Genomic DNA, 263,601 nt, shown 5'->3' on the forward strand with positions numbered 1-263,601 from the left:
GCAAACGAACTAGATTGATATGAAAGAATCGGGTGATCCCTAACGTTTTTGTATATCATGTTGCTGCGTTTTGAATAGACCAATGATAATAAAGTTAAGACTAAAGATAATGAACTTCGTGATAAGTGCCATTAAAGTATTCATCTCTCCCGACAGGTAAAGAACAAAAAGTATCATGGACGAAATTTGCAGATACATTCGTGTTGGAACCGCAAACACTCTGGTACCATATCTTTATTACATATTTAATTATGAAGAAACACGGCTATATTTCTGCAAAATGCTTTTGCGATTTTGAGGCATTAATTGACTCTTTGAAGATTTACGTCACACGTTTTATTGTAGTTTATTGCCAGACCCTGCATGTATATATGTGTATGCCTTATCCGGCTTAGTATCGATATGTAAGTATATACGCGCGCGGTCAAAGTCTGACTCCTGTGTGACGTGGGATCTGGCTGACCAGTGTTGCGTGTCAGAGCCTGACCTTTAGGTGGTTGTGCGATTATATACAGTCGATTACCTTTCTGAGGTGACCACTGCGGGCCGTTCTTTCCGACTAATACACCAAGTACAGTATCTCCAGAACATTGACTGATTAATCTACATACCAGAACTGTATTTCATATATGCAATCGATTTTGAAGAGTCATCTATGTACGAAATATTCTGTTTCTTCTTACATTCGACCTCTTCGATGGTAACGAGAACACTGAATACTGTATACCTCCAATCTATATTGTTATGCTAAGGTGAATAGACGAGTTTCTATGGTAACAAGTAACACCGACACCGTGGGTAACCATGACAATATAATAACGAGTAAATACCACGGCCATCAGATGTGGGCAGAAAGTGCATGCTATTTGATGGGGTCATTCCTGCCTATCAGCCTTTGTCTAATTTATTTGGTCATCCATCCAACAAATTATCTGTCCGCAAGCACATATCTTGAAACCTCTTCAATCTGGTCAACAGGGATACGAGAAGGACGCTTTTGATATTTTAGCATGGCGGCAAGTTCATGTGTATATTTTCTGTCCCGGGATTTGGGGATTCGGGGTCGGTAAATAGGTAAAATACCACTCTGTTATTTCCCTTCTCGGTTGCGACTGTTGTTTCCGTGAATAAGTGAGGAATGTACAACAATAGCTGACATCTCCTTAATGACGTGACCCCAATTAGAGCTCGTTATCGTCGTGGAGGCAGTCGCCATGGAGATGATGGAGACGACCCTATATTATCGTTGTCTGAAGCCTCCACGGGACAACAGTCTGCACTAGAGTGACCGAAGCATTAAGATGCCTGTACTATAATTGTTTAGTGTTCTGAAACTATTGTGTAGACTGGTGAAAACGGGTCCATTACCTATCTCAATAATTGAAACATTAATTCTTACGTTTGACTATGAAAGATGGATGAAGTCCATTCGGTCTGAACGACACTTGTTAAATCCATTACCAAACTTCATAAACCCTCTTTTTTTTAAAATATGAATCGAGAATATTTTAGCAAATATATCTGTTTTTGACATACATATATGTTAACGTCTCTACAACGGTACTTAATCAAAGTAGTACTTATATATGTATGCGTGTTGGAAAACAGCCTAGAGTGATGCAGGAAGGCATATCCCTGCTTTGGTGTAACCAATGATCACGGGTATGACACTAAAGATCACCATCGCGGCGAATCTGGTATTCAAACCCATGATCAGCGGTTCCTTGCATGACTGAGGGGACGCAACTCTGTACAGTGAAGTGCAGCTTAATTAGACCATATGGCCAGACGACCGGAGAAATTTCTATGTTAAAGTATGGTAGTTACAATAGTCGTAGATTACATCGATTAATAACGTATAATGTTGATGATTATTTTACAGATTACAGAGACATTGAGTCTTTGAACAAACAAGACCATGCATCTCTCTTTCTTGTTTCCGCGTTAACACTCTACTGGTAGGGAAAAGTCAGTCCAAACTGCCACAAAGTTGACACAAACCTATTCATGATATAGTCACGTTATGTGTCGCTGACATAACGACTATAATTACCAGTGAATGGAATCACCCACGCCTTGCAAAGATGACAATTCCGTTTTGGGAACACATCTGGCTCCAGCGCAGCATGTTTGACCTTTGACCCCGTCTCCAGGCGATCTCCTGGCGCGCTCAACAGCAGGTGCGCGCTTGACACCGTGATGACATGTCTGTCTCACTGCATGCTATGTGCTGTATCACTCATGTACGCTGTACACATCGAAAGTTTATGTATTTTTGCATCGTTTGATAACGTATAGTTTTGTTCTCGTGGATATTAACATTACATCACGTTTAATGTGAACATTATCACACGTATAAAAAAAGAAAAGAAATGGCTGACATTTTGTATTGAAGTGGGATGTCGACAGCCACCACTTTCCCGAATGAATACATTGATTTAAAAAAAACCATACACCTTCCTTATGATGTGGCTGTCACTTCTATTCTTTATCGAAGCCGGTATATATTTTTAGTTCACCACTTACGCAACATATATCTCTAACGACGGTTAGACCCGTGAAGTCTTCAAGCAACCCATGCTTGCCGTAAAAGGCGAATATTCTTGTCGTAAGAGGCGACTAACGGGATCGGGTGGCCAGGCTCGCTGACTTGGTTTGAAGCTTGTCATCGATCCCAATTGCGTGGATCGATGCTTATGATATCAATCACTGGATTGTCTGGTCCAGACTCGATTATTTACTGACCGCCGGATCTTTCAAATGTTCTAAAGTGTTAATGAACATAGGGTGATTCGAGGAGACACATTTAAGTGCCTGAAGGCATGACTATGAATCTGAAAAGATTGTGAAATTTTAACATTGATTTTGTTGTTTAATATAGGTCAGAGCCGTTAGAAATGTAGTTAAAAGATGGTACTTGTTGTTACCCTGTCTGACACCCGGCATTAATGGCTAAAGCAAGGACTGGTCGGCTCGGAGTCAGTATATACACTCTTCAAAAAAAGAACTTGCGGGTGAGGCACAGGTAGTATGAAGTACTACAGAAACAAACAAATCTGGTACATAAATTGGATATATGTTATTGGAAAATGTTTATGGCCTGATATTCGACAAACGGTGCTTCAAAACGCAGCCATTGTCGATTCTTAAACGGCATTGTTTTCAAACTTGTTCAAAATGTCATGGAGGTAAAGAGTAAAGCAAAATGCACGTGCAAGTTATGGCAGTCGTAAATCGTGGTAGTGGCTATAAAAAGGCAAGCATAAGCCAATAATTTGTCATTCAATTGTCAACATTTTACAAGTTCGAAAATGCCGAGACTCAGCGCTGCCGATCGGAACATAGCCATAGGACGTATCCAACGAGGGGAATCGCAGTCTTTTGTTGCACGCCACTTCAACGTCCACCACAGCACCATATGCCGCCTTTGTGACCGATACACACAGTTCATTTCCACTGCAGACCGTCCGAGAACCAGCCGACCAAGAGTTACCACCCATACACAGGATCCTACATTCGACTATTCCACCTACGTCATCGCAATGCCACAGCTATGCGAAGACTGCAGGACGCATCCCTGGTTTGAGGGGGATATCGGACCAGACTGTCAGGAACCATCTACGCGAGGCTGGTATCCGACCCAAAGACCAGATATTGTCCCTGTTTTGCAACAGATCCATCGACAGCGACGCTTGCGTTGGTGCCATACCTTACAGCCTTGGAATTTGAGAAACTGAAGACGAGCGTGGTTTAGCGATGATTCACGATTTCTTCTTCACCGGAGAGACGGAAGACAACGTGTTTATCGTCGTCGAAATGAGCGTTTTGCCCCACATTGTATACGTGAATTCGACAATTTCGGTGGCGGTAGTGTCATGGTGTGTGGGGCCATATCCTACACCAGGATATCTGACTTAGTTGTGGTTCAGGGAAATTTGAAAGCAAATCGCTACATGAATCAAATTCTTCAACCTCACCTTCTTCCAAGTATTGGCCACCAGAGGGAGCTGTTTCAACAGGACAACGCTCCACCGCACACGGCTCGTGTCACGGTAGACTACCTCCATAATGCCAACATCAACGTTTTGCCCTGGCCGTCGAGATATCCAGATCTCAACCCAATCGAACAACTCTGGGATGAACTCGCTCAGAACACGCCTCAGACAATCCAACAACTGGCCAACGCGTTACAAGCAGAATGGCGAAGAATTCCGTAGGACAGAATTCGTACACTTATCCAGTCAGTGCTGAGCAGAGCCGGGGCGGTCACACGATATACTGAGTTCAGCGCAACCTTATGTGACATGACCATGAACAATTTTCAATACCTTTGTACAACGACAACATGTGACTATCGAGCTCCAAAATTTCATATTTGTATCGATGATATAAAATTTAATATAACGACTTTATAAGGTACAATAGATTTACTAAAAGTCTACCTGTGCGTTTCTTTTTTTGAATAGTGTACTTGAGTGGGGTATTCATGTTAAACTGCGGCATTGTATCTCAGTGAACTAGCACTATAAAATCGGCATTAAGAACTAGTACTAGCAACCCCCCCCCCCCCCCCCCCCCCCCCCCCCCACCACCACCACACACACACACACACACACACACACACGGCGGAAAACTATACTCACTCACTCACTCTTTTACTCCGATTGTAATCAGGTTAAGCCATGTCATATGGAGTATAGGTCTCCCGAAATAGTTCATCACTCAGGTACAACTATCCATACTCCGTCGTCATTGTGACCACCCGATCCACGGCTCGTAAATGTACCATCGGGATCTGCGCGGATTACAGCACAAGTAATAAGCACTACATGTGTCTTCGCTAAAACATGCCCATGCACACATGGTTTTAACAATACACCATGCTTCATACACTGATGCAAAGTTATCGTACGACTATTCTATTCATAATAATACATGTAGGACATCCATTGTTCAAGTATTGGACTGATCTGAAAATGCATACATGACGCACGCACTTTGTCAATAATAAAACTAGCCGCACATTGATTTACCTGTCGTCGACATGAATGTGTTTCCACTGGTAATGTCTGCACGGTCACATCACACACGTTATCTATTGCTACCATTTTGAGACGATGAATGAAAGGGAAATAACAACTATTTATGGGGATTATAACAGGAAATAATCCCTATCACAACATGTCGGGCATATATACCTCTCATCACTTGGTTGTTGTCACTCCAGCATGATAACGGTGTAAAAGAATCTACCTCGAAACGTCGCTATATGCAATAAACCAGAAGTTGACAAAGTAGACACAACGTATTTCAACGTAAGTTGTTATCCATAAATTGTGTCTACTTTGTCATCCGTCAACTTCTAAGTAAAGCCTATCAAACAAACCAGAAGTTGTACGTTTTCTTACTTACTCACCGACTTAAATTATAATTACGACGATCAGACCTGATTGAATGAGAGAGTGAATAGCGTTTTACGGCACTTCAGCATTTCTGGATAAAGGCATATTGGACTTGCTTGCTTGTTCGTTGTTTAACGCAACATTCTGAAATATTCCAGCTATATGACGGCGGTCTGTAAATAATCGGGTCTGGACCAAACAATCCACTGATTGACATCATGAGTTTCGATCTACGCAATTAAATTGGGATACAATGACATGCACCAACCAAGTCAGTGAGCCTGACCACCCGATCGCGTTTAGCAAGCCTGGGTTGCTGATGACTTATTCTCTACCCGGATCTTCACGGGTTGGCATGTAAGACCATCTACCTTAGTCCCTGTTTGATTTCTAAACTCTGGTGATTTTTTTCCAAAATCGGTTGAATTCGTACTAGAGACGTGAGGAATAAAAGAAATATGTATTTGTGGGCAGTAAATATAGGGAGATTTTAATCCTATAAAACCGCTTTGAATAAGTCTCAATATATTGGGTTGACATAATCAGCGAATCTATGTTTCTCAACGGTACAATATTCATACGTATGTCAACAGCGGACGTGGTATAAAGGAAGTTCTCTTTTCAACGCAAGTCTGTCTTGGTGTGCCAGCACATTTGTAAGGCGTACATATTATCCACTGCAAATATTTTCCTTTCCGTGACGCACAATCAAGTGTAATGTAAATCCGCTCGGAAGGGAATCCGGCTCTGGTAGATATCAATGCGAGGTTAAATACTGAAATAAATTAACAAAAGACATTTTATTATTTCCTTTCAAAACATTTTCCTTTCTGGGGTTTTCCTTTAACACCACTGTAGCCGTGTTATTTGTGTAAAACAATGGCGTCCACCCCCTCCCGCTGCCGGGCTAATACAAGGGGATAATGACCCATAAGCCCGCTGGACTTTCAGGTGGAATAGAATCATTCATAATGTATGACAATAGCCTCCACTGACCCCAACAAAGGCGTTGGTCAGCGGAAAAATCAATAAATAGGGAATGGATGTGTGACGTTCTTAATCAGGCTAGGTATGCGTCTTTCTAAAAATGATCATTTTGTAGAATTTTCTTGGACGGAAAAGATGATGAAACACGTATATGTAGATACTACAGTATGTCTCCATGACACGAGAGAAAAATAAAAATGGAGTCAAACTCATGTTCGAATGATTACCAAGTCTAGATTGCATCAGCTCTAGGACTGTACTGGGCTCCATTTGGTTATTTAAAAAAAGTTATTTTGTTGAGATTATTTCTGGGACTACATGTCAGTCTACTGTAGATACGTGATTAATTGGTGCGTATATATATATATATAGATATCGGCATATGGTCTCTGGGGGAAGAGGCTAAAGTGTGGTTATACGGTTGTTTCTTTGTTAATTCATAACATGAACATCGTCCCTTAAGGCGGAAATATTTTTTGTACATGACTAAAATGTATAGAATGACTTTGACGACAGATCGGAACTACGAATGTGAATCTGAATGTATACAATGGGTTCAGACCGGTGCACCTCGAAACCAGGAAGGTGCACGGATTTCCCTACAGTGGGGTTATATCTATACACTACTTGTAACAAACACACTTTCTTTCGTGATGTAATATGTAACAAATATTCTGATTCCATTCTCAACAAAGAAATGCCCAACATAACGGCAGCTTCCATGCGGAAAGGTGACACATGAAGTTACCTTAAATGACAATCCTTCTCACTGGATGAAGTTAAAGTTGTATAATTCAAGTCTCGTAAAAAGAAAAGAAAATATTGTTCAGCAGCTTACCGTCTTTAACTTAAAAAACTAAAGATATAGTATGGCATTCCATAAGACATGAAATACATTTGTTGTGACCTATATTTTTTGTATATTTACATCCTGATAGTGCCAATCCGTGAAGATCCGGGTCTACAGCAGTCCAATGCTTGTCGTGAAGATCCGGGGTATAGAATAGATCTTCAGCAACCCATACTTGCCGTAAAAGGCGACTATATGCTTGTCGTAAAAGGCGACTAACGGGATCGGGTGGTCAGGCTCGCTGACTTGGTTGATGCATGTCATCGATCCCAATTGCGTGGATTGATGTTCATGATGTAAATCACTGGATTGTCTGGTCCAGACTCGATTATTTACAGACCGCTGTCATATAGCTTGAATATTGCTGAGTGCGGCGTTAAACAACAAATAAACAAACAAACAAACAGCTTGTCGTGAGAGGCGACTAACGGGATCAGACTCGCTGACTTGATGCATGTCATCGTATCCCAATCACTGGATTGTCTGGTCCAGACTGGATTAGTTACAGACCGCCGTCATACACCTGGAACTGATTGCTAGGTGTTGCGTCAAACAACAAACAAACAAACAAACGTGATGGAGCATCACGTCTTTTATACGCGATTCCCATCATGCACGAGAGGCAGGGTAACATTCTGCCCGGGTCACCTGGCATTCTACCAACATCCGTTACATAACCTATTCCAGTGTGCATTTAACCTATTTCGTCGGTGGATACATAGGAGAATGGCTTTCGGGTCATTCGTACGACGTCAATAGAATATTTACAGTTGGTGAGAGACCAATGAATTACTGAAGGTTGTTTAAGACAATTTCCTGATCTCGAACAGTGATTTGGAGAGTTGACAATGAAAGAAAAGCTTTTAATATATCACACACCTCTATATACAAACTGAATGTATTTATTAGTGAAACAGATATATCATATTATTATAGGCATGTTGACATAAGAGAGAATGAATAAAATACATACGAATGCATGCGTAACAACGGTTAATTTATGCAGGGAGTCTAGATGGGATTGTCTGTTTCTACATCCGCACTTCGTGAGAGCGGAAGGTCAGGGGTTCGATGCCCGCCGCGTCATACAAAAAGATTTTAAACGATGGTACTTGTTGTTACCCTGCCTAGCGCTCGGCATTAAGGGGCTAAAACAAGGCTCGGAGTCAGAATACTGTATGTGAGTGGAGTCTCCGTGTTAAACTGCGGCATGGTATCTCAGTGGATTAGTCCGGTCTAGTACAAGCACCCCCCCCCCCCCCCCCCCCCCCACACACACACACACACACACGTACGCACGCACGCACGCACGCACGCGCGCGCACGTGCATGCACATCGCTAGGCAAGTGCAATAATCTTTGACGCGTCGTTAAACCCCATTTCATCTCACCTTCACTTCGTGGGGAGCCTGGATTAGAGTATATAGGTCCCCACGCAGCAACATTACAGGACGAAATGGATTGGGTGGTCAGACTCGGTGACTTAGTGGATTGCGTGTCATCATCGTATCCCGACAGCATATGACGTTGTTCATAATATCAATCACTGGCGTGTCCAATCTTATTAAACTCAGGACCAGTGACGATCCGGGATAAAATAGGTCCTAAGCAGCCCATGCTTGCCCTAAAAGGCGACTATGCTTGTCGTAAGAGACGACTAACGGGATCGGCTATTTACAGACCGCCGTCACTTAGCCGGAATATTGCTGAGTGCGGCGTTGAACAACAAACAAACATCAAACTCAGATCTTACTGCTAGCTACCCCTACAAAACGTTAATAGGCTGAAAACAGTAACAATGCAAATTTAAGTTTCTAAACACAACTATGATACCCGTATCAAACACATCTCCATCGAATAACTACTTCTTGTTTGTGTTATTTGTTGCCACCGTCATGGGTGTATACATTGTTTGTCTTTTCCATAAATAAAGAAAAGCTGTAAACCTGAATTACTCCGTGGCATGAACTGCTTTACTTCATATTCGGATAGCCACTCGTCCTATCGAACCCCAGAGTCGTTGAGATAATGTTTCTTCGTACGTCAGCATCCAGGCTCGTATATCCAGTAAACGTATATAAGAGCTTCATCACCACGGGGCGAAAATTTCCTCACACATCAAGGTGACGCGTAGCCTTGCACCAAGGCTATACTTTAAGATATGTCCTTGGATGTATAGTAATTGTATCCTTATAATAGCCAAGTCTATATATACATGAGCGGACAGTACATCTAAGGACGCAGGTCTTCTTTTTTTTAGGAGGGGGAGGGACAACTTGTTCTTATTTAAACCAATAATTATTACAAGTCTCGCTGTCTAGCTGTCTACCTATGCAAGTCTAGCTGACACGTGTTGACATGGGTAGACACCAACCAGCCTGCATGCAGCTATTCTCGAGTGAGTGAGTCAGTGAGTCAGTGAGTCAGTGAGTATGGTTTTACGCCGCTTTTAGCAATATTCCAGCAATAACACGGCGGGGGACACCAGAAATGGGCTTCACACATTGTACCCATGTCGGGAATCGAACCCGGGTCTTCGGCGTGACGAGCGAACGTTTAAACCACTAGGCTACCCGACCGCCCCCGCAGCTATTCTCGAACTAATGGTTACGTAAATAAATAGATTTGGGGAGAACACAACTAGTTCCTCCTGGATTTTCACTAGTCTCGGATATGGTTTCCTGCTACACACCCTACCTTCATGCGTGGCTCTACCTGAAACAAAACATAACGCCGCCATGATCAGCAGTTCCTTGCATGGCTGAGGGGACGCAACTCTGTACAGTGAAGTGCAGCTTAATTAGACCATATGGCCACCGTGCTCGTCGCAGCCATTCGAAATCAACAACGACTGCCCTGTATTCTAGGGCCGCGGTCCACAAAGCGATGGTTTGCATGTTATAATAAAATATACGCTCGCTATAGGACGACCAGAGAAATGTCTATTTTAAAGTATGGTAGTTACAATAGTCGTAGGTAACATCAATTAATAACGTATAATGTTGATGATTTTTTTACAGATTACAGAGACACTGCGTCTATTAAAAATCCCAGAGACCATGCACATTCCATACGTTTGGAACAAGCCAGCCAAATGTACATAGTTGTTCAAACTCTCTCTCTCAAAAGTGAAGCCTGTCACCAAAGCACCAGGTCCACATACATCATAGCAAACCAAACAATGCCAAGAACTATGTCGACATCCCAGGCAAGGCGGTATACACTATATCTCGACATTATATACACGCATGCTATCAGGACAATACCGTCTATCTTCTGAAACACACGCATCTACAGCCTACTCACAACAGTAGCCACAGACAACACTGACTTCAGCTACGTTATATTGTTGTGTATGTAACACAAATGTTAGTTGTTTCTCCAATCACACAGTTCTTTATTTGAAAATATATCTTGATAGAATGTGTGTGTGCACACGGTCTGGTTTATGATGTCTTTATATTGTTACATAAACACTCTCATTCGTGTCTATAGACAATGTTGTGCTGACAATTATACCCCGTACAGCTAGAGCTGTCGTCAGATCGTTACATCAAGGTAACGATAAAAACATATACGTCAGCAAAGCCGTCGGTGAGAGTCGACACTGACTATATACTATAAATACTGCTGCGGGTCAGGTCCATTCGTGGCGGACTGTACTGGTTGCAACTCTCCAGGTATTTCGGAACATTACAGCACCAAGCACCAGCACGGTAAGGAGTAGCGTCAGCTGTATTGCCATTATTATGTTCACTAGATCTAAGGAACTTGTGAACTAATGTAAAACAACCATAATCATATTAAAAAACTAACTGATAGACAAAGGTAAATTAAAGACAATAAAATGTTTAAACATGTTAAATAGTTATTGATTATATAGATTAATCCAATAGATATCGAAGATCATCCGATTGTTTCATGTGACTATATATAGTTATTCTGTCATGACATGACATTTGATATGAAAAATAGGATGTTCTGTAAGTTCGTTTGCGTGGTATATCTAAGACTCAATCTTGACAAACAGCGGAGATGCAGTCATAGCAGACGTATCCGTGTCCACCCACTTCATGTCCTAGTGTATGTTAACAAACTGTACCAGATATCTGTGAGGTGGTGTGGAATAAATGTGCATGCATGCTTTGGTGACGTGGAAAGATATGCATGGGTTGTTTGATGATGTGAAATTTGAAAATGATCTCGCTATTAGCTAATTAGCTATATGCACATCTCTTTGTTCAGCGTGTATAGCGTTTAATTGACACCAGATGAAGTGCAATTGAATTGACAGCCATTATTTTTGGACAATTTGTTCTTAACAACTGTTTTGGGAAATGAAACTGACACGGGGTGTTACAAACAGTTCAGTAACCTTCAGAGTTGTTTGAAACGTTACCGTCATGTAGTTGTTGAAACACGTGTGCCAAATGTGTCATTCTTGCATGTCAGACTGCTTGTGTGTCCTTGGACATTCGCTCGACATACTGGATTTTGTGCGAAAATAGTTGAATCAGCGAGCGAAATATACACCCTCCCTGACATAAATGGTGGTCTCTTCAGACATGTAAGAGTTGGTTGGAAATCTCACTTTTATATCGACATTATTAAATGCAAACAATTATATCAGATTGTTGCTCTTTGAACCCAAATGACCTGCCATTTATCAAGGGAGGTCGAGATGCGGGTCAAGTCTTCAATCAGGCTCAAGACGGATATACAAACACAGTGTAGTTTTAATTAATTTAAATAACAACATATGACATCGTGACATGTGACAACATGATCTTCGACTGGAGTTTAAAAAAGGGATATGTTTAGTAATGACATGATATATAGTATATGAATGATCAACTTATGTTTTACAACTGTATAGCGACATTTTAAGTAGCTTCTAATACTGTAATTAAAACAACTTATCTTCTCGAGGTCTACATCGAAACGTCTTATACAATTGCAATATAAAACTATTTTATTCCATTCATCAGTAATAACAGACAATCATAATATTTTTTTATACTAAATACTCTTTTTTATGAAGTAAGAGTGAGAGTGGGGCATACGAATGTGTTACTGTTAATATTGATTGGATAATGTGGACTGCGAGCCCTGAGAACGTTGTGAAATAAAATAAGCCTCTACCAAGAAGCCCGTATAACCCGTATTTTACACAAAATGTCAGCACTGAATACAGTTCAAATCAACACGGACACCACCAACGTACATTGCAAAATGACATGACATATTTTATAAATGTCATTTTTTATGTAAGGTGCCCCTTTCCCCCACGTAGGTGTACGTGACGCTTGGACTGGACTTCAGCCGTCACGGACACCCAAGCTCGCAATCATATAATGGTCACAAAACTATATATATATTTTGTATTGAATGACCTATATGTTGAAATACCTAACTGGCTGCGCTACGTGCTACCGTTGACGGTGAAATCATCCTGTAGAATTTATTATTGATCTGTCAGCTTCCTGACCCACATAAAGGGATTTGACCCATATGCTGAATGTATAGCCCCCGCACTCGCGTGTCTTTAAAATATAATACAGATTGGCTGAAATAGGTCGACACAGCAGTTTCGCTGAGCCAGCTAAATGCTTAAAATAGCCAGTGCGTTGGCTTGTGTTGATATTAATAGATGTAATTTTCGGCAAACGGGTAACATTTCTGTGTCCCAAAGCAGAAAAACGTATTTTTTCACCTAGACTATAGTAACACTGAACAATAAGTCGGTTCTTACCAAAATGCAAAAGAAAATTCCAACAACAGCGAAACATTGGGCCCCGCCCAGGTGCATATTTATCAGCACATCGAGGTCAGGATGGTTGAACCATATACATTAATGTTAATCTGAAAAAAAAACACGGTCAAAATAACACTAGTTGCGTCGGTCACCCTGCTTGTATAATACGCAAAAAGCCAGCTTAGATATTGCTGACATGCAAGCTATAAAAATAGCTTGTGTTAGTAAACAAGACTGCCGAATCACATCGTCAAGCATTAGTGACCGCTGGGTCAGCCATCCGGGTATTAGCCTCAACTGTCAAAATATCAGCCAATTCGCACGTGATATAAACATTACCACGCGCTGATATTGCCTTATAGGGAACGTTGTCCTCATTAATATTCATAAGATGTCCATATTTGACAGGTGATCCCTACGCAACAGCCAATCAGAATCTGCCAAGCTCAACGTAAACAGAAGATGACGACACAGATTCGCGACTGCTCTGCTTAGACGCGATCAGCTGTTTTTGACAGAGAGCGACATTAACACCAAAATACATTACACAAACTTCTCCTGAGGCCTAGATTGAAACTTATATTGAAGCATCGATAAAAAAAGAGCTTACACACAAGGTAAGTGTACATTTACTTGACGCACAGTCATCATTTCCCAAAATTTCTTTGTTCACAGCTACCAAGCGGACGGCCTTCCTCCATTATTCGTCTCTCAGCGTCAGTTTGTCCGAAGGGTATATCCGTTTGAGAAAGATATTTGCGCGAAATTGTTAATGCATATCGTTGAGCTTTGTTTCTAATCTGTTAAGAAGTGTATTGATGTTGTGAAAACTGAAGGTTCAAGTGAATAATTCGGAGAGCCAAGGTGAGTTCTCGGGACTCAAGGTCAGCAATCTGAAATAGTCAAATGTGGACAGCAATATTCCTCAGGTTGCGCTTATTGGCAGCCGTTCCAGATTGATATTAGTATGAATAAATTGTTATCAGGTCCAAATGTGGTTTTATGTTCAGGAAAATCCATCTTACTTTCAACCATTCTGGGATATTTTTGAAAATATCGCAGGTGCCACTCCCACAGTTCGTTTGACAGTATGACAGCCGTCATAGATGATTGATCTCGCCCTACATACAAATATATTTCAGTGATGTAGCCAAATTAAGTCGTATTCAGCCGGACGAAATACCTATTTCTGATTTGCAAACAGAAATCCTGTGGTAGATATATCATATTAGGCTATCCGATATCGACAGTCCAAATATTCCAAGTATTAAGGCCTATTCGTTCTCCTTTTCGACAAATTAACATCGAACAGTTTCACCATTTATTGTGTGCAGTATTCACCAAGAGAACCAGTAGGTTATTTGCTTTGTCGCTCTGTAAGTTATTCTGTTAATTTCTCGTCGCATAACATTTAGAAAGATGGCAGGTATATATTTTCAGGAATTTAAACACAAATTTACGATCAAATCTTGATATGAATCAACATTCATGTTAATTTTAAGATATCTGGGTAGTTTCCCAAAAATCTTTTCATCAGAATATTTAAGGTCTAGCGAGAAGTTGTTTGGGATTTCAAATACATGGACAATAATGAACGGCGCGCGCGATAAGCACTAGCAGGTCAAAGGTTATTATGTGGAAGTGGTCCCTCTTCGTGCTGAACTATCAACATTCATAATCATGCCTCGAGTTCGTAAGTCCGCAATTCGTTATATTTTAAATAATACGTACACGCCATGCAACCACGACCTGGTTTATGGACAAACCGAAGTAAGGGGGGAAATGCGGGAGGAAATGTATGCATGCCAACGAGACAAAAGGCACTGCACAGTGCCTAAACCGCCTCTTGTGGTTGACAGTTGGGCTTGGCTTCAAATTGCCTCCCAGTACGTGTAATCATTTGTTATAACCAATTCTGTCAATATTCTCGTCATTGAAATACACGACTCAATTGTGTGTTAGTATTCCAACTCATTTGGATACACACACCGATAGCACATCACCAAGACAATGGGATTTATTTTGGCAGTTTTGTTTTTCCTTCATTGTTTACACGGGCACCAAGTTGGCGATGCAAGGGAAATAACTCTTTCCCGTTACCGTATTACACAACCACCTGTCAATGTTGCAGAATGTCTAGTGTATATTGTGGGGGAAAAGTTCTATTGTGTAAATGAGCTGATAGAAGCAAGAGAGGAAATATTTCACTGGTAGTATATTACTAAATTATTAATACTAAGTGCTCTAACTTTTGATTAACTCTTTATTTGGTTCTGTTGTAATATTTAGAGGAGTAGATCTATGTGTGTTATATGGATTTGCTTATTCAAAAAGATTATTCCTGGCCTATCACTGAATTCAGTATAATTTCTGAAAAATAACCTTCAAAAAGATAATTCTGGGTTCATTGAGGAAAGCAGGGAAATAATATGATTTCATTGATTGTCCTCATTTTGAACCTCTTCAATTCCATGGTTCAAACTGTGTAAGAAATGTATGCTGTTACATGGCATAATGAAATTTGGCATCATAATATTCAAGTGGATGTTCAAATGAGATTTCAACCTGTACATCGTCTTAGAGGGATGTTAAAAAATGCACAAGCTCTAAAAATATTGACCCGTGTTTAAACAACAGTGACTCCCTGAATACGATACAACCTCGGCAATGTCAGACAAGTTCATTTTATGAACAGGGGGTTAAGTTTGGTATTTCTCGCATAGTCTCATAATTTTCACCTCTTTTGTATTATCTGTACCCTTTTCCTTATCCACTTTGGATGCCATCATTGGAGCATTGCGTTTATTTATATTGCCCTTTCACTTCCCTGTCAAAATAATGTCTTCCAATTTTTGACATCATCAAGCTGCTAGGGCATGTTCAAATCTTCAGTAATGACGTCATGATAGAACAATGTTTTATTGTGAAATAAACAGCGCTTTGTTCTTCATTGTTCTTTGGGATTTATCGCACAGCTACATTAGGTGGTATTTAACTTATTTTTTATATTTTGCACATTAATCATGATGATAGAACAATGTTTTATCGTGAAATAAATCACACTTTTAGCTTCATTGTTTTTGACGAAAATGTCATGACTAATAAAGGGATCAATGTAAACATATCTTCAACTGAACACATCATATTGACTACTTTGTGACTTTTACCAAGGTCAAACTAAAATTTCATACAAAGATGGGGCGGGGGGGGGATTTACATGTATTGTATTCATTGAGCAATGCTGAAACAGTAGACTAACATCTAGTCACTGAAATGAACATATCGTACAGAAAAAAACCAATTGTTAAATTATCTTAATAAAAATTTAATAAAAAGTAGCCAAGAGACTCTCTTCATTTTCAGATACTGCAGTAATCTAGACTTGCCAAACATTATAGACTTGCATGGGCTGTATTTGATGTATTTGTATCAGGGTCTGTATAACAGACTATTGAGACAGGTTCTAATGGCAATAAGATTATTATTTCAGTCCACTAGTCCTTATTTTAAACATGGCAAATTTCTACTAGTCCTTATTCCTTAACTATTGGACAGTTTTGCAAGGGCGCTAGGACCAGTGCCAATTTCTATTGCTGAGTGTTATAATTACATCAGTCCGAGGTTAAAACAAGACTGTAACCGTCACTGCTGAAACAGTTTTGATGTTTATTTTGTGATCGTCACTTGCAGGAAAAATGTTCAGCGGTGTCGCCAGCCTACTTTTTGGGAGCTCCTCCACTGAGCCCGAAACTGAAGTGAAGGAAGTTGATGTCCCCACACGTGATGCTGAACTAGGCTGGGTAGTCGTGGATCTCCCATCCTCGGAAAAGTCCTCCAGTAAGTAGAGACTACATGGTTGAAGGTGGCTGGGAAATTGTCCTCTGTTCCTGCTTTCTGCTTCTAAAATTGCCATGGTAGCCACACCTCACATTTCTCTAGATGGGCTTCAGGTCAAATAGAATCATAAGTCCTACTCTTGTTTTACAAACTTCTTAATAGCATAATGTTAAAGATGTATTTAACAACAATTAACATGTCTTTTCTTGGTATTAATCTCCCTACATCATATTTTGGAAGGAATATTTCAAATTTGTAACAGTATTTTCATGAAAGAATGGAACTTTTAATCATATTCAGGAAAAAAAGGTCTTTATTTTAGAAGAAATTACTGTAGCTTCCTTCTTGGTATTCATGTGTAAATATGAGTTTCACTATGATCATGACATTCACTAAATCAAAATATCAAACATCAAATTTTTAAACATCAAATGATTCTGTATGACCTGGACACTCCCAGATTGTAATTTCATACCAAGAACATGAGTCCTGCAGTGCAGCATAATATTATCTGTAAGTTGATCCTTCTATGTAGAGTATGACTGATTGTCAAAAGTATTAACACTCAGTCTCTGTGGACACACTTGTCCTGCTTATTTCATTGATGCATTATGTCACTTTGTGAGACAAAAATATCAGAAATAAATAAATAATGATCTACAGATATTGCACTGTAGGATATGTTTTTTGTGTGATTGTAGTGTGCACATCTGATCTACACATATAAATATTTCATAAACAGGAGAAAATATATATACTTTTAGTTTTATAAATTGCAAAGAAGTAACAGAAATTGTAAAGAAATTCATTCAAACACACAAAAGAAAATGTGATTTTTCAAAATCATTTCAAGCATATTTTTCTCTCAAAATTTTGGCCAGTATTTGGTCGTTCATAGAGATTCAGGAAAGTGTGTTTAGTCACTGTTATAGTCAGTTTGTGCCGAAAACATTTCAGTCTACTAACCCAAACTTGTATTTTGGCAGTATTTTCACTAATTTCAGTAGTTTTTAATATAAGCTAATCTTACTAGACCAGAAGATATTTTACTCTTGCTTCAGACTAGTTGGCTATTTGTACAATACTTATAAAAAGTGTGGATCCGATGTACGCAATGTATTGACCTGTATGATCAACTTAATTTATCCTTAGTATTTCCCCCATTTAGCTTGCTGTTGCTGCTGTTGCTGCTGCTGCTGCTGCTGCTTGTCTCCCATGTCACATCCCTATTCAAATTGTGCACTTGTTCACATCTGGTCATTTCTACATATCTCTTTGTACTAGTGTTTAGCTTGATTTCTCACAGTTTTAGATAACTACAAACATTTTTTCACTCTTTTTGTTTTTCACCCTGTGTACTGAAAAGTGTAGTTGTTTTCTGACTGTCATAGAACATTCATTGTTGTCACATTTTTTGTGGGGCGGTCGGGTAGCCAAGTGGTTAAAGCGTACGCCCGTCACGCCGAATACCCGGGTTAGATTCCCGACATGGGTACAATGTGTCAAGCCCATTTCTGGTGTCCCCTGCCGTGATATTGCTGGAATATTGCTAAAAGCGGCGTAAAACTATACTCACTCACTCACATTTTTTGTATATTTTAGTGGGACAAATGTATGTTTATCAGTGGTTTAACTAGAACTAACTTATAATGTTTGGTGTTTGGTGATGTGATAGTTAACATTCCGAAATTTATGTAAGATTCTAACAAATAAACATTAGCTACATAATTCCTAATTGCAAAATTGATTATACAAAATGAACAGACTTTTTGTGAAAATAAACTTCAGTAACGAAGATGAAATGGAGAGTAATGTCAATATCTGTAACTTAAATTCATACTGTGAGACAAAGAAAACAGTAGTATTAAAAAGATATGAACTAAGTGTTTGGAAGATAAGTGCACATGGAAGATGTGGAGCTTGTATCTGTTACTGTTAGACTTTATCTGACCTTTTCCAGATGAAGGTGAAAACAGGCAGCAGCAGCAGCAACAGGGGGGTGAGTGCCCGCCTCCCCCTCACCACTGTGAACTAAGGGTACCTGTGGAGATCCCTGAGGGGGACAGCAGCTGTCCGTCCGACCCCGAGAGTACCAGCTCGCAAAATCCCTGTAGCCCTGGCTGCTGTAGTCCCTCATCTCACTCCAGTGATGTTGTTTTATGTAATAGAAACAGTATACGTGTAGAAAGTTGGGTTCTAACACCACCACCTTGTTTTACAGGGAGGAGAAAAAGAAACACAGGAGTAGCTGATAGCCCCATGGAAAACTTACTAATTGAACACCCAAGTATGTCTGTATATAATTCTTACGGTGGTGACAGTACCGGTGAACTTAGCAACCAATCAGAGTCTTCCAGTGATGTAGACATGGAAGACGAAAGTGTTGCTCATAGGACTCGCAATCAGATGGTACACCAAGCTCCACGCAGGCCACATGCCATAGCTGCACGTGCAGGGATGCTTGCACATGTTCAAAACGTTAAGTTCGCTCAACGAAAACAGCGGTTGCAGAACTGTAAGCATATGAGCAAGAAGAACATAGAGAGATCTAACAAGGTGAAGGAGTATCAGTCTCTGGGTAAACGACAGAGCCAGCGCAACCGTACCCTTCGTCCATCTGGTTGTATGAATGGCCGCATCGGCCAGAGGAAATTCTAAAGTCCATGCCCTACCGGTGAAACATCTCCCCGCCTTTGTTTAGAGATTAAATATCCCCAGGAGTTTATGTATATTAGAATTTGTAATTATCAATATTGTTATTTATACACCTTTATCATGTTTGTATTTTATGTATATTGAGATGAATAATATGGAAAATAATAGTCATTGTTCAGGTTGAAAGTTAATGTCCTTTGCTGCAGTTTAAGTTGAGAGTGATGGTATCTAACACTTGTGTATATGTTTAAAATGAGGGAACTGCCATGGGGAAAAAAAACAGCAAAACAAAAACTCACAAAAAATAACTTTTATGAGGCTCCAGTTTCTGTTGTATTGTTTGTTTTTCTTGTGTATGTTACTGTCAAGTTAAAATGGTTCTGCGTGTCAAAACAATGGCATATATGCAGTGTATTATGTATATAGTTGGCAAATTCCCAATTCACAGTCATGGTGTTCAGAAGTTGAAACATCTGTCACTTCTAACCCCCTTGTTAATTTGTTGATGTGGTTCATAGGGTCATTTTTAAGATTCATTATCTACTAGAATTGTTATTATTGCAGTCTCAATGTTGATCAAGGAAATAGCATGTAATTTTTAGAGTTTTTCTACTTGAAATTTCTTAAGGGTTATATTGTATTATTATCATGTTAATGCAAGATTTAAAGATTTAGATGAACAACATACATTTTACAGGATATTTCTATGTTTCTTATTTATTATGGGAGTATTTAATGTTTACATATATTCAAATTTGTAGTTATATTTTTGTCTAAGTTTGACAATTAAGCCTAGCTGTCTATCCTTACTAATGAATTATTTTAGCTGCATGGGTAGACCAGAGATTTAATGGCTTTGAATAAAATAATGAAAACCCGAAGAATGATTGCCCCCCTGACAGATTGACAGAGACGCAAATGTCATTATGATCGAATTACTGCTTGTTGCTGGAGAAAGGGAGCAACCACAAGCATAATGTGATTACCCAGACATCAAACAGAATCGGCATTGCTATTAGTCTTGGACACAGCAGTCAAGTCATTAGAATTTTGATGTGTCATTTCATCAAGCATTTAACAGTTTATGCCAAACTGAAATACATGAATTTATGAACAATCAAACAGAATATCATGTCTGATACAGCCTAACCAATCATGTTTTAGTGATCAGCTTATAACTGCTCTTCTGATTACCAAGGTGCTTATGATTGACCACTGCTTGTCAAGTTGTACATAGAACATTGAGTATTACTGCCATCATCAGCCAATGTGTGTACATACTTGTAATATACTACAAGGTACATCATCACTGCAGACAAAACTGGTGCTATGTCATCTAGGCACACGGCCCACTCACTTGCGCACAGCCCTCTCTTGTCCACCCATACAACCTTATGTGATTGCAATACTCTGTCTTTACTTTTGCAGTCTCCGTCCTGTGTTACTTACTTGAAGACATATTGTTAAACTGACTAGGTATAATGACTTCCTTGTTACCATGTTCCAGTGTGGAAGTAAATGTCCTGCTGATATGTTCAGCTCTTGTGACATGTTTGTATTTGACATTTGTTGCCTTTGACTGATAAGCATTTGACTTGACACTGCATGTAAAAATTGTGGATTAAACTTGAGATACTACCTCTTGTTAATTTGTACATCTGTTAGAATTTAGAATTTTAGAATGAAAATATAACATTTTATTAAATATTAAATTGCCTGCCAATAAATGATGTATACGTATGTTCTTACCAAATATGAAAATGTCTATATCCAGTTTTAATTTAGAAAATATATCAAAAGCATACTGATATTATTCAGCAATTTCCACCTAAATAGAAGTGAAATGTTTGTGTAATATCTAACTTATAAAAAAAATATTCTTTATTTTTTGACTTGTGGAATTGGTTATGGTTTAGACCCATTGCAGGCGTCAATGCTTTAAAGTATCCATGGACCTATTTGGTTTAATGTGGTCACATGCATGCAGCTGTCTTCAGATAGCTTTGCTCCAAGTGCTGTTGTATGTCCTGTTGTTTTCTAGCCTTAGTCTGTATCATGTAGTAAAATACATAGATGATAAAAACAAAAAAATTAACACTGCATCACTCCCAGAAAATATGCAGGTGTACTTACAACACAAACAAGCGGAGTTTTCAATACATACATAAGAAATGACATTTCAGACTGTTAGGGTCATTTTTAATAGTTTGGATTACAGCATCATTAATATATTTCATCAAACTTGTAGAAGAGATTCTTTTTCCTGCTTGAAAATAACACTTTAGCCTCCTCATGTTGAGGACATGGTGATGAGAAGATTTTGCAAATATCTTCATTGCAAACTACCTCCCAACAGATCTGAAGTGGCCAACAGTCCCCCTTTGTTTTAGCTTTTCATGATTTATCTACTTTGCTGTAAAGAAGTGAGTTTGTAACTGATGTTCAATGAAGGGGAAAAAACTTCATTAGCCAAAATAAACCCCCCCCTATTACTTGGTCAGTAGGTCTGGATATCTTCTGTTTCCACTAGCAATGAATGGTAGATTTTCAGAGATAATGTCTATAAAAGATTCATCTATTAATTTAACGTAAATGGTTTCCCACATAACCAATGAAACCATGTCTCATGTAAAGATACACCATGGCTTATGATCACCCTAGATATATGAAATAGGAATTTACATGCCAGTGATGTTAAGCCTGGCCCATGCTGTTGTCACTTGTCTGGCAAGCCCTCCCAGTCTACTTTGCTGTTGTCACCTGTGCAGCAGGCATGATCTGTTTACTGTGCTGTTGTTGACATAGAGCCAGCGTGTCACTGTTGAAGTCTTATCCTGCTCGCGTCACCCAGTGACAGCTGTACATAGCCTCCATGTATCATACTGATGTTATGGCTCAATATGAATTATATGAAACTGAAAGGCAGCTTTATCCAGTCTGTTAAGAGCATGTGGTTTTTTTATTAGAGGATTCTGTATTATATCACAGGCTATTAATTTTGCTGTAAGCTGAACATGTTGATGAGGACATTAATGCAATTTGTATTTATTCAAAACTATCATACTGTGTATGTTGTTATTCCTTTCGTGAATGATCTGCAGAGGCAAGAATGTATGTGTCTGAATAGTTGTGTGATGCAGGTTTACAAAAACAGTAATAAACTTCTTCTTTCCAAGTTAAACTCAGTCTCTGTTGCATTTATAGCAGTGAATGTAAGAATGAGAGAATAACACCTATGAGGAATTTTGTTTGTGCCTTTGCACACAGTATCCAGTTTGTCCTTTCTATTACAGTATTTTCCCTGGCCACGTTAGCAGTGACATCGCCTGCTACCTGTGGAAACTGGACTTTTATAGTCAGTTAACTCCCTTGTCTTGGGAAGATGCACCCATGAAGCTCAAAACACATAATGTTTTTCTCCTTATTATGATATACAACCTGGGCCCGTTCACCACTGTACTTTTGTTTTGAGTCTGATTTCAATGAAACAATGCCAGAAATAGATGTCCAATCAAGTTGATTGAAAAAAAATCCAATAGTTGTCAAAATACTGGAACATCATATAGCATTAGCACTCTCCTGTCCTGCCTTAGGACTCAGGAAAACATCTTAACACACAAATTGAAAACTATGCTTATCGACATTGAAGATACTAAAAGATATTGGTACTTTTCCGTTGCAATCTACCATGCTTACAAGATATATTGGTTGACTGTATGCTTCCACGAAAATGGAGTCTGCCTTGTTTGCAGAATACAAGGACAAATTTACTAAATCAAATATTTCTTTATGATTAGTATTAATCAAACGCAATAAAGATTGGATCCAATATTTTGTTATCATTCCTAATGCCACATGGATATATATGTAACTTATGGAAAGTATTCAATGGCAGTGAAGTCAGGAAATTTCAGGGTTTCAAATCCCATTAACATGTTTTAGCCAAACCGACTGCAGTATGTTCTCCCATTCATCTTACAATGTAGATGTAATCTACTGGTTAACTGAGGATGCCCTTCACAATGATGTTGTTTTTGAATACTTCAGATTACCATGGCATTCCTTAAATGATGGATTGTTAAATGATCGACACGAGTAATCAATCTGAGAAACTCATCCAGATGAACAATGTAACCACAGACGAACAAGGTGAAGGTTTCTTGATGCTCTTGGTGCATGGTCACAGCCACCATCAAATTCAATATTCACGCATTGTTGATGTTGACTCCATTCGATCATGACCAATTCATGGTGTGTTTTCTTAAACTCAACCATTTCCCTCTTTGAGCAGGCAGGCGAGCTTTGATCATGTGTAAATGGGTTGCCTCATCAATAGGGCTGCAACGATGAACTTACATTGTTGTGCCTATAAAGAGGTAATTTTTTATGGATGAAACTTGTCAGGTGGAAATTGTGCAATACTAGTTTCCTGTCGGCATATACATGAGTTTGGATGTCTTTATGTCCGGGTTAGCCAGCTGTAATAGTAATGATATATTGTTCAAAGAAAACTCACTGTATGGGTTATATTTTATACTATCTTCTTAGGCTTATGAAGCTGAAAAAGTGCACGAATTTTATACTCAAAATGGTCACAGAATTCCAATCTGACTGTGGCCATCAATTTGTCAGCTAATGATATTCAATATGTAAGAAATAACAACATTTGACACAGCTTCTCTTGCCTGAAACCTTCACTACATGTATGCCATTAACTACATTTTCAACACCTCTGGGTTAACAATGTTGACAGTTTCTGTATAAAATCTATGAACCAAACAATAGGGTCTTAAAAATAATTCCTGTCTAATTATACATAGCCACCATGACATCGTTAATAATGTGTTTGCTGAAATCTGACCTCTGTCACAGCAATTGTTTTTTTCAACCACACACTTAAGACATGTTTAAGACTTCATACCTGTCTAACTCCTATATATATCATGATAAACTCTTTAGCATTTGAAGGTCAGACTTGTATACACAATAAAGTGGGGAGGGGGGGGAAGAGGGTACTTAAGATTTAATCATTATTCCTATCAGTAAATAACTTGAAATGACTTGTAGATACTGTGTTTGAGTTGGGTATCTATGTTAAACTGCAGCATGCTATGTAAGTTGGCTAGAACCATAAAACCAGAAAATGTCCGGCCTGGTACAAGCAGCCACACACGTACACATACATGCACATAGCTATTGTGACATTCAACACCATTTCACCTCCCCATGGGTCTATCAGGAACAAGGTGAGATACACACACAAAATAAAGACAAAAGAGTTCAGCAAAAAGTATTTGTATTACAAATTTCATGGCATGAACATGCATAACAGTCCATTGCAGGGAGTCCAACATCAACTGACCACAGCCATATACAACAGGTTCCAGACCAGTTACATAAATCTCTAACCACAACAGGATCAACTGTAATAAATAGCAATATTAAATATGGCAACACATTCAATCCCTAGCATATGTACATTGATGAAAATAATCCTGAATATACATTCAACAAGTACCAAGCATACAGACAGCCGTAATACTGCTGATTATGAGTGAGTGAGTGAGTTGGGGTATTAACATCACTTTTAACATTATTCCAGTTATATCAAAGCGTGTCAGCTTAATGTGGGAGGAAAGCCCGAAGTGATGCAGGTCTTAGATGTTTACCACTTCGGTGAAACCCACGAGCACGGGTATGGTGCTGACAAACCTAGAAACATAATGGGGGCGAACCGGGATTCGAACCAACAATCATAGGTTTCTGGCGTGCCCAAGGGACGCAACTCTGCACAGCAAATCGCGGCGCCTTAGACGACTGAGCCACCCGTGCCCCCACTGCCGATTATTGCCAACTAGTTCCTGTGCAGCTACTGGAGAGTAGGTACATAATCTCTGTCGGCTCTCTCCTAAGGTTGGAGAAAGCAGGTCTTAAGAGGTGCTTTGTGAAACATCCCACTCTTCTTGCTTTCAGATCTTCATGATTCGCATTTGATTGTTATACATCTATCAAGAATCTTGCAATTCCATTGGTTAATCCATACCTTGTGATGAAACAATACATTTCATTGTAGAATCTGGAATCATGTGACTGACACTGACCTCGAATATTGACTCATCACATGATAAGTATTGACCTGTCACATGATGAATACTGACTTGTCTGCTAGAAAACAAGATGGCTTCTGGTACGAACCTTTTACGGTTCACAGCTAAGTTACTGTAGTGATACAGAGGTTTAAAGACTTCATAAAGTTATAAGCGAATTTCAGTGTAACAAAACAAATGACTACTCTTGATGAGGTAAATATGCGAAATCAAGGAACCTCGAACTCGACCCCCTCAGCGGTCCTCGGGTCCCTTGTTCGCATACTGACCTCCTAAAGAGTAATTATCTGTATAATGTATCATACATAAGCTGATGGGCTTACTCTGCAAGCCGAGACAAGCCGAGCTTATATCATATCCCAACTTATCGTTCATGTTACCTGGTCAGTTCATTAAACTGTCACTGAAACAGGAACAATTATCAGGATATTTGAGAAATTATCTACATCTACGATTCATAAAACTGTAATAAAACTGACACAATTAGCTCAGTTCTCAGTTAAACTATCAGAGTAACATCAGAGAGTTCATATCTACTTAACAACAAAATCATATGTCAGTTATCAGAAAACCTTTGGTTATAAACACAGTTTGCTGATCAAACGGATACAAACATTGGGAAGTATCACAGTTATCTTTATCGCTCAAGGAAACTTTAACACTGAAAACAGCCACATACATTGTCAACACGGTCAACACAAAACGTTTAAGATACATTTTGAATTTTTCTCTTATTTCATCAGCTCATTACAGTTCAATCTACCATCTTCCAATATGATACCTAGAGCTCTACGTCCAGATCTGACGACACCTCCAGGTGAACCATGTGAAAACTTTGAACGCACAATCTAAATGAATGTTGCTCGAGTTCTTTAGTCAATGAGATGTCAAACAATTTGGCTTCATCTCCTTACCACCTTGATTTGAAAATTTCAGTCTCACCAACATGAACGCAAACCAGCCCTCGAGAGTTCATCCTTTTGGGTTTAGATGTGCTCAAAAACAACATGATGTATGAACATGATAAAATACCCACAACAACACTATAGCACATCTTTATTGTTCTGCATTTGGAACTCCCCGATCCTATTCAGATACGATTTTGTGAATGCTTCTCTCACTCATACTGAGAATCATTGATTGGCAGATAAGTTGACCTGATGTGACCTGCTGTGGAGGTGCCCTCCGATCTTCATGCGGAGTGGTATTGTATCAGATTAACAGATCTGGTTTGAATAAGATTGCCTATTTCATTAATGTGAGTATACAAAGCATGTTGTGATTTTTTGTTCTGAAATTTAATAATGTGAGATTACATGAGATTTAATTATATGAGATTACCCAACCACCATCACCTGTCATTTTGGAGAACCCCACTAGAATGAGTATGGTGCTGACAAAACTAGAAACACAATCAGGGCGAAACCGTGGATTTGAACCAATGATCATAGGTTTCTGGCATGCCTAAGGGATGCAACCCTGCACAATTGTGGTGCCTTAGACACCTGGGCCACCTGGGCCCCTTTCTGGGAGAGGTGATCATATACTTCAAGTAGGGATATGAAAATATTCTCAAATAATCCACGTTAAAACACTCATTCACACACAGAGATTTGTCATTTTGTTATTCCATGGATCAATAACATATTTAATCCCATTGTTTCCGGGAGACTGCATATTCTACTTACAGGTCCATCTGCTGGTAACAGTAACCACTGACATATCAACAGCGCTGTTGACCGCTCAGCTTTTGGTAACAAACTGAAGACTCGCTGCACAAGTATCACATACATATTTCACAGGCATGACTTCCCCCAGCAAGGAAGACACACACAGAGAACATCCATACTGGTCACATGCTCCACTGGAATGCCCAATGGATCCCTATCTGTGACCAACACTTGGCAATGAGAGAGCAAGAACAGCCTTAGCATCAGGCCGGAGTTGCAGCCAGCTTCCGTGGGATTCAGAACACGTATGATCATGTATCATGGTTCTTGTCCACCTATACAGCTGTATGTCTGGAAGATGTGGTGCTTCCTGCAACCTGAGTCACCTCAGGGTGTGGAAGAATCTTTGTGGTGTTGAGGTGAACAACTTGCTTGTCTGGGTGTGGGTCTGCTAAAATAGTGTTATTCACCTCAGCAATCCCTCACCATGCCAGACAGAGGATTTCATAAAAATGTGAAACACACCAGTTCATGAACAGGATTATGTGAACATATGACCCTCTGCTGTCAATGAACATGTGAAACTGCAGATTCTGTAAACATGTGAAACACAACAGTTCATGATGGGGATTCTGGGAACATATGAACCTCTGCAGTCCTTGAACATGTGCATCACATTGGGCAAGTTGGAGGAGGGAGTGGAAGGGGCACCACCCTACATGTCTGTCTCCCCGCTGCTGTTCTCTGGGGCTGGGGCAGGTTTGTGCAGGACAGGAAGGTCCACGTACAGGCCTGACTAGGACACACAGCACATGTCGTCCATGGTGACTCGCAGATCTCCGTCCAGCAAGGTCCTCATCACGGTCTTGCCGATGTACCCCGTTGTGCCGTGCTTCACGTTGGGTGCTGTGTTGAAAAAACAGCGCATGTCATCCTGCTTCTCACGGCCTTCAGACTTGTTCAAGTCCCGCTGAAACTCATCGTAAGCCTCCTGGATGATCTGCAACATGGTGAAATATTACAGTGAATAGTTGATACTGGCAATGCTCAACTTGAAGCAAGTCACTAGTATATACAGAAGGGGGATATTGTTTATTTACTTTGATACTGTTGTGTTCTGTGTCCTTCTTTTTAATACCGGTAATTTAAAAAAATAATAATATGAAAATAATCAAAGAAATTGAGGGCAAAATCTATGATTTGTTTGTTTAACACAGGACTCAGCAATATTCCAGCTATAAATCAGTAAATAATCGAGTCTGGACCAGACAATCTAGTGACTGACATCACGAGCATCGATCTACACAATTGGGCTACAATGACATGTAACAACCATGGCAGCGAGTCTGACCATCCAATCCCATTAGTCACCTCTTATGACAAGCATGGGTTACTGAAGATTCTAACTCAGATCTTCACAGGGTTGTAAAATCTATGAACAAAGAGATATTGTTGTGACCTTGTCCATGTTGACGGCCTGCTGAAACATGAGCTCCGGGTTCCTCTCCAGGATGATGGACACCACCATGAATGCCTGCAGCACAGAGCACAGTAACACAACATTACAAATCATGAAACTGCTCTACAACTCTAAAACTGTTCTGACACAGCAATATAACGTGAAACTTGTCTTGAAGCAACATAATATGAAACTTGTCCACTACAACAGATCACAACACAAAACTGCTGTATGATAACACAACAGTAAAACATGAAACTGCTCCATGATAACAATATACTGTATTCGACGTAATAAGCACCCAGGGCGCTCTCAAAATTAGAAATAGGGGGCTGTTATTAGAACATAATTTTGGTGAGAAAGATTGTAAATTTCGTGGTTTATGCTGACAGCCTGAAATGATACAAAAGAAAATTCTGTGCGTATTATACACCACATATATTTTCCAGAATTTAACTGCCCATAATTAAGAGTGCAAATAACACACAAGTGCATATTATAGACGAATAAATAAGTCTTGTGTACATTGATCAATCAGAAGGGGTGCTAAATGGGATTGTTCACTAGCCGATATATTAGTTAATATCGCTGTGGGAGCTTATAAGAGCAGGGTGCTTATTATGTTGAATACCCGTGAAATTATAACAACACAACCAAACATTACTGTATATCAAGTTTACTAATGAGTCCAATCCCAAAGACGACTAGTTCCTTCAGCAGTAAACAGATACGAACCTCCACCATGATCTGCCTGTAGGAAGGGTCCACTATCTTGGACAGCATCTGCTCCACCAGCAGAGAGAAGTTGAGTTCATACATCGTCATGTCTGACAGCGTGGGTTGCTGGAAAGCAAAATACTACCATTGAGAAAGAGAAGCACTCAATGTCGTCACACCAGGGTGCCGTTGTACAAAGCGATCTTAGCGCTAAGGTGATTGTAACTCCCAGAACCTTAACATAGACTTACGCCAGTCACAGTGGTAAGGTTGGTTTGTACAATGCCACCCTGGAAGCTGGAATCTTATGAAACTACCTCTGTATACAGAAAGTAAAACCTTAACACTACAGGAACATACTATTGGCTATTGTGCCGGACACATTCCGTTTCCAAAGATCATGTTGCATCATCTCATCCACATGTATCAGTTTAACAGCCAGTTCCTCCACAACTCTTTGTGTAGCTTCATCAGTTTCCACCATAATATAAGCCTCCAGTGACATCCTCCCACTGTTCAATACAGTTCATACCAGTAATTGAAGTTTCACTTCTTTCTGGTATGACCTGCCATGAGATTTTTCTTCTTTCAAGAAAGACCTGCATTGAAGTTGATTCAGTAGTGGTATTAACAATGCTTTACACGATCAGGCTTCCAACACGACAGAAAAAAACAATATATCTTATTGAAATTAGGGGCGATCATGTTGCGTCAGGATATATGCACTTGATATTTCTTTGGCGTATTTTGTAACCAAAATCGTGCCAATACTGAGAAAACCTGCATCATAACGAGGTCTGACAACTGGTCGGATTGAACACGTCGTCAACTGGTCAAGCTACCGATCGTTAAATTTCAATACCTGTTTGCGTTTATCTGAGATGATCTTTGAACGAAAGTGATATGGGTAGATTGTTTCTGGTATGACCTGCCATGCGTTTATTCTTGGAGGAGGAAAATGCAAACAGAAATTAAGCAAGCTGTACATATAAGAAGTTATTTTAAAATATCTGGTTTTCTTAATAACATTAAAAAAAATAAAAGTTGGAAATTATCTTATCTTCACTATTTTAAAAATCTCCCCCTTTAGAGGCAAATCTCCCCTATTTTGAAGTCAAATCTCCCACTTTGTCATGATGAGGGGTTGACAGGTCTGTGTATGTAAGCTGTGAGCTTTAAAGATGTTATGTAACATTGCTTGGGTCAGGAGTGAAAGTCTTTAGTTGTATGGGCTGTATGATTGAATTGGTATTAGAAGACTGTCAACTAAAATTCAATGCAGTGTATGAGAATTCTGACCTTTTTGGTTTTGGTGTGTTTTTCCAATCTCGTGGCGTAAGTTGCATTCTATTTTACTATTGTTTATGCTTATATAGACATTGTTTTATTTCTTGGGTAGGTAGGCCAATTTAAAAAAAAAGCCTCAGAGATTTTTTTCGCTTGAATTTTGTCCTTAAAAGTTAGGTAGGTAGAAAAAAAAAATATTTGGGAGTAACAAAATTAAAACAACTCAATTTTTCAGGAACATTTCATCATATCCCTGGCACTCAGCTTGTGCACAAATTGCAATATAACAATATTCATGTCATGGGTAGAAATGCATGAAAGACACTGCTATTTTGGCAGCATGGGCGACGTTTAACTCTTTCAACACCAGCCAACCAGAAGATTACTGCTGTGACACCAAGTTCCCAGAGACTCTTGTGTGACAGATGAAGCCAACATTTATCAAGGAAATTATCTGCTTGTAAAACATCTTTGCTACTACATGTTTGGCCATACACTATTTGAAAGGTCTAATCAATCCTATTGTTTATAAATATGAAAGTTATGTGTCTTACATTATATAAATAATTCATTAACAAACTTAATAAAGTTCATTTTAAATAAAAATAATGTAAGCTAAAACCTTCATAACGTCCAGATTTAGGACCAATGAAGCGAAAATTTTTAATGATTTTCGGCAAATATAAGCTATAAACTATTCAAAAGGTCTCACTAATTTAGGTACATTTACTTTTGATACTGAAATATGTTATTCTGTGTAGTACTTGTTCAATGCATGTTGAATAACTCTATGCTTTTTTTCAGTTATTCTGAGTATTGTACAGGCTTGATGTATGTTGAATAACCGTCTGTAGTTATTCTGAGCATGCTCCCATGCTCATCTGTATGTTGAATAACTATGTGTGTACCATTCTGAGTATATAATACTTGATGTAAGGTGAATGGTCACTTGTATATAAACTTACGTGTATACGTTTGTTGTATAGTGTCCAGGGACCCCGAGGGGCACCTGTATGGAATATGAGGAGGCAGGGACATTCGTTGTATGAAGCCTGACCCCAGGGCGACAGATGGCCAAGCATATGATGTTATCTGTACTGGATGAGGCCTGTGTGAGGCTCGTGTACAGTGCACAGTGCGATGATGTGGGAGGAGAGTGAGTATGGTTTTACGTCGCTTTAAGCAATATTCCAGCAATATCACGACGGGGGAACACCAGAAATGGGCTTCACACATTGTACCCATGTCTGGAATCGAACCCGGGTCTTCGGCGTGATGAGTGGCGGCTTTAACCACTTGGTTACCCGACAGCCCCTGGAGAAAATGACTTTGTACATATTGTGTACATAATAATGTGTAATGTGACAGAATTGATTGTTGACATGCATGTATTGAAGTGTTGAAGTATTGATACATTAAGGTATGACTACAGTTGAAACTAACTCAAAGGGACCACTAATTTTAGTTTATAATAACCATAGTTCGTTATAAGCATATATACAACAAATGGCCTGGAGTAAAAATAAGTTTGTTATATCAGTCAGTTTGTTATAAGCGTGGTCGTTACTGTATTAATGTTCTGATGTTGATGTAATGATTTATTGATATACATGTATTGATGAATTAGTAGGGATTCAGGAGATTAGTATTAGTGCAATATTAGTGTATTTGTTAGTAGGGTGGAGTAAGCTTAAGTATTTGGAAAGTGTATGTTAGAGTGACAGAGTGAGTGTGAAGGGGGATAGTTAGTGAAAGCGAGTTGAATGGGTGTGAGTACATAGGTTGTTAAGTCATTATCTGTATAATTCTTTACTTTATTTAAATTGATTCTTAGTCCTACTTGGGTTGTGTTATTACTCCATGTTGTGACACACCCACTGAGCTATGGGGCAGGGGGGGGATGTAAACATGGTTTGTGACAGCGTGCGTCGCCCACCGGTTTGGTGCATGTGCCATGCCGTTTGTGCACTATGCTCGGATATCAATGAGCATTAGACGAGTCCATTTTAAACAGGGGTATAGGTATGAAATAAATAAACATATTTGACTGATGCATGTATCAAACTAAGAAGATGTCGGTTTATAAGTAAGAGCAAATACTTCTCCTCGTTTGTGGTTTAAAATGGAAACACTCGGGAGAGGGAAATCCCTCATGTTTACACTCGGAAGAGGGAAATCCTGACTGTAAACACTCGGAAGAGGGAAATCCTGACTGTAAACACTCAGAAGAGGGAAATCCTGACTGTAAACACCCAGAAGAGGGAAATCCTGACTGTAAACACCCAGAAGAGGGAAATCCTGACTGTAAACACTCGGAAGAGGGAAATCCTGACTGTAAACACTCAGAAGAGGGAAATCCTGACTGTAAACACCCAGAAGAGGGAAATCCTGACTGTAAACACTCGGAAGAGGGAAATCCTGACTGTAAACACTCAGAAGAGGGAAATCCTGACTGTAAACACAAGTAGGAGGGAAATTCCTTGTGTTTAAACTCTGGAGAGGGAAATCCCTCGCATTTACATTTAGTCATGTTTTCTCCTATACATAAACAAGTGAGTGATTCAAATTTAAACGTCACATTGACACTATTTCAGCTATATTGTGATATACATAAGCAATCAAAGACTGACCTGTGGCAGCAGATACCCGGCCACTTTGATCCCTCCAGGTGTTCGCTCCAGAATCTCCCACACTCGGTCGTAGAAGTCTTTGGGCACACGGTTCAACGCTCCATCTAACTGTCGTTTCTGGAATGGCGTTCTGGAAGGAACAGTTAAATATCAGGCATTGCCTTCTGAACTGCATGAAGATGCACTGTAAATAAGTAAGTATAATGTACGCCTCATGTAATTTAGTGTTTCTTCACAGGCCATTTTCTATTTTGGATCATGTTCCAGAAGCGAGTTGTCTCCCGTACCTGATGTCGGCCTCGTAGGTGTTGCGGGTGAGGACAGTGAGCATCATCTCCTTCACATGATGCGGGGAGATGGCATGGATGTCGAACGCGCTGCCTTGTTCTTGCTCCATCTCTACCTCGATGGCTCGCACAAACCACCTTCAAATAGTCACAACATTCACATGCAAACAAAGATATTGCTTGTTGAAACATTTAGTTCCATCTGCGCAGAATGTGTAGAATGTAAGGCTGGCTTTGCATATAAAATTTAATTACCCATATGTAACTGACATTAACATCTTTTCGATCATATAGAGTGACTATGCTTGTTTACTAGCACATCATTGTCTTCAAGGCTCATTTTCAACTTTCACACTCTCCTGATAATCAATAAACAAGACCTTAACACCAGTCTCACTTTCTCCTGACGATGAATAAGCCAAAACTAAAGGCCTGTCTCTCCCTCTCCTGCAAAAAATCCCTAAATAGCAAAAAGCACTACATTCATGTTCCAGGTTTGTATGAAAAGTCTTTCACAGATTTCAATTTGTGTTCCGGAAACGACTTACAAAAATAATAATGCCAAAATCCGTTAATAAGAAAAGGCACCACTTCAGGATCTATTTGATATATCTGCCAATTTTGGTTGAAAAATATTGAACGGTTTTCGAGTTGCGCTCTGGGAACGAAATGATTACTAATTACGCATTATATGCAGGGTGGATTAAAATGAATAACACATAAATTACAAATCATCAAAAGGCACCAGTTCACCACTTGACTGATTTGTATAGCAAGTTTCATCTAGAAAATTTAATATCAAATGGGTTTGGAGTTCTGCTCCAGAAACGAGCATTACCCTCATTTTCAGTATTGGTCAAATTAAAAAAATAATAATTAAAAATAATCAAAAGGCACCAGTTCACCACTTGACTATCTGTATAGTAAGATTCAACAAGAAATATACAACAGTTTAGGTGTTCTGCTCCAGACACAGAAAACGGACAGAGAACAGACGGACAGACATGCTCATCACTAAATCCCCTTTTTTCAAACCAGGGGGATAACAAGGCAAGTCTCACCCAATCCGGATCTTGAGGATACCGTCAAACAACTCGGAGGATGTGGCGATGATCTTCCCCAGACACAGGATGAGCTCCTGCTGCAGCACTGCCTGGCGGATGTCGTAGGGCAGGCACTTGCCGTAGATGATTGTCTTGATCTCATTCGGGCCAACCGGTTTGTCCAACACCTCCTCCTCATGGCCAAACACGCCCACTGTGATCTACACACAGAGAGAAGGACAGGTTTCCCCTTTAATACAGCATTAGCTAGAGGACAGTAATGGACACTAACATAGGCTTCGAATGTTCCATGAAACGTGTCAGTTTTGATGAACAAACTCACTGACAGGCCTTGTTAACTTGTTGAAGGTGATGGAAGTGTTAGAACTTGTTTCCTATTGTCACCTTCTCATTTACTGTACATTACCAATTCACTCTTGTTTTTAAAATCATGAAGAACAGGGACATTGAATTCTTACAGACGCTGTCCACTCAACCCAAATCCTAAAATAGGTCCACATATTCTGAGAACCCTTAACTTCTCTGTAAAATATGAAACTTTGAAACTCTACTGTTATCAAAACAAAATATACATGTGACATCTGACAGAAAGTCAGAAACTTTAAAAGGCAATAACCTACTCCATTTCGATAATATTCCTTCACTGACCAATAGGCCTGTCTCACCTGTTTCCCTCTGACCAGCACGGAGGTGACCGACGGCGCCAGACTGTCCACCAGTTTGCCCAGGAGGGCGGAGCAGAGGCGGACCACTGACCAGTGTTTATGAGCCCCCGCCTTCTGCACCAGTCTCTCCAGCCTCTCTTCCACGGTCTGACCCTCCGTGCGGTACAGCGGACCCTCGCGCTCATACAGTATCTCCAGGATCTGGCTCTGGATCGTCAACCCACTCACTGACCTCAGCATCTGGCTCAGGTCATAGGTCGAACGGGGCAGCAGGTCCTGTCAAAGGATCAACATTTGTCAGGTCATGCCATCGTATCAGTACATCTCATTCTGCAGTTCTTGGACCTACTAGCACAAATATGACTCAACATTTTCTAAAATATATTACTACTGGGATTTAATACTATCCATAACACTTTGCCACTGTCTATAAATAAGATATTTTCAGCAATTCATTGAATTTGCACAGAGCAATTAATAAAATTTCAGTTTCACATAAATAATCCTGCATTTACAAGTATATACCTATCACACTTCTAGTTTACTTCAAAGTTGATTCTCCAAAGACAGTGTAGGAACTGACCTTCTTATTGACATGGCCGTCTTCCACAATGTCTATGAGGCTTGGAATGTCGGTCAGACTCTTGAAGTTAGAGCCCACAGCCTTCTCCTCAAACTTGGTGAATATCCCTGGGTCGATGAGCGTATGGAGGAAGTCGAGGTGCTCAATACAAGCCGACGAGATGAACGACTGAACAACCAGGCAGGCATATCACCATGGTGTCAATATACATAGTATCACTACAACAATTTCTATCATCCTACCTCCATGTCTGAATGATTAGATCTGATTGGACCACGTGATCAACTATGTATTACATTTCGAGGGAAATAAGTTTCTCTGAGAAGCAGAATAAATCCCTTACATCTTACTTTGAAGCAAAAAGCTTTTTCCGAATGAAAGTCACATGGCATAGCACAAGCTAACCTCCACTCAATCAAACAGCTGTTTTCTATCAATTTTTGGATTTGTTTTTCATTCTTTTGCAATGTCATATTAAAACATGTGGGGAAGATATATTCGTTGTAGCAGGATTACTTGGGGTACATGGGGTTTTATGCGTCCCTGGTTAGGTTATAACCACTTGCCTCCAGCTCATGGTATAAAACCCAACACAGTATGCATGAAAAACCCCATGTACCCCTCGTGATCCTGCTACAAGTTCTAGTGTATTCTGCTATAACAATACACCTACTTGACAAGAAGCAACAGTAATGCTCATTCATACTGAGCTCAATTGACACACCATATCTGACATCTAAGCACCCTGCTCAATTAAACATCAGCAACATATTTTAACATTAAGTTTCAAGTTTTCTTATCAAGATTATACATAGACGTTACCTTCTCGACTAAGTCCTTTATCTTTTTCTATTGTACTGGTGTGTTCACAAGTCTAACTTCATTAAAGCAAAGTCATATATGATCATTGAAACTTGAAAACCTTTAGTGTGACCCGAGAACTTCATGTGAAATACGTCTGGCCTGGTGTACGCACCTGCAGTCGGCCAAGACTGACACGGATGCCGTCCACACTTCCCTTCTTGAACTGAGACAGCAGGTCTAGAAACTCTCCAAAGTTATGGCCTCTGAAATACACAAACCACAATTTAAGGCCAAGCGTCCTACCAATCTGCCATGTGCTGTTCCACAAGTGGTTCTTTCCTCAGATAGTTTAACTACATGAATCTCTTTGGTATTACAAGCTCAAGGCACATAGTATTTATTACACTAGTGTCTGACAAGAATAAGCTCATCTCTAAAAATCACACATTATGAGGTTGTAAATAGATTATTACATTCATTAATATAAAAAATGTATGTGGCTGCACCATTTCTAAAATATAACGAAGCATTTTATAAGGAGTGGACTAAAGAAAAAAAGCAAATAAATGAATCCTAGAGATCATGACATTTTCGGCTAACAAATGACAAGATAACTTTTGAGACTAAGTCCATTTTTGTTGAAACTATTGAATGGTTTTTTAATTGTCCTCCGGGAACAAAAAGGTTACGGACCTACAGACAGATGAGAGGTCGACTAATATCCCTCCGTATTATATGCCAGGGGATTAAATAATAATAACAATAAAAAAACAACTCATCAAAAGGCACCAGTTCTCGAGTAGACTGATATGCATAGCAAGTTTCATCTGGAAATATTCAATGGTATTGGAATCTGCTCCAGAAACGAGCACTACCCTTGTTGTCATAAAAAAATAAAAATAAACTGAAGATCCCAAATCATCAAAAGGCACAAGTTCACCACTAGACTGACTTATATAGCAATGGTTTAAGAGTTCAGCTCCGGAATCGGAAAATGGATGGCTGACATACGGACAGATAGAAGGATGGCTGACTTATGGACGGACAGAAGGATGGATGGACATATATATGTCAACTAGTCCTAATCCTTCTGGGCTGTATATATAAACGGGTGCTATCCCTTATGGGTTATATATAAACCAGTGCCAATGTTTAGATCCTTGTATGGTGGTCTGTACATGGACCAGACAAACCAGTGATTGTAATCATAAGCATCGATCTATGCATTTGGGATACGATGACATGCATCAACCAAGTCAGCGAGCTGACAACCCAATCCCATTAGTCACCTCTTATGTATCTGTTTTTTCCCTAGTAATTGGTGTCATTGTGGCAAAGGACTTGCCACAGGAATATGCACAAATAAATAAACATAATACTACCAGACAAACATTGGCTGGTTAGTTAACATCATGAATCATATTTACAGAAAAAATAGATACAGGTTATCATTATGGGGGTTACATGGTGCTAATTTGTTCTAAAAAGATCAACCATCTCATTAAAATCAGATCTTTTACTCCATCATCTTTCTGTACAAAGATCTGATGCTACCCCTATAGAAGGTTGTGTCAGGTGATCTTTCTAATCAGCCAATCAGTGTCGAAGCTTCCATATTCTCGACACAAGTGAGCGAAGCATTCAGACAAACATGTCTGAATTCTGTATCTCGAAAACAAAGATGATCGATGTTTCCAGTGTGCAAAACAATACTTTATTTGACAAACGCTGTTGTTTTGAGTGTCATGGCATTTTCACCCAGAAAGGTGTACTTTGGAGGGGTTATTTTAGCTCAAATAAAAAATTCCAAACCATGGCAGTGAAGACATACAGTCGAATCATTTAGGAAGCTGTCATCTGATTGGCTCATGAACTCACATGTCCCTCATTTTGACTGGGAGGTCAAAGGTCACTCCTGGTTCACCTGACGCAACCTGGCATCCTTAGATCTTCACGTAGAGAGGTATCACATCAGAGTAAAAGATCTGATTTTAATGAGATTGAAAATATCATATGCTTACAATAGGATAGAATACATCCTAACATCTGGTGACCAGTCATGTATATCTACCAGAAACTTTAAATCAGTGCTTGCGAGAATGTTGTCCTACAGGTTCTTTCACTAGTGGATAATTGTCACTGTTTTGTGCTAGCTGTTTAGTTTCTTTTACTTTTCTTCAAATCTGATTCCCCTCAAAATAGAAACGTAAACAAATTCACAGCCCTGTCGCCATTTTTTAGATACAAAATTTCATTCCAAATTTCGGACATCAGCGCATAGCTAGGGGAAATTAAAATGTAAGAAATCATATTGCAGTACTTATATTTCTTGAACACTCATAACGTTGATCAAACACAAACACAAGCAGGCCTGTGCAACATATCTAACACACAGATATCACAAAATATCCTTACCACGTTATGTACATTACACATTTTAAGTATAAAACAGTTTGATTATTGTGATCAAACCCAGATATCCTCATAAAAGATAAATTGTAAATGCAAGAGAATAACCACTCTAGATTATCCATCAAAACAGATTTCAATTGGTGTAAAGGGCAAAATAGCTGTGAAAGTTATTTGAATGGACCACTGAAATGAGTGACGACACCAGGTGTTTGTGGACAGGGTAAAGGAAACGTAACAAGCAAACAACAACATTGAACAGCTCATCAACAACAATTGTGACACTGGTGGGCGGGTCAACCTGTAAATTAACAAAAGACCATGTAACTATAACAAACGACTGAAAGAAGAACACACTAAAGTTGTTGTTTTTTAATTCTTACATTTTATTTATTTTTGTAACAATTTCAAAATGTAAGCATATGCTTTTTGAGCTACGTGGTACGTGGGTTGGTTAGTATTCAATAGATGACCCACCATATCCTATCTAATGGCTTTCAGCTGAATGGTGTCTGGCAAAGAGGTCGTATGGGACAGTAGTATAGGTATTACAAAGTATTTATCTTGGATATTTCCATTGCAGGACTATCAAAATTTTGAAGAAAGCAAGGAGAAACTATAGGCCCTAACATAAAGAGCTGGTACATGTGTAAGCCACTGAAGCGAAATAAGTCTATTTTAAGCACTACCCACTCATCTACTAACAGCCACACTGCCAACAATGAAAGTTAGACAATATCCTAAAAGAAATTGTGTCAGAAACAAATCCACAGAGTAATTACTTCCAGCCCCAACATGGAAAGGTCAAATTAGTTTTGTAAAGTGACTTTACATGTGACCTTGACCTTGAACTTTGGCAAAAGGTATTCACACATTGACAGGGATACAAGTCTTTACTACTAAGTTGGTGAAAAGTGCATTACATCTGATATATCATTACCAAGACTGGACATTCTATACCCATGCTATGGGCCTTTACTGCAGATCAACTCATGATACAGATTTCGAAAAAAATTCCTGGACAAGGAAAAGGTGAGTCATAACACTTCTCACTACCCAATGACTAAACACAAACTAAAACAGCAAAATAAGTCTACTAAGGACTACATTTCAGGTTTAAATACTTCTCTTATCGACACAATTCTACTGAATATCTCGTTTCCTGCACTATGCATGCAGACAATGTAAACAATGTAACGTGTCCGTCACTGAACATTAGCTTTACATTGTGCACAGATACATTGCTAATCCTTTCACAAGATGAGTTAGTATGGATACATACTGGCAGAACAAACCTGTGCTGTTACCATGATCAGATACAGTGTGTTTGTGGTGAGATAGTGCCATATTTACACATCAATATTGATTGGCACAAGCATACCACTATCAAATGGTCCAATTCCTGATTTCCAAGGTATATTTATGATAATAATATTCCCGGAATTATCCCAGGGACCACGGGTTAAACAGGGTCCATGTAGTCTTTGGCAAACAAACTTATATGACCTCTGTCAAGGCTTTTTAGGACAGTATTATGAAGTCCACATTCTGGCAAACAAATCTTTGCGAATCTGTGCTTAACTGGTATATATGAGCTGAAGGAACTAAGATGAATCTCTAAGTTCCAAGGACAGTCAAAATGAACCTCTCTCTAACCTGTCTACTTCAAAGAATTGATGTATAGGTTCAAGGAATTGTCAAGATCAAACTCTATGTACAAGACATTTTTCAAAATGAACTTCTATGTTAAAATATTGTCAAGATGAACCTCCCAACTCAAGTAATTGTCAAGATCAACCGCTATGTTCAATGAATTGTCAAGATACATTTTCAACTTAAAGGCATTGTCAAGGTGAACCTCAATGTTCAAGGTATTGCCAAGATGAACAATTTAGTTTGAGGCATTGTCGAGATGATCCTTTATGTTCAAGGCATTGTCAAGAGAATCCTTTATGTTCAAGGCATTGTCAAGATGATCCTCAAAGTTCAAGGCATTGTCAAGATGATCCTCAAAGTTCAAGGCATTGTCAAGAGGATCCTCTGTGTTCAAGGCATTGTCAAGAGGATCTTCTATGTTCAAGGCATTGTCAAGAGGATCCTCTATGTTCCCTTGGAGGAAGATGATATATATACACATGTAGAAAGAAAGAGCAAAACACTAAGATTGGTTATGTTGATAAAAGGTCTGTCTCACTTGATGCTCAGTGATCCCAAGTCTATTAAGGAATCAGCATATAACATGCTTAATGATTGGGAAGAAAAAAAAGCTTAGAAAGTAAGCAAGAGATATAGATATACTCAGGTAACCAAATATGACAGATGCTTGAGATATGTCTTCTCAAAGAAAAGATGTCAGCTCTAGGGCATTTGTATAACATAGAAGGCATCAATGGAACGAGAACATGAACCAAACAGACACAGCTGGACCTCAGGGGATATAAGGTATCAGGTACATTCAACATTGTGACATAACCACTGTATTCCACCCTATAGCTGGACCTAAGGGGATATAAGGTATCAGGTACATTCAACACTGTGACATAACCACTGTATTCCACCCTATAGCTGGACCTAAGGGGATATAAGGTATCAGGTACATTCAACACTGTGACATAACCACTGTATTCCACCCTATAGCTGGACCTAAGGGGATATAAGGTATCAGGTACATTCAACACTGTGACATAGCCACTGTATTCCACCCTATAGCTGGACCTAAGGGGATATAAAGTATCAGGTACATTCAACACTGTGACATAGCCACTGTATTCCACCCTATAGCTGGACCTAAGGGGATATAAGGTATCAGGTACATTCAACACTGTGACATAACCACTGTATTCCACCCTATAGCTGGACCTAAGGGGATATAAGGTATCAGGTACATTCAACACTGTGACATAACCACTGTATTCCACCCTATAGCTGGACCTAAGGGGATATAAGGTATCAGGTACATTCAACACTGTGACATAACCACTGTATTCCACCCTATAGCTGGACCTAAGGGGATATAAGGTATCAGGTACATTCAACACTGTGACATAACCACTGTATTCCACCCTATAGCTGGACCTAAGGGGATATAAGGTCAAACTATTCCCAATCGGACATTTCGTACCTCTTGACACCAACGGCGGGGACCCGGGTGGGGTCGGGTAATAAATGGGTACCGGGTAGTACATTTGGACTCATCCCAGCCCTAATAGACATAGTCCAGCAATATGACAGTGGAGGTCAGAATGGGTTCCACACATAGCACCCATGTTTGGAAATGAACCAAGGTCTATAGGATGTCAGTGCCTGAACAACAGCTTCCTCACCTGAAAAATGATTTGACAACTGTAACTGTACAAATCAAGAGGGTTGAATACAGCACCAGCAAGTGAAGAGATTATCACATTAGTCACAGAGAGCCATGAGTTTACTTCTGAACCTTACACAAGCTGATATCCTGACAGCGTTACATGAGTAAATGGCGATACACTGGGACAGCCGATGCAGTCAGGTGAGACTATCCATGCAAGCATGTCATAGGACCCTATACAAGTTAGGGGAAGAAGACACAGAGCAACTGGAAGCAAGTCAAGCTGTGAAGGATATTACCAACCTTTGCAGCTTACTAACAAAGAGAACATCATAGTTAGAATATAGGTACACTATCGGCAGGATATACATATTACAGCTTTGATGGACAAGTTTGTATTCTGTGAAGGAAAAACTATGATTCTACATAATTCACTTTGTGACTTTAAGATGTCTTAATGATACATACAATATACTTTTGTACACTGGAAGTACTGAAACGATCTTATCAAAATCAGATCTTAATTCTCGCTCCCGCAAAACAAAGACATTTTTAGAACTTTGATCGACCAATGAAATAACTAACACGAAGTCCACATTAGCTAACCAGAAAGCAGTTTTCTCAAAGTACACGGCACTAGTTTCAAATTCGTTACTTCCATCCCAGACTACACTTTGAAAACTTTTCTGACAAGGTCTCTTGATTCAAAATTTGAAAACTGCACAAAAGACAATTCTAGAAAGTTTAATTGATGGCTGAGATTGTATGGCAGTACGTCCCAAAGTCCATGCCAAGTCTCTTCCATTCAAATATTTATCCCATAGACACAAGAGATAGACGATGATTTTGATGGATTCAGTCGTACAGCCTGTAACTGTCTTTCGGAATATCTCTATGTTAACCTTTCAAGGTTGCATAAATAGGAAACACATTCTAATGGTCACTCTCCTGATCTGTTAGGTGACACTCTGATTGGTCGATTGAAAGGTCATTCTTACATGACCATAATAGGACGTCCTCAGATCTTTATTTAGCAGCAGCAAGGACTAAGATCTGACTTTAATGGTTGGTTTGTTGTTTAACGCCGCACTCAGCAATATTCCAGCTATATGACAGCGGTCTGTAAATAATCTAGTCTGGACCAGACAATCCAGTGATTTATAACATGAGCATTGATCCACGCAATTGGGCTCGATGACATGCATCAACCAAGTCAGCGAGCCTGACAACCCGATCCCATTAGTCGCCTTTTACGACAAGCACAGTCGCCTTTGCGGCAAGCATGGGTTGCTGAAGACCTATTCAACCCTGGATCTTCACGGGTCCTGACTTTAATGAGATTGGTACTGAAAGGCTCTGTAAGAATGTTTTACACATACAGTGAAACCTTGTTAACTCCAACCCCTGTGAGGACAGCACTAATATTGGATGTCTCACATCTCCCTGCTCAGGCTAGAGTAAATATATATTATGGAAAACAACTTCTTTATTCTGTGGAACAACTTTCAGGGTTACTTGTTTACATGCTGAAGAGTCAAGTTGTTATCCATATCCAGAGTCATGTATTCATGTTATTAAAGTTGGGAATAAAAAAAGGTCACAATTTGTTATTGTGCTACCAAAACAAATCAATAGTCAGAGTTACTTCCCTTCTTCGATTATCCATCATGTTTCTTTTACATGACACAGAACATTTGTTACAATTATTTGTCCATGGCGAGATTATATGTATTCAAGCAGGCAAATGCCTAGACATAGAAAACATTTTTTCTTATTTTTGAGTGGGAGAATAATTCAGAAAAGAATGGAGAATAAAATCACATAAAAATGCTGTACATACATGTAACTTGACATATCAAGACATTGTAACATAAATTTAACTTGACATTTCGAGACATTGTAGCTCCTCGATCTCAGCAGAGCTGTTATCAGCACTAAGCTATTCAAATGGCACTTAACACACTACATGGTCCTCAGGATGTGGAGTTAATAGGCTTCACTATATTTAAAGTGCACTTTCTGGCTCTGGCACCATCACAGATACAGAAAATACATGATACTACTTGAGAACAACATGCTTGTACCAGCTAGGATATGTTTGAACCATTTTCTAAAAAGACACTGAGGCTGAAAGATACATAACCTGTGATTAAATTAAGATTTCTGAGAACTTTTCATGGACAATATCCATAACTTGTCCTTGAATGAAGCATCTCTTGCAATGGAAGTGACGTTACCACAGGGAGAGATATTCAGAACAAGGAGGGCAGAAAATATTGAAATTTGTAGAATTTTCCTATTCGGAATATTCTATAAGTAATACGTTACCACTGTTATACCGAGGCTGTTGTCTCCCACAACTGCTGCTATAGCGAAATCTACCACAGAGATCTCAATTACCTCATGCAGCACGTGCGTAGCCACCTAGCTGCCATGTGACACCCTTCACTCTTGTCTCCTGCGAGAGCAAGTGCTCGGGGGACGGACGGGCGGGCAGCAGCCCAGTGGTAACGTATTACTTATAGAATATTCCGAATAGGAAAATTCTACAAATTACATTAAGTAATACGTTACCACTGTTATACCGAGGCTGACTACCACAGTAGGCGGTGGGGAGCACCTACAACCCGAATCCTGACTGCTAGCGTTCCTTCCGACCAGCGGAAGTAAACACCAAGGCGGAAGCACTCGATGCGCATGCACCTAGCTAGGCGTTACCCTATAGGAATACCAAAGCACTGTCATGCGCATACCGTAAGGCTCAATCGTCATTGCCAAAACGATTGGTGACTCCAAACGGCCCCACTGGATAGGTATTTCATCGCCGCAGCGGATGAGAACACTGTATCCGCGTGAGCTAAATCTTAGATCAGGTTAAACAGTCGAAAAGAGGGAAATTAATTTCCTTCAGACCGTATATCCCAGAGCAAGCCTACTGAAAGTATGCATTAGGCGCGTGACCTAATTCCAGTATTCGTAAGCATGTATCGCAAGGTTGGAATACACGACAGACAATTAAATGCATAACTGTCAAAATACAAATGAGGACAAAACACACAAAAAGCCGCCTCACCTGTGGTGTGAGTGCGCTGGTTTGCAGGACCCCCACTCCTGTACCCACGGCGTGGGAACATTGGAGACGACACAGATTGACCACCGTGCAAGGACTGACGACTGCGGAGTTTGAAATTGCGCTGGACACACCCCCTAGATGACCGCTTGTGCCGCGATCAGCGGCCCAAGACGATGCACCCCCTCCACGTCTTCATCAGAAACCTTTCTGAGGTAATGATTGGCAAAAACCGAGTCAGAACGCCAGTAACAACCTCGTAATATTCTGTGAACAGAGATATTCGAGTGTAGGGCAAATGTTGCCGCTAGCGCCCTGATCTCGTGCGGGTTTGACCCCGCTACCGGTAACCCCCGAGACGGGTACGCCAGATTGATGACAGAACGAAGCCACAACGCAATCGAGTTGTGAGTTATGTCAACCGTGCGATTAGGGTTACACGATATGAACAGACGGTCACGCCCTTGTCTACGTTCATTCGAAGCCTTCAGATAATACTTAAGGGCCCTAACCGGACACAGCGCTCTGTCCTCAGTATCAGCAGGATGTAAGATTTCTTTGAGTGATCTTACAGTGAATTTTCTCTCCGCTTGCCCGACTCTCTGATTCTTGGCGACGAAGCCCATGAGCAGGCCCAGGCGGACCGCTCCTTCGTCACCCCTATCGAATCGTACCTTGGCGACATCGAGTGCATGAATTTCGGATACACGTGCCGCCGTGGCAAAGGAGAGGAGAAATGCTGTTTTCCAAGTCACATGCCGGAACGAAGCACTATGCAAGGGTTCATACGGAGCTTCCGTAAGTGATTGCAACACTAGGGAAAGATCCCAGGCCGGTGCCCGAAGGCTGCCCTTCTTAAGATCGTGCTGTTTGAAACCCTTGATAATACCCCGTATCTCCGGCTCTTTGGAGAGACTGGTACCCATAGCAACGTCCCGTAACGTAGCAACGGACGAGACATAGTTGGCAATGGAACCCCCGGAGAGTTTCCGGGTCTCTCGCAAGTGAGACATGAAACGAGCAATATCCTGCACAGATACCTTATCTGGCGAATGAATGTGATGTTTACAACACCACTTCGTGAAAATAACCCAACGTGCATTATACACCTTCTGGGTAGAATCACGATGCATACTAACGTATGCCCGAGACGCCCGGCGAGAAAAACCTTTACTCCTCAGACGCTCGGTGACAACATCCACGTGTGCAGATTGAACTGCCCTGCGTTTGGATGAAGCTGACGGGTGTGAGGGTGGATCAAGAGATCCAGTCTCACAGGCAGTGGGAGTGGCGACTGCGTGACCTGGGTCAGCAAGTCGGGGTACCACGATCTGTTCGGCCACATGGGCGCGATCAGTAACATTCGACAGCCAACTTCTCGAAGCCGGCTTAGAATGTGTGGTATCAACGCTGTCTGCGGGTAAGCATAAGCGTCCAAGCCCGTCCAGTCTAACACGAGAGCATCGTGATCGATGGCCCTCGGGTCCGGGACTGGTGATACAAACAACGGGAGTTGATTGTTGAACCGCGTTGCGAACAGGTCGACCATCGGACGACCCAAACGTCCGCACAGCCACTGAAACACTACTGGGTTCAGCATCCACTCTGTGGGGCTCGGATCCCGAGGCCTCGATAGAGCATCGGCCAGTACGTTCCGCACACCTGGGATGTGACGGGCGCGTATCTGGCACGGGACACTGTCCACCAGAGCGTAAAACTCGAACGTGAGATCGAGCAGCGAGTGACTGTGGGTTCCCCCCAGTTTGTTCACATAGGACACTACCGTCGTGTTGTCGGTCGCCAGCATGAGCCGGGCGTCGACGAGACGATGCTTCCAGTGATTGACTGCGTTGATCACTGCCTTGAACTCGAGACAATTGATGTGAAGACCTAGTTCGTCTACGCACCACAGCCCCGAGCTCACCTCCCCCTATAGATGGGCGCCCCAGCCCACTAGAGAGGCGTCTGTATACAGGTTCAACGTGGCCCGGTAGGGCCGCATAGAGGCTCCTGATAAGACATTGTAAGGGACCGTCCACCACTCCAGATGCGGTCGGAGCCGATCCGGGAGGGCGACGGTCGCACTGTTCACCTCCGTTGCTAACAACTGGATTAAAAAACGTTGCAGCGGGCGGAGTTGGAGACGACCCCGTACGGTGCAGTCCTGGGCTGATACAAGTAGCCCTAACAGCTGTTCCCAAAAGTGAACAGTCTGTTGCACCGCTAAGACTTTGGCAATCATCGCCTGAATTTTGTGCCACCGGTCTGGGGGGACAAATAGGCGATGGGACACCGTGTTGAACCGACCTCCGATGAACTGTGTTCTGAGAAGGGGTTAACTCGCTCTTGGGGAGATTGACAATCCACCCCAATTGCTCCAAGAGCCGACGTGCGAAAACGAGATGGCGTGACAGGGTGTCCGACATTCGATTTGCTACTAGCGAGTCGTCCAGGTACGCGAAGTACCGGACACCCCTCCGGTGGAGGAACCCCACTATGGGGGTGGTTAACCGGGTGAACAGCCAGGGAGCGGACGAAAGACCGAATGGGAGTACAACCCACTCGTAGTGCCTGCCTTGAAAGACAAACCTGAGATACCTGTGATGATCCGAGTGAATCGGAACATGCAGATAAGCATCCTTCAGGTCGATCGAAGCTAGCCAGTCGGCCGGCATGATCAGTGCTTTCAGGTCCGTCAAGCTCAACATTCTGAACTTGGGCGGCTTGCGCAGGTAGAACTCGTTGAACGATTTCAAGTTGTGAATCATTCTGAGTTCGGCACTGTCCTTCTTGGGAACGAGAAATATCCTGGAGTAAAAACCCCGGTGTTATTTCTGGTAGAGCTAACTCCCGAACTGCCCTCTTCTCCACCAACCTGCCGATGGCATTGGCGAGGAAGGGAAGATCGGTTTCCGAATAGAAACCTGCCGACGGGGCAACGGTGAGCGGCGGATTCGCTTTGAATCGTGTTGACCACCCACGGGTCGTCGAACACTTGTTCCCAATTCTCCCAGTAAGTCTGGAGTCTGGCTCCCACTGGGGAAAGAGAGGGGGGCCGGACGGGCTGCGGCAGGCGCAACTGTCCAGGGCCGTGTGACTCGGGTTCGCCTAGGGGCCAACCGAAGTTGGCGCTGTCGGCATACGAACCCCTCCAATGAGAGTCACCTGGAGGGGCCCTTGCCGTCCTTAGACGACTTGGGCTTCCCCCAGTTCCCCTTCTTCCCGCGAAAGGGCTGCTGAGAACCCTTACCGGAGCCCTCAGAGCGGGGCTTCTTCCCGGAGGAAGAAGGACCCGACCCCTTAGGCCTGCCGGACGCAGCAACCTGGGGCGCGCTCCGCTTCGGAGCGGCACCCAGGCGCCTATGCAAGGACCCCACAAGATCCAGTGTGTGCCGAAAGGCCTCGGCAGACACAGCGGCCTGTTGTTCCTTCAGAACCCCAGGGATCTTGTTATTAAACAGGGTCCGAGCAGACCAAGGCTGCGAAAGGAGCACCTCCTGATTGGCAGCGTCCAACCCTGAAGCAACCAGATACGACTGGCGCCGAAGAAAATGGCACGTGCCGGAAACAAAGGCCGAAGCCCCGGCAACGTACTCCAGGGAAGCATTCAAACCGAGCAAGCAGTTGTAAATGCGCTGGTCACGGTCCGTGGGAGAACCTTCGACCAGACTGGCCGCCGCAGCCAGGTATGTGTCTCCGTGAGACATAGCCAGCATGGAGTGTCGAGCGAGGGTGTCCAGCTGTTGCAGGGTACCTTGCGGTACCGTGGCAACCGGTGGGGCACGGACCCCCAAACGCTCCACATGGGCTTCCGCAGAAGGACCAGCCTCGGGAAAGGCAAGGTCATGAACTGGGAAAGACCCTTTTCTCCACGACGGGGGAGGTAACGGGAGACCCCGACCGGAGGCAGCCGTGAAGGCTTTCTCCAAAGACGGCTTAATCCCGCGCAGCAAGGTTGATGCCGGGAAAGCCTTGTCGGACGACTCGTCGTATACCTCGGAGGAACCCACGGAACCGTGGATACCCCGCGGTATCGGCAGGGGCTTTGGCATGTCCTCGAAGAGGTCATACACCATGGCCACGCGGTCCTTAACCGATAGCGGAAGCAACGGTTCGGGGGAAGGACCGGTAACCACGGCAGCCGGCGCCGTACCGGTGGACCCCGCGTCCGAACCCGCGGCCACCGAAGAGGCCGGGGACGGAACAGCCAGCGGCCTATCTTGCGATAAGGCCACCAGCTTGGAGTCCACAATTTGCGACAACAATGCGGCGACGGAAGCCCCAGACAGCCCGAGGGCCGCAAGGGGATCCGCCGCAGCCGACAAGGAGGTGCCCGCACGGGGGCCCCGACCGGACGAACCGGCCACCACAGGGGTGGAAACGGACTGCGCGCACAGCCGGTACCGCTCAAACTCCGCAGGTCCCAGACCTTCGCACAGGGTGCACCGGGTTTCCTCGCAAGGAACCCTGCACCGCGGGCAATGATCGTGGGGATCCCGGGACGACAAAAACTTTCTGCACACCCCACAACTCCGAGGAGCAGGGGTAGAGGGGGTGGAGACAGGGGACATATCCATGTCAGACATTGATTGTTTTCTAGAAACAAAGAACAAAACATGGTTACAACGCACGCACCACAATGATTCACAAACGAACATTTTCACAAGAAAATAAACGAGCAATGTGAACATATAACATACACATATAACTTTTACTAAAGAAATAAGTTATGTGAACCCCCAAAACATACAAGAACAGGGGAAACGTAAAACACAACGTGCATACGCGAACCCCGCAAGTATATAGAAAAAAGGGCGGGAAAAATTTTCCGTTTGGCGGGAAAATTATAACCAAGCGTAGCTACCGCAACGCCCCATAAAAGCACAGTTTATTAGAGAATAAACGATAATAAATATCACCAAATCTTCAAGGAACGCTTCAGCAGGAGAAAACACGTCTTGCTAAGCAGACGAAGGAGACAAGAGTGAAGGGTGTCACATGGCAGCTAGGTGGCTACGCACGTGCTGCATGAGGTAATTGAGATCTCTGTGGTAGATTTCGCTATAGCAGCAGTTGTGGGAGACAACAGCCTCGGTATAACAGTGGTAACGTATTACTTAATGTAATAATGAAGTTTTCTTTGTACTCAAAGAGCCTGTTCCTGAAGTACTTGAGAAGCATCATGTTGTGGAGGAGGAGTTACCTAAATGCTATTTCACTGTGACAACTGATAAAGTGACCTCCTGTTCCTGGCTGAAGAAACATCCACTATAGTGCTGAGTATGAAGTCTTACCTGATTGAGTTCTCCCTGATGACCATACACCATGTGGGTCGGCCGGACAACTTCCACCGCTTCGACAAGAAGGCAAGATCATTCTGTGGACAGAAAGAAAGCCATGACATTTCTTCCATTTCATTAATTGGCTCTTAAAGTCTAGTTAAAACAATACAAGATACAAATACAAAAGTCAACTCAGTATTGACGCCCTCATGGCCACAGTACAATATATCAATAAACAACATAATAAACTGGAGTATATTATGTAGGTATATATAAGGACATAATTATACAAGGTTGTTATTACATTATAACATGAAGGACTATTGATAGGTTTATGAGTTATGCTCATCTTGTTAGCCAGGAAACTTTAAAGATTTAGTAAAATCTAAATATTTTTTACATTTTTATACTTATCCTGCATTACTCCTTAATGCATTCACTGCTTACCTTGCGACAAAAAAAACTGGGACAGCTAACCGGCGATGGTCCTTGGGTGAATGGCTCTGTTCACAATCCCACTTTTATATCCCGCCGTCGCTGTCCCTGTGACCTCACGTGACCAAAGGTCAACTCTTCACATCACTGCCTGTCGCCCGAGCTTAAAAAACATACTTTTGAGGTTTCTGAAGCCAAAGTGGGGAGGCAAGTCTGCGACGGGTGGGCCTTAAACGTAGTAATGCAGGATAAGTATACAAATGTAAAAAATATTTAGATTTTACTAAATTTTTTACTTATCCTGCATTACTCCTTAATGCATCTGTATCGGACGGTATGGAGGTGGGAAATCCTCACAATACAGAAACCTCAATAATTCACACCCTGACAACCTGACACAGATTGGTCAGTAAACCGTTAAGCGGAAAAGTTGAGAGAAAATGCTAATACGGTAGGGTATTACAATGTGGCAAACAATTGCACATGGGAATTAAAGAATAGTTCCCTAAACATTTTAGTAATAAAGACAACGAGCTGCTCAGCCAAATCTTTACTTACTATATGATTATAGCCCTGATGACAATAACTTGTCTTCCCTTGGCGAAATCTGATCAATTACACCGAACAGGAAAAGGCTCTGTATAGGGTGCGTATATTATTTGCGTCGAGGGTTGGTAACTTGCTGAGCTACAACCAACGGCCCAAAACTCCGTACACCTTCAATGTCCTCGAGAGTCACATCGCGAAGATAATGACTAGCGAAAAATGTGTCAGACCTCCAAAAACATCCTTCCATGATTGTCTTGATAGTACAATTGCTGTGTAAGGCCATGGTAGAGGCTAATGCCCTGATCTCATGAGGATTATTCGTTCTTGGTGGATCCAAATTGGCGATCGAATAGGCCTGAAGGATGACTGCGCGTAACCATAAGGATATGGTGTTGCGACTGACCTCGGTCGTGGATGTAGTAGATACGGGTATAAATAACCGCTTCCTCGAACCACGCCTAGTCTTGAAACGGCAGATGAAAATTCGCAGTGCCCGTACCGGACATAATAGAAGTTCACCCTCATCCTCACTGCCCACAATCGTCGAGATTGGTGGAATGGTGAAGGAACGATCAGGTTGGCCTGGTAATTGATTCTTGGCAATAAAATCCCAGCACAACCCTAGATGTACCGCTCCGTGCGTCCCATGCTCAAAACGAACCCGGGTGATATCGATTGCATGTAATTCGCTCACCCGTGCCGCTGTGGCTAATGCCAAGAGAAACATTGTTTTCTTGGTGAGGTCATAAAAGTAGGATGCATTGAGGGGCTCAAATGGGGGTCCTCGCAAACCTCGAAGTACCACGTTCAGATCCCACGGAACAAGCCTGAATGAGCGTAATAAGGCCTGTAGTTCCGGGATCTTAGTAATCTTACGATTATCCGGAACGGCCAACACTGAGTTAAGTGCAACCAAGTACGTGGTAATGGTGCTACCTTTCAAGTGTCTCTGGGTACGCAGATGTAGGAGGTATTCAGCTAAAAACTGAGGTGACGCCGTAGCAGGATCTTGACCTTTTGCCTTGCAAAAAGTTTCAAACGATCCCCACTTATCATCGTAAAGGCTTCTAGTAGAGGGACGATGAGCTAAGGTTATAGCTTTTGCTGCCCGAGCCGAATAGCCTTTTGCACTTAATGCCTTTTTAAGACGAACCAACCTTGCAGACGAAATTTGTCTGGTGTTGGATGAGGCAATTTGCTGTGAGGGTGGATCAGTAGGTTGGACAACTGTGGAAGGGGTAGTGGATCGTTTCCTGCTAGCTTCCTGAGCTCGACGAACCACCCTCTCGCTGGCCACCAGGGCGCGACCAAAGTCAGAGCAAGTGTTCTTGTCTCTTGGATCTTTTGTATTACCCTGGAAAGTAGAACTGGTGGCGGAAATGCATACGCCTTTATTCCTTCCCAAGGAATGCTGAATGCGTCCACCGCCCAAGCCCTCGGATCTGGTAACGGGGAGACATATGTCAAAAGTTGGTGGTTTTGGCAAGTTGCAAACAGGTCGATGTTTGGTTGCCCGAACTTTCGAACCAATAATTGGAATGCTTCTGTGTGAAGTTTCCACTCGGTGGGTGCTACCCTGTCTGGGCGTTATAGAGCATCGGCCAGAATGTTTCGACATCCGGGGATGTGCTGAACTATGAACTGTAGTTGCAGCCGATCCACTAGATGGAAAAACCTAAATGTCTGTTGAAGTAGCGAGTTGGAGTGTGTTGTTCCCTGATTGCGCAGGCACCACACCACAGGGCTGTTGTCTGTGGATATGGAGAGTTGGGTTGATTGTAGTTGATTCTGCCAATGGGATATGGCTAGAATTACAGCTTCCAACTCCAGATTGTTTATGTGCCATTTCCGATGAGCGCTTGACCATAGCCCTGAGACTGTCTGGTCTTGTAGGTGAGCACCCCACCCCTGAAGGGAGGCGTCTGCAAATAGGTGTAGATTCGAGGACAACCCTGATAAAGAGATTCCTCCTAAGACATTCGAGATAAGGTCTCAAATGCGTTGGTAGCATGATGGCCTTGAGTGGATCCTGACTCCTGATGTAGGGATTGAGGAATTGTTGTATTGGGCGTAACTGTAATCGGCCTCTGTTGGTTAGGTCCTGGGCTGAGATGAGTAACCCTAGCAACACTTGCCATTGGTGAAGTGTGCGTGGTTGACAAAGAGCAGGTGACAGGGGGCGTAAAATCTTGTGCCATCTGTCCCTGGGGACCGACAGGAGGTTCTGATCTGTTTGAAATAGTCCTCCTATGAACTGGAGCCGAAATGATGGAGTTAACTCCGATTTCGCCTCGTTGACTATCCAACCCAGTTGATATAGTAGTCTTCTGGTGAATTCCCGGTGACATACTAACGTCGGTGTGTGTTGATGACACAGGAGACAGTCGTCTATGTACGACTGGAACCAAATGTTCCTCAGCTGTAGAAACACAGTTATGGGCTTCATTATTCGTGTAAATAGCCACGGGGCCACTGAAATGCCAAATGGGGGTACTGCCCACTGGTAGTGGACCCCATTGAACTGGAACCTGAGGAATCTGCGATCTTTGGGATGAATCGGTATGTGCAGATATGCATCCTGTAGATCGATACTGATCAAGGAATCGAACGCTTTTATGCTGGTTCTGAGTAGTCTCAATGTAATGAGGCGGAAATAGGGTGGACGCTTCAGATAGAGCTCGTTGAAAACAGAGAGATTGTGTATCATTCTCATCTTGTCTGAGCCCTTCTTGGGTACCAGGAAGATGTGAGAATAAAATCCCGGAGTTAGCGCTGGGGTGTGTATAATCTCTACGGCTCTTTTCTCCAATAGTAAGTCTATGTTGGCCTTTAAAAGGACATGTTGCTTCCTTGGATAATTCCCCGGAATGGGTGCCGTGGTCAACGGAGGAAAAACCTCTATGTCTAGTTGGTAACCGTGGCGTAGAATGTTGAGAACATAATCGTCCCTGAGGATGCTCCAGTTCTTCCAAAACCGATTCAGTCTCCCGCCTACAGGGGTATCGACAATTGGGACGACTGGGGGTAGGAGATCCCAGTCGTGACTGTCTAACATTTCAATGTTTGCCCCTCCTATCACCTCCCTTACTGTGGTATTTACCACGTCGGGATTGATAAGAACCCTGGGGTTTTCCTCTGCCACGAAAAGAATCTTGCACCTGTCCTTCCTTAAGCGACTCACGTCTAGGCCTGTAGTTGCCTGACTTGCCTGATCGCTGGGAAAAATTTTGAGAAACATGCTCCAAAGCCTTGAGTGCTGTTTCATCCCTAGCGTAACTGGAAACCTTCGCGTGTGTGTCTGAAATCTGTTCGTTGAACAGAGATGAGGAAGACCAAGGTTGACGTAGCAATCTGCGTTTAAACTCTGAGTCCCAAGTAGATAAGGCTAAATAACCCAATCTCCGAGTGACAGTTATTTCTGCCAACGCAGCTTTAAGATGATTCCTCATATGGTCAATCTGACGCTGTTGAAAATCAACTATAGTTTGGAGGTGATCTAGTCGGTTAGGATTATCCTCTGACAGATCCTGCTCTACCGCCCGAGTAGACGATGCTAATGCTGCTAAAGGTTTTAATACCCTTCGGATTTCTGTTTCAATAAACGTAACTCTGGTATCCTGAACCTTAAGAGTGGTAGGCCTTGACGAGCCTGTCATTCTCTGTATATCCTCATCCAAACTATGTGCCTGGTTTGCTGCCTCAAAGCCATGAATAGGAAATTCATCTTTCCTAAACCTGGGAGGTCTGAATGACGGCGTAAGTGTGAGCCTGGAGAAGTCCTCATCCAAAGATCTAATCATATCTGACATCATAGGGTCAATCGGAATCGACGTAGGATGTGTCCAAATAGTATCTTTTTTATCTACCCCACTACCCGGGGAAGGTACTGAAATGAGGCGGTCAGCTACCCAATCAGGTACTTGAGCCAGGCTAAGGTGAGTATTCCATTCGTTCGCGGAATCTCCCTCCTCACCATTAGAACCATCTGATGAATCAGAACGACGTTGATGTGTACGTCTTGATGGTGAACGACTTCTACTCCGATGTGCAATATTACCTCTGACCGAGGGCTTAGATGAACTGCCTGGTGACAAGGAATCATGAGTTGATGTCCAAGTACGGGCAGGTGTACTGGTACTACTCAACGAAGAATGTACTGTATTATGACTCATAATAGGAGTGTTATACACATTAGTCACTGGAGTAGGCGGTAAAATAAGTGCCGTAGATGTAGTTGATGCAGGTGTCTGATACATAGGTATAGGCGTAGGCAAAGGCATAGGCATAGGCGCAGGCGTAGGCGCAGGATACAGTTGTGTCATAGACTGCTGCCACATTGATTGTAGAAAATTTTGCATCCAATTAGTGTTTGGAATTGGCATAGGCGCCTGCGCTGGATACGTTGGTACAGCGCTAAGCTAATCGTGCGCTGGTTGCGTAATATCATACGCTGATAACCCTTGGGCTGATGTCATTGTAGAAGCGCTTGGGTAGTAGGGCTTGGCTGCGCTCGGCGCAGGCATATGAGGCGCAATGCTCAATGGAGTAGACTTGAGTCTAGCTTGGCTTGGCGCTTTCCCCGACAACGCATCTTGAGACGCTGGCGCACTGTCTGCAGACGTAACAGATGTAGAATTCTCCAAATTAGGTGCAATTATAATACGCCCAACATTCTCCGGGAGAGAAGATTCCGGTGGCATGTGCACCTCCGCGGTGACAGTTACGGCCGACCTATTATCCCTCATAGATAAAGGTTGCGTCGTAATGATCGAAGCCTGTCCCTCGCTCATTTGCGAAAATTTGCAAAATACGTTTGTGAGTAACTTGCCTATACCTCGCGAAACTCGTTGGAGAGAGGTTTCTACAAAAAACACATTTAGAATTTGGTGCATAAATTTGTGTACACGACAAACAACGTGGGTGAGGATCTTGAATAGATTTTTTTCCACGACAATTAGTACGACGCACAAGCATAAGTTACGCAATAATACACTAGAAGAAAACGGGACTGGAATTTACTGCCGTAGATAATTTCTCGGCAAAATTTTTGAACGAGTTGAAAGTGTATAAATGCTTGAATATACGCAACTCAATGAACCGCCAAAGCTAGTAGTATTGAAAACAACATATGAAATATGTTATACATACCTAGCCGATAATTGTAAACAATTGACTACTTTTACCAAGCAAACAATTGTAACACAATTCAAAATGGCGGGGAACAGATAGCACGTGGCGGGGAAAAAAAGACACGTCTTTTTTTCCCCGCCACGTGCTATCTGTTCCCCGTCTTTTTTTCCGCCTCAAAACATCAAATACAACTTCACAACATGTTGAAAGTAATATGAAAGGTATACATCACCCATCGCAGAAGAATTTTAGAATGGTAGACGAATGGAAGGCCTAAATAAATAAAAAAAAACGAGAGCTCCGCTGGAAACGTCCTAGCTATGTCGCGACAGGCAGTGATGTGAAGAGTTGACCTTTGGTCACATGAGGTCACAGGGACAGCGACGGCGGGATATAAAAGTGGGATTGTGAACAGAGCCATTCACTCAAGGACCATCGCCGGTTAGCTGTCCCAGTTTTTTTTGTTGCAAGGTAAGCAGTGAATGCATTAAGGAGTAATGCAGGATAAGTAAAAAATATACAAATTTCAAATATTTCAGCACATGACTGATGTGTCAATCTCATTAAAATCAGATCCTAGTTCCCCCTACAACTAAACAAAGATCTGAGGACATCCCATTAAGGGTCACGTCAGACCAACCTTGCACGAACTTTGACCGCCCAATGGAATGACCAATCAGAAGGCAGCTTTCTCGTGCTTTACGGCACTAATTTCAAATTGTGACTACGCTTTGAAACATATTTTGACAAATTCTCAATTACAAATTTGAAAACTGAACAAAAGTACATTCTGGAATGGCTAATAGATCGTCTAGATTGTATGGATTCAGTCGTTAAACCCGTAACTATCGTTCAGAGTTAATATTTTCGAGGTTGCATGATTAGAAATCACATTCAGACTGTCACTTTCATAATCTGGTAAGCGATGCTCTGATTGGTTGGATGAAAGATCGTTCTGACGTGATCCCGTATGGGATGTCCTCAGATCTTTGTTTAGCGGTAGCGAGAACTGAGGTCTGATGTTAATGAGATTGCTGATGTGTATGCAAACTTTCACGAAGAAATATTGAACATTTTATTAGTATTGCTCTGGACAAATACCCTCCCTCATTCAAACCTATGTTCAACTTGTCACTCTGGGAACACAGTAAAAATTAAAACATTCCTGAAAAGCATACAGCCCCAGATCAGCACATGCTTGATGTGCTTACAACATTGCATGAAGAAATATCAAACAGTTTTAGCTCCGGAAACAAAAAAAACAACAGACATTTCCTGTTTCTATATACCCCTCAAAACTTTGTTGGGTGGAGGATTTCATAATATGCCATAGGGACATTGTAAAGGCTTGTGTTCAGGTAGACAAGGTCCCAGTTCTTCTATAATATAAGAATCACCATAAGACAGACAGACAGACAGACAGACAGACATTTCAGAGTGAAGTGAGTGTTTCATAAAGTGTTTTATACCACAGACAGCAATATTCCAACTATACTACTTGGGCCTGTAAATAACACATTGTCACCACACACTTTAGTTGGCTCATGCATCAAGCATAAGGTACTGGGGACACATGAATCTTGGTATCAGGTGAGAGTTACTCCCCTTGTTGCCAGCCTTGGTGAACCTACCTTGCAGTCATCCATGACCAGAGAGATGTCTTGAGCCAGGTAGAAGTCGGACAGCTCGAACAAGAGTGGGTAGCAGAGGATGGTCTTGCTACAAGCTCGGTAAATCTGGAATACATTCATGATAACAAACAACACTTGCATAAGTTGCATAACAGTGACAAACTGTTCATTTTTTTATGACAAGTTACTAACAAAATTTGGTTGAATAATACCAATCATTTTATGCTACAGAAACAATTCAAGAACCATTCTTTTACAAATTGAATTGTTTTTTCTTTGTCCCTTGTTAATTATTACACTATACTATATCTGGCTTAATACACATATTGAGGTTGGAGGAATTGAGACAAACTTGATGGACGAAGCCGAATAGTTGTTTCAGGCCTCAGGAAAATCTTTGTGGAGACAAAATGACCAAGTTGTCATCCACAAACATCACACCTTCCTGATGAACCCTTATGATGAGGATTCAAGTGAGTGACTGAGTAGGGTTTAACAGTATATCAGCAGGATCAGTGCATGTCTGTATGATGTGGGAGGAAAGCTTGACATGATGCAGGTCTCAGACATGATACCCAATGCTGCACCGAGACTTGTGTGGAGCTGTGACCAGTTAAAAAAACAAATTCAAGACAGAAGTTAGTGAGTGCACCATGCCACGGGGCTTCGTACCTTGGATGTGCTGAGAACACCGAACGGCCGCGATGGCCTGCCTGTCAGGCCCAGCTTCTTATTGACGCCCAGGTACTCGTAGGCTTTGGTCAGTTCTTTTGGGGACCAGATTTGGATGGGCTCTATCTGATGCGGCGTCTGCGTCTGGATGCCGTACGTGGCTAGCAACTGCTGCAGCCGGGTGCTCTCCGCGATCAGAACAATCTGGATAATCAGGTCTGGTGGCGTCCCCTAGAAGGCAACCACATCAAAAAACTAACAGTAAGTTATTTGTTTAACAGGGCCCAGTTTGATGGGATAATTATAGATAACATCTTTCCATGTCATTTCCACAACTTTACAAGTGACATAAATTTCAACTATCTCACCTGAAATTTGGAGTACCTTGCACTAAACTTCGGCCTTTCTAGAGCTGGCAGGTATCTCCTGACTGGATCCAACTCATTGACATTCAACAGGCCATCACCTGAAATGAACATATGAGGCCAAGTTATATAACAGAAAAGTGGTCAATAAAACTTATAAATAATAAGTTACAACTCTATTTTCTGTCAATAAAATCCATTTTAAAATTAAAAATAGCAGAACTTAAAAATCAAACAATCGTTATTGTGTATAATTGTAAGAATACCTCTATTACATCATAATCTAAATTCCTGTTTAGGTTGTCAATCACACACTATTTTTAATAGATGTCCTCTTCACTGCCAACATATCTAATAGTTGTGAGGAAAACTCTATCCTCCTAAGGAATTGCAACTGCATATGCGGGGGTGGGAAACAACCACTTCTTTCCTGTGTGTCAAAATTTGTTGATCACATCTAGACACGTTTGGTTGGCTGTTTCACACTGTAAACTTCACTGATATCATCTGATAGACAAGACAGACAAGTAAGCAGGTAGTTAGTAAAATGTATTGTGGATGACTGGTGTTTTCTGGGAGCAGCAACAATCAAGTCGCCAGTGATGCACACCCTAGATGCAGGTCATGTAAGAAGAGCACCTGCACATCTCATTCCAGATGTGTGCCTCATTCCAGTCAGCGCAGGTGTCGCCACAACTCTTGCTCGTTCAACAGAACCAGCTTCTACAGCAGGTTGTATTCTCATGGAGCCAAAGAAAAGCATGTTGTTGCAGCCTATTACAGCCCCACAGGTCTTCAACGGCAGACTAAATAAGATCAAGGTGGAGGTCACCACAGAAACCAACTAGAGGTTCCATCTACCATCGACATGGTGTCAAAAATTCAGAATTCAGAAGTGTCTGGCAGACTTCCAGTGTCAGCGAGATCCTCCCAAGAGAAGACATTTGACGTCAGGGCGTGATTATCTTCCTGCCCAATCCTGGAAGGATAGATCTTCACGTCCCAAGGCCTTTCTCTGAGAATGAGCAGCCTTTATCACAACATCACGGAGGTAGGGGTAGAGGCGGCCCCAGAGGCGTCACCCGTTGCATGCTCAGCATATCTCTCCAAATCCTATCTATCGACCTTTAATAGTGTGATCGACAGCCTAAACAGGAATTTATGGCTAACAGACGTAGGGTATTTGAAAGGAATTATATAGTTTCATCACATTTGACACTACTTGCTTACAAGACCTTAGCCTAGATTTTACACATGGACCAGTGACAGTTTTTCATTGGTTTACATCTTACTGCCAGGTAGGTACATCTGCAGAACCTACTGAGTAGCTGTGAGATGAGGTAGACAGCCTGTCCCCACATAAAGATGCCGTCAGTTGACCCCACCGGGCTGGCCAACCTCTTCTGACTTCCGGGTTTGCTCTTCTCAAGCTCAATCTTGTCTGCTGGGACGTAGTAGTACTGTGGGATCAGCAGCCCTGGGAGGGTTACAACAGTAGCTTATTACCCTGGGAGGGTCACAACAGTAGTTTATTACCCTGGTAGGGTTACTACAGTAGCTTATTACCCTGGGAGGGTCACTACAGTAGCTTATTACCCAGGGAGGGTTACTACAGTAGCTTATTACCCTGAGAGGGTCACAAGAGTAGCGTATTACCCTGGGAGGGTTACAACAGTAGCTTATTACCCTGGGAGGGTCACAACAGTAGCTTATTACCCTGGGAGGGTTACAACAGTAGCTTATTACCCAGGGAGGGTTACCACAATAGCATATTACCCTAGGAGGGTTACAGAAGTAGCTTATTACCCTGGGGGGGGTTACAACAGTAGCTTTTTACCCTGGGAGGGTTACTACAGTAGCTTATTACCCTGGGAGGGTTACAACAGTAGCTTATTACCCTGGGAAGGGTTACAACAGTAGCTGATTACCCTGGGAGGGTTACAACAGTAGCTTATTACCCTGGGAGTGTTACAACAGTAGCTTATTACCCTGGGAGGGTTACAACAGTAGCTTATTACCCTGGGAGGGTTGCTACAGTAGCTTATTACCCTGGGAGGGTTACCACAATAGCGTATTACCCTGGGAGGGTTACAACAGTAGCTTATTACCCAGGGAAGGTTACTACAGTAGCTTATTACCCTGGGAGGGTTACAACAGTAGATTATTACCCTGGGAGGGTTACAACAGTAGCTTATTACCCTGGGAGGGGTACAACAGTAGCTAATTACCCGGGGAGGGTTACTACAGTAGCTAATTACCCTGGGGGGGTTACAACAGTAGCTTATTACCCTGGGAGGGTTACTACAGTAGCTTATTACCCTGGGAGGGTTACAACAGTAGCTTATTACCCTGGGAGGGTCACAACAGTAGCTTATTACCCTGGGAGGGTTACCATAGTAGCTTATTACCCTGGGAGGGTTACAACAGTAGCTTATTACCCTGGGAGGGTCACAACAGTAGCTTATTACCCTGGGAGGGTTACAACAGTAGCTTATTACCCTCGGAGGGTTAAAACAGTAGCTTATTACCCTGGGAGGGTTACTACAGTAGCTTATTACCCTGGGAGGGTTGCTACAGTAGCTTATTACCCTGGGAGGGTTGCTACAGTAGCTTATTACCCTGGGAGGGTTACTACAGTAGCTTATTACCCTGGGAGGGTTACTACAGTAGCTTATTACCCTGGGAGGGTTACTACAGTAGCTTATTACCCTGGGAGGGTTACTACAGTAGCTTATTACCCTGGGAGGGTTGCTACAGTAGCTTATTACCCTGGGAGGGTTACTACAGTAGCTTATTACCCTGGGAGGGTTACTACAGTAGCTTATTACCCTGGGAGGGTTGCTACAGTAGCTTATTACCCTGGAAGGGTTACTACAGTAGCTTATTACCCTGGGAGGGTTACTACAGTGGCTTATTACCCTGAGAGGGTCACAACAGTAGCTTATTACCCTGGGTGTGTGTGTGTGTGGTGTACTACAGACGCATGTCATGTGGGTGGGTGGGGCATAATTTCATGCGGACAAGAGTAATGTTATGGGGGATTTCACCTTGACATTTTCGTAAGTGAGACACATGGTCAAAGCTCCACACCTTCATAAAACTCATCATGCAACAAAAAATGAACATCTTCCCCGTACATTCACGCAAAATGCATGTTGGAGTGGTAGTCACTTGTCTATGGACATGATGGAGTAGTATTCGTAACTAATTACAGATTATCCTCAGATTCACCTCAGGAAACTAAAGAGGTCCCCCCATGAACGTATCACATAGCAACAACAGCAGTGGCTGCTCTCACCATCAGGACTCTCCACTAGCAGCGGCTTCAGCAGCTTCTGGTACTTCTCCGCCCCCTCCTTGTCTCCGTGGAAGATACCTGGGAAGCATCACACACGTCATCAAAACACCTCCAGTAGGATTTGCAAACACTACAATAATTCCCAAATTCAGGCAGAAGTGTAACAAATTCCTCCAACACACAATGCAGTTCCTTCTGGTCTCCCATAACAACAATAATAATGTCATGATTATCATCCACTCTGTGGCAGTCCTTGAAGCAATAAAGGCATCATTAAATAGCTGATGACATGAACAACCCTTGAAGCATTGAAGCCATCATTAAATAGCTGATGACATGAACAACCCTTGAAGCATTGAAGGCATCATTAAATAGCTGATGACATGAACAACCCTTGAAGCATTGAAGGCATCATTAAATAGCTGATGACATGAACAAACCTTGAAGCAATGAAGGCATCTTTAAATAGCTGATGACATGAACAACCCTTGAAGTAATGAAGGCATCATTAAATAGCTGATGACATGAACAACCCTTGAAGCATTGAAGCCATCATTAAATAGCTGATGACATGAACAACCCTTGAAGCATTGAAGGCATCATTAAATAGCTGATGACATGAACAAACCTTGAAGCATTGAAGGCATCTTTAAATAGCTGATGACATGAACAACCCTTGAAGCATTGAAGGCATCATTAAATAGCTGATGACATGAACAAACCTTGAAGCAATGAAGGCATCTTTAAATAGCTGATGACATGAACAACCCTTGAAGTAATGAAGGCATCATTAAATAGCTGATGACATGAACAACCCTTGAAGCATTGAAGCCATCATTAAATAGCTGATGACATGAACAACCCTTGAAGCATTGAAGGCATCATTAAATAGCTGATGACATGAACAACCCTTGAAGCAATGAAGGCATCTTTAAATAGCTGATGACATGAACAACCCTTGAAGCAATGAAGGCATCTTTAAATAGCTGATGACATGAACAACCCTTGAAGCAATGAAGGCATCTTTAAATAGCTGATGACATGAACAACCCTTGAAGCAATGAAGGCATCTTTAAATAGCTGATGACATGAACAACCCTTGAAGCAATGAAGGCATCTTTAAATAGCTGATGACATGAACAGCCCTTGAAGCAATGAAGGCATTATTAAATAGCTGATGACATGAACATGTCCCTAGACAGTTCTCCACATAATTTATCATCCACAGGAGTACAGTACTGGTCATTATCAGAACGGACGAGTTCCAGACATATATCTTAAACCAATGAGTAATGGAATGCTCGTTTCCAGAATGTAAAAAGGACTGTTATGGTATTGTGCCAGCATCATTCAGAGACCTTGTGTTGTACATTCGGATTTTGGTGCCAAAACTGAGACAAGGGAATTTGAGTACTATACTATTAGCCAATGACAAAGCAGGATTAGGAAGAGATACATTTGCTGCTGACATGAAATGACGTATTCAGTTGAAAGCAGAAGGTGATGACAGATATGGTAAACAGAAGTTCAACACTGTTCTGAGGAAAGTTTTTCAGAATAAACAGACAAGGTACAGTAACAATTAATCATGAGAGCGTAAAGTATTGTTTGCCTGCATATTTAATACAGTTGTAATTTGCAATCCGTCCGTATTTCATAACTTTGTATCCGTACAGTACGCCAATACAGCATCTATCTGAATCACTGCCGAGACAAAGGTTTGCTATAGTTGCACATACTTGTACTGCCTCATGAACACACTATATACTTACAGTCAATCATGATGAACAGGTAAAAGATTGGCCATTCACTCTCAATGCCATCAAAATTCTGTGAAAGAAATATAATAGTTTAGATATTTCAGTCTTGTTTTAGTCATGTGTCAATAAACAGTTAGTGAATACATTTAACAATGAAGCAAAGAAAGACACAAGGCTCACCTGATTTATTCTGAACGTTAGTTTCAAAGGTCATAAAAAAGGGTAAACAAGAAAATATAACATACATACACTGTTTCTCATGCCTATAAATATTGACTGTGCTTAGACAGCTCTCATATAACTTTCTGCTATCAGGTGCACAAATGAATGAAGTAACTACACAACAGCATGAACAGCAAGGTCACGGGGAAAAAGGGAAAAAACAACAACATACATGTGATATAACAGTTGAGAAATGGACATTCACTGAACTTTCAATGTGGCTGCAATAAATAAAATTGTATCAGAATTCTTTTAGCAGTTTTGAAAGACAATTGTCTGGATCATGTACACACAATTTCAGCTTCATAAACCCAAAAGTTTCAGAGGAGAAAAATGGAGGCATGTGAACATGGTGAAGGTTGAAGAACACAGAGTAAAACAGTGTGAACTGGAATGTGTTTTTACAAATAAAAAACATATGTCTCCCCCTTCCTTTGCTTGGATACAGTAGTTCAAGATGTTCTATAGCCAAACAATGTAATGCATGGTATTCCTAACATACTTGAGATTTACCTCCACAACAAAGAGCAGATAGGTATTTTAACTGATATTCAAAACTGGTGACTCACTTTTATTTCAGCCGGCCTGTAGTACTTCCTGTTCTTGTCCTCCAACTCTGTCTTGTATCCGTCCCGGAAGAAGCGCTTGATGCCGTAGTTGCCCTTCAGTTTGCGGATCACCTTGTTGACGGCCTGGCGCTTCACGGGTTCCTCATGTATGGCGAACGCCGGCCAACAAATGGTAGGCAGGAGGGAGGCGTCAGTGTTCTGAATAAACAGTGAAATAACTTATCACAGGGTCTCAAAATGAAAACAAGGTTGACTTAAGGATTAAACTTCTTTATTTTTTCAGAGCAGGTTTTGGTTCCGATGTTTGATAAAGTGCCAACAGTATTTCAGTTATCTCACAAAGTGTCCTTTCAATGTGGGAGGAAAGCCCAACGTGATGTATTCACTGTTTACCACGGATGAAAAACCAAGACGGGAATGGATCGTAGTCAAGACAGATCTGGGATGAGAGACAATCATAGGATCCTGTCAAACAAAAGGGATGTAACTCCACAGCGAATTACAGCAGCTTAGACAATGGGCCACCCATGCCTGCAAAATATTTAAAGTTCGTCCAGATTAACTCAGATTGCAACAAGTATGGAGTAGTTCTGCAACAAAATTAAGGCCTAGAATGAAGATATCCTCTTTCCTTATAATCTCGTAATTGAACTGCTCTGCGTCACACAGAATGAATCTTATGATGAATCAGTAGACAGTCCTGTGTTCAATGACCAGCTGACAGTTGATTATACCTATCTCAACCCTGTGAATCTGGGTTAGAACTGGGATCCAGTTGTCTGGCTCGCTGACTTGGTTGATGCATGTCATCGTATCCTGATTGCATAGATCGATGCTCATGATGTCCATCACTGGATTGTCTGGTCCATACTTGATTATTTACATACTGTCATCATATAGTTGGAATATTACTTAGAATGGCAAGAAATAAATATACCTATCTCAAAAGCCTCTTTTCATAGCAATTATCATTACTGGTGGCCAATTTTGCTTCAAAAAGTGTCAACAAGTAACCTTTGTGTTGGTCATTTGTGGTATTCTCACCATAATCATTGAGAAACATCCTGTTTCTTACCTTCGAGTTAGATTCTCGTGGAAGAATAGTCTCAAAGATTGTCCTGTTTCTGTTGTGGGCGTCGATGTCCACATAGATGACGGACCACGCTGCACCCTGTTCCCCATACACATTGTTTCCATTCACAGCTTCAAGTGCTGCCTTCGCCATGCCAATTGAGCTGGAAGGGGAGCAATGAGACATGGGATGGCTGGAGAGTCATGGTATCAACATTAAGCCTTCAAGTTACCTTGTACTTCCCTGGAGCCATTGCGTTGATCTTGCACGTACTTCCACAGAGTCATTGTTGTATTTACCTTGCATGTATTTGCTGGATCCATTGTTGTATTTACCTTGCATGTATTTGCTGGATCCATTGTTGTATTAACCTTGCATGTATTTCCTGGAGCCATTGTTGTATTTACCTTGCATGTATTTCCCGGAGCCATTGTTGTATTTACCTTGCATGTATTTCCTGGAGTCATTGTTGTATTTACCTTGCATGTATTTCCGTGGAACCATTGTTGTATTTACCTTGCATGTATTTCCCGGAGCCATTGTTGTATTTACCTTGCATGTATTTCCGTGGAACCATTGTTGTATTTACCTTGCATGTATTTCCGTGGAGCCATTGTTGTATTTACCTTGCATGTATTTCCGTGGAACCATTGTTGTATTTACCTTGCATGTATTTCCGTGGAGCCATTGTTGTATTTACCTTGCATGTATTTCCGTGGAGCCGTTGTTGTATTTGCTGCCTCTCTCCCACATGCCGTAGTCCGGGGTCCTGTACGCTCTCTCTACGTAGAACACCAGGTTCTGTACAAAGTTCACCTCATCCGTTGTGAATATTAGCTAAAACAAGATAACAGTTTGTGGAGTTATGAAACAGAAAGTCTATTATTTCCTACAGTATCAGTATCACACAGTGCCCTACAGTATCACACAGAACCCTTCAGAATTACACAGAACCCTGTAGTATCACACAGTACCCTGCAGTATCACACAGTATCACACAGTATCACACAGACCCTGTAGTATCACACAGATCCCTGTAGTATCACACAGTACCCTGCAGTATCACACAGAACCCTGTAGTATCACACAGAACCCTGTAGTATCACACAGTACCCTGCAGTATCACACAGAACCCTGTAGTATCACACAGAACCCTGTAGTATCAAACAGTACCCTGCAGTATCACAAAGTATCACACAGAACCCTGTAGTATCACACAGTACCCTTCAGAATTACACAGAACCCTGCAGTATCACACAGTACCCTGCAGTATCACACAGTATCACACAGAACCCTGTAGTATCACACAGATCCCTATAGTATCACACAGTACCCTGCAGTATCACAAAGTATCACACAGAACCCTGTAGTATCACACAGAACCCTGTAGTATCACACAGTGCCCTGCAGTATCACACAGAACCCTGTAGTATCACACAGTACCCTTCAGTATCACATAGAACCCTGTAGTATCACACAGAACCCTGCAGTATCACACAGTATCACACAGAACCCTGTAGTATCACACAGTACCCTACAGTACCACACAGAACCCTGTAGTATCAGACAGTACCCTTAAGTATCACACAGAACCCAGTAGTATCACACAGTACCCTGCAGTATCACAAAGTATCACACAGAACCCTGTAGTATCACACAGAACCCTGTATCACACAGTACCCTTCAGTATCACACAGAACCCTGTAGTATCACACAGTACCCTGCAGTATCACACAGTATCACACAGAACCCTGTAGTATCACACAGAACCCTGTAGTATCACACAGAACCCTGTAGTATCACACAGAACCCTGTAGTATCACACAGTACCCTACAGTACCACACAGAACCCTGTAGTATCAGACAGTACCCTTAAGTATCACACAGAACCCAGTAGTATCACACAGTACCCTGCAGTATCACAAAGTATCACACAGAACCCTGTAGTATCACACAGAACCCTGTAGTATCACACAGTACCCTACAGTATCACACAGTACCCTGTAGTATCACACAGTACCCTTCAGTATCACACAGAACCCTGTAGTATCACACAGTACCCTGCAGTATCACACAGAACCCTGTAGTATCACACAGTACCCTGTAGTATCACACAGAACCCTTTAGTATCACACAGTACCCTGCAATATCACACCAGAACCCTGTAGTATCACACAGTACCCTGCAGTATCACACAGAACCCTGAAGTATCACACAGTACCCTGCAGTATCACACAGAACCCTTTAGTATCACACAGTACCCTGAAGTATCACACAGTACCCTGCAGTATCATACAGTATCCTTTAGTATCCCACAGTACCCTGCAGTATCCCACAGTACCCTGTAGTATCACACAGTACCCTGTAGTATCACACAGAACCCTGTAGTATCACACAGTACCCTGTAGTATCACACAGAACCCTGTAGTATCACACAGAACCCTGTAGTATCAGTATCACAGTACCCTGCAGTATCACACAGAACCCTGTAGTATCACACAGTACCCTGCAGTATCACACAGAACCCTTAAGTATCACACAGTACCCTGCAGTATCACACAGAACCCTTAAGTATCACACAGTACCCTGTAGTATCACACAGAACCCTGAAGTATCACACAGTACCCTGCAGTATCATACAGTATCCTGTAGTATCACACAGAACCCTGTAGTATCAGTATCACAGTACCCTGTAGTATCACACAGAACCCTGTAGTATCACACAGAACCCTGTAGTATCAGTATCACAGTACCCTGCAGTATCACACAGAACCCTGTAGTATCACATAGTACCCTGTAGTATCAGTATCACAGTACCCTACAGTATCATACAGAACCCTGTAGTATCACACAGTACCCTGTAGTATCACAGTACCCTGCAGTATCACACAGAACCCTGTAGTATCACACAGAGCCCTGTAGTATCACACAGTACCCTGTAGTATCACACAGTACCCTGTAGTATCACACAGAACCCTGTAGTATCACACAGAACCCTGTAGTATCACACAGAACCCTGTAGTATCAGTATCACACAGTACCCTGTAGTATCAGTATCACAGTACCCTGCAGTATCACACAGTACCCTGTTGTATTACACAGTATCCTGCAGTATCACACAGTACCCTGCAGTATCATACAGTATCCTGTAGTATCAGTATCACACAGTACCCTGCAGTATCATGCAGTATCACACAGTACCCTGTAGTATCACACAGAACCCTGCAGTATCACACAGTACCCTGTAGTATCAGTATCACCTACCTGGCAGCCTGACGAGACCATCTGAATCAGGAAGATGAGGTACAGAGCCACAGCATCTATCTAAAAACAATGCAAGCTTTCATCATACATTTCATCATGTGCTGCAACACAACTAATAAGCTATGTTCTGTACACATTATCAGTGGGATACAACTTGATATAATCATGATAACCAATGCATAATTGTTATCCTGAGTTTAATATCATAAATACTGTCTATTATTTTAATTACTCTCTCCAGATTTGTATCTTTTAATGACCATCACCCAGAAGCTGTCATGTCACCTTCCCTGATTTTGAAATGAAATAGTACTGTGGGTGAAAAACAAGCAAGGGCTCCTCATACGATGCTAGTGGGCTTGTCCTACCCACCAGCCCAAAGCCAGAGTCTAGTAACATAACCGGCATCCATATGTATCTCTTTCTCATATTTGTTTCTTGCCAGGATCAGTGTTTGAATAATATTTTGAATGCTTGACTGTGTGTATGTTTTGTTATATTTCTTAAAAATCACCTTGGCACCATTTCCAATACTTGTATTTAATTTTCCCCAAATGTATACATACATTGTCTTCAGAATGTGAGGGTGACCATTGCCCTGGATGGCCATCCTCCTCATGTAACGGAGAAAAGGTGAAATAAAATGCTAAAAAAAAAAAAAAAAAAAGAAAAAAAAAAACATAACCGGCATCACTGTTGGACTATTAAACTATCACCATTCCCAATAAGACAAATTCTAGCTTGGAAGTTCGTGGTAAGTAGGGGTGTAACAGTCAACTCATGGTGAATCGAAAATTATCAGCTCTCAGATTGTATTCAGTGTTCAGGTTCCTTAAATCAAGCCCTGAAAATAATCATTCGGGTAGTACTTTGGTATATTACTGGTTATGTTTTACTTGTGTAACAGTTAGATAATTCCCACTCCAGTTGCAGATATGACTGTGCACATACAATGTTCTCAGATATATGTAGGTTTAATATGTAAACTTACCTGCAAATGTTCATAATCGTCATCAGCGTAGATTGGATCACCCGTGATGATGTCAAATATGGAATGTAGGGCAAAGTCTGGGTTCTGGTTGGATTTGAACTTCTCTACCTGTGGAAAAAAAACACGAGAATATATTAGCAGTAGCAGTTGTTGTGGCAGTAGTAGTAACAGCAGGAGTAGCAGTTACATTGTAGTAACAGTGAGAGTATCATAGCAGTTGAAGTAGTACTGGAGTACTTCTAGTAGTAGTAGTAGTAGTAGTAGTAGTAGTAGTAGTTGCGCAGTAATAGTAGTAGTAGTAACAGTAGCAGAGGTGACCAACGCGATCAGGTGGTCAGGCTTGCTGATTTGGTTGACGCATGTGATCGTATCCAAACTGCGTGGATCGATGCTCATGATGTCAATCTCCAGACTATTTACAGACCACTATCATATAGCTGGAATATTGCTGACTGCAGCAGTAAACACCAAACAAACAAGGTGTTATGGAAGAGTTGTGAGTGAGTGAGTTTGGTTTAACACAGGTATCTCACAGAAGGTGGGAGAAAAGCCACAACAGCAACTTTACAACATGAGAAAGGGTATGTAGGATCATATTTGCTGTGAATTTGAGATTCAAACCCAGGATCATAGAATCCTGTGTGGCCCAGGGCATATCATTAATTCATTGTCTCTGCTACTACATATTTACGTGTGGTAGCCATTTGGTGATTTCAGGGAAAATAATGGGTGCCAAATAGCAGACTGGTACTTTGGTACTTTGAGTCTCAATCCGATTCATGTACCTTGTCTGTTTGGTTTAACACAGGTATCTCACAGAAGGTGGGAGAAAAGCCACAACAGCAACTTTACAACATGAGAAAGGGTATGAAGGATCATATTTTCTGTGAATTTGAAATTCAAACCCAGGATCATAGAATCCTGTGTGGCCCAGGGCATATCATTAATTCATTGTCTCTGCCACTACGTATTTACGTGTGGTAGCCATTTGGTGATTTCAGGGAAAATAATGGGTGCCAAATAGCAGACTGCTACTTTGAGTCTCAATCCGATTCACATACCTTGTCTGCCTGACGTATCCAGCAGAAGAGAATGCCTCGCATACACTTGACAGCAATCTGGCCCAGTTCATGTGTCTTGCCCTTGTCATCATCAATGCGTCTGAAACAACACAACATCAACAGCAGTGAAAGTATCATCCTCGAGTATCCAGGGTACTATATCTCCAACGAAGCTTTGAAGGTGAATAGGTCTAGCGTATTTATCATAGAAAAATGGAGATATACAACACAGGATAATGAAGGAGGAGACAACTAGGCCAGTAAATACCAATTTTTGACCAGTAAAATTTTACTTGCATCAGGAACTTCAATGGGACTGAAAAAATATTGTTGAGCTCTGATCAGGATTACAAATAACTGAGCATTCTCATCAAATTACGCTGGGAGAAAATTATGTCCAAAGCATAAATTTCATGTTTCTTTTTGTTTTCCTTACAAACCATGACAGGTACTTCCTGTATCGATTCATAAGTTACTCCTCCCACACAGAAATGCAAAGGTTTTTGTTACTAGCTAATATACTCTTGAAGCAATTTAGTTGAAAGACAAACTTGTTTCAGAACAAAACATTGCACATGCATAAATAATATTGAGGATATTCATGCAGACGTCACTCTTCCTTTGGTCACAAAAGGGGAGAAATTTGCAAGTGGCAATCATAATCATGATAATAAACAAGAGTCATCAGAAGATGACAAATCCCCCTGGCCCCTACAATTTCAAAAGAACAAATCATCTGACTGTTACCTTAAGTCCAACTTGATGAGAAAATTTCTATCTAATCTGTCTGTAGTTATTGAGCTATCAAAACGATACCATGGAGGTAATCTTTTTTTTTTAAATCATGCCATGTTAACTGGGTCAGTCACCGATGCTTAGGTCAAATTCATTTTGTGTAGGACCATTGTCAGCTGAAAGATTTGTCTTTTGTAGCTTTTTCTTAGAAGATAAAGGGGATTATTTTATTGGCAAATCCAGTGTGACAAGGACAATAACTAGATTTATCATATAATGGGTAGGTTTCTCGGCAGGATAAAGCCAACGGATAAAAACGATATCCGTTGGGGTCATATGCGGATAGAGATGCAAATATCAAAGGTCAAGTAGGACTACTTTCACTGTTTATAAACAAACATGGCGTCGCCCTCGTCATTCGGCGATCAGAATTAACCATCGGGAATCTGGATAAACTACAGGGATAATTGCTATCATTATCAAAAGAACAGTCTAATATACTGAAAATCAGTGTCTAACTGTGACGTAGCTAAGGCATTTTATAAGTTTTGGCAACTTTGGAGATATAAATTTTGAAACAATTTTGAGAGGGCACGATCGAGGCCTAGCCAAGCGGGATCAGTAGCCATATCTGTGCTTGTAGACCTCTGCAGCTTGAAACCTCCACAAATTAAAAAAGTTGGATTTGGCGGAAATATGTTTGAATTGTTACCTTGTTTCGTTTTGTCACTGTGTGTACATCTGACTACACTTCTAAACATTATGACAGGACAGACCGACTGTCAACAACGTCTGACCGTGGCCGTGACATCTCATAGACTAGGGTTAGAGTAGCTTCCCTTTGACAAAGGGCAGTTACTCTAGCGGACAGACCGATGGATTACCGTGAAAGGCAATTAAAAACAACTGTTGTTTTGCATATATGTTGCTTCGCCACTGTATAAGAAACAGATTTCAGTTGGAACTATATTGGCTACTGTCACTGTCCGACTGACACATCACTGACCCTGTGACGTAAAAAATATTAATGCGCGCATTCCAGGAAAACTCGCAATGTTTCGGTAATGTTTGTGAGAGAGGGAAAGCGATTTTAAAGCACAGAATTAAAGAATGACATTATATGATAAAGAGGTTATCACGCTTGTGTGTTTGGGGATGGTAAATATCCTGTATTAGGAATAAACACTATGTATTTAGCTCGCCAAGGCTCGCTAAATACAATGTTTATTCCTAATGCAGGATATTTACCATCCCCAAACACACTCGCGTGATAACCTCTATTTATTATTTTCTTTAAAAAAAAATCATCCCAAAAAAATTAGTGTAAATTTGATTATTTTTTACTCAGTTTGTGAAGAAAATAGGGTTGCAGATCCGTGATCCAACAAAGAAAATATAACTGCCTCAGCATATCATGTTCTGAAAACTGGTGCAAATTAGCCAGGACTGGTATTCTTAATTACTGCAAGTCCATATGACCCGTAGTTAAGTCAGCATAAACAGTGTTAATGAAAATACTCCTCCTAACAATTTCTTGGAATTGAAATCAACAGTAGCAATAGGTAGTTTCTCCCAACCTGTAAGCCTGTGATAGTGACCATGCAGCGACAGCGCAGTAGATGCTGTCTCGGACGTTGGCAGCACGAGACTGGTTATCCTTGGATCCAATGGTTGGGAACAGACCGAGGGGACAACTCTGATACTGCAGAATCTGACGCTTCACTGAAACAACACAAACAGTGGACATATCAACGTCTTGCAAACCCAGGGAGGTAGCCTCCCAGAGCATGGGGTCAAGTTGCAGTTCATGCTAAATGCTTATCAAACTGATAGTCAGGTGGCCTCAGTACAGTCCATGGCAGCATAAGAAATTGGCACTAGTCCTGTAGTTCTTGCCAAACTACCCTATAGTTGAGGTATCATAAGGACTTGTAGAAATTTGCCCTTTTTGAGGGTTTTACTACATGTGTTCATCATAAGGAAAAGTGGACTAAATCTGTTAGTTTTTAATGCTGCATGGGATGATGCGTTTAAACATGGATGATTAATGTTGTATTGCTTGACAACGGTATAAGGATCTACATCGAAACATCGCCCTTACAACAAAGAAGTTGTTATCCATAAATTGTGCCCAACATCATCCCACTAGTCATGCTAGATCTAAATGATGTCAACCATTATTTTCAAGAGGGACTATGCTCCTTGGTCTGTTTTCAGTTCTAATTGGCCTTGACACAGTAATGTGCAGCAAATGTGTGAACATGAGACATTGTCACTATGTAATGAAAGTATTTAACCTTAGAACTATACAATTTACAAAGCATAGAAGAAATGCCAAGAGGTTCATCTTCAATACTTGAATAAACCAAAGACGTATATGAATACACATTGCTGTGACCTCCAAATTCCATGTATCCAAAACTTAGTTTCTCTTAAGTTTTAATCATAGAAACAGCACTATCAGCTGATTGTCAATTGCCATTCTCTGTCAGTTTAACAACAAGTTTTAACAAATTACATATTTATGTTTCGAATTTATATACTCGAAACGTGTAAAGCGTTAAAGTGTCCTAATTTCCTAATCCCACACGAGCGACACGATTTGCACGTGTTTAAGACACACCAGATGATCTGTCAAAACAAGGTCATGGACGTCATGGTCATATCGATGTCCTTAATAATATTCTCCAAATAATGTAGCATTTTAATTAGCAAAAGGTGTATGTGAGAAGGCTGTGTTTTAATGTCAATAAGACTTACTCATTGTGTAATAGTCATCCAGTTTTTTGACCATTTGGTCGTGATTATTCTCCGCTTCCTCCATTGCGACCCTCTTAATGCCAAGGCGGTTGTCTAACCTTAGGTTCAAGCGCACGTTGTTCATGCCTGCTGATAGGTCCAGTCCTTATGAATATTATAATGAGGTAAACAAGTTGGGGGGTCAAAAGTTAAATTGTTATAGCTGTAGGTCGCGCATCTTTCCGTCGCTTGGATGTTTGTCAACGGCCACTGTGTCCTCACGCAAGCTAAGTCAATGTGACATAATCACAAATTTGACATGAATTATTGTCGTAAATATGACAAGAGATTGAATTTCAGTCGTAAAATTACTTTCCTTACAACTTATACACAAGGGGAGTTCGTGTGCGCGCTTCTACTGAATTCGTGAATAAGCAAAGGCTGACTCCACTTAAAATAGCGTTGCATGCTTGCCGAAAAATGCGACTATGCTGTCGTAAGAGACGACTAACGGGATCGGGTGGTCAGGCTCCCTGACTTGGTTGATGCATGTCATCGCATCCCAATTTTTCGTAGATCGATGCTCATATGATGCGCGTAATCACTAAAATACATGGAAGATCCAAACACTGGCACTGGTTTATATATAACCCATAAGGGTTAGCACCCATTTATATATATAGCCCAGAAGGATTGGGACTGGTTCATATATAACCCAGACTTGATTATTTAGAGATCACCACCATACAGCTGGAATATTGCTGAGTGCGGCGTTAAACAACAAACATACAACTACAAATAGCATTTTTAACTGACAACATTTTTCGTTTCAGGGCCACTTTGTGTCCCTTCCTCGGGCGTATTCCGAGTAAGCGTCCTGAGGCAATATATATAAGTGCTGATATGGCCACACAGGGTAGGATTCATCGGGTGGCAGGCTAAAATAGCACCTCAGCAAAACGTCACCGATTTTGGCTACTGGAGATAAAGCGAAAACGGCACCTTATATTTATAATAAAGATAAAAACGATTATGTAGTATTATTTATTTTTAATTATGAAGGGGCAAGAAGTGGCCCTGAAATTGTGGTACATAAAATAACGAAATTGTCATCCACAAAGTGGCATGTATTTATGATCTTCCAAGTTACAAATGCCTATGAAAGACTTCGTTGACATACATTTTCTAATATTTGAACATTCGTAAATGTAGGTGTACAACTATTCAGCTCATCGTGTTCAATATGAGAAAACCTATGTACACATTGTACAGAAGCCTATATATTTACGTAGATTTGTGGAACAACAGAACAAGATCAGCTACGTGTTGGTCATGCTCTCTGCAATCTCATTAAAATCAGATCTTAGAACTAAGATCTTATTTGAATGAGATCGTGCTCTATGACGATTTTATTCGTTTTCAAACTGTTGTGCACCTCTAATATTTCTAAGAAATACATGATTAACATCGCTGGATAACTTTGAAAATACACGCTGAGGGATATCGATATTATAAAGACTAAACAGTGGCAGCCTCATGCAGCTGTCAATCAGAAGGTGACATTGACACGTGCACGGACTTCTGTTGACATGAAACGGACAACAGGCACACGTGTCAGTATTGGCCCTCGTCTGACACGCAGACCCTGAAACATTATATATATGTATACACTTACACACCTGATGAAATCACTTTTATATATATCCAATAATGATTACTGCAGTATCAGGTCTGAAAATGAAGAAAGTATCTGGGCTCCTTTTTATTATATTTTATAACTATCATTTAACAATTGGTTGTTTTTTTAAACAGTTCATTTCAGAGGCTATAGATGTTTGTCTATATTGGTCTCTGTGTGTCATAATTTTCGACTTCAGAGTGGGTGAGTTGTTATTTCTGCCATATAACGAAGAGAAACATATCAAACATATTTTAGCATAACAATATGTTCGACTTCAGCCATTTTCAGGATAGTATTACTCTCATAATTCAATATTGTCACGTACACCTTGACAGAAGACAGATCGTATGCATAGTATATGAGGAATAACTGTGGATGCACCTTATATTCGATAGTAATATGTCCACTCCAACTTATTAACCAATTACAATAAGTACAAATAATAAACTTACATATAGAGCAACAGAAATAATTATAAAATATCGCCTCCATCGTTAAATGTTTTATTCAATAATAGGATTGATATATTGGCGTGAAGTTCACCTATTTCATAACATTACCTATCTATACACACGTTCTAAATGATCAGATCATCTTTTGAAATAAAGCGACAAAGTCCTTTCCACAATCACACATCTCTGCTAAAAGCAGAGTCCATTCTCTCATTCTGTCTATATCATGAGCATATGTTTCTGCATCAGTATCAAATAGTGATGATACCAGGTGTTTGCGAAAAGGATAGCGTATCCTGTCCCACTGGTGGCATAAACACATACCATTGAACGTAATTTGTTCAGCAGAACAAAAAACGGAAACATATATGGTACAAGTCAAGGGTCATAGAGAAAACGGTCACGTCAAAAAATGGCCCCAGGTAATTTGGAGAAACTCTGGCCTATCTGCTTATTGAATTGGCATGTTCTTTTGAAAATAACAGTTAATAATGTCAAATGGGAAACACAGGTCTCCCATGTATAAACTGTATAAATGTATAATCTAGATAACTAGAAGGTAGGGAAATATTCGCGTCGCTTCTACCACACGGTTAAGAATATCTCCCACTCTGACGTGTTTATAAACAATTTATGTCTTGACAAAGTAAATGCCGCTTTCAACTTCAAACATATATACAAGACTTGTGCACATGTGCATTTTCCTGGTGGAAGAGTACGCTTTTCCCCTTGACATTTAGCCTTGATATTCTCACGCAGTTGCCAAAGAGTATTTGCATAATATATTGGTAATTCATGGTCTGACTTTTCAGGAGGTAGTCAAGCAGTAGAATTCCTTTGGGGTTCCAGAAAACCGAAGCCATCACCTTTTCAGCTGATGGAACAGTCTTTGCCTTCTTCGGAGAGGTGGCGTTAGGTGTTTCCACTAACGGTGAACCTAAGACCCAGCCATAGTTGAACTACTCGTTCAGCGGATGTTTTTCAAAACGACGTATATTCTCACGAGAGAAGACGAACCTGGAGCGTTTGTGGTCAGCAATCAGAAGCCTGGCCCTGGAAGCCAACGTGAAACCTTTGTCATGCCAAATTCAGTCCTCAGAATTTTCTCTAGTGTGTCTCCCATACCAGGTACGTCTCTGCACAGACCCAAGAGAATAAATTAAAAAAGGAGTCCAACTCAAGTCTAGAATGATTTGGCAAGTATAGGTTGTCTCATGACTAAATATTGTCCTTGGCTCCATTTTTTTGTGTGTAGATATGTAAGAATGAATTTTACACCAGGGCAATTTACCCCCAAAATACCAATATATTTCAGTCATTTGACAATTATTTTTACATTTATTTTATGATGAAGAATTCTCATAATTTTGTATGCTCTTTTTCATCACCCAGTGACTTAGTGAGAATGACAGGATTAAAAGAATTAAACGAAAGTAACAATTTTGGCTTCTAATCCTACCACAATTAGTCTATTGTGATGGGTTTTTTTTAACCCTTTTGAACTTCTTAATAACTTTTAGACAATCTGACGTAAAAATAATTGTACAATGACATTTTGGCATTTAATAAATTACCTTTTTGAAAAATTCAGCCATTTTACACTTTGACTAAATAATATAACTTTATTTGTGGGCCTAAATGTCAGTGTAAATGTTCTCAACTCATGAGAAATGCCTACTGTATTGGCTATATGTCTAGTGGTAATCATATAAAGTGGTAATCGACAAATCCGGAGAATGCGCTATTACGATATTAGTGTTTAGGTTAATACTATGTTATAAGCGGAAACAGTATGGTTTGCGACATTTACGACATTTGAGTTGGTGCTGACTCTGAAGATGCGAATATGTTTCTCAAATTGACATTAGTTTTGATTATTTTAGAATGTCTTTCACTTCAATGTATGGCGTCATTGTCCGATGTGACATCTCTGGTGTTTGGCGATTCTTCAAGGGGGATTGTTGCTGCCTTTGGCGACTTTGATGCTGATAAATCAACGGATATGTTTGTGGTGTCAAATGATGGTAATATACAAGCATGATAGTTGACTACCTGACTCTGACTCATATCTTGATGTCATGTGTTCTAATACGGATTAAGATTTAGATTTAACGATTCCAGATATGAGACACGGTTTCATATCGTTTCATTTTCTCAGACACTGACTGATTATCATCCAAAATGTTAAAACTTGTTTATTAGGTTTCTCGAAAGTTGATAAAATATGAAAATATCCTAATGTCATTTGTCTCCAGCATAATCAAATTAGCAATTTTCTGAAATAATAAAAATAAAAGCATGTGCTGATGTCCCTTCGAGGAATGTTTATATCCAATGTCTTGTAAACATTCTCATAGCAAGTGCATGCATCAGGACTGGAGTGATCATATTGCTAGATATAACATGTTGTTGTTACCCTTATGTTTAAATTAAATAAATTGCAATGACAACATACAGAATATGTCTTTGAAGCCCACAATTTATAAGAAAACAAATTTATAAGGGACAACTGATTAGAGCTAGACGCTTAATACAATGAATATGATAGTAGTGTTACATGGACCTTTCTTGTGTATGCTAAGCAGCCCTTGAAGGTCTGTGTGGTCTGTCAGTCAACTGAAACATTCATGACCTCCCATTAATTTCAGCCGTACTTCTGTACCAGGGATTCAGTGTTATGTACTGTACAGTGTTGGTCTGCTGGTCAAAACGTGTACTGATTGTACATGTATATGTCAAAAGGAGCTCAAGAGATAGAAAAAGAAAGAAGTAATGTCTTTAGAATCATGGTGAACACACAAACACACACAGCAGGCACTTACACACAAACACATGGTATACAGGGTAGACACGCATAGACACACACACAGCCAGTGTTTGACACCAACACTGGTCCACAGGTCTGTATATTTTCTTAAAGTGCAATTAAAGTGAAAGAAATGATTGCAATCTTTTTGTGAATATAATTTTTTCGAGATACGTTTAGTCAATTTCCGAAAGAGAAAAATTATTAATATTAGTAGAAGGTATTTGAATGTCCTAGTGAAAATGCTGCAATCACACGCTCCATAATCAGGCTTCCAAAACCAACCTATTTAGGGGGATGGCCAAAAGCTACAGTTAAAATTTATTGTTTTCACTGGCTGTTACGTTTGCCACGTTTATCTATCTTGTGATTCTCAGCCGTTATACACATACTGTTTCTGCTATTTCTGTTAATCCTGTAAATATTATCAACATTGCATATATAAATTGTTGAATGTGTGAAATGACCCTTGATCTTGACATTGTGAACAATTCAGATAACAATTAATGATCGGTAACTAGAGTTTAATTACTAACATCCTGTTTGGGTAACAAAAAAACAGCTGCCCTCATCCCTAATCCCATCAAAACTGCCTGTCAGGGATTTATCCCCTGGGTAAACAACTGAAGGCATCTTCGGTAGTGTGACTAAGGTGACATAAGTTGTGGACACACTAATCAAATAGATAAGCAGACAGTTATAGGACATGTGTATTGCAAAACCCGAGGCAGAAGCAGGCGTTGGCCCAATTGTCATGAGTGTTGAATTTGTGCAGCGCATCAAACACCAGGAACACATTTGAACCTCCAGTAGGGGAATTCCATGCTGTTGAGGAATGTTTTGTTGTGGCGATGATTTGCCTGTCGCTTTTTTTATTGTCTGTTTTACGCTTTTTCTGGTTTTCAAATTTAATTGTGGTCAAGCATTTGTGATTGAGTATGCCCTAAAGTATTAAAATCTGCAAAGTTGACCATCTTCCTGAGGCAAGGGAGTTAACTATAAACTTAACTATAAAAGTCCATTTGCCACCCTGAAGATGAAAGTTGCCATGTTGACTATATTTGTCCTTTAAGGACCAGAAAAGCTGCATAAATGCTGGTCAGTTGGTCTAGCTGTCTAGTGTTACTTTGGGGACGCAGAGAGAAATCTAAGTTTGTATGACTTTGGAAATCAGCGATAGATTGACTCTGAACTAACTCAAAGCAAAACTGGCAACCTAAACAACCCTGCGTGGAACAGTGGTTACTTTCCTGACTCATACACATGCACACAAACGCACAGGCATGCATACGACTCGAAATGAAAACAGTAAATTACGTTTTATTTATATAGGCAATGCAACGACTATAAATTAATTATAAATCAGTCAAACATACATATGTATGTAATCAAGTGTGCAAACCCTCAACATCATGTAATATAAAATCATTTTGCTGGATCTGAAATAACTTGCCTTGCTTTTATATATACCCGGTAGCTTGACTGAAAACATGGAGACTACAGTACAACTAACCATGGAACATGATCTTCACACTGGAAGTTGTAGTAGTTTTAGAGACATTCCAACGAAAGTGATCCTGACCCAGAAATCCATGATATCATCCAGCCCATTATCAGTCCCATGCTCAAAATACAAAATCAAGTTTATCCTGAGACAAATGTAATGTATTAATGTCAAATATATTGTTTTAACTAGCAGTCCATTATTTTCCTTTGAAATCCAGGTCAGTATTTTGACTTACTTATATATGTCAGAACTTAGCATCGAAAACTCCAATCTTTATGTGGTTTCCAGTGGTAGGTTCCTCAGTATCCAAGGAAGTTAGTTACTGCACATGTGCAGCTCTAGGAATCTCCTCACTATGAATAATGTGTATGGGGTACCCTTTTTGGTTTTGTCAGCAATGGCTATTGAATCATTAACATCATGTGAACATGATTAAAGAAGCCAGACTTGATTAGAGATTCCGGACATTTCCCACTTGTTCTCACGAGTTATGTTAAACATGTATGCAGAGTACTATTGTTTTGTTTGTGATAAAATGTCGGTATTTATTCTTAACATGTTAAAGGAATACTTTCTATTCTCAAAACATGCCTGGATCTGTAGATTGGAATTTTACAATCCCTTCATACTTTTACCGATGCCTGAAAGTCCTAGACTCAACCCCACTTAGGCCTCTTTAGCTGTTCAGGGTGGTGGGGCAGCCTAGTGGACTCAACCCCATTAAGGCCTCTTTAGCTGTTCGGGGTGGTGGGGCAGCCTAGTGGACTCAACCCCATTAAGGCCTCTTTAGCTGTTCGGGGTGGTGGGGCAGCCTAGTGGACAACCCCATTTAGGCCTCTTTAGCTGTTCGGGGTGGTGGGGCAGCCTAGTGGACTCAACCCCATTTAGGCCTCTTTAGCTGTTCGGAGTGGTGGGGCAGGCGTGTGGTCAAAGCAGTCACTTGTGATGCCAACGGCCCAGGTTCGATTCCCCTCATGGGTACAATGTGAGGAGTCCATTTCTGGTGCCCCCCACTATGATATTGCTAGAATATTGCTAAAAGCAGCATTAAATCCAACTCACTCACTCTTTAGCTACTCTACAATGAGATAAAATCAGGCCAGCTTGTTCAAGGCCAAAAGTCGTCTCATTGTTTTTACAGATTCTGCTAGATGATACTCAATTAATCAAATTTTCTGATTTGCTTTTTTAGGAAAAAATCTGTGTTTGCTTCTGGGTCATGCTGACCTGACACCAACTGTGACAGACATTCCTTTCCTGAATCGCACTATCCTCGACAGCACCGATATAGCCCCTCTGTCTATCACCAGCGTGGTGCCAGCAGACTTCAACGGGGACTCCATGATGGATGTGATGTTAACACTTCAGGATAAAGGCCAGACCAGCAACTCCTTGAGTGTCAGGATTTACTGGGGAAATGGAGTGAATGTTGATAGAAGTAAGGTGGAAAACATAGACAAGAAAATGTCTCTGTCTGAAGAAATCAGTTCGTCTGACTAGTTTGGATTTGTAATTAAGCCAGTATCAGACCTTGGACCTCAGATGACACTCTTTTAATTTTCAGTTTATTGACTGACCTGAAGAAAAAAAGTATTCAGAAAATATGATTTTTTTAACTTATCCTGCATTACTCCTTAATGCATCTACTGCTTGTTCTTGATAGTAAGAAATAGGTGTGTGAAGTATTGCTGAAGAAGTTGTTCCAACTAGTTGTGTGGTTTAGCCCATCACAGCTCCCACGTGACCACTGAAGTGATGACGTCACAGATCAGCACATTACTGCTGTCACTCACAGAAGCAAGACCTGTGTTTTGAAAACTCATGCAATACTTGTGTGTTTGATATCTTTAGTGATATATCTTGTGACTATATTGTGCCTCCGGTTTGTATTCTCATATATTTCATATGATTTACGCCATAGCATAATAATTGGACACCTGGTGGTGCGTTTTTCACCAGGTACTTATTTATTGAAGTATTTTTGCAATTATTTTGTTAATTAAAGCGGTGTTGTTTTATGTGTTCATGAAAACATTTTTTTCATAAACTCACATGGCTGGGAAAAAAGATAGCATACAAAATCAGACCGTGACACATTGTGATTAAAGTCTGCTTCAGATAACATGCCATCTTGTAACAAGTGCTGATGTAATAAATCGGCGTGGGATCCCCATCCCTCAGTGCCTAAATTGTACGTCTCCATGCTCCCAGTCTACAAAATGTAAAGACTGTCTCCCTCATTCCCCCACAGCTTTTGGCAAATATTTTCAAGTGTCTCGTAAAGACGCCGTACATGGACCCTCTGTGGCTCCACTATCAAATGCTACTGCCTCAGTTCCCGGCGTCTTCGGCTTTGGCCATGGTCTCAGCTACCCCTGCTCCTACAGCATCTCTACAAGCGCCCTACAGCCGCCTCCCCTGACGTCTTCACAGCCGTCCCTACCGGTGTCCCTACAAGCGCCTCTACAGCATCTCTTCAAGCGCCATTACAGCTGCCCTCCTGGCGTCTTCGCAGGCGTCTCTTCCCCCAGTCGTCCAATGTGTCGAGACTCCTGTAGGAGACTAAGCTGACCAATTCCGAATAATCCACAATCTTGCTACCTTCAACAAGCGCTACCTGACTCATCCACCATACTACCAGATGACCACACTTAGAAAATTCCTCCGCTTCATCTTCATGGGAGTCCACTATCAATGGGCGGTCCTCCCATTTGGATTTTCACACGTCGCCAAGCCAATAGCCTCGTTCCTTCACACGAGGAATGTCCAATTCGAGGCATATATAGACAATTGCCTCCTGAACCACCAGAACACGGCCACACTCCTATGTCACAGGGACTGCACGCAATCTCCTCCTTCATCTGGAATGGATGATCAATCTACGGAAGTCAGAGCTCACGCCTTCATTCCGTCTTCAATTCATCAGGGGCTTCTTTCAAACCAGGTGGGACCGAATCAAACTCCACTTGCTCCCGACAATCCATCAATAACACACTCTGCGCCAGTTGCAAGCGCTCTTAGGTCTCCTAACATCAGCACAGGACCTGACTTCCAGAGGAAGGCTCCAACTGATACCAGATGTTCCTGGCCCCATACATCACGCCCCAAACCTGTTGGCGTCCATCGTCCTCCCAGACCGTCTCAAGCCTCTTCACCAGTGGTGGTCTGGGATGGATGATCAATCAACAGAAGTCAGTGCTCATGCCTTCATTCTGTCTGGGGGCCTCTTTCAAGCCGACCGAGACCTCCTCTCTGTACCCAGACCAGAGACCAGTAGGACCAACTCCAACTCCACTTGCTCCCGGCAATCCACCAATCACACACTCTGTGCCAGTGGGCAAGCTCTCTTAGGTCTCCTAACATCAGCACAGGACCTGACCTCCAGAGGAAGGCTCCAACTGCACTGATACGTTCCTGGCCCCCGACATCAGTCGCCAGGACCGGTCGGCGTCCATCATCCTCCAGGACCGTCTCAACCCTCATCTCTGGTGGTTGTCGGTGGAATCGAACATCTTAGACGGCATCTCTTTGACAGCTTACACCTATTCGTCGACTCCTCTCTTCATGGATGGGGAGCGCACCAGGAAGGGCAAGTCGCCTCAGGGCTGAAGTCTGCCGCTCAACAGCATTGGCATATCAACAACCTTGAACTGGAGGAACCATACTGGCTCTCCAGCAAGTGTGGATCACCACTCGATGGACAACATTACCATCGTCTGGTGTCTCCGGAACCAAGGAACAACCAACTCCCAATCGCTCATTCAGCACATGTTCTGGATCTTCAATCTGGTCTATCAAATTGGGCTCCGATTCCGGGTCCAACACCTCCTAGCCCTTCCTGTACTCTTCCCAGGGTCATTTGAAGATCAGGTCAACACAGAGCATCGATCTGACTTTGATCACGCCCTGGTGGCCAGCGAGGGGTAGGATCGTTGATCTCAGAAAGATAGCTGCCACTAACCCTCTCCCACTTCCAGACTGGCTGAATCTTCTGATTCATCCACACAGTAAATGACCACACCAGACAGGTTACAACTACACGTCTGGTCCATCTTCAAAGAGCCCTAAGTGCCAGGAGTTACTCGGCCAGAGCGGCAAAGGCCATTACATTGGCACATCGACCGTCTACCAGAAGTCTGTATAACATCAAGTGGTTTTTGCAAGGAAAAACATTAGAATCCCACCTCTGTGTCTCCTCAATTCCTGACGGAGTTCCTTTTTTTCCTGCGCCACAAGCATCATCTGGAGGGAAGCACCATTCAGACGTACCTTGTGGCCCATCAGGTACATTCCAAAAAATCGGAAAATGAAGTTCCCGTCACTCCAAGCCTTGACTCGCTCTTTCAGATTGGAAGACCAGAAGGCTGAGTTTAGACCTCCAGCTTGGGATCTGAACGTAGTCCTCACCCTCCTGAGAGGCACACCCTTTGAATTCTGACAAAGAAGACGGTCTTCCTCCTGCCTCTCGCCACGCTGGTGCATGTAAGCGAGATCCACACACTGGTTGGATGCCGGTCGGGTTTGAGGAGTGGACTGGGACTTTATTGCCAAGAACCAGCTCCCAGGACAGCCAGACAGATCCTTTTTAATCCTACCTCTATCATCGATAGTGGGAACGGAGGATGAACAATAACTCCTACTGTGTCAGGTGAGAGAGCTACCATGTTTCATCCGCCAATCCAAGGATCGCCGTAAACAACATTCCGGTGTCAGCAACATTGCAGGTGGTACTCAGCCGCAACACCATCGCCCTCTAACTTTGGGCCATCATTATCCAGGCCTACGAGTCGGCAGGTCTGGATCCTCCAACAGCCAGCAACCCACACTAGATCCGGGCGGGTGCCTCCACCATGGAGCTTCACAGCAACTGCTCCACACACGCCACTATGGAAGGTTGTTTCAGGCGTTCCGACACCGTGTTTGCCAGTCACTATCTGTGAGATGTCACCTTAGAAAATGTGCAAGGCATGCACAGCTTAAGCCCTTTAGTGGTGGCCTGATCCGTCGGATTCAGATGCATTAAGGAGTAATGCAGGATAAGTTAAAAAATCCTAGAGGTTTTTTATATTTGTATTCTTATCCTGCATTACTGCGTCTAAAGGGACCCATCCGTCGCAGAGCTGCCTCCCCACGATAGCTTCAGATGTTCTGGTTTTTAGCAGTTATGTGCTAATCCGTGACGTCATCACTTCCGTTGTCACGTGGGAGCTGTGATAGGGTTGGCCTCACAACTAGTTGAAACAACTTCTTCAGCAAGACTTCACACAGCTCTTTCTCACTGTCAAGAACAAGCAGTAGATGCATTAAGGAGTAATGCAGGATAAGTATACAAATATAAAAAATATAAAAAATATCTAGAATTTTACTTGTTTCATATTAAGATAAGTCAATAGTATTTTAATTTATTTTTTATGTCAGTTTGCTCTTTGATGGATTTGAAAAATAGAAAGATAATACTACAAAATTACCTAAGAAGTAACTGACTCTTTAAGGTAATAATTGGTCAAATGTATTGTATGTAGTTTCTGGCCAGTGCAAACAAATATTAAATGAACAAATCCTTCTTGTACCAAACTAAGTGTATATATACATGTTGCGGTAATAACAGCACCTGCTCCCTTTCAGCAGAATGAGCATTTGTTTTTCTCCACTATACCAACCGGACCAAACAACGAAGTGATATATACACACAGTTATTTTCATTTTCACCAAGCTAACAAAGCTCATTGGTTTAAAATATATGTTTTATAAATTTATAATCTCAAAACTTGTGTATTTTGTGTGTTATCCAAGATTAATTAATATGTTGTATTTCAGAATCCCCTCTGAACCTGGAAGAAACATTAAGGGATCAACCAACAGTTCTTGAGTAAGCTTCATGACGTTTTAGCTCACCTCTAGTGGACCAATGAATACCCTTGAATCTGTTCAACAGGTTTTCAATATGGCTGCCACAGCTTCCATATTGAAAAACCAATACATGGCTAGTTTTTTATTTTTTTTACAATGCAATACAATTTGTATTTGCATTGTTAGTCATAGAACTGAGTACATATATGTAAGTTGCAGTATTTGCAAATATTATAAAAAGAATTGCCTTTGCGTTTTGACCATACTCATTTTACCTTCATCTACCATGGTGGCTGCCGATAAGACCTTGGCAATCATAATGTAAGCTTGGCCTCCTATATAGCCAGTTATGAATGCATTAATGAATAGTTTAATCAGTAGGCTGTGAGGATGTCAGTTGCTTAGAAACTTCTGCTATTTCTTTACTTATTTTTCTTTACCTTGTATGTTCTTTCTGATCTGATATCATGTTCTAGAAAATTTCAAATATTAACTTGACTGAGAGTGTGTATCTTGACTTTCCAGTGCTAATGGTGACATGATCCCTGATTTGCTTGCGGAGTTCACAAACAAGTCTCGGGCTTTTTGGATATTCAGGTAAACTTCAGTATGGGAACTTTGGCAAAAAAGAACCCCAGTCCCTAATGCTGATTGTAAAAGTCAATCGTGGAGAACTGCTAGACCTAGTAGATTATATTTTCTTGTATTTGATCCTTGGTATCACCACTTCACATCGGCGATAGATTGACTTACATTTTGTCGTTAAGCCTCACTCCCTGACAGCTGGAGCCATCCTCCCTTGCCTCCTGTCTCCTGTATGACTCACTCTGTCCTGTATGACCCACTTTCCTGTATGACCCACTCTGTCCTGTATGACAGACTCTGTCCTTTATGACCCACTCTCCTGTATGACCCACTCTGTCCTGTATGACCCACTCGGTCCTGTATGACCCACTCTCCTGTATGACCCACTCTGTCCTGTATGATCCACTCTCCTGTATGACCCACTCTCCTGTATGACCCACTCTGTCCTGTATGACCCACTCTGTCCTGTATGACCCACTCTGTCCTGTATGACCCACTCTGTCCTGTATGATGGACTCTGTCCTGTATGACCCACTCTGTCCTGTATGACCCACTCTCCTGTATGACCCACTCTGTCCTGTATGATGGACTCTGTCCTGTATGACCCACTCTGTCCTGTATGCCCCACTCTCCTGTATGACCCACTCTGTCCTGTATGCCCCACTCTGTCCTGTATGACCCACTCTGTCCTGTATGACCCACTCTCCTGTATGACCCACTCTGTCCTGTATGACCCACTCTCCTGTATAACCCACTCTCCTGTATGACCCACTCTGTCCTGTATGCCCCACTCTCCTGTATGCCCCACTCTGTCCTGTATGACCCACTCTGTCCTGTATGATGGACTCTGTCCTGTATGACCAACTCTGTCCTGTATGACCCACTCTGTCCTGTATGACCCACTCTGTCCTGTATGACCCACTCTGTCCTGTATGATCCACTCTCCTGTATGACCCACTCTCTTGTATGACCCACTCTGTCCTGTATGACCCACTTTCCTGTATGACCCACTCTGTCCTGTATGACCCACTCTCCTGTGTGACCCACTCTGTCCTGTATGACCCACTCTCCTGTATGACCCACTCTGTCCTGTATGCCCCACTCTCCTGTATGCCCCACTCTGTCCTGTATGACCCACTCTGTCCTGTATGATGGACTCTGTCCTGTATGACCAACTCTGTCCTGTATGACCCACTCTGTCCTGTATGACCCACTCTGTCCTGTATGATCCACTCTCCTGTATGACCCACTCTCTTGTATGACCCACTCTGTCCTGTATGACCCACTTTCCTGTATGACCCACTCTGTCCTGTATGACCCACTCTCCTGTGTGACCCACTCTGTCCTGTATGACCCACTCTCCTGTATGACCCACTCTGTCCTGTATGATGGACTCTGTCCTGTATGACCAACTCTGTCCTGTATGACCCACTCTGTCCTGTATGACCCACTCTGTCCTGTATGATCCACTCTCCTGTATGACCCACTCTCCTGTGTGACCCACTCTGTCCTGTATGACCCACTCTCCTGTATGACCCACTCTGTCCTGTATGATGGACTCTGTCCTGTATGACCAACTCTGTCCTGTATGACCCACTCTCCTGTATGACCCACTCTGTCCTGTATGACCCACTCTGTCCTGTATGACCCACTCTGTCCTGTATGACCCACTCTGTCCTGTATGACCCACTCTCCTGTATGACCCACTCTCTTGTATGACCCACTCTGTCCTGTATGACCCACTTTCCTGTATGACCCACTCTGTCCTGTATGACCTACTCTCCTGTGTGACCCACTCTGTCCTGTATGACCCACTCTGTCCTGTATGACCCACTCTCCTGTATGACCCACTCTCCTGTATGACCCACTCTCTTGTATGACCCACTCTGTCCTGTATGACCCACTCTGTCCTGTATGATCCACTCTCCTGTATGACCCACTCTCCTGTATGACCCACTCTGTCCTGTATGACCCACTCTGTCCTGTATGACCCACTCTGTCCTGTATGCCCCACTCTGTCCTGTATGACCCACTCTCTTGTATGACCCACTCTGTCCTGTATGACCCACTCTCCTGTATGACCCACTCTGTCCTGTATGATCCACTCTCCTGTATGACCCACTCTGTCCTGTATGATCCACCCTCCTGTATGATCCACTCTGTCCTGTATGACCCACTCTCCTGTATGACCCACTCTCCTGTATGACCCACTCTCTTGTATGACCCACTCTGTCCTGTGTTGCAGTGAGCACAAGAACTACACAGTCAAGTACGTGCACAACGACACCTCTACCCAGCTGCCGGACCTGTACATCCCACAGGCATCGGGATTCCTTGACATCAACCACGACATGACACCAGGTAGCTACAGCAACCATTTTCTCAGGTCTCTCTGTTCTAGAGTAAGTCTGCCAAATTCGTAATACGCACCAAAAGTGGGGATTGTTCATGCTATCATCCACATCTTTGTTTCTTGAGGAGACAGCGATACATTCTGTGGTGGGTAAACTCAAGCACTGTTTGACAAGTCAGCGTTGTTTCCTACCAAATAGTTAGACAAATTGATATAATGAGTAAACAACGGTTATACTGTTTTTATAATATTGGTGTGTTGCATGAGCTACAAGGTTACCATCTACACTTTTTCAAACTTTCAAAATGCTGTTCCTTGCATTGAAATGTTGCTTTGATGTAAATAAGAGTAGTAATTCTCCATACCGTCCTTTGTGAATGGCCTATTAAGGCAGATACTGTAATATCTATTGCAAAATACATCATTTATTATGTTTGTTTGCCTCTGACAATAATGTATCCTAATTCTGAGGGTTTGCAGACTCCCTTGAGCACAATCCGATTCGTATGGCTGGGACGGGTAACTCGGGTACTCGGGTCAGGTGGGTCCTGAGCAGGATCCGGGTACCCATTGCACTACCCAGAATGACATTAACAGTAAAACTCCATGGTTACACTACAAGTTTAGCAAATGTTCACATTTCTTTATGACTATGCAAGCATTCGTTCTGACGTTTATGTGTTCGAGTAAGGACAAAGCATCTGACAACTTCAGTGTATACATGATCAGATCATTTGATACATGTATCTAAATAGTTTTTGCCAGGGCTGAGGTAAAACAATTCCCAATCAGACATTCTGTACTCAACTCTTGACACCTACAGTGGGTGCCCTACAGTGGGTGCCCTACAGCGGGTGCCCTACAACGAGTATCTTATAGCAGGTGCCCTACAGCAGGTGCCCTACAACAAGTATCTTATAGCGGCTGCCCTACAGCAGGTGCCCTACAACAAGTATCTTATAGCAGGTGCCCTACAGCGGGTGCCCTACAACGAGTATCTTATAGCAGGTGCCCTACAACAAGTATCTTATAGCGGGTGCCCTACAACGAGTATCTTATAGCAGGTGCCCTACAGCGGGTGCCCTACAACGAGTATCTTATAGCGGGTGCCCTACAACGAGTATCTTATAGCGGGTGCCCTACAACGAGTATCTTATAGCAGGTGCCCTACAGCGGGTGCCCTACAACGAGTATCTTATGGCGGGTGCCCTACAACGAGTATCTTATAGCAGGTGCCCTACAGCGGGTGCCCTACAACGAGTATCTTATAGCGGGTGCCCTACAACGAGTATCTTATAGCGGTAGCCCTACAACGAGTATCTTATAGCGGCTGCCCTACAACGAGTATCTTATAGCAGGTGCCCTACAGCGGGTGCCCTACAACGAGTATCTTATAGCGGGTGCCCTACAACGAGTATCTTATAGCAAGTGCCCTACAGCGGGTGCCCTACAACGAGTATCTTATGGCGGCTGCCCTACAACGAGTATCTTATAGCAGGTGCCCTACAGCGGGTGCCCTACAACGAGTATCTTATAGCGGGTGCCCTACAACGAGTATCTTATAGCGGTAGCCCTACAACGAGTATCTTATAGCGGCTGCCCTACAACGAGTATCTTATAGCAGGTGCCCTACAGCGGGTGCCCTACAACGAGTATCTTATAGCGGGTGCCCTACAACGAGTATCTTATAGCGGGTGCCCTACAACGAGTATCTTATAGCGGGTGCCCTACAACGAGTATCTTATAGTGGGTGCCCTACAACGAGTATCTTATAGCGGGTGCCCTACAACGAGTATCTTATAGCGGCTGCCCTACAACGAGTATCTTATAGCGGCTGCCCTACAACGAGCATCTTATAGCGGCTGCCCTACAACGAGTATCTTATAGCAGCTGCCCTACAACGAGTATCTTATAGCCGCTGCCCTACAACGAGTATCTTATAGCGGCTGCCCTACAACGAGTATCTTATAGCGGCTGCCCTACAACGAGTATCTTTTAGCAGGTGCCCTACAGCGGGTGCCCTACAACGAGTATCTTATGGCGGGTGCCCTACAACGAGTATCTTATAGCAGGTGCCCTACAGCGGGTGCCCTACAACGAGTATCTTATAGCGGGTGCCCTACAACGAGTATCTTATAGCGGTAGCCCTACAACGAGTATCTTATAGCGGCTGCCCTACAACGAGTATCTTATAGCAGGTGCCCTACAGCGGGTGCCCTACAACGAGTATCTTATAGCGGGTGCCCTACAACGAGTATCTTATAGCAAGTGCCCTACAGCGGGTGCCCTACAACGAGTATCTTATGGCGGCTGCCCTACAACGAGTATCTTATAGCAGGTGCCCTACAGCGGGTGCCCTACAACGAGTATCTTATAGCGGGTGCCCTACAACGAGTATCTTATAGCGGTAGCCCTACAACGAGTATCTTATAGCGGCTGCCCTACAACGAGTATCTTATAGCAGGTGCCCTACAGCGGGTGCCCTACAACGAGTATCTTATAGCGGGTGCCCTACAACGAGTATCTTATAGCAAGTGCCCTACAGCGGGTGCCCTACAACGAGTATCTTATGGCGGCTGCCCTACAACGAGTATCTTATAGCAGGTGCCCTACAGCGGGTGCCCTACAACGAGTATCTTATAGCGGGTGCCCTACAACGAGTATCTTATAGCGGTAGCCCTACAACGAGTATCTTATAGCGGCTGCCCTACAACGAGTATCTTATAGCAGGTGCCCTACAGCGGGTGCCCTACAACGAGTATCTTATAGCGGGTGCCCTACAACGAGTATCTTATAGCGGGTGCCCTACAACGAGTATCTTATAGCGGGTGCCCTACAACGAGTATCTTATAGTGGGTGCCCTACAACGAGTATCTTATAGCGGGTGCCCTACAACGAGTATCTTATAGCGGCTGCCCTACAACGAGTATCTTATAGCGGCTGCCCTACAACGAGCATCTTATAGCGGCTGCCCTACAACGAGTATCTTATAGCAGCTGCCCTACAACGAGTATCTTATAGCCGCTGCCCTACAACGAGTATCTTATAGCGGCTGCCCTACAACGAGTATCTTATAGCGGCTGCCCTACAACGAGTATCTTTTAGCAGGTGCCCTACAGCGGGTGCCCTACAACGAGTATCTTATAGCGGGTGCCCTACAACGAGTATCTTATAGCAGGTGCCCTACAGCGGGTGCCCTACAACGAGTATCTTATAGCGGGTGCCCTACAACGAGTATCTTATAGCGGTAGCCCTACAACGAGTATCTTATAGCGGCTGCCCTACAACGAGTATCTTATAGCAGGTGCCCTACAGCGGGTGCCCTACAACGAGTATCTTATAGCGGGTGCCCTACAACGAGTATCTTATAGCAAGTGCCCTACAGCGGGTGCCCTACAACGAGTATCTTATGGCGGCTGCCCTACAACGAGTATCTTATAGCAGGTGCCCTACAGCGGGTGCCCTACAACGAGTATCTTATAGCGGGTGCCCTACAACGAGTATCTTATAGCGGTAGCCCTACAACGAGTATCTTATAGCGGCTGCCCTACAACGAGTATCTTATAGCAGGTGCCCTACAGCGGGTGCCCTACAACGAGTATCTTATAGCGGGTGCCCTACAACGAGTATCTTATAGCGGGTGCCCTACAACGAGTATCTTATAGCGGGTGCCCTACAACGAGTATCTTATAGTGGGTGCCCTACAACGAGTATCTTATAGCGGCTGCCCTACAACGAGTATCTTATAGCGGCTGCCCTACAACGAGCATCTTATAGCGGCTGCCCTACAACGAGTATCTTATAGCAGCTGCCCTACAACGAGTATCTTATAGCCGCTGCCCTACAACGAGTATCTTATAGCGGCTGCCCTACAACGAGTATCTTATAGCGGCTGCCCTACAACGAGTATCTTTTAGTGGCTGCCCTACAACGAGTATCTTTTAGCGGGTACCCTACAACGAGTATCTTATAGCGGCTGCCCTACAACGAGTATCTTATAGCGGCTGCCCTACAACGAGTATCTTATAGTGGGTGCCCTACAACGAGTATCTTATAGTGGGTGCCCTACAACGAGTATCTTTTAGCGGGTACCCTACAGCGGGTACCTTATAGTGGGTGCCCTATTGATTCCTGGAAACACACATCATAGAAGCTGGTTCCGAGGCCGCCAACTCAGCTGGATGAGGAAGTTTGAATGACAGATTGTGTTGCTTGACTAATCCGGGCTTGTTCTCTGTTCAGATTTGATCGTGATGTCTGTTGACTCCCAGATGAAGAAACAGTTTGAGATCTGGAATAATACAGTGAGTTTGCCCTGCGCTTTGTGATTGGATATCTCTGTCATACATGACACTCAATCAAAAGTATCAAGTTGTGAAATGTTCAATGTCTGTTTTTAAATAACATGAGTAAGAGGCGACTAACGGGACCGGTGTCAGGCTAGGTGTCTTGGCTGATGCATCTCATTGTATCCCCATTGCGTAGATCAATTACTGGATTGTCTGGTCAAGTCTCGATTATTTGCAGACCGCTGTTATTTAGCTGGAATATTGTGAGTGAGTGCAGTGTTAGCAAACAAGCAACTAACAAGCAAAGTTAACATGATTGCAACATTTCCATGTCTAATAATAAACTATAAATCCATTGGTATCTGATGAAAGAATTTTGTGTCTTCAGAATGGAGAGTTCATTTGGAACCAAACAATTCCTCTCCCTGAGGAAGCCATAGAAACGGGACATCCAACATTTGTTGACATGAGTAAGTACCTTGTTGCTGATTCATAGCATCCTGCAAGGCCTTCTTCATATATCTGAGAGTTGTGTTCCTTAGGCCCAGAAACCTGTGATTGTGGGTTCAAATCCCAGAGTCACTGTGATTATGTTTCTAGGTTTGTAAACAATATGAATGCTTGTGTGTTTCACCAATGAGGTAAATGTCTAAGACCTGCAGCGCTTTCCTCTTACATCAAGATGACATGTTGGATATAACTTGTTATCTGAAATACTGCAACCACAAAGACCTCATTCACTCCCATTTGGGCCAAAGTATGTAGTACTCAACATGTTCAGAGGTGGTGAAACGTCGCTATTTAAGTGCAATAATCTGGACGCGACGTTAAACCCAATTTGACCTCACCAGAGGTGGTGAAATATCCAGAAGATGTATCCCTTTTAATGATTTTTAACAAATCCGACTGCAGCCGTACATTTGTTCTGCAACAGTGATTAGCATGATTGACAAGTAACAGAAATAAAATGAATTTTCACTTTGATATTAAAAAGAAATTATGAATACATATTGCAGAATTTGTTATAAGTTTGATATGTTTGATATTCTATAATTGTTGCAGATAGCGATCACCGCATAAACATTGTGCTACCAGCATGCACGGACGCCACATGTTCCTCCAGTATGATCTTTGTGTGGTCTCGGCACAAGGTAGACAACTCCACTGTTCAATGTTGCAAACACCTCTAAGAATTATTTTTATTGAATGTTATTTCAGCATTATTCTTGATATAAATAGCTTATTATGTAGTAGCTGTGGAGGTGCCATGTACCATTTTAGGTTTTTCTGAATCATAAAATTTTGTTTTCTGAATGTCATCTGACTTAAATCTTTTACTTAATTTCATTGTCAGTGTCTCACAAATGTATCTCTGTTTATCCAGTGGCACAAAATGGGCGTTAACTTCAAAGAATCAAATGGCAGAACATGGAACTTTGTGCCCATGGCAAATCAACCTCCTCAAGTGCGTATTCCCCCGATGCTACGCGCAGGGGACTTTAATCTCAACTCCTACCCCGATGCTGTCACCGTCCTTGCAACAAACTCTAATGGGTGAGTAACAATTTATATTGCAGGAATCGATCTGACATCCTCCATTATCCACCGTATTGTCTTGCCTTTATATGATGATATTCACCACGATAGCTTCATTAAGGAAGTAATGTCAACATCTCCTGGTCTCTTATCACCAACTATGCACACAATTTGTCTCACTCTTAAGCTTGAAATCAGCAACCAAAAGCAAACCGTGAGTTCAACATAGCTCCAAATTCATCTTTCATACAAGCCCTCGATATTTTTATTGAACCAGAAGATTGAATATTAAGACAGGGGGGGAAGGCCCAGTTGGATTAGGGATTTAACTGCTTGTTTCAAAATTGATTGACGGCTGTTTTTAGATTTGCATCAGACTCAAAATAAAGCTATGGTGGCATATGGGGCTATATCATAATAGAATGGGGATGTGATACACTCGGTGGTCAAGGAGGAGGATCTGATGATGTATCGGATGTTACACAGTGTATCTCAGTGCCATGGTTCTGTCACGGTGTAGTAGCATGATGTGTCCTGGCAGTCCTAGGTGTCACAGAGAAGTGTAACAAAGTGCCATGGTTCTGTCACGGTGTAGTAGCATGATGTGTCCTGGCAGTCCTAGGTGTCACAGAGAAGTGTAACAAAGTGCCATGGTTCTGTCATGGTGTAGTAGCATGATGTGTCCTGGCAGTCCTAGGTGTCACAGAGAAGTGTAACAAAGTGCCATGGTTCTGTCACGGTGTAGTAGCATGATGTGTCCTGGCAGTCCTAGGTGTCACAGAGAAGTGTAACAAAGTGCCATGGTTCTGTCACGGTGTAGTAGCATGATGTGTCCTGGCAGTCCTAGGTGTCACAGAGAAGTGTAACAAAGTGCCATGGTTCTGTCATGGTGTAGTAGCATGATGTGTCCTGGCAGTCCTAGGTGTCACAGAGAAGTGTAACAAAGTGCCATGGTTCTGTCACGGTGTAGTAGCATGATGTGTCCTGGCAGTCCTAGGTGTCACAGAGAAGTGTAACAAAGTGCCATGGTTCTGTCACGGTGTAGTAGCATGATGTGTCCTGGCAGTCCTAGTTGTCACAGAGAAGTGTAACAAAGTGCCATGGTTCTGTCACGGTGTAGTAGCATGATGTGTCCTGGCAGTCCTAGGTGTCACAGAGAAGTGTAACAAAGTGCCATGGTTCTGTCACGGTGTAGTAGCATGATGTGTCCTGGCAGTCCTAGGTGTCACAGAGAAGTGTAACAAAGTGCCATGGTTCTGTCATGGTGTAGTAGCATGATGTGTCCTGGCAGTCCTAGGTGTCACAGAGAAGTGTAACAAAGTGCCATGGTTCTGTCACGGTGTAGTAGCATGATGTGTCCTGGCAGTCCTAGGTGTCACAGAGAAGTGTAACAAAGTGTCATTATTGTCTCCATCTAGGACTTGTAATGTCCAGCTTTAGTAGAACAAACACCAGCATTTGATGTTCATTTTTGTTCCAGTAACAAGACATATGGAGCATTTTTCCTGGAGAACGTTGGGTGTTCCTCTGCGTGTGATGACTTCTCCCAGACCTACCGTGTTGCCTTCAGTGCTCCACTGCAAGCCCTGGGGCCCGACATGCAGCAGGTGTCCTTCTTCGACCTGCAGGATGACGTGAGTACGCTGGACACCGCACTACATGTGTGGGTGTTTCACATTGGTAGGGCAGTCACAGTTGTCAGATCATACAGTACACATACTTCCATGGATGTACTATATAGCATGAAATGACTGCTGTTTAATACTGTTGCAGCTATGGTTTGAAGGCCAATAAATTGTCAGTGGATGGAGATTAGAGTTACTTCCCTTAGACTGGCGTGTGGATGGGGAGCCAAGTGGAGAAAGTAATGTGATGTGATGTGAAATGGGTTTAATGTGGCATTCAACTTTTCAAGTTTATTTCACTCATACATGCACGACATACATGCACTTGTGTATGTGGCTGCTTGCACTAGTCAGGACTTTCGCCTAATTATAGTTATAAACCACTGAGATACCATGCCACAGTTTAACATGGATGCCCAACTCATACACAGGCAGATTCTGAGCCTTAGTGCTGAGGGCCACACAGGCTAATAGCAAGTACCACTTTAATGTCTTTTGGGGGATGAAACCACCAAGCATCCACTCTCCGGGCAGATGCCCTATCCAGGTCAGACAGATTGAATCTAAGGGTAGATACTTATCAGTAAAAGATGAATGAAGGTCAAGCAGGTAGCATCTTCCCCAGGCAAGGGAGTTAACTGACTACATATGTCACGTTTCCACCCTTGCCGAACTAGGCTGGAATTATGGAGTTATGTATTGGCTGGACTAACAAGTCTATGCATATTCCAATCAAAATCGTGTAACGAAATCGACATCCGGTTCGTAAACTGCCTTGCAGGTTTCGGTTGATTGCAGGATTTGCTGGGCATGTGTACTGACAACTTAGCGTCAGCATATATTTTCCAAATCTTTTCATGTTTTTAATCTAGGTGGTCACGTAATTTGAGACTCTTTGCGAAGTAAGACCCGTTTTGTTACAATGTAGATTATCGATCAGATTGTCTTCACTGTATGACGCCATTTTGTTTGAAGCAAATGCAATTGATATGAGAGGTGGAATCCGATTGGACAATAGGAGGGACATAGAAGGGACATAACTAGTAATAGCCTCTGATGGCTCTACAATTGAGCCCAGAAATTCAAGCCTAGTTCGGTATGGGTAGAAGCTGGACTTTTACAGTGAGTTAAATCCCTTGCCTCAGGAAGATGAGGTAGTAGCTACAAATTGCCACTGTACAGTTTATCATGGTTAAATACTAGGATTGCGTATGACAGGAGTATGATTTATATCTGTCACATGGATATTTTGTCCTGGTTTCCAGGGAGTGTTGGACATCTTGATTAACACCATCAGTTCCAAGGATGCACACATCACGGCTCTCAGACAGACTTTCTCTGAAGATGCTTGTTTCCTGAAGGTGATGGGTGAGTAGGACATATGTTTCTGAGTTGTAATACCAGGTGGGTCGTCTCAAGATCAAATGAGAGTGATATTCACCATCACTGAGGTCATACACTTTAGTTATTCACTGTCCAATGGATTTAGCAGGTGAGCAGATTACCATCCTCCATTTAGTTCACAGTTGTGGTCATCCGTAAATGTGTAATGCTATTTAGGTAACAACAGTAAATAAAACACTGGAACAGAATAAGGAAAACATCGATCGGAATAAATAATGGTAGTGAAAAACATATGGTCCGGGCTTAATCCTTTTGTTAGCCATAATTCTTTGGCCAGTAACTGTTAGATTGGCATTCCAGAAGTTGGTAAATAAGTAAGAAAAATATACAATTTAATAGCTTGATAACAGTGTAAGAATCTACTTTGAAATGTCGCTATATGCAATAAAAGTTGTTATCCATAAAGTTAAACGTTTTTCATTCTTACTCTTTGGCCAGTGTTTTGAACCAAACCTGGTTCTAAACAAAAGATAGCTTTGTGCAATCCTCCACCTCAGTGATCAGTGCTGCAATTACTCTTCAGTATTGATGAGAGCAGTCTGCTGAGTCTGTTAGGAATAATGGAGGCATCTAGCAGCTTGAGAGTGAAGCCACCTATATGCCTGTGTTATGTTTCAGTCTGTTAGGAATGATGGAGGCATCTAGCAACTGGAGAGTGAAGCCACCTATATGCCTGTGTTATGTTTCAGTCTGTTAGGAATGATGGAGGCATCTAGCAGCTTGAGAGTGAAGCCACCTATATGCCTGTGTTATGTTTCAGTCTGTTAGGAATGATGGAGGCATCTAGCAACTGGAGAGTGAAGCCACCTATATGCCTGTGTTATGTTTCAGTCTGTTAGGAATGATGGAGGCATCTAGCAACTGGAGAGTGAAGCCACCTATATGCCTGTGTTATGTTTCAGTCTGTTAGGAATGATGGAGGCATCTAGCAACTGGAGAGTGAAGCCACCTATATGCCTGTGTTATGTTTCAGTCTGTTAGGAATGATGGATGCATCTAGCAGCTTGAGAGTGAAGCCACCTATATGCCTGTGTTATGTTTCAGTTGTCAGTGGACTTTGCAATGAGGAGTGTCCCGGTGGCCACAAGGTAGGTTAGATAATCACCAGTGTCCATTCAATGAAGTCATGTAATGAAAAGTCATAATTCAAATCCTGTCGTTTTGTAAGCATGAAAAAATATAGTGCTTATATAATATGAAATAATTAAAGGAAGTTACATACTGTAGTAATAATCATGCTAAGTCTTCCTGTGTTCTTAGACATGAGGTAAGGTAATCAAACACAACAATGTCGTCATTCAGGTTTGAGATGGACTTGAGCACAGAAACACATCATGTCTTTTGTTTGAAAACCTGATTATGCGCTTTCAGTATGTGTCAGTATGGTTGTTGAAGAAATGTTTATATCATGAACTTTGGGCAAGAGAATTAAAATATTGGGCAACTGAAAAGTCAGTTTACTTTGGTTCAGCTAATGTTTGAAATGTTTTGTAACCCCGGCCATGATCCTGGTATTGTCCATTAGCTAGTCACTGTAGCAGAATTCACACTGAGTCGCCACCAAGGGAGGTCATGGTAGGAGATAGATGAAAGTTGGTTGCAAGCTTGTAGCTATATAAACCTGCTCAGTTTTTCTATTAAAATTGGTAATTTAGTTTTTGACTACTGTTATAAAAGTGATCGTGTTTATGACAGAAATCTAGTGTTGTAGGTGCACAGATGGAGTTACTGCTAGCCGTATGTGTCCAGTGTTACACTGGGAGTAAACCTGTGTTTATTGTGTGCAGCCCTATGGCGTGAATCAAGTGGGGCCAGTCGTCCGATTCACCACCACGAGAGCAGATGGGGACACACAGATTGGAGTGGGTGAGGCATCAGTTCATGTCTTGTTCTGTGTTTGTGCCGAGCAACCAGTCACACTCATTCATTAAGGGGGCATGTTCAGGGTTAGCAGTTATACATTTCATAAAAATCATGCAAGTACACTCAAAATTATGTAAAATTATATAGTCCTTAGTGTTCTTCTTACCAGAAATTGTATTTCTTATAAAATGGAACTTAATATGTCTTCCTTGTTGTCACTGACCGAGGACAAGGGGTTGACAGTGTGTGACCTCTGATGATTTTGTGTCACTGGCCCAGACAGCATGGATTGTTTTTGCTCATGCTATCAACTACTGCTTTTCCTGGCACAGACGCAATTATCTACACGACACCATGAATTATTGGTGTTTTTTGTTTGTTGTTTAATGACGCACTCAGCAATATTCCAGCTATATATCAGTGGTCTCTAAATAATCAAGTCTGGACCAGATAATTCAGTGTTTGACATCATGAACATCGATCTACGCAATTGGGATAGGATAACATGCATCAACCAAGCGAGTCTGACCACCTGATCCCGCTATTCAACTCTTATGACCAGCATGGGTTGCTGAAGACCAATCCAACCCGGGTCTTCTATGGGTCAGATTATCACTGGATTATTGCTGGCTATAAAACAACAGTCACTCACTGTTGCCACACAATGCAGAAGCTATGATATTGATTATATTGTTATGACAAAGTCAGAGAGATCAACATCAAATAGCAGTAAGACATCTCTGGCCTTGTAGACTAAGTAATGAGGCTTATAGGTTACACTCAACCAAATGTTTTCCCATACACTTCTATAGTAACGTTATATTTGTTTTTAAAATAACTGAGCATTCAACAGCTATTTCATGTACATGTGTGTGCAAAGTCTGGCCTTAAAGCAGCAATAAAAACAAACAAATTGACTATCTTAGCCGGTTCCTTTTGATGAGTACAGGAAGCTGAACACATACCACCCAGCTTGGTACAAAATGTCACTTGCTTGAAAATATCTGTTGTCACATGCAGCATAAGTCATCATGTTAAAAAATACAGCACTAAATAAAGAAAAACATGGTCAGTTTTAATTACTGGATAGATGTATATCTAAAAGACATACAAATCATACACAAAATCATCCAGTCACAGCTGCTAGATGATTCAGTCTGCACGGAAGGCTCTCTTCAAAAATTGCTGGTTGAATGACTGATCCTGATTTGGTGTAGTTGAACCTAGAGCTTGTGTCCTTGTCATGAGTTATCTCCCCTTATCTTCCACAGCCTCCCAGCTTACCCAGACTGCCTACTTTTCCCTCCAACTTCCGTTCATACATTTTGGTCTTGGACAGATGCCGAACTTTGTTGATAAGTTGGAAGTGGGTATACAACATCCCAAGAACAAGGTACAAATACTTACTGTCTACAAAAGGTCTTAGTGTGAATTGTGTCCCTGTGACCAATGGTTAGACACCAGAAATTGTTTTGAACTTTATTTATGTAACCTTTATCTTAAATTAATCGTCATCTTTAGTGGGGTAAATCTTTAGATAAGCTGAATTAGCGGAAAGGTTAGTTATTTTGATGGTGACGTATATAGTGTACATTGCTAAACTTGTTCTATTTTCTAATTCATGAAATGCAGTGAGCACCAGTAATTGTCAGTACAGTTGAGCTGCATAGTGTGTTTACAATGATGCGAAGCTGTATCTCCCATGCAATGACACATCTGATGTATGACCACGTGTTTCCAGCCTCCGCGTCACAAGGAGTGGACTCAGCTCATTCCCAACTCACAGCTGGTTATAATCCCTCATCCACCAGATGACCCGTCATCGTAAGTAACTCGCAGACACAAGGATTAGTCTCTGTACTGTCTCCATTGTATTATGATGCATACCCTGGACCTATTTGTCATAAAAGCTTCGTTTCAGAAGTATCGTCATCATCTCAATCTCTCTTATCACCCGTGAAGATTAGGGGTAAAATGGGTCTTCAGCAACCCATTCTTGTCATAAGAGGCGATCATGCTTGCCATAAGAGACAACAAACGCAATCAGGTGGTCATGCTCGCTGACTTGGTTGATGCATGTTATCATATCCCAATTGCCTTGATAAGTGCTCATGATGTCAGTTGCTGTATTATTTACTCAGACTTGATTATTTAGAGACAGGCATCATATAGCTGGAATATGGTTGAGTGCGGCGTAAAACAACAAACAAACTAACTTAGCATGTGGAGCACAGAATTTCTTTCTTTCTGAGATATTAAAAATGACATGAACATTTTAAGATTTAATATTTGATAGACTGGTACATAATAAAAGTGTACTAATTTCCTTAATTTTGATTAAAAGACTTCATAATACAGTGAGAACTATTTATTTTTGTTTGCTGTAATACATAATGTTTGGTAATTAACAGCTGACCCTTGTGTTTCTGCAGGTGGGTGAACATCCTGTTCATGACCCCAAGTCGTCTGGTGCTGCTGACGGGGGCAGCCCTGTTGGGAACCTGTGGCTTTATAGCAGGAATTGTGGGTATTTTACACTGGAGAGAAAGGGTAAGTCTTGCTGAGTAAATAGTTTGTCAAATGATGATATTATATTTACAGAGAGCATGGGGAAATTCCTGAGCCATTCTTGGTATTGGACATGTGCTCTCTTTTTTATTTATTTGTCATTCATTTGTGTGTATGCTATACCCAAGTCTTGAAGTGAACAAACGACATGATTGATAGGTTGGCATATTAAGTGTCTGAAAAAAGGATATGTGTGTGTGTGCACCCCCTGCATCCCTCCTCTGAAAGGTAAGTACGAACGTTAAGTTCAAGCCATTTGTACCTTACGTACATTTGAGGGTGCATACTACTGATGCTTATGAAACATGTCAGTCAGCAAATGCAGTTATGTATAGATTACGCCCTGGACAAAGCAACTATGAACCATGGCCTTGTGATAAGAGATTACTTTCATTCAACCTCTCAGAAGTCAGCAGTATTCCAGCCATGTTAAATAACTGAATCTGGTCCTGGCAAAATAGTGATCAATAACATAAACCAATGCCATCCACACTTGGCCAGGGCTCACACTGCTGCCACGTGGCCCTCACTGTACATAGCACATGCAGCCGGCTTGGTGTACTGGGGACATATCTGCCCTGCAATCCCAATCTCTTTAAAGTCCGATCTTTGTCTGCTAAACAAAGATCTGAGGACACCCCATTTCGGGTCATGTCAGAACAACCTTTCGCAAACTTTGACCGACCAATGAAATGACAATTAAGAAGAGGCCAATAGCCAATCAGAAATTAACTAGGTTTAAACTGGCGATTACATTTCAAAAGAAATCTTTTGACAAAGTTCTCAATTTGCAAATTTGAAAAGTGAACAAAAGTAAATTCTTGAATGTCTTATAGATGGTTGAGATTGTATGGCTGTACTTCCCATGGGCTATGGTAAGTGTCTTCCGTTTTATATGTTTATCTAACTGAAGCAGCATGGAATCAGTGATACAGCCCGGAACTGTCGTTTGGAATACCCCGTGTTAACCTTTCCAATGTCACATGATTCGAAAATCACATTCCGGCTGTCACTTTCCCAATCTGGTAAGTAAGGCTCTTATTGGTTGGAGGAAAGGTTGGTCTGACATGACCCGTAATGTGATGTCCTCAGATCTTTGTTTAGCGTGCTGTTTTGTCTCAAATTACACAGACAGGCTTGTTGAATCATTGAACTGTTTCTGACAGCAGTGCAAGATTCCGTCACTCACTGTGTTTCTTGGGGCACAGGTGGCCCAGTCGTCTAAGGCGCCACGATTCGCTGTGCAGAGTTGCATCCCTTGGGAACGCCAGAAACCTATGATTGTGGGTTCGAATCCTGGTTCGCCCCGATTATGTTTCTAGGTTTGTCAGCACCATACCCCTGCTCGTGGGTTTAACCGAAGTGGTAAACGTCCGAGACCTGCATCACTTCGGGATTTCCTCCAACATTAAGCTGACACGCTGCGATATAACTGCAATACTGTTAAAAGTGGTGTTAAGCCCAACTCACTCACTCATTCACTGTTGTGTTTTCAGGCTGAAGATAAGAAAGAGAAACTTCAGGAAGCTCACAAGTTTCACTTTGATGCCATGTGAAGTGGTTGTTAGACTTCCGACCACACTCAGCTGACGTGACACTTACTCAATCTACTGGACATCTTTGGGGCATGATTTGACCAAGTTCAAGAATTAACTGTAATAGAATATGACCAGTATATGTCTGGTAGTAATAAGAAATATTTCTTTGCCCTGAAATCCACACCTTGATAGAGGATTGGTAGACTTCTCCTTACAGAACTCTCCGCTAACTTAGTTGCCCCACTTTAGCAACACCTTTTTAGTTGCCCCACTTTAGCAACACCTTTAAAACACCTATTGTCATCACTAGTCAGCCATAGCTATGGATATACATGTAGTTAATTATGGGGAGTGTAAGGTGTATCTAAAATTCTGATCAAAACATATGGTCTTGGACAGTGTTCCTCAAATTCTGTTTTAAGAAGAACTGAAGTTTCCTTCCAATCCACACACCAATCCCAGTAACTTACCTAGGTTCTCACAGGCTTGAAGCAGGCCTGTGAAGTCAATAAAATGCCTCGACAGGCCTCACATGTGGTGACAGTGGTAATCGCTGCTGTTTTCTAATGTAATGCCATCATGTCGCAAAAGTTGAGTGTGTGACTTGAATATTTTACAGTGTAATTGGATGTGTAATCTGACAATGAAGTACGATTGTCCTCAATCGTGTTTGGAAAATCATAATTGGAAGAACTCTTTGATCTTACTTTTTGCCTTGAAAAGTGTGATCTTTGCCTACAAATATGTTAGCTGAATAGTCATACCAGAGATGGCTTTGTGGATTGTGGATCTGGTACATTATTTAACTTTTGAAGAAAACACTGCACATGTAACACCTTGCCATTTTATAATTAGATCCTTGTGTTAAAGGGTGCAAGGGACAGGGGAACTTAGGTACACACTGGGTGTAGCTCGGTTTCATTAAAGTGAGATGTTTTACTCTGATACTATATCCCTCTGTGTAAAGACGTTTGTTGCCAGGTCAACTGCTTAATCAGCCAATAAGTGGTACGAGTGAGCGAAGTATTCAGACAAGCGTGTCTTATTTCTGTATCTCGAAAATGAGTATCATCGGTGAGTTCAAAATGCATAAACATAAAAGCAGCATTATGTGGTGGATATTTTGTGTTTCTGTCTATGCTGAGCGTCGTGCCTTTACACCCAGAAGTGTGTACTATTGAGGGTATATTTGTGTTCTGTGGCATTTCTCTTTTGGTAAAATTAAACTTTCCGAATTGAGGTGAAGAAATGAAACCAATTCTTTATCGAAAGCTGACACGTGATTGGCTGAAGAACCCAAGTATCATTAATTTACATTGGACAGTCAACGTTTCCTCAGAGTTCACCTAAAGTGACCTATGGACATGTTGTGAGGTCTTCATGCAGAGAGGTATCACATAGGAGTATAACATGCTATTTTGATGAGATTGGGTACAGCTTTCATAGTTGCCATATATTGTCAGGATTTATTCATAACAAAATCACAAAATTCCAAAACTTCTTTTATTTTTTTAAATTTATGCATACATTCACAGTTTATTATTTCTGTATTATTATTTGATTTCGAGACATGGGGAAGTTGGGTCCATTCTGAGGAAATAAAGTTGTCAAGGAAACAATATGGTGTGATGCGCTTGGTTTTCTGGGCGTTGTCACCGAGTGCTTGGTATTTTTCTGTGATATTCCAGGTAGTACCTTGGTTGCCTGCAGGTTTAGTTAGAATCAGGTAGACTTGTCTACATTCATGTAGATAGGGTTTATTGTAAACTTTGTTAGTATTGTTGCTGATATCTATGTACTTTGTAAAGCAAAAATGTTTTTGACCATGTTCTAAGATTTTATTCTAAGTCTTGATACAAACTGACAGTGCAATATGCTTCACCTATTTCACAATTAACTTTGCCTGTTTTTCTTTTTAACATCTAGTAAGAGATTTTGTTTGTCACTCATTTGTAATTGGTACTTTGTATACTTCTCTAATTTGGCAGTTCCCCGTGTGGTCTTCCTTGATGCTGACACTTATGTGTAAAGCCAGCCCCTCACTAAACCCATGTGTTGGCAGCACTGCGTGTCATTAGCAAAACAAAACAAAACACACTCGTTTTAAGAAAAGCAACCTAGATTAATGCAGCGCAGCATCAGCAGTATATTTTTTTAATTGCAAAAAAAGCAATTTTTGCTGCTTGCGGCCCTGACGCTTTGGGAAGTCCCCTTTTTTATGATGTCATTTCCAGGTGATAATGAAACACATGGTTTGACAAAGAAGTCTTTCTTGAAGAAAAAACAATGCTAAAATCACAAATAAATGAAGAATTATTGATTCTTGAAGAAAGGAAACATCTGTGTCTGTATCCCATTACAAAAAATGTCGAAATTGCAAATAATTCTTAGACAGCCATCAGCAAAGTTTGTCAGTTTAAATAATTTAAATCAAATCCCTTTGCACATTTAAGATCTGAAAGATTATGTCTATTCAAGGGATATCTTATTTTTTATATTTCTTAAACAAATTTCATCTTTATTTGGTAAATGACAATGTTTACTGCATTGAAGATCTGTCCAAATATGGGTTAAATAATTACACACCGACGCGATGCACTGCACGGTGCTGTCGCAGTGTTGGGTTTAGTGTGGGAAGGCCTTAAGGTTGAGAGATGTGATATGTGTTAACTTGATCTGTATTAGTCTTGCCTTTCTGCATAATGGTAGCCTCTGAGAACTGGAAGCATGGCTGTGTACGTCTGGCTGTGCTTTACACGACAATTTGCTTCAAGAGGAGTGTGTTGGGTTTAATGCTGACTTGGGCAGTACTTCAGTGATATCACCAATTGTTGTTTTCCACTTATGATAGGCGTTTAACAAGAAACAAGAATGACTGTTGGCGTGAATTTGTGCTTTGAAGCGCCATGACCAGGTGCTGCTGCGATGACTTAGGTGCTCTATTCTGAACTGGGAATGGCAGCACCTGTGGCCACCCATGCTCTTTCTATTCCAGATAGACCTGTATGAGAATATACACATACACATACACATACACATACACATACACCCAGACCAGATTAATGACACTACAATAATCCATGGTCTATGGTGCTGCAAGTATCTGTGCAGAGTTATGTCCCTTTTGTCTGTCTGGATCCTGTGACCTGAATATTAAATATTCAGATTTGCCCAAATTATGCTCCTTCATTTGTCAGCACCATACTTATGCTTGTGGGTTTCACCAAAGTGGTAAAATCTAAGACCTGGATGCCATGGCTGTGAAATAACTGGAGTACTGTTTAACTCACTCTCTCACTGTTGAACAACATTTCCCTAGTCTGGAGTAGGGTCTGCACCAACCAGGTTTGTTTGTGTATATGATTTATTATTTATTACCTTTAACATCACCTTTTATTTGTATATCCTGGACAGTTCATGTTCCGAATGTGTCATCTTGTGCTTCCATGATATCATTTCTCATCGTGTGGTAATCAGCATGATCTTGTGTGTATGGTTTAAGGTTTTTAATATTTTCAGAATTTCTGTTTTGTTAAGCTCTCAACATTCCAAGACAACTTTGTCTGGGCAGCATGATGCCAATCTGGCCCTTTTCTGTTTCCTTTTACCTCGTTTGCAATTTTGCATACTTGAAGTTACATGCTGTACATTTGGAAACCATTAATATTGATCAAGTGAAGTAACTCTTCTTACCTGATAGCAATGTGTCGTTGTGTTGCAACTGTTATATACACAGTCCCATGTATAAATGATTTCTTGGAAAGAGATGCATTATGGGAAACATGCGCTCGTTTCCTTTGGATCATATGCACAATACAGAAAGTATGATAGTATGTTTTGGCAGAGCATCTTTCGTGACTAGTGATATAGAGTGTGTGAAAGAGTGAAGGTATTATTTCATTGCATGCGTGGTAGTTTACAGGTTTGTTAGAAGTGTTTAGCTGAGGCCCCTGTATGCTGTTATTTACCTATACAGACAACAAGCAGTTAATGGAGAATCAGTCTGCTCAACTGTAAATAGATGACAATGTGAAACTATTTGTGTTGGCCAATTCACGACCTAACATGAGAATACAATGATGACAGTGTTTGCAGGAAGTTGGTTTGTGGTTGCTAAGAACTACTGTCAACCACATCTGTTACTGGTAACTATTCCTATGAAAATAATCATAGGATACATCATGTACATCTCAAAATCTAATTTGAACTGTTTTGCTTTATGACTGGTTTTGTCAGGTGGTGTCCGTGGTCTGTGTAAGAGATTGGGTGACAATCTTTAGAGAACAAAGGTCCAGTTTGTTAGATCTTACGACCTGGTGCTACCCTACAAACTGATCATCTCCATGCCCTGTTTACAAACTTGTATACGTATTTATTTTCAAATGCCTGTACATACTGTGTCTATATATTTATGTCTGTTGACAATAAAAGTTTGTTTTCCAAATAGTTTTTGTCGTCTTCTCCAACATTCCAATGTTTTTTGGTGATATATTTTTATATGGCTCAACGTTGTCTCACATATTAAAAAATATTGTTTGATAATTCAATCTTAGAAGTGATTGTGTGCGTGTGCGTGCCTGCTTGCCTGTGTGTAGTTTAGTGCTGCGCCCCCACCCCAACATGTCCAAACCGTTCCGTCTATATGTCAATGGACCGTAAATAATGGAGTCTGAACCAGACAATACAGTGATTGATATGATGACTCATATCATCCAGCATTGGTTGCTGGGAATCCCAACAGGAGAGTACTGATAAGGAATTTTAGGATATGTAACTAAACGGAAATAATTATGTTTTTATGGTTAACATGTTTATTGATCTGGAAACAAATTCCTAGCACTATCAGTACACAATACAACTAATCAGGACAAAGATAGAGGGTATGCAAATCATACAACAGGCAATGAAGGCAACAGGTTGTACATAGTGATACCTGTAAAGACTTGTACATCTCTATAAACCAAATAGCTGCTACCCTGTTACACAGAATGTTCACATCAATAACAAGATACGGATGCAACAAACAATATGTAAATCAGTACCGCCAACTGCTTTTAGATGTGATATTGAAAAGCATATCTGTTGATTCCAACCCTGAAAAGTTGAATTGTTCCCTGCAACTCTATGGGACATCTTGGTTTATGGCCAAGGTAGACTGTAAGACAAGTTACTGCTTCTTCTTCTGTTTCTTGGCCATGAGTCGGACCGAGTTGGCTGGATAGGATCCATAGCGACGCTTGCTGTAGTTGTTGGGTCGGATCCAACCATAGGCCATGCCCTCCTCGTTAGCTGGAAGCTTCTGCTTGATGACCTGACCTGGAATGTTCGAATTGTTTCAAAACGCTGACATTAAAAGGGTGACCAGCAAGAGGGTAAATCATCAAGGATTTGTTAAACATACAAATTAGAGATTGATACGCTGAAATAATCCATCCTGCATAGTTAATGCATGTCCCAAGGTGAGTAAGTGTGTTTGATGCTGCACAACATTTAGCCCTAATACAGCAGGGGAAATACCAAGAATGGAAGTATGTTTTTGTACCAATGTTGGAATTGGACTTTCAATAATGCTACAAGCTGTAACCACTCCATTTCCTTAACACCCCAGTGTTCAGAAGAGATACCTGCAGGACCACGGCACTACAATAATTAGTGCATATTCAATTGCCTGACAATGGCAGGGAGAAGTCAAAGCCAACATATATACCGAAGAAAACAAATTAGGGATCAAGAGAGATTTTTTGTGAAGTTGCTGATAATGATGATATCACTTCTGTAGCTATGGTAGCAATTCGCTCCAGGGTATTTATCATAAATATACTATACACGTAACACTGGATTATCAAGGATGATTTAAGCATGGAAGAGTTGTGTTAAATGTCAACTTGGTTTTTTTTTGTTTATTAATCGCGCTGTGATCTAGTAGACAATGCATAATGCTATATATCTTGAAGGCGATCATAAACACCCTTTCACCTCACCTGTTTAAGTTTTTCAAAATTCAAATTAATTAGTATTTGATTGATATTGTTGCTACAATAGGTGAGGTGAAATGAGGTTTAACTTTGCGCTCAAGGTTATTGCACTTATATAGCGATGTGCATGCAGTGTCTGCTTGTATTAGTCCGACAAATGCCGATTTTATAGTGCTAGCCCACTGAGATACCATGCCCCTGTTAACATGAACACCCGACTCAGACAGACTGATGATTATACTGACTCCGAGCCGACCGGTCCTTGTTTTGGGCCCTTTATGCCGAGCGCCTGGCAGGGTAACAACAAGTGCCATCTTTTAACGTATTTTGGTATGACGCGAGCGGACGCTCTACCACTAGGCCACGGAGGCGGTCTGTTGCAAAAATACGACCTACAGAGCCTTAAATGGATTTATGGAAAATATTCTTATGGATATATAAAACGTTCATAAAGAGCACAAGCACGAAAGAATTCCCCTCAAAGAATCATCAGCTCACCAATTTCATACGACAGTTCAGTTAACTGCCGCGACCAGTGAGCGCGGATGGCTACAACTCTGACGTCACTGAGCCTGGTGACGTCGACTGTACTCGTCGTCAGCACCTCCCTGTCAGTGTCCCCGTGACGCCGGAGTCCTCTGTCCTCCTCCTCTGACCCTTCGTCCGACCCCGGGGGCTCCCAGGCCATAACGGGGGTCGGGGAAGTCGTGGGACGTTGCAGGTGGGTATCCGAATCTAACGAAGATGATACATGTATGACCCCACAGAGTGAGTGAGCGAGTGAAAATTTAAAGTCACGTCGGTGATGTTTCAGCCATACAGTGACTAGAACAAGTTATACATTAATAATAAATACATTTATAGTTTAAACTGTATTTAAACCTGTATGTGAACCTGTCGACAATGGACAGTAAAACAATTAGAATATCACAGACACAGACTGTTAGAAAGGGCACAACGCCTGACCCCACAAAGATTCCAGTGCATTCACAATGTAGATATAGAGAATCTCACCTGAGTGTCTTTTGATATCAAATATATCAACACGAGTTGATAAAAGTGGAAAAATTCCGAGGCTTGCCGAGGATTTTTGCCACTTTTATCAACGAGTGTTGATATATTTGAAATCAAAAGACACGAGGGTGAGATTTTATTTATCATCCAACATCATTCTTCAAACTTTTTCAGTTTGTAGACAGTAATTAGCAGTGTCTTTTCAGTGTAAAAACGTACTGCTAACAGCTTAGTAGCAGAGCCATTAGTGATGTCATTTGATTGTGACGTCATGGTAACCAGTGACGTCACAATGGTCTGCAAAGCATTGTGATGCAATTTCATTTAGCGATATCTACAGTGTAGATATATAGAATACTAAACGAGCTCCCGTGTAATACCAATTTTATGAAACGAGTGAATAGTTCTGGTATCTGACGAGCGAAAGCGAGTCAGATACCACAACTATTCGCGAGTTTCATAAAATTGGTTTTACACGGGAGCGAGTTTAGTATTTTATTTATTACTTGCCATTTACAACGTTTTTAGAATTATACTGTTGAGTATGAATAGGCTAGCTGACACCTACACGATCCACGGCATAGTCCAATTGAGTTTAACAGAATAATACTTCAAACACGTCAAAAGTTGAAAGGTATGAATTTAATACCATACAACGGTCCACCTTTAGAATTCACAAAATTATCGTAGGGCTAAGACTATCGCAACTCACATACTTTAACTTAGACTAACGACTGTCGTTGCGCTATAATACGATCGCCTTGTGGAACGGGCCTTGTACCTCAAACTTTACAATAACGTCACAATACCCGATGACGTAATTTGTGGAATTTTGTTGCAAGACCCATCGGCGAAACAATGCCATGTGACGTCACCCTAGCAACAAGGTTGCTGGGGTCATCGAGTGTGCATAAGCTCCTCTCAGTGATCTATCAACTCCACACGCAATGTCTTTGAATAAGCCAAGCGATGTTGAGAGCTTTTTAATATGTGTTCGTGAACCGTGTTCCGAGAGTACACAAGCACGCGTTTTGGTATTACACAATGTGTAATACAGCTGTATGTTTATTAAACGGGTGATCTCTTCACGGGCAAGTAATAAATCGCTTGATCTCATCCAAGCGATATCTCCTGTGGGAGCCAGTTTTGGATGATAAATAATATACTCAAAAGAAGTTAAGGACCACCCGATGCTTTCATATTACTTTAGTTAATGTCATGACACGACAGATTAACTATATAAATATGAAAGAATCTGGTGCTCCTTAACTTTTGAGTAGTATATAAAAGCATATGAGCATCTGCTATGTTGTGGCCTTGGGTGACATCCATGCATGTTTATTTGTTTGTTGTTTAATGCCGCACTCAGCAATATTCCAGCTATATGACGGCGGTCTGTAAATAATCGAGCCATCATGAGCATCGATCCACGCAATTGGGATACGATGACATGCATCAACCAAGTCAGCGAGCCTGACCACCCGATCCCGTTATGGTCGCCTCTTACGACAAGCATAGTCGCCTCCATGTTTTTACGAATGGTTCATTCATATACTAACCATATGACTTTTTTGTTCATAGACACAGTGAATGAGTTTGGTTTACGCCACTTTGAACATACTTCATTAATGTCACGGCGTGTCCGCTTATTATGGGAGAACAGACAAACACGGCACCGGTCGTAGGCCGTGAAACCGGTTCACTGAAACTCACCAGCACCAGCGTGGTGCGCCGATAGACCAAGGGAACTTATCTGATAGGTTAATTATAAGTAAAGATAAAATGGCTTAGATACAATTATTTTCTCAAAGATTTCTCGGAACAGTTGCATTTTGTACAAATTGAAACGTACCTCTCTGAGTCCGAGCAGTTGACAAGACTCTGAAATAGAAATAATACTTGTATTGTCTCTTAATGAAACATTGTTCTGGGTGGTGCTAGATTTATCCCCCAAAAGCAGGGTGAAAAAACCATAGCGACCAAGCATGTACAAGGGAACAGGTGATAAATTATCTGACCTCAAGCATTAAATGTCTGTTCGTTATGGCGATGCAAAGTATTAATTGTACCCAGTGGCACCAAATGATGGTCACAAACCATGAAGATCCGAGGGATAGAATAGGTCTTCAGCAACCCATGCTTGCCGTAACAGGCGACTATGCTTGTCGTAAGAGGCGACTATGCTTGCCGTAAAAGGCGACTATACTTGCCGTAAGAGGTGACTAACGGGATCGGGTGGTCAGGCTCGCTGACTTGGTTTGATGCATGTCACCATATCCCAATTGCGTGGGTCGATGCTCATGATGTCACTGGATTTTCTGGTCCAGACTCGATATTTACAGACCGACGTCATAAAGTTGGAATATTGCGGAGTGCGACGTTAAACAACAAACAAACTACAAACGCGGTCACTATTTGGACTGCACAACAACCATGCCAATTCCGGGGAAGAATTTGCCCACGTGGACTCAAATGATTACAAGATGGACCTAGCAGATCTTGAGTGTAATCTTATCCCTAACGCGCGGAGGGCCCAGTCATCCGATGCCCCGCAATTAGCAGTACCCTGTTACGCCGCATGGCGTCCCTGAAGCCTACGATTTTGGGTAAGGCTGGGACGAGTCCAAATTTACTAACGTATTTAGATACATGTATTAAACGATCACATCGGCAATATTTCAGCTATATCGTGACGAAGTTGACTTAAGTTATATCTTTATTCAACCATATGAAAAGTCAGAAGGAATGGGTGCATAGTCTGAAAGAAATGCGAACATTAGTGACTTGTAGTATAAGAGTTCCAGATAATTTTTGTCATTAAACTATATATCACATGACTAACCACGGGTCTGGGTAGTCTTGTAGGTACCCGGGTCCTACTCAGTACCCACCCGACTCGGGTACCCGAGTTACCCGTCCCAGCCTTAATTTGGGGTTCAAATCGCGCTGATATCGCTTCTAGGTTTGTCCCCATCATACGTACTCACTGGTTTCACTAAAGTGTAAAACGTCCTGCTTCATTTCGGGCTTTGCTCCAACATCAAGCTGATACAACTGAAATACTGTTGAAGGGGGAGTACCCACTCACGCCTATAGTTACTCATATTATCAACCACACGTTTGCCTATCCCAGGTTCCAGTCGTGATACACCTGCAAATATGCTGACATTGGCGCAAAACAACCAACTCATCCAAGCCCGTTGGACAAAAATTCGAAAATAAAACACATACATAGTTGTCTCGCTATAATAGTATATGGAAGACCGTTTCTATTCCACACATGGGTACAATATGTGAAGCCCATTTCTGGTGTTCTCCGCCGTATTATTGCTGGAAGATTGCGAAAACACGTAAAACCTTACTCCCTCACTAATTCTCTGTCTACACGCCACTCACAACTCCCTGCTGTCTGGTGCAGCTAGGTCAACATCACTGGTGTCGTCCACTGTGGCCTGACCGGCCTTGTCCACCTCGCCGTGTGACCGGTAGTCCTTCAAAGCACAGTGGACAATATTACCCATAGGTGCACGGACACATTGTCATTGCGCATTATAATGTTAGCTTCATGTTGATTGGCTAGTGCCCATTTCCCCCTGTTTTCATTGTTTACGAAGAGGCCATAGCAACGTGGCGTCATATGAACGCATTGTCGCAAATAAATTATAAGTTGTAGATCATGTCATCCATTGTTTATCTGGTCACAGAGGATTTTATGTCACGTGCAACACCTAAAGCGCGTTGCAAGCCACGAATCGCTTAGAGTAAGCAAATAATCGCTCATCACCTGCAACAGCTCGAAGCGCATGCGCACTCTTCCAAAATGGCGCCGCGACTACCGCCTGCTTGCCTTGCCCAAATAAAGAACGTAATAGAAGAAGTTCGATGACAAGCCGATGAATTCGTGACTGTAGTTGGCTACTTTGAAGATGTGGAGCAGATTGGGGATGCTTGGACTTTAGCTGCATTTGCCCATTTCTTGTTCCTCTGTCAAATTCAAATTTCGATCAGCCGCCATTTTGGTATGAGAACGAAGCGGTGCGGTTGCAAGCGGCTGAAAGTTAGCGCAACGCTACGTAAGGCGAACCGCTGCACATTGCTTTTAAGCGATTGGCGTTTTGCGAAGTTTTGCAACGCTAACTTTTAGCCGCTTGCAATCGCACCAATCGCTGGCTGAAGTCGCTTTCTCGTTCTCAAACCAAAATGGCAGCTGAGTTCGACAGCGGAAGAAGAAATTCTTGACTGGATCAACTGGGAAATGGACACGTCTTCGTTAGGACAAGGCAACCAAGCGGTAGTTGCGCCGCCATTTTGGAAACGTGCGCAAGCGCTTCGAGCTGTTCGAGACCCGGGGGTGAGCGATTAAATTGCTTATTCGTGGCGCGCTTGCCTTTCATTGAATGATCCATTCATATAATTTTCACGCTATTTTGTCTTTTTCGACCAATTGAATCTGTTTCCGAGACTGGTTGTATATTTCCAACAACAGACTAATGAACTACAATTTCTGCTTGAGATCAGGAAACCCACATATTTCTACTTCTTCTCAGACAAAAAGACTGTGGGTATTATAGAGAATAACATGCTCGCAACTCGGAATTAGTGTTTTTCTGTCCTTCGTGGGGTAGTGTGAAGTTTACAAAATAAATTCCCGTCAGAAACCATATGATATAATTATATGCATATGGTCTCTGTTCCCGTACAAGAAATTCCTCGTGGTTAATAGTTTATTCTCTGAACACATCGTGTACAGGCCGCCGCGGAGTTCACAATACATTCTGTCAGTTCATGAAGAAAAGGAATGAATGGTGCTTGATGACCCGGTAAACAATTTTCATGCAATTAGAATGTTTATTTCTGCGTCCTTGTTACAGAACGGATTATGTGTCCATCCGGGTTAACAATACAGCAAACTACGGATATAACGAAGTCGGTAATAGCGTTGCTGACGTACCTCGAACTTAGGGAACGTGTGTTCCTTCGCGAACAGATCACTGTACTTGTTCACAGCGTCCGTCACTGAAAACCCCTGCACCATGCTCTTCAGCTTGGCGAGTCTCTCCTTGCTCGGGTCTCTGGCAGTGAAGGTTGGCGGAAACACAGTTATAATCAAAGCTTCGTGGTAATAAACAATCCTATTCCATCGTCAGTGAAACATGTATAAACGATTATGTATCGTTTTGACGAATTCGAGTCTTGGAAAAGTTTCTACAGTAGATCTAGTGCAGTCCGTCTTACGGTAGATCTGGATGCGGTAACCTTACCTCTGTGCATCTCCCATAAACACTTTTGATACAGTGTGTAGCGACAAGACAATATAAAATCGTTTATTGGGAGCAGCAAAGATACAAGTATATGGTTACGGCAGCTAACAGTAGATCTAGTGTTGTCTATCTTGTCGGTAACTTTATCATTTGTTGTCAAACAAGACACTGTTCGAAAATACATGTTATCATCAGACTCATCTACAAACGTGTTCTTTGATTCAGTACACATTGACGACAGGTTTACCTCTCGCTTCCATCCAACATTGCCAGATCCTTGAGCATGTCTCCGATCCTGTCACACACAGCGAGCAGACGCTGTAGCTCGTGGTCGTTGTAGGCCGCCTCGCACTCTCTCATGTCCTACAGGGGAACCAGCGTGAAGTGAAGGTATTTCAATCAGATCAGGTGAGCTGAGGTGGAATGGGGTTTAACGTCGCGTCCAAGATTATTGCACTTATATGGCGACGTGCATGCACGTGTTTGTGTGGCCGTGCTTGTACTAGTCCGGACTGATGACGATTTATAGTGCTAGCCTCTGAGATACCATGCCGCTGTTACCCACATGAATACCCCACTTAGAGACAGTATATGGACTCCGAGCCGGCTGTCTTTATTTTAGCCCCTTAATGCCGAGCGCCAGGCACGGTAACAACAAGTACCATCTTGTACCATCTTTTTGCATACGCTCTACCACTAAACCACGGATTCTGTCGAATCAGACCTGAGAGGAATTGGAAGATCATGGTTATATGGGTATGGAACATAATCGGGTCGAATGTGGAATTCGAACGCGCAGCGCATACTGACAACTAGGGGACATAACTCCGCATATGTAATTGCATCGTTCCGAGCTAACTATAAAAGTCCAGTTTCCACCGTTGCCGAACTAGGCTGGAATTATGGAGTTATACTTTGGCTGAACTAACGAGTCTATGGATAGTCCAATCAAAATCTCGTAACGAAATCATTCGGTTTGTAAACAACATGGCGATTGGCGTTCAGATTTGCAGAGCATGTGTACCGTCAACTGGGCGTCGACAGATTCTTTTTTTTCAAATCTGTTCTTGCTTTTAATCAAGGTGCTCAAGTGATTTGATGTACTTTGCGAGGTAAAACCCATTTTATCACAAAGAAGATCTTGATTATCGATTAGATTATCGTTGTGACTGGGCGCCGCCATTTTGTTTGAAGCAAACGCAAGTGATATGAGATGGTCAATAGCAGGACGTTAAAGGGACATAACTCGTAATCGCAACTGGTGGTGCTTCGATCGAGCCACGACATTACAGCCAAGCTCGGCAAGGGTGGATACATTTTTTTTAAAGTATATTATCTATTAATCTCCGTCTCATCTCGTTTCATCCCTCCATCCAAATACATGATGAAATGAAGAGCAAAATATTAATTCGAATTTGCCTTACATATACAAATCGTTCATCGTTGTTTAAAGTTCCTTCAACTCACGCGAATGAACTCCTGTCTGTTCATGGTGTCTACTCTGAGACGACTCTCGTACCGGAGGTAGGTGTCGGTGGCCTGGCGGGACAGCTCCGCACGCTTTTCCTCCAAGTCCTGGTGCTTGGAAGAGGATTCACTCCGGAACGGGAACTCTGCTATGGCCTTCTGCACGTGCTCCAGGGCGTGTTTCTTCCGGTGGTATTTCTGAACACGTGCGTTCGATTATTACAATTTGAGTGACCTGAGTCAACCGATGTTACCACATTTCTGGCAACCAGGGTTGAGTAGATTCAACCTGAGATGACGACTGACCAGTGTTAACCCGAAACCATACATAATCCGGTTTAGCTTGGGGTTTACCTTGGTCAACATTGGTTCACCAGGGTTGGCTAGGTTATTTTTTAAATCGAATGCAAGATGTGTCAGAATTTTATGTTCACCTTTGCTGCTTAATTAAAAGTTATCGTAAGTTACAAAGCCATGCCCATGAGCGTGTCACTTTTAGTATGAGTATATATATCACAACATAGTTTGATTTATTGGCCAATACTGGCTTCCACACAAAAAAAAACAATCCAGGCGAATGTGGGATTCGAACCCATGATCATCGGACCCTGGTACGGCTAAGGGACGCAACCCTGCACAGCCCATGTACCATACAATGGTGTTCGTGGCGTTGTGAGGCTAATTTATTTGCAATGCCGTCTGGCAACAGTCCCTAGTGAGATGCGAGCTCTACTTGACGGCTCTGTGGTGGAGCTCAGCAATGAGGAATGAGAATCATGAGAGGGCGCTGCACGGAAGAACTTGTCAACATTGTAAGTAGAGTACTCCCCCTTCATCAAGTTGAGGTTAGCTATCACGGGGATACTTGTCCCGAAACGATATTGTGATGGATCGTATCAATAAGATTCTAAACGAATATGGTGCATTCTTCGTTGTGACCACATATATTCCCAGTGTGTTTTTGTATGTAAACTGTTTAAACACGCACTTAAGCTGTCGTAATATAGCAACGAAGAGTGTCATGAATAACACTAACCGAAGGTACGAACAAACTATACAAGCTCTTCAGAAATATATCTCGAGTTATTGTTTTGACATTTTATTGACGAGCACATCACTTGGAGCTTTCCTGACATAATGTGATTTAACTGAAATACTGTTCAAAGCGGCGTTAAAATAAACTCGCTTACTCATATCAGGCTCATGTGATGTGTTTGGGTTGCTGGTGTTCGCAAAAATGCAAAATATTTGTAGATAATTTATTGTGTAAACCCTATTCCATATTAAATAAGTTCTACTGAAAAAGAGGGTCCCCGTACAGAATCATCTTCATCGTTACCAACCATGGTACTATCTGCTTCATAAGGGTAGAGGAATCTACACAGGAAGTCAAATGTGCCGTTCACTCAATACTCGTTTACCCGTACAAAATGTGTGTGCTTTAACGTGAAGATACTGTCGTAGGTCTAATGTACCTTTGTGCAGGTGGGCCTGTACATTTGGGTACAAAAGAAGAACCAGGCGGCCTTGTCATTATGCTCATTTTGGGTACAAAGAAGTACCAGGCGGCCTTGTCGTTATGCTCATTTGGGTACAAAGAAGAACCAGTCGGCCTTGTCGTTATGCTCATTTGGGTACAAAGAAGAACCAGGCCTCATTTTTTTAAAGGATCAAACTGGTGAACATGCATGACTATTGGTCCGTTGAAAGTTTAGATTTGAAAAATGAGAGAGTCAAAGTCACATGATAAGTATTAATTCCGCTGGTATAGTCACTCCATAACACTTTCTCTCCGAATCTCAATATGAGCAGGGTCGGTCGGGTAGCCTAGTGGTTAAAGCGTTCGCTTGTCACGCCGAAGACCCGCGTTCGATTCCCGACATGGGTACAATGTGTGAAGCCCATTTCTGGTGTCCCCCGCCGTGATATTGCTAGAATATTGCTAAAAGCGGCGTAAAACCGTACTCACTTACTCACTAGATATGAACAGGCTATCCTTACCTTCTTAGCTTTCTGAACTCTCTCCTCTAACTTCATCTGTTTCTCCGTCGCCTCGGCATACTTCGCCATTGTAGCGGATTGAGCCTCGCGCTTAAAAGTGTCTTTGTAATGCCTAAAGACGTATAAACACACTCGTTTTTACCATCGCTAGAATTATTACCTCATGCAAGACATTCAACTACATTAAGTAAGAACCGTCTCATAGATCCAGAGGTGAATACACACAAAACCAGTAACCGAACTCAGGTAACGTCCATATCTTATATCTCTTAGACATGCAGACGAGTGTAGTTATATTAAAACTGGTTTGAACAAAAAATAACTTACTTAAATTTGTTGTAGTAAGGGCAAATTGGTCCAAATCAAACATCAAGTCATCTGAATATGTTTCTTACGGGACAATAAAAAACGTAGTGTAAAGGTTTATGAAAATATAATCAAGGATATAAACTTAAAGGAAGCTATAGAAGTCTTCGAAGTAGAAAACTTAGAAGGATTAGGCAAGGTTGTGGGATGAAGCATCGCTTGGAATGATCGCTCGATGGCTATCTCCATGGTGGCGATAGACATTTCTTCGCATCAATAAAAAAACATGCAGATACGGACATTTTTCACCGAGACAAGCATCAGCATATATGTACTTACATACACGTGAGGACGGGCGGCCCAGTCGTCTATGGCATCGCAATTCGCTGTGCAGAGTTGCGTCCCTTAGGCGTGCCAGAATCGTGTGATCGTGGGTTAGAATCCCGTTTCGCCCTGATTATTTCGTGCTCTTGTGTTTCACTGAGGTGGTAACCGTGTGCAAAAGACCTGCATCAGTTTCTTCCCACATCAAGCTGACACGCCGTGATATAACTGAAATACTGTTCATAGCGGCGTTAACCCCAACTCACTCACATACAACTACATACGCTATAATAGCTACATGTATAGCTATGTCTGTCTCGTGGTATTCAAACTGCAAACAAACCCAGACACGAGTCTGGCTTGCTCACTTTTTCAGCATGGTCGCCTCGTTCAATATCCTGTTGGCAACTTTGTTGTGTAGAGGCGCCTTGTCAGTCGGTTCATTGAATGTCTCTCTTAACACGTTGCGGAACTCAAGGTACTCGAAGTCTGTGAATAAGCCCCATGGAATAACACAGCTATCATTATTCCATTACTGCTAAAGGCATAGAGAAGACAACTCTAAACAGGTAGACTTTATAGGTGTGTAGTCAGTGCCCTGTCCCCTCTCTCTCTGAGAAGTAAAGTCTGTCGTATGACGTTATTTTTACAATACAGTACACAAGAGCAGTAGCTGCCGCCATGTTTTTTTTAAATTGACAAAGGATTAGGCAAGCGACACACTTCTAAATGGCCCTCTCTCCTTACGAATTTTGAAACATGCTTATTAACAGAAATAAACAGCATGTAACAAGCAACTTAAACTATGCATGTGGTTAATAGTCGTAAATGTTATACATACGATATAGTATAGCGAAAAGCTTGAATGTGGTTATTAATATCAGATTTAAGATTTAAAAATATAAATAGCAATGCAGCATGAGGCTTTTTTCGTAATTTTATCGAATTATTTCCAAGGAATATAATTCCAAGGTGCGTTGTTTGTGACCATTTATTCATGTACGTTGCTGTAGTTAGGGTGAGACAAAGGAACTGACTGCACTTGTATTTTTGCCTTCCAACTTCCAATTTCCATTTTGTTCTAACTACACAATTGCTTTATATATCTATAAGCAGACCTTTTGCCAAGGATTAAAATTTGAAAGTAATTACATAGGTTTCAATTGTGTTAATATGGATGGTATAATCCCTTGACAAGAATCCTACGATCAGGTGATCATTTTCTGCTGTGCTGTTACTTTCATAAACCAACCTAATGTATCGGCGAGTTTCCTGTTCCATCTGGCTGCCAGTTGTTCTAGAGCCACGGAGTAGTTCATCTCAACCCGAGCTCGTTCCTCCATGTACTCCGACAGGCACTTCAGAGACCTTCGGCGTAAGCACGAGAATATTAGAGCAATAGCCATGAAACAAGACAAAGTGTCGGCGGAGTCGTATATAGCACTGCGCAATCACGCCCATCGCAAATTGTTACCATTTTGGGAATTGACTGTTGGGGTGTGGCGTGAGGAGCGAGCCCGCAGCAGCAGCAGCAGTTGGTGATTCCGGGTAAGAATAAAACTCAGTGAATGGAAAAGGAAGCTGTCAACAAGCGACACTTGTCTCAACTGTACTTCAGGCTGCGATGTTAGCCGTATTTCTTTCTGCCATATTGTTACACTCGATTCAGCTGAAAATGGTTTGGGGCAGAAACTGGTGCAACAAGTGCAATCTTACCCTTAAAATCAAAAGTAATTTTCTTCTTCTTTTTTGGGAGAGAGATAATGGGTACTAAACGAAATAACCAGCTTGAATCATGGACTCCCAGGGTAGAAATAATCCCCAGCAATCGATGTATTGTTGTGGGAGGCAACTAAATGGATCGGGTGGCCAGGCTCGTTGACTTGGTTGATTGCTGGTCATCGTGTCCCAATTGCATCGATTGATGTTCATGATGTCAATCACTGGATTGAGTGGTCTAAAAATAGTTGCTGCAGTAGTAGTGGTAGAAGTAGTTGCGGTAGTAGTAGTGGAGTAGTAGTAGTAATTACAGTAGTAGTAGTAATTGCAGCAGTAGAAGAAGTTGCAGTCGTTGTAGTAGGTGAGATGAGGTGAAATGGGGTTTAACGTCGGGTCCAAGATTATTGCACTCATATAGCGACGTTCATGCATGTGAGTGGCAGCTTTCACCAGTCCGGACTAACGCCGATTTTATAGTGCTGGCCCAGTGAGATACCATGCCGCAGTTAAACATGAATACCACACTTCGACACAGTATACCGATTTGGTATTTTGGTATGACGCGGCCTGGGCTCGAGCCCCGGACCTTCCGCTCTGGGCAGACGCTCTACCACTAGACTACGGGGGCGGTCTGGTATTAATAGTAGTAGTGGTAGTAGTAGTTGTAGTAGTAGTTGAATGAGTGGTTTTACGCCGCTTTTAGCATTATTCCAGCAATATCACGACGGGGGACACCAGAAATGGGCTTCTCACAATGTGTCCTTGTGGGAAATCGAACCCGAGCCTTAGGTTTGAGGAACGAACGCTTTAACCACTAGGCTACCCCACCGCCCAAGTAGTAGTAGACGTTGCTGTGGTAGTAGTAGTAGTAGTAGTTGCAGCCGTAGAAGTAGTTGCATCGGTAGTAGTTTCAGTAGTAGTAGTAGTAGTAGTAGTAGTTTGTTTTGTGTGTATGTTGTTTAACGCCGCACTCAACGATATTCCAGCTATATGAGGGCGGTCTGTAAATAATCGAGTCTGGTCCAGACAATCCAGAGACCATTATCATGAGCATCAATCCACGCAATTGGTATGAAATGACAAAGTGCACATTTACCATCATAGCTCATGAACACAGCATCATATCCGCTGTGAATGTGTCTTTAATAGGCCGCTTCCATCACGCAACACTCCAGTACACAGGACAGAGGCTCAAAGCACGTGACATGTTATTACCCGATGAAGGGATTAGTTTGCGCACAAATTGTATGCTCGGATCCCTGTAAATCATATGTAACCGTACTCAGCTTACCGTTATGTCTCCTGTTAAAGGCGGCTCAACGGTGTACCGTTATAGAATATTTAGCAAATGGCTTCAAACAGCCATGAATGCATATATATAATATAGAATATCGATTGTAACAACGTCTCTAATTTTGATAACGCTATTGTCGTAGACTTACTGTTTAGTGTACCTTTCATATACCACACATTTTGGAACCAGCTGCAAAGACCCTAGCCATGTATGGCTCCGCTTTAACTTTTCGGCATTCACTGGTTTTCCATTATATGTGAGTTAGCGACCAGTGGCTGTCGGAGAGTAATTTAAGCGGTTCAGTATATAGCTACAATTTTCGTAGCTGTTTTGCATAAATGAGTGAGTATGGTTTTACGCCGCTTTTAGCAATATTCCAGCAATAACACGGCGGGGGAGACCAGAAATGGGCTTCACACATTTTACCCATGTCGGGAATCGAACCCGGAACGCTTTAACCACTAGGCTACCCGACCGCCCCTGTTTTGCATAGAGCTACTACTAGCTTTAAAGGTATTCACATAATAATGGTCTACATTGAACAGTTAGTTACTCGAAGGTTTATAAATGATGATTCAAAATATCTATCATACCTATTCCCAGAACTGAAACGCTTGAAAGCATCCTGATGCAGATATCTAGCCTTCTCCGGCACCGCCATCGCGCCGTCAACTACCCGGGACAGCGGCACTTCGGCGCCGGGCGACTTCAACACCGGTGATTGTCGCGCGGGTTTCTAAGTAAGAACTCCTTTAGCTACGCGACGTGTGAGTGTAAGTCATCTGTGACGTCACAATTGATGACGTATTCCTCAATATAAAGCACTCAGTCTTAACAACAACTATCGTCGGAGTTCCTTTAGTAGATGTGTACCCGTCGATATATGGAACGGACTCTAACACTACCATCGCTCCCCCCCCCCCATGTCAGACATGCCGATAGGCAGACATCAGACAGTACGAATGAGGAATGACATTAAGATCATTTGTCAACCAAAGAAATATTGTTCCGATTTTTTTGCATGGGTGTTAAGTGGTGTTGCGAATAACGTGAACATAGTCACAGGGAGCATATTTTAGCATCTTACGGGACAAGAGTCCATTGGCCTATATATCATGATATATGAAAGCCTAGTTTCGTAGAACTAGTCCTTCATAGGGCTTTTTATGTGTAACAGTGAGGTTGAAGCTTGGAAATTGGAGGCATATATATGTTTTAGGTTAATGTTAAGGAAAGATTGGATGGAAAGACAATAGAAGTAATTGACCACTAATGCTTGTATCCTTGTCGTATATGCATACAAAATGTGGATGTTGGTACTATTCTAATTTGATATATTATCATTGTTATGTATCCATACCAGTAAATGATATAGGTGTTATGGACTGTGTGTATTGATTATTTATAGGGACATAGTTGTGAGCAATACTTGAATTCTTATGTACTAACACAACGCATTATGTGAGATATGGCTGGATGGCCTACATTTGTTGACTGATAAAGGCTAGTGGACACGCATGCCTCGGGAAGACATACATTCATACATACATACATACATACATACATACATACATACATACATACATACATACATACATACATACATTTTGCATAAGTAAACGCAATTTCCTGAAATAACCGCATTTGTTCGTTTAACTTCCCGTTTTTTACATTTTTTAAAGTGTTTTCAGAACATTAGCGAAATGTACATATACCCAAACAATTCTTAAATAGTTTCATATTCATGTATGTTGAGAAGGAACGCATTCGGGGAAAATATTTAACAGGAACAAGTGTTTCTTTTATCATGCAGCTTTAACTCTTCATCAATCAACATTCAAGCAGTTTGTTGATCTCACACAACAGTCTGATCACGATTTATGTGACAAAAACTTTCAAAGGTTAAGTCACATACACACACAACAAAAACAAAAACAAAAACAAAAACAAAATAAACAAACATCAACAACAACAAAAACCTGTATGCATCCCGATATTACAGAGGAAACATGTAGAATTATGCATATGAAGTTGGTGGTCGGGTAGACACTTTCTTTTTCACATCAACACCGATGTCGCTAACATTTGGCCTTATGTTTCTGCTTCATAATCCAATAGTTTAGCGAAGATACTCGACCCTTGATTAGCGGTAGACCTCCATTTCCACTTCCAATTATATATACACCTGGAAGTGCATTTTCCGCCCACAATGATATATACACTGCCAAATCTGAGCCCCACCCTACAACTTTGGAAACTTCCTGACGCCGCCGCAGTGCATCTTCCCGAGGCAAGAGAGGTAACTGACTATAAAAGTCCAGTTTCCACCCTCGGAACCGCTGTAGTAGATGTAGTAAAGCAGGTGATGGAGTCGCACTACATTCACGCTGGCTGACACGTTGTCGACTTGAATCAGTCTTTTTTCCTTCTTCCGAAACATATTACAGTAAAATACGTTTATAACGAACACGCTGACGGATATTACGAACTTAATTTTTGGTCCCGGCCATTTGCTGTATAGATGTTGTATATATGCTTATAACGAACTGCGGTTATAACTAACTAAAACTAGTGGTCCATTTGAGTTCCTTATAACCATAGTTTACTGTACATCCTAACTAAGTGTTATGTTTACGGAAACGTTTTCTTTTATTTATCAAATATACTCCACCTTCGACAGCACAATGTACCAAGCAGCGTTTCTACATTATGTATCCATTTGGTTAGGTGTCGTCAGTTTCTCACCTTCATTTAAATGTTTACAAACAAAAGTATCGTCCACACACTCGTAGCACGCGTTCCCTCGAGGACATAGGCGCATATGAGGCGAGTTCTGTTTTAATTAGGTAATCCCTAGTTACTAATACCTTAGAACTTTTCACGGCGGCCGCCCGTTTCTAAGACAGGCTGATTAATGTCCGTAAGCCTGGCAATCGAGACCAAAGCTTAAATATGACAAGTAAACAAAACGGTAATCGGGAGATTATGTCGGTTTAATTACCTACGAAAATAGTTGTTATAGCGATGAACGGTCGCATCCCGACCACTAATACACCACGTTGTTGTTAATATCCAAGTGAACTAGAATATGCATTAAATTTACATGTACGAGATAGTCTATGTCACGCTACATTTATTCACATGAATTATTAAAACATAATATATTGAAGCATTTACAATAATAGTTTGTATTTAACATACATTCATAAAAGTAGTCATTCCTCTAATGATACAAAAAGTGGGAAAACTTCGTTTAAGACGACACTAGAATAAAAGAGCACATCTGTATTTGTAATAACCTTTCGATAAATGTGTTTCATATTTTTACAATCAAAATGTATGCTAAAAATGTGCATATAAATATTCTATAGGTTTATTGTTCATCTTATTTGTACATCCCATGTTAGTCATATAGATGTCTTAATTCCATTCAGATGTTACATTCACATGCGTGTGTAAATAAAATTTTACTACTATCTCGTGCCATCTCCATGTTTGATAGTATATGAATGAATGAAAGCTACGCTGACGACCTCAAAGAACTTCCCATATTACCGCAGCAACCACGGTCAGAGGTCATACGCGAATGACAACAAACGGTACGCGTCACAACCGGAAATACACTATGCCTGACATACAAAGTAGAGCGTCAACTAGTTTCTAAGAACATTATATAAAATACCTTTTTACATCTTTTTATTAGCAGGAATTACGTAACATATTCATCCATAGTTGATGTAATAAAGCAAATATATATTGAATCGTTATTCACGATTAAAGCGATCGTTGTGCTTCCTTAGCAACGCGCAGTAATATTACGCAGGGATTTGTCCCTTGACAACTACACTTAGACACACACCACACAACGGATCCTTCACTTGACAACTTGGTGATCAAGAGAGAAGTGGCATATAAGGGCTAGGAGCAAGAAGTTCGGTAGATATTCTCCTGTAAAGTCCCTTAGCATCAGTCGAAATGTTCAAGAACACATTTCAAAGTGGATTCTTATCCATACTTTATAGTATTGGAAGCAAGCCTCTACAAATATGGGACAAAAAGGTGAGCAAACCACTAAATGTGCGAAACAGTTTTCCCATGGATACAGATGGATAGCAACCGGGAAGCTAGTCGATTTCTCAGTCTATGTGAACATTTGTGAAATGACAACTATTTATACAACAATTATACGATATATACAGGCGTTAGGTGGATTTATTTTACATTTTATACCTACCATTTTATTATATTAGCGTTGATTTGTGACTCGCTCAGTTCTATGCAGTCGGTCTACGCCTGTCAGTTAACTGCTACTTCTGTTTTTTTATTATACGTGTCTTGTTTGGTATTCTTTATGGTTTTGTCCAACGCCTCGACTGCTTTTAACCTTATGTGATCATGAAGACTTACATTTCTAGCATCAATATTTTGGTTCATCTCAAACTCTGTTTTCATAGGATCGTTTTCCCTTACCACAGTCTTTTTATGTCGTTATTTATCAATATTTATGAGTAGCAGTGTTAACAGATAGCTATGTAATTAATATGGAGTGATTATTTTAGATTAAAAGGACGGTTGCTATGATATTTTAAAATTGTTTCATTTCAATACACATCAAGTTGTCCGCCATTTTGGATTGTTCACTGACCTATTTCGCCAACTAATACATGTGTTATTATATTTCAGGTCCGAAATGGGCATATCAAGCGTATCACAGACAACGACATCCAGTCACTAGTCTTAGAAATTGTTGGGACAAATGTCAGGTGAGTTGTTTTTTCGGAAAGCGGAAATAATTATGTCCTTTGTACCGGTGCCACATGGGAAGGGCGGATAACTCTTACGTTCGTATGCGCTTTATCTAATGAAAGAAACGTCATAAAATATCCATTGAGACTCAAAATTGGCAACACAAGTATCACACTAGTCTTCAGATAAAGTATTGATCCGATAAAACCACAAAAAATATAGTAAGTGGTGAAGATGTTCATATGTGATATCTATAATATTTCTGTTTTCTCTCTCTCCCTACAGTACAACCTACATCACCTGTCCAGCAGACCCAAAGAAGACCCTGGGTATCAAGCTTCCTTTCTTAGTGATGATCATCAAGAACTTGAAGAAATATTTTACATTTGAAGTTCAGGTAATGAATCATATTGGTTTTTTTATCAAATGTTATGAAAATGGAAAACAATTTGTCATTATATGAAACGATTATAATTAATTAAGAATAACACAAAGGTAATATTAATATTTATGCAAATTATTGAGATGTATTTCAGTCAACTAAGTCTTCCTTTTTGTGCTATTCAGGTATTAGATGACAAGAATGTAAGGAGGCGCTTCAGGGCTAGCAATTACCAAAGCACCACAAGGGTGAAACCCTTCATCTGCACGATGCCCATGAGATTGGATGATGGCTGGAACCAGATCCAGTTCAACTTGTCAGACTTCACCAGGAGAGCCTATGGAACGAACTACATTGAAACTCTTAGAGTACAAGTAAGTAATTCACATACGTCATATATCAACCATTACAGCAATATCATTTCCCTGTGATCTGAAATTCAGTTCTTTCCCTTCATGTTTTAGGTAACATGGGAAGATTCTCCTATAGTATTTGAATCTGAGAGCCCCTAAATCTTTAACTTTTAACATTATTAAACAATAATATGACAAAGACACCTTGACTACCACATTTAATATCGAACTGTGAGATAAGATGAGTTTAGTGTGAATGAATTATTACCAAGATAACTGCTTTCCGATAGATGTTACTTATGTGTTGAGAGTAGCTATTATATGTTTATACTTGTGTTTTCAGATCCATGCCAACTGCCGTATTCGTCGAGTGTACTTCTCTGACAGACTGTATTCCGAGGATGAATTACCAGCAGAATTCAAACTTTACCTCCCCGTTCAAAACAGCAAGAAATAACAAGCCCGACCTTGGAAGTAACTCATCATTGTAAATATCTATATGTTACTACTCAAACTGATCACAATGGAACTACAATGTACAAAGGATTCTTGGAGCCAATGCAAATGCCATTGTGCTTGGCTAATATACATTTTAAGTTACACATATCTCGGGGAATATTTGTTGAGAATAAATGTGTCACAGAGGAGTGCATTGTTGAACACAAAACAACTGTAATGAAACAAAACAGGATAATACTTTTTTCGAAAGGACACTGTCCTTTTTAGGCAGTGACAATTGGCATGTTAAATTATTTCGCTGCACACAACCACCACTGTGAAGAATTTGGGACAGCTGAACCTCAGTTCATACTTGGCGTGGCGCAGCAAGCAAGATACAGACCCATATTGGTGACAACAGTAGTAATAGAAGCCTATTTTGTCGGTTCAAGTTTGGGGACAGTTAAAACATTTTGTTTCATCTGTATAAATTTTTCATGGATTTTATATTGTTTACAGTGAAACACAGATTGAGTTGTTGGGACCTGTTGCAATATGCCAACACAGTAGTCCCTGTTATCTATTTGCTTGAAGCTTCCCAGCTCCTCATTCTGCTTGTTCGTTAAGGATTGATTGTGTACAGACTGCCCTGCCCAGTAGGCATGATGTATCTGCATTTGGAGGAAATGTCAATATTGAATTGTAAATACCACTTCCATAGTAATAAAATGTTCTATTGCCATAATTAGCATCTCTTATGTCTTTCTGTTTATTTCAATGGATTTTTGTCACATGTGTCCACATAACCTGGAACTCTCAGGGGCTAGAACTTACTGAAAAGCTTTACTAGCCTGGGTGAAGATAACATGCCCTTGTAATGTTAGAACCATAGGGAAGTTGGGAAATTTGTACTAGCCTGCAGGAATTTGTATTAGCCCCGGACTAGCAGGCTAGTCTTATGTTCTAATCCTGAACTCTGATATTTGTAAGGGTTCAGAACAGTATGGGTATTCATAATTTACTGTTTTGATTAATTGCATTTGGCCCAGATGCAGGTTTATAAAATATTATTATTTTTTCTAATATAAAAGCAAGAAAAATGTTTGAGGTGGGTTATATGTATACATTATTAAGTTTGGTTTCCTTTTCTGATTTTAATGCAGTAGGGAAGAGTAACTTCAGATTATGTAACTTGTCATATGAGTCGGTTCAGTAGGCATGCAAAGTGATTCTTTGTTTTATTGGTGACAGAGTTTGTAGTTAGATGTATCCTCTCAATATGATTGGAGGAAAGGGGCACATAAGAGTAAAATGAGTGTCTTCAGTTCTTTAATATTGAGGCAGATATGTTCTTGTTTGGGAATGTTGATGTGCACCAGTTCCTGCATTATTCACTTATGGTTGTCATTTGTCTACTTCCATTGTGATCAATGGCTATAGGATGTAGAAACTGAAAATGAAATACGACCATACGAGCATCTGTACTCCGAGCTGGATCTTTGAAATAGTATCTTGATTTCTGGGTTAATAAGTTTTCTCAGCATAAGAATTTATAGATTCTTTGGAATTTTCAAGAATATAAATAATTTGAAAATGAAAACAGCATGTCCTAGATTTTCAAAACAGAGAAAACATTAGTTACCATGGTAACTGGAAACCTAAAATGTATCAGTTTCCTCTTTCTCGTCACTGCCTGAACAGACCTGCTAGGCTGTTAAAAGAAACCACTTGCACTACCTCTTGCATTCTGTTGACATGTTACAAATCCATATAACATATCAACCATTATTACATAAGCTAAAAGTGTTCAGGGCTTTCAGGAAAACATATAGCTATATGAGTGCTTTCTTTTCTTTACCAAGGATATTACAAGTCATAATTTTTCAAGGATATTCCAAGTCATACTTTTTCACATTCTCTGAATTTTCTGATATTAACAACCATTTATGTTACAGCCATACAGCATGGCTGTATCCTTATATTACTGGGTTTTAATTTAATAAAATAATCTTTAGTTTGTGTTTATTTTTGTTTGCCTATTTTGGAGGCCTTGGGAAAATATGACTGAAAGTTTTTTTATGGTTTCAATTGTATACATGCATCTATACTACTCAAAAGAAGGTAAACACTCAATTCTTTCATATTATTATGGTTATCTGTCATAGCCAATTAACTATAGTAATATGAAAGAACTGGCTGTTCTTAAGCCTCGTTTGAGAGGTATTAAGGTAGGTTGTGTGTAAATCAGCTAAAATTCATACAGTCTGAACAATGGTTGATAGCATGTGCAATAACACTGCTGTGGGGAGGATGGACCAGGTCAAGTAATGTAACCACTCCAGACTTAGATGAAAATCAGATAAAGGTATCTCAATTCCAAGGGATATTTAGAATATAGTTAGTCTTCCAACAGGAACATCCTCATAATCCAGTGTGTTATATCTGGTTATGTTATGATAAATGCTGTTCACCAAGCAGTGAATGGGTACCCCAGTAGGATAAAATGGTGACTATTAACCTTTTAGTGCTTCACGGACAGCTGGCATTGTATACTCCCCAGGGAGCTGAGAATATAATTGAGTGAAATGGATCCATTGAACTGGGTAAATATTCAATGTGTGCTTTTCAGCATGAAAAAGCCCCATACAAATGGATTATTATTGTTGTTGCATACTGCGGCATGGTATCTCAGTAAGCTAGCACTATAAATCAGCATCAGTCTGGACTAGTACAAGCAGCCACACACACACATACACATGCATGCACGTCGCTATATAAGTGCAATAATCTTGGACGCGACGTTAAACCCCATTTCACCTCACCTCACCTCACCTATTATTATAAGTGCAATGACTGGGGACATCAATCCAATCCAGATAGTCCTGTGTTCAGCCACCCCAAAGTCATGAGATGGGGTATCTAAATAATTACAGAATAAAGAACAGAATTATATTAACTATGACATTTCCCTCCTAGAAAACAAAGAACTAGGACAAGGGTAAAGGTTAATCAGTTTCACGTGCAAATTCTTTTTTATTAAAATTCCCAGGAAAGCACTTTATATGTGCCAGATCGTGTATGGTAATAGAATCGAACAATGGCACCCAGGTTCGTTCACATCAACAAATATGATAAGGATCAACACGTAATTCGGTGGTGCTGACCTGTTCCATTATGTGAGTTCATACCCGCTCCCGCAAAGAAAACAACACACCTTTATAAAAATATATGGATATGAATCTGCATGAAATTCTTGGCAGAATGTTTGTTTTCCCCCATCCCATGGTCAAGACGTATACTACTACATTGTTTTAACGAGTGTTGATATTGCCTTGAGTGGCTATTTGTAGGTGCCTTGAAAACACGCAGGTTTTATATAAACCATACAACTTTCCCCTAGAATCAGTATGTTAAATGCGGGAAGCTGGTATTACATATAAAGAATCTCACCCGAGTGTCTTTTGATATCAAATATATCAACACGAGTTGATAAAAGTGGAAAAATTCCGAGGCTTGCCGAGGATTTTTGCCTTTTTATCAACGAGTGTAGATATATGTGATATCAAAAGACACGAGGGTGAGATTTTTTTATCATCCAACATCATTCTTTCAACTTTTTCAATTTGTATACAGTAATTAGCAGTGTCTTCAGTGTAAAAATTACTGCAAACTGCTTCATCAGCAGAGCCATTAGTGATGTCATTTGATTGTGACGTCATGGTAACCAGTGACGTCACAGTGGTCTGCAAAGCATTGTGATGTAATGTCAATGCAGCGATATCTACAGTGTACAGTGTAGATATCGCTTGATCTCATCCAAGCGATATCTCCTGTGGGAGCCAGTTTTGGATGATAAATATTATTCTTTAAGACAAAATCGCGAGCTACGAGGAATTACGTCCTATTTTATGACGGAGAGATAATCCGAAAGTCCCTGTAATTCCGAGTAGCTTTTCATTACCAGTAGTCTCTTTTCAGAGAAACGAATAAGAAAATGTAGAAAATGTGTGTTTCCGGATATATCGAATTGAGACATTATCATTTTGTTAGACCGGCGTCACACAGTCATCTTTGACGTCATTAACAGTGGATGACGTCATCTTCAATTATTTGCGACAATGCCCACTCAAGACGTCACGTTGCTATGGGTTTCTTCGGAAACAATCAAAACAGCAGAATAGCCAATCAGCCAAAGCAAACGATAATGCTCAGTGAACGTTATTGAATATAACTTCACTAGCTGTTACCGTTGCCCCTGTGGGCACTATTTAATGAATAACCAACGAGTTACGAGGAATGGCGGATTATCTTATTTATCTTATTATCTGTCCCGAGTGAGTGAATGGTGCTAATCCTGTCCCTTCTGGGAGGGACTTACAGGATTCATTCACGAGGGACAGATAATCCGTAATGGCGGGTTTCGAGTAGGTTATTCTATACGTCATTGACATTCAGGCAGACAAACACAAACATGATGAATTAGTATATTTCATAAAGACACCCTGTAAAGGTTATTAAAAAAGTAAGAAAGTGTAGGTTCTTTGAGACATATATGCTAACTCCCTGTTCTATTCACGGAATCTGACCCGTGAAGATCCGGGATAGAATAGGTCTTCAGCAACCCATGCTTGACGTAAATGGCGAATATGCTTGTCGTAAGAGGCGACTAACAGGATCGGGTGGTCAGGCTCGCTGACTTGGTTGATGCCTTACATCGATCCCAATTGCGTGGCTCGATGCTCATGAGGTCAATCACTGGATTGTCTAGTCCAGACTCGATTATTTACAGACCGCCGTCATATAGCTGGAATAGTGCCGAGTGCGGCGTTACAAACAAACTCATGGAATCTGTTCACTTGAGTTATAGCTGTTTGACTGTTCAAGAAGCAATTATTTCAAGGATGTCGTGATATAGCTGGCATCATATACCGACTGCGGCGCCCAACAACATTCGCAAACTTATTTGTAGCTTAAAATAAAAGCGTCAAAACACTTTCCATAATCATCAGACATTTCTGATGGAATCAAGGGTCCAATGTACGATTCCGAACATGTCATGTGTTTATGAATCACCATCAAATAGTGATGATACCAGGTGTTCGTGAGCCTAAGCTGCCTGACCAACCGTTGGGCCCCGTCACAAACACATGCAAAGGCAAATCATTATTCTTCACCGAAAACAACACGGTAACATGTACAAGTCAAAACAGGGAATTGCACTAGACATCTTTTTTTTGTCGTTGATGCGTCAAATATGGCAATGTTTACCACATCCTGTACCAAAAGTACGTTCTGATTATTGAGAACGTACCACTCAGTATAAAACACACACACAAGGTCAGAATAATGTTATAGTTGTTTTTTTTACGTAATTTGTTCGAATACCCGTTCAGTTAGTCAGTTCGACACATACATGTTATGACACGCCTGGTTGTGTGGGACACCAGTTTAAAGGTTCACCTTTATCTATAACCTCTGTATACACTTAAATTATTGGTAGGACAGTTTTACGACTCCGAGTGGCAAATCCGAGTGGCTGGTCTCCAGTGCCGTTTAACTTGGACCGTAACAACAAGGCTATCATTTATTGACACCTTATATAGCACGAGCGGTATCAATTAATCTCTCTCCATCAGTATTGACTGGGCGTGTCTGATGGTCACGTTCTCATTACCCAAGGATGTAACACTATATATCGCAGAATGTGACGACGCATGATATTTGGTCTTCAATTGTTATGGTAACAGTGATATGAATGTGTTATGGATTGCGAGGTATAAGTATTTGTGTGGTGATGTGTGTCGTTCCCATAGTAACCATAATCATAGGTTAGCAACAAGTATTGTATTCTTGATTACCGTTTCAGGCTGAATAATTTACAAGCCATATATATATATAGTGATTGAGACAGTAGCTGAGTAGGGACATAAACACACGGCAACCTTGGACACCTGTCCGTTGATAAACAATATTATTTCAGCTACAGCCGCAAAACCAGATATGTTTTTTTAATTAAAACTATCAGCCTGAATATTTTTTGGTGGCAGACAATTTCTTTTGTTTTCAACAGTCTGAAGCATAATTATATTGAGAATCTCACCCGAGTGTCTTTTGATATCAGAGCCATTAGTAACGTCATTTGATTGTGACATCATGGTAACCAATGACGTCACAGTGGTCTGCAAAGCATTGTGATGCAATTTCATTGCAGCAATATCTACAGTGTAGACAACGCTTGATCTCACCCAAGCGATATCTCCTGTGGGAGCCAGTTTTGGATGATGAATTTTTTTCAAAGATTTCTGGGAAATGTTCTTCTCGATAAAATTCCATTAGGGTGGGGTGGGGTTTAGGGTGAGTGGAGGTGAGTTTATTTACAATATTGATTTATATATATATATATTTGAGGGGTAGGGTGGGGGGTACATGCTTTTGCTTTCCAACAATTCTCCTCCCTCGAAATGCAGAGACGTGGTTAGGGAAATGCAGAGACGTGGTTATGGCTCTGAAATAAGTTAATAATTCGACAAAATCGTCATTCGTGGTTCCTAACTATGTAGATCTAGATGCTTTTAGAACATAGAGCAAATTAGTGATGAAATTCACCCGGACAGTGACCTGAAATTAACAATGCGCACATGACAACACTTTGCTTTCTCACGTGGGGCGACGTTTGTTTATCTTGACAACGGAAACTGATGTACTACACACAATTGGAGGTTGTTTGCATCACGTAACACTAGCAGATAACGCGTAAATAAAAACACAAAGAGAGTATGGATTTTCTGAGACAGGAGGCGTGTTCAAGCTTGATAGGCCGTGGACGAAAGCCTGGTGTATTAATTGATGGCCCGCCTGCATCGACATGAGAGCATATTGATTATACGAGTTTCAAAGACGTTTAGAACGCATTTAGACAACAGCTTGAGTGAGCACATATGATGCCTGTCGACACTCAACACGTGTTAGTTTGGTAAATCTGTGAGTGTGAAATACCCCGCTGTTGAATATAAAAACAAATATTGTGGGACATTATATTGAAGTGGAGGTGTTATAATAAAAAATACATTTAATTTTTGTGTGTGTGTGTGCAAAAGTACTATATGCATTTACATACAAAAAAGACACTGGAGACATGACAGTTGTGAGCAAAGTCCTTTGTTGAGTTTCCCTGTTATCAAGGAAGTTATATAAAGGCAATAGTAAGCATCCCCATACACTAATGATAAGTGGACCGCGTATATCCAAGCAGGAAACGTATCGCAGGCGGCCGTCGGCGCAGACTGGATTGCAACACGTGACGAAAGATCTCACTCACATGCTGGACGAATATCTCCTCTCGACACACGTTTTTGACATAGCACAGGTTACTGAGTGGATGTATTTTGCGTGGATCCAAATTTAAAGCTACTTGGGGCGTTCACTTCGCGTAACCAGGGAAGCTTTATCAACGCCCAGTGCTGGTCCTTGTCAACAAAGGCTCGAGTTACTTCAACAGACCAAGAAATATATATTTTTCACTGTGATTCGATCGTGGTATTAATTCCCACAAGATTTGTGATTCGAATGGAAAACCGCGTTGAGAATTCTTGAAAAGGCGTTTGTTTTATTGGTGTCCATTTGTTTGTTGTCAATTACTGGTCACGTGACATTTGCTGCGGCACTGTAATATGGCAGCGCCCATGAAACAGGAAACAATAGCAGCAGACGATGTGAAATCGGGAATTTTACAAAAACTAGAGGGCAATTGTTTCTTCAAAGATGTATCGGAACATCTAAAGTGCCTTGATGTTTCATATGATATAGATAAGGAAAATTCAAAAGCAGCAAGGTACGTGATAATTGAATGAAACTGTTGACTGCCAAAACAGCCCCGCCCACCTTTGCTTCAGTTAGTGTACAATATTGCCATATTGACCTGCCTGACATTGTCAGGCATCACATTTGCAATTATTTGTCGTTAAAATTGGAAATATATAATATTTTCCCATTGTATATTAATTGAAATTAAATGCAATGATGACTCGAACTTGTTGATGTTTTTCATTTTGACAATATGTTGCAGATGCACAATGACCCATTTTATCAATGGCAACTGATTTCAAAATGTCTTGAAATTGAGATATGTGTAGATATTATTAGCTTACATTGGTCCAAGTACCTTGAATCAGAGTAATAAAAGTATATAAAAAATAATACAAGGATCTTAATTAAATCTTGACCAACTATGAATTAAGTCTTTGATGGGCGTTTAGAAGTTGGAGGAACATGTAGCCAGGAGCCACGATATGCGTCAGTCAAGATATGAGACGATGTAAGGTCATGTCTTGACTGTAGGACCCCATCGAGGCTCTCATCTCGTCAGACCCCATTGTAGCTCTCATCTTGTCAGACCCCATCGTGGCTCTCATCTTGTCAGACCCCATTGTAGCTCTCAGCTAGAACATGAAGACATGATACATTTTATGGTTAACAACTTCTTTACTGTTTGTAAACATTTCAGGGCTGCTTCCTGCTCTGTCATTAGGTGCCCCTTCATCAGGCAATGAAGGGGCAAGAAGTTGCCCTGAAATCTTATTACATACAATAAAGTTATTATCATTGAATGTTTCATGACTTCAAACTGTGAAGTTGTATTTGGAATAATGTCAAATGCATTTGGTTCCAGAAATTGTATAAAGAATTATCAGTGTTATGCTTGCCTTAACAGTGTAAGATCAAGTTTTTCAAAGTTTGTTTTTATTTTTACATACACATGTAGTTGACGTGGGGAAAACCAATTCCAAATTATGACTTTGTTACTGTGCAATAAGCTGCAAGTCGTAGCTAGATTACAGCTCAGCTCATACCTATTATGTGATGTAAAAAATGTGTGAAAAATATTTAGTATTTAGACAAAATATTTCTTTACCACAGTATAACTCCTTTATAATATGTTTTTTTCCAGCTGGTTAGACTGGGCAGTACGTATTCCATATCTTAAGGTTATCAAGTCTTCAGTGCCTGTGGGTATTCTACCGAATGCATACCAAGGAAATCTGATTGATGTCAAAGTATTTGCAAGACATGGACCAGATGATGAAATCTATGACAATAACAAGTCTATACGAGAAAAGGTAAATTTAACAGATATATAACGGAAATATATTGTTTGAAATGGTTCACCTGTTTTCCACTGTAATCTTATTTATCTATCAAATATAATGACACTGAAATTTTAAGGTATGAAAAGAGATACACATTCACTATAATATATTTGTATAGAGAAAAGGTATTAGTATGATATGCTACACATCAGGGATACAGGTCAGTCTATTTTCAATAATCCTCATGGAGCATTATAACAAATGTTCAATTGTTTTCATTGTTTGCAAAGTGGCCTTTAGCAGTCTTTCAAAATACCCGCCTGCCTGACAGTCTGAGACGGTCTATTTTGCTAATGGATGGTCAGTTTTGCAAAGTTGCACTCCCGATGGCTGGGAGTTAAAGTTACTAAGTTGACGATCTCCCAGTTTATTGTTATTTGCAGAGAAATAACATAAAACCGTACTATTCTTATGTTTACCCTTTCATTACTTTTGTTTGTTAATTTAGAAAATTCTGGACTGGCAACATTTTATCTGGTCTGGTAACTTTGCACAGGTGCCAGTCTGACTGAAATTTTGGGGAATTTTATACACTGCCTTTAACAATTTGAGGTCATATGAACACATTGTTGCCAATGATTGAAAATGACATCATCCATTGTTTTATGTGAAGTTGCTCCAAAAAATAGAGTAGCTGAGCTGATGTCTTCACTTGAAACCCACATTTTTCTTCATTTTCTCACACCATTCAGACTATGTGTTAGTCCTGCACCATAGCTGTGGAATATATGTATCTTATGAAAACAAAGCTAATCTAGATATACAAACAAAAGCAAGTATAGCCAGCTCTAGTCAGCTCTATTCTACAATCAGCATCAGAAAAATTATTTGTTTTAATTTTAGAGGGGCGAAATGTAATGTGTAATAAAATGTTTCAGACTATATGTTAGTCTAACTATTGGAAATATACAGCGTATAACCTACTCACAACTATAAACTGAGAATTATGGATTCTCTGCACCTCATGAATTAATTGAAAACAAAACTAATGCACTCAGGACAAATAATCCTCAATTTTAAGTTGGTTGTGAGTAGGTTATAGTCTAAATGTGGATCGCTGTCAAAAAGTTGGCCACATCAATGTTAACTACTACCCCGTTCACACTGCCTCTATACATATGTGTGAAAATGTTTATATGTGTGTAGAAATACATACGTGAGTATACTTGTCATGTGAGCGCGTTTAATCATGTATGTATATTTACACCAGGACCACATTTGCATCGTGTCTGGAGCGGGTGCAAATGTAAATGTAAATTTGCACTGTGTGTATATGTTGCAATGTGAACGTTTATGTCAACACAAGAGGATGATCTAATTAATATCTGTTCTTTTGCCAACACCAAACAAATTATCAACAGTTGCCAACTTTTATGCATATATACAGAGTTGAGCAGACAGTGTTTTCTTTTGGTTTCAAGGAGACAAAACTTTGTGTACCCAGGTACAAATTAAATCAAACACATGTTGCTTCACACGAAAATTTTCGGTGTAATAACTCTCTTCTCATTCAACTTTGATTGGAAAACAACCTGTTTTGTGTTGAAAGGCGTAATCAGACTGACAAATATGTATGCCTTACACAATTTATATACTTTATTTACATACCTAAGTTGATTTTCATGTGAACGCATAGTAAATTTACATATACACACGTATGTATAGTTACACATGTGCAAAATTACTTACGTTAGTAAATGTTGTGCATGTGAACAGGGTATACGTATTCAACAGTGATGTGGTTCTGAGTGACAAATGCTACTAACATATTTATCAAAGACATAACCAATACATCTTCCTTATAAAAGGAAGATGGATCCTATTTGATATTCATGTGCCACAATTTGGTTTTGGTGTCTAGTAATAGGGGATACCGGTAAGCTTCTTAGTAATGATACAAGACATTGATGATTATATTAAATATAATTGTATCTCAAGCAGACTTCAGATAAATAACATGTGTGGATTAGTGTGAAAAGAGGCTTAGGGCTGCCTAGGTGTCAAAATGATCACTTCTTGACTGATGCTGTGATCCTCGACATTAGTCTTGACTATTACTTATAAATTTTATTAAAGAAATAGACGAAGACAATGCTTTGCACCATGCAATGTCTGATCAAACGGATTGTATGTATGCCTCTGTGACACTGGTCAGTCTGACTGATATAGAAGATTTAACGTGCGCTTTCCGACTGTAGCGTATTTCGCACATGGGTCTGGTCAGTCTTGTTTGTTTTTTATGCCGCACTCAGCAATATTCCAGCTAAATTACGATGGTCTGTAAATAATCAAGTCTGAACCAGACAGTCTAGTGATTGACATCACAGGAATACGATGACATGCATCAACCAAGTCAGCAAGCCTGACCACCCGATCCTGTTAGTCGCCTTACACGACAAGCATAGTCTCCTTTACTGCAAGAATTGAGCACTGACCACCCGATCCTGTTAGTCGCCTCTTACGACAAGCATAGTCTCCTTTACGGCAAGAATTGAGGACTGACCACAGGGGTCCCGTAAGTCGCCTCTTACGACAAGCATAGTCTCCTTTACGGCAAGAATTGAAGACTGACCACCCGATCCCATTAGTCGCCTCTTACGACAAGCATAGTCGCCTTTATGGCAAGAATTGAGGACTGACCACCCGATCCCGTTAGTCGCCTCTTACGACAAACATAGTCGCCTTTATGGCAAGAATTGAAGACTGATCACTCGATCCTGTTAGTCGCCGCTCAGGACAAACATGTCACCTTTACAGCAAGAATTGAAGACTGACCACCCGATCCTGTAAGTTGCCTTTACGGCAAGAATTGAGGACTGACCATCCGATCCCATTAGTCACCTACTACAACAAGCAGAGTCGACTTTTAGGGCAAGCATGGGTTGCTAAAGACCTATTCTAACCCAGATCTTCATGGGTCACTTGGCTGATTGTATCATCAGGCAGAGATGGGGTAGATAGTTGCTTGTGCTTTCAATAACTGTTTTTTTCTTGTCCAGAGTTGATTTGTTACAGACCACTGTGATATAGGTGTGCCAACTGGGGCATAAAGAAACATTCACTCACTCACTCTTGTCTGACAACAGCCTTTGCTGGTATATTTAACCATTTAGTTCCACAATAGAATTGCTAGACAAACAGTAGACTGACATCTAGTCTCTGAAATGAACATATTTTACAGATAAAACAGTTGTTAAATTATAGTTATAAAAATATAATAGAAAGAGAGACTTCATTTTCAGATACTGCTGTACATTACTCTGGACTTGCCAAATATTATAGACTTGCATGGGCTGTATTGGATATATTTGTTTTAGGGTCCCTATGACAGACTAGACAAACAGGTCAGATAGTGTTTATTTGATTACGTGTGTTTGTATATAAATTGTGTCTCTTTAAAGTGACCGCCTCCGTGGTCTAGTGGTAGAGCGTCCGCCCGGAGAGTGGAAGGTTTGATCCTCGGGCCGCGTCATACCAAAAGACGTTAAAAGATGGTACTTGTTGTTACCCTGTCTGGCGCTTGGCATTAAGGGGCTAAAACAAGGACTGGTTGGCTTGGAGTCAGTATACTGTGTCTGAGTGGGGTATTCATGTTAAACTGCGGCATGGTATCTCAGTGAGCTAGCACTATAAATCAGCATCAGTCCAGACTAGTACAAGCAGCCACACAAACACACACACGTACATGCACGTCGCTATATAAGTGCAATAATTTTGGATGCGACGTTAAACCCCATTTCACCTTACCTCGTTAAAGTTATTTTCTTGTTTGAATGTTTAATATTCAACCACGGACCTATACAAGTCCGTGATTCAACTGAGTAAGGGAACTATTTGATTTTATTTCAGAGGAAACCTTTCTAGGAAAAAGTAGTAATAATGAGCTGAGACTCTCCATCTTGTGGGGTATTTTAATTAAGAGTGCTGATTAGATGGTGAGGTCAAGAGGTGCTTCAGTGTAATGACCTGCTTACCGTGAGAGACTGGGGTGAGAAGGTCACAGGGGAGGTGGGCTGTCAGTGTTGAGGATGTTTCCACATCTTTAGTTAATTGGCTTGATGGTGCCCAAAAAGGATCCCAGGACTGCAGAATTGGGCATAAGTGTCCCTTGTCCACTTGTTTCACAGACAAATCCCCTAACTGTTCCAGTGTTGTAAACACATATAGAAACTATGCACTACAAGTGCCTATCTGTGTTGGATTTTGACAGGTATTGTTGAATACAGAACCTAACATTACGTTGAATCTGAAGTCATGCCCGAAACATAGAACAGACCAAACATCTTTGAACAGACACAATTTGTGAAACTGAATATTCCATTTATTTTCAGTTGCATTCAGTATAAATATCTTAAAAATGTACCTGTGCTGGAAAAGATTTCAGATGTTCCTATAATTTTAAGGCCTTTCGCTCATTTAGATCAATGGTGGAAATAAAAATTTAAATGTTCCGATTGTAACCCTTGAACCCCATAGGATGATGTAATGATGAAGTGATGTGATGTTGCCCTGAATGTATGCAGCGGCCACTTGTATATGTCCACAATTGATTTTAGAGAAGAGGAATTTTGTGATGATAAACCAGTGATAGAAATTGGCACTAGTCCTTTAGTCCTTGCCAAACAGCGCAATTTTTTAGGGTTTTGTTATATCTTATCATTATATGGATTAATAATGTTTGTTTCTATGGGGGCAAACATTTGTTTAATATGTTTGACTGTTAATTAAATGCAATCATTATTAATTTACGCATATTGGGTAATTTACTTATTTATTACTTTATTTTGTTAATTTCAAGTTATGACTTACACAGGAATATAATTTTTTAACTTCCTGCCATCCCTATTATGACCGAAGATGATGATGAAATTGTATCCTAAAAGTGCTTCCTTGTTGTGTTTCTTCTTATTTGTGTGTCTTCCATGTGCAAGATATCTCTGATTCCTGTAACTTGCCACACTTTCCTTTGCTGGAAAATAGTTTTTAGCTGAAATCAAGATAAAAACAGGCACTTTGACATGTTAATTTCTGGAAAGTACTGATTATGATTGATGATCGGTCATTTGGGACAAACGGATTGATTGTAACCAATGATCAATGATTAAAATCGGAACCAATTTCCCAATTCACAACCCACAAAGATCTATTTAGATTGCCAGATCTACCAAAATTTGACATCCAGAATTTTCCAGAATTTTCCGAATGTTCCACATTCTCTTATTTATACCAAACATTATCCATTACTGGAGGAGAAATAGATTGATAGTAATTGCAATTTGATGGAAATATTCAGGTCCATCATGGACACTCTTATCATGCTCATTCAATACTCTCATTTGTTCCTTAATGTTTCAGCTGAACATTTGACATTTGAACATCCTTAAACTTTGACCACTTCATCTCAGAAAGCACTTAACCAGGGAAGTGAAGGTTAGCATGAGTGATCCCATGTGGGATTTTCCTTACATTTGTGCAGTACATGTGTGAGTAGAAAGCATTCACACTTAGTCAGCAGTTTCACAGCAATGTCAAAGTGACCTGCTATGTTCTAATCAGAAATTGCTGAAATGGATGATAGTGGAAGCAACAATCATGCCCATTCGGGTGTGACGACCATCTTCCCGAGGCAAGGGAGTTGACTCACTTTCATAGTCCAGTTTCCACCCATGCCGAACTAGGCTGGAATTTCTGGATTCGATCGTAGCACCACTAGTGGCTGTTATGAGTTTTGTCCCTTCTAGTTGTCATGTTGTTTATGAACTGGATGTCAATTTTGTTATGGGATTTGATTGGACTATGCATAGACTCGTAAGTTTAGCCAAAATATAACTCCAGAATTCCAGCCTAGATCGGCAAGGGTGGAAACTGGACTTCTATAGTCAGTTAACTCCCTTGCCTCCGGAAGATGTGTGCCAACTGCCCAAGATAGTCAGTGTTATTGGGTTTGTCAACTAGTTTCCCATTTCTTTTTGGGAGGGTTCCAATATTTAGTTTAGTTGACTTCCCCAAGGATTTGAAAAAAAACTAGGGGGTGGGTGGTGATTTAATCATCTAATTAGCAGAAATAAGAACAGTTTTCTCTCATCCTCAATTATCCAGTGTGTGAGTCATCTTTCTATTATGACCAACACCCTGGACCTACTCCCCACGATAGCTTCCATTCAGGAGGTGACATCACCATCACCCAGCTCCCTTATCAGTAAACTCACAGGACCTACTCCCCATGATAGCTTCCATTCAGGAGGTGACATCACCATCACCCAGCTCCCTTATCAGTAAACTCACAGGACCTACTCCCCATGATAGCTTCCATTCAGGAGGTGACATCACCATCATCCAGCACCCTTATCAGTAAACTCACAGGACCTACTCCCCACGATAGCTTCCATTCAGGAGGTGACATCACCATCACCCAGCACCCTTATCAGTAAACTCACAGGACCTACTCCCCACGATAGCTTCCATTCAGGAGGTGACATCACCATCACCCAGCACCCTTATCAGTAAACTCACAGGACCTACGCCCCACGATAGCTTCCATTCAGGAGGTGACATCACCATCATCCAGCTCCCTTGTCAGTAAACTCACAGGACCTACTCCCCACGATAGCTTCCATTCAGGAGGTGACATCACCATCATCCAGCTCCCTTGTCAGTAAACTCACAGGACCTACTCCCCACGATAGCTTCCATTCAGGAGGTGACATCACCATCATCCAGCTCCCTTGTCAGTAAACTCACAGGACCTACTCCCCACGATAGCTTCCATTCAGGAGGTGACATCACCATCATCCAGCTCCCTTGTCAGTAAACTCACAGGACCTACTCCCCACGATAGCTTCCATTCAGGAGGTGACATCACCATCATCCAGCTCCCTTGTCAGTAAACTCACAGGACCTACTCCCCACGATAGCTTCTATTCAGGAGGTGACATCACCATCATCCAGCTCCCTTGTCAGTAAACTCACAGGACCTACTCCCCACGATAGCTTCCATTCAGGAGGTGACATCACCATCATCCAGCTCCCTGAAATAAGAACAGTTTTCTCTCATCCTCAATTATCCAGTGTGTGAGCCATCTTTCTATTATGACCAACACCCTGGACCTACTCCCCACGATAGCTTCCATTCAGGAAGTGACATCACCATCATCCAGCTCCCTTGTCAGTAAACTCACAGGACCTCAGCGCTCATGGAAGTATTTTGAGTGGCCGACTATTTTTGTTGTTGCCTATTTCTCAAAACAAAGCTACAGCAGTCAATATTATTTATCTTATTTGATAGAATTGAGATAAAATGTTAGATAAGATACTTTGGATTCCCAAGGATGTTTTATTGTTTGAAGACAATATGTATGTCCTTGTTCTGTTAGCTAGTTTCTGGGGAAATATAATACATAAAGCAGTTTAATAACGGCATGATTTATCAATACCAGGGTAACTAAAAAGCAATTTATAAACTAAGCGACCATGGTCTTCAGTATAAATCACCCGAACAATCCTATCATGGCTTTCACTTACCTAATACACATTTTTTTACACGTGTTTAAAAATAGTTTATCTTTTCAATGACAAACATTGAAAATCTGTATCTCATTTCTGAGCTTATCATATTCTACCCTTGCAGTAAATCTCTTTACCCAGGTTTTCTGACAAGCCACACAAAACAGTGGCCATTTCCAGGTTTCATGTAGCTTCTTGACAAAGGAACCATCAGTTGTCTCCCACTACCATACAAAAGAAGTATTCAAACATGGTTTTGCTGCAAACAATTTAAAAAAATAAACAGACATTTGATTGATTTTATTGTGTCTTGTAGAAGGGGCCTTTGCATACAATGACTAAAATTTAGGCTATTTTTTTTTGAAAATGTAACTGAGGAAGAGTTATATTCAGAGACTTCATCACATGCTATGAAGAATTATGTATTACCTGTGCAAATTGTATTAATTTTGATAATCTATTTGTAAGGGACTTTCAACATTATTTCACGATGAAGATATTCCATAAATACAAGTTCTTGAACTGATTCTAAATATTACCATGATTACCCATAGTCCTTGTTTTTCAGAAAACATAGAAAAATGTGGGTACACTGAGCAAACCTTGGCCACCCAATCTCAATGAAATATATGTGGGTTCTTTAGCCAATCTGAAGTAATCTTTCTAAAAAAAATCGTCTTAATTGTTTTACCACCTTGATTGGTAAATTTTGATTTTAGTAAAAGAAAACCTCAACAGAACTCAATATACAATTGATGGTACACCCATTTGGATGTCAATGCCATGTTGCTCATGATGTAGAACACAAACATAATATAATTGCACAGCTATTTTGTTTGCATTAAAAAATTCCTGATTAAAATTGTTTTATGGTACATAAATTAGATATGTTTGTCTGAATGTTTTGCTCACTCGTACTGAGAATTTAGAAGCCTTAATGCTGACTGGCTGGTCAGAAAGTTCACCTAAAATTTCTACCTGCCCTACCTGCGGCTTTAAAAATATTTGATAAGAAACAAGTTTTTTTTATGTTGCTCTGTGTGAATGTTTTGGTTTTCTCTAAGTAATAAATTCCTATGATATGTTGCCTGGTGTGATTGATGTATTTGATTTTAAAAACTTTAGGGATTATATTTTCTTCAACTCAGGTTTTTATATCCCTAGAAATTTGTGTATCCCGTGCGGAATAAATTATTTGACAACGATTGGAACTTGATGAGACACATTATTTTGACATAAACATCCAAAAGAAATTAAAGTGCATTGATTTTTCAGCCAAGCATGGGGATTACTGACTGGTGTCAAGTTTTCACTGTGAACCATTGCTAATATGATTAAGTCACATGTTCATCGTTAAGATTGATCAGTAGTGTGAAGAGCATGTCCCTACTTAATTACAAAGAGTTGCCATGGTGATTTGGGGAAGACTGTGAGATCACTAGGGGGTATTTCCTAGCTTGCTGTGTCATATTGAATTTGAATTGTGACTTGATTGAAGAACTGAGGCACACAGAAATTGTGCATAGTAATTAATTAGTGTTGTTTGTTTTTCTTGTGAAACTAACATACACATTCTCGGTCACACGGTGTAAATGGGTTTCTTTTTTAAATGTTTTTTCAAAATATTTTCAGATGTTTCATACTTGATAAAATTGTGAACTCGTACAAGAAGAACTCATTTAGATGGCAATTTCAGTTTTATTACATTGTAACCCATCTCCTGTGGTTTTAAAGGGGCAAAACACCCTCACCTCACTCAACAACTTACTTTTATGTTCATACTGATGTGTGACCTTAGTATTTGAGCTGGGACGAGTCCAAATTTACACTCCGGGTACCCGACCCCTATTACCCGACCCTACCTAGGTACCCACTGTAGGTCTCAAGAGTTGGGTACAAAATGTCCTATTTAGAATTGTTTACCGGACCTCTGTCAAAAGGTTTTTAGATACATATATAAAACAATCCGATCATAATACACTGAAGTTGACTGAACTGTATCTTTATTCCAAACATATCAAAGTCAGAAGGAATGCGCATAGAGTCAGAAATATATGCAAACATTAGCGACTTGTAGGCAACATTGGTGTTATAGTAGTGAATTTTTCTCATTAGACAATATATCACATGACTAACCATGGGTCCTAGTAGTCCTGTGGGTACCCGAGTCCTACTCAGTACCCGTCCCAGCCCTACTTGTATTCCTTGTGCTGCTGGTGTGTCCTCTGTTACTAGTTCTGAGTACTTTCTATTAAGTTGCTTGGAAGATTTCAGTTCCCTAAAATACCATGATATAAGAGGCGACTAAATGTATTAGGTGGTCAGGCTTAGTGATTGTTGATTGCTTGTCATTGTATCCCACGTTGCATGTTAATCACTGGATTGTCTGGCGCAGACTTAATTATTTACAGACTGTCATCATATATCTGGAATGAGGCATGAAATACAAAAAAATCTTCTTTTTTTTGTTGAAAATCACGAAAATGATGTTCATGATTCAGGGTAATTGCTTCTATTGTTCCGTGATCCTACCTTAACTTGTGTCAGTTTTCACAAATCTCGCTCAGGCATTCTCATGTTATTGGCTGACCACCCCTGATTGTCCAATGTGCTTGGTGACAGGTGTCAATTATTCAGGTAAATCTATAATCAAGCCATCCAGCTTTATGGATATTCGGAGCAACTAGCTAATTAAAATAGGAACTTGGGGCAAGCTAAACAGTTCATTATATGTGATATATATTGACATATTTGGCATGCAGGGTAAAACAGTGATTTTTCTGACATAATCTTGAATAACTATTGCCTGAAGCTTGGTATTCAGTTATTGCACTTCAAGTCAGTTCTTTTTTATTTTCCTGGCACGGTTAAAATTGAAACGATTCAAAATAGGTTCCAGTGTCTGAAGGCACACTTAGAAATAATATTTGACATGACAGTCAATCCCTCGTGAAATTTTTATTAAATAAGGCTGGAGATAAATAAATATGCTTTACGTGAATAAACGTGACAAACATATTGCACAGGATGACTTATGAAGACAATTAATCCACATTGACGCAATTGGTTAGTGTGTGCAGCACCCACCCCCCTATTACCCGACCCGGGTACCCACTGTAAGTCTCAAAATGTCCAATCTCATTAAAATCAGACCTTAGTTCTTGCTACCGCTAAACAAAGATCTGAAGACATCCCAATAGGGGTCACGTCAGAACGACCTTTCATCCGACCAATCAGAGCGTCACTGAAAAGTGACAGTCGGAATGTGATTTCTAATCATACAACCTTGAAAACATTAACACGGGATATTCCGAACGATAGTTACGGGTTGAACGACTGAGTCCATACAATCTAGACCATCTATTAGCCATTCCAGAATGTTCTTTTGTTCAGGTTTCAAATTTGTAATCAAGAATTTGTCAAAATATATTTCGAAGCGTAGTCAACAATTGGAAATTAGTGCCGTAAAGCACGAGAAAGCTGCCTTCTGATTGGTCATTCCATTGGTCGGTCAAAGTTCGCGCAAGATTGGTCTGACGTGACCCGTAATGGAATGTCCTCAGATCTTTGTTTAGCGGTAGCGAGAACTAAGATCTGATTTTTATGAGATTGCAAAATGTCCGATTGTGAAACGTTTGACCGTACTCGTGTCAAAATGTATTTAGATACAGGTATAAACCAATGCTGTCATGCATACACTGAAGTTGATTGAAGTTTTATCTTTATGCAAACATATTAAGTCAGAAGGAATGTGTGCATTGTCGGAAAGAAATGTGAACATTTGTCACGTATAGTGTAACCATAGAGTTTTAAATAATTTTTGCCATTAAACAATATAATCATGTGACTAACCACGGGTCTGGGTAGTTCTGTGGGTACCCTGGTCCTACTCAGTACCAACCCGACCCGAGTACCCACGTTACCCGTCCCAGCCCTACAATGTACACATTTTAGGGGATTAGTTGTTTTACTTTATACTGTAAGATTTAAAATATGTGATTTCAGGTTGCCAGGGGTAACTGTTTTCTCAACATTGAGGGTGGCCCACATCGAGGAACCACCTGTGTTCTCTATGCCCTGAAGAAATTTACAGGGGGCCTTGGTGATGACGATGACAGGGAAAAGGGTGATAACTTCACATGGAAAAAATACTTTACTCAGGTATGTCACAGTTGCTTTGCAGAAAACTACTACTGGTAATTTTGAACTGAATTTCTTTTAATTATCTTAATTTTTCAGATCTACTTGTTAAGAAATATTCAGTAGTAGAATGCCACCAGCCTATCTAACTATCATCATAATGTGGCTAGAACCATGGATTTCGGAAAGGGATATTCAAACTTAATATTTTGCAATACATCTACCTCTAATGTTGTGGCCACAAGGAAAGCCAATGGGGAGGCAGCACATCTCAGCTGCACTATGATTGGGTGTATATGTATGTTTTCAGCCAATAGAATCTACCTCTAATGTTGTGGCCACAAGGAAAGCCAATGGGGAGGCAGCACATCTCAGTTGCACTATGATTGGGTGTATATGTATGTTTTCAGCCAATAGAATCTACCTCTAATGTTGTGGCCACAAGGAAAGCCAATGGGGAGGCAGCACATCTCAGCTGCACTATGATTGATGGTGAATATGTCCTTTGTGGAGGATCCAAGAACGTCCATCTACTATTTAGAAGAAAATGTGAGTCTCAATATGATTATTTAGAATGACCAATTAATATTATTGTTGATAAAATTTGGAATAAACTGTTAAACAATTATTGAGTGGTATGTGACATGAATATACCGTGATGTATGGCTCATTGTATCAAGCTATACAATTTCCAAATATCTTTTGTTCTTACTGTATTCATAGGACATGTGAAACCTCACTTTCAACAACATGTTATAGTTTCAACCTTGAACTTGGACTTGTACGCTGTCCGATCTAATCAGACAGTCACATTTGTTGTCACTATGCCAGTATGAAGGTATGAAAGAAGACTTATGCCATGGTGTGTTTTGCTTCCTTACAGTTGCAATGGGAAACTAGTTGACATGCCCAATAATACAGACTGTCTTGGGCAGTCAGCACACATCTTCCCAAGGCAAGAGAGTTAACTGATTTAAAAGTCCTATTTCCACCCTTGCCAAACTAGCTACTTTCCATGAACCTAAGGAAACGGGCAGAAAATATCTGTTCCTTTCGAACAGTTCTTGAAAAAGACATTCTTAAAAGCATTGCGATTTATCAGTGCTTCTGTAGCCTACTTGTACGGTCACTGTGCTACAGATACAAAGGTTGCGTGTTGGATCCTCGGGTATATGAAGAAAACATTTGTCATTTGATTTTAAATTACATTACATGTTACAACCTGAACGGAAGTTGTTTTAATAAAATACCTGGGATATTATAACACATTATATAGCAAATAAGCCTGGAGTATCCAATAAAATCCTGGGGACATTACAGCATCCATGTTTGTGAGATTTAACTCAACTGGAGAAAAGGATGACGTCACTGGAGGTTTAGATCATCTTGACTGGGTGCCACCATTTTGTTTGAAACAGTTCCATGTGACATGAGAGGTGGAATCAAACAGAGGGACACAGATGGGACGTAATTTGTAATAGCCACTGGTGGCACTACGATCGAGCCTAGAACTTAACTGCCTTGCCTCGGGAAGATGGTTTTTCAGTTACTTTTACTGAAAGGATTATCCTGTAGTACTGTAATAGGGCTCTGTTGTGTTATAATTTCAGGTGCCAAAGACGGTCATATTCCAGTGTAAATTAGTAAATACAATACTGCATTGCCAGCTTGTCTCACAATACAATACTGCATTGCCAGCTTGTCTCACAATACAATACTGCATTGCCAGATTGTCTCACAATACAATACTGCATTGCCAGATTGTCTCGCAATACAATACTGCATTGCCTGATTGTCTCACAATACAATACTGCATTGCCAGATTGTCTCACAATACAATACTGCATTGCCAGATTGTCTCGCAATACAATACTGCATTGCCAGATTGTCTCACAATACAATACTGCATTGTCAGCTTGTCTCACAATACAATACTGCATTGCCAGATTGTCTCACAATACAATACTACATTGCCAGATTGTCTTACAATACAATACTGCATTGCCAGCTTGTCATACAATACAATACTGCATTGCCAGATTATCTCACAATACAATACTACATTGTCAGCTTGCCTCACAATACAATACTACATTGCCAGGTTGTCCCACAATACAATACTGCATTGCCAGATTGTCTCACAATACAATACTACATTGACAGCTTGTCTCACAATACAATACTGCATTGCCAGATTGCCTCACAGTACAATACTGCATTGCCAGCTTGTCTCACAATACAATACTGCATTGTCAGCTTGTCTCGCAATACAATACTACATTGTCAGATTGTCTTACAATACAATACTACATTGCCAGATTGTCTCACAGTACAATACTGCATTGCCAGCTTGTCTCACAATACAATACTGCATTGTCAGCTTGTCTCGCAATACAATACTACATTGTCAGATTGTCTCGCAATTCAATACTGCTTTGCCAGATTGTCTCACAATACAATACTGCATTGCCAGCTTGTCTCACAATACAATACTGCATTGCCAGCTTGTCTCACAATACAATACTGCATTGCCAGCTTGTCTCACAATACAATACTGCAATGCCAGCTTGTCTCGCAATACAATACTGCATTGCCAGATTGTCTCGCAATACAATACTGCATTGCCAGATTGTCTCACAATACAATACTACATTGCCAGCTTGTCTCACAATACAATACTGCATTGCCAGATTGTCTCGCAATGCAATACTGCATTGCCAGATTGTCTTGCAATACAATACTGCATTGCCAGCTTGTCTCACAATACAATACTGCATTGCCAGATTGTCTCACAATACAATACTGTATTCAGGGATGTGAGCAGGTTTTCCTGAAAAAAGAGGAAAAGTCTAGGGGGGTCTGGGGGCATGCCCCCCCAGAAATCTTTAAAACATTTGATTGCATTTTAAGCAATTTCGTGCAGTTTGGACAACATTCACACCAAGAAATGTAATAAGTCAATGGCCAAAGTCAATAAGTCAAATAAACAAGATGGCAGATGCAGTAAAATTTTGAAGTTAAATCAGTACTTTTAAAAAATTGGGCATAGCTTTCGCGCACCTGGCTACCCGCCAGGTCTGGGAGCAATACTGCCATAAACTTCAACCCCCATCCGCCAGACACAAGGACAACTGTCACAAGCGTGCAATGTCTGACCTTTTCCCCATGTTGAAGCATATTGAAAAAAACTTACCTTGTACTTACCTTTTGATGTAAAAAACAAAACTCCATTGCAAACATAAGACATTAATACAACATATATCCCCATGACATGGGGTTTTGGACGCTGAAGAAACATTCATAGTTTTCTCACTTATCACATGAACAACTGTAAAACATCTCATTCACTTACAGGCTAAAAGACAACTTTATCTTAAAAACAAGCCATCAGCTGACTCTGAGTATTTACAATTTCTGTGTGACGCCACACCCCATGTTATAGTGCAAGTATTCGTGACAGAACATGTATGATGTCCGAAAACCTATGCTGGTGAAAGCTCTGATCGAAAACAGGACAATCCGCGCCAACTGTCCAGTTTTCGATCATATTTTTCGGAGTGTTTTTTTTTTTTAAATTTATTAAATTTTTACGCGGAAGATGATTCTTTCCGAGGACAACTGTTTTAAAAAACGCGATTTTCCGCGTTTCCGCGGAGATTTCACATCCCTGTGTATTGCCAGCTTGTCTCACAATACAATACTGCATTGCCAGCTTGTCTCGCAATACAATACTGCATTGTCAGATTATCTCACAATACAATACTACATTGTCAGCTTGCCTCACAATACAATACTACATTGCCAGCTTGTCTCACAATACAATACTGCATTGCCAGATTATCTCACAATACAATACTGCATTGCCAGATTGTCTCACAATACAATACTGCATTGCCAGCTTGTCTCACAATACAATACTGCATTGTCAGCTTGTATCGCAATACAATACTACATTGTCAGATTGTCTCACAATACAATACTACATTGCCAGATTGTCTCACAGTACAATACTGCATTGCCAGCTTGTCTCACAATACAATACTGCATTGTCAGCTTGTCTCGCAATACAATACTACATTGTCAGATTGTCTCACAATACAATACTACATTGCCAGATTGTCTCACAATACAATACTACATTGTCAGCTTGTCTCGCAATACAATACTACATTGTCAGATTGTCTCACAATACAATACTGCATTGCCAGATTGTCTCACAGTACAATACTACATTGCCAGCTTGTCTCACAATACAATACTGCATTGCCAGATTGTCTCACAGTACAATACTGCATTGCCAGCTTGTCTCACAATACAATACTGCATTGCCAGATTGTCTCACAATACAATACTGCATTGCCAGCTTGTCTCACAATACAATACTGCATTGCCAGATTGTCTCACAATACAATACTGTATTCAGGGATGTGAGCAGGTTTTCCTGAAAAAAGAGGAAAAGTCTAGGGGGGTCTGGGGGCATGCCCCCCCAGAAATCTTTAAAACATTTGATTGCATTTTAAGCAATTTCGTGCAGTTTGGACAACATTCACACCAAGAAATGTAATAAGTCAATGGCCAAAGTCAATAAGTCAAATAAACAAGATGGCAGATGCAGTAAAATTTTGAAGTTAAATCAGTACTTTTAAAAAATTGGGCATAGCTTTCGCGCACCTGGCTACCCGCCAGGTCTGGGAGCAATACTGCCATAAACTTCAACCCCAATCCGCCAGACACAAGGACAACTGTCACAAGCGTGCAATGTCTGACCCTTTCCCCATGTTGAAGCATATTGAAAAAAACTTACCTTGTACTTACCTTTTGATGTAAAAAACAAAACTCCATTGCAAACATAAGACATTAATACAACATATATCCCCATGACATGGGGTTTTGGACGCTGAAGAAACATTCATAGTTTTCTCACTTATCACATGAACAACTGTAAAACATCTCATTCACTTACAGGCTAAAAGACAACTTTATCTTAAAAACAAGCCATCAGCTGACTCTGAGTATTTACAATTTCTGTGTGACGCCACACCCCATGTTATAGTGCAAGTATTCGTGACAGAACATGTATGATGTCCGAAAACCTATGCTGGTGAAAGCTCTGATCGAAAACAGGACAATCCGCGCCAACTGTCCAGTTTTCGATCATATTTTTCGGAGTGTTTTTTTTTTTTAAATTTATTAAATTTTTACGCGGAAGATGATTCTTTCCGAGGACAACTGTTTTAAAAAACGCGATTTTCCGCGTTTCCGCGGAGATTTCACATCCCTGTGTATTGCCAGCTTGTCTCACAATACAATACTGCATTGCCAGCTTGTCTCGCAATACAATACTGCATTGTCAGATTATCTCACAATACAATACTACATTGTCAGCTTGCCTCACAATACAATACTACATTGCCAGCTTGTCTCACAATACAATACTGCATTGCCAGATTATCTCACAATACAATACTGCATTGCCAGATTGTCTCACAATACAATACTGCATTGCCAGCTTGTCTCACAATACAATACTGCATTGTCAGCTTGTATCGCAATACAATACTACATTGTCAGATTGTCTCACAATACAATACTACATTGCCAGATTGTCTCACAGTACAATACTGCATTGCCAGCTTGTCTCACAATACAATACTGCATTGTCAGCTTGTCTCGCAATACAATACTACATTGTCAGATTGTCTCACAATACAATACTACATTGCCAGATTGTCTCACAATACAATACTACATTGTCAGCTTGTCTCGCAATACAATACTACATTGTCAGATTGTCTCACAATACAATACTGCATTGCCAGATTGTCTCACAGTACAATACTACATTGCCAGCTTGTCTCACAATACAATACTGCATTGCCAGATTGTCTCACAGTACAATACTGCATTGCCAGCTTGTCTCACAATACAATACTGCATTGCCAGATTGTCTCACAATACAATACTGCATTGCCAGCTTGTCTCACAATACAATACTGCATTGCCAGATTGTCTCACAATACAATACTGTATTCAGGGATGTGAGCAGGTTTTCCTGAAAAAAGAGGAAAAGTCTAGGGGGGTCTGGGGGCATGCCCCCCCAGAAATCTTTAAAACATTTGATTGCATTTTAAGCAATTTCGTGCAGTTTGGACAACATTCACACCAAGAAATGTAATAAGTCAATGGCCAAAGTCAATAAGTCAAATAAACAAGATGGCAGATGCAGTAAAATTTTGAAGTTAAATCAGTACTTTTAAAAAATTGGGCATAGCTTTCGTGCACCTGGCTACCCGCCAGGTCTGGGAGCAATACTGCCATAAACTTCAACCCCAATCCGCCAGACACAAGGACAACTGTCACAAGCGTGCAATGTCTGACCCTTTCCCCATGTTGAAGCATATTGAAAAAAACTTACCTTGTACTTACCTTTTGATGTAAAAAACAAAACTCCATTGCAAACATAAGACATTAATACAACATATATCCCCATGACATGGGGTTTTGGACGCTGAAGAAACATTCATAGTTTTCTCACTTATCACATGAACAACTGTAAAACATCTCATTCACTTACAGGCTAAAAGACAACTTTATCTTAAAAACAAGCCATCAGCTGACTCTGAGTATTTACAATTTCTGTGTGACGCCACACCCCATGTTATAGTGCAAGTATTCGTGACAGAACATGTATGATGTCCGAAAACCTATGCTGGTGAAAGCTCTGATCGAAAACAGGACAATCCGCGCCAACTGTCCAGTTTTCGATCATATTTTTCGGAGTGTTTTTTTTTTTTAAATTTATTAAATTTTTACGCGGAAGATGATTCTTTCCGAGGACAACTGTTTTAAAAAACGCGATTTTCCGCGTTTCCGCGGAGATTTCACATCCCTGTGTATTGCCAGCTTGTCTCACAATACAATACTGCATTGCCAGCTTGTCTCGCAATACAATACTGCATTGTCAGATTATCTCACAATACAATACTACATTGTCAGCTTGCCTCACAATACAATACTACATTGCCAGCTTGTCTCACAATACAATACTGCATTGCCAGATTATCTCACAATACAATACTGCATTGCCAGATTGTCTCACAATACAATACTGCATTGCCAGCTTGTCTCACAATACAATACTGCATTGTCAGCTTGTATCGCAATACAATACTACATTGTCAGATTGTCTCACAATACAATACTACATTGCCAGATTGTCTCACAGTACAATACTGCATTGCCAGCTTGTCTCACAATACAATACTGCATTGTCAGCTTGTCTCGCAATACAATACTACATTGTCAGATTGTCTCACAATACAATACTACATTGCCAGATTGTCTCACAATACAATACTACATTGTCAGCTTGTCTCGCAATACAATACTACATTGTCAGATTGTCTCACAATACAATACTGCATTGCCAGATTGTCTCACAGTACAATACTACATTGCCAGCTTGTCTCACAATACAATACTGCATTGCCAGATTGTCTCACAGTACAATACTGCATTGCCAGCTTGTCTCACAATACAATACTGCATTGCCAGATTGTCTCACAATACAATACTGCATTGCCAGCTTGTCTCACAATACAATACTGCATTGCCAGATTGTCTCACAATACAATACTGTATTCAGGGATGTGAGCAGGTTTTCCTGAAAAAAGAGGAAAAGTCTAGGGGGGTCTGGGGGCATGCCCCCCCAGAAATCTTTAAAACATTTGATTGCATTTTAAGCAATTTCGTGCAGTTTGGACAACATTCACACCAAGAAATGTAATAAGTCAATGGCCAAAGTCAATAAGTCAAATAAACAAGATGGCAGATGCAGTAAAATTTTGAAGTTAAATCAGTACTTTTAAAAAATTGGGCATAGCTTTCGCGCACCTGGCTACCCGCCAGGTCTGGGAGCAATACTGCCATAAACTTCAACCCCCATCCGCCAGACACAAGGACAACTGTCACAAGCGTGCAATGTCTGACCCTTTCCCCATGTTGAAGCATATTGAAAAAAACTTACCTTGTACTTACCTTTTGATGTAAAAAACAAAACTCCATTGCAAACATAAGACATTAATACAACATATATCCCCATGACATGGGGTTTTGGACGCTGAAGAAACATTCATAGTTTTCTCACTTATCACATGAACAACTGTAAAACATCTCATTCACTTACAGGCTAAAAGACAACTTTATCTTAAAAACAAGCCATCAGCTGACTCTGAGTATTTACAATTTCTGTGTGACGCCACACCCCATGTTATAGTGCAAGTATTCGTGACAGAACATGTATGATGTCCGAAAACCTATGCTGGTGAAAGCTCTGATCGAAAACAGGACAATCCGCGCCAACTGTCCAGTTTTCGATCATATTTTTCGGAGTGTTTTTTTTTTAAAATTTATTAAATTTTTACGCGGAAGATGATTCTTTCCGAGGACAACTGTTTTAAAAAACGCGATTTTCCGCGTTTCCGCGGAGATTTCACATCCCTGTGTATTGCCAGCTTGTCTCACAATACAATACTGCATTGCCAGCTTGTCTCGCAATACAATACTGCATTGTCAGATTATCTCACAATACAATACTACATTGCCAGATTGTCTCACAATACAATACTACATTGTCAGCTTGTCTCGCAATACAATACTACATTGTCAGATTGTCTCACAATACAATACTGCATTGCCAGATTGTCTCACAGTACAATACTACATTGCCAGCTTGTCTCACAATACAATACTGCATTGCCAGATTGTCTCACAGTACAATACTGCATTGCCAGCTTGTCTCACAATACAATACTGCATTGCCAGATTGTCTCACAATACAATACTGCATTGCCAGATTGTCTCACAATACAATACTGCATTGCCAGATTGTCTCACAATACAATACTGTATTCAGGGATGTGAGCAGGTTTTCCTGAAAAAAGAGGAAAAGTCTAGGGGGGTCTAGGGGCATGCCCCCCCAGAAATCTTTAAAACATTTGATTGCATTTTAAGCAATTTCGTGCAGTTTGGACAACATTCACACCAAGAAATGTAATAAGTCAATGGCCAAAGTCAATAAGTCAAATAAACAAGATGGCAGATGCAGTAAAATTTTGAAGTTAAATCAGTACTTTTAAAAAATTGGGCATAGCTTTCGCGCACCTGGCTACCCGCCAGGTCTGGGAGCAATACTGCCATAAACTTCAACCCCCATCCGCCAGACACAAGGACAACTGTCACAAGCGTGCAATGTCTGACCCTTTCCCCATGTTGAAGCATATTGAAAAAAACTTACCTTGTACTTACCTTTTGATGTAAAAAACAAAACTCCATTGCAAACATAAGACATTAATACAACATATATCCCCATGACATGGGGTTTTGGACGCTGAAGAAACATTCATAGTTTTCTCACTTATCACATGAACAACTGTAAAACATCTCATTCACTTACAGGCTAAAAGACAACTTTATCTTAAAAACAAGCCATCAGCTGACTCTGAGTATTTACAATTTCTGTGTGACGCCACACCCCATGTTATAGTGCAAGTATTCGTGACAGAACATGTATGATGTCCGAAAACCTATGCTGGTGAAAGCTCTGATCGAAAACAGGACAATCCGCGCCAACTGTCCAGTTTTCGATCATATTTTTCGGAGTGTTTTTTTTTTTTAAATTTATTAAATTTTTACGCGGAAGATGATTCTTTCCGAGGACAACTGTTTTAAAAAACGCGATTTTCCGCGTTTCCGCGGAGATTTCACATCCCTGTGTATTGCCAGCTTGTCTCACAATACAATACTGCATTGCCAGCTTGTCTCGCAATACAATACTGCATTGTCAGATTATCTCACAATACAATACTACATTGTCAGCTTGCCTCACAATACAATACTACATTGCCAGCTTGTCTCACAATACAATACTGCATTGCCAGATTATCTCACAATACAATACTGCATTGCCAGATTGTCTCACAATACAATACTGCATTGCCAGCTTGTCTCACAATACAATACTGCATTGTCAGCTTGTATCGCAATACAATACTACATTGTCAGATTGTCTCACAATACAATACTACATTGCCAGATTGTCTCACAGTACAATACTGCATTGCCAGCTTGTCTCACAATACAATACTGCATTGTCAGCTTGTCTCGCAATACAATACTACATTGTCAGATTGTCTCACAATACAATACTACATTGCCAGATTGTCTCACAATACAATACTACATTGTCAGCTTGTCTCGCAATACAATACTACATTGTCAGATTGTCTCACAATACAATACTGCATTGCCAGATTGTCTCACAGTACAATACTACATTGCCAGCTTGTCTCACAATACAATACTGCATTGCCAGATTGTCTCACAGTACAATACTGCATTGCCAGCTTGTCTCACAATACAATACTGCATTGCCAGATTGTCTCACAATACAATACTGCATTGCCAGCTTGTCTCACAATACAATACTGCATTGCCAGATTGTCTCACAATACAATACTGTATTCAGGGATGTGAGCAGGTTTTCCTGAAAAAAGAGGAAAAGTCTAGGGGGGTCTGGGGGCATGCCCCCCCAGAAATCTTTAAAACATTTGATTGCATTTTAAGCAATTTCGTGCAGTTTGGACAACATTCACACCAAGAAATGTAATAAGTCAATGGCCAAAGTCAATAAGTCAAATAAACAAGATGGCAGATGCAGTAAAATTTTGAAGTTAAATCAGTACTTTTAAAAAATTGGGCATAGCTTTCGCGCACCTGGCTACCCGCCAGGTCTGGGAGCAATACTGCCATAAACTTCAACCCCCATCCGCCAGACACAAGGACAACTGTCACAAGCGTGCAATGTCTGACCCTTTCCCCATGTTGAAGCATATTGAAAAAAACTTACCTTGTACTTACCTTTTGATGTAAAAAACAAAACTCCATTGCAAACATAAGACATTAATACAACATATATCCCCATGACATGGGGTTTTGGACGCTGAAGAAACATTCATAGTTTTCTCACTTATCACATGAACAACTGTAAAACATCTCATTCACTTACAGGCTAAAAGACAACTTTATCTTAAAAACAAGCCATCAGCTGACTCTGAGTATTTACAATTTCTGTGTGACGCCACACCCCATGTTATAGTGCAAGTATTCGTGACAGAACATGTATGATGTCCGAAAACCTATGCTGGTGAAAGCTCTGATCGAAAACAGGACAATCCGCGCCAACTGTCCGGTTTTCGATCATATTTTTCGGAGTGTTTTTTTTTTAAAATTTATTAAATTTTTACGCGGAAGATGATTCTTTCCGAGGACAACTGTTTTAAAAAACGCGATTTTCCGCGTTTCCGCGGAGATTTCACATCCCTGTGTATTGCCAGCTTGTCTCACAATACAATACTGCATTGCCAGCTTGTCTCGCAATACAATACTGCATTGTCAGATTATCTCACAATACAATACTACATTGTCAGCTTGCCTCACAATACAATACTGCATTGCCAGATTGTCTCACAATACAATACTGTATTGCCAGATTGTCTCACAATACAATACTGCATTGCCAGATTGTCTCACAATACAATACTGCATTGCCAGCTTGTCTCACAATACAATACTGCATTGCCAGATTGTCTCACAATACAATACTGCATTGCCAGATTGTCTCACAATACAATACTGTATTCAGGGATGTGAGCAGGTTTTCCTGAAAAAAGAGGAAAAGTCTAGGGGGGTCTAGGGGCATGCCCCCCCAGAAATCTTTAAAACATTTGATTGCATTTTAAGCAATTTCGTGCAGTTTGGACAACATTCACACCAAGAAATGTAATAAGTCAATGGCCAAAGTCAATAAGTCAAATAAACAAGATGGCAGATGCAGTAAAATTTTGAAGTTAAATCAGTACTTTTAAAAAATTGGGCATAGCTTTCGCGCACCTGGCTACCCGCCAGGTCTGGGAGCAATACTGCCATAAACTTCAACCCCCATCCGCCAGACACAAGGACAACTGTCACAAGCGTGCAATGTCTGACCCTTTCCCCATGTTGAAGCATATTGAAAAAAACTTACCTTGTACTTACCTTTTGATGTAAAAAACAAAACTCCATTGCAAACATAAGACATTAATACAACATATATCCCCATGACATGGGGTTTTGGACGCTGAAGAAACATTCATAGTTTTCTCACTTATCACATGAACAACTGTAAAACATCTCATTCACTTACAGGCTAAAAGACAACTTTATCTTAAAAACAAGCCATCAGCTGACTCTGAGTATTTACAATTTCTGTGTGACGCCACACCCCATGTTATAGTGCAAGTATTCGTGACAGAACATGTATGATGTCCGAAAACCTATGCTGGTGAAAGCTCTGATCGAAAACAGGACAATCCGCGCCAACTGTCCGGTTTTCGATCATATTTTTCGGAGTGTTTTTTTTTTAAAATTTATTAAATTTTTACGCGGAAGATGATTCTTTCCGAGGACAACTGTTTTAAAAAACGCGATTTTCCGCGTTTCCGCGGAGATTTCACATCCCTGTGTATTGCCAGCTTGTCTCACAATACAATACTGCATTGCCAGCTTGTCTCGCAATACAATACTGCATTGTCAGATTATCTCACAATACAATACTACATTGTCAGCTTGCCTCACAATACAATACTGCATTGCCAGATTGTCTCACAATACAATACTGTATTGCCAGATTGTCTCACAATACAATACTGCATTGCCAGATTGTCTCACAATACAATACTGCATTGCCAGCTTGTCTCACAATACAATACTGCATTGCCAGATTGTCTCACAATACAATACTGCATTGCCAGATTGTCTCACAATACAATACTGTATTCAGGGATGTGAGCAGGTTTTCCTGAAAAAAGAGGAAAAGTCTAGGGGGGTCTAGGGGCATGCCCCCCCAGAAATCTTTAAAACATTTGATTGCATTTTAAGCAATTTCGTGCAGTTTGGACAACATTCACACCAAGAAATGTAATAAGTCAATGGCCAAAGTCAATAAGTCAAATAAACAAGATGGCAGATGCAGTAAAATTTTGAAGTTAAATCAGTACTTTTAAAAAATTGGGCATAGCTTTCGCGCACCTGGCTACCCGCCAGGTCTGGGAGCAATACTGCCATAAACTTCAACCCCCATCCGCCAGACACAAGGACAACTGTCACAAGCGTGCAATGTCTGACCCTTTCCCCATGTTGAAGCATATTGAAAAAAACTTACCTTGTACTTACCTTTTGATGTAAAAAACAAAACTCCATTGCAAACATAAGACATTAATACAACATATATCCCCATGACATGGGGTTTTGGACGCTGAAGAAACATTCATAGTTTTCTCACTTATCACATGAACAACTGTAAAACATCTCATTCACTTACAGGCTAAAAGACAACTTTATCTTAAAAACAAGCCATCAGCTGACTCTGAGTATTTACAATTTCCGTGTGACGCCACACCCCATGTTATAGTGCAAGTATTCGTGACAGAACATGTATGATGTCCGAAAACCTATGCTGGTGAAAGCTCTGATCGAAAACAGGACAATACAATACTGCATTGCCGGATTGTCTCACAATACAATACTACATTGTCAGATTGTCTCACAATACAATACTACATTGTCAGCTTGCCTCACAATACAATACTGCATTGCCGGATTGTCTCACAATACAATACTACATTGTCAGATTGTCTCACAATACAATACTACATTGTCAGATTGTCTCACAATACAATACTGCATTGCCAGATTGTCTCACAATACAATACTGCATTGCTAGATTGAATATGCTATTTGCTTCTAAGTTACCAGCTGGGTTGCCTTGTTAAATTATCTGCATCCAGTCCACAGTGTTGAATTGTGATCCCTCCAGCATGCCAGAATCTTATTATCCGGTCCTCGAATCCCAGGCCAGATACTCATCTTTGTTTGGCAGCATCATACAAGTGCGATGTGATATAACTGAAATATTATTCAAAGGGGTGTATGGCCTAACTCACTCACTCACAAGTTCCTAACAGAGTATACATTTGTACTGTATGATACCGTTTGTTTCAGTGGATATCAAGCGTTACCCTGAGGACCGATTCCGCATTGCACGTGAAGTATGCACTACTGTCATGGATGTCTTGGATCAGATGGAGGCTGCAGACAAACAAAGGTCAGGGTCATCCTGGCATCCCAGGCAGCAAGTTAGGCATTAGATTATGAATACAGCCTTTTGCTCATAATATCAATCCCTGGATTGTCTGGTCCAGGCTTGATTTATTACAGGCTGTCATCAATTAGCTGGAATATTTCTAAGTGCTGCATTAAACTACAAACAAGTCTACAAAACCATGTTTATTCTGCATGATAATACTTACTGGTGCAGTGTAAATGCCAACTTTAGATATTTTAGTTAGTCATCGATGTAGTGAACAAGGCTTTATTACCAATTTTATTGTCACATATACAAATAATTAATATTCAATTAATAAACATTTGTTTTAGCTTTTTGGGGAAGGTTTTTCCAAATTGCCTCAATTTGGGTTTGGCATCTCTACAGTTAGAGTGACAACCTGACATACTCAGTGGGCATTACAGGAAGTTTCCAAGCATTTTCACCAACCAATTAACAATTCAGTTAATTCAGAATTATAGGTTTCCTTAATTTAGGTTTATATTATGATTTTTAATTATCCTTAGGCTATATATGTTTTATTTTGCAAAGAAAATTGTATTCCAATATTTAAGCACAGTTTCACACTGTTTCACAGATTGCGAGCTAAAGTCTCTTTAAAAATAAATACTTATTTCAGAAAAAATATTTGTCTTTTTTAATTTTACATGTCACATTCACTTAGCGGAAAATCCTAGATAAATCCCTGCTAGTGCCGACATAGAAAATAAAACCTGATCCCCCTGGGTGACAAGCAAACACATTAACCACTGTGCTACTTCACTGTCCCTTCGTGTCAGTTGTGAACGGCAAGCAATGTTTCGTGACCCAGCATACAGTATCACCACAGTCTGTGATTCATATTCAGGAGTATTTATTGATGTATGTTTCAGGTTGCTACAGTTCCTGTGTTTGAGTCGGTACACCGCGGTGTTTGAGATACTGGCGCCACACCATCAGCATGTAGAAGACCTCTCCAGTTTGCCCGGGTGAGCTGCTTTAGAGGATCTCAACACAGTTATGTCCTGTGACCCGTTTCACACAGCAATCGTTGTGCTAAGATGATCTTAACTCCCATTCTTTAACATAGGTTTACGATAGTCGTAGCGCTAAAATCGCTTTATGGCATGGGCCCCTGGAAGCCACCTTTTTTAAACAGATTTTTTTGTTATTTATTTGTTGTTTAACACCACGCTCAGCAATATTCTATTCTGAAATCATGAGCATTGATCTACAAAAGTCCTATAAAAGTCCAATTTCCAACTTTGCCGAACTAGGCTGGAATTATGGAGTTATATTTTGGCTGCACTAACGAGTCTACGAGTCCAATCAAAATCGTGTCACAAACCAGATATCCAGTCGTAAAGAACATGGATTCAATATGCAGATTTGCAAAGCATGTGCACCATCAACTGGGTGTCGACAGAAATTTTCGAAATCTGTTCATGTTTCTAATCAAGGTTTGCACTTCGTGAGGTAAGATCCGTTTTATTGCAATATAGATATTAATTATCGATCAAATCGTCTTGACTCGGCGTACCCGTTTTGTTTGAAGCAAATACAAGTGATATGAGAGATGGAATCTGATTGGTCAGTGGATGGACATAGAAGGGACATTACTCGTAATCGCCACTGGTGGTGCTACAATAGAGCCACTAAATTCCAGCGCAGGAACGCCCTTGCCTAGGGAAGATGGGGGAGGGAGTGAGAAAAACCAAATGTACAGTTAATAGAAATAATCCTCTACTCTTTCCTTTATCAGTGTACATGTATACTAATAAAACTGAATTATGGGAATAAGTATAACAAAACCTTACCTTCACCAATGAAATAAGACAACAACAGAAATGAGATGTACATCAGGGGGTGTTGGTCGAAGGGAGATAATTCTACCAGTATGTGGCATGTGAATATGATTGTGTCTAATGCTAATTTTGTATGTAAATATCATTTTACCTATAAACCTAAACAAGACATATTTATCTTGTGTTTTCATCTATCAGGCCCCAGCTACAATTTATCACATGGACCAGCACAGACCTCGAGCCACCCTCCGACACCCAGCTGTCAACACTTCCACCACACGTTGGTATTGAGGTCAGTGTCACTCATTGCTAGTAGCATTACAATGCCCTCTCCACAGGGGTTAGAATCCCTCTTCACCCAGATATGTTTCTGGGTTTGTCAGCACCATACCTGGCTGGTGGGTTTCACAAAAGTGCATCACTCCGGGCTTTCCTCCGACATTAAGCTGACACATCATGATGTAACTGGAATACTGTTAGAAGCAACGTTAATTCAAGCTCACTTGCTCACTCCACAGGGATTTGGGGAATTTAACATCAGAAGCCAAAGGATTGGAATTATAGCTATTCTAGACTTAAAATTACCCTGTGATAGTCTGGGGGCATATATGGAATTTGGTATGTAAAGTTATGTCCCTTAGCCATGATAACATCCACTGGTCAAGGGTTTGAATTCAAGATTCACCCTGATAAGGGTCTTTTGGGTGCTTGTGGTTTCACCAGAGTGTTACATGACCTGGCTAACGTCCTTGGTAAGGTCCTGGGTAATGACCTGGGTAATGCCCCGGATAATGCCCCGGGTTATGCCCCGGGTAATGCCCTTGGTAATGCCCTGGGTAATGACCTGGGCAATGCCCCAGGTAATGACCTGGGTAATGCCCTGGATAATGCCCCGGGTTATGCCCCGGGTAATGCCCTGGGTAATGCCCTGGGTAACGACCTGGGCGATGACCCGGGTAATGACCTAAGTAATGTCCTGGGTAACGACCTGGGTAAAGTCCTGGGTAACATCCTGGGTAACGCCCTGGGTGGTCACCTGGATAATGCCCTGGGTAATGCTCCGGGTAATGCCCTGGATAATGCCCTGGGTAATGCCCTGGATAATGACCTGGGTAATGCCCTGGGTAATGACCTAGGTAACGTCCTGGGTAATGCCCTGGGTAATGCCCCAGCTAGACTAACATTTAGTCTCCGAAATCTTATATTACACAATATCCTTCTTGACTCTAAAAATAAAAATAAAATTCCCTATGCTGATTTCAGAGGGTTCTGGTCAAATGACTTCAGTAGCTCAACTCGTCGACATAAGTTGGTTCTGACATACTGTTTCATTTCATCTGAAATATTCTGCCTGCCACTGAGACACTGTCTAAATTTCATGAGAAGAGCATGTGCCTGCTTTTCTGGATCCCTGCCTGCTCGTCCTGTCTCTTGAATATAATCCTCAACATTGTTGGCTGGACCATAGTGGATGACGGTTTCCACACCTTGTAAGTCAAGTCCCATGCTGAATGATGTTGAGCAAAGGACTATCCTCTTGAAACCATTTGGATCCATGAAGGACTGGGACACATATTTCTTCACTTCCCTGTTTGTCTTGCTGTGGAACATGTCAAATAGACGATTCTTATGACTGTTAACTCCGTCTTCACTATTGTTTATGAACGCATCATGTTTTAGCTCAGATTTGAGAAAGTCAAAGAGATCCCCTATTTGCTTGATTTTGCGGAAAAATATCAGCATCCTTGGTGTTTGTCGATTCCGCTCCCGCAACAGGGTAACTAACCATGAAAAATCCTGGCGAATGTTGCCACTGGTTGATATCTGCCAGTACTTGATGTTTTCTTTGTTGGGACTGAGGAGTATTTTTTCACAGCCGGACATACACATTTCATTAATTATCACATCTCGGGTTGACTTGGTTGCAGTTGCTGTTAGTGCAATCACTGGTATGCCTGGAGCTAGTGCCCTGAGTTCGCCAAGTATTCCATACGCTGGTCGAAAGGCCTTTTTATTTCTATTATTCTTTTCACCCTTGTTACACTTGCCGCTGAAAAATACACAGTTAAAGTGAAACTCTATTCAAGACGAGCATTATGAATGTCTTAAGCTGTTAAGGTTTGATTGTCATTCCTTATTCATACATATTTTGTATGTTGTTATGCATGATTGATGTTGAACTTCAATTCAATAATCAGCAGCTTGAAAATTGGCCGATTTCTTTTATGAAATTCAACTCCTTAAAAGAAAAAGATCAACATATCTATTGCAAAAACAACTGTTGGTTATTCAAGATCAACTTTAGTGTTTTAACTTAGCTAATGTTAGCAGTGGATGTATGCATTCCTTTTTCATAATGGCATTAACATACATTATAAAATGCCTCTACCTGGGACTGCAGCCAAACTTACAAATTTAATCCTTGTTTCAGAGCAACAATGTGTCAAGTTCATGATGATTGTAGAAGTGAGTGAGTGAGTTTGGTTTAACGCCGCTTTTAACAGTATTCCAGTTATATCGCGGCGTGTCAGCTTAATGTGGGAGGAAAGCCCGAAGTGATGCAGGTCACAGACGTTTACCACTTCGGTGAAACCCACGGGCACGGGTATGGTGCTGACAAACCTAGAAACATAATCGGGGCGAACCGGGATTCGAACCCGCAATCATAGATTTCTGGCGTGCCCAAGGGACGCAGCTCTGCACAGCGAATCAAGGCGCCTTAGACGACTGGGCCACCCGTGCCCCCGATTGTAGAAGTGATTGTATGTGACAAATGTACATTTTGAAATGTTAATACTTGTGCTTTAACTTTGATTTGTTGAGTATCAAATTAGATATTTAGTGATCGTGACACACTGTAGTTAGCAATATTGCAGCTATATCAAGGCAGCCTGTAAACCAGTAATTGATATGCACACCATCCTAGTCATTAAAACATTCACTCGCCATGCCTAAGACCCGGGTTCGATGCCTGATATGAGTACTATGTGTGAAGCCCATTTCTGGTGTCCCCGTCGTGATATTGATGGGATATTGCCAAAAGATGCGTTAAACCATACTCTCTCATTCAACATGCCATGCCTTGACAGACAAAACGAAATGCAAAATATAACATTTATACTTACAATTTTGCAATGCAGTGTGCTTCATCAATGAAAATTGCCTTCAAAATCTTCTCTTTAGTCAGGTCTTGAATGACATCACGCTGTGTTCCAAGAACTGTCTCTGGACTTGCAAATATTATGTCAATGTCACCAGACTGAATGTCCTGAATTGATATTTGGTCCATTACATGTACAAGATCATCATCATCATCAGGAGTAGGGTCATGTTGACCCTTCAAATAAACAGATTTCAATCCAATAGATGAACACTTCTCTGTTTGTTTTGTCATTAGTGCCACCAAGGGTGAAATAACAATCACAGTAGCATGTTTGGAGTTATTAAGTTTCTTAAACACGAATGGTGCTATTTCAAAAGTAAGTGATTTTCCTGTTCCTGTTGGAGAACAAAAAAAGACATCCTTTCCTCTGAGGTAACTTGCAATCACTTGTCTTTGATGATTCCTGAAGTGATCAATATGTAACTGTTGCTTTCCAAATGATACAGCTTCGTCAATAGCATTACCTTCCATACCAACAGTTATACTTGTAGTTAAATAGAGGGTATGCAGCAAACGCTTACAGAAAGCAGCCCACACTTAAAACACAACATCAGTCCTTTGTTCAGTTCCGCAGTGTGTCAGATTCATGATGACCACATGTGTGGAGATCAGCCATCCCAGGTCACACTGGTAATCTCCCCCCCCCCCATTTACGCCTCTCCCCACTGCCCCAGATGTATTTTGTTACAGTAAACCTAGATGGGAGCACTACCAGTGCTAGGCTGTCATCTGAACAAGATTCTCTGATATGATAAGAAAGGGACTTAATTACCGTTCGCTATTTCGACCAGTCCTCTCCCCAAAATGACATGACTGTGGAATAGAGCTAGCTTGAGCTGGCTAGACTTGCTTTTGTATGCATTTCTAGATTATGTTTTTTTCATAAAATAAATATATTCCACGGTCATGGTGCAGGACTATGCCCCAGCTAATGCCCTGGGTATTGACCTGGGTAATGACCTGGATAATGCCCCGGGTAATGCCCTGGGTAATGCCCTGGATAATGACCTGGGTAATGACCCGGGTAATGACCTGGTAACATCCTGGGTTATATCCTGGGTAATGACCTGGGAAACATCCTGGGTAATTACCTGGGTAACATCCTGGGTAATGACCTGGGTTATATCCTGGGTAATGACCTGGGTAACATCCTGGGTAATGACCTGGGTAATGACCTGGGTAACATCCTGGGTAGTGACCTGGGTAATGACCTGAGTAACCCCCTGGGTAATGACCTGGGTTATATCCTGGGTAATGACCTGGGTTATGACCTGGGTAACATCCTGGGTAATGACCTGGGTTATATCCTTGGTAATGACCTTGGTATCGTCCTGGGTAATGACCTGGTAACAACCTGGGTAATGACCTAAGTAATGACCTGGGTTATATCCTGGGTAATGACCTTGGTAACGTCCTGGGTAATGACCTGGTAACAACCTGGGTAACATCCTGGGTAATGACCTAAGTAATGACCTGGGTAATGTCCTGGGTAATGACCTTAGTAACGTCCTGGGTAACATCCTGGGTAACGCCCTGGGTGGTGCCCTGGGTGGTGACCTGGGTAACGCCCTGAGTAATGACCTGGGTAATGACCTGGGTAACGCCCTGGTAATGTCCTGGGTAATGACCTGGGTACTGACCTGGGTAACGTCCTGGGTAATGACCTGGGAAACATCCTGGGTAATTACCTGGGTAACATCCTGGGTAATGACCTGGGTTATATCCTGGGTAATGACCTGGGTAACATCCTGGGTAATGACCTGGGTAATGACCTGGGTAACATCCTGGGTAGTGACCTGGGTAATGACCTGAGTAACCCCCTGGGTAATGACCTGGGTTATATCCTGGGTAATGACCTGGGTTATGACCTGGGTAACATCCTGGGTAATGACCTGGGTTATATCCTTGGTAATGACCTTGGTATCGTCCTGGGTAATGACCTGGTTACAACCTGGGTAACATCCTGGGTAATGACCTAAGTAATGACCTGGGTAATGTCCTGGGTAATGACCTTAGTAACGTCCTGGGTAACATCCTGGGTAACGCCCTGGGTGGTGCCCTGGGTGGTGACCTGGGTAACGCCCTGAGTAATGACCTGGGTAATGACCTGGGTAACGCCCTGGTAATGTCCTGGGTAATGACCTGGGTACTGACCTGGGTACTGACCTGGGTAACGTCCTGGGTAATGACCTGGGTAACGTCATGGGTAACGACCTGGGTTAACAACCTTGGTAACTTTGGGCTTTCACAGTCATGTTTTGTTCATCTCAATACAATGACAATGTTCAGTGGGTAATTGTACCACCCTGTAATGTTAGTGCTATGGAGTTCAACTAGGTAAGTTAATACTGACTTATCATAGTCGTAGCGAGGAATCGTATGACTGTATCATTGCATTGATTATTTCCTTGAAATATGACATGATGGATGAGATGAGACATTTGAGACGTGTATAAATAATAAAACAGACATAAAATATGATTATATTAATCAGAACTTCATATCCCTGTGCCAGAACATGTTCCAGGAGTATGATATAGTCTTGATTTTCACAGATTGCCCGTGCTTTAGGACTACAAACTGTTGAATATGAAGTCATATCCCCTGGAGAGGTAGAGAAAAGAATGATTGAGGTAAGAAGATACATATATATGTTGCTGTTCCATCTTGAAAGCAAATGCACGATGTCGGAAGGTAAGCCTGTGTCATATTAAACCTGAAGGGACAGTGCGTTAGGACATTATTGCACAAAACAATGTTATGCAAAAACAATACTTTTTATTTGACACTAAATTATGTCTGAATGTAAACTTGGTTTTCAACAGAAAGGGACTTGGTGATAGTGTAGCATATTAATTAGTGGCCAAAGGGAGATAAGCTCACCTGTTACTGTGCTTTTGATAATTATATGCAGCCGAGAAATGAACCGTACTGGGTTTATATGATAGGAACATACATTATTTTGCATAAGTGAAACACTACGGCATGAAATTTTTTTATGTCTTCTAAGGGAACAGAACAAAATTTATACCCTCAGATGGTATACTTTTCAAATTTATAAATGGAATTGAACAACTTTAATGGGACTCTGATCTGCACCATGCACAGTATATATTGATGAATATCAATGGAATGGGTTGCTACTAGTGTATGTATACTTTTACCTTATTGTGAAAGTGAGGATTCCAGGTTAGAATCGGTCTCCAGCAACCAATGCTGGTCATAAGAGGCGACTTAATGGATCGGGTGGTCAGACTCAGTGACTTGGTTGATGGCATGTCATCGTACCCCAACGATGTGAATCGCTCACAATATCAATCAGTGGATTGTCTGGTCCAGACTTGATTATTTAGAGGCCACAGTCATAAAGCCAGATGTATATATTCCTCGAATATTGTTAAACATCAAAACAACCACTATAACATTGTGAAATTTGTGCTAATATTATGTATATTTCATGGGATTTCATGAAAGGAACTAGCCAACATTTCCACATTTCTGTCAGATCCGCCAGGGCTACAACTACGAAGGGGAAGTCTTGTATTTCCTCAACTCATCTAACTGTGTCATCGGGCTGCTGAAAAAGAAAACTATATGGTATGTTTGCCTTGAAGCTTCAGAGTGGAAAGTTACAGACATATAAGAGTTTAACAGGAAATACTCACTGTGTGTGTGTAGCCCTGTTCTGGTCGTTAAAGAATCTAGCTATCTGATTGGCTGGTCAGGCGTTGTCTTATAAAATGAACTGGTAAGTCGGCTGACTTGTTTAAAGAATCTAGCTGATTGTCCAGTCGCCGTCTGTTGAAAAAATGGCTGCCCAACCTGCACGGATATCTTGACTTAATTATGTCAGATGTGGCATCTCTTGCTGGTTACATCACAATCGTTCCTGTTCACACTTTGACTTAGCCATACTGAGAGTCCAGCAGCGGTCACAGGAGGATCTAATTGTCAAAAACAACAAACGTATCTAATTCTTAAATAAGTTGTTTTGTCTCACCTCACATTAAAATATTAGCATCTGATTTGTTAAGGAGCAGGTAATTATTCTTACTGTAACCTGCTTGTGTAGCCTGCTCATGTACCCAGCTGAGAAATCAATTGTAACACATCTTAGGTAACATGCTTATCTCACATAAGCATCGTTGAGCTGAAATGAACCGGGTTTGTTTGCGTCCTCTGCTAGCTGTCAAAATGGCTGAAACAAATGGTGAATGTTCTGTGTACATCCATTCTTCTACTAATGACACATGGCAAAGATTATGTAATAACATAATAATCCACAGTTCTTATCAGTGAAGCACTTACCATATGGATTCTTACTCCAGGTATATCATCTGCAGAGCTACTCGTGAGAAGGTCCGAGTCTCATGTCAGTTGGCGAAGAAAAACCCAGGCACCTTCCAGATATCTCGATCTATACAGAAGGTAGGACAGTGATGTACTTAGACAGGTTTTGTGTGGAACTTTGTGTAGCAGGGCCATGAAATTGGACTTTGTCATAATTCGACCTCTGGAGAATTTGATTTGTTGAGTCCACCACGTTGTGAAACAAGTAGAAGTTTGTACCACAAATTGATGGTCGAATTTGTTGCTAGAGTGTTGCTAGACTTATACAAATTCCTTGTTGTTAAACTTTAACATTCGTGACCAAACATGATATTAGGGACCTTATGGGTGAAAAATCACATTTTGTCTTCTCATTATATTTTAAAACTAACATGTATGTCTTTCATTATATGAGGATGATCATGTATTTTATTTTCATTAAATTTTCTAAAGTTGTGTCTGTTTGGTGGCTGGTTGTTGAAGAGGTTGTGAACATTGTCTGTTTGTTGCCAGCTGGAGAAGAGAATGAAGGAGATACAGATGTGGCTCGGGATGGACGATGACAGCGTGGAGAAGTGGAGGGTAATGATGATGATGATGACGATGATGTAACTTGAAAATGAATATAATTGGGGACTCTAAGACTACTAGTACACCAGGATAAGTAGAGTTGGGACCTGACAATTAACACTGTATGACTATGTATGAGGTCCGCCCACTGGCGCGTACCATTTTGAAGAAAGGGGTAGCAGGTCGTCTGTGACAAGTAGTACGATGGATCAGCTAACAACAAGTTCTAATGGCCAGTACAACCTCTGAATAGTCTTACATGCAACATGTGTGTCCTCGGGAGCAGAGTCAATTTGATCGTCATGACCTGCATGTGCACAACCTGCGTACACCCTCTCTACCTGTAACAAACTAAATATGTTTGCCCAAATTCTGTGCATCTCCTACTTGTGTCAAACACATTTTGTGATATGGTTTAAGTTATCCTGGCTTACCAGTAGCAAAAGATATAGTCATGGAATTATATTGTTGTGGACGAGTTATGCAGCCTGTTGTTTCTGAGCACCATGGCATCTTCACCCAAGGTTGAAGAAATTGTGGTATTCTGTGTGGGTTTTCATTTGTAAAAATCAGAATTTCCGATTCAAGGTCGTGAAGAAAGGAACCCAAATCAGTTCAGAAAGCTGACTTCTGATTGGTTCATGAAATAATGTATCTTTCATTTAGATTGGGCAGCCAAAACTTGTGACCTTCTATAGAGGTGTCTTAGGGTCTTGAAGCAGAGAGTCATCATATCAGAGTAAAACATCTGAGTTTAATGAGCTTGGTGTATATCATTGAAAAGTTGATGGAACTTCAGTCATATCTAGCAGTTTCTTTGTACTCATAGCATTGCAAATAAACCTCATGTTTGTAACTTTATTCTATGCAGGAACTCGGTGTGAGGTTCTTACGGTGGAGCATCCATGAATTGGAGGCAGGCCACATCTGTGTGAATGACATCTCCGACAAGTTTCCAGTTCTATGGTGAGAAGTGATGCGATAATGTTACTCAACATCGTACATAGAAACAGTGTTTAAAATACATGCCTCCCTGACAATTTGAGATGGGCTGTTTTTGTTGCTGATGGTGAACTTTTATAACATGCTAGTCCAAATTCCTTTTTATAGATTTAGTAAATAAATAAAAAAACTTAAATTGGGAGAGGCATTTACAAAAGGACTCAATATGTATGTCACAATTCTCATCTGTAGTTATCTGTAGTTATTTTTCAGTCCAGTGTAAATGAAATCTGGACTGGCATCATTTTAACCTGATTTCAATTTATTAGACTTGCCAGCCCAGCTGTCAGGCTGGAATTTATCTGAATCTCAAACTCTGATGGAATTCATGTGTCATACTATTTATTCTTTTGGACATTTTAAAGATTTGTCATCCTCCCATCACTATTTCTCTCTTTATTTTACCTCCTTATAAAGAGCAGCATGCCTGTGTTGCAATGCAGTGAAAGCAAACAAACATGATCTATGTGGCTATGGTAATACTAACATAATCTGAAATTATATTTTTTGTGGTTTTTTTTCTTCTACATTTACATTTATAATCTTCCTATTTTATTCCAGGAAACAACATTTATCGGCAAGCGATTTGACAGACAAGATTTTAACAAAATGGCGGGAACCAGGGGGATCCGATGACTAAATAGCACCTGTCATTCCAAAGAATTTCATCATTTCTATCTTTCCACAAAAAACACGTACAGAATCATATCGCTTCCTATTAAATTGAATATTTAAAACACAATCATATCACCTTTCATAATTATGATAGTTTTACATCCTAATTTTAACATTGTTATATATATATTTCAAGAATCGTTAAAAACATCAATGTTCATTATATAAATGATGAAATTCTTTGCAAATTGTATTAGTGAAAAAAGGCAGCATGTAGAACCTGATTCAACATAATTATTTTTAAAAACTACCAGTAAGTAAATTCTTTTGAATATTTCTTGTGTAATGTTTTGATTATCAGTTTTGAAATAGAATGATTATTAGCATGACATTCATATCCACAGACTTCTTTGTGTTCAATTCACATGTCTGTGATTTCTTGGTTTTCTTTACTTAAATGCACTGACCATACTAACCCAACACAAACAAAATATCTATTGACTTATGAAACCATGGTCAAGGGGAGACAACTCAGTTCACTACTGTCTATTGGTCAGTGTGTTATGGATGATGCAACATTGATTAGTAGCCATATATTGAAGAATATGTTGTGAATTATCTAAATTTTGATCTGAATCAGATTTGATAAAATGTATTATGCAAGTAAAATCTGATAGTATTTTTTCTATGTTGTAATGCACGAACATAATGTATATATTTTTAAATGAAATACAAGTACACTGTATACAAACTCTTAAACCACGTCAAGTTAATTTATTAATATCACTTATTAATACAGATTTTTATTTGTAGGATATTCATTTAGATTTTAAGTCTATTTCTATATATGCTTCTTGGTATTACTTTCCAAAGTCTCTTGATGGGAACTGGATTCATCAGGCTTGGTTCATCTCTTTCCTTGACTCGATAGTGTCAGTAAGTGCCTCTCGTAGATGAACCCTCCTATACAGTATCTGTGTTAAAGGGGCTCTTGGTTCAAATATCACACTATCATGTGTTTTCAAATATCACCTGTTCAAAAGGTTCTCTATACCTGTTGATTAATAAACTAGGAAATATTTCATTAACCAACAGACCAGAATGAGAGAGTAGTCAGTCTAAAACTAGTTGAAAAAATATCCATGTTTTTGTTGAATATTTTCAAAACTGATTGTAGCAAATGAGGATTTGATCTGTTATTTATCTTTAAAAGTAAACTTGATCCTAATATACCATATGACCTCTTTTGGGCAACTGCGAGCAGCTCTTAAAAACAAACTTCAAAATCACATTTGTGTGAATATTCATAAGATTTATTCGAAATTCAAAATAAGATGAGATGAAATGAAATGAAACGAAATGATAAGCTTCAAAATTTATCTAGAGCCTAACTCAGGATGAGTTGTTTGAAAACCTGCCATAGGGATTCAAAACAGATTCATTCCTTACCTCTCCATACTTGAGCTACCCAACATATGTTGATGCCCTAGAGCCCCTACACAATGTCCCATGATACCCACATCATGCAGTTGAATGTCTAGTTGTTTATATACATACCTTGTACGGAGATAGTTCTTGTTTTAACTGTTTTAGTGCCTTTTATACAAAGTCTCATTTTTTTATCTATAATATAAATGTTTTAGAGTAGTTCTTCTGTCATGTAACTCGGACATCTGTTCTGTGAAACAAGCATAACCTGTTTAGGACCAATAATGTTAATACTATATCCTTGGATAGCATTATCAGTTGTATGTTAAACCTGGTATATTTCTAACAAGGCAAAACATGTGATGTTACAGTGGCCTAGTCATTTACCATAAGTAAGTTCATAAAACATCCTCCTCCATATGTTTCTGTAATGCAAGCAAAAAGAATATTTTACTTCAAAAATGAAATTTCACTAATTTCTTTGCATGTATGTGGATACTCTATTTCAGCCATCTTTTACCATTTGCTTTTATCTTAACCTTTATCCACTTGCAAGAAATGCAACAAATGTCTTGGATACACATTTAGGTGTCAATGTTCACAAAGAATGAAAGAAATGGTGAAAAGGACTACATATGTTAAATCCACACACAAACCTATATGATCTAGATAGGAAACACTACAGATAGGTTATATAGGTCCGTCATCCAGATAATGTTGCAAATTTTCATAAAATTTTTAAAGTAATTAAACTTATTATTGCTAAAATTAATTATTATAGAATCGTATGGAGAATGACATGTTTCTAATTTACATATTGAAAATAATTATTAGTCACTCCCAGGCCAGAAAGTGATGTTTGTTCCTTGTTTTTCACAGTTAAAATTAAGGTTTAAATGTGCATTGTGGCAATTCCAGTGACACGTGTTTAGAGTTATCTGCCATTGTGTACAAAATCCACAAGCTCCTTCCCAGCGTGGCACCATCTTCACTCTCTTGGTATCATTGCTGCCACCAGTGTCCAAGAGGCCATTACAAGAATCTTGAAAAGTCTCCATCAAACCCCAAATGTAGTGACATGTATATTTTGTAAGTATGTCAGTTGGAATGGCATTGTAGTGAATTGGGATTCACTTACGATTTCCCGGATGAATTTACCTTTGTTTATTCAGATTGGTTTGAGATTGCAGAACTGAAAAACAATTTGCATCTTACATTCTCACTAAATAAACAGTAAGAGTTGAAATGAAATAGAAATTCAAATTGACAAACAAACTAAATGTTTTAGCTGGGGGAAGTGTATTCGATGTCACAACATTCATCTTTTGTTAACATATTGGTTAGTTTGTTGTGAGTTTAACTCCATGCATGGTTGTTGAGCTGAGAGCTCCGTGAGGAGCTTGCAAAATCCAGTACTGAAGACCAAACTGATCACTGGGGGAGGTGGAAAAAAAAGACATGGAAAAAACAAGAAACAAATGACCTTTTATTTTGGCCATACCACAAAATTGTGATTGAGTATCTTTGTACCAGTATTTAGTTAGAGCACCAGTGCTCTATTTAAATGTCCAGTAGCGTCCATGAATATATTTTTAGAATTGCTGTAGACCTTTCATGTGCCTTGCTCAAGCAGTGTTTTGCATTAATATGTAGAAATCTTAGCTCACCTGAACTGCTCACAAAATTTCATAAAAACATTACAATTTACGTTTGATAAGTAAAATCTTCCATGGATAAACCTGTTGATTAAACCTCAAAGGTTTTGTCAGTATAGCACTGAGAAGAGAATGAACGTTTATGTATTTATATATGTTGTACAAATATTTACATTCAAATGTTCAGGTGAGCTGCCATGTTGGCAGGTGCTTTTTACAAGGTTGCTTTCCCTAAGTTTGGCCAGTGTTGCAAGTGTTGTTAATGTGCGATGTAGAACAACTACACTTATATATATATTACATTCCTGAACACTGGGGTACTAACCATATTATCTTTGGGGCAGGGCTGGGTGTATCAGATTGTAAGTATTAGCAACACAATCATGTACCTGTTGTGCAAACTGTTTCTATGTCATAGCAGCATGATGGCATTTGCCTCTGCTTATTTTCACCTTTGCATGGCTGTATGTGTACTCAATAACTTGCTGTTTACTACAGTTTCTGCAAAGACTCTGATATAGGTATTTGATAAAACACTAATGTCAGTCACAGACTCTTGCACAGTATCCTCTGGTAAAGGTCGTCACAAGGCAATAGCTTCAGTATTGGATCACTGGAAGGGGCTTATCACAGACCAAAACCTGGGCCATTTGCACAAAGCTGTTTTAGCACTACGATGATTGTAACTCACATACTCTAATGTAGACTTAAGATTACCATTGCGCTGTTAAAGATCGCTTTCTGCAACCCCCCAGGAGCTTATGATGGATGATGTTGATGAAGTGCACCGTGTCCATGGGTGTACCAATACAGTTCACGTTCGACCATTACACACCGTTGTTGTCCCTTAAGATCCAATTTATACTGGGGACCCCGTCATCTAAGGTGCTGCAACTTGCGCTGCAGACTTGTGTCCCTTGGCACTACCAGGATCTGCTGATAATTTCTTTCAATACCATACCCCAAGTATATGTCAGCATCATCTCTGAGGGTTTCACCAAAGTGCACAGCCTCTGACTGCCACCACTTGTAGCTTTCCTCACATATTCAGGAAACTTGTGGACTAATTTTCAAATTTAACTTAAATAAAACAAATGCTGAAATATATTAACAATTGCTTTACTCATTTTACATGCTTCTGTCAACAAATGTAGTGTGTTAATGTAAGATATGTTCAACAGATCTTTTTTCAAAAGTAAGTTTCATTTGCCTGTACCTAAGCTTTTATTGTTGAATGTTGAAATGTGTTGAAATAGATTTTAATGTTCTTGCAGTGCCAGTAGTTCCATGGTCAGACTTAATCATGTGTTTATGACATATTCTCGTGAATATCTCCTGCATTAAAAACATGATAATGGCAACATGTACTATGCACGACAAAGTGGCATGACGTCAGATTTGTTTCTCAATAATCAAGCATTTAAGATATTGATGTTTTAAGCAAACTTTTATTATGAAAACATGTCATCAAAATACCATATTCACTGGATACCAATCTTTTGTATAATATTTGTTATGTTGTAATGGGACCAAACTAACTTATAAATAAGGTAGAAAAAGACGAAGTTGATATATATTTTAGTACTCACAATGCTAAGTCAACTGCACCATTTCACAAGTTTCATGTGTTTCCTATGAGTTGTTTCCTCTAATACTGACAACTCCTGCCACACCTTCAACTCATGTCATGCCACTTATTACTGTAGTGTCACAGCTATAGACCAATCTTCTTGAACTGTTTGAGGTGAGGTGAGGTGAAATGGGGTTTAACGTCGCGTCCAAGATTATTGCACTTATATAGCGACGTACATGTACATGTATGTGTTTGTGTGGCTGCTTGTACTAGTCTGGACTGATGCCGATTTATAGTGCTTGCTCACTGAGATACCATGCTGCAGTTTAACACGAATACCCCACTCAGACACAGCATACTGACTCCGAGCCGACCAGTCCTTGTTTTAGCCCCTTAATGCCGAGCGCCAGACAGGGTAACAACAAGTACCATCTTTTAACGTCTTTTGGTATGACGCGGTCGGGGATCGAACCCCGGACCTTCCGCTCTCCGGACGGACGCTCTACCATTAGACCATGGAGGCGGTTTTGAACTGTTTGAAGGCAAGTCTTACCTGACAACTTTCCTGAACCAGCAAAAGTAGAGGCTGAGCTATCGCTCAATGCCCATGACACTACAGTGCAGCATGACATGCATAATGAATGTCAACACTCTTCATGCATAAGTACATGCCTTCATCTTTCTCTCACTAGTTGTGTTCACTTGCCAGTGTTTACTTTCAAACATTAGCGTGCTGTGCAATTTTTATGTACTTGATATGCCAGTATTTTGTTGTTTTTCTATTTCCTTGCAACGTAACTGAACTCTTAAACTCTGAACTCTAGAAATAGAAATATCAGTGTTACTTTCAGAGATACCATTACGTAGGATGACATTGCATCACTGAATACACTGGTATCAAGTTATACGCTCAGCAGATTAGTCCAGTAGTTTCATCAAAAATAAGAAAATAGATAGAATATTTGGATTATCTGACCATGTTTTCATTAAGTGATCTTACAAAGCAAGCAGTTTCCGAATGACTGTGTATCAACTTTGACATGTCATTCAATGGGATCAACATATTACTTGACAGGATTTGATTATTAGCATCTATTTACATTCCACTGAGTAAGGGTGAAGCTTATTTAACTCTGATATTGCATAGACACTTTCAGACTGCAGTCCAAATAAATGACACAAAGACAGTACTCTATTGAGTTTTATACTTTAATGTAAATAACATTCATAAACATATAACATCTCCTTGTTTAGAATGAACTTAGGGGAAATGTTGATATATAATCCTTACTGAATTTCTTGATAAACTCTGGTTTGACACACTTATTGTGGAAGTGCGTTGATATGTGAAAATTATTTATACTGGTTCTATGTAGCTGCACATCTTCTTGCACTGTTATGATGAACTGAAAGGCATCAATAGCAGCAGAATAACACAGTTTTCCTGTATGTCATTATTTTAGTTTTTCATTTTGTTGTCTGCACCTCTGTGATACTTGTCAGGCCATGTGGAATCATTTGCTCATGTGAAGTCAGTGTTCTTTGTTATTTGTCCTCACGGGTCGCTCAGCCTGTATAGATGTCAAACATAATCCTCAGATTGATACTATCTATCAGTGTATCCTAGGACGCAGGATGCTGACGCTTCTTATCTTAACAGACTTTTGTTTATTACGTATTCTGATCAAAGGGAGATAATCCACACAGCATTACTGCCATCAGAATGGGTCACAATGAACTTGTCTTTTTTAAAATTTATTATTACAAGGGAATTCTCAGACCAAAAAAAAAGTCATAAAATTCTGTGTGTTAATTATACAATACTTCACTGGTATTAATTATAAATTTGTCAAAACCACATGGGTTTGTTGTATACAATGTTCCCATGAAGATCAAGGGTAGAATAGGTCTTCCGCAACCCATTCTTGCTGTAAAAAGTGACTATTCTTGTCGTAAGAGGCGACTAACGGGATTGGGTGGTCAAGCTTGCTGACTTGGTTGATGCATGCCATCAAATCCAAATTGTCTGGTCCAGACTTCATTATTTACAGACCACAAGCATAGTGTATAAACCTGTAAAGAATTAATGCTGCTGTAATTTCAGCATCTATTCAATCTAGCAATAACTGATTATCATAAATACAATGTCCAAGTTTCAAACAGATCATTAATATCATAAAGATCTAAATTAAGTATGGTTGCAAGTCTGAGGCAGCTGATGGTGATCCAGTGCATTTATTTGTTACAGTCAAGGGATTGACTCCCCCATCACACTTTTAGAAAGTAGGTACAAGTGGGTTTCCAATTTTGGAAGAAAATAATAAGGTCATCAAGGTAGAAACTATCAATGTCAGCAAGACCATGAAGTCAACGTTTCGGTTTTGTAACAGTTATCGTTTGATAACAAATCTTACATCATGTGGATTTAAATAGACTACAACAAAACTAAATGTCAGTGTTATTTGTCTTGTCAGTAAAAAAAATGCAGTTACTGTGTACATTTTTTCATGTTTATGGATGTTTTGGTGTACAGAGGTATTGATGTTAACTCCAACATAATGTGATATGATCTATCAGCAATAGGACTTTGTACTCTCATGTTATGTGTTTTAAACATACTCATCATATTACCCTATACATGTTTTATGTTGACCATTAAACTGAACATTACCATGAAGTGTTGTTGTTTGAAGTTGAATCCAGATTACCAAACTACACTGACGATCAGGGAGTCACAAAGTATATCCTGGATTCCTGTCCGATTGTGATATTTCCTTAACAACATCGTTCACTGCTCATGCCGTCTACCCACGGCCCAGACTTCAGGCTGCTGTGACTCCTGCTTCAAATTCCCCATTCACTCTCACTCACCCTAATCAAGAGAGTTCACAAAAAGCACTTCAGCATACAAAGTGACAGGCTATTGTCAGTAACTATTACCCCGATAATTTGCTGTCATTACTCACATCCATCCCTGGTTTGTTTGAGCCCAATTATTTACAGGTCACGTCATATAATCGTCTGGGCAAACAAAAGTATACACTTAAAAATTGGATTTAAAAACCCCAAACATTATCAAAACGTTACTACGCTGAAAACAATCACTAAAACACTGCAAACTTAATGTCCAAAACACAAGTATGATACTCGTATGAAATATATGATAACCATTTCTTGTTTGTTTCATTTTTAGCCACCATCAAACATTGGTGTATACTTTCTTTTGCATAGCAGTTTAGCTTAAAGTGTGGCATTAAATAACAAACAAAACAGTAAAACTATTACACAGGTACCTCACACGACTGGGCTAGTTCGACCAGAGCATTAATAAACAAAAACACACTAGCAAACTGATTAGTCAGCTCTATAAAATACTAATGTCCTCAACATGCACTGTGAGTTTTATGACAGAACATTAATCTTAAACCTGTGCATATTGTATTCATGTAAATTGTCAAGTTGTGTTTGAAGTGAATTAATAGGTGCCATAGATGCACCACAGAATATCAGTATCATGGGATCATGTTGATTTCAAGTCCTGCTATCAGTTCATCTTCAGTAATTAACCATTTCTATTTTAGAAATCCAATCTGAAACACAGTCACACGCAGCAACCATCCTCTGCCAAGCATAACATAGTAGTACCTACGTGAAGAGTCTCTTTAGCACCAGACTCATGGGGCTTCTGTTTAAGAATATAGGGCCCATGCAACATTTGCTAGTAAGAAGCGACTAAATGGATCAGTCAGTCAGGCTCGGTGTTATGGTTGATTGCATGTCATTGAATCTCAAATGCATTGATCAATGCTCATGCCAATCACTGAATTGTCTGTTCCAAACTCGATTATTTACAAACCACAACATATATAGCTGGCTTATTGCTGAAACAGCAAACAAACTTCGGCCCCACCCTTGACAATATTTCACTGTCACACATTATTAAAAAAGACTCATGTTTTGTAACAAAACTTGTTTAATGTCACTTGTCTTGACTTTCAAAGTAAACTTGGTCATTTCTTTGCAACCAAACAAGGTGCAAAATATTTATCATTGTTGACAGCTGCTAGCAACTGAGATATCAGAGCTGGTAATGGTTGGCGATACATTCATGAAGCAGGTTTCATATAACCATTTCAACACCATCATGTTTTCGAATATGCATTTACATCAGCAATCCATTTGTCCATTCATTTACAAATCCAGTGCCTGCTCACCATCTTAATAGCAACCGCACTGAAATATAGACACAGCACTTCGGTACAATTGTTCCATCCTGCAAACCTTTTTCAATGACATGAAACTTTGGAAAAAAGTACACCTACGATTAATATCTATCACTTCTTTGAGCCCTTTGCACTTGAGTCTTTTTTGTCACCATCTTTCGTCTTATCTTTATCCTTGTCTTCTTTATCCTTGTCCTCCTTCTTTTCTTTCTTCTCCTTGGGGTCCTTTCCTTCATTCTTCTCTGCATCGCGGTTCTGGATCTTGTTATTGATGAGATTGTGGAGTGCAATAATGGAACGTATCAAAGATGCCAAGTAGACAACCAACATCTGATCGTTTGTCTTAACATACATCGATTTGACAAATTCTTGCAGGTTCACATCGGGAAGGAGGTTGAAGATGTCTTGAAGCTGGTAAATGATCTGATGGTTAATGGGCAGTTGCCCAGATGTCACTTTTTCCAGATATGCGCTTATATCATTGATGTGTGAATGGAGGCCCTTCAGACCCATCAACTGACTGGTGATCCGTTGAGACAGTGTGCCTACAGTTGTGTCCTTGATGTCCCTGAAATCATCAAATATAGCCCCTGTACCTTATGACTAGACAGGAACATCACAGGCACATCCTAAAGGCATACCATTTCCACTGCAGCATAATTCTAGAACTCTTGAGTTTTGTTTTAACGCCGCTTTGAACAGTATTCCAGTTATCATGGCATGTCAACATATGTGGGAGGAAAGCCGGAAGTCATGCAGGTCTTAAACATTTACCACTAAGGTGGAACCCACGATCATGGGCATGGTGCTGACAAACCTAGAAATATCAGAGTGAACCAGGATTCGAAACCACAATCATAGGTTTCGGGTGTGTCCAAGGGACGTAACTCTGCACAGCGAAATGTGGCACCTTAGACGACTGGGTTGCCCCCACTAGCACTTAAATGCCAGAAGACTAACTAGTATTGGCAATAAGATACCTATAACCATTGTTAAACAAAATAATCTCATACATAGAATTAGATTGCATTACAATGGTGCAAACAAATGTCCAGTCTAGGGCACTTATTTGTTATGTATGTTAACCAACCTGAGCAAATGTTCCACTCCCACTTCCTCTGCCTCTTCTGCACCAATTTCACTGGGCACATGGTCAAATGTTTTAGAGGTTGGGGTTCCATCCTGAAATAGACAAATCAATGGGAAACCATGACATACAAGCATTCTCTTACAATCTAATCCGCTGTGCAATCTTTCTGAAGTTATATTTAAAATCATTCCTATGATTATACTGATCTGTAATAATTACACATATGAAAAACCATAATCAAAATGCAAGCTATCAAAGATTTTTACTTCTAGATATATAACATGAGATTTCTAAAATTTCCAATAAAATCTTTTGATATGCAAATTTTTGGACGAAACAAACAACAAAAGCATAGAGACCAAACTGATTGTGACCAATTCTTGATGAGAAAATGACAAGAGTTATGTATCCTGCTATGTGAATAGTAACTTACATCATGCACCTCTTCCACTGACACATAGGCTTCAGTTGGCAGTCCTAGGTCCTTAGGCTTTGCATCAATTACCACCAACACCTGGAGTAAAGGATTTACCATTGACATACCAGAATCAACTCTTAATGACATGAACAAATACAGTTAACTACGGTTATTACAAACTCAAAGGGACCACTAATTTTAGTTTGTAATAACCATAGTTCGTTGTAAGCATATATACAACAAATGGCCGGAACTAAAAAATATGTTTGCTGTAAGTTTCTTTCTTATTAATGTAGTTTACTGTTTGCAGTTTTGTGTACTGAACACCATGTTAAAGATTGGAAAATATTAAGCACGACCTCAATAGCCTCCATCAATCTGACCCATCTTAAAAATGCTACAGTGTCAAAGAAAATTCTTATTTGAAGATAGTTTGCCAATAGCAGGGTGAGTCACAGTGCAAAGAAAGTCAGCTGTTTTCCCTGTTAGACTGAACCATGTCATCTTCCTGAGGCAAGGGAGTTACTGCCTATAAAAATCCAGTTTCAAACCCTTGCCAAACTGGGCTGGAATTCTGGAGTTACATTTTGGCTGGACTAATGAGCCTATGCATAGTCCAATCAAAATCGTGTAACAAACAAGACATCCGGTCCGTAAACATGGATTTCAATGTGCAGTCGACTGCAGGCTTTGCAAAACGTGTGTACTGCCAACTTGCCATTGACAGATATTTTGCAAATCTTTTCATGTTTTAATCAAGGTGCATAAGTGATTTGATGCACTTCACGGGGTAAGACCTGCTTTTATTACAATATAGATCTTGATTTTCGACCAGATCTTCTAGACTGGGCGCCGCTATTTTGTTTTGAAGCAAATGCAAGCGATATGAGCGATAGAATGTAATTGGTCAATAGGAGGGACTTAACTTGTAATAGCCACTGGTGGTGCTACGATCAAGCCTTGAACTTTCAGCCTAGTTCGGCAAGGTTGGAAACTGGACTTTTATAGTCAGCTAACTACCTTGCCTCAGGAAGACTGAGCCATGTAGTACAATACCATGTAAGTCACATTATGAAGTTTGTTCTTTAATGCCACAGTAACCAATATTCCAGCTATAGGATGGCAGCATGTAAGTAATCATGTCTGGATCAGAGAAAGCCATATTATGTGCAATGTCACACGAGGCATCTTACAGAATCCCAATAGGTCCACATGACTTACTGAGTTGGGGTTGTATCTTCTGACAAGTTCATTGATTGCCACATCATTGGGGTGAAGTTTGGGGCCAGTATGATACCATCCCACAATCTTCTCACGGGCTGTTGGAACAAATAGCTACATATAAGCAACAATAGTGTATAAACATGCACAATAGAAAAAGAGAAGCAGACTAAAAAGATTTGTTTGTTTTTATGTTTAATGCCACACTCAGCAATATTCTAGCTATATGATGGTGACCTGTAAATAATCAAGTCTGGACCAGACAATCCAGTAATTGACATCATGAGCATTGATCTATACACACATGATACAATTGGGATATGACAAAATGCATCAACCAAGTCACCAAGGCTGACCACCTGATCCTGTAAGTGGCGTCCTACGACAAGCAGAGTTGACTATTAGGGCAAGCACGGGTTGCTTTATTCTAACCCCGATCTTCACAGGGCAGTCTAAAAGGAATAAGCATGCACATGACACAGCCAATTTCAACAAGACAATCTGTTATCATAATCATTATGTCTTCCCACATCGCTGCATTACATACAAGTAGCTCACCACTCTATTACTGTAAATCTGTGACAAAAATGCTGTATCATGGTTGTAGAAGAGGCTGCATTTATGTTAACATGCGTAATTATCACTTCCTAAAATCCTCACCAGACATGTTGATTTACCGTTTAAATTGTATTTATTGTTCTGCTAGGCATTGTTTTATATCCAGGGATTAAGATTACCTTGTGTATTTTCTCGTAAACTAAGCAATCAGCTGTACACACGTTTTCTTGGAATCTACCGGTGATTCGGTCAAGACACACCCAATGATATAAATTTACAGGATTTTAATGCAAGGGTTAACAAAAATTGTATCTGAAACTATTTTTTTTATCAGGAATAATATATTCCAATATCTTGTTAATTTAGATGTAGCTTTTACTAAACATATTTAAAATAATAATAACTCTGAGGGAAGCAGCTGATCGCTACTGCCGGGTATTATTTTTTACATGGAACCAGTCTGACCAGTCACCGTCAAGGCTCCCTCTCACGTGATCGCGAGAATTACGTGTTGACATAGAATCATCCAACAAAACCAAATATGACTTTTAACGAGTCAAAGTATGGCTTTTATGACATATGTATCCATTCTCTGTCAACTAAAGTTTGTTTCAAGGCGTCAATAGCGGTAATCTGACCGTGGTTGCTGTTAATAACGGTGAGTATTCGATCTTCCGATCACTTCACACACGATTTCGCCGAAATTAATTAAAACAATATTAAAAGGAATTTTGAATAAAATTAATGAAATAAGTTACAAACATAAGTCCAGATATACAAAGAACACTTTTTTATAGCCAGACAGTGTAATTACATGATTAATTTGCGTACTCCAGTATGGATTTGTTGACATGGTATTTCCGGTGTTACGTGCTCACGGTAATGTTTTTCCATGGGGGAAAAAACATCAAAACTCATTATTTCGTGTATAATGCGCACCCCCTTCTACACAGCTGTGTTGTTTTTTTTAAAAAGTGCGCACTATACTCGAGAAAATACGGTAGTTCTTATGAACACTGGTTTTATATCAAATACATTTGTCGATTTACCTGTAAATGAAACATTATCATGATTCATTGATCATTTTAATAAAGTGATATCAATAGCAGCCTCTACAATGTACACTGCAAATGTTGATACTCCCTTTTGCTAACCATGCTAAAAATTACCATTGACTTTCTTGAACATTCCATACATATTCTCCAAGTAATCATGGTCAAGGAACCACACATTCCTGTCCTTGTCATCCTCATCAAATGGAACTGAAAGAGAAGTTATCATTTTGGTTATCACAATTATAAAAACCATGAGTTATATACAAAAATGTAACTTTATTGATTCTATGATACTGTGTTCCAAAATTTATTGTGTTTATTTTGCTTAAACCTGTCATTGTGCATCATTCTTAGCAGACATAAGTCAACATGTAATCATTGAAGTCAGCAGTTGTAGTAGGGAGTACTGCCTTGATGGACATGGGCAGTAGAAACCTGAGGAAACTTGCACCGTGTTGTACAGTCAGGGTTGCCAACCAGTTATTGCCATTTTTCATAATATTTCTGACATATTCCTTGTACAAAATTGACTGTACCTATAACTTTGATTTAGTCACATGACACTGTTCGCGTCTCTTTTCTTAGGTTGCATTTGAGCAAGGTGATTGTGTGTGTTTTTAATATTCACTCACAACAGTCCATTTTGTACATCATTTATGGATAAATATTTCCTTCTTCTAATGAAAACAGGCAAAAGCAATATGAGACGCAATCACATGAACGTTATAACGGTGAGTTGGTGATAACCCGTCGCTCGCCAGTATGATTTTCATCGTAAGTTGATGAAAATCCATTGGTTTATTTCGTGAAAAGAGGTGAGATAGTCAATACATACTCTAACTCACAATTAACCCTAAGGATAGTAAAGGGCGTGCCTGGCAAACTGCAGTCTGGACCACCCTTTAAATCAAAACATTATAATTCGTCGATCTGACGCGCTTGAATAAGGATAAAATATGCGGACTAGCAACAATACCATAATCATGATTATGACAATAATTCGGATATGCTTTTTTACCAAAATATGAATACACGAAAGAATTTCATATTTATAACGTTTCGGTGGCAGAACAACCAATGTGTTTTTTACATACCTGCAAAGCTGTTTGATATGTCAAGAATTCCTTGTCTGTTTGCTCCAAGCAAGACACCGACAACGCGTTTGACGTTGCCGACTTTTCCCATACGATTAAAATGGTCCACGACGCTCAAAAGCACAAGTGGATGAACAACCACTTTAGTTATTTGTTTGCTTGGTTCAGTAACAGGCATTCTGTCTGTTTTGATTTGACGAAAGATAACTAAATAAGCTTATATTTCTCAAACAACAATTAACGAAAATGCTTTCAATTTTCCTGAATCATGTCGGCATGGACTTCCGCCGGAAAACGGAAGCGGATATTCGATAGATCACTACACAGAAACTTTGATCGTTTTGAAAAAGCAAAAGGAATTATGATCGGATTGAAAAAACACCCCTTAGAATCATACAACGTATTTATGTTTCAAATTTCCAACTTTTAGTTTGTTTGCATGTAAATTAACGAACGATAAATAGTGGAACTATGTTCTTCGCGTATGTTCATGCTTACATAAGTGATAAGGCTATATTGTTTACAGGTGCTTGGCAATGCATTGGAGGATGGTGGTGTAGCTCATGGGGTTATAAATTATGCAGAAATCAGTCTCACCTGAACGGGTTCCGCGAGAAGCGCTTCACGAACAACATGAACGACTTACCACGAAGCACATTCAAACGCTGTCGTTCTTACAGGACATCGTTAATGAGAACAAACAACTCAAGGCCAGAGTGGAGCAGCTTGAGGTGTTCTATTTTACATGCGAACATAGAACTATGATTAATATCATTTTTGTCCTTTACGTACACATTGATATTGTTTATTAAGATTTTATTGTACCATCCTAAACAATGTTAAAAAGAGCAAAAATTTTGTTGCTAATTTAGATTCAATGATATCGATGTGAATATCATTGATAATAATATTAATAATAATAATAGCACCGTACTCCATGCCTAAGCATGCTGTAAGACCTTAGACATTATTACCCCTATCAATGGATCAGTATGCACTCAATATTCATTCTCAGCTCCCTGGGGAGTATACAACCCAAGCTGCCTGTGAGGGGCTAGAGGGTTATTTCAATTTGTCACATTAATAGATATCATTGATGTCCTGTAAGAAGTACCTGGCATAAAATTAACAAGAGTGAGTTAGTGAGTTGGGTTTAACACTGCATTTAACAGTATTCCAGTTATATCATTGTGTGCCAGCTTAATGTGGGAAGAAAGTCCGAAGTGATGACGTTTACCACTTTTGGAAATCCACAAGCACAAGTATGGTGCTGACAAGCCTAGAAACATAATCAAGGTGAACCAGGATTCAAACCCACAATCAGGTTTCAGGAGTGCCCAAGGGACACAACTGTGCACAGCTTTAGATACCTGGGCCACCCTACCCCCACATGAACAAGAATAATATTTTAGAACTTGTTATTACAGATTGATGAAGGTACACTGTTAAGCTGACAAAGCAGCACTCAAAATATCTTGACATCCTTAATTGCAACATATTGGCAAAAAGCACAAAACAGGTAGTATGTTATGGGGGTCTTTGAAAGGCATTTAGAAGTGATACACATAAGGAAGAGAATTTATGGATGTCAACTTCTTTATTATGAGAAACACAACATTTCCTCCTTCATCAGGTGAATGAATGCCATGAGGCAGAGGGCATATATATGTACATGTAAGGACAACAAAATCAATCAGATAACAAAAGGTGGAAAATAACAAAGGTAAGAAAGCTAATAAGGGACGCCAACAGATGATTGGCGCTGTTGGTGATTAGCAATAGACAATGGAAGCCAACACTTTACAGTAATTAGAGCTGATAGCATTGAAGCCAGTACTTAAGTTATCATAGATCAGTAACAGGCAATGGACAATGGGCAAACCGGAGTAATTAGCACTGATAGGTGAAAGAGTGGACATAGCAATAGGCAAATTGTCATGATGATCACAAAACGTGAAGATCCGGGGTAGAATAGGTCTTCAGAAACCCATGCTTGCCGTAAAAGGTGACTATGCTTGTACTAAGGGGCCACTAACGGGATCTTGTGGTCAGGCTCGCTGACTTGGTTGATGCATGTCATTGTATCCTAATTGCATGGATTGATGCTCATGATGTCAATCACTGGATTGTCTGGTTCAGACTTTATTATTTACAGACTGCCGTCATATAGCTGGAATATTGCTGAGTGTGGTTTTAAACAACAAACAAACATGATGATCGGACATGTATATTGATGTCATCCTTCACAAATTTGTTATACAGAGAATCCAGAAAGAGTATGAATCCCTGGAGGAGATGGAGGACGACCATCAGGATCGCATCAAGCAGATCCAGGAGCAGTACATGAACAGAGCAGATGAGATCAATGCCATGCTAGCAGAAAAACACAAAACAGAGGTTGGCCATTAGTAGTATAGAGATAAATTTATATATTATAGTTAATTGATAAAAAAGGACAAACATTGGGCTATTTTCAGAGCGTCCAGAAAGGGCGTGGTGACTTGTCGTCATTGCTCATAATATCAATTACTGGATTGTCTAGTCCAGATTTGATTGTTTATACTTTTAGCATGTTTAGTTTATTCTTTGCTTTGTTTTGAGGGAGCTGAATTAGAGATCCGTTGAAAGCAAAAACTTGTGCCAATAATCTTATCTCTGTTCATATGTATGTTGGAAACATGATGGATAAATTAGTGCCAGCATGTAGCTGTTTCTATTCTAATATTGTTTGGAACATACTAACTTACACAGATCCTACAGCTGGTGGATGAGAAAGTTGAAATTGAAAAGAATGCATACCAAGAAATTACTAAGGTGAGTTGCTGACTTACACAAATATAATAATGATAAATAGAGTACATAAAGAAACCCCATTGTCATGATCCTCGTACCATGCCTATGAATTTATTTTAATATGTTTGGAATAAACAATGAAGGGGTTAGTTAGTTATGGGCATCTTGTTGCACTGCATTACCTCCTGTTTTAATACCTAATCATGCTACAGGCTTGAAAACTCCTTGAATTTGGCAGTCCTACTTGAAAATTCCTTGAATTTGGAAATCCTGTCTTGAGAAAATTCCTTGAATTTGGAAATCCTGTCTTGAAAAGTCCTTGAATTTGGCAGTCCTACTTGAAAATTCCTTGAATTTGGAAATCCTGTCTTGAAAAGTCCTTGAATTTGGCAGTCCTACTTGAAAAGGTGGGGTCAGGGGTGGCCACATTCTGGGATGGTATAGTAATGCATTCTGTGATGGTATACCTCATGGGGATTCCCCTCACCCCTCATAGTCATGCATTCTGTGATGGTATACCTCATGGGGATTCCCCTCAACCCTCATAGTAATGCATTCTGTGATGGTATACCTCATGGGGATTCCCCTCACCCCTCATAGTAATGCATTCTGTGATGGTATAGTAATGCATTCTGTGATGGTATACCTCATGGGGATTCCCCTCACCCCTCATAGTCATGCATTCTGTGATGGTATACCTCATGGGGATTCCCCTCAACCCTCATAGTAATGCATTCTGTGATGGTATACCTCATGGGGATTCCCCTCACCCCTCATAGTAATGCATTCTGTGATGGTATAGTAATGCATTCTGTGATGGTATACCTCATGGGGATTCCCCTCACCCCTCATAGTAATGCATTCTGGGATTGATTCCCCTCTCCCCTCATAGTATTGAATTCTGTGATGGCATACCTTATGGGGAGTCCCCTGTCCCCTCATAGTAATGCATTCTGTGATGGTATACCTCTAGGGGATTCCCGTCTCCCCTCATAGTAATGCATTCTGTGATGGTATACCTCAGGAGGATTCAGGGCAGAATCTGTCACCAGTTACCATGCTTCGAGCTGGGTGTGTACACTGTGTGACCTGGCTGACTGTGTCATCCCATCATGCTCACGAATCAGTGCTCACGTTTAAACCACTAGTAGTTTATTAGGGCTCCAACCAGTAGTCAAGTGATTGGGGCCAGGTCGATTTCAGCAAAACTTGACTCGAGTACTCACTAGGGGGAGGTAACTCTAATTCACATACTTTCTTAATTTCAATACACATGTATATAATTAAAGAAAGACGTCTCATTAATTTAGTCAGACTATTCAGCTACAAGTGAGAGTTGGTGTATACATAGAATAGCATTGATAGTATTTCTTCTCTACTGTAATTTCATTGGATGGTTGTTCTGTCAGTTATCCAACCACATAATAGTATGTGGGTTAAGTAGATAAGTGACATGGAAGTGGATTCCCATTGTAGCAAGGTGTAGAGTTGTCCGAGACATTTTAATGTACATCAGTGTCAGTGCCTTGCACGAAGTATATAGGTCAACATGTCCCAGAAAGTTACAGTATTGAAAATCTGACACACAGTGTGGTTTATTTACGTTTTGTTTCAGTTATATATATTTTGCTTTTATTTGCTAGAAAAGGGAAGCTACATAAGCGGACATGCTGAACCCTTATTCATAAAAATAATGACATTGTCAAAAGGTTCTCATATATAATCAGGCACTCGAGCATGAGTCAGTTTCGAGATGAAACATGTGGACCTGTTGAAGCCCCATTGTTGACTGTGCACTGTGATAGATAGTGCGTACACTGCTGCTTGTAGAAGGACACTGACTGTATCCGTGGTATCTGTTGCAGCTGAAGGCTGACATTGAGGTCCTACAACAGACCAACAGAGAACTCCTAGGGCAGCTGGGGCCTCTCACTGACCTCGAGGAGGAGAACAAGGTAGGAATATAGTAATTGTCTTAATAACAACATTTGCTAAAACTAATATTTATTTGATAGATTCAAATTAATGTATTGCCAAAGGCTCTTGTTCTATACCCCATGTGGTACAGTGTTTCAAGCTCTTGTGCCTTTCCTCCATGACCGCCTCCGTGGTCTGGTGGTAGAGCGTCCGCCCGGAAGGCGGGAGGTCCGGGGTTCAATCCCCAGCCGCGTCATACCAAAAGACGTTAAAAGATGGTACTTGTTGTTACCCTGTCTGGTGCTCGGCATTAAGGGGCTAAAACAAGGACTGGTCGGCTCGGAGTCAGTATACTGTGTCTGAGTGGGGTATTCATGTTAAACTGCGGCATGGTATCTCAGTGAGCTAGCACTATAAATCGGCATCAGTCCGGACTAGTACAAGCAGCCACACAAACACCCACACCAACATGCACGTCGCTATATAAGTGCAATAACCTTGGACACGACGTTAAACCCCATTTCACCTCACCTTTCCTCCATCTTTGTATTGCTGGAGGTGGTGTAAAACTCTACTCAGTCATACAATAAGGAAATACTGCACCACTCAAAATATGAACTCTGTCAGCTAATTCGTTAAACTATACATTGTATGTGACAAAATGATACAAATATCCTTTATATATTTCTTCAGTCACTCAAACAAGATCTTGAAAATGCTAAGAAGGAAAATGAAAACTTGAAGTCTGAGTACACCAAGTTGGAAGAGGCGTCTGCCAGCAAGGTGGACGTGCACCACCTCCAGGGACTTAAAGCTCAGAATGAGGCCCTCCAACAGCATGTCAAAGAGCTGGAGCAGAAGAAGCATGAAATGGAGCACAGGATCTCTCGACTGGAGGCTGAGGTGGTAGAGAAGTCACAGGATGCGGACAAGGTCAAACTCATCGATAACCTTCGTCTCAAGCTAGAGAAACTACACAAGGAGAAAGCAGACCACTTGACAAGGATAACGGTCAATGAAGCTGAGATTCAGGACCTTACAAGGGAAAATGAACAACTGAAGGGCTCTCTCATCCAGCTTGAAAAGGAGAAAGAAAAGCTTGCTTCAGAATTCCGAAATGTGTTATATGAACTCCAGACTTTGAGGAAACAATTGTCACATGATAATGAAAAGAAGACGTTCAGGGATTATGTGATGGTGAAAAGAGAAGTGAATGTATTAAGGGAGGAGAATGCTGTTCTGAGACAGAGGAATAAATTGACAGTCGAGAAGCTGCCGGTCCTGAAGCCGGACCGACCACAGTCGGGCATCAAGGGGGCAGAATCCAGGGACACTAACAAGAGGCGGCAGTTAGCATTGCCATCATCAGGACATGCTTGATAGAAGTGAGTTACCGTTCCTGAAGGCCGAAAGGGTAGATTCCAGGGACACTTACAAGAGGCGGCAGTTAGCGTTGCCATAACGTTCAGTTTAGGAGTCTCTCTGTTAACTTGGTGTTCTGTGTAATGTAGTCAAACATAGAAGTTTCTAGTTTACAAATTAAACATAAAGCCATTCCTGAAAATGCATTTCTGGATCTTGTATTTATGCCCCAATAAGCAGCCCCTGATCATCTTCTGGACCAATCTGTAAGTAATCTTTATAAGCGCCCCCTGCAAAAATAAAAAACTTACCCCTTAATTATTATAGAAAAAAGTTTGATTACTACCGCTTGATTTCTGTATACAAGTTTAACTTGTGTATGATTTTAATAAGCATCCCCTTCGTCCATTTCTAAAAGACTAACATATTTAGGATTAAATGGTTATTGTATTGTATATCATGTATATGTTATGTTCACATATTGGCCAAAATCAGACCTCTTACAGCATTTACCATGTTTAATGTGTCATGTGGTTTAATTTATACCTCCTAAACAGTATGCAATGTTCCATCTTGCTTCGATCATATGACAGTGTAGAACAATCACCAGAACACACCCTCCGACCACCTCGCTCCCAGCACGCTCCTGTACTACTCGTCACTTTTTTCCTTCCTTGCCCGTGGTAAATGGACAATTGGATTAGTTTTTGTCATTTGGGTTTGACTTTGATTAATCATTCTTAGTCACTGTTAGTCCCTGGCCGTTATTTATCAATAAATATGATTAAACGGCTACTTACCATCGTCACACGCATTCTTTCACGGCCATTGTTCCCATTGGCTCGTGAAAGCTCCGTTTTGGTTTACTTTCTCGTGTTTCTACCACCCTCGTTTTAACCCGGGATGGTTGCATTTTGTTGAATGTTCGTGATTTTTATTCTTCTAAGCCCACTCCGAATGTGTGTGGAAGAAATCAGCATCGGACCCCCAAGGTCTCTGCCCTGACTGCCGCATCCCCTGCACCCCTGCACCGGTCCAGCATTGCACTGATTGTGCTCACTTATCTCTCGACCATTTCAACGTTTACCTAGCCAAACTATGCAAAAGGGCCCTTCAACAACTATAGCGTCAGACTTTGTGCCCTGCTTGGAAGCCTGCAAGTTGCCAATCCTTGTTTGTCGCCTCTTATACCCATGACGTGGGCGGAGCATCTTCCACCTCGGTCATCCCGCCAACTATTAGTCTGCTCAGGAACTTGTATGACAAGTACTACTCCGCCTTGCATCCCTTGAGTCCCTCGACCTGGAGACTCTAGGAGCCTCCCTAGGTGCAGACGCATTCGTCAGCGTATCTCCAAGCGCCTCCTCAGGCACTGCCTCCTTTTCAGGCGCAGACACAGGCACCTCAGCAGGGGTATCGTCATGTGCCTCGTCAGGGCCGCCTACACTTCAAGCACCTCTCCAGGCACTGCCTCCTCCTTCAGTGCCTCACCTGGTGCAGGCGCCCCCAAAGGGCTATCTTCAAGCACCTCACCAGGCGCCACATTAGCAGATTTGGTTCATTAGGCACCGCAATTACAGGTGCAGCTACATGGTATCCAAGATACCGTTTGTTGTCTGCCACTCTACGCTTCTAAGGATTAGATCCTGTGAATCATGGACGTCATTAAACTGGAGGAGCCTGTCCTGCTGCCTTCAGTGAAATGCTCCTTCCATCCCAGGATTACGACATTTTATACGGTGCCCGTTGATAACGTGGTAGACAGCATCTCTGTTTTTACTTGCAGCAGGCTTTGGATAATGTTGCCCTTAAGGTTTCGCTTCCCAAATGTGCCATCACGTCATCCCGGTTTAAATTGCATGGAATTTCGTTCCCCAGTTTGTTAAATGGCGCCTATCCTTGATGTATGAACTGTTACGCCAACCTTAGTCCACGGGTAGACTGAGAAGCTCTTCAACAGGAGATTTAGGAGAATTTTCTCTCCACTGCCCAGGCCGAAGCTACAGTTCAGACCTTGCAGATGTGTATTACCCGCCCAGGTACTCAGTATACATGGAGGATGCCCTAACAACCAAGGCTAAACACCTCCGTCGTGATGAACCATACTCCAAACCTTCGACGCAGACTGCATCTTCTCAGATTTCTATGGCCAGATCGACAAGGGGCTGTACTCAGTCTTCCTCCTCGGGCTTGGTGCAAGGGCGCAGAATGACACTCCGGCATGACGCTCCTTCCAGGGCAACTGGAATCTACCGCCACCGGTCGGTTCTGGCAAAACTGGGACCAACTCTTCTCGGACCGTTGGGTCATTCAGACTCTCGGCTACAGGTCCCACTGAACCTCCAGGCTTCAGGACTTCAGGACTGTGGACGGCCCTGTTTCTCCATTGGCACATCAACTGTTTAGAGTTTCAATCTATCTATCGCAATCCATCAGACACACCACATGACCAGAAATGGTTATCTATTGAGGCTTATTGACATCAACATGATATGGATCATGCTTTGGTGACTTCTTAGTCTGCTTACGTGAGAGAAAACATTTGTCAGGCGGCACAATTGCCAGTTACATCTCAGCCATTACCTCAGTCCTTGACGCCTCCTGATCTAACCGTATCACCACGGCTCCTGAACTCACTGCTATATTAAGGGGTTACCTGATCTACCCGTATCACCACGGCTCCTGAACTCACTGCTATATTAAGGGGTTACCTGATCTACCCGTATCACCACGGCTCCTGAACTCACTGCTATATTAAGGGGTTACCTGATCTACCCGTATCACCACGGCTCCTGAACTCACTGCTATCTTAAGGGGTTACCTGATCTACCCGTATCACCACGGCTCCTGAACTCACTGCTATATTACAGGGTTACCGTGAGGCCAATCAGTGATTAATGTTTCACCCTCGGCCTTGGATCTGGGACTGGTGCTATGTCACCTCCCCGTTTCTCCCTACGAACCTATCCCTGCTGCAGTATTGGTACCTCTTACTCAGAAAACTGCCTTTCTTCTTTCATTGGCCAATGTGGAATGTGTCAGTGAACTGCACGCTCTAGACTTTATTGCCAAAAAATCAATTGCCTGGTCAGTTGGATCTTCACTATTGCTCCGCTGACTAATAATGTTGGGTCTGGTGACCTAGAGGACATCTACCTCTATGTAACTAGTCGTTTTCGGCACCAATGTGAACGCCTTTTCATACCAACCATCGAGGAGGGTTGCAGGAATATCTCCAAGAATACGCTGTCATTTTGGTTACATTCCCCCATTCTTCCGGCTTACGCCCATGCTGGTCTAGATCTGTCTAGAGCTTCCAATAATTCAGGCATTGTTCTTGCCACACCAACAGCTCTGTCACAAACTTTGTAAGAAGTTGTTTTGGTGAACCAACACTAATTTCACCAACTTTTACCTCCTAGCTCTGTCTGTTGAGGATGTCAAAGGAGTCGGCCAGGTGGGTCTTCTCGTCTTTTGCCAAACAACTCCTCCCACCACATTGCCGTTGATGAGGTTGGAATGAAGCTACTGCCATCAAGGACGTCCATACCAGCACTCCTGCATGTTTTGTCCTTCTTCCTACAGAATGGTTGCCTTAACTCAATACTGAGGGCAACTACGTATCGTGAGGGCAACTATGGTTCCTGATCTTTTGAGTACTTCCAGTTGAAACATAATTTCAGACCCAGCCTTGACTGTAATCAGGCATGGTGCGGATGTATTACAGGACTAGTGAAGTTGAACACACCCATGGGTTGAAAACAAAGTGGCAGTCTAGTCTAGTCTGTGCTCTGGTCCATCCACTAAACTGCAAATGGGGATATGCAGTTTATCAAACCCGCTGTCCTACCATGGGATAATTGCAGATATTTGTTGTAGAGGGATAAGTTACAAAATATAGGGAATTAGAGTCTTCCCCTTATTTTATATACTCATCCTGACACAACAGGTCATGTCTGCCCCGTCCATCCCCTTGAAGATTTGGATCAATGCGTCACCTGTCTACAGGCAATAGTGGGAAAAGTGACGAGTAATACAGGAGCATGCTGGGAGTGAGGTGGTTGGATGGTGTGTTCCGGTGATATGTCTACATTGTTCTACACTGATATGATCAAAGCAAGAAGGTTGCAACCTATAGCATACTGCTGTGGAGAGATAAGTTTATGTATTTTACTTATCCTGCATTACTCCTTAATGCATTTACTGGATACTTTTAAAAGAAGACAAAGCTGCAGTTTAATCCTAAAACTGGACAATTTATTAGATCAGCATGTCTGTCTGTGACAAGCAGTAATATATGGAGTTAACGGACATCGTCACATCGGGTCACATGGTCTCTTCTGCGTCGTCCTGCCACACACTTCAGTGAAACAACTTCTTTCTTAGCTGGACCCCTTTGTCTTCTGTCAAAAGTAAGCAATAATGCATTAATGAGTAATACAGGATACGTATACAAATGTAACAAATATGTAGATTTTACTAAAAGTAAGGTGAATACTCTAATTCCGTATGCTTTACTGAGTTTGATAACATGTTCAAACAGGAGAAAAACATATTCTTCATGAACTGTTTTACTATGTTAACCGTGGCAAGTTTGAAGATGTCCAAATGGAAACCTGTTATTCATATTGATGTGATTGAAGTCTTGGAACATAAAATAAACTTGTTATTCATATTGATGTGATTGAAGTCTTGGAACATGAAATAAACTTGTTATTCATATTGATGTGATTGAAGTCTTGGAACATGAAATAAACTTGTTATTCATATTGATGTGATTGAAGTCTTGGAACATGTCTGTTGAACATGTGTTGAACGTGTTGAGTGAGTGAGTTGGGTTTAACGCCGCTTTTAACAGTATTCCATTTACAACGCAGCTTTTGAACGTGTTGAAGTGATAATGATCATTATGATCATGATGATGTAAATTATTGTTTGATATCCTTTATGATTTACACCTGTTATTTGTCAGCACATTCCGTCCAACATGTCCAAAATATTAAATCTGTATTAAAGATATGTATTTTTACCTACCAGATTTACCATGTCTACAACCTTACAGATTTATCTGATGTTATTTTTTACTGATGTGATGGCGGCTGTTCTACGCAAGTATGTCATACAATATTTCATATCATTGAATGGCTTGGTAAAACATTTTGATTACAGTGCCACATTAATATATTCCAGTTACCATGGTTACCAGAACAGATTTACTCACATGTATCATCATGATCATGTTTGTAATAAAGATGATTTCATTCTATAACTGTTCTCATTTGGTTTTGATTTCATGCTACACTGTTGCAATCTCTATGAACAAATTGGAGGCTCTTGGGTATTCCAGGCTGTAGATGGTCACCAGCAACATGTGCTGGTCATTCGAGGCGACCGGGTCGTACTTTTTAAGGTCCGGGAGTTTTTGATGCAGTGCAGTTAGCAAGTAAAACATGTCTTTCTCAGTCTGTTTTGATTGTGAAAATATCAACTGTGAATGGCGTAGATAGATATTTTACACGAGCATGAGTGAATAATTCTTGTATTTCCTGAACAAGAGCCCTGTAAAGTAGGAGATTTGCAAATAAAAATATATAATTTATGAATTGTGTGAACAATTTGGAGACTGATGTATAAAACACGAATATCAGAAACACAAAATGCACATCAGTGACACTTTATTAAAATTAATACAAGAACACAACTATAGGAAAACTTGAGGAAAAGAGCAAACAGGTGACAGGTTATCTCCTTTACGAACACCATTGTCACAGTAAAAAAATCCAGACGTTTGACCATTTAAACAAACACATGACTTTATCATTATACATATTTCATATTAGAGTAAATAGTTTTCCTGACACATCATAGGATATTAATTTAAGCCATAGTCCATATCTCAACACGTTATCAAAAGCCTTTTTGGAATCGCCAAAGAAACAGATTAATATCAGACCTGAGGATTTCAATAATTCAATAATGCTTTTTAGAACAAAAATGTTGTCAACAGAACAGTATCCCTTATTCAGGGATTAGATCAAGAATTGATCAAGAACAGTCAGGGTGGTATGAAGCCCAGTAGGAGATATACAAATAAGGATAACTTTGACGTGTGAACAGTTGGGGGACTCATCAATATCATAAAAAAGCACATTAACAGCACATATATATATATATATATATATATATATATATATATAAGAATACAATTCTATACCAGTAGATACAACTTTATTGGTAGTGTTATTAGTAGGACTGGTGACATATATATATATGTCACCAGTCCTACTAATAACACCAGCAGGAATAAAGTTGTATCTACTGGTATAGAATTGTATTCTTGTATTAATTATTTTATATATATATATATATCTACTGGTATAGAATTGTATTCTTGTATTAATTATTTTATATATATATATATATATATATATATAAAATAATTAATACAAGAATACAATTCTATACCAGTAGATACAACTTTATTCGTGCTGGTGTTATTAGTAGGACTGGTGACAACCTACTTGATCTGTCAGGCTCGATTACTTGGTTGATTGCATATCATCCCACTATCATGCTGTTTCTCACAAAATCAATCACTGGATTGTTAGGCCTGGGCACGATTTTTGCAGGATGCTGTGAGATGAAACTAACTAGACTGCAGTTCATTTGGGACTAAATACGAGACCTAGAATCAGGGGTGTAAGATAGATGGTCATACTATAAAGTTCACACAATGTTTTTCAGCTGTCCAGTATGTGAGGTCCTACTGATGTCACACAACCTTTGACAGTCCTATCATCAAATACTATACATTTCTAAACAGTTTACAGTTCAACAAAACACTGCTGTGTCCTTTCACTAGTCTGGGACTAGCAGACTTGTGGCAATATGGCAATATAGCACCATGTAACCATGAAAACTGATATGGCTAAGTGATTTTATGCACTGTTTACAAGCCCTGAACATGTGGCAACTTCATACTTGCATTATTAGTGTGGATTCAACACTTGTATTCCTTTAACACTGCTACTGGAATATTGCACATTTTTGTTTGTCAATATACTTTGTGAGTAATATGTTAAGATTTTACAGAAATGTATGATGAGAATCTAACGGTGTTGGCCCCAGATACTTAGATTTCCTCTGTCAGTTTCAGTGTCTGTGCTTTGATCTAAGGGAGATAATCCATGGATGTTACTCACAATCACCCATCACAGTGTCTGCAGATTGGCCTCCGATCTCTGCTGTTTACTTAACTGAATGTTGTATAATCTATGTGTCAGTTCTTTCCCCTGCATATGTACTGTATTGCCTTTTGTTATGTGTTAATAAAGACACGCACGCACGCGCGCACCCAGGCACACACACTGAACAAAAATTGTAAGATCATGACAAATTTTTTGTTAACCGTACATGTTTATAAAAACTCATTTTTACTACAAATGATATCCCCCAAATATGAATGTTTGTGCTCAGCATAAGTTAGAATCAGTTGTTGAAATGGTCAGTAATTGTTGTTGTTTAAGGCTGCGGTCAGCAATATTACACTTGTCACAGTAGCCTGACAATAATCAATTCTGGACAAACTGACCCCCTCATGAGTCTCACCCGCAACCGCAACCGCACCCGCACCCCCACCCCCACCCGCACACGCACCCCCACCCCCACCCGCACACGCACACGCACCCACACTCCCAAAAAGGTGTTTTTTCAAGTTGTACCATAGTTTTTCCATATTTGGTACGGCCAACCCGTGAAGATCCGGGGTAGAATAGGTCTTCAGCAACCCATGCTTGTCGTAATAGGCGACTATGCTTGTCGTAATAGGCGACTATGCTTGTCGTAAGAGGCGGCTTACAGGATCGGGTGGTCAGGCTTGCTGTCTTGGTTGATTCATGTCCTCTCTATCCCAAATACGTGGATCGATCCTCATGATGTCAATCACTGGATTGCCTGGTCCAGACTCGATTATTTACATATAGCTATAATATTGCTGTGTGCGGCGTTAAACATCAAACAAACAAATGATACGACCACCTTCGTGGTCTAGGGTGATAACATTTGTCCGGAGAGTGGAAAGTCTGGTGTTCGATCCCCGGCACCGTCATACTAAAAGACATTAAAAGATGGTTCTTGTTGTTACCCTGTCTGGCGCTCGGTATTAAGGGACTAAGACAATGGTCGGCTCGAGTCAAGATACTGTGTCTGAGGTGGGCTAGCACTATAAAATCGGCATAAGTCCGGACTAGTACAAGCACTCGCGCGGGTGCCCGCACACACACACGCACACACACGCACACACACACACACTCACATGTGCATGCACGTCGCTGTATCCGTGCAATAATCTTGGACACGACGTTAATCTCATTTCACCTCACCTCACTTCACAATATTTGATACTACTAGAGTAAACATGCTGCGCTTCACTAAAGATACTCAGCCAATCTTCAACATGGTGACACATTTCGTTAATCTCAAAGCAAATCCAAATTTGAGATAAAAGGAACCGAAAAAAACTAAAATAGACCCTACCTTATATATGGATGGGCTGAAAAGGGAAACACAAATATTAGGGGGTACTTATCATAGTGGTCTACTAGATTCTAGTGGGTTCATCAGAGTCAGGATTTAACAGGCCAAAATTTACATGCACAAAAATAAATACATACTTGCACATACAGCATCCGTAATGCACGATCAATGGCTGAGTAACATGACCATGTTCACTATCAGAGGGTCAGGAGGACGTTCACACGAAACCATTGCTAGAATCAATGGCTGAGTAACATGACCATGTTCACTATCAGAGATACAGGAGGACGTTCACACGAAACCATTGCCGGTATCAATGACTGAGTAGCATGACCATGTTCACTATCAGACTTACAGGAGGACGTTCACACGAAACCATTGCCGGTATCAGTGGCTGAGTCACATGACCATGTTCACTATCAGAGATACAGGAGGACGTTCACACGAAACCATTGCCGGTATCAATGGCTGAGTCACATGACCATGTTCACTATCAGAGATACAGGAGGACGTTCACACGAAACCATTGCCGGTATCAATGGCTGAGTCACATGACCTAATTCACTATCAGACTTACAGGAGGACGTTCACACGAAACCATTGCCGGTATCAATGGCTGAGTAGCATGGCCGTGTTCACTATCAGAGTTACAGGAGGACGTTCACACGAAACCATTGCCGGTATCAATGGCTGAGTCACATGACCTAATTCACTATCAGAGTTACAGGAGGACGTTCACACGAAACCATTGCCGGTATCAATGGCTGAGTAGCATGGCCGTGTTCACTATCAGAGTTACAGGGGGACGTTCACACGAAACCATTGCTGGAATCAAGGGCTGAGTAACATGACCATGTTCACTATCAGAGTGACAGGAGGACGTTCACACGAAACCATTGCTGGAATCCATGCAGTATCCGCTGTATTGACATTGTCAGCTCAGAAGAAATGTCCAAACTGTATGGTCCATAAGGTACTGCCAAATTCTTTCTCATGAATAAAGCTCAGCCAAACTGTACTTTGTTCATTAAACACACAAGCATCATATTATCCATATAAATTTAGTCTAGTGTGTATTTAATAAGAATAAAGGTAACCGCGAGATGTTTAAGGAGTGTCGGATGCGATAAATTGGCTGTCCAGCAAGTTTAATACAAGACTCTCAAACTGGCATCAAATAAATATCCTTATTATGATGCCTTTGTGTCATACAGCCCCAGGTCGCCATCGTGTTACACAAAAGCCTCGAAGCATGACAATTGGATATATGGTGTACTAGTATTTAGGACTATCATTGTCCTCAGGATTAAATTGGTCCAAGGCTTGTAAGACCTTAGCGCTACAGGCATCTAAGGTAATGTTTCCTGTTTATAAATTATTCAAGAAAAACAAATATATTTCCACAGCAAATTCGATATTTTATGGTAAATCTCTACCCATTTTGTTATACGGCTCGGAAATATGCGACATTAAATATTTTGAATCCATTGTGAAATTTCACACTTTATATTTTAAGCAGTTTTTATGCATTTGGTAAATATGCTTCAAATAAGGCAGTTCTTGGTGAAACGGGTCGCTGTAGTTTATATGTACATAGCCAGCTGCGTGTTGTTAAATATTGAATAAAATTATTAAAAATGGAAGCTCAAGGTACCCATTTCAATGTTACATAATGCTAAAGCAATTAGATGGTGAAGGGAAAACGAATTGGGTGTCTGGTGTAAGAAGCATATTATTTAATACTGGATTTTCCTTTGTATGGATCTCACAAGATACTGGTAATGAAAAACTATTTTTACATAAATCTAAACAAAGATTATTAGATAAATTTCAGCAAAACTGGCACCAACAAGTTTCCTGTTCCCACTTTCTCAAGCATTATGCTAATATCAAATCATTGTTACAACCAGAAAAATATTTAAGTATATTACAAAATAAAGTCTATTGAGAGCTCTTTGTAAATTTAGAATATCTCTCCCTAACTCCACAGGTTACACAGAAACTATGTCTTTGTTTCATACAGCTCCAGGTGGCCACAGGTTACACAGAAACTATGTCTTTGTTTCATACAGCCCCAGGTGGCCATAGGTTACACAGAAACTATGTCTTTGTTTCATACAGCTCCAGGTGGCCACAGGTTACACAGAAACTATGTCTTTGTTTCATACAGCTCCAGGTGGCCATAGGTTACACAGAAACAATGTCTTTGTTTCATACAGCCCCAGGTAGCCACAGATAACACAGAAACTATGTCTTTGTTTCATACAGCCCCAGGTGGCCACAGATAACACAGAAACTGTGTCTTTGTTTCATACAGCCCCAGGTGGCCACAGATAACACAGAAACTATGTCTTTGTTTCATACAGCCCCAGGTGGCCACAGATAACACAGAAACTATGTCTTTGTTGCATACAGCCCCATGTGGCCACAGATAACACAGAAACTATGTCTTTGTTTCATACAGCCCCAGGTGGCCACAGATAACACAGAAACTATGTCTTTGTTTCACACAGCCCCAGGTGGCCACAGGTTACACAGAAACTATGTCTTTGTTTCACACAGCCCCAGGCGGCCATAGGTTACACAGAAACTATGTCTTTGTTTCATACAGCTCCAGGTGGCCACAGGTTACACAGAAACTATGTCTTTGTTTCACACAGCCCCAGGCGGCCATAGGTTACACAGAAACTATGTCTTTGTTTCATACAGCCCCAGGTGGCCACAGGTTACACAGAAACTATGTCTTTGTTTCATACAGCTCCAGGCGGCCATAGGTTACACAGAAACTATGTCTTTGTTTCATACAGCTCCAGGTGGCCACAGGTTACACAGAAATTGTGTCTTTGTTTCATACAGCTCCAGGTGGCCACAGTTTACACAGAAACTATGTCTTTGTTTCACACAGCCCCAGGCGGCCATAGGTTACACAGAAACTATGTCTTTGTTTCATACAGCCCCAGGTGGCCACAGGTTACACAGAAACTATGTCTTTGTTTCATACAGCTCCAGGTGGCCACAGGTTACACAGAAACTATGTCTTTGTTTCATACAGCCCCAAGTGGCCACAGGCTACACAGAAACTATGTCTTTGTTTCATACAGCCCCAAGTGGCCACAGGTTACACAGAAACTATGTCTTTGTTTCATACAGCCCCAGGTGGCCACAGGTTACACAGAAACTATGTCTTTGTTTCATACAGCTCCAGGTGGCCATAGGTTACACAGAAACTATGTCTTTGTTTCATACAGCCCCAGGTGGCCACAGGTTACACAGAAACTATGTCTTTGTTTCATACAGCCCCAAGTGGCCACAGGTTACACAGAAACTATGTCTTTGTTTCATACAGCCCCAAGTGGCTACAGGTTACACAGAAACAATGTCTTTGTTTCATACAGCCCCAGGTGGCCACAGGTTACACAGAAACTATGTCTTTGTTTCATACAGCTCCAGGCGGCCATAGGTTACACAGAAACTATGTCTTTGTTTCTTACAGCCCCAGGTGGCCACAGGTTACACAGAAACTATGTCTTTGTTTCATACAGCCCCAGGTGGCCACAGGTTACACAGAAATTGTGTCTTTGTTTCATACAGCTCCAGGTGGCCACAGGTTACACAGAAACTATGTCTTCGTTTCATACAGCCCCAGGTAGCCACAGGTTACACAGAAATTGTGTCTTTGTTTCATACAGCTCCAGGTGGCCATAGTTTACACAGAAACTATGTCTTTGTTTCTTGCAGCCCCAGGTGGCCACAGATAACACAGAAACTATGTCTTTGTTTCTTGCAGCTCCAGGTGGCCACAGTTTACACAGAAACTATGTCTTTGTTTCTTGCAGCCCCAGGTGGCCACAGATAACACAGAAATTGTGTCTTTGTTTCATACAGCCCCAGGTGGCCACAGGTTACACAGAAACTATGTCTTTGTTTCATACAGCCCCAGGTGGCCACAGGTTACACGGAAACTTTGTCTTTGTTTCATACATCTCCAGGTGGCCACAGGTTACGCATAACGCTGGTATAGCTGAATATTGCTGCGGTAGCTGAATAATGTTGTGTCAGCTGAATAAGGCTGTGGTAGATGAATATTGCTGTGATAGCTGAATAACGTTGTGATAGCTGAATAAGGCTGTGGTAGCTGAATATTGCTGTGGTAGCTGAATATTGCCGTGGCAGCTGAATATTGCTGTGGCAGCTGAATATTGCTGTGGTAGCTGAATATTGCTGTGGTAGCTGAATATTGCTGTGGTAGCTGAATATTGCTGTGGCAGCTGAATATTGCTGTGGTAGCGGAATATTGCTGTGGTAGCTGAATATTGCTGTGGCAGCTGAATATTGCTGTGGTCGCTGAATATTGCTGTCGTAGCTGAATAACGCTGTGATAGCTAAATATTGCTGTGGCAGCTGAATATTGCTGTGGTAGCTAAACTTTGCTGTGGCAACTGAATAATGTTGTGATAGCTGAATAACGCTGTGATAGCTGAATAACGTTGTGATAGCTGTATAACGTTGTGATAGCTGAATAACGCTGTGATAGCTGAATAAGGCTGTGGTAGCTGAATATTGCTGTGGCAAGTGAATAACGTTGTGATAGCTGAATATTGCTGTGGTAGCTAACCTTTGCTGTGGCAACTGAATAATGTTGTGATAGCTGAATAACGTTGCGATAGCTGAATAACGCTGTGATAGCTGAATAAGGCTGTGGTAGCTGAATATTGCTGTGGCAAGTGAATAACGTTGTGATAGCTGAATAAGGCTGTGGTAGCTGGTAGCTGAATATTGCTGTGGTAGCTGAATAACGCTGGGATAGCTGAATATTGCTATGGTAGCTCTGCTGTGTAGCATATTAATGTTTTTCTTATTTCCATGGCGTAAAACTACAAACAATATTAATATAATACATTACGCTAATTGCGACATCCACAACATGACTGTAAAATGGCTCTCTAGAGCAATCCCACTCTGCAAACACCCCAAGCAACGTGTGTATTTTAAATAAATGTGTCTTATGCAAAAGGATGCACAGAACGAATATAATTTGAATAGTAAGTTTAAATTATCATACACTGAAAAAATTATTTTTTTAAACTGTTATGTTGTTTATTAAAGACCAGCTGATATCACTGTTATTGTATGCATAGCATCATCAAGAGATTCCACGTGTTCAACATCATCAAAAGATTCCAGTTTTTGTGGATTGTTTTCTCAATTCCCCATGATTGGGCTAACTGTGTCTGAATCAGAACCAGCTGCTCCATACGATTAATACGTAATTTGACTAAACAGGAATCAGATGTAACATTTCAAACAAAAATTTTATTTTTTTTCCATTCTCTGAAGCAATCTACCAAACAGCTTTAGCTCACCTCAACTAAGGGTCTGCGTGAATTTATAAATCAGGGCATGTAGTCTGTCATAGACATTTTATTTTAGACATTTCCTCATAATAAAAAAAATACGTTTAATTTTATTTGATTACTTGTTTATCGTACATCAATGCATAATGTAATATGCTGTAGGTATGTTGTATCTGCAAAATCCTTTAGTTTTGCTATAAACATACATTTTTAACTTTCGTTCTAATATAGCCTGTTACCCTCATTTACCCCTTTGATTCGAGTAAACGAACATGGAATTTTGTTTATATGATCCTTTCAATGGTATTCATAAACAGGGCTAAATATTCCAATTCAATTTTCAAAACCATTACCCACCATTTATTTATATATGAATCACGTGGTAAACAGTTTGCAAAAATGATTGTTGCAGTTTTCACTCTCTATGACCTTTGATCTTGACATAACATTTGAACCTAGTTCGACTTCATTAATGACACCTTCTGAACTTAGGTTTTGTTGATATTTCAAAAGATGCTCAGAAAATTCCAATCCAATTCTAATCACAGCCGCAATTTCATTACATTGTAGAAAATGTGATTGTGGTCTGTCTCTGACATACGCAAGATTTTGAAATTTAAAATAGCAATCCCTCTGCAACTATAAAGCTAATTTAAAATAGCAATCCCTCTGCAACTATAAAGCTAATTTAAAATAGCAATCCCTCTGCAACTATAAAGCTAATTTAAAATACATTTTTGAACCATTTCCATGGCAGACATAACATGAATATTCCAAATGTATTTTATGTGCATTTTATTCATGTGCACGTGTGTGAGTGCGTGCGTGCGTGCGTGCGTGCGTGCGTGTAGATGGTGTGGTGTGTACATGTGGTCTGTGTGTGTGGTGTGGTGTGTACGTGCGTCCGTGAAATCTGTGTCCATGTTTACTGTTTCCAATGACGTCAAAAAGAAATATGGCTTTATCATATGTGAATATTGAAACTTATTTCATGTTTGGATTTAAGGATAACATGAAGCCAATTCTATTTTTTTAGATTTCTCACAGGTATGTTTCTAATCTACCTGACATTGGAAATATATGGGATTTCGTACGATTTCTTCATTCATTTGTAGAAAGAACCTCACGTTTCTGCTGCTAATATAACAGTTATCATCACAACATTCCCATGAGAGATATTCCTAATGAACTATTGATAAATAATGCAACTTTAATCCTTATCGGAAAAATACCATTAAGAGAGTGGGTGTGTACTCGAAATGTAACTTTTCTGATCATCAGAAAACAGTTTGTTCATATTTATGTAATTATATGAAATAAAATAGATGAAATTACATTTTTATACACTGTTTTTCAAGAGACTAGTAATCAGTATATGTCTGTCTGGTATATCAAATTGTAATGTGATAGGTCAGATATCTTCCCTAATCTCCATTGCATATGATACTTAAGAAAATGAAAGTTTGACCTTTTGGATAATGACAATTGTCAAAGAAATAATTGCAATGAATGACTGTTCGCCTCATTATATATATCATTATATCATCTTAGTACCATCTCATTAGATAAAAATAACCATCCAAACATTTTCTTAAAAAATTTTCTTCAAAACAAAAACTGATAAAAATACCCCAAAATATAGTTTGACATAACTTTGGTAGATTGGCATATTGTGTGTCCGCACCTGACAATGGCTTCCATTATGCTCTTGTATGACCCATATGCATACATTGTCCGTTAGACAGCTCGTATTACAGACTTGTTAAGTGGAATTGGGAATGCAAGAGTTATCTCCCATGGACTAGTTACATCATTAGTATCAGGTTGGAATGGACAGAGACAAATCTCCTGTTTCGATCATTTCTGGTTGCAAACCACCTGCGACTGGATTTTTAAAATATCAGTTTATTGTTCACTTTTTTTTCAGTTTATTTTACAGAACAGTTTCATCGTCTGTTAGAACTGAAATATGGTATAGACTTGACCTGAATATTTCATGTGCATGGGTTATTGCTGTATAAAAAACCCCATCAGATTCCAGATATGTTTCGTATGAGTATAATATATCAGAAAAAAAATATGTTCCATGAATTCTGGCTTGATGATACACAGATGAGTGAGTCTTTAAACATATATAAATATATAAACATGACCTCCCTTCACCCTTTTTTATCGATCTGTTTTTTTATTTTTTTATTTTTCAATTCTTCAACCTCAATACATGTCTATTCGATTGTTTAAAAGGCTCATTACGTTACGATATGCAATTGCAAGGCAGGCAAGTGGCAATGTTGTTGTTGGGTTTTTTCGAAAGAAAAAATATCCCTTTTTATTGGTGCTTGCATCAAGCAAAAATTACACTTTCTTGTTTTGGTGTATATTACCCAAAATATATTATTTTATGTCTTTGATGGCAATGGGAAAAAAACCCTCATTAACACCGAATGATAATCCCAGTCAATCGGTCATTAGACACATCAGATCTCCCACACAAAATCACCTTGTTATCTTACACTAAAAGCATAAACAGAACAGAAAATGTCGTTGTTCGTGGCTAACAGGAAAGCGATAACATTGAGCATCACTTTAACTTGTGATTGATGTGGCGAACGGAACCTTTCTCAAAAGAACTGAAAATATATCGACTCCTCTAAAGAACACCATATATATAGATCCATGGGAAAGACTTGTCGACCGTGCTTAATTGACGTAAACGATTACTAAAATAGTTGTTCATGATAAAAATATTTTAACAAGATATCTTTGGGCTATTACCCAAGCCAAATGAGATGGATGGACGGTATTTGAATTTCGTAATTGGTGTTGGATGAATTAAGTCTTTGAGAAGTCTGCAAATCACCAATACCAGGAAATCGACTCAACGTCCGATGGTGATACTTGTGCCTGTTTAAAAAGTCTGGTCGTGGGTCTTGTGTGAAACAATCGACCGTCATGATCAATTCATTCCTGTTTTCGCGGCCTCAGAAGAGAAACACATGAGAGAAAATATGCTCGCAATAGTCGTCTGCTTTGGCTATGTCGTCTGCTTGGAGGTGAAGAGAAAATGAAGAAAATAAACGATTTCATGACCCGGGTCCACAGAAGCCGTGGTACTTAATTAATCCCCCGACTTAGGCAATGTTACATTAATGTTCCTTTGCAGTTAGCTGGAAGCAAATATTTGACTAGGCCGAGAAAGTGCTGGTCCTTGGGTAATTGCAGCTACGAATAGAAGATTGACTTACAAGTTAAGAAGGCAACGGGAGGGCTTATGAGATTACCCACAGAATTTTTCCATAATGGCTGCATGCGAGAGAACTCTGATGAAGATGTGTATAATTTGAGTAATTTCACCATTCCTTGTGCTGCGTCAGCCGCCAGTCACTTCGATTTCACTGACATTACAAGTGTTTAAAGGAATTCGCAAACAAGTTTGCATGGACTGCGACAATAGACCGAGTGGGGAAATTCTGTTATAGCACCCTGATGGGTCGGAGCAAGCAAAATTTAGCTCATTAACAGCTGCTGGCGGACAGAGACGACGGTATGAAGAAACGTCCTTGTTTCACGGCCGTGACATCTTCTAGCTTGGCTAACAAGCGACTGCCATCTCATTTAATTAAAAGCCGGCTCTTTAGATGACAGAACTGAGAACAAATTTTCTTGTCTTGGGGCCAGGCACATTAGGGCCTTGAAATTAGGGATGGAATTATATCTTTACGAGAGTGCCGTATTGATCGTTTGCCCCTGTCATTACCACGTGCAAAACGTGGAGCTGTAGCAGTTGTCTCCCCTTGACTCGTGATCCCTGGCAATGATTATATTTACATCATAAACATATCTACACAATAGCCCCGTGCTCTGACTCGGGATAACTATATTATTCTTGCTTCTTAGGCAGGGCTAGAGTCAAAGGTCAAGACGTGAATCAACAGGTCAACAACTGGACTAGCATTGAACACTTTATGACACATCGATGATGTTGACATGAAGGATTTTAAATGATTGACATTCTTTTTCTAAAGTTCAAAAGTCGGCCATTGCTATCGTATTAATACACAAACACAGGACATATAAAAAGTAATAATTTTTTCAGCCATGTTCACAACTCTCAACCAAACTGAACCAGCAAGTGGGACACTTGTCAACATGTCTTTATGATTTTGCGTGTATATCAAGACAGACAATTAAAACAGTTTTTGAAAATCTTTCAACGAATATTTGACAAAAAGATACTCTTTACTTTCAATCATGGTCTGAATTATTTCTTTTTGAAAAAAAGAAGTCTTTTGTTGTTTTTTATGGCTCAGTTTCTTTTTCTCGCTTACATTCTCTTTTTTTTTTCTTTTCTTTTTTTTTGATGCGTTGGTGCTTTGAGTAAATTGTTTTATTAACTACATCATTAAATGTATCTGACTATCGATCTGTCTGGATGAGCTGTTATTAAAAAAAATAAAGACAGAAAACTGAAAAGTTGCTTCATGCAAACCCTCCAAGCGTCTAATCATTCTGAATAATATTTGTGATTATGACAGATTCGAATTTCGTGTGCACATGACACAAATCGCAGTGCCGTCTCCGGTCGATGTAATGGTTATAGATCGCGCGCACCAGCGCTCACCTCGACCGGGAGTCGAACCCCAGACCACCTTGATGATGTGTGATTGTAACCTCTGACCAATGTGCTGCTCAATAGCGTTTCGCGTGACGTGTATGCACGAGCTTAACGCGCGGAAAGCGAGCGGTCGTTGAGACGGTAGCCTCTTCGGGCCGCCATGTCATCGAATCAGAGCTCATTAACACTGATAGCACCAACGCAACGATTTCCAATTATGCGTCGCTTGAGAAGGCACTTGTGGCCGAACTATTGCAATGCCTTTCACTGTCACACGTTTTGATAGGGGGACAGAATGAGGATTAACTGGTAGTACAGAGATATTCAGACGGTTCTGTCTGAAATCAGCACCGGTGTCAACCATCGATGTCCAATACTCGCCCGTTTGTTTTCTACATTACTTAACTTAATATGCGATTACGTTTACAAAATCAAGCAAACATGACCAGATCGATGTCACAAAATAAATATTTACAAATTTGGGTAACATTTTGATGACTGATGTAAATGATAATCTTGCGTGAGATAAAACTACTTGCACATTTATTTCTTTGTGGAGGGTTGTGCTAGAAATACCGCCAACTACGAATATTTATTGGGAAGGGACTCCCTTCTCTCCTTTTTAATCTGGCTCTCTCTGATGCAGTCTCTCTGTTGTCAAGTGTCTGAAATATTTGGAGCGACTCCGTGGTCTAGTGGTGGAACGTTCCCCCGCAGAGCGGAATAGGTCCGGGGTTCGATCCCCTGGTCGCGTCATACCAAAACACGTTTAAAGATGGTTACTCTTGTAACGCTACCTGGCGTTCGGCATTAAATGGCTAAACAAGGACTGGTCGACTCGCGGTCAGTACACTGTGTCTGAGTGGGGTATTCATGTTAAACTGCGGCATGGTATCTCAGTAGCCTAGCACTATATATATGATCGGCATTACTCCGGATGGTACAAGCAGCCACACGTCCGCATATGAGTGCAATAATCTTGAACGCGACATTAATTTAACCCCCCACCCCCACCCCCACCCTCTCTCTCTCTAAATTACATGCCTCTCTCTAATATCTCTTGTCATTCTTTCCCTGTCTCTCAATCTCCCAAATTTAACTCACTCACTCACTCTTAATTCGCCTCCGACTCAATTCTTTCACTCCGTCTCTCTAGTATACCTTCCTCAGTAGCCCTCTCTCTCTCTCTCTCTCTCTCTCTCTCTCTCTCATAGATTTTATTTCTGAATCTCAATCATCCTTGATTATGTTTTCTATAGACTCCGCCTATCAGCGGTAACAGACACAGATGGCCTGCAGGGGGGTCGGACGCAAATATCTCTCTTGATGACATTTGGCTGAGGACGTCAGTGCCTTAAATATGATTAACGGACACTATCCGGAAACAATGCACTAGGCAAATTATAAATAAATAGGCTTTCCTATATATTATTTAAAAAAGGTACTTCTTTGTGGTTGTTAAAAAGTACCTTTTATATATGGACAATACGAAATATAATACTGAAAATCATTTGTTGAAAACTTGCAATAAACCTGCAGACCGCCATTATAAGGTTGAAACGTGTCAAATTCAAAGACATTAAACGTGTTTTGATACCTTGCAACGACAATTATTGTACAAAAAAAACAACGTTTGTGTACACATCCTTCTAAAACAGTTCATAAGGTACAGATGTTTAACTGGAAAAAACGTGATATGTAAATTTGTTCTAATCTTTGATCCCCATGGATAGATGCCCGGTGATTGCCTGTAACCAACACTAATGGGGATCGGTTGGTTACGTGTGAGGCCTGGCTGGCTGTTTGTCATCACATCCGACAGCGTGGAACGTAGTTCATGTTCCGCTGATTTTTGGAATGTTGATGGCTGTGCCGTAAAACAACATTCACTAACAAACTGCATCATAACTATCTGATAAAAGGTCCAATCAAATACATCCACCAGTTGTTTTTGGTGAAAGTAAGTACTGGGTTTGTTAGCTCAATTAATGTTAGGCCTCATACATATCGCAGCTTTGTCATTGTCGACTTAAAACTTATTGCACTCTTAAAATCAGGACGTTTGTTTATCGTTTACCCATTCGGTTCCATAAAACAACCCCGGATTTGTCGACATTCGAGATTGGAGGGTTGATGAATCGTTTCCAGCTGTAATTTGGAAGGACCGCGATGCCACATTTTGAAATTCGATTCCCGGCCGCGTCATACCAAAAGACGTTAAAAGATGGTACTTGTTACCCTCCCCGGCGCTCGGTATTAAGAGGCTAAAACGAAGCCTGGTCGGTTCGGAGTCAGTATACTGTATCTGAGTTATGTATTCATGTTAAACTGCGGCATGGTATCTCAGTGAGCTAGCACTATCAATCGGCATCAGTCCGGACTAGTACAAGCAGCCACAAAGCCACGCACGCACGCACGCGCGCGCACACACACACACACACACACACACACACACACACACACACACACAATCGCTATAAAAGCGCAATAATCTCGGACGCGACGTTCGACCCTAAGACTAGCACCTTGGTCTGTAAGCCCGTTGGTTTCACCAAGACCTCTCCGTCTTTGAATCTCTTCTCGCAAAGTAAACTGACACGCTGTGATAGAACTAAGATACCGTTAAATGCAGCGTTAAACCCAACTCACTCACTTAATGGTGTCCATGCATGTAAAGTTCTCGTCGATCCCATGATGAACACAGCACAAGATCGGCCTCTCGAGTACGGCAGACCGGCGGGGATATCTCCCGGTCTGAAATATTCTCGACACGCACTGTATGACTATTACGCGCAGCGTTCGATCCCCTGGGTGAATGACTTGGTGTGGTTATCCTCCTGTAATGAGACACGGAGCACTGAGACATTCCCGCTAGTCACCTAAAGGCTTGTCCCGGAGTCGGTGTATTTACTCAGTCATACGATTCCACGCACTCCTCTACACAGCCGGCACCGAGGATGAGGAAACAACGAGGACTGCTAATGTATTTCCTAATCCCAAATCAGTGGGTTATAATCCAGGAAACAAAGGTGTCTCCGTTGCCTCTGATAGCAGATATAGTGGTGTAGATGGTGTAGTAGCAGCAGTAGATGATGTAGTGGTAGTAACAGCAGTAGATGATGTAGTGGTAGCAGTAGATGGCGTAGTAGCAGCAGTAGATGGTGTAGTGGTAGTAGTAGATGGTGTAGTAGCAGGCAGTAGATGGTGTGTAAGCAGCAGTAGATGGTGTAGTGGTAGCAGTAGATGGTGTAGTAGCAGCAGTAGATGGTGTAGTAGCAGCAGTAGATGGTGTAGTGGTATCTGTAGATGGTGTAGTAGCAGGCAGTAGATGGTGTAGTGGTAGTAGCAGCAGTAGATATTGTAGTGGTAGTAGCAGCAGTAGATGATGTAGTGGTAGCAGTAGATGGCGTAGTAGCAGCAGTAGATGGTGTAGTGGTAGTAGTAGATGGTGTAGTAGCAGGTAGTAGATGGTGTGTAAGCAGCAGTAGATGGTGTAGTGGTAGCAGTAGATGGTGTGGAAGCAGCAGTAGATGGTGTGGAAGCAGCAGTAGATGGTGTAGTGGTAGCAGTAGATGGTGTGGAAGCAGCAGTAGATGGTGTGGAAGCAGCAGTAGATGGTGTAGTGGTAGCAGTAGATGGTGTGGAAGCAGCAGTAGATGGTGTGGAAGCAGCAGTAGATGGTGTAGTGGTAGCAGTAGATGGTGTGGAAGCAGCAGTAGATGGTGTGTAAGCAGCAGTAGATGGTGTAGTGGTAGCAGTAGATGGTGTGGAAGCAGCAGTAGATGGTGTGGAAGCAGCAGTAGATGGTGTAGTGGTAGCAGTAGATGGTGTGGAAGCAGCAGTAAATGGTGTGGAAGCAGCAGTAGATGGTGTAGTGGTAGCAGTAGATGGTGTGGAAGCAGCAGTAAATGGTGTGGAAGCAGCAGTCGATGGTGTGTAAGCAGCAGTAGATGGTGTAGTGGTAGCAGTAGATGGTGTGGAAGCAGCAGTAGATGGTGTGGAAGCAGCAGTAGATGGTGTGGAAGCAGCAGTAGATGGTGTAGTGGTAGCAGTAGATGGTGTGGAAGCAGCAGTAGATGGTTCAGTCGCAGCAGTAGATGGTGTAGTGGTAGCAGTAGATGGTGTAGTGGTAGCAGTAGATGGTGTGGAAGCAGCAGTAGATGGTGTAGTGGTAGCAGTCGATGGTGTGGAAGCAGCAGTAGATGGTGTGGAAGCAGCAGTAAATGGTGTGGAAGCAGCAGTAGATGGTGTAGTGCAAGCAGCAGTAGATGGTGTGTAAGCAGCAGTAGATGGTGTAGTGGTAGCAGTAGATGGTGTGGAAGCAGCAGTAGATGGTGTAGTGGTAGCAGTAGATGGTGTGGAAGCAGCAGTAGATGGTTCAGTAGCAGCAGTAGATGGTGTAGTGGTAGCAGTAGATGGATCAGTAGCAGCAGTAGATGGTGTAGTGGTAGCAGTAGATGGTGTAGTGGTAGCAGTAGATGGTGTGGAAGCAGCAGTAGATGGTGTAGTGGTAGCAGTAGATGGTGTGGAAGCAGCAGTAGATGGTGTGGAAGCAGCAGTCGATGGTGTGGAAGCAGCAGTAGATGGTGTAGTGGTAGCAGTAGATGGTGTGGAAGCAGCAGTAGATGGTGTGGAAGCAGCAGTAGATGGTGTGGAAGCAGCAGTAGATGGTGTAGTGGTAGCAGTAGATGGTGTGGAAGCAGCAGTAGATGGTGTAGTGGTAGCAGTAGATGGTGTGGAAGCAGCAGTAGATGGTTCAGTCGCAGCAGTAGATGGTGTAGTGGTAGCAGTAGATGGTGTAGTGGTAGCAGTAGATGGTGTGGAAGCAGCAGTAGATGGTGTAGTGGTAGCAGTAGATGGTGTGGAAGCAGCAGTAGATGGTGTGGAAGCAGCAGTAAATGGTGTGTAAGCAGCAGTAGATGGTGTAGTGGAAGCAGCAGTAGATGGTGTGTAAGCAGCAGTAGATGGTGTAGTGGTAGCAGTAGATGGTGTGGAAGCAGCAGTAGATGGTGTAGTGGTAGCAGTAGATGGTGTGGAAGCAGCAGTAGATGGTTCAGTAGCAGCAGTAGATGGTTCAGTAGCAGCAGTAGATGGTGTAGTGGTAGCAGTAGATGGATCAGTAGCAGCAGTAGATGGTGTAGTGGTAGCAGTAGATGGTGTAGTGGTAGCAGTAGATGGTGTGGAAGCAGCAGTAGATGGTGTAGTGGTAGCAGTAGATGGTGTGGAAGCAGCAGTAGATGGTGTAGTGGTAGCAGTAGATGGTGTGGAAGCAGCAGTAGATGGTGTTGAAGCAGCAGTAGATGGTGTAGTGGTAGCAGTAGATGGTGTAGTAGCAGCAGTAGATGGTGTAGGAGCAGGCAGTAGATGGTGTAGTGGTAGTACACTGCCACTACTACCACTACACCATCTACTGCTGCTGCTACCACTACACCATCTACTGCTGCTACTACCACTACACCATCTACTGCTACTACTACCACTACACCATCTACTGCTGCTACTACAACTACACCATCTACTGCTACTACTACTACCACTACAGCATTTTCTCCTACTGCTTCTCCCACATACCACTCACCACTATACCGTCATTAGATATATGGCATCTTCTGCTATTACCACAACATGCTCCCATCAAACATCACTTCCGCTAATGCAAGTCCCGTCGTTGCTTCTATTTCCACCACAACTGGATGGCGTTAAGTAACAATTAATAACGTATGACCTATGTGTAAATGTTTCAGGGTGTTGAGTAACAGCTGAGTATAATTGAGTGTGACTGGCCCTCTATGTGGTTGTCTCTTTTTAAGGTGTTAAGTAACAATGGAGTATGATTGAGTGTGACTGGCCCTCTATGTGGTTGTCTGTTTTAAGGTGTTTAGTAACAATGGAGTATGATTGAGTGTGACTGGCCCTCTATGTGGTTGTCTGTTTTTAAGGTGTTAAGTAACAATGGAGTATGATTGAGTGTGACTGGCCCTCTATGGGGTTGTCTGTTTTAAGGTGTTAAGTAACAATGGAGTATGATTGAGTGTGACTGGCCCTCTATGTGGTTGTCTGTTTTAAGGTGTTAAATAACAATGGGGTATGACTGAGTGTGACTGGCCCTCTATGTGGTTGTTTTTAGGGTTTTAAGTAACAATGAAGTATGATTGAGTGTGACCGGCCCTCTATGTGGTTGTCTTTTTTTAAGGTGTTAAATAACAATGAAGTATAATTGAGTGTGACCGACCCTCTATGTGGTTGTCTGTTTTAAGGTGTTAAGTAACAATGGAGTATGATTGAGTGTGACTGGCCCTCTATGTGGTTGTCTGTTTTAAGGTGTTTAGTAACAATGGAGTATGATTGAGTGTGACTGGCCCTCTATGGGGTTGTCTGTTTTTAAGGTGTTAAGTAACAATGGAGTATGACTGAGTGTGACTGGCCCTCTATGGGGTTGTCTGTTTTAAGTTGTTAAGTAACAATGGAGTATGATTGAGTGTGACTGGCCCTCTATGTGGTTGTCTGTTTTAAGGTGTTAAATAACAATGGGGTATGACTGAGTGTGACTGGCCCTCTATGTGGTTGTTTTTAGGGTGTTAAGTAACAATGGAGTATGATTGAGTGTGACTGGCCCTCTATGTGGTTGTCTTTTTTAAGGTGTTAGGTAACAATGGAGTATGATTGAGTGTGACCGGCCCTCTATGTGGTAGTCTGTTTTTAAGGTGTTAAGTAACAATGGAGTATGATTGAGTGTGACTGGCCCTCTATGTGGTTGTCTGTTTTAAGGTGTTAAGTAACAATGGAGTACGATTGAGTGTGACTGGCCCTCTATGTGGTTGTCTGTTTTAAGGTGTTAAGTAACAATGGAGTATGATTGAGTGTGACTGGCCCTCTATGTGGTTGTCTCTTTTAAGGTGTTAAGTAACAATGGAGTATGACTGAGTGTGACTGGCCCTCTATGTGGTTGTTTTTAGGGTTTTATGTAACAATGGAGTATGATTGAGTGTGACCGGCCCTCTATTTGGTTGTCTTTTTTTAAGGTGTTAAATAACAATGAAGTATAATTGAGTGTGACCGACCCTCTATGTGGTTGTCTGTTTTAAGGTGTTAAGTAACAATGGAGTATGATTGAGTGTGACCGGCCCTCTATGTGGTTGTCTGTTTTAAGGTGTTAAGTAACAATGGAGTATGATTGAGTGTGACTGGCCCTCTTTGTGGTTGTCTGTTTTTAAGGTGTTAAGTAACAATTGAGTATGATTGAGTGTGACCGGCCCTCTATGTGGTTGTCTGTTTTAAGGTGTTAAGTAACAATGGAGTATGATTGAGTGAGACTGGCCCTCTATGTGGTTGTCTGTTTTAAGGTGTTAAGTAACAATGGAGTATGATTGAGTGTGACTGGCCCTCTATGTGGTTGTCTGTTTTAAGGTGTTAAGTAACAGTTGTATGATTGAATGTGACTTGCCCTCTATGTGTTTGTCTGTTTTAAGGTGTTAAGTAACAATGAAGTATGATTGAGTGTGACTGGCCCTCTATGTGGTAGTCTGTTTTTAAGGTGTTAAGTAACAATGGAGTATGATTGAGTGTGACTGGCCCTCTATGTGGTTGTCTGTTTTAAGGTGTTAAGTAACAATGGAGTATGATTGAATGTGACTGGCCCTCTATGTGGTTGTCTGTTTTAAGGTGTTAAGTAACAATGGAGTATGATTGAATGTGACTTGCCCTCTATGTGTTTGTCTGTTTTAAGGTGTTAAGTAACAATGAAGTATGATTGAGTGTGACCGGCCCTCTATGTGGTAGTCTGTTTTTAAGGTGTTAAGTAACAATGGAGTATGATTGAGTGTGATTGGCCCTCTATGTGGTTGTCTGTTTTAAGGTGTTAAGTAACAATGGAGTATGATTGAGTGTGACTGGCTCTCTATGTGGTTGTCTGTTTTAAGGTGTTAAGTAACAATTGAGTATGATTGAGTGTGACTGACCCTCTATGTGGTTGTCTTTTTTAAGGTGTTAAGTAACAATGGAGTATGATTGAGTGTGACTGGCCCTCTATGTGGTTGTCTGTTTTAAGGTGTTAAGTAACAATGGAGTATGATTGAGTGTGACTGGCCCTCTATGTGGTTGTCTGTTTTTAAGGTGTTAAGTAACAATGGAGTATGATTGAGTGTGACTGGCCCTCTATGTGGTTGTCTGTTTTAAGGTGTTAAGTAACAACGGAGTATAATTGAGTGTGACTGGCCCTCTATGTGGTTGTCTTTTTTAAGGTGTTAAGTAACCATGGAGTATGATTGAGTGTGACTGGCCCTCTATGTGGTTGTCTGTTTTTAAGGTGTTAAGTAACAATGGAGTATGATTGAGTGTGACTGGCCCTCTATGTGGTTGTCTGTTTTAAGGTGTTAAGTAACAATGGAGTATAATTGAGTGTGACTGGCCCTCTATGTGGTTGTCTGTTTTAAGGTGTTAAGTAACAATGGAGTATGATTGAGTGTGACCGGCCCTCTTTGTGGTTGTCTGTTTTTAAGGTGTTAAGTAACAATGGAGTATGATTGAGTGTGACTGGCCCTCTATGTGGTTGTCTGTTTTAAGGTGTTAAGTAACAATGGAGTATGATTGAGTGTGACTGGCCCTCTATGTGGTTGTCTGTTTTAAGGTGTTAAGTAACAACGGAGTATAATTGAGTGTGACTGGCCCTCTATGTGGTTGTCTGTTTTAAGGTGTTAAGTAACAATGGAGTATGATTGAGTGTGACCGGCCCTCTATGTGGTTGTCTGTTTTTAAGGTGTTAAGTAACAATGGAGTATGATTGAGTGTGACTGGCCCTCTATGTGGTTGTCTGTTTTTTAGGTGTTAAGTAACAATGGAGTATGATTGAGTGTGACTGGCCCTCTGTGTGGTTGTCTGCTTAAGGTGTTAAGTAACAATGGAGTATGGTTGAGTGTGACTGGCCCTCTATGTGGTTGTCTGTTTTAAGGTGTTAAGTAACAATGGAGTATGATTGAGTGTGACTGGCCCTCTATGTGGTTGTTTTTAGGGTTTTAAGTAACAATTGCGTATGGCAGAGTATTATTGTTCTCCAATGTGGTTGTCTGTTTTTGAAGGTGTTAAGTAACAATGGCGTATGGTTAAATGACATTGCTTCTTTATGTGAGTGTTTGTTTTTGAAGGTGTTAAGTAATAAAGGCGTATGGTTAAATGACATTGCTTCTTTATGTGAGTGATTGTTTTTGAAGGTGTTAAGTAACAATGGCGTATGGTTAAATGACATTGCTTCTGTGTGTGTGTGTTTGTTTTTGAAGGTGTTAAGTAACAATGGCGTATGACCCAGTGATACTGGTCCTGGTCCTGTGTCTGTTTCCAATGGTGTTAATAACAATGGCGTATGACCCAGTGATACTGGTCCTCTAAAGCGACCGTCCGGATTTTCTGAATGGCTGGATTAACGAGGGTCAGATGTGATTAAATCGTCCTCTAGAGCCGCCTATGGTGATTATGAGCTGGATGATGTGAATGGGGGTTTCCATATTGTTTCTCTGTGTGTGTGTGTGTGTGTGTGTGTGTGTGTGTGTGTGTGTGTGTGTGTGTGTGTGTGTGTGTGTTTTTGAAGGTGTTAAGTAACAATGGCGTATGACCTAGTGATACTGGTCCTGGTCCTGTGTCTGTTTCCAATGATGTTAATAACAATGGCGTATGACCCAGTGATACTGGTCCTCTAAAGCGACCGTCCGGATTGCTGAATGGCTGGATTGAATGGATTAAATGGGTTTCCATATTTGTGTGTGTGTGTGTGTGTGTGTGTGTGTGTGTGTGTGTGTGTGTGTGTGTGTGTGTGTGTGTGTGTGTGTGTGTGTGTGTGTGTGTGTTGTATCCCATTTCATGCTTTTGTCGAGCTCCAGGTAGGGTAACAGCGAGTGCCATCTTTAAAGACCTTTTGGTATGCTGCTGCCAGGCATCAAACCACCGACCAAAGGAACTAATGAGTTTATATAAATATAGATATGCACAGCAACTATCATAACACATTACTATATAACTATCCTGGGCCATATTTATGGAGCAGCATATATAACCGCTGATGAGATCACTTGATTGGAACATTTAAAACGTACGAATGTTCTTGATCACTCGTGGGGATACAGATTTAGGATCTCGAATTTTGGAATATGTTACTCTCCGTCTAATTACTATCGTTATAAATCGGACTTGACAGGAAAATAACAAACCCAGTTGCATACTTCTTTTTATTAATCGACATGAACTCATCCCGTGTGTCGTTTTGTCAAACGGGATGCACTTTTTCTGTTTTAATGGATGTGGAATACGGGAGTAATTCCGAATGCACAATTGAATCTTCCTTTGAATTTAATCAAATTCCCTTCATTTGGAAATAATTTGAATAAATTTAAGTGTTTAAGAGTTCGCTTGTTACTTAAATCATGAACATATCAGTTTGAAGTGATGTGATCGCATTCCTTGCCGATCATTTTCAATCCAATTACGGAAACAAAACTAAACCATTTTTGGGAGTTGGGTGACTTGATAGCGCTCATGTCATGTAATTATTCCATCAACTTTTACTCCAATTTCGATATCTTCACTGATTAATTGAGGCGCTTTATTTCTGAATATCACTCCGCTAGTTTCTTGATAGTTACGGAAGCCATCGACCCAAACATTCGAGAAAATATTCCCAATATAATTAGAAAGAAAAAAATGGAAGTAAAAACAAATTCAATCTCATAAATCAAAAGTTAGTCACGGATCGTGCTCCCACGTGACCCTCACGTGACCTGCTCTCACCTCACCCGCCATCATTCCGGAATGTTACGGCATTTGCCGAAAAAAGTCGATTTCTTCCCGGAAAAGATGACAGATTGACGATCGGTAATCACTGGCGAGGCCAAAGCAAGTCGCAAACACACGAAAGAAGAGGACTTTTGTTAGCTTTTAAAACCATCGCCCGGTCACGACTCGATCAACCTTCATCAGGAGCTGTCAACAGCTTCCAAAATTTAATTTTTATTTGTTTTTACCAAATATTTCTAGTACTTCAATGCCATTCAATTTTCGAAATATAGGCCGAACTAGATGTAGAAATTATTTACGTCGATAAATGAAATGGTACTGTTGAAGCTGGCATTTTTTTTCGTCGTAAATTTGTATCTTATATCTTATTTGATCTTATTTTTACAAGATTGATACGTGTTCGAAAAGTTCAAAGGCACGTATACGTAATTCATATACATACTATTGATGAGGATAGTATTTGTTACGTTATCCGATGACCTACACTGTCTTACTCAAACATCGCCATTGATCTACGATAGCAATAAGGTCAAGTGTTGCCGGAAAATAGTGCAATTTTAATGAACGTCCAGTCTAAAATAATAATTGTTCAATTATTTGCATATTATTTGCAGAAGCAGCTAGAGGAATAGCGCTAGAGCAAGCTATAAAAAATTGTCCATGGCCACGCGTAAAGCCAAATTTGCGTTGTTGTTCCATTTATAACTTTATTTCTTCTGTGTTTCGTCCGAATTTGAATGCGTTTACCATGCTTTTTCTAGCGCATCGCTATGAAATATACTGTAATAGATTGGTGTGATGACCAACGGTAAACAGAAAAATAAAATAATAAATTATTATTATTATAAAATTCATCGAAATTTAAAGTGAATTTCCAATTTTATATATTTTCACCCTCGATTACCCAGTGTATCATAGCTCCATTCTGACATGTTATGGGGGTCACTTTCTATACGAAGCTAAGGTGTTGAATGGGTCCAGGGTAATAAGGGAACAGAGATGCAGTACACTGGATAATCGGGGCTGATTTGTGATGATATTTTCTAATGACCGAAAACATGACTTCAAATATAATGGAACATACAGTGAAATAGTGAAAAATAGTGAAAATACATAAACATTTCCCAGCTGAGACACCATACTGGCCTGTCATACATTATACCAAATGTAACTCTAAACGATTGTCATATTTTCATATGAAGTGTTAATTTGGTTTATTCTTAAAATAATCTACATTAATTACAGAAGCTATGAAGTATGTATTAAATGATTTTAATTACTTGGTAATAATTTTCATGGCTATTTTCGAGGCTATGAAGAAAATATCTCTCTAAATATACGTGAAGGTGGTCGTGTATTGTTATATATAACATGGGAACATCAATGGCCGAATCACCTCAATTGTCTTGTTTGTAGGAATAGCGGCGGATTATATTCTGTGAATATTCTTATATACGTGAACCTGTTAAACAGCAATATTGCCAGCTCTACATGTATAATATCAAATGAATTAATTAAGTAATTCAATTAAATCCACAAAACGGCCTAACAAAACCATCCAAACTGAATTATCAATATTACAAAAATATGTTTTCTTTGTGTTTAATAAACCTACAAAAAAACAGATTTACATGATAAACTTGACGCGATGCGTAACATTTAAGAGGTATTGTTTTCACAATTCAAACAAAAATAACACACAAGGCGTGCTTCAATTCAAAATGGCGGCAGTCATATTGAGAATTTATTGTCAGATTTCAAGAAATCAATATTGACTATTATGTGGCACTAGGATTCGCTCACCCCCATGCCTCGCTATAGGTTGATGGAGGACTGGACGCGGTTAGCTCCCTTTGACCTGTTGTCGAGAGAAAAAGACATTATTTTTTACTGGGTTGTGAAAAAATATGGCGGAGCGAAGATATTTTTTGTCTGTCTGCATTTTTTACTTCGTATCGCGATGAAGCGTAATGATAAACACGGGACTTTTCTAATGGTTGAGATTAAGACTAAATACAACCAAGAAAGACAAATAGTTAAAAATAACGTACACTGATCGAGAATAATCCATATATGATACACCATATGTTATGCAGGGATGAGGATGAGGATGGATTTTTGTAATCAACAAATATGTCCCCCATGTTACCGCCAGCACAAATTATAGCACTGCTCAGCATATGACATTAAATGAGTGCGTACACATATATTTTATGTCATACTAAAAAAATATACATATTAAGAATTCGGAATACAAGAAAGATATAAAAGCTATTTTAATCACAATTCGCGTTTCCTCTTGGGGATATACGATATTGGGATTAATTATTTTCGTATCTATTGCAAAACTAAACGGATTCACTCATAAAATCGATAACTAATGTATGTAGCTTTAATTCAGTCTCCAATTACAAAACAATATATTTTGACAGACCCCTGTGTAATTTACAAATGGCCTCCATAACTGATATGATTTTTCTTTTTCAATTTTCATAAATTTGATAATGTTATCAAATTTGTCAGATCCGTGTAACGCTCTCCTGAAAACTAATTGTAGCTGCATGTCTTTCTGTTGGACCCGGGTCTTTAGTTAGGCAGTCGTAGGAAAGTATCATCATAACGTATAAGATAGAGATTAATGGCGATAAAGTAATTTCAGCGCGTCTTAGAAAATTGCTTTTCGTTGTAAAAGTTTTGGAACAAACTCGACAGGAAGGTCAGACGACTAAAGGTTATGAGTCAGGGACAGGGGGCCTCCCACTTTCAAAAAATTAATTCAAAGATTTATATCAACAAAGTTTCTGAGCGAAACAGCAATCGAAAAAGCCAATTGAAGCTAAATTATGATTTCTATATGACATTATGAAAAACAGACTGAAAAATGAGTGATTAATAACAGTTACATTTCTCAACTTAGACATCACGTCTGCGTGCCATTGTGTCCTAACGCTTTAAAGAAATTTGACAAAAAAAACAACGCTCTCTCAAGGGTGATTCAAATTAAAATCACAGGAAACAAGTTATCTAAAATTTTATTTCGAAAGTTATGAATTGAGAAATTATGATCCATGCGCTAGCAGCGAGGGCGTTTTACCCTGACTGTCGGTGTCTGTCAAGTTCTGAAGCCGACCGCCATCTTGGACTTGGAAGTCTAGCTGTTATTGCTGATTATGCAGGACATAAAAAAAATAAAATGAAATTGCGAACGACATGTCTAAATCAATATGTGGAGGTGTTTTGTATGGCGGACACTGTTGCATGTGTAGCTTGTCTTCCTTGACTTTATCTGGTGCCAGAGTATGATGATATATCAGAATTCAGAAGCAATCAATCGATGACCAGATCGATACCAAGCAAGCATCTTACGTGTGAGATCTGTGCACTGCCACATGTAAACTCACACATACCGTTGTGAGTTCTCCACAAGCCATTGTCGGTATAATTGAAGGACATGGTTTGGGCGGGTCAACTGTGACGGGGCCTCAAACCCTGGTCTGTCTGGCTTGATATGAGATCGAACTACGATGATCGAAGAGACAGTAATATATGATCGGGTATTGGGTTGTGATGTTAAGTGTTGATGTGAAATCTGTCAGCGAGCATTGAATTACCAAATAGCACTTATACACCAAAGGAAACAATTTCGATTTATTTGCTTATTTCAACATAAAAAAACAACCCAAACACACAACACGGCACTCAACATAAACTATCGGGCAAGAGAAAGGACATACATACATCCATGTTTGACGGTGGCTTGAAATGAAACAATCACGAAATGGTAATTCGTATGTATTTGATACGGGTATCATAGTAATTTTTTGGACCCGAAGTTTGCAGTGTTTCGGCGACTGTTTTCAGCATAGTAGCTTTTTTTTATTAAAACGGGTGAAATTCGTTGGTCAAATCCAATTTTTAGGTATATAATTTTTTCTCGGCAGTTTATTTTATTTCTTAGCTGGATATGTTATAGAAAAACAGGTAGTCATTTTGTATGGCGTTATGGTCAATAGTACACTTTATGTGTTTAAGTTAAGCATTTGCCACGTGCATTACGCAGTCATACAAACATAGAGGTAGTCATCGAGTGTACTTTTCACAAACTGATTTGCGTAACAATAACACAGGGCACTACAATCAATGTCCTCTCAATTAATTGTTTGTGTGGCGTATAGTCAAGTCGTATACTGCTGAGGTATGCAGAGCAGATCTCCCATTGTAACGTATAATGTAGGCCACATGTTACTTTAGGTTAAAGCACACGGAGAACAATAGTATTATATTTATATAAAAATGTCTTTTAAGGTACAATGGCTTCTGTCAATCACTGTGGATGGTGATGGTATGAATTTGTCTCTTGAGTGGCATGTGTTTTAGAACGAGGAAAGTGGACCACACAGAGAAAACTATATATTAATATTTAATTTATCGGTCATTACGTTTTTCACAAATTGATACCAAACAATTAAAGTGCTGTCAAACTATCCAGATTTGACGATATCTAATAAATCCATGCGAAATCGTTTAGAAAACTGATTAGGGGTAATATTTGAAAATGTGTCGCATGTCAACGAATGGGACCGATAGACAAGACCACGTATAACGATAATGTCATCAGTAAATGGAACCGTGCTTGTCGGAAGAGGCGACTAACAGGATGGGGTGGTCAGGCTCGCAGACTTGGTTGACGTATGTTATCGTATCCCAAGTACATAGATCGATGCTCATGATGTCAATCACTGTGTTGTGAGATGGCGACGTCCCCCCACCCCACCCCACCCACCCCTTATTAACCACAAAGGGACGCAATCCGTTTCAACGCTTAGTCGACCGATCAGTGTAACGAAAATCTTACATTGGTATTTAGAAGTTGAAAGAGCATAAAAACATGGTTCATGGATAAGAACTTGTTTATTGTTTGTGATGACTTTTCATGTCTAATTCTCGACGTTTCTATACTACTAATAATAATAATCAAGGTGCTACGTTATTACCCCGGTCAATGGATCATTCTCGTCTCCCTGGGGATTATACTCAAGCTACCTGTGAGGCGCTAGAAAGTTCATAGTCACATTACCACCTCATCTTACCGGGTACCCATTCACTGCTAGGTGAATTGGGGCATAGTTCGAACAAAGTCACTTGCCTAATGAGACACCACATGTACAGTGATCCCTCTTTAATCCGGAAACCCGTAATTCTGGCCGTCAGTGTTGGGGACCATGTATAAATATACATTATGTGGATCCCGTACTGTCCGAAATTGAGAAAATCTCGCTGTGCAGAGTGAGTGAGTGAGTTGGGTTTAACGCCGCTTTTAACAGTATTCCAGTTATATCGCGGCGTGTCAGCTTAATGTGGGAGGAAAGCCCCAAGTGATGCAAGTCTCAGACGTTTACCACTTCGGGGAAACCCACGAGCAAGGGTATGGCGCTGACAAACCTAGAAACATAATCGGGGCGAACCGGGATTCGAACCCACAATCATAGGTTTCTGGCGTGCCCAAGGGACGCAACTCTGCACAGCAAATCGCGGCGCCCGTGCCCCCCTCGCTGTGCAGAGAGTTATTACCCCCGCTACCAAGCTTATTGTTATACTTACAACAATTACTATAATAAACATAACATGATAATATTATATTTCAGACGGCTGTGGTTAAAAACTGTACACGAGAACTTATACCAAATTCTTCCAATGACACGATACCGGAAGTACATATCAATGTCTCACACAAAAAGGCCCAAACAAGGACTAAGTCAATATTTCAGATTCTTAGCGTCAAGTGTGAAACACTACATGCTAGTGTCAAAGAGCGGGCCTTGTACGACGAGGCCGGTAGACCATTGACTCCAAGTACATGAAGTCTCCAACGGTTGGGGTTATGTAAGAAGCATAACAAATCATACGAGGTTGCCGAAAAATAAAAATTAGGTTAGAGGAGACAAATTTAAAGAATTTTCACGCCTGGAATAGAAATTAATGATTATATGTCTGCAGGGTGAATTAAGAAAGTCGTGATGGATGAGCGACTAACAAGCCTAGCCTGACATGGGTCTATTAGCTTGGACCCATTTGCTTTATTACAGTGCCGCAGCTAAATGTTTGGCTATGGCGTTTGGAGACACACAGACGGCACCCTTGTCCGGGGCTAGCCCCTCTTCTCTGATGGAATGCTAGACACAGCGCCTTCCATCACGAGAGATGTAATCAATTTAACTGCTTATCTCAATTCGAGCAAAAATGAATAAATGCCATCAACTTTTGGTCTCAATTGTGTCATAAGCGGGGACTCTCGCTAAATGCGTTTGATTATTTCGCTAAAATCTCGGATTTCAATCTCCCCCAGGACGTCAAGTTGAGGAAAGTAGTTCGTTCTCAAAACAATACTGGCATATTCACACGATTCTTGCAATTAATACTAAATGCGTTCAATGTAATTAAGGCATACACACGAGTCCTTGCGGAGGCCCGAGCGCCTAGCTTGAATAAACATGGATTATCTGAGTCGGAGACTTCTCTCTTGACGACTACGACGCTAAAATCATTAAAGTCTTCTGAGGATTAAAACTATCAATCAAGTTTTATTTTTTGTGGAAATATCTATCAACAATTTATTACATGTTAAAGTTGAACAATTATCTAAAGTGTCGGCCATACTCCGTCACCTTAGGAGTCAAATACAAAATTGCAAATTGTAAGTGCTCCATTGAAATGGATACATTAAAGTTTCATAATAAAAAAGAAAAATAATCTACCGTTTAAACCTTAACATGGGCGTTTCCGATTAATTATCATTGATTTCTTTGTTGTTTATTCTTTTATTTCATTGAGAATTCCCCGTTGTGGTAGCCACCGCTGTCGACCTTCGATTCACAGCTGTGTTGGGGAGGTTAAACTCATGAATTACTGATATTGAGGTTTGATAGTTGAATGGGTAAAGCGAGGAAGACGACAACATATGCGCAACAACGTACACAACAACGGAAAAAACCCCACATATTTTAAGTTCTGTTTCCTAACGTCACGATAAATGACCTTCAAGTCGACTTCCGGTTAAGAAGGTCATCTTTTGAGTCAACAGTTTCAGTTGCTTGAACAGAAGTTTGACACGCGTGACTACATATTTTAGAAAGATTATGAATACCACAAGACCAGTCAGTCTGAATATATTGTCTGGGTGTATACTCGCACATAACCTAGCTACACATCACGTCCCAGTCAGCGATTGTGTCAGCTTGTATTCGGTCGACATTTTCGCTTCATCTAATTTCCCCAAGTTGACAGTGTTGTATTTTTGTCGACGTGAAACTATGGCGGAAGTACAAGCAGACTAACGAACTGGCAAACCATGTGTGTAAGAAAGGTACATGCATGTGCTCAACTAAACACGTTCAACTAAAAACTACCAAATTCATGGACGTATACAAAGTTTATTCCAGATCAGCTAATCTGTAGCAAATGTTTAATATTGGTTAGAACTTTTAGGTGTTTTTTCTGTATCGCAAATTATCTAAGTATGGTGATATTTGCTTTTCACACTCGAATGTCACAATTTGCTGCGCTTTTTGGCAGTAGGTTTGGGGAATGGGGGAGTTAGATTATACACGGCTGTGCACTGTAGGTCAGTTATTGACGTCATATTATGGAGGAACGCTCACAGTGTGCCCAACGTGAAATGTGGGCAGACGTATTTGCTGACCAGACGCCTCTAAACCAGTATGTGTAGACCGTTAAAAACCTAAGTAAGAATCTTATTTTTGAAAAATTGGAGAACCTTCTTTGAAAATGATGGTGCTTACAGACCAAAGATTCGACATCATGACAAGAGGATATGGGCGTCCACGCACTCACTCACAAGGGCGGTCGGATAGCCTTGTGGTTAAAGCATTCGCTCGTCACGCCGAAGACCCGGGTTCGATTCCCGACATTGGTACAATGTGTGAAGCCCATTTCTGGTGTCCCCCGCCGTGATATTGCTGGAATATTGCTAAAAGCGACATAAAACCATACTTACTCACTCTTTCAGTAGTTTGATGAAACTAAAACATTTTGTTGAGGTTTGTTTTTGATAGCTGGTTATGTGCTAAACAGAGAAATATCGACACTACATTATCAAAATGCATATACACTGCTTTCAAATAAAGTGTGCCAAGGTGTTGATAGAAGAATGTTTGTTTGTTGTTTGTTGTTTAACGCCGCAGCAATATTCCACCTATATGACGGCGGTCTGTAAATAATCGAGTCTGGACAAGACAATCCTATGATTGACATCATGAGCATCGATCTACGCAATTTGGATACGATGACATGCATCTACAAGTCCGCGAGCCTGATCATCCTATCCCGTTAGTCCCCTGTTACGACAAGCATGGGTTGCTGAAGACATTCTCTACCAAGAACTTCACTGGTCTGATAGAAGAGTGAGGGAGTTTGGTTTAATACTTTGAACGGTATATCGTGGCTTGTCAGTGGGAAAGCCCGAAGTGATGGTCACAGACGTATACCACCGTGGTGAAACCCAGAGCACGGATATACTGCTGACAAATCTAGAAAAATAATCAGAGTGAAGCCGGATTCGAATCCGCGATCACAGGTTCTCGGCAGGCCTAAGGGACGCAACTCTACACAGAGAATTGCGGCGTCTAAGGCGACTGGGCCATCTGTAACCCTTGTTGACTGAAACGAGATAGTGGAGAAGAAATACCGAGGAAGTTACTGTCTGGTTTTTTTACTTATCGAATCAACGATGCAGCGGTCAACCACGTACTGACCTGACAAATAAAACGACATTTATTATAAAGAGATTGATACAAATCCTAAGTGAATAATATGATGTCAAGTACACGCCCTTCCCTGGTATAATGGACTGAACCTATCCCGCCCCTTAACCCTGCACGATATGCACGTGCATCATGGATACTTTATTGGATGGTCGTTTGCGACTGAATTCACGTGCGAAACGATCACGCCGTTCCTAAATAATGAAGTCTGGACCAGACAATTTGGATACGATGGCATGCATCAACCAAGTCAGCAAGCTTGACCACCCAATCCCGTTAGTCGCCTCTTTCGACAAGCATAGTCGCCTCTTACAACAAGCATGGGTTGCTGAAGACCTATTCTAACCCGAATCCTCACGGGTCCTTACTTCTAGTATCAAATAGCTCATCGAAAACGATTTACCAATCTCTATATTTTTTCTCATTCCACGGCAGACTTTGTCCAGTCCTTGATTGTAATATCTTGTGACAACAGAATGTCGGTACATAGGCCTAAGCTGTGTCTGTTCTTAAACGATTTATCACAAACGTTGTAATCTTTGTTGTGTTAACCAGTTGTATTTAGATGCAACAATCAGGCCGAGAAGTGCGGCTATAGTTTCCCCTATACAATAACCACTGATCCTGGCACATTCACGACGAGGTGTTTAAAAATCATGTGCGTTTGTTCACGATCAGAGATCGACCATTTAATGTAGTGCCCCAGAATACATGGAGATGGGCATGGCGATCCTGTCAACTGAAGCTCCATCTCTCTCCGTGCAGAGTTACTTCCCTTGATCGCGTGCCAGAATCCGCTGGTCGTGGGTTCGAAGATGATTGGTCTGCTAGCACCATACTCGTGCTCGTGGGTTTTTAAATATGAATAACTCCTTCCCCATAAGTGAATGAATGTTGTCAACGGCCGCAATCAGCGCTGCAGTTCTATCACGTAGCCCCGCAATATGCCGTCATGTAGTGATGTAAAAATTAAATACCCAAATAACATCAAGGAACATGTATCGATATTACCATGCGGTGCTCCACACAACTGCCTACTCGTTCGTCCGAGATACATTTGTCCAAAAAATGAGCATTTATAACGGAAAAGGTTCCACACACTGGTTATTATTTTTAACTTAGTATTTTCAAACCTTGATATAATATAGTGAGTATATGTCCAACTCCTGCCAGTACTATGCGGGAACGGGTCTCCATATGCATATACTAGTATTTATCATATAATGGGAAGGCAGGATAAAGTCAACGGATAAAAACGGTAGCCGTTGGGGTCATTTACGGATAAATATGCAAATATAAACGGTCAGGTAAGTACTACTTGCAGTTTAGAAACCAGCATGGCGCCGCCCTTGTCTATCTGCGATCGAGAATTAACCATATTTTAGATAATCTTCAGGGAAAACTGTTATCATAATTTTTTTAAAATGGTCTTAGAAAATCAGTGTCTGTAACTGAAACAAAACAAATTTCTGTTTTAACTGTAGTAATGCACACGTCCAGTAGAACTTTCTATGTTCAGGAATCGTTTGTGAGAGATGAGAATGCCGTTTAAGAGGACATAATTTAAGAATGACATGCTATATATGATAAAGAGGTTTTCACACTTGTGTGTTTTGGAGAGTAAATATCATGTTCGTATATACCAGTATATATCAACTGCCAGTACTTCACGGGATATGGTCCCACACGTTTACATATATATCACCCCTGGCAGCACAGCACGGGGTCAAGTTCCCTCGCTTCCGCCTGTACATGCGACATAAACGACACTCGTAACTGATCCCCGCTTCCGACAAGCACAATCCTCCGCTATCTGCTGGAACCACCACGACTTACCTAGCTCCCGCGACACATACTGTTTCAACGATGTACGTAAGGTGATCGTTTGATCGTTTCTTTCAGTGTGATGCAATCACCGGTAGCATGGCGGTGGTGTGGGGTTCTCTATCTCCTCGGCATTGATATTGTACTCTAAACATCAAACATTCCTAACTGAAATGTCAGACAAGATATTCCTGTAATGTGTCAGCGACTTGAGTCGCCACGGCTCCATATTCTGTATGGTAAATGTCACCTATGAAGATGGTATTATTTAATGGCAGCTCTGAACGGGTGTATTAATATATCTTAAAAGATTCCCGAAAACGTTCTCTATGTCGAAAGACAGCATCTGGAGCACAATTTGTATATTTTGAGCGCTACTGTATCCCGCCGGCGGAGGATGATGTGCATAATATCAATCACTGGTTTGTCTGGTCCTGACTATTTACATGCTACCATCATTCAGCTGGAATATTTCCAAGTTAACAACAAACAAACAAATAAATTACCTGTACTCAGCTTGACACCAGCATAAACAGGATTAGTTAAAGAGGAATACTGATTTCGACTTTCTATAACGAGAAAAGCTTTTATCTTACATATTCATCAAGTTTGTTTGTTTATTTGTTGTTTAACGCTGCACTCAGCAATATTCTAGCTATATGACGGCAGTCTGTAAATGATCGAGTCTAGACTAGACAATCCAGTGATTGATATCATGGACATCGATACGATAACATGCATCAAACAAGTCAACGGGCCTTGACCACACGATCCCGTTAGTCGCCTCTTACGACAAGCATAGTCGCTTGTTACGGCAAGCATGGGTTGCTGAAGACCTATTCTACCCCGGATCTTCACGAGAAATATGTCATGGACCTATTGTTTTCTGTTTTCTGTCTCAGACAGCAAGATTCCTGTTCTATCACGCCAGGCAGTAAACATTAGAGTCAGGACCAGGCGAACCACTGACTGACATCACGAACAACAATACAAGGTCGGGGTTCGACACGCAATCAATGAAAACACAGAGCATGACCAACCGGTCCTCAATAATCTGCTCCTACGACAAGATGTTGTAGGATTCAATTGAGAAACAATACTTTCCTCGGCCCTGCTCCCCAAAATGACCTCAGTGGTAAGTCCGTCGATCGGTTCTCTGAAGAGAGCCCATAGCTTCGATGCCTCACATACTGAAATCGGCTCTTGTCTTGTATACGTCTATAGCTTAGAAAAGTACCATTATCAGTTTTTTGAACGCCACACATTTAGACCAGAGCCCCAGTGTGAGATTGTTCCCAGCTGGTGGTTAAACAAAAAAGAGGCTCTAGACGTGTGATGTCACTTTCAAAGACCTGTCTGTAGTCCGCCTCAATTAACACGAGTCAAACACACTCCTAGATTAATTTAGATGAAAGAAGAACACGATACGATACTCTGTTTCAGGGAGACTTCAGTGAAAATACTGACTGGAATGTCAAATGACGGTGACTGAGTAGTGTTCCAGTAGGCTTATTTCATGTCCTGGTTAAGTTAGTACAATGTTAATTACGATCTGTCTAAAACTAAGGACTGTTCTTTGAGATTAACCCCAAGGGACCCTCTCTTCAAATGAAATGACCCAAATTCAAACAAACGTTGTCCATCGCTCAGTTACGTTAACAGTCGAAGAGAAACAATGCCATACGTTTAGTTACCGAAAATCCAAGATGGCTGTCATGTCTCAAGATGGCCGTCAAATGTCAATATAGTTACATGTATGCAAATATTCATACATATTGGTAGAATTTCCAAATTTAGTTGTCATAGTGTTACATTAAAAAAAAAAATCAAGGTGAAAACAGTTTCTCTTGAGACTTCACATAAGTCTCAGGGCGAATGGTCCACATGCTTCGCTGAAACACATTTCCAGTGTACGAAGTCAAGTGACATTTGTTGACGGCTTTAGAATTCAATAGAGGTGACAACAAAGTTGTGTTTTGACATTGACCCAGACACATGACAGACTTTATTCCAAAAGTACCCAGATAACACCAATATAACATGTGGAAATATGACTGAAGTGGGGGATTACTTGTTGCTTGTAGCGACGGACGCCCGCCGATAATCTAGTATGTTCGTCAATGGCTAGTTGAGCTAAAAAACACGTGAGGTGCTTCGGAAGATGAAGTTAGTATAATCACCTAATCAGATTAGGACCTATCCTGTCTATACTTTTAGCGTCCGTCGACAGAAAGCACTCCTGGACTGAAACACTCTCCCCCCGACAGCAGTTTTCTCCCCCCACTATGTCCTTATACGTCTTGTGTTGTGACGACATGAAACTCATTGGAAACCATTTACACATTCACAGCTACGTCGGATAACGTCTTCGGTAAAAGATCAAAGTTGTTTATTATTTATGCACATCGACGTTTTAGCATTTCTATTCTTAAAACGAATTGTGCTAGAAACATGTGATGTATGTACGGCGTTTATTCTTCGTCGGTGTAAAGGGCATGGGTTGGTGATAGGTGAATCAGAGATCGAGTACTTGAGGATGCAGGCAAATGCGTCCGATATGACATATCACGTTTGTAGCATGTTTACAGGTTCATTTCATCGGACAATGCACAACGACTCATTCTCGCTAGGTGACCTCGTCATGTTGGTGAGACGAGGTGGAATGACGGTGAGACGAGGTGGAATGACGGTGAGACGAGGTGGAATGACGGTGAGACGAGGTGGAATGACGGTTTACTCCAAGTCAGGTGCCAGGAGCCTGTACGGATTCGTTCTTAGAGGTCGATAGTGCGAGCACCGACGAGTTTACAGCGGGTTGTAGGGAATCGAATGAAGTCCAGTGGTCGATAGTGCGAGCACCGACGAGTTTACAGCGGGTTGTAGGGAATCGAATGAAGTCCAGTGGTCGATAGTGCGAGCACCGACGAGTTTACAGCGGGTTGTAGGGAATCGAATGAAGTCCAGTGGTCGATAGTGCGATCACCTACGAGTTTACAGTGGTTTGTAAGGAATCGAATTAAGTCGGGTGGTCGATAGTGCGAGCACCTACGAGTTTACAGTGGTTTGTAAGGAATCGAATTAAGTCGGGTGGTCGATAGTGCGAGCACCTACGCATTTACAGTGGTTTGTAAGGAATCGAATTAAGTCGGGTGGTCGATAGTGCGAGCACCGACAAGTTCAAAGCGGGCATGGGAAAAATTCGAATTCAGACTAGTGGTCGATAGTTTGAGCACCGACTATTTCACGACGGGTTGTAGGGAATCGAACTTGGACCAGTTGACGATAGTGTCAGCACCAAGTAGTTCACGATGGGCTGTAAGGAATCGAACTTGGACCAGTTGACGATAGTGTCAGCACCAAGTAGTTCACGATGGGCTGTAGGGAATCGAACTTGGACCAGTTGACGATAGTGTCAGCACCAAGTAGTTCACGATGGGCTGTAAGGAATCGAACTTGGACCAGTTGACGATAGTGTCAGCACCAAGTATTTCACGATGGGCTGTAGGGAATCGAACTTGGACCAGTTGACGATAGTGTCAGCGCCAAGTAGTTCACGATGGGCTGTAGGGAATCGAACTTGGACCAGTTGACGATAGTGTCAGCACCAAGTAGTTCACGATGGGCTGTAGGGAATCCATTTTGGACCAGTTGACGATAGTGTCAGCACCAAGTAGTTCACGATGGGCTGTAGGGAATCGAACTTGGACCAGTTGACGATAGTGTCAGCACCAAGTAGTTCACGATGGGCTGTAAGGAATCGAACTTGGACCAGTTGACGATAGTGTCAGCACCAAGTATTTCACGATGGGCTGTAGGGAATCGAACTTGGACCAGTTGACGATAGTGTCAGCGCCAAGTAGTTCACGATGGGCTGTAGGGAATCGAACTTGGACCAGTTGACGATAGTGTCAGCACCAAGTATTTCACGATGGGCTGTAGGGAATCGAACTTGGACCAGTTGACGATAGTGTCAGCACCAAGTATTTCACGATGGGCTGTAGGGAATCGAACTTGGACCAGTTGACGATAGTGTCAGCGCCAAGTAGTTCACGATGGGCTGTAGGGAATCGAACTTGGACCAGTTGACGATAGTGTCAGCACCAAGTAGTTCACGATGGGCTGTAGGGAATCGAACTTGGACCAGTTGACGATAGTGTCAGCACCAAGTAGTTCACGATGGGCTGTAGGGAATCGAACTTGGACCAGTTGACGATAGTGTCAGCACCAAGTAGTTCACGATGGGCTGTAGGGAATCGAACTTGGACCAGTTGACGATAGTGTCTGCACCAAGTAGTTCACGATGGGCTGTAGGGAATCGAACTTGGACCAGTTGACGATAGTGTCAGCACCAAGTAGTTCACGATGGGCTGTAAGGAATCGAACTTGGACCAGTTGACGATAGTGTCAGCACCAAGTAGTTCACGATGGGCTGTAGGGAATCGAACTTGGACCAGTTGACGATAGTGTCAGCACCAAGTAGTTCACGATGGGCTGTAGGGAATCGAACTTGGACCAGTTGACGATAGTGTCGGCACCAAGTAGTTCACGATGGGCTGTAGGGAATCGAACTTGGACCAGTTGACGATAGTGTCAGCACCAAGTAGTTCACGATAGTGTCAGCACCAAGTAGTTCACGATGAGCTGTAAGGAATCGAACTTGGACCAGTTGACGATAGTGTCAGCACCAAGTAGTTCACGATGGGCTGTAGGGAATCGAACTTGGACCAGTTGACGATAGTGTCAGCACCAAGTAGTTCACGATGGGCTGTAGGGAATCGAACTTGGACCAGTTGACGATAGTGTCAGCACCAAGTAGTTCACGATGGGCTGTAGGGAATCGAACTTGGACCAGTTGACGATAGTGTCAGCACCAAGTAGTTCACGATGGGCTGTAGGGAATCGAACTTGGACCAGTTGACGATAGTGTCAGCACCAAGTACTTCACGATGGGCTGTAGGGAATCGAACTTGGACCAGTTGACGATAGTGTCAGCACCAAGTATTTCACGATGGGCTGTAAGGAATCGAACTTGGACCAGTTGACGATAGTGTCAGCTCCAAGTAGTTCACGATGGGCTGTAAGGAATCGAACTTGGACCAGTTGACGATAGTGTCAGCACCAAGTAGTTCACGATGGGCTGTAGGGAATCGAACTTGGACCAGTTGACGATAGTGTCAGCACCAAGTAGTTCACGATGGGCTGTAGGGAATCGAACTTGGACCAGTTGACGATAGTGTCAGCACCAAGTAGTTCACGATGGGCTGTAGGGAATCGAACTTGGACCAGTTGACGATAGTGTCAGCACCAAGTAGTTCACGATGGGCTGTAAGGAATCGAACTTGGACCAGTTGACGATAGTGTCAGCACCAAGTACTTCACGATGGGCTGTAAGGAATCGAACTTGGACCAGTTGACGATAGTGTCAGCACCAAGTAGTTCACGATGGGCTGTAGGGAATCGAACTTGGACCAGTTGACGATAGTGTCAGCACCAAGTACTTCACGATGGGCTGTAGGGAATCGAACTTGGACCAGTTGACGATAGTGTCAGCACCAAGTAGTTCACGATGGGCTGTAGGGAATCGAACTTGGACCAGTTGACGATAGTGTCAGCACCAAGTAGTTCACGATAGTGTCAGCACCAAGTAGTTCACGATGAGCTGTAAGGAATCGAACTTGGACCAGTTGACGATAGTGTCAGCACCAAGTAGTTCACGATGGGCTGTAAGGAATCGAACTTGGACCAGTTGACGATAGTGTCAGCACCAAGTAGTTCACGATGGGCTGTAGGGAATCGAACTTGGACCAGTTGACGATAGTGTCAGCGCCAAGTAGTTCACGATGGGCTGTAAGGAATCGAACTTGGACCAGTTGACGATAGTGTCAGCACCAAGTAGTTCACGATGGGCTGTAGGGAATCGAACTTGGACCAGTTGACGATAGTGTCAGCACCAAGTACTTCACGGTGGGCTGTAGGGAATCGAACTTGGACCAGTTGACGATAGTGTCAGCACCAAGTAGTTCACGATGGGCTGTAGGGAATCGAACTTGGACCAGTTGACGATAGTGTCAGCACCAAGTAGTTCACGATGGGCTGTAGGGAATCGAACTTGGACCAGTTGACGATAGTGTCAGCACCAAGTAGTTCACGATGGGCTGTAAGGAATCGAACTTGGACCAGTTGACGATAGTGTCAGCACCAAGTAGTTCACGATGGGCTGTAGGGAATTGAACTTGGACCAGTTGACGATAGTGTCAGCACCAAGTAGTTCACGACGGGCTGTAGGGAATCGAACTTGGACCAGTTGACGATAGTGTCAGCACCAAGTAGTTCACGATGGGCTGTAAGGAATCGAACTTGGACCAGTTGACGATAGTGTCAGCACCAAGTATTTCACGATGGGCTGTAGGGAATCGAACTTGGACCAGTTGACGATAGTGTCAGCACCAAGTAGTTCACGATGGGCTGTAGGGAATCGAACTTGGACCAGTTGACGATAGTGTCAGCACCAAGTAGTTCACGATGGGCTGTAGGGAATCGAACTTGGACCAGTTGACGATAGTGTCAGCACCAAGTACTTCACGATGGGCTGTAGGGAATCGAACTTGGACCAGTTGACGATAGTGTCAGCACCAAGTATTTCACGATGGGCTGTAAGGAATCGAACTTGGACCAGTTGACGATAGTGTCAGCTCCAAGTAGTTCACGATGGGCTGTAAGGAATCGAACTTGGACCAGTTGACGATAGTGTCAGCACCAAGTAGTTCACGATGGGCTGTAGGGAATCGAACTTGGACCAGTTGACGATAGTGTCAGCACCAAGTAGTTCACGATGGGCTGTAGGGAATCGAACTTGGACCAGTTGACGATAGTGTCAGCACCAAGTAGTTCACGATGGGCTGTAGGGAATCGAACTTGGACCAGTTGACGATAGTGTCAGCACCAAGTAGTTCACGATGGGCTGTAAGGAATCGAACTTGGACCAGTTGACGATAGTGTCAGCACCAAGTACTTCACGATGGGCTGTAAGGAATCGAACTTGGACCAGTTGACGATAGTGTCAGCACCAAGTAGTTCACGATGGGCTGTAGGGAATCGAACTTGGACCAGTTGACGATAGTGTCAGCACCAAGTACTTCACGATGGGCTGTAGGGAATCGAACTTGGACCAGTTGACGATAGTGTCAGCACCAAGTAGTTCACGATGGGCTGTAGGGAATCGAACTTGGACCAGTTGACGATAGTGTCAGCACCAAGTAGTTCACGATAGTGTCAGCACCAAGTAGTTCACGATGAGCTGTAAGGAATCGAACTTGGACCAGTTGACGATAGTGTCAGCACCAAGTAGTTCACGATGGGCTGTAAGGAATCGAACTTGGACCAGTTGACGATAGTGTCAGCACCAAGTAGTTCACGATGGGCTGTAGGGAATCGAACTTGGACCAGTTGACGATAGTGTCAGCGCCAAGTAGTTCACGATGGGCTGTAAGGAATCGAACTTGGACCAGTTGACGATAGTGTCAGCACCAAGTAGTTCACGATGGGCTGTAGGGAATCGAACTTGGACCAGTTGACGATAGTGTCAGCACCAAGTACTTCACGGTGGGCTGTAGGGAATCGAACTTGGACCAGTTGACGATAGTGTCAGCACCAAGTAGTTCACGATGGGCTGTAGGGAATCGAACTTGGACCAGTTGACGATAGTGTCAGCACCAAGTAGTTCACGATGGGCTGTAGGGAATCGAACTTGGACCAGTTGACGATAGTGTCAGCACCAAGTAGTTCACGATGGGCTGTAAGGAATCGAACTTGGACCAGTTGACGATAGTGTCAGCACCAAGTAGTTCACGATGGGCTGTAGGGAATTGAACTTGGACCAGTTGACGATAGTGTCAGCACCAAGTAGTTCACGACGGGCTGTAGGGAATCGAACTTGGACCAGTTGACGATAGTGTCAGCACCAAGTAGTTCACGATGGGCTGTAAGGAATCGAACTTGGACCAGTTGACGATAGTGTCAGCACCAAGTATTTCACGATGGGCTGTAGGGAATCGAACTTGGACCAGTTGACGATAGTGTCAGCACCAAGTAGTTCACGATGGGCTGTAGGGAATCGAACTTGGACCAGTTGACGATAGTGTCAGCACCAAGTAGTTCACGATGGGCTGTAGGGAATCGAACTTGGACCAGTTGACGATAGTGTCAGCACCAAGTAGTTCACGATGGGCTGTAGGGAATCGAACTTGGACCAGTTGACGATAGTGTCAGCACCAAGTAGTTCACGATGGGCTGTAAGGAATCGAACTTGGACCAGTTGACGATAGTGTCAGCACCAAGTAGTTCACGATGGGCTGTAGGGAATCGAACTTGGACCAGTTGACGATAGTGTCAGCACCAAGTAGTTCACGATGGGCTGTAGGGAATCGAACTTGGACCAGTTGACGATAGTGTCAGCACCAAGTAGTTCACGATGGGCTGTAGGGAATCGAACTTGGACCAGTTGACGATAGTGTCAGCACCAAGTAGTTCACGATGGGCTGTAAGGAATCGAACTTGGACCAGTTGACGATAGTGTCAGCACCAAGTATTTCACGACGGGTTGTAGGGAATCGAACTTGGACCAGTTGACGATAGTGTCAGCACCAAGTAGTTCACGATGGGCTGTAAGGAATCGAACTTGGACCAGTTGACGATAGTGTCAGCACCAAGTATTTCACGACGGGTTGTAGGGAATCGAACTTGGACCAGTTGACGATAGTGTCAGCACCAAGTAGTTCACGATGGGCTGTAAGGAATCGAACTTGGACCAGTTGACGATAGTGTCAGCACCAAGTATTTCACGACGGGTTGTAGGGAATCGAACTTGGACCAGTTGACGATAGTGTCAGCACCAAGTATTTCACGACGGGTTGTAGGGAATCGAACTTGGACCAGTTGACGATAGTGTCAGCACCAAGTATTTCACGATGGGCTGTAAGGAATCGAACTTGGACCAGTTGACGATAGTGTCAGCACCAAGTAGTTCACGATGGGCTGTAGGGAATCGAACTTGGACCAGTTGACGATAGTGTCAGCACCAAGTAGTTCACGATGGGCTGTAAGGAATCGAACTTGGACCAGTTGACGATAGTGTCAGCACCAAGTAGTTCACGATGGGCTGTAAGGAACAGAACATGTACGAGACAAACCAAGGGCCGTCAGTTTGAGCAGGCAACGACAACGAGTTGAGAGTTCGATCACAGACCATTTCACAGTGGTCGGTGGCTCGATCCCCTAGCCGTGTGATACCGTTAAAAGATGGTTCTCGTTTTAACCCTGTCTGATGCCTTATATTAAAGGTATAAAGCAAGAACTGGTCGGCTCAGTATATCGTATCTGAGTGGGACATACATCTTAAACGGTGGGGCATGGTATCTCAGTGGGCCAGCACTATAAGTCCGGACTAGTACAAGCAGCCACAAATACACGTGCATGCCCGTCACTATAGAAGTGCAATAATCTTGAAGGCGACGTTAACCTCACCACGTAATATTGCAAATTTCAATGCAGGGCTAAGCAGGTTCACAATTGCTATTAATACTTTTAAAACGCGTGTCCAACTATTGCAACAGAGGTAAACAGCGGGAGAAGGAGGTACCCTAATGACGGTGTGATGACATTATGAACGCTGTCTGAAAGAATACCCACGTGTTGATCTAAGCAGGGTGTAGTTTGGATCAAGGGGACAGAGGTAAACTGTTAACAGCACTTTTCATATTGTTACGTCTGTCGATATTCGATACGTCTGTCGAGTACAGCCCAACATTCAAGGAACTATTGATGTTTTAACTCGTCATGGATGTATAGCCAACGTGCCATCGACAATTGCGATGTAATCAATCGTTACGCCCCTAGTTGCCAGTATGAGAATAGCCTAAGCATCCTCGGTTATCCAGTGTATTAATTATATCACAAATCTATTTTATTTACACACGAGGATGTAGCCCCAGTGGGACATGCGAGTTCTATGTTTAATGCAAAATGCAATCAAAATGGACAACACGGAGAGTCTAGCCGCTGATGATGCTCACACCATCAGTCACTGGTTTGTATGCTCCAGGCCTGAACCGCTCCGTTCAGGTAGCGGAATAGTTCTACCATATCTTAGTTCTATAGCGCTACCGCAGCTACAAGTACAATCACTCCCGCTGTCACAGTTCATGGAGTTAAGGTAATTGTCAAAAATATCACTCTTTAATCTCCAGCAGTTATCAAAACTGATGATAACAATTATAATACTCACGATAATAATTCATAAATCCTGCCACGTTTAAGAGCCTTTTAGACATAACATGATACAGGAGCTGGAACACATGCGCTCTTTGTGCGTCTTTATCGGGGATCAAACCTTGGGCTGGATTGTTTTTAATAAGCGGGTCATCGCGACGGTCAGATGATAAATGGGCGTCATTAATACAATGTCTGACCACTCACCCTTGTGTGAGAACGACTCGTCCCCCTTTATCTTAGAGACACGGGCCGTGTGACCGTGTCATTTGTCTTTCGACAAGAACCAATCTCGAAGCAGACAGATTGATCCGACTATATGAGAAATGCCCCTTTCAAACAATGGCCCGGTCCGCAAGCATGCACAATTGCGAGAAGACAAAAGGTTTCGGGCAAGAAAACATGTCCGTCCAGGGGTGCCAATGAAAGAACAACGCTTCCCCAAAAACAACGAGCAAATTGACATTATCGTTCAAATCATCAAAACAAGGCAAACAAAACAGGACCCGTGATGTCTGGGTCTGGTGTCCTGGCGAGGTGAAACCCTCAGGGGGTCATCCGAGACCACAGTCTTATCTCCTCTTGGACAACAATAACCGTCCCCTTACCCCTTGACCCTTTCCCCCGCCCCCTGTCACCTCCACTCACCCCACACCCGCCCTTTCACCTCAATCTAACCGATAGCCGGACTACCTACCCCCACAAATCGGGTGTCTAAATTACAGGTAATGCATACGCACTTTCCCCACAGCGTTTTCAGCGACCCCTATAATGACCAATAACAACGTCACAAGCATAATTAGAAGCCGGGCCATGTAAAGATAATACAAAAATGTCCACCTGTATACTGACCAGGGCAGGTGCGAGGTCATGTGACGTGGTCACTACATCTGGACGGACATCTCTGAGGACACGACCGGTCTGCTTATTAATCATACATTGACCCTCGGGCCTTGAACTTATTACTCTGGGTAATGAAAACAGCACTAATCACCCACACTTTGTCCCGTGGGAAAAAAAGTGATGCCCTCGAGTTTATGGTTTCCTTGTGGGGCGACACGTTTGTGTTTTGTGTGTCTAATATGTGGTTGAGTGGTACTTGTCAGCGAGGAGGTGTGATTGTGAAGGACATGGACTTACACTCACTCTTATTATATGTTATTAGAATTATTCTACTCTGATTATTAACATGTTGACAGCAAAGGGGTTCACTGAGAACACACTAGCATTGCATTTAAATATTGATAAATGTCCTGCTCTTCGAAATTATTACTGTTGTTTTGTTTGTTCGTTGTTAACAGCGCTCTCAGCAATATTCCAGCTATGTGACGGCGGCTTGTAATTAATCGAGTCTGGACCAGACGATCCAGTGATTGATATTATGAGCACTGTCGCGAGCCAGCGGGGTACGATGACATATATTCGACTAAGTCACCGAGCCTGAACACTCGATCCATTCTGTCGGCTCGTCCGACATGCATACGCTGCTGGCGACCGATGTATATTATAACGTGGAATCCCCACGAGTGAGTGAGTGGGTGGGTGGGTGAGTGAGTGAGTGTGTGAGTGAGTGAGTGAGTGGGTGAGTGGGTGGGTGGGTGAGTTGGTGGGTGAGTGAGTGAGTGAGCAAATGATTACTTTCCATATTAAGTAAATGGTCTATTATCTTTTTTAAATTCCACTTTTGTTATCTCACGGAAGCGTGTAAATCATAATGACATCTTGAGACTGTAAATCATTATGACCTCTTGTCAGTCCTGCACCATGATTGTGGAATAAATGCTCCTTATTCCATTCTATTCAATAACCAAAAAAGCCCAGCTATTACACATGAAATCAGCATGAGAAAAAAATTAAGAGAGAAATGTTTCCAAAAACTTAGCTTTTCTAGGAGACTTTCTATTGTTTTGAGTATGCATTCCAGCGCATTACCACCACCACCACCACCACTACTACTACTACCATTACTACTACTACTACCACCATTACTACTACTACTACTACTACCATTACTACTACTACTACTACTACTACTACCACCATTACTACTACTACTACTACTACAACCACCACCATCACCACCAGTAGTAGTAGCAGTAGTAGTACTAATTGTTATGAGATTTCAATGACCATGTGTTACTCTACGGGGTATCTAGCAACAGCCAATACAAAGTACATCCTATGGTTACAATAGGAGACCTGGCAGGTGGTGTGTCATCCTTCCCCCAATGATTGATGCTCTAACTGTCAACCACTGGTTTGTATGACCTGGATTCTTCTACTTAAAGATCGCTGCGACATAGCGGTAACTAACATTACCGACCGCAACGTAACACGACTTTGACTCATTCACTCAGTAGATTCATTCACACCCTGGCAATTCCTGGCAATTCCCAAAACACGAAAACTAATACAGAATACATGTGTTCCTTCAACTGTTGTCTCCTATTGGCTCTACTGGGGTCTTGAGATTCTTCCTTCCAGTGGGGAAGAGAGATACGTTATACTTATTTCCCTATTCAGATGAAAAGGGATCAAAAAAGAATAATTGGAAATAATCGCCGGTCCTTCTTGCAGGCGATACCAGACTACGAAAGGTCACATTTCATGCAAATAAATAGCGACCACAGGTCATGTTGAAATTCGAATCCCAATCCCTCAGAAGGTTCAAGTTAAATAATTGGTGAGACCCCCCCGCCACAGTAAGTCCGTGCTTCATATCCACCTTCCTTGGACCCTTATGTAGGGTCGGCAGAGGGGCAAAGTCACAAAAACAACAACATTGACTTAAATAGATGATAAAAAAATGTAAGTTCAGAAATATACCACAATCATTTCACAGCTAGAACATTCAAACCAGAGAGAGAAATACATATTTGTTTGTTCAAACAGCAGAAATCAAGAAGAATGTCATGGAAAACCGACCCATTTGTTCAAGGTCACCCACTAATGACGTAAAGTACATTTGGCGCCTGGTACCTACATGAAGACATGGCGTCGGCCCCACGAACAACAGACTTGCGTGTGTGTCTGCCTGACGGACTAGCCAAGGTGACGTCCTTATTTCCCACAGACAACATCTTACTTCTTGGATGATAGATACACACTTTACCTACACAGCCGGCGGCCATATTGTTGAGTGCCATCTCCATCACGGCGCTTGTGGCACTAACAATATATTTATTATCTCATCTTGGGAAAAATATGTCTCCTTGTTTCATATCCATTAGGAGCTAGTCTCCCTCTCACGTCATTAATATTCCATATATTCATTATGTATATGAGGCACCTACACCTTATTTATGTTGGAGAATGTGTATAAATGTGCATAGTTGCATTAATCAATGATTAAAATGAGAACATTGTCTGGCACTAATTGGTTATGTTTACACGAAACACAGATGCAATGTTATTTTTGGACAGCATATCAGTATATTTTGTAATGTCATTTAACTCTAATTTCACTTTTACTGCAATGCTCATTTCGCGTGGAAAAACAGTTTTCAAAATAGCGCGGTAAAGGGAGATAACTCTTATTTATTAACGAAGCACATTCTTACGCGTTGTCGTGAAGGCCTAACTAGACTCGTTCTAACATCATATTAGTGTCAAGTTTGAAATTGTGACAACTATTTGAAAATCTGATCAAAACCTTAAGGGATGAAGCAGCATAAGGATATGGTCTCTATAAATAAACCTGGACACTGCAAACCATTAGTCATAAAAGAAACGTCGAACCTTTAATTATCATCGCCTTGTACGGAGCTTTGTCACATTTGTCTGAGACAAGTTGAAAACCACTGTCATCCCACGGAGAATTTCTCCGTTACATTCAACTAGCTTCTCTTGTATTGGCCGCCCATAAGCTCATTTGGTGCACGATAACCAAAACTGGTGTAAAAACATGATAATGATTTCAATCGATTTCTTCTAATACAGCACGTGTTAGGGGGAAGTAATTAGTTGACTAAGGTGCCTAGGGCAGACCTTTTGATGACGATGTGCTGTACTTGCGGGGGGAGGGTGGGGGAGGGGGGAAGACCAGCGCCCGTGTTGTGGTGGACGTAATGAACACCAGGCAGCGACTAGGCGAAAATTGCTTGTTGATAACCGAGGATTATCACAATTGCGGAGTGACATGTTGAATCCAGGAAGAAATAAACAAGGGCGACCGGCCCATGTGTCTAATGATGAATGACACGGGTGAAATAACTGTTATCAGTCATAGTTTACGTGATTCTCCGATGGCTAAAAATCGGTTAGGGCTGCTGATCCAGTGGAACGTACATGCATGGTTTGGGCTCGTCGTGAAAAGAATACGGCCCTCATTGTGGATGTGTAGATGCTGTGTTTATAGAACCGGCGCCAATACGGGGATGGTGGTTCAACCGGCAATTAACATAGGGAATGTTTGTCTTCTGATTTCCTCCGGGAGTGGGAGTTAGACCCTGTGTATGAAGTAGGACTTCACATGTGACGTGTGACATACATTGCTTGCTACCTGATATGCACTGACGAATACTTTCAAGCAAGGTGGTTACGACTGATATCAGATGTAACGAAATTGTTTCCAAGATTCGAAAGCACGGTGTTACATTTTTTACATAGATACACTGAACGATATATATGTACGAATATTAATTAACTTTTAATTTTATAGACATTTTTGTATACAAAAAATATTTATGAATGAAATACAGAATACAGACATCAGGGATGAATGCAAGATGAATGGTATGAAATGATTTCGCTTTTAACATAGGTAAATATTATCGATTATTCTAAGTATTACTCACATTACATAGCTTAGTTGGTAACATTTCAACTAGAAATAATCAATTGAAGGACGTCTATTTTTAAACATATTTCTCGAGAACTTTTAATACAAACAATAAATCATAATTGTTCATTTACCGTACATAAGCACTGAACATAACATCGTAAAAAACGGGGCCGTTTAGCCGCCTCATTTCTTTACCGTTGAGCACAGGTGGGCGAGACATAGAAATCACGTGACAAATCACGTGACTAATCACCTGCAATGATCCTCTAATCGCATTACTCCACACAAAAGGAGAGCTGATTGAAATAATCTAATCATCGTGTACTTCTTAAAAACAACATTAACTGAAGCAAGTCAAGCAGAACGACAACATGTCCAAAAAATTATGAGTTTCAAATTGCTAAAAGAAGGGGTGTATGCTTACCAAATCTAGAGTTATTTTTATTGACGGTGTTTGATGTTAAAAACTAGATTAAATGAAGCAATGAATGAAAATTTTTGCTTAAGCGGCTAACGAGTATTTTTCCAGACATTTCCAAGGCTTCGTTGCCTTCGCTTTCTCCAGGGAGAATAAATATCAAAGTTGAGTTTAATTTGATGCTTGTGTTTTGTACAGGGTAACATGACAGCTTTGTGAAATTGTGACGACACAAAAGATGGAGATTAATAATTCAAAAGTATTTTCAAGACAACTTTCGCTTCATTTCAGGATATCTGTTTGTGGTTTCTCAGCCCCCTCTGTCGATGTAAATCAAGATGTATGTCCGATTGAAAGACATGCTTCAGCCTGCCCAACTCACGATACCATGCTAACTACTGTTACAAGGTTAGACGTGACTTATGACTTATGACAGAGTGTTTTGCTGCATCCACTGGCTGCCACCAGGTACTGGACACACGTAATGCTGGGACTATCTTGTTGTGCCAACACTTGGAGATGCAATGTTTACCTGCCTTACTTTATCATGCCCCCCCCCCCCCCCCCCCACCCCCCACCCCCCACCCCCCTTCCCCGACACACACACACCTCTTCTCCCCTTCTCCCGAGATTTCCTTTTCTCCTTCCCCTTCTTCCATATCTCATTCTTCTTCCCTTCTCATCTTCTCTCTTCTTAGTTGTCTTCTCCTTTGTCTCTCCCGTCCCTTTCGCAATCTTCTTCTTCCCTTTCCCAGTCTTCTTCTTCCATTTCTCCTCCACCCCTTTTAAATTTTTACTGCTCCCTTTAACCCCCCCCCCCCCCCCCCCCCCCCACACACACACACACACACACTCATAATCACAAACTTCCCCTTCTAATTCTTCCCCTGCACTCATCTTTCGTCTTCCCCCTTCTTCTTCCCCTTTCTCTTTACAGTCTTAGCCTTAAGTCACCACCTTTTTTTCAGTCTAATTATCCTACTTTCTTGCCCTTCTTCTTAGTCGCCTCCCCCCAAAGTCAACAAAATCAACACAGGGGAATTTGGCCAAGAAGTTTAACTTCAGCTTCCGGTATATCGATGATCTGACATAGTTCAATAAATGTCAAATAGCCAATTCCTTTCCACTGATGTACCCACCTGAACTAGAAATACCAGACACCAGTGACACCACCTATTTAGATCTATGTATAACGATCCAGGGTAACAAAAGCAAATCTCAACAATACTGTATGACAAGAGGGATGACTTCAACTTTCCAGTCGTCAACTTTCCAATAGTACACTTTCCCTGCATGACGACTGAGATTTTGGTTTCTACGACTTTCGTGGGACAATCGAACATGCTCTTTCCCCAAAACAATTCAAAGAGCGTCATACAACTCTTGCACCAAAGGGGGCACTGGTGTCCCAGTCGTCTAAAACGCCGCGATTCGCTGTGCAGAGTTGGTGGCTGTGCAAAGATCCCTTGGTCACGCCAGAAACCTATGATTGTGGGTTCGATTCCCGGTTCGCCCCGATTATGTTTCTAGGTTTGTCAGCGCCATACCCGTGCTCGTGGGTTTCACCGAAGTGGTAAACGTCTGAGACGTGCATCACTTCGGGCTTTCCTCCCACATTAAGCTGACACGCCGCGATATACCTGGAATACTGTTAAAAGCAGCGTTAAACCCAACTCACTCACTTGCACCAAAGGTGTTGGATCAGGGTGACAACATTCAAGGCCTTAGTAAAGGTTTCCAAAAGTTATATTGTAGACATGTGAAGGACATTTCCAACTTGACGCACAAGTGACAAAAATAATGTCCGAAGCAATTCCCTATTTTGACTTGTATCATATGTTCCGGTAATGTTTATGTGAACAATTGACTTGCCTTTGCATGTGTTTGTGACGGGTGCCACCGGTGAAGCAGGATACACTCACCTTTTAGACAACACCTGGTATCATCCCTATTTGATAGAGATTCATCAACACACGCTTGTGGCATGGTCAGAACCGCACACAGGACTTGGCTTTTAGCAGAGATTTCTTATGATTATGGAATATGTTTGTCGCTTTTGTTTACAAATACCGTACCGAACTGAGAATATCTACGGGTTTGCTCTTAAAGCCACACGTGTGATCGTCTCATTTTTGTCTTAAATTCAAAAGAATAACAAGTCTCGAATATTTGCCAAGACAGATTCCATAGGGCGCTATACAGACAAAATATTGACGAAAATAAAGAGAAAATCAGTGATGACACCAGGTGTTCGCAAAAAGGTTAATATTTCAAAACGACGTTACACCCCACTCACTAACTCACTGAATGATTACATCAATTCAGTTTGAAATCCAGCTAATGTCGGGTCACAAGTTCAACATGGAAATTGGGTAGTTATAATCGTCACAGCAAATATAAGAGGCAAATTAGAAAACCTGCAGTCTGTCGCGCCTGTAACACTAGCCGAGGTTCATAGTCAAAACACAGATATGGTCCTAGAGAACAGCCAGTCTCCAGTTTCTGTCGAAACACAATCCACTGAGCGTAAAAGGGAAAAAAATGAAAATTATGCGAATGGGTCACTGAAGGTCAGTGATGACACCAGGGTTTCGCGAAAAAGGGCAAATAAAAAGTGTCAATGCAATAGACTAACCAGTCTTGATTATCCACCGAAACAGATTCAATTTGTCGTTAAGAGCAAAATAGCGGTGGAAATTCTATGAAATCAGTGATGACACCGGGTGTTCGCGAAAAGGGTTAATAAAAAGTGGCAATGCAATAGACTAACCAGTCTTGATTGTCCACCGGAACAGATTCAATTTGGCGGTAAGAGCAAAATAGCGGTGGAAATTCTATGAAATCAGTGATGACACCGGGTGTTCGCGAAAAGGGTAAATAAAAAGTGGCAATGCAATAGACTAACCAGTCTTGATTATCCACCGAAACAGATTCAATTTGGCGTTAAGAGCAAAATAGCGGTGGAAATTCTATGAAATCAGTGATGACACCGGGTGTTCGTGAAAAGGGTCAGCATGTCCTGCTCCTCCACGCCTCATGCTCTATGTTAGTCCTGCCTATAAATTAGAGAACGTTATTTATGTACAACCTCTTTTCTCCCCACCATGAGCTAATCGTATTGTTATCATAAATGTACATTCATATATCAACACATTCTTAAAGCAAAACAATTTAATCAAAGCAAGGCAGTGAAGCACGTTTGTAGTTCCATGTATGTGCGAAGGAAGTATGTGGGACACCTCGCCCTGGGTGCTGAGAGTGGGAAAATGAGGCACCAATTTTTATGAGACAGGATCATTGTTTTGCTCTAAAACCCGCAATTTATTTCTGTGATTAGAGGAGTCGACCAGTTATAATATCTTTATACGAAACATGTATGTCCAGCGTTCGGTATTATTTTCGTGAGCGTAAAACCTGAGCTCAAATGTTGTTTTTTTTCAATTTCTTATCTGGAATTATTTTTGTTCAATATTGGGCTATCCCATCGGCATCGGGGTACCCTTATGAGAGGTGTGGGGTATTTGTGACGTATTCAACTCCAGAAAACACCCCGACCTATAATACTGGACATCCAAAGTAACATTTGACCTGAAAGCCATATCTACCATTATAACACATCCCCGGTAATAGTAAACATCGAAAGCGCAACGTGGCTAAAAATAGCATTGATCATATTATAATTTTCCTTGTATTTTCGACATTCAAAGTACGACATGCAATGAACAGACTTGAACAGTGAAAGGACGAATTGGGTCACTGCTGGTACGAACGATCAATTTGACTCTGATAATATTGACCAATGCAGGTACTATATACGAGTATTTCACAACGAGTTACAATATAAATCGGAAAGAACATTAAAGTTTAGGCTCGGCTTGATGATCAACCCCGACAAATACGCATCAAGTCATTTTAAAAATTCACTCGACAGATAACTCACGTGTGGTCACCTGGATCAATCTAGGAATATCTCATTATTGTAATTACATAAAAAACAACTCACTAATTACAATGTCCAGACCTAGACTGGAAGTGGACACTGGACGATGGAACCCGGCCAGGCGGTAAATATCCAAAGTAATATTTGACGTCAATTATTTTGGACCCCTGAAGTGTCATTTGACGTAAATGATATTGAACTTATGAAGTGTAGCGTGACAACAATGATATTTCGCACATAAATTGTAACTGACATCAGTTATATGCAACACATTATTTGACATCAATTATATTGGAAATATAAGCATCGATTGATATCAGTTAAACACATTATGAATCATTTGACTAAATTGATATTCAGTACATAAAGTATAGTTTATATAGGTATCATTTGTTTAACTCATTATGAATCATTTGACTAAATTGATATTCAGTACATAAAGTATAGTTTATATAGGTATCATTTGTTTAACTCATTATAAATCATTTGACTAAATTGATATTCAGTACATAAAGTATAGTTAGGTATCAATTGTTTAACTCATTATAAATCATTTGAGGTGAGGTGAGGTGAGGTGAGGTGAGGTGAGGTGAGGTGAGGTGAAATTGGGTTTAACGTCGCGTCCAAGATTATTGCACTTATATAGCGACGTGCATGCACGTGTGGCTGCTTGTACTAGTCCGGACTGATGCCGATTTATAGTGCTAGCACACTGAGATACCATGCCGCAGTTTAACATGAATACCCCACTCAGACACAGTATACTGACTCCGAGCCGACCAGTCCTTGTTTAGCCCCTTAATACCGAGCGCCAGACAGGGTAACAACAAGTACCATCTTTTAGCGTCTTTTGGTATGACGCGGCCGGGGATCTAACCCCGGACCTTCCGCTCTCCGGTCGGACGCTCTACCACTAGACCACGGAGGCGGTACATGAATCTTTTCAAAAAAATGATATTCAGTACATAAAGTATAGTTAGGTATCAATTGTTTAACAAATTATGAATCATTTGACTAAACTGATATTTAGTACATAAAGTATCGATATCAATTATGTTTAACATATTATGTATCATTTAACGTAACTGATACTGGTCCCGTTGGATACTAGACACACTGAACATCGAACCTACTATCTGAAATGAAAATGACACGTTGACAATGATTTCAAACATCAAAAGTATCATTTGTCATTTATGATAACTCAGAACACTCGACTATAAGATTGAGTATTAAACTATGATCAGACATCAAAAGCACAATTTGAATCAAAATTAACATCGAAATTAACATCCACCACCGAACACACTATTTGGAAATTTTCCTCTTATATTTCACGTTTACAATCTGCATGGAGGACAATGAAGGCAGGGTCGAGCTAAAGAAATTATACCAAAGGATCTAATCGTCGCCTAAACACGAACAAATAGCATTGACATCCGAATACCAGCTTCGGTGGACCGGAAGGGAAGCAGACGACACATAATTTGTTGAAAAAAAACCCCTCGTCCACTGTGATGTCACTTCCTCCCTGACTCTGGACTTGACATGAACACATCATCTGACCAAAGCAGATGTCGGCTGCATTAATTTGGTTACTTATATAATACGCAGAATTTTCGCACTAGGCGTTATTCAAGTATTACACTTTGTTGTGCCTTTTCGTTTGTAAAAGTTGCAAGGAAATGATGCAAAAACTGACCTAACACCATTACTGTGCTCATTGAACACGACGATCTAAGGGGTTTTCAGGATCTTAATGAACATTACAAGATTTTCCTCTTTTACACTTTCTTTGATATCCGTTATTTGCCAAAGGCATTAAACGTGATTAGAAGTATTTGCAAACTGTATTGTTTTAGTCATTATCGACTGGACATGAAATCTGTATTCAGCTCCGCGCTTCAGACAGGAAAATGGCGGCACGAAAGAACTGGCTTTGTGTCGTCTGCAATGACACTGATGTCCAATTCACGTGATGCGAATTGTTTTTTCGCGTCTGCTAGTTTGAAAAATGCTTTCATGCCAGTTATTGCCGTTTTTTAAAGACATGTGCTTAAAGTATCGTGTCACTGCGCAATTTCAGACAAAATTTACATGTTAATATTCTTGCCCGCGCAATCATAATCGGAAAAACTGACGTCGGAGATTGTTTCTTTTTGTGCCGTCCTCCAAGGCGCACAAATCGTGATCGTCATAAACATGGTTGATTTGCCAGCAGACGACCGTTTTAAAACAATATTAAAGCGGATCTGACATTTTTGATCATATTTGGTGCTGGGGTTGTATCCTAAAGCGCATAAGTCTGCCAGAATCCCGATTAAACCTTGTCCTTGCTGGCATCAGGGGTATGATCTGGCCTGCTGGCAGGCTACACAGGGCACCATTGACCAACCTGGTGCAGTTGATCGCCAAATGTAGCAGGCAGTGGTAGACATGGGCATCACGAGATGGTTAAACGATTTTATAGAAATTGAATACAGCGTGATCAATTGGTGCTGATATGACCTGTTTGGAGCGGAGCAGTCGTAATGATAGTTAGAGATCTAGGAGCGACGAATGATGTAATTCCAAGCCCTAACCGCGAGAAACAAGCACACATATAGATTACTGAGCTATGCCTGAGGCCTGGCCTGGCACTCCGGACGGTGATAAGGAAAATGAAAGGATTATGAGATCTTATGAAATGTGAGTTCCGATCAATAAAGGAGCAGGGGCTAGCAATTACACGGGCCAAAAATATCGGATTAATTACCTGGCCAGGGCAGCGAGAGCGGGAGGCCTCGTTATGGCGGCACAACCTTCACATATGACGTCTAAATAAGGCGAAAAAATGTTTGTAATTGACGGCTACGTACAATGCAAACTGCATCCAACTGATTTGGGTTTCTGTGTAATTTTGACTATCCTATTGATGTCCAAAGTGTCATTTTGACTTCGCTAATAGCGGTCTAAAGCTGACGGGCTGTAATTTTTTGATTGGGTGACACCAAAGTAGGTTTCTGGTCAGTCGCTTCCACAGGGATTAGCCGCAACGAACCGGACATGGAATTATTTTCTTCAGCTGCAGATGGAATTATTTTCTTGGCACGCTAATAACATTTTCTTGCGAAGAACGTGTGAATTTCATCTATTGAAAAAGGATAATATGGCCATCAATCGAAATTCATGTCAGATTGTTTTATATTTTATATCATAATTTGTCGAAATATTTGTATTTGAAGACAGATTTATGAAACTGCAAATTGAGTTATTTGACGTGCTGCCCCGTGTGCTCATGACCACGTGACCTACGAGCTTCCGTGGCCCGTTTGAATCTCAATTCCGACACACGCCCCGTCCATAATCATACCACAGAAAATAAGCAATTGGTAGATGGCATAAAATTATATTACCCTCAATTCTCAATAAAAAAATTAAAGTAACTAGCTGGCGACTGAGAATAACTGCGCACAAGTGTCATCGCGTTTTCTCAACGTGTAGAGAACAAACGATAACGCAATCTGAATACGACAGCAGCTCCTTAAGACTGTATACAAGTCGTACGGATATGTCTTTGTTAAATCCTCAAAGTATTTAAAAACAACACATGTTTATATATGTGAATATTAAATACAAAATATAAACAGATCAATTTGAAGTATAGCGACATATATCAACCACTTTCCCGGTAAATTTAGACGGACATATCATTCTACATTAAAACAAACCGACGTGGTATTTTCCGTGTAATTAAATACCAATATAAGTAGTTATAGCACAGGCGACTACTATTGAGAACAAAAAGAGACTTGTCATCTGGCTGAAGTGCACGTTACCCCGAGACACCGTGTGGTAAGTTGTGAGCCCACATATTTCATAAACCGGTCCGTCTGACGTTACAAACCCATTCCGCGCATTCCGACAGCGGCGCCAGTTGTAGTCAAGACATCAAGAAGCCAAAATGGACTTTTATTTTGATTTAGAAAATGCTGCGATGTGTATGTTTGTGCGTGCGTGCGTGCGTGCGTGCGTATGTATGTATGTATACATTCATTATGGAATGCAGTACACAAGTCATCGGTCACTACAAAGTCACATGTCATCATGCGACTAAAGCTGTGAATGGGTTGCTGTTCTTTTTCAGAGATACAATCAAGGCTGGAAATGGATGCTGGTACAAAGTTATAGAAACATATATTTATATCTGCCTGAAGGAGAATTCTGGCCGGGGACAGTCTGTTCGGCGAGGGCACCGTGCTTTAAGTAACTTCTGTACTACGTACTGTAGGTGGCTGTTATTAATATAAACAGAAAACGTCAACGCCAGAAGATAATCAGTCTCCATTATCAGCCGAAACAGATACCATTGGGCGTAAAGGCAAAAAGGTATGAACATTATATAAATGAATCACTGAAAATGAGTGATGACGCCAGGTGTTCGCGAAAATGGTAAGTATGTCCTGCTCTACTGGTAGAACCCGCCACATTCTTTACATAAAACAGTAACACCCGAATCAACTCTGCCAGGCTGATACTTTAATACAATACAACTTCCGGTTTTCTCGAAGAGGAATAGTTTCAAGAAGGATGGATCTTGACATTCACCTCGATAAACATTGTAGTTACAGAGATGTGTATGTTTAGTGGAACCGATTTCTATATTAAATACTCCTCAAATAGAGAGACTATTTTACTTTTCTAAATATAAATTTACAACGATGTATATCAACCATCTTGAACGTGACAAAAGCACAAGCTCTTCCATTCATTTCATTTCCACCAAGCGCTTCTCATCACTCCCAAACATGAACGCTCAATAGCAAGGATCATATCCTGATTAGGCCAAATATGATTACGCCCCCCTCCCTCCCCCAGTGCCATCTCTCATTTCTCCATCCCCCCATTTTCCATGTATTGACCTCTTTTCTCTGTGTGACCCCAGCTGGCCTTGCTGAAAGTTGATTAACCGTTTCCCATTATGTCTGATTCTTCTCTGCCATTGTTTGCCATCCTTGGCCGACCTTCTTTCTCGCATCTTGCTGGGCAAAATGTTTCTTATGATTGTGGGTTAATATAGGCCTCTTGTTCTCAAGTTATTGTCGCCGACAGAGTATGTTGCAATAACGTGCCAGATATAAATCTGCAACTATCTAGACCGCTATGCGTGTCATCGTTCTCTACCACGTGCATTGTCTCTGGTAGATCATGATCCATTTGCATCAGCTGCGGCGATGCAGATTATTTACACGTAGACACATATTAATAAAGATCTTTGACCGGGGATATATAGTTTTGTAATAAATGTTTTGTTCGTGTGACACTGCTCTAGAACACGTTTGTTTCAATGCTTTTATGTCGTTTTCTGAAATGTCAGATGAATTTCTGGACAGGAAAGACAAGGTCGATGTGTTCCATATTCTATGGGCGATAATGAGGGAAGGAATTAGCGTTGTTTGACGTTTATGGATATGTAGTGTGCATTACTGCCATCTACTATGTTAGAAGATGAAAACTGAGAAAGAAAACATGGCTTTTCATCATGTACGAAGAAAGAAACAAAATGTATACTTATTAGCAGTTCAGTCTTTTTGTCAAGGCAAGATGACACTTTTCGTCCGACATATGAAACAGTGGCACGGTTCAGGTGTGGGCTATCACTGAAAGTTGTTCAGTGAATCGTCACGGCAGATTCCTTATAATGTCGCTACCAGTTGGTTTGGGCTCTCTGCTTTACTGAGGCATTGGGTTTCCTATTTACATATAAGTGCGATTGGAACACATTTAATATGAATCGATGTTTTCATCATATTTCGCGGGTGTAAAGTTAAGAGTACAGGAGCTGGTCTGAGGCTATTATCACATTTACAGTTTCTATACCACAGTGCGTACTTTCACTTAAACATTCTGAAATTCTAAAAGATAATCACATGTGTCCACTGAATATAATTAACCAATCTTACGTTTGGACGAGAGCAGAATGATGAGAATATCTTCTCATCAATAACTGCTTAAAACATTTAAATCTTTCGGTTAAGCGGCCTGAATACCGTCATCCATTCGGGGTTAATCAGCGCGGGGGCAACTAATCAACGGACTCCGGATTAAATCTCACTCTCAAATTATATGTTTCACATGGAATTTTATCCATGGTCCAACGAGATGAAGTTTCTCTACCTCCCAGTGTGAAACCAAACAAGTAAGTGAGTTTAAAAAAATTAAATTTTTTTAATTCCTTTAAACTTAATCCAAATTCAAGAAGCACCTTTACAAGTATAAGGAAGCCATCTTAACTATTGTTAGCTACTGTTTCCATGAGCTACTGTACTCATGGAATTGGTTCACATAGGTAACAGCTCGTGACGTCGTCATGTACCTTATTTAATGTAACAATCAAATACATCCCCAATACATACAACAGTCCATTAATATATTCTCAGTGTTTGTCAATTACTTCAACGTCTCCTAAATGTGTGACTACAGTGTCAAGTCGTGTCACACAAAGACTAATTAACATCATTCCGACATCGTCACCCGTGGTATCACGCCTCCATCGACATTAATACTGACGACATCCCCATGCCAATAAGGTCATCGGTTAATAAACACATCATTGTTATTTCATTTCTATGTATATGTTTTCTTGATAAGCGATTAACCTTCGTACCCCTCTGCCCCCTCCCTCCCTTGTCTCATTGCTATGTCCAAATGTCTGACCCCCTCACAAATATGACCACCGACTATGATCTCTTGGTCATTAATCATGCATTTATTTATCCCAAGAAATCGCCCCTTGACCGATTAGATCTGA

General features: G+C 41.0%; 8 protein-coding genes across 10 annotated transcripts; 5 read left to right on the forward strand and 3 right to left on the reverse strand.

Annotated features, from left to right (window-relative positions):
* The first annotated feature begins 10,839 nt into the window (after positions 1 to 10,839).
* On the forward strand, positions 10,840 to 22,667 carry LOC124113033 (tumor protein p53-inducible nuclear protein 2-like). 2 transcript variants are annotated; one of them, XM_046473276.2, is made up of 4 exons: positions 10,840 to 10,955; positions 13,403 to 13,611; positions 16,685 to 16,831; positions 18,792 to 22,667. In XM_046473276.2, the coding sequence occupies exons 3-4, from the start codon at positions 16,690 to 16,692 to the stop codon at positions 19,487 to 19,489; spliced, it is 840 nt and encodes a 279-aa protein (XP_046329232.1). In that variant the 5' UTR covers positions 10,840 to 10,955; positions 13,403 to 13,611; positions 16,685 to 16,689; the 3' UTR covers positions 19,490 to 22,667. The 2 variants fall into 2 exon arrangements, with proteins under 2 accessions (XP_046329232.1, XP_046329233.1); XM_046473277.2 differs by having other exon boundaries at positions 19,053 to 22,667.
* Positions 22,668 to 26,632: 3,965 nt separating this feature from the next.
* On the reverse strand, positions 26,633 to 75,640 carry LOC124113034 (phosphorylase b kinase regulatory subunit beta-like). 2 transcript variants are annotated; one of them, XM_048398790.1, is made up of 25 exons: positions 75,342 to 75,640; positions 74,159 to 74,303; positions 71,847 to 71,946; positions 70,786 to 70,893; positions 69,795 to 69,854; positions 67,231 to 67,367; positions 66,534 to 66,693; positions 65,459 to 65,656; positions 64,680 to 64,737; positions 62,908 to 62,985; positions 60,931 to 61,086; positions 59,613 to 59,710; positions 59,245 to 59,475; positions 58,573 to 58,677; positions 50,840 to 50,922; positions 42,779 to 42,790; positions 36,932 to 37,022; positions 35,956 to 36,123; positions 35,373 to 35,648; positions 34,705 to 34,907; positions 33,644 to 33,781; positions 33,357 to 33,486; positions 29,458 to 29,565; positions 28,723 to 28,797; positions 26,633 to 28,263 (listed from the first exon to the last, which is right to left on the reverse strand). In XM_048398790.1, the coding sequence occupies exons 1-25, from the start codon at positions 75,463 to 75,465 to the stop codon at positions 28,060 to 28,062; spliced, it is 3,246 nt and encodes a 1,081-aa protein (XP_048254747.1). In that variant the 5' UTR covers positions 75,466 to 75,640; the 3' UTR covers positions 26,633 to 28,059. The 2 variants fall into 2 exon arrangements, with proteins under 2 accessions (XP_048254747.1, XP_048254748.1); XM_048398791.1 differs by lacking the exon at positions 42,779 to 42,790.
* A 3,608-nt stretch (positions 75,641 to 79,248) lies between these two features.
* On the forward strand, positions 79,249 to 109,821 carry LOC124113047 (T-cell immunomodulatory protein-like). The gene is made up of 17 exons (XM_048398792.1): positions 79,249 to 79,477; positions 82,959 to 83,204; positions 87,584 to 87,635; positions 88,142 to 88,213; positions 90,447 to 90,562; positions 94,797 to 94,858; positions 95,232 to 95,313; positions 95,906 to 95,994; positions 96,228 to 96,397; positions 97,860 to 98,013; positions 99,270 to 99,372; positions 100,453 to 100,496; positions 101,196 to 101,274; positions 102,543 to 102,664; positions 103,013 to 103,095; positions 103,704 to 103,821; positions 105,336 to 109,821. The coding sequence occupies exons 1-17, from the start codon at positions 79,300 to 79,302 to the stop codon at positions 105,393 to 105,395; spliced, it is 1,830 nt and encodes a 609-aa protein (XP_048254749.1). The 5' UTR covers positions 79,249 to 79,299; the 3' UTR covers positions 105,396 to 109,821.
* Positions 109,822 to 110,165: 344 nt separating this feature from the next.
* Positions 110,166 to 125,488, reverse strand: LOC124113035 (protein kinase C and casein kinase substrate in neurons protein 2-like). Its single transcript, XM_046473280.2, has 11 exons — positions 125,332 to 125,488; positions 122,978 to 123,093; positions 122,094 to 122,214; positions 121,096 to 121,207; positions 119,095 to 119,292; positions 117,875 to 117,990; positions 117,318 to 117,438; positions 115,763 to 115,857; positions 114,219 to 114,247; positions 111,851 to 112,087; positions 110,166 to 110,693 (listed from the first exon to the last, which is right to left on the reverse strand). Exons 1-11 carry the CDS (start codon positions 125,397 to 125,399, stop codon positions 110,545 to 110,547), a joined length of 1,362 nt encoding a protein of 453 aa, XP_046329236.2. The 5' UTR covers positions 125,400 to 125,488; the 3' UTR covers positions 110,166 to 110,544.
* A 3,088-nt stretch (positions 125,489 to 128,576) lies between these two features.
* On the forward strand, positions 128,577 to 131,405 carry LOC124113036 (cilia- and flagella-associated protein 20). The gene is made up of 5 exons (XM_046473281.2): positions 128,577 to 128,797; positions 129,422 to 129,501; positions 129,770 to 129,881; positions 130,052 to 130,240; positions 130,563 to 131,405. Exons 1-5 carry the CDS (start codon positions 128,714 to 128,716, stop codon positions 130,674 to 130,676), a joined length of 579 nt encoding a protein of 192 aa, XP_046329237.1. The 5' UTR covers positions 128,577 to 128,713; the 3' UTR covers positions 130,677 to 131,405.
* A 6,512-nt stretch (positions 131,406 to 137,917) lies between these two features.
* LOC124113039 lies at positions 137,918 to 184,463 on the forward strand. The gene is made up of 13 exons (XM_048398793.1): positions 137,918 to 138,488; positions 139,605 to 139,773; positions 151,312 to 151,467; positions 151,857 to 151,995; positions 165,544 to 165,646; positions 166,540 to 166,635; positions 167,650 to 167,743; positions 173,170 to 173,247; positions 174,120 to 174,211; positions 174,943 to 175,042; positions 175,457 to 175,525; positions 176,385 to 176,479; positions 177,077 to 184,463. The coding sequence occupies exons 1-13, from the start codon at positions 138,328 to 138,330 to the stop codon at positions 177,153 to 177,155; spliced, it is 1,431 nt and encodes a 476-aa protein (XP_048254750.1). The 5' UTR covers positions 137,918 to 138,327; the 3' UTR covers positions 177,156 to 184,463.
* Positions 184,464 to 185,741: 1,278 nt separating this feature from the next.
* Positions 185,742 to 191,740, reverse strand: LOC124113038 (26S proteasome non-ATPase regulatory subunit 7-like). Its single transcript, XM_046473282.2, has 6 exons — positions 191,446 to 191,740; positions 190,466 to 190,558; positions 188,739 to 188,836; positions 187,533 to 187,613; positions 187,100 to 187,191; positions 185,742 to 186,577 (listed from the first exon to the last, which is right to left on the reverse strand). The coding sequence occupies exons 1-6, from the start codon at positions 191,621 to 191,623 to the stop codon at positions 186,121 to 186,123; spliced, it is 999 nt and encodes a 332-aa protein (XP_046329238.1). The 5' UTR covers positions 191,624 to 191,740; the 3' UTR covers positions 185,742 to 186,120.
* A 203-nt stretch (positions 191,741 to 191,943) lies between these two features.
* On the forward strand, positions 191,944 to 202,313 carry LOC124113040 (myosin heavy chain, clone 203-like). The gene is made up of 5 exons (XM_046473284.2): positions 191,944 to 192,176; positions 193,708 to 193,842; positions 194,197 to 194,259; positions 196,104 to 196,193; positions 196,849 to 202,313. The coding sequence occupies exons 1-5, from the start codon at positions 192,024 to 192,026 to the stop codon at positions 197,533 to 197,535; spliced, it is 1,128 nt and encodes a 375-aa protein (XP_046329240.1). The 5' UTR covers positions 191,944 to 192,023; the 3' UTR covers positions 197,536 to 202,313.
* Positions 202,314 to 263,601: the final 61,288 nt, after the last annotated feature.

The sequence above is a fragment of the Haliotis rufescens genome, unplaced genomic scaffold (assembly GCF_023055435.1).
Source record: "Haliotis rufescens isolate VD_foot unplaced genomic scaffold, xgHalRufe1.0.p SCAF_19, whole genome shotgun sequence".
Classification (NCBI taxonomy): domain Eukaryota; kingdom Metazoa; phylum Mollusca; class Gastropoda; order Lepetellida; family Haliotidae; genus Haliotis; species Haliotis rufescens.

Bases quoted from the DNA above. Each gene is read 5' to 3' on its own strand.
- LOC124113033 (XM_046473276.2), top strand. From the start codon at position 16,690: ATGTTCAGCGGTGTCGCCAGCCTACTTTTTGGGAGCTCCTCCACTGAG. The intron at 16,832-18,791 runs GTAAGTAGAGAC...GACCTTTTCCAG, and splicing joins ATCCTCGGAAAAGTCCTCCA to ATGAAGGTGAAAACAGGCAG.
- LOC124113034 (XM_048398790.1), bottom strand. From the start codon at position 75,465: ATGAACAACGTGCGCTTGAACCTAAGGTTAGACAACCGCCTTGGCATT. The intron at 59,476-59,612 runs GTGAGATAGTTG...GTTGCCTTCTAG, and splicing joins CAAGGTACTCCAAATTTCAG to GGGACGCCACCAGACCTGAT. The intron at 34,908-35,372 runs GTGAGACAGGCC...CTCTGTGTGTAG, and splicing joins TGCTGGTCAGAGGGAAACAG to ATCACAGTGGGCGTGTTTGG.
- LOC124113047 (XM_048398792.1), top strand. From the start codon at position 79,300: ATGTTTCTCAAATTGACATTAGTTTTGATTATTTTAGAATGTCTTTCA. The intron at 98,014-99,269 runs GTGAGTACGCTG...CCTGGTTTCCAG, and splicing joins TCTTCGACCTGCAGGATGAC to GGAGTGTTGGACATCTTGAT. The intron at 103,096-103,703 runs GTAAGTAACTCG...GTGTTTCTGCAG, and splicing joins CCACCAGATGACCCGTCATC to GTGGGTGAACATCCTGTTCA.
- LOC124113035 (XM_046473280.2), bottom strand. From the start codon at position 125,399: ATGGCGGTGCCGGAGAAGGCTAGATATCTGCATCAGGATGCTTTCAAG. The intron at 115,858-117,317 runs GTACGTCAGCAA...TGTGCTTTGAAG, and splicing joins ACACGTTCCCTAAGTTCGAG to GACTACCGGTCACACGGCGA. The intron at 110,694-111,850 runs GTGAGCTGATGA...CGAACATTCCAG, and splicing joins TGAACTGTCGTATGAAATTG to GTCAGGTCATCAAGCAGAAG.
- LOC124113036 (XM_046473281.2), top strand. From the start codon at position 128,714: ATGTTCAAGAACACATTTCAAAGTGGATTCTTATCCATACTTTATAGT. The intron at 128,798-129,421 runs GTGAGCAAACCA...ATTATATTTCAG, and splicing joins TACAAATATGGGACAAAAAG to GTCCGAAATGGGCATATCAA. The intron at 129,502-129,769 runs GTGAGTTGTTTT...CTCTCCCTACAG, and splicing joins ATTGTTGGGACAAATGTCAG to TACAACCTACATCACCTGTC.
- LOC124113039 (XM_048398793.1), top strand. From the start codon at position 138,328: ATGGCAGCGCCCATGAAACAGGAAACAATAGCAGCAGACGATGTGAAA. The intron at 174,212-174,942 runs GTATGTTTGCCT...TTCTTACTCCAG, and splicing joins CTGAAAAAGAAAACTATATG to GTATATCATCTGCAGAGCTA. The intron at 176,480-177,076 runs GTGAGAAGTGAT...ATTTTATTCCAG, and splicing joins GACAAGTTTCCAGTTCTATG to GAAACAACATTTATCGGCAA.
- LOC124113038 (XM_046473282.2), bottom strand. From the start codon at position 191,623: ATGCCTGTTACTGAACCAAGCAAACAAATAACTAAAGTGGTTGTTCAT. The intron at 190,559-191,445 runs GTATGTAAAAAA...CTTCTCTTTCAG, and splicing joins CATATCAAACAGCTTTGCAG to TTCCATTTGATGAGGATGAC. The intron at 187,614-188,738 runs GTAAGTCATGTG...CCTTTACTCCAG, and splicing joins GAAGATACAACCCCAACTCA to GTGTTGGTGGTAATTGATGC.
- LOC124113040 (XM_046473284.2), top strand. From the start codon at position 192,024: ATGCAGAAATCAGTCTCACCTGAACGGGTTCCGCGAGAAGCGCTTCAC. The intron at 192,177-193,707 runs GTGTTCTATTTT...TTTGTTATACAG, and splicing joins CCAGAGTGGAGCAGCTTGAG to AGAATCCAGAAAGAGTATGA. The intron at 193,843-194,196 runs GTTGGCCATTAG...TAACTTACACAG, and splicing joins CAGAAAAACACAAAACAGAG to ATCCTACAGCTGGTGGATGA.